Genomic DNA, 281,013 nt, shown 5'->3' with positions numbered 1-281,013 from the left:
GTGCCAATTGGGCATCGTTTAAATGCCACGGCCTACCTGAGCATTGTTTCTGACCATGTCCATCCCTTTATGGCCACCATGTACCCATCCTCTGATGGCTACTTCCAGCAGGATAATGCACCATGTCACAAAGCTCGAATCATTTCAAATTGGTTTCTTGAACATGACAATGAGTTCACTGTACTAAAATGGCCCCACAGTCACCAGATCTCAACCCAATAGAGCATCTTTGGGATGTGGTGGAACGGGAGCTTCATGCCCTGGATGTGCATCCCACAAATCTCCATCAACTGCAAGATGCTATCCTATCAATATGGGCCAACATTTCTAAAGAATGCTTTCAGCACCTTGTTGAATCAATGCCACGTAGAATTAAGGCAGTTCTGAAGGCGAAAGGGGGTCAAACACGGTATTAGTATGGTGTTCCTAATAATCCTTTAGGTGAGTGTATATGTATGCGAAGTGTTTGCCTACCTAAGTTTAATTTGCCCAAAAACATTGACCTTGCATAAAGTAATAGCATTGCATTTTATTACTGTTACCTGTCCTGTCGTATTTGGCACCAAGACATTAGCAGCAGATCCTTTAAGTCCAGTAAGTTGCGAGGTGGGGCCTCCATGGATCAGACTTGTTGGTCCAGCACATTCCATAGATGCTCAATTGGATTGGGGAATTTGGAGGCCAAGTCAACACCTTGAACTCCTTCAAGGTTGTCATGTTCCTCAAACCATTCCTGAACAATTTTTGCAGCATGGCAGGGTGTATTATACTGCTGAAAGAGGCCACTGCCATCAGGCAATACTGTTGCCATGAAGGGGTGTACATGGTCTGCAACAATATTTAGGTAAATGGTACATGTCAAATTAATATCCACATGAATGCTAGGACCCAAGGTTTCCCAGCAGAACATTGTCCAAAGCATCACACTGCCTCCGCCAGCATGTCTTCTTCACAGTGCATTCTGCTGCCATCTCTTCCCCAGGTAAAAGACGCACACGCACTCGGCTGTCCACATGATCTAAAAGAAAACATGATTCATCAGACCAGTACATGGTCCAGTTCTGACACTCATATGCCCATTTTAAACCCTTTCAGCAGTGGACAGGTGACAGCATGGGCACTGTGACCGGCTACGCAGCCCCATACACAATAAGTTTTGATGCACTGTGTGTTCTGACAACTTTTTATCACGGCTTTTTCAGCAATTTGTGCTACAGTAGCTCTTCTGTGGGATCAGACCATAAGAGCTAGCCTTCGCTCCCCACACGCATCAATGAGCCTTGGCCGCCCCAGACCTTGTCACTAGTTCACTGGTTGTCCTTCTTTGGACCACTTTTGATAGGCACTAACCACTGCATACCGGGTAAATCCCACAAGACCTGCCGTTTTGGCTCTGACCCAGTCATCTAGCCATCACAATTTGGCCCTTGTAAAAGTCGCTCAACATGGTCATGGGCGCCCAAGGCTCATTGATGCACGTGTGGAGCAAAGGCTAGCCCGTCTGGTCCGATCCCACAGAAGAGCTACTGTAGCACAGATTGCTGAGAAAATGAATGCTGGCCATGATAGAAAGGTGTCAGAACACAGTGCATCACAGCTTGCCACGTATGGGGCTGCGTAGCCGCAGATCAGTCAGAGTGCCCATGGTGACCCTGTCCACTGCCGAAAGTGCCTACAATGGGCACATAAGCATCAGAACTGGACCATGGTGCAATGGAAGAAGGTGGCCTGGTCTGATGAATCACGTGGCCAGGTGCATGTGCGTCGTATACCAAGGGAAGAGATGGCAGCAGGATGCATAATGGGAAGAAGGCAGGCCAGCGGAGGCAGTGTGATCCACCAAGGCCTCCAAATTCCCCAGATCTCAATCTGATTGAGCATCTATGAGATCTGCTGGACCAACAAATCTGAACCAAGAAGGACCCACCTCACAAATTACAGGACTTAAAGGATCTTCTGCTAACGTCTTGGTGCCAGTTACCACAGGACGCCTTCAGAGTTCTTGTGGAGTCCATGCCTCGACAGGTCAGAGCTTTTTTGGCAGCATGACAGGGACCTACACAATATTAGGCAGATGGTTTTAATGTTGTGTAATGATTATGCACATCTCATTCACAGACGCTTGTTACAGCCCTCATCTGTGATAGTTCGACTCTATAACTTGTGAAATGCAAACACAACATTCTTAATGGAAATAGGGAAAAACATCATACAGAGGGGTATTCCAGAAAGCAAGGTAAACTTACTGTGACATTAAACCTGAACTCTCAGTTGATTAACTCAAAACTTGTTTCCAGAACACTTGCGTGTTAGTTCACTCAACCGTGAGTTTTGAAACTTTTTTTTCGCCACGAAGAAAGACGTGCCATATTTTAGTTACACAGAACATTATGTTTTAATGATTGCAAATGAGCATTACTTAATCTTCAATCGTAATAGCGACAGGAGATGCATCTGTTTAGGACAGAGTTTGCTTGACAAAGTATACTGAAACATTGCGTAAATACATTTTTAATCAATAAAACTAAAGTTTTAGCGTACATGTAAAATCTTAATTCAACAGTAATATTAGACCTCTCTCGACTACATTAATGTTTAATAGGTTGACGTTATGTTATTTGTTTGCACTGATCTTCATTATAAGTATTAACATTCATATTCTATAAATATTATGATGATAGGCTATGTTTACACTGTCTGGTGGCCAAAAGTTTGGAATAATTTACAGATTTTGCCGTTTCAGAAAAAAATGGGTTCTTTAATTCACCAAAGTGGCATTCAACTGATCACATAGTTTAGTCAGGACATTACTGATGAAAAAAACACAGCACCATCACTATTTGAAAAAGTCATTTTTTTTATCAAATTTCCAGCAGTCATCACTCCAACACCTTATACTTGAGTAATCATGCTAGATTGCTAATTTGGTACTAGAAAAACACTTGCCATTATATCAAACACAGTTGAAAGATATTTGGTTCGTTAAATGAAGCTTAACATTGGCTTTGTGTTTGAGTTGTCACAGTCAGGGTTCGTACAGATGCTTCAAAGTTACATTCAAGGACTTTTCAAGCACATTTTTTTTCATGGACTATGTTCCTGATGTCATTAAAACAAATTATTTATTTATTAATTTTAAATAAAATATTTTAACCATTCAGTTAATTTATTTTAATAAAACATCACATATTATCAGGGGTGTTGCTAGGATCTTGATACATTGGGGGCTTAGCCCAGTCTCCAACACCCACCCACCCCCGTCCGCCCACTACCGCCGCTTTTGGTATCTACTACTTCTACTCATAGGCACATAATAATAAGCAATAATAATATAAATGGGGGTCTGGGGGACCTCCCCAGGAAATGTTGGCCATTAAACACTTCATTTCCTGCATTCAGGTGCATTTTTTTTTAGCATTTTAAATGATAGGTAAAAGATAGAATGCTTTATTTGTAGAACTGTAACAGCTATTCACAGAAACACAAATAAATAATACATGAATATTAAATAATATTTAAAAAATGAATATAAAACTATATATATAATGTGTATATAGATATTTATCTTTCTATATTTATCTATATCTATTTATCTATCTATCTATACACACACACACACACACACACACACATAAATCACTCCAACAGTCTGCTTGTATAAGTCTGGAAAAGGAAGTATAGACAGTGCAGGTCCAGTAAAGAGGGCATTCAACAGACAGTAAACACAGGCACTCTGTATAGGTTTGTAAAGAGAACTATATACATTTAAATAACACAGCTATAAACATAAATAATAGGGAAGAGGGGCACTGTATCCAGATAGATGAGCATTTAGAAGAGATAAATGTAATTTAAAAAAAAAAAAAGTCTAAACTCCCCCCTCAAATTAAAAATTCCCCCGATAAGAATAACCTAAGGGGGGATTCGCCCCTCTGAATGAAATTCAGGCCCTGCATCTGAGGTGGACTGACCACGAGCTATGTGTTTGTGAAACGAAAGTTTCTGCTTCTGTAGAAGCTATAGTTCTGTATGAAATCAACATTGTTACAAGAAAAACATGTTTTTATCATAGACTGTAAAAAATAGGTTTTTATCCGCGCAATCTTATGGAGAAAAACTACACTACTACCCACAGTCCTAAGCTTAACAGCGACGCCTCTGATTGGTCCAACTCGCTGTTACCATAGAAACGTTTACCGTACCCGCGAACGGCTATAGCGATAACATTAACTAGCTATCTGACTAACGTTACAAAAGGGAGCTTGTTGTCACAAACTTTCAGTGGTTTAAATGCCAGAGAATGCATATAATTACATCCAGTTATTTATCTGATAATGTATCCTGAATTTTACTTGTAACATTGGATAATGGGAAAAGGTAGAGGTGACTTGTTGAGTCAGTGACATGAATCTAATTATCTATTAATCTAACCAAATTAACCTCAAAAACATTAAGTTTAGTACTGTTTTCCGAGCTCACTCACTTTGGGATTGTAGCCGAGGCCGTTTGCTGGCCTCAGGAGGTGGAGGACTGCCGTCTTGACGGCGCTTAAAAATTGCCGGATATCCATTTTTACATTAGACGTTTGGGCTAGTGAGTGACGGATGAATCTTGATGCAGTCTGCTGCTTCCTGCTGATTGGTCAACAAGACAGCACGCTGTATATAGCTGGTAGTAGTCAATATCGATGCACGCGCATGGAGCGCATTATGAAAGACTTCGTCTTAGGTTTAACAACCTATGAAACTATTAATGAACAATATGAAACTAAAACGACATAAGCTTAATTTAAAATGGCTTAGGAACTATCTATTTAGAGTTGGATAAACGCAATTTAGAGGTGGATAAACCCACTTTGGAGGTGGGTAAACGCTATTTCCGAATTTTGGGAGGTGCGTAAACGGCGTTTATGTGCGTTTAGCCTCCACTACATCCCTGAATAACGTTAATTTACACATCGTGTTTCAATCGCCAAATCAGATGTATAGGCTACTTCATCTACATTCCTCACGAGAAACGGATTATGGCTCACAAAATGGATTAGCTATAGGCGAAATAGTAAGGTCCCACGTACTTTATATATACAGTACATGTTCTGCATTAATACCACAGTGAGTAACTTACAGGGCTAGTAAGTTAGACCAGGGTTTGCTTAAGAGCCTTCACCGACCTGAGCTTAATGATGAGGGAACAGCGCCAGTAGATAACTCTTCTTGCCTCCCTCGTATCGTTCATGACTCCTTATTTTACTTTTTAAAAAGTGTCTAATGTCCATAATAGCTACCACCAGAAGCCACAAACAACAATGACAGTCAAGCCCTAAAGCTGTAAGTTAACCGATGACTCTTTCAGGCTCTCTCCTCTGGTGCACACTCTAAATACAAGCATTCTGTAACCATAGTAACTTTGATCTGCTTGAACACATTTTAATCGTCTTTAATACATGATTCCGAAGGATAGATTAAAAGACCCGGTACATTTTTTTAAATAATACAAAATTATTTAAAAATAATAATAATTATCAATAAATTAAATTTTTTGAGATCCGGGGCTATAAAAAAAACATCCGGGGCTGAAGCCCCGGATGCCCATGTCTAACGACGCGCCTGCATATTATTAGTACAGCATATCTCAATATGCATCTTTAACTACATATTCTCACAGTAACAATTCTTGATTCATTCATGATGCAATTTCAGTGTGCTCTCTGAAAACGCACTTTGCCAACAAAAGTGAATAACTGTCTGTAAACAGTAGTCCATATGACTCATTCAATATGAATGCATATTTAAGCAGCCTCTGAACTTAAACCTTAAAAATTATTTGTATTAAAAAATAAATAAAAAGTACATACACACATATATATATATTTAACCGGACCAAATCGCTTAACCTGCTTTCTGACCATGGATGGCTCCACATGTGTGGTTTGGTCAATGTAGCTAGTATATATACACAGGTGCTGGTCATATAATTAGAATATCATCAAAAAGTTGATTTATTTCAGTAATTCCATTCAAAAAGTGAAACTTGGATATTATATTCATTCATTACACACAGACTGATATATTTCAAATGTTTATTTCATTTAATTGTGATGATTAAAACTGACAACTAATGAAAATCCCAAATTCAGTATCTCCGAAAATTAGAATATTACTGCCAATACAAAAAAAGGATTTTTAGAAATGTTGGCCAACTGAAAAGTATGAAAATGAAAAGTATGAGCATGTACAGCACTCAATACTTAGTTGGGGCTCCTTTTGCCTGAATTACTGCAGCAATGCGGCGTGGCATGGAGTCGATCAGTCTGTGGCACTGCTCGGGTGATATGAGAGCCCAGGTTGCTCTGATAGTGGCCTTCAGCTCTTCTGCATTGTTGGGTCTGGCGTATCGCATCTTCCTCTTCACAATACCCCATAGATTTTCTATAGGGTTAAGGTCAGGGGAGTTTGCTGGCCAATTAAGAACAGGGATACCATGGTCCTTAAACCAGGTACTGGTAGCTTTGGCACTGTGTGCAGGTGCCAAGTCCTGTTGGAAAATGAAATCTGCATCTCCATAAAGTTGGTCAGCAGCAGGAAGCATGAAGTGCTCTAAAACTTCCTGGTAGACGGCTGCGTTGACCTTGGACCTCAGAAAACACAGTGGACCAACACCAGCAGATGACATGGCACCCCAAACCATCACTGACTGTGGAAACTTTACACTGGACTTCAAGCAACGTGGATTCTGTGCCTCTCCTCTCTTCCTCCAGACTCTGGGACCTTGATTTCCAAAGGAAATGCAAAATTTACTTTCATCAGAGAACATAACTTTGGGAAACATTGGGTCGGGTCATTCATGTGGACATAAATTTGGCACGTGCCACCTACCTAAACATCATAGCAGACCAAGTACACCCCTTCATGGCAATGGTATACCCTGATGGCAGTGGCCTCTTTCATCAGAATAATACACACTACCACACTGCTTGCACTGTCTGGGAATGGTTTGAGGAACATAATGAAGAGTTCAAGGTGTTGCCCAGGCCTCCAAATTCCAAATTGAGATCCCAATCTGTTTGAGCACCTGTGGGATGTGCTGGACCAACAAGTCCAATCCAAGGCAGATCCTCCTCACAATTTACAGGACTTGAAGGATCTGCTGCTAACATCTTGGTGCCAGATACCACAGTACACCTTCAGGGGTCTTGTAAAGTCCATGCCTCGGCACGTCCATGTCCACGTTTTGGCAGCACATTATTCAAGTTGGTAATTTGAGTTTGAGACCCTGCTTTAAGATGTAATTGCTCTTTTGCTCACTATAACAACTCAGGGAAATGCACTTTTCTATGATTACTTAGAGATCTTGATTGGCGGAAACATTTTCCACATGAGGGGCACTTGTATGGCTTCTCTCCAGTATGCACCCTCTCATGTCTTTTTAGGGCATTTGACTGAATGAAACTCTTCCCACATTGATGGCACGTGAAGGGCTTTTCTCCAGTGTGAATTCTCATGTGCACTTTAAGGCCTCTTTTTTGTGTGAAATTCTTCCCACATTGAAGGCACGTGAAAGTCTTCTCGTCAGTGTGAATTTGAATGTGCACATCAAGGTCTTCTTTTTTTGTGAAACCCTTTCCACACTGAGGGCATTTGAAAGGTTTCTCTTCAGTGTGACGTTTTATGTGCCTCTGAAGACTTGGTTTATGTGTGAAACTTTTTCCACACTGATGGCAAGTGAAAGGTTTCTCTCCAGTGTGAATTCTTATGTGCACATTAAGGTATCCTTTAGACGTGAAGCTTTTACCACACTGGAGGCATGCATAAGGTTTCTCTCCAGTGTGAATTCTCATGTGCACATTAAGGTCTTGTTTATTTCTGAAGCTCTTTCCACACTGATGGCATGCAAAAGGTTTCTCTCCAGTGTGAATTCTCATGTGACTATGAAGGTTTCCTCTATTCCTGAATCGTCTTTCACATCGATAGCATGAGTAAGGCTTCTCTCCAGTGTGATACACTATGTGATCCCTAAGGCGTCCTCTATTAATGAAACTCTTTCCACATTGATGACACATGTAAGGCTTCTCTCCAGTGTGAATTCTCATGTGATCATTAAGGCGTCCTTTAGACGTTAATCTTTTACCACACTGAAGGCAGGTGAACTTTTTCTCTCCAGTGTGAATTCTCATGTGCACATTAAGATCTCGTTTATTTCTGAAGCTCTTTCCACACTGATGACACGTGAAAGGTTTCTCTCCAGAGTGAATTCTCATGTGCTCGTTAAGACTGTCTTTCCGTGTAAAACTATTTCCACAGTGAGAGCAGGTGAAGGGATTTTTGGCTTGACTTTTGTTTTGTGAAGAATTCTTCTCAGTCTGTGAGCAACTAATAGACTTTTCTCCAGTTATGAAATTATTTTGATTCTGATACTGATGTTCCTCCTCCATTTCCTGTTCTTGGCTTTCTTCTTTAACTTCTATTGGTTCTTGAATTTCCTCTTTCACTACGGTTAAATCTGAAATAAATAAAAAATATCTATAAAAGTGACCCTCATTGTAATTGAGGAAATCTACAGGGGTTAAGTATCTATTTTTATTTCATATTTTATGTACTAAAGAAGGTGTCTGGTTCAAGTTAATTCCAGCAAATTAGGACTGCACAATTTGACCAAAAAAATAAAATAATAATAATAATACAAACCTAAGGTCTGAGGGTGTTTTTAAAGATTTCCTGTTTCAGTGGCATGCCCAAAAACATCTCCATGTGTCTAAAAGCCTCTTCAAACAAATAAAACATAATAATTGTACATAAGAACTAATTACACATACAATCACAACAATGAGTTAAGGTTTGAATAGCATGCAGCTATTTTGTGTTGGTCAAGACTGTAGTTATACTGTTAGTTACAATTTTGACAATAATGGCCTGCCCATCCGAGCTTAAAGGGTTAATTAGTCATATTGCAATTGCAATGTATGTTAAATGCCAAAACACATTTTCTGAGTTCAGGTTGCTCATCACTGAAAACATTGATAGCACTCATTAGGTTTATTATTTAGCATTATTGATTTTTTCTAGTTCATTCTTCCAGGTTAAAAACCAAAGTTGAAGAAATGTCACAAAATGCCCTCTAAACTCTGGCATTGTTGTGATTGGTAGGTTAACACACATTTCCATCATTAGATTCTGAGCATTTCTAAACATTATTCATGAGAAGCAATACTGCAATGAAGCAATTGTTTGTTTGGATGGCGTTCGTATTCCAGTGAGTCATCTCTGTATGTCTGATCGTGATAATTTCTATGGCTTGTTCGAAAACAGAAGTCAATGATGAAATTCGAAAACTCAAAGTCATCTCAGCTCTCTTTTTGGAATCCTTTACATAGAGCAAAGGTTACCGGGAATTAGGCCAACAGGGTTTACCAGCGTTACGTCATCGTGACCACAAAGTTGAAATACTGGATATCTTTACATAGACAAGGTTAGTAAACAATTTTATAACACTAGAGTCATGTTAACTCGTAATATGCTTTATTGTAGCTATACTTATAGAAACCCTTCATCTGGTGAATATGTTGGATATAAAAAAGCTTAATTTGGTAAATATTTACATATCATTGTCAAGGACCAAAGTCTTCGTCATTTCGAACTAAGAGTCCACAGACAGCTCGTGATTTATGGAAGTAAATCACTCCCATATGTGTCCACATTTTGCGCTTTGCGACTAAAAAATATCGGTTATAAGCCACTGGCCAGTAAATATTCAGATTTTCCTTGTGAGTGAATGAGTTATGTAGTGGCAAAGATGAACTTTTCCATCGAGATTCTTTCACTACATGTTGTATCTTAGGCGCGCAATACAACACAATACAATGGACACAAGCTGCGCATCGCGTCAAAAGCAAATGGAACTTATTATAATCAGTTTTGCTGTCTACACTGCATCCGTTGCAGTGGGTACTGAGATATCATGGATCACCATCGCTTTAGTTGAGCCATCATGTGCCATAGTTACTTTTACACTGACTTTAAGGAAGTCAACTATGATTTTGGTTACTTTCCACATACCGTTTTCAGAAAATTTTCCTTTTACAGCAGGGATGTCCAAAGTATGGCCTGCAGACTGCTCTATGGCCATGAGACATTTTAGAAATAGAACAGAATTTGTCCCACCATGGAGAAATATTAAATTAATTTTCTGATCACTGGATGTCACAGTTATGTACAGCCTAATTTCACAGCGCTTTGCCTTCACTAGTTCATTCCCTTTACAGTCAAACCCATCTTCATCCACGAACAAAGTTTAACAGGAGTTTGGAATCCTCCAGATTTCCGAGGATAATGAGAAATGCAAAAAGAAAGATGCATTTATTATAGGACTGCAATCAGGTTACATACTTTGCTCATGTACTAATTCTCCTTAAAATGTCCCTATACCTCGCATTATTCAACTTCAGTAGAGCTGTCTTTGTGCAGCGCAAGTAGCCAAACCGCACAGGGATGCGTGAGCTAAGCACACTCTCTCGTATGTCCTCTGTCGCACTTTGAAGTAAGATGGGATTAATTGGTTTGTTCTGAATATTCTCATATTTGTAAAGCAAGTAACAACAGAACAGAAACTTTAATAGAATAACTGAAATATAAAGAGTAATTCCTAGCATCACTTAACAGGAAAATGCAATCTGATTCTGGTTTTTGTGGTGCATCACACAACACTGCTCAATAGCAGCTCTATATGTGGTTTGAAGCGACACTGAATGGACGTCAAGTTTGTTAGATAAAGGACACCCCCAAAATGTGTAGTGTCATGTGTAGTAAAGGGTTTAAGAGCCACTGCCATAGAGCACAAAGTATGATTAAAACTTGCATATTAAGTGTATAATATAAAGATTATGCAATCTAGTATATAATCTGATATAGCCTTTTTTTTTATTACAGCAATTCAGCACACAGCACTGTGTGTTTTCCTGCATTTGGCCATCGACAGAAAAGGTTTGGACATCCCGTTTTACAGAATGGCTACAGACTAGTGTAATGCACCTGTTGGTTGTCTGTTAGAAGGTAAAAGTTGTGCAAGACTCAAGAGATTGTAGATTTCAATATGAGAACTAGCAAAAAAATTATATTTGCACATGCAAGTCAATACATATTATGCAAAGAAACTTTGTTTTGATGTGTTTCCAAAGATGAGATCCATGAATTTGTTTCCAAAGATGAGATCAACGTACTCCATTTTCATTACACAATGTTCTTTTAATATCCCTTTTGTTATTTAGTCAAATGTTGATGAAACATAAAAATAAATGTTTTTTCTAATCATACACTGCATGGATAAGTGAAAAACCGTACAATTTATCTCCAGTTAATGTGCTCATTCAACGTAAACATTTGCTCACCAATTCTCTTAAAGGGACAATACTATATTAGCACTTGACATAAACAGTAATGTAAACTCACTGTAAATACTTGTCATTATATTAAATACATAAACATGTACCAAGATGTATAATAAATGTGTCAATACATAAACATTTAAAAGGGCAACATTACACTTGGGATCGATGCCATTTTATCACACCGATAATCAGAAGATTTCCGAGATGATTATCGAACAGTTATAATATATAACTGAATATATAAGAATGTTGTGGGTTATTTGGGAAGAGACTCTCTGTGGGATAGTTTTTTCTTAGGATTGGCTGGTCTCAGTATGTAAGACCTCATTGACACTTTTCTTATATCATGTGGCACAAAGATTTTGTCACAGTTATATTGTTTGTTAACTCTTTGTTTTTCCTTCATTATCCCTAGACTCATGTTTATTATTTATTGGTTATTGTAGTATTTGCTTAATTAAAACCATTTTAATTGATTAGACTTTGTTGTCTGATCCTCTTTTAAGTTACGGCTTGAAACGAGCTGGTCGTAACAACCCCACTCACCCTGCTCATTACCTTTTTGAACTGTTGCCTTCTGGCCTACGCTACAGAGCACTGAGCATCAGAACGGTCAGGCACCGGAACAGTTTTTTCTCATGAATATTTAAAACTGTCCCATTGAGCAATAATTATGTGCAATACACAGCTTAGGCTATATATCTATATCTATACATATACACACACACATCTATATATATACACACGCACACATATACATACACACACATCTCTTTCTTTCTTTCTCTCTCTCTCTCTCTCTATATATACACACACACACACACACGCACACACATATATATATAGCAGGGTTTCCGTTGTCCGGTAATTACCAGACATTGGCCGGTAAAAAAAATTAAATGTCCGACAAAATTAAATCTCTCCGGTCAAATTGTCCGATTAAAATTGCCTAATAATCCCGTCCCCCTAACACAATCTGAATTTGAGAATAAGCCTAAAATGTATAAAGCAAAAATACACCGATCTCTTGCTATGTTATAAAGGAACAGGCTCTATCGTTTGAAAGTTATGAAACAACATCGCATGCTGCATTTCAAATAAAGCGCACGCCTAAAACGGCTGCAATATAGACCTAAACAACGAACGATTGAGTGAGACGTTTCAAATATGGCCAGGCCCAGGCAGACTAGCTTTAAAAGCTTTTTTCAGAGGCCAGACGATGGTGAATCAGGAACATCTCATTATAGATAGATCAGTGCTTCTAATCCGCGCATTCGTGCAGTTTTTTTCTCTATCATCAAAACTGAATAGCCTATGTTCATCAGTGCATGGTTACAGTCTATATCAAGCAGGGACACGTTTGTGTGCATTTTATTTTGTGATTTCACCGGAATTAATAGAGAGTCTCCGCAACGGCGATAGATTGAAACGCGCGTCCTAGTGAAGATTGCGCAACTCGCGCAGCGCGTCGTCCATGCAACTGATAGCAGCGGACACGAGCGCTCAGCTTGATTTCAAAAACAACAGATTTTAGCGCTAGATCTCTTATTTAATATCGGACTAAATGAATGATCTGTTAGTTAACTGGAGATGTTTTATTTATTTGTATTAGGTACATCCGTGCCTCAATGTTTCAAAAAGTGAATGTGTGTGAAACCACAGTAAAAAACAATTGGCGTTGATTGACGCCAATCGGACGTTCATGTTTTTTTTTTCGTCTATTTGAAAGTTAAGCTAATAATAATATGTTGCATTCTATACGGCCTGATTGTGTCATTTTTTAAGTTACATAGACTGCCTCCAGTTTTCCTCAACTTGACTAATTAAGAGGCGATATATTTGACCGGCATATCATCAAAATGTCCGTAAATGACCGGCACCATTTTTTTCTAGCGGAAACTCTGATATATATATATATACACACATACACACACATATACACACACGCACATATATACACACACCCACATATATATATATATATATATATATATATATACACACACACACCACTGTATATATATATATATATATATACATACTACTGTGTATATATATATATACATACAGTATCTCACCAAAGTGAGTACACCCCTCACATTTTTGTAAATATTTGATTATATCTTTTCATGTGACAACACTGAAGAAATGACACTTTGCTACAATGTAAAGTAGTGAGTGTACAGCTTGTATAACAGTGTCAATTTGCTGTCCCCTCAAAATAACTCAACACACAGCCATTAATGTCTAAACCGCTGGCAACAAAAGTGAGTACACCCCTAAGTGAAAATGTCCAAATTGGGCCCAAAGTGTCAATATTTTGTGTGGCCACCATTATTTTCCAGCACTGCTTTCACCCTCTTGGGCATGGAGTTCACCAGAGCTTCACAGAGCTTTAGTTAGTGTGATAGGGTTTAGCATAATATCAAAGTCAGAAAATTGTCAGCATTACCTTAAAATCTTCCTTACTTTCCCAGACAGAATGGTTTTCCTTTCCACTATCTGTACACAATCCTTGAAGATAATACTCTGGATTGATGCTACTCATTGCGTCAACTAGTATAATTTTCCACTTTATACCCTGGCTATAAGAAATGACTATGGCCATGGAGTTCCAGTCGCTTTTATAGTAACAGGCAATGAGAAAGAGGCCACACTAGAGATAGCTTTACATCAGTTAAGGAGAGTGTGTCCTGCTGCACCAAGGTATGTATATTTTAAGTTTGTTTAAATTGACATACTTGAAGTAGAATCATTGGTCTGGCCCCAGAGATATCACTGCCCTGCCATAACATTTCTTGGTAACACTTTATTTTACAGTGTCCTTGTTACTTATGTTACATGTACTTACCATAGTTATTACATCCTTAAAACAAGAAACTTGTTTTCAGAGAATGTATCTTTAATATAGATCCATTATGTCTTACTCCACTGGCAGAGTTTTTCACAAGTTCCAAGTTTCAAAAACAATATGCAGTAAGATATAGCGCATTTGTATTTATCTTTATTGAAGGATATATATATATATATATAGTTAACACGGCTATTGTTTCTTCATCCTTCTTGTATGCTATTTTGTTTCCTCTAGGTGCTTTATGGTGGACAAGGATATGTGTGAGATGAATGCCTTGCGGAAAGTCTTCCCAGAGTCAGATATCTTCCTTTGCTGGTATCATGTTATGTAAGTATGTATACATGCACATTTATATATTCTTTATATTTGAAAAATGTACCAAAGTTATTTATTGTCTCTGTTTTCAGGCTGCTGTCCGCTGGGTTTCAAAGACAGACTCTGGAGTCAGTGGGCCATCAAATACTGATGTTAGAATAGAAATAATTTCCTTCGTCAGAAAGATGAAGCTTTGTGCAACAGTGTGTAAAATGAACAATAAAATTTTGCTTCCTCAATTGTACTACTACTATTTTAAAATAAACATTAAATCAGTTACATTTAACATTAAATCACTTATGCTTTTTATAATTGTGTTAAAATAGCATCACGTTTTTACGTCAACTGCTGAACAATTCCTCAAGAGGTTTGAAGATTTCCCAGCTCTTTGCTCATACTTCAAGGATCACTGGCTGGAAATAGGACACACATGGTCTGACTTTGGACAGTGCTACAACCATGCTGACTCCGATGCAAACAAAATTGTTGAAAGGTAATATTTGAAATTAAACTCATGAAACTTGATCATGAGTTAATGCAAATTAATGTAATAGAATCACAAGCATTTGGAATGTAGTTATCATATCAAAAGATCAAATTAACACAATCCCATTAAAACATGCATTGTTTTTATTTGCTTGTCCAATTCGTTTTTTTTCCATCGCCTAAAATATCAGTTTTTGGGTGGCATTAGGAACCGTACACTGGATGATCTTATCAGCATTCTCATCAAGAAGACCGATGGATACTTCCAGGTCGTTCACGATTTGCAGGCAGTTGGAAGAATGAAAAATGCCTCTTTGAAGTCAGGAGGAATACTTAAATCTGCCTCTAGATTGGTGGAAAAAGGTTGGCAAGATAGCATTAATCTTATATCCAATGACACGTACCTTTATGAAGTTCCATCAGAACAAACCCCTGACTGTCCTACAAAGTTTGTCCATCTGAAAGTTTTTGTAGCTGCCCAATAGGAATCAGAGGACATCGCTGTAAACACCTTGTAGTTACTGATTTGTTGAGTAAACATGACTCTCAAAAATGTCCTGTTATGGATCATCAAATAAATGCACACGCTAGTGTACTTAAGCAAATGAAGCTATACTCATGAGAGTATTTATCACACTTCTGCGATGACATTTCAATGTACCTGTTGTACATACTCTTACAATGAGAAATGTGCTTGCATTCTACTGGCAAGTGAATTATTTGATGTCATACTAGCAAGAGCTGTACCTACTTTGTGGCAAGAAGACACGTCAATGCAGTTAAATATAAACACTGCAGCAATCCACTCTAAAACTGAAGTGCAGATGTTAAATGAAATACTGGAGAGTTTGCAGAAATAGCAGACAATTCCTCAGCACATTAGCCAGAAAATTAAAAACCTGCATGACAGTGTAACAAATGCCAGCATGACTAGAACAGCAGCAGCATTTCCAGCAGTAACTACAGACTTGACAAGAAAGAGAAGACCATTGTTTCCACACAGAGCAAAAAACATGAAACGAAAGTATGGAAAGAACTTCAAAAGATGACAAACTAAATTCTAAAAATGAATGTAGACATGAAAAAATAAACTAAGGCACTGTGACAATGTAAAATATACATTTAAAATGAACTTGCTAAATGTAAGTGTGCGTATGAGAAATGAAGTGAAGGAGGCAGCTGTTTTTTGGTTTTGTTTATTTTACTATATGTATTTTTACATGCATTGTTTTACAACATCTGAAATCTGAAAAAAAAATATTAATGCCATCTTTAATTGTAAATAAAGCTAAATAAGCCATGAACGTTGTTTTACAACATCTGAAATCTGAAAAAAAAATATTAATGCCATCTTTAATTGTAAATAAAGCTAAATAAGCCATGAACGTTGTTTTACAACATCTGAAATCTGAAAAAAAAAAATATTAATGCCATCTTTAATTGTAAATAAAGCTAAATAAGCCATGAACGTTGTTTTACAACATCTGAAATCTGAAAAAAAAAATATTAATGCCATCTTTAATTGTAAATAAAGCTAAATAAGCCATGAACGTTTTACATTACTCAGCTGTCTGAATGTGTTCTGCAACAGTGATATGTTGTATATTTAAACCAATTAAATGTAACATTACTTGCTTAACTGAGATGACAATGTTTGTTACATTTTAACAATCATTTGTTATTGTGTTCAATGGCTCAGTGAACCTCTACTTAAACTGACTGATTAAAAATGGGATGACATCATCTACCACTTGTGGTCCAAACGTATGCGTCAGCAGACTAAAATGTGATTCCTCTCCCAGTTTTTCCTTTAGCAAGCGCTGGAGAGTGCAGAGTATATTCCTGTAAATATTAATGGACAGATTTGTAAGCAAGATGCAAGTTTAAAAAATCTAGATGTGGAAATCAACTTACTTTGCAACGTCTGCCTCAGCACTGGGAACACTTGCAATCATGTCTAGGTTTACGTGTCGCCCAAGCATGGCTCCCAGCTCCTGGGCCAAATCTGTGGCCTCCCCTTCACTGAGAGCAGAGAAGATGCTTATCTTTGTCTTTGCTTTCATCGGCCGTTGTTCTCGGAGCTCCTCAGGGAGATCCTCTTTACGAACCTTTAGGTAAAACCAATATGTTACTGTTTTATAAATGTTTTGCTCTAAATTAAAAGTATAGCAAATAGCTATAAGGTTTATATAGAGCATATACAAACCCTAATCAGGCTTCTTAACAGATTGTTAGACATGTTTTCTGCCATGATTCTTCTCTTCAGTTCATCTTGGGTTACAGTGTACTTTCGTTTGGTGCCTGGCACTGACAGCCCTCCCAGAACTGTATAGTTTCCTCCCTGAGCTGTTTTGTCCTCTTCTTTTTCCTCAGGTATCTTTTCTTCCTCTATACCTTATATTTTTATTTTCTTGGCTATGTTTTTCTCTTGCCCACTCACAGCAACCTTTTGCTCCTCTTCACTTTCTCCTTCTTCTGCTTTGATTTCCTCTGCTTCTCTTCCCTGTGCTGCATAAGCAAAACTCATAGTCAATTACCAGTATTACAAGATTATTGTAGCACAGGTTAAGTACATATCATCTGTCATATCAAAACAACAGAAAGTTGATGCTTGTGCACCCTATGCTGTATTTAAAATATCTTCCTAAAATGTAAGAAAATAGTGGCACGTGATTTTAGATATTTTAACTGAATTAATTTCATCAGGCTGTAATATTCATTAAAAAATAAACAAATACACCTTCTAAACTACTTCGCATTTTGTCCCTGATCTGTGCACACCTTGAAAATGCATCAGCCAGTGTAAACCCGGATGTACAGTCAAGCTCATCGATTAGTTCTTTGGGATATTGTATTATTATTATGATTATTTAAATACAGTGATTGATTACTGTTTGTCTTATATTAGATGAGTAATAAGGAAAGATGTCCCTGGGTCAACACAAGATATTTCATTATTATTATTACATAGTGGTAGATTACAGACAGTTTGTCTTATACTAGATATTGTATTGATATTATTATTTAAATACAGTGATTGAATAACCCGCATTATTGGTATTTGGTCCCATCCATGAAAGTGTTTAACTTCTCTTTTGCTAAAGGATTAGTATAAGGGTCTGCTAAACTAATGCAGGCGAAAAGTGATATAAATCAACGATCCGACGTTAGTAATGAATTAATCGGTACATTAAAGTTAATACATTACACTGATTGTAGATACAGACACGCATCTGAAATGATATATTTTAAAGAAATTGCACTTACCTCTGTGAAATGAAGTAGAGACGTTGAAGGCTGAGAAACTCAAAAAGTGGCGCTCAATCTGGATGATGCCACGTGATGAATCTGATTGGTTGATCAATTTTACAGCACCTCCCTTGTTGACCCAGGAACGCGTCTAACTCGGCAGAATCAGGACGTGCCAGTTTTTAGCCGTTGCGTCTTGCTCTCTTATAAGCGTTTTTAGACTAAAATTCTTTTTTGAATGCTTTGTCAGGAAATATGTTCAACTTGAAAATGTGTGTCTCAAGATCTTCATGTTTGGTTCCAGTCTGTTGGGTTCTGTCTGTTTGAACAGCGCCTGGTCTGGGCACATTGTCTGAGCTGCTTCACCAACGAATTTAGCCAAATTCCACTGTTATCAGGGAATATTGTTACCCTATATACAACTGTAATTAATTCAAAAACAATGTGGTATATCGTTGTTATTACAGCTTGAGTCTGGAGTAGTATAAGCATGTGGACTGCTCATTGAAGCATGAATATAATTTATATATTTAAGGTAAAAATTCAAATGTAGTTTCTTTGCTCGATTGACAGCAGTGTGCTGCAAAAAAGACCGGCCCTGATTCTAGGCACGATCGGACGATCACAGACTTGAGACGGCTGATCGATCGGTGCATCCGTCGGGTACCCGCCCATGTGTAGGACACGAAGACAGGGTTTAAGTGTCAAATACGTAAACACCATTACAAAAATTCTGGATAATATCAATAAGTCAGTGTATTGTCGTGGCTTTCATGTGTTGAAATAATTTATTACAATTCTTGAATCTAAATTAGTTGATTCTTTCCTCATAAATCAACATTAAATAAGACATGACTGGGCCCTATGTACAGTCATTCTTCTCTAATATTTGTGGGTCTTCTACACTTTAGGACTTTTTGACAAGGGAGGTAAACATAAATATCTGTCATTTCTTTCCTGTTTTTGTTCATTATTTTAGTCAGATAAAGTGTCAATGTTGTGGTCAGCATCCAGAAGGAAGCTCACTTGCACTAGTGGTCGAACGATATATCACATAGGCCAATAAATCGGCCGATATTCTGACTTTAATTATCGGCATCGTCTGATAACTTTTCATGTTTGGCTGATTTTTTTTTTTTGGGGGGCGCCAAAAATCAACTGCTTGCACGTGAAGCGACTGAGACATGGAAACGACCAGTCACAGTTAGTTTTGGTGTTACGTGCATCATGTTACTAAAATGCTCACCTGTTTCATTCTCCCTCTCTCTCCTCAACAGTTCCCTATAACTGTTAACAGTCTTGCCTAGTGATAATATCATATACTGTCTGCAAATATGCGCCTATTTTGTATAAACAAATGTAATAAACCAACCTCACACAACTTCAGCAGATCCAACATCCGGTTGAGCGCTCATTTATTTACCTCTAAAGCACGTATTCTATCAGACTCTCCTCAGCAGTTCAATTTTAACTTCCTTTTCGAATGATAAAAGGCAAATAGCAATAAAACTATATGTCATATACCGTCTGCAAATATGCACATTTCTCAATTAAACAGATGTAATAAACCAGCCTCCACAGGATGTTGGATTTGAGAAAATCCAACATCCTGTGGAGCACTCATAAATCTGCAAATATGCATGCATCTCGTTTAAAAATAGGTAATTCACGAAGTGTTTTCTTCCCGTCGAGCACCCATCTAATATCTTCATCTGAAGAGTGTATTCTATCAGCCAGAGTCAAAAACTTCAGGATCAAAAGTGTCTGTGATTAAAAATCATGATGGTCAGCCGTGACAATCCGACCCAGGCCGTTTAAACTGTCAGGAGATTGCTGCTCGTGCTGGATTCGCACAAGTGCGTAGGTGCAACTTTAAGGCTGTGTCCGAAACCGGAGGCTGTATACGGAGTTACGATGAATATAAGGTGCTTTTCAAACTGTTTGAAGACAAGTTTCCTGAAGAGTTCCATTCATTCAGTTAAGCCATTAACTGATTAGGCAGCAAGTCAGCTGCCTACATTTTCGGATGCAGCCTAAGGTGAAAACGATTCACGTGTGCTGTAAGTAAATGTCTTATTCACTATGCTCTGTATGTACAATTGGTTTGATTCTAATTTTTTTTTTAGAAAATGCGATTGCTAATGTGGACAAGTTATCCATGGTTGCTGGACTACTGTGTGTACTGTAGTTTCCTTCTTCCTAATATATTAACAATTTCTTCATGTATGAATACATTACTAAAATCTGTTGACTAAACAGAAATCAGAAGAAACTGCTATCTACCATTTAAAATACAATATAATTTTTTAGTTTTGTGTGAAATTGAGTAAATATAGTGCTAAATAAGAGTTTATAATCTTTTATATTACTTGTTTGTTAGCTTCATGTTTGTTGTTTACTATATTAAATTGTGTGATATATTGCCATTGTATCGGCTTATCAGTCACCCTGTTCTCTAGATATTGCATCGCGATTAAAACCCCATATTGCTCGACCACTAACTAGCATTAATTCAGTAAATGAAATAGTGTCGACCATTTTTCTTCTAATGTTTTTTGCATGTGTGATTAATTCGCACACAACAACAAAAAAAGACGTAATCAGCTGACATGCTGCCTAATCAGTTAACAGTTTAACCAACAGAGTTTCTGAATGAAAGGAACTCTTAAAAGCACCTTATTTTCAGTTTTCAGACTCAGCCAACTACACCGACAGATCAACGTGCGACATCCAAATTGCTTCTCTTCTCTGTAAACGATACCAGAGATAATTGAGAAGGACAATGAGGATATTTAATTTAAGAAGAAGAAAATCAGTGAGCCTACCAGCTGAAACCCAGACATATTTACATTTTTAGAGAACTGTCGGGACACACCTCCTACAACCGGGACTCGCCCGGGTCAAACCGGGACGTCTGGTCACCCTACTATTTTAACCTAGTTACACATGCTAAACTCAGCATAAAACATGTTGAAAATGTGCCATAAACACATTTATCAACACAATCTTTTACAATAAATGCTTTTGACACAACATAAAATACAGTACTGATCTACTTACTTAAAATAATGTCTTTATGGCAGTTTATAATATATTTCAGTTACTCACATTCAAAAAAACAAATCTATTTATGTCCATCATACCAGGGGGGAAAACAATGTAGTAATTCAGAAATCACTATATTTTCTCTGTAGTCACACAGTACATATGCTATGCAAACACAAAGCATGTTTCCTATTGAAGTCACACAGCAGCTCTGCTCACCCCTAACACACGTGTAATTTGTGAACCAGGCGATTCTCTTCTCATACCTTGTTGGTTTTATGTAATTTCTATTAAAGGAATTGTCAAATTTAGCACAGCAAATGTAGCAAATTTGTACGATTCTCATTGCTTTGTGCCTAATACGTGTTTGACCAATCACAGGCTGCAGCACCACCAACAGTCCTCCTTCTGTAGTTCCTCATGTGGGAAAACTACATAAAGTACTAGTTCCAGGTAAAAGTACTTCAAATGGGCATTAGTTCTTGCAGTGGGAAAGGGCCGTAAGATTAATGATTAAGTGTCTTTGAAGTCCATCTCCATTTGACTGTGGGAATGCACAAAGCCTCTTTGCCCCTTTTTAAAACCAAAATCTGACGTTCAAGTGTAAATCAACTTGTAAGAACACAATATCTCAGAAACTAGAAAAAGACTGTGTTATCAACTGTTCTAATAATGAGAAAATGTTCTTGAATGCAAAATTTGCACATGAAAATGGATTAGGTGATAGTAATAGACTGGAGTAATGGCTGCTGAATATAGTGCTTCACCATTGAGAGGATTTATTTTTTTTTTTTTAATAAATACCAGTTTAAATGCTCATTTCAAACATTAATAATATTTAGCTAAATTGCTTGTGTTTTTTGGCAGTATTTGGCAGTTTGTTGTTAATTCAATGCATCCAAGGTGAAAAGAAGCAGTTTCTTTCAAAAACAAAAATGTCCTATTGTTCTAGTGTGAATACTAAATACAATTTTCAAAAATTAAGGAATTGCACGAGTGGTTTATCAGCTATTTACTGTTGCATAAATCATATTTTTTCTTTATCAATACTTTTCCTCAAGTAAATATTTGTAATACTGTTTTCACCGCTGGTCATTATATTTAATATTCATACTGAATTAGTAATAATGATTTACAAACCCTCGTGCCGTTTTAATAGAAAAATCGCACGTTACGTCAAAACGCAAATTCTCGACAGGTTTTGCATCTCCAAAAAAATTGGAAGATGTTTGCAATTCAAATTATGATCACTTGAATGCATTTTCAAAATAGTTTTGTGCATTTACTTATCTGTATTGCTTTGTTTACAAAGGTTCAGCTCCTCTGGTTTGGTTTTAAAACTACAGACCTCAAATCTGTTAAACTTTATAAGAATGAAGATTGAACACAAACCTGTTTGTTCCTCAGTGTGTTCTGTTTTAATTCTGCACGTTTCTGGATAATCCATATCTTCACTCTCCACTTTAATAAACATCTTTACAACAGTGTCTCACAGATTTCACTTGTTTCCTGGAGTTTTGCTGATTTACAGACAACTCGCAATTGTCCCGCTTTCTACTTGAAAATAAACACTGGAACAGCGTTTAAAATCTACAATAAAACGTGTTGTTTTCACTGTAAATAAAAGAACTGAAATTGACGCATTCATTTCCATTCAGCGAGATGAATCTTCTTCGTGCCTGATGGAGAACCGCTAACTAATATTGCTCATTACCGCCACCTATTGAAAGCATGGACTAGAGACATTTTCTTCTAAATTAAGAGCATGAAGAGACTTAATATAAAACATTTATAAATACAATATTCTAAAATAAATCTGTAAGGTTGCCCCACAGTTTTAATCTCCAGGAACCTCAGAAGATTCAATTTTGTACCTTTTATTATTATTATTATTATTTATTTTTTTTCAGTATTTGAACTATTTCACTAGTAAACTTAAATGCTTGTGCATTTTATATGCACAAGCATGTATTTTTGTTATTTTGTCCACCTTTTGCATTGATTACATCCAGCAACATATACCTGGCTTGCCAAGTTCAGCCATGTACTTCACAGATGTTTCTTGCTGGTTGAGTAAATATTATCTCGGTCGTTTCCTTGAGTAGCCTATATGACAGCCTAAACAGTGTCCAACTGAAAAACATAATTATCACGATTATCTAATTTAATCATACAGGAACATTTATAACCACCTGCTTTCAACCACTCAGTGCTTTGACCAACTACTGTGATGACTTTTCAAATAGAGTAGCTGCTATATTCACTGGATGTTGCTGTTACCTGTCAATTATGCAGTACGGACAGCGTCAGTGACTTCAGTAGGCTATACAAATACACAATTTTCATACATGCTAATTTAGCCTATTTATAAAGTTTAAGTAATTTGCAGTGGAATTTAATATTTGTCCAACAAATGTTAAATGAAGCAATAATCCACGAGAGTTCGTGCTTTACATTACGTTACAGTCATTTTAACAAGGAATGCCGCACGGACTCAAGTGGCTTATTGTTTTAATACAACAAAGACAACAACAATATGATATACAGTTGAAGACAAAATTATTAGCCCCTTATGAAATTTCAATTATTTTTCAAACATTTCCCAAGTGATGTTTAACAGAGCAAGGGTATTTTAACACAGTATTTCTTATTATATTTTTCCTCTGGAGAAAGCCTTATTTCAATTAGCCTGGAATAAAATAATTATTAAAAAAAAATAAAACACTGCTAAGGTCAATATTATTAGCCCCCTTAAGAAATGATTTGTTTGATTGGCTATGGAACCCACCGCTGTTATCCAATCACTTATTAACCTAATTAATCCCCCAAGCATTAAAGTTGCACTTCAAATTGAGGATTAGTATCTTGCAAAGGTATCATCATGGCAAAGACAAAATACATTTGTTTGGACTTGAGAAAAATGATTGTTAATTCTCACAAAGTAGGAGAAGGATATACACGTTTATCAAAGTGTCTTCAGGTGTCAAGAACTGCTGTGAGAAGTATTATCAAGAAGTTTGAAGAGACCCACACAGTGGAGAACAAGACTTGCAGAGGCAGGAAGTGAAAGATTTCAAAAACCTTGGAAAGAAAACCAGTGAGAGAGGTTTCTAAAGACCCAAGAACAACTGCCAAGACACAAGTGAATGATTTAGCCAAGTCTGGGATTGATGTCTCAATGAAGACAGTCACTAGAGCCCTGCACAGGAATGGACTGCGAGGTTGCAGACCAAGAAAAACTCCACTTCTGAAGAAGAGACACCTCCAAGCTAGACTGAAGTTTGCCAAGGACAACCTAGAGAAAAATGACGCATACTGGAAACGTGTCCTTTGGTCAGATGAGACAAAACTAGAGCTCTTTAGCCATAGAGATGTTGCCTATGTTTGGAGAAAGAAGGCAGAGGCGCTCAACCCAAAGAACACCGTTCCCACAGTGAAACATGGAGGTGGGAGTATAATACTGTGGGGATGTTTCAGTGCGTCTGGAACTGGGAATCTCATCAGGGTCAAAGGAATCATTAAAAAGGAAGACTACGAGAAGATTTTGAAAGACAACCTCAGGCAATCTGGATATAGTAATATTTAGCCTATAACTTACCTGAATGACATCAAGAAAGCAGGCCTGTATGAGACCCTTGTTGACAACATCACCACTGAATGGAACTCCTGGAACATGTCTTTCCAATAGTCAACATTCTGTCTTCGACAATATCCCCACCAGCTTTCAATCCTTTGATTTGCAGTACTGTGTTCTTGGAGGACACACAGTCCACTAAGGGCATAATTTTCATCCTCACACAGAAAACACTGTAATCTATTTACATGCACATTCTTTCCAAGATCCGATCTCACTCATGGCACCAATGAAGTAAGCTGCAATGACTTCAGGTTTACTATTTGTGAAGTTAGCTTGCATCCATATAATGTGTGAAAAAACATCAATACACCCATTAACTCCAATGCCAAAAGGTGTAAGTTTATCATAAGAGTTCATGTGCCACATGTATTTTGGCCCCGGTACACTGTAATGCCTTCGCTGAGTCTTTCAGCTCTTCTCTTTTGTATGCCTTCTGGGTCCAGAGAGGATTGCACTTCATACACAAGGGCTCTAGTGACTCGCATGTCTGCTGACCTGCATCTCTCCGTTATCATCCGTTATCCATGAAGTCTCCCAGATCCTCGTAGCTGGTCAGCGATGTAGTTGATGATAGCATCAATCTAGCTAACTGGTCTAGCTAACTGTCTCCACAGATGTCTGCTCCTCTGACATTGCCATACTGAATGACGTCTCCAGAATAATGCATAAGTAATAATTTGCACATAAGTCATGATCTTGAGGAAATTTGTATGTCGTTATCTTGACAAAACAACTTTATGTTGTGATCTCGAGAAAATTAAGTCATCATCATAAGAAAACAAGATTTTGTTATGTCGTGATCACAAGAAAACAAGACAGAAAAAAGTGATAAATCATGTACAAAATCTTGACCACTCACATGAGAGAAAAAGAGTCATATCAGTAAGTTTATAAAAGCTGTTTTATCTCATTGGTCATGCCATGTTAGAATCACATGACCAGCCATACTCTACTATCTTAATCTCAGTAACCACACTGTGTTATTGGACACTGTCACTCATGGATTAAATGAATCATGGCTGCCTTTAAATAGTGAACTTCTATAATGGCAAAGGTAACTGAAAACTATTGATCTCGAATGAAGCTGCATCCTAGCCGCAACGTGTCATTGTAAGTCTAAGATGATAAAAAAAAAGATACTGAGTGTACCTGTAATCAACATTCAAGACAAAGTAGGACACAAAGTTTTAGAAGCGCTTCTCTTCATCTTCCCAGTTAAACAGCATGACAGAATCCCTCAAGGGGGAGCCTACAAGGCAGCACCGAATGTAGGAATGAGCAGGGTTGGGCTGAGCCCACCCAATCAAACATTTGGCAAACACAGTATTAAATACAATATTTCACTTTTTATGTGAATTTTATTTCAATTTGTGTATTGTTACAAACAATTTGGGGCTGTGTGTTGCAAACACTGAGGGTGGGCTGCAGACCGCCCCAACTAATCACAATATAGCCCCAGAAATTAGTAGTATTTTTATCATTGGCTGAAAGCAATGACACTTTCTACATTTTAGAGGTGCTTTATGCCACTGCGGGCAGAGATGGTCACACGAACGACAATGGTAATAACAGAAATTTTGGTGCAATACATACTATAGGTTTTTAGTGCCCATAAAGAAGCCTGGTGGTGTCTTTCGCAGTGTCCACGTGGCTTCTGTTATTGTACCACAGGCTCCCTCTTCCCACTTATCAAACATCTCCCTCTGCGCTCCAAAATCACACTCAAGGTGGTAGTGGACCAAAATTGTAAAGCACCATCCAAGCCAATATTATCTGACGGTACCATTCACAATCATGGCTGGATACAATGTTTTGAGGGACTTGAGCTTCAGTTTCCCCCGTTGAAATTAGTGATGCTGTCTTTAATTTTTTTTATATATATATTTTTACAGTGCTGTGGTAGTTTGTTGTTTGTCATTGCACTTTAAACTACTCTAAACTAACTTTGGTGCTGACATGGGATCACTTTCTATATACATCCATCCATCTAAATTCCTGGATATTTACCTAAATGACTTTACATGTTTACTTTCACTGGTAAAAATATCAATACCCTTTACTACCTTACGAAAACCAAATTCAGTAACTACACCAACACTGAAACTGAGAAAAATGGCTTGAATTATTTTGATTTTGTAGTTACTGCATTTTCACATCAAGTTTTTTTCTGAGTCTTATCATTGCAATGGACATGGGGTCTAGTTATTTCAATTACAATACTCAACCTCCCAAATAGACTTTGGTACACATGTGCATATTACCAATCACTGACACACCCCCATATCATGACAGAAACATGCAATTGACTTGATGCTGATAACAGCTTGGATTCGAAATGTGGACTCGTAAGTCCACAAAACACGATTCCACTCTCCTACTTTCCATCTCAGGTGAGACGTAGCCCACAGAAGTCAGTGGAGCTTCTTGACAGTGTTGATGTATGGCTTCTGCTTTGAATAGTAAAGCCTTAACTTACATCAGTGGATGCAGTGGCATGTCCATGATACCTGCTTGCTAAACGTAACAAACTTGTGCCTTCAGTGCCCAAATGCTTAATAAGTTTAGAAGAAGTTGTGTTGTTACACAGTGGTTACACTCGACTCTACCAACCTTTTGGAACATGTTGTAATCATCTGATTTTAAAGAAAGTGTGTATTTTTGAGGTAAAACAATGTTTTGTGGTACAGAATTATAATCAGAATGAGCTTTATTGCCACGTGTGCTTACATACACAAGGAATTTTTTTGGTGATAGGAGAAACAAGCAAGCAAGTGCACACAGAACATTACATTACTTCAAACTCTGTGTCTCTTTGCTTGACATCATAGGAAAATCAAAAGAAATCAGCCAAGAAAACATAAGAAAAAAAATTGTGGACCTCAACAAATCTGGTTCTTCCTTTGGGAGAAATTTCTAAATGCCTAAAGATACCACGTTCATCTGTACAAACAATAGTACGCAAGTATAAAACACCATGGGACCATGCAGCCATCATACCGCTCAGGAAGGAGACACATTCTGTCTCCTACAGATGAACATAGTTTGGTGCGAAAAGTGCAAATCTAAGTGGGCTTCAAATATTTATTTAGAGATTCAGCCTCCCTGATTCGTTTTTGAACATGGACACATGTCCTGTTCTTTGAAATGTCATTGTGGTGACCCATTTTCTCCACTTGATGATGTCCTTCACGGTGCAACATGGCATATCTAATGCTTTTTCTTTTTTGCACGTCTGTGCTGATTTGTACCTTTTAACAATGAGATCTCACACATGCTTTGTAGGCTTTTTGCAGACCATGGCTTTAGCAGTTGGAAAATCCCAGCGAAACGGCTAATATTCAATCTGGAGTCTTTAGAATCACAAAATTAATGACAGGTGGATGATCAGTAATTTTGAAGTCTAAATGTGATTGGTAGATTCTGAATACATTGAGAAAAATTTTATTTGTTTATATCATCTAACTCTAATTCCTACTACCCCATTCATAGGACTGCTGATTCATCACTACAGGTAATGCAATGTAGCAAAGGAGCCTTTAAGTTAGTGTTTCTTTCAAAAGAGCAATTCTATTATTTCTGTTACTCTGAATTTCATACAAATGGCATAACATATCTAGAGTTTGCTCACTACAACAACACTTGACAATGCCTTTTTCTATGATTTCTTAAAGACCTTAATTGGCGGAACCTTTTCCCACATGAAGGGCAGTGGTATGGCTTCTCTCCAGTATGCATGCTCTCATGTTGTTTTAGGATGTGTGACCGACTAAAACTCTTTCCACATTGACTGCATGTGTAAGGCTTCTCTCCAGTGTGAATTCTCAAGTGCACGTCATGGTTTCCTTTACAAACAAAACATTTCCCACAATGTAAGCATGTAAAGGGCTTTTTTCCAGTGTGACTTCTCATGTGCACATAAAAGCTTCCTCTATTAATAAAACTTTTTCCACACTGATGGCAAGTGTAAGGCATCTCTCCAGTGTGACGTCTTATGTGATCGTTAAGGTCTCCTCTCTTTGTGAAACTTTTTTCACACTGATGGCAAGTGTAAGGCTTCTCTCCAGTGTGACATCTTATGTGATCCTTAAGGCCTCCTCTTTTTCTGAAACTTTTTCCACACTGAGGACAAGTGAAAGGCTTCTCTCCAGTGTGACATCTTATGTGATCCTCAAGACCTCCTTTCTGAATGAAACTCTTTCCACACTGAGGGCACATGAAAGCTTTCTCTCCAGTGTGAATTATCATGTGCACATTAAGGGATCCTTTACATGTGAAACTATTACCACACTGAAGGCATGTGTAAGGCTTCTCTCCAGTGTGAATTCTTATATGTCCCTTAAGACTTGCTTTCTTTGAGAAACTCTTTCCACACTGATGGCATGTGAAATCATTTTTGGTTTGAGTATTGCTTTGTGAGGAATTCTTCTCAGTCTGTGAGCAACTAAAAGACTTTTCTCCATTCATGAAATGATGAGGATTCTGATACTGATGTTCCTCCTCCACTATATTCAGTTCTTCACTTTCCTCTTTCACTTCATTTGATTCTTTATATTCTTCTTTCATTTGCATCAAATCTAAAAAGAAAATATGAAAATCAATAAATGTGACATTTTATCTATTTAATTTATCTGTTTTAAATGACCAAGAAGTGGGGTATACTGTTTGTTGGCTATGCATACTGTATATGTAGCCTACATAGCATGCATTCTAAATTACATTAAACAACATTCTTCAAAGACAAAGTTGGACACAAGTCTCAGTGCTTGTTTTCTGTTATTGTTATCTTTGTAATGCAAATGCCAGTATTCTGATGAATTTCCCAAACAGCAAGTAGAGCTGAAAGCATTTATCAAATTAAAACTTGATTAGTTGCTTTTAACATAATTTTAGCTTAAAATCTATTTTATCATGCAAATATGTGATCACAGCTATATGTATGCAAAGTGTTTGCCTATTAAATTTTAAACTGCCAAAAAACACTGACAGCCATTATACTACTCTTATGTTACTCATTAATATTTATTGTTAATATATGGTCAGTACTGTTGGACCTTGAGTTGCCAGGCAGTGACACACTCCATATGGCAACAGAGCAACAGGCGAAATTCTATGGAAAATCCCTAGATGCCCAGTCTTGGATCTTTCGAGCCATCAAACTTCCTGGACATTGGCAGTGTCTGTCTGGTTAAATGAGATAAAACACCACAGCTAAACAAACTCACCGGCATACAAACAGAGGTACCAAGATTTGTGGGAGCAACACAAAACCTCCTTCTCAATCTGGCTTGTGTAAATCTAAATAAACCCCCAACCAAATGGCTCGTGCAACTGGTATACCCAGCTCGCCCATCGGCTGAAGGACAACTCCTCTCTATAGTTTTATGATCCCAAGAGAGAGAAACAAAACAGACTCCCAGCTAGAATTAACTATTTGAACTCCCTTAAGCATGGGAATCAGAATAAATCTTTGTTTCACTCTCCAAACACACAGACTGAACTTTCTTGTTTTTTCTTAAAATGTATCTTAGCTTATATCCTTGGATATGTGTAGATACATTATTAGATTTAACCTGATTATAACCCAGAAATTTGATATATTGATTCGTAAACATGCATTACCCATGTTGTAAAAACAACAAATTAACTATTATTATTTTTAATCACATATTAACATGCCATGCAACCAAACACGTGAATAATTTATGAAAGTATAATTTCATGTTGGGTATGAGAGTGAACATGGTTTCATGTCCAATATGTGAATGTAATTTTGTGTCACTTGCATTGTATACATGATATAATGTTCATGATAAAAAAATATTCCCTTTTTCGAGCAGGAAACTGGGAAGATATGTGACAATGAACCATATGATAATTATCTTGAGGAAAGAAGAGAGTTTATCACAGGTAAGAGGGTCTGCACATGATAAAGAGGTACTCAATATCAGCAGAACAGTGGGATTTGGTAATAACAGCATCGGTGTACCAAGTTCTGTTTACATAATGCAAACACCCCCACCTTTGCTTTTACCGGAGTCCACAGCCGTTCTGTCAGCTCTATGGTTATTGTGCCCCTCTAGCTCAAATCGCACTGGTTGGAATGGTGCTATTGAGCCAAGTTTCTGTGAAAACCATAACATTGCAGTCCAAAAACATTAGCTGAGTAATCCAGAGCCGTAGTTCGTAGATCTTAACATGCATGTTATACAGTCTAAAAAAAAAATGATTCTGCGAAGCTGACGGTTCACCACTATCCTTCCAGGTTTTAATAACACGTTGGACTTTGCTTGATGCAGGCCAATAATTTGCCCCTTCTGAAATACAGTAACATCTTTTCCACGACCATGGGTCTTATGTCTTCCGACATGGTTGTTTAACAAATGAGAAGCTACACACTGCATCAGTTAGGTTTAAAATCATTGTTGCCAGCTGAAACATATTAATCACTGCAATAATGTTCGAATTATAGGCTCTTATTTCAATCCAAACAGCGACCATTATTTTTTTTTGGCCAGGCAGTGTGTAATTAACATTTGATAATCCTGAATGATAAATTTATAATAGAACATATAGGCTTGCCTATCGGGACATTAACAGAAAGCAAAGGCTCAGAGCCTTCACAGCTTTTGGAAGTTTTAATTGTTTCAATTTGCTGCCCATTAATGCTCGTTCGCAACGTCTGTGTATATGTATACAAAAACACAGAAGGAAAGAAAATACTGAAAGACAGCAATACGTTTCAAACCACCTTCTTGACTAAAACAGGATGAGTGTTTTACCAGGATGTGACTCAACTATTCAACTCTGCGACAGAAGTGACGAGACATGGCATAGAGGGAATTCTTCATCATGTCACAACACTCCCAGAAAATGTAAAGGAGCAATGTCAGAGTCTCGGAGATGAGGACACCCCCAAGTTAACTTTTAAAGACTAAAGTTGAGTCCCAACATTATGTCAACCGTATTCCCATCATAATGCCCCCTTATTAAAGTAATGTAGTTTTATAAATAATAATATTAATAATGTTAAAACAAATATCAGGATATGAACCCAACATATGGGAGTAAATGTTTACTTTTTTTAATCATTTTATCTTTTATTTTGTTAGGTTTTTCAGAAGGGGACGATCCTAAATAATTATTTCTGATAACATGATTTTGTACAAAAAATACATTATTAAAAAGTGGATATTTGATTTACAGAAATATCAGTGCTACATTTTCTTTCTAATAAACGTATTGCAGTGTCATGACCATGACCTAGTGATGGTTAAATCAACATTAAAACGTTTAATCCGGTTACAGTTTTAAAAGCATAACTTTATCCCAACATATTAATATTATGCAAGTTTTAATCATAATTTGTGCTCTATGTATGCTTGATTAGTAGTGATTTATCAGTCGGACGATATTTGCCTTTAACAGATATATCGGTATCTGCGTATATATTTTCCAATATGCGCAGATATAGAAACTTTTTCAGAACATATAATGCAGAAAACAATACTTGGGGTGATTTAGAATTGGTGTCATAATGTAGTTTGTCCAGCAGAGAGCACTCCGACTCCATTGTTTACAGAGCTGACCTGACGGTGGTTCTGCAGACAGTGCGGAGTCAAGCGGTGTCTTCACGGTAAGTTGCTAACTAGTTTGTGAAACATACTGGAAAGTTAATAAACAATTACCCCATAATTTTCCCTTTTCAATATAACTAATTAATGTTAACCCTATCCTGACAACCATGTCACTCATGTTTATCACATCTGTCTGCTGTTAGCCAGCTATAGTTTGTCAGTGCATTAAGTAATGTAGCAGACTGAAAGGTAAACATCAGAGCATCTATTTGCAGCTCAGCAGACAGTGGTGCGCTGTTGGATTGTGTCTGTCTAGTGTTGATTTCACGCTACGCTGTTACCTAGTTGGTGAGATGCAATGCTGGGTAGTAAATAAACAATGTCCATCTTTTACTCTCCATGACTTTCATACCTTGTCAGCTGAGTGGAAGCCCATGTGTAAACATGCATTCACCAAACTGTTTTTTTAAGGATTCACGGTTTGGTACCCCTTCAACCGAACAATTCCAGTTAATACACACATTTACAGTGTAATGTTTAAAAGTCTGGTTTTCCACCATTTAAAGTTTCCCCTGAACTTGTATAGCAGAATACGGTGTAACACCGCTGCTGCTGTTGTTTATCTCTTGACTCGGCAGCAGCAAACCATGAGTTATTGTTTGTGACTGTTTTGTTATACATTAATAGCACAATATTGCTGATGATGTTTAGATAAGCTTAGTAATATTGGTGTATTATTACTTGAGTATTACAATGGCATTTTCTATTTATACATTTTCTATATCCACTATTCAGAGGGAAATATTGTTATTTTTCCACTAAATTTTTTTAACAGCTTGTTAATTTTCAGATCAATATTTAATATGTACAATATATGATCAGTTAAAACTAACTTTTATCTCTACATTTATTTCCTCTATCACCTAAAGATGGCTTAAAAGCAACAGCGAACAGGCAGTAATGTGTGGGACTACTTCTCCAAAGATGGTGATATGTCCGCAAAACCTGCAAAGCAAATATAAGCTTGAAAGTTGTCTCACCTGAAAGTGAAACAAGCTAAAAAATTAACTATATCGGCCACCATATCAGTAATCAGTTAATTATCCCCCTCTAAGATCGGTATAGTCTCAATCAATTGTGTAGGCCCTACGTGTAAATAAAGGATAGGGTATTTCACTCACAAAGAACACTTATAATGGTACAGTGATGTGTCTTATTCAGAATACTATACTCATTTATTCACATTTTTATCTTTTTTGACGTCCATTCAGTGGCACTGTAAAGAACATAAATCTGCTACTGAGTGTTGGGTGTGACCCATCATAATAATCAGAATCAGATTTAATTTTGCTTTTAAGTGTTGTAACAAATTACTATTTATTTTCAAGGGATTACTCTTTATAGCTATCCAATTAGCTTCTTTTCAGTCATTATTTAATTTAATCAATTAATTACACTTCCCTGTGCTACTGAGGACGTTCTGGAAGAGTATGCTCGAGTCTCTGTATGCGCTCAATAAACTCTACAGCTGCCTGCACATCAGCAGCTCTACTCAGTTGTGTGATATTGATACATTTTAACAAGAACAAGTACAAGCGTAAAGTATCTTACCTGATGTAAATTCTTTAATAAATACATCATTCTTTCTGGAGTGTGCTTCATAATTATATACTGAAGGTTCTTGCATTTTTTTGTAATTATACCCAGGGTACAAGATAAGAAATTATATTTATAAAAAAAAACACATTATAATAATAATAATAATAACATATTATAATATATTTCTGTAATTATTAGACCTAAAAGTAGTAGGTCTAATAATTTCCTTTATTATTATCAGCATTATTATTCAGTATTATATTACAATGAAATATTATTCAAGTTGTCTAGAGTACAAAAAATATTTGAGAAAAGTGGACCCTATGGCAATATTAACTCTTACAAGGTTTTTCTCAGCGCATGGTTTTATATTAAAGCCACCACATTTCCCTGAATGTAAAGAATGAAGATTGAACACAAACCTGTTTGTTCCTCAGTGTGTTCTGTTTTAATACTGCATGTTTCTGGATAATCCATATCTTCACTCTCCTCTTTAACAAACATCTTTACAACAGTGTCTCACAGATTTCACTTGTTTCCTGGAGTTTTGCTTATTTACTGACAATTCTCCCGCTTTCTACTTGAAAATAAACACAGGAACAGCGTTTAAAAGAACTGAAATTGACGCGTTCATTGTTATTCAACGCGAGGAATCTTCTTCTTTTCTAACGGAGAATCGCAAACTAATACAGCTCATTATCGCCACCTATCTAAAGCATGGCGGACATCCGGACAACACAATACTCCGATAGTAGGTTACAGCACTTTGCGGTTAAAATTTATTTATTTATTTGGTTCTTTACTTTTAAAGCTCAACTGGAGGCATGGCTTCCTCGTGGGCATGGACGAACAATGTGTGTTTACAAGACATATGTCTTCTCAAAACACATCCACAAGGTTTTACAACATAGACGTAACATCTCTCTCTTCAGAAGTCCTCTCTGTTTAGAGTGCTTGCTATTTAATTTGACAAACTAAGCCCACTCCGTACGGGCTCCCCATCATTTTACACAACTGCCTGCATTACCATAGAGAACACTAATCACCATAATGGTGAATTCAAATGAAACATTTCAATAAAATGTCCTCAGCAACACTAAATAAGAGCTAAACCAAAAATAATTATTCTGAACACATGAAAAAAATAAAAATAATTACATAATGGCCACATTGTTTTTAGAGCCATTTCAAACATCCTCCTGTGCAATACTGAGAAATAAAAAAAAATTGTCCAGATACAAATCTTGTGGTGTTTGCTGGTTTGATCTCTTGTTTTCCTGTTCATGTTGTCCCTCCCTCTTTCCATCAGTATAATCTGCTTGTTAACACCAGATGTCATCACTAATGATCAATCATTCATCACTCAGAGAGTGTACCTACTTTATTCAATTACCTGTTTGGGCAATTTAACATTCTACACTACAAAGTGTAGATTCAATACTTTATATCTGTCAAGATATAGCTATATAAAGCTGGGTGTTCATTTTCATTCATTTATTTACAAATGAGGTATGCAACAGAAGCAATTTATCTTATGGAGGCAGTAATATGAGAAGTGCTGTAATACAAATTTGCAAACTGCTCAGAGAAGCACAAGAATAAAAATCACACATAAAAAGAATAATGAAGCTGATATAATATATTAATATAATATATATTGAAACTTCCTGGCATGTGCAGGGCTGGTTATTAGCTTTTGATCATTTGTCAAGCTATGGCACATGTGTAGTCCTTGTTGGCAAACTGGATCTGGGATGCCCAAAGGCTGTCATTCTTTGCTCCAAGCCAAATGCAATTGGTTGTGTGGACCGGAGCTGGGCTACAAAAACATTGCTTTGTGGGAACCATCTGTATGTTGAAAAATGTGATCTCAGTGATTTCGGTGATGCTTGATTGTTGGTGCCAGACGGGCTGGTTTGAGTATTTCTGTAACTGTTGATCTCCTGGGATTTACACGCACAACAGTCTCTAGAGTTTACTCAGAATGGTGCCAAAAACAAAAAACATCCAGTGAGCAGCAGTTCTGCAGATGGAAATGCCGTTGATGAGAGAGATCAACAGAGAATGGCCAGACTGGTTCGAGCTCACAGAAAGGCAGTGCTGGGCAAGCTAAGCTTCAAACTACTCAACAGAAAAATTGTTAAGGTAAGCTAAAAGCTACAATTCAAAGCAAGTTACACTACAAGCTACACACCATAAGTGGCCTCCTACATCATTTTTTTTTTTTTCAAACAAGATACACTGAGTATACTGTCATAGACAAAGCATCTAAAATATGATTTGCATTATATTTATCAAAGCCATGGTATAGCATAGTACAGTATAGTGCAATACAATATGCAACAACGCAGCATAGGGCAATATAATATTCATGTAAAAAAATAAAACATCCAAATTCATATTTATACTACTACCTCTACAAACCCATACCCATTTGAACATAATTTCCATTGCACATTTCTGTATAAAACATACTGAACATCTGTACATACAATGTACTATTAATCTTATCCTGTAATTATGTCTTTAGCTGTTGTAATTCTATTTGTACTGGAAGCTTCTTATCGGAGGACACATTTCTTGTGTGTGTACATCTGAGCAATAACAATATATCTGATGGTATAAGATGGTAATACCATGGTACTTGGAAATACATCTACCATATTTATGTGCTATTCTGTATGTAGCATGCACAAATGGTTTAGCAGCACGCAAGCAAGCTTTCTGAGTCATTCAGACTGAATTTCAAACCGATTCAGACCGCTTTGCTATAACGTGTGACCAATTCATTGTAAAGAATCGAGTCAGGTGAGTGATTCATTTGTGAGTGGGACATCGGTGTCGGTGATAGTAAACACTGGTGTAATTTATGATGTAGCGGTGTAGATTTTGTCAAAGCTACTTGCTACCTAATCAAAAATATAGCTTTGCTACTGAAAAGCTTTAAAAACTAGCAAAGCTACCACCTCGCTACTCAGAAATGTAGTTAAGATAATAGCTTCACTATTTGTAGTGAAGCTACTGGCCATCACTGCAGAAAGGCTACGGTAACTCAGATAACCACTCTGTACAGTTATAGTGAGCAGAATGGCATCTCAGAATGCACAAAACTTCAAACCTTGAGGCGGATTGGCTACAACAGCTGAAGACTACGTTGGGCACTTTATTAGGAACATAATGTTCCTAATAAACTACTCAGTGAGTGTATGTGTGACTTCCAATAATTAATCTAGCAGTTTTTAAAAAAAATGTATTTTAGATCTCAACATACTGTATGAACAAATACAGTACAAAAGCTGCATAGCCATACTTAATTACGGTGAACAAATTTTTGACTAAATTACATGTACACACCTTATCCATCAGTGCTCCACTCAGACATCAGAGACCCAATGTTCTATCTGTTAGATTCATGTCTGCCTTGAGTCCTTCTAAACTGGCAGCCTCAGCTTTTGCCCTTTCAATTATTTACAGTACATACAGATAACCGACAAAAATAAAGTTTTAGCTATTATTAAGGTTTGTTAGCTATTCTTTATTAGGTTTTACGCATATACACATTTCTTAATGTAATTTTACGTTTTGTGGGAGCTGGACACAGTACCAGCACTTTATAAGAGCTGTCGGCATTGCACATCATTGCAGGAAAGACATTGCCATCCGACTTCAAGCATTGGAGGGAAGTATCTGTGCAATTGCACGGTCAGCTTAAGTTGCTTTTTTATGTCACATTTGACACTGTCAGCAATGTTAAGCTCATTTGCTGAAAAAAAAACCCCATCATGCAACAATAAAAACAGGGCTCTATGGTGCGAGCAAATGTGATTGAATACTGCATGTGAATGTGGAAAATTATTTGGCCGTGACATCTGACACCTGTCATTAAAACTTATACCATCAGAATCAAAACTCCCAATGCATCTCACCTTACTGTATATGCAAATTAAGTTTCAAACCGCTATATATATATAACTAAAATCATGGATGACTGACAAGTGCGAGACTGGTAAAACAGCAAACTATATGAAGTTACTTGCTATCACTCAACTATGTCACCTAGCAGTGTGCTGGGCTGGCAAAAGAAGATACTTGAGTTATGCACAATACATGAGAAGATGCATTTTTTTAACCCCAAAAGACAGGGTTATTTCACAGACATGACCATTTTGGTGTTTCTACACTAGAGGGCACACACAATTTATTTTCCAGTGAGAAATAGAGGAACTCAGCTTGAATGTTGTTTTAGACTGGGGTGTAATTAAAAGAATGGATAACACTTTATAATAATGGTCCGTCATTATTAGGCAACTATTCAGGAATTAATGCAGGACAAATGACTGGTATTACATTAACACTTTAGTTACTATTAACCAGGGGCGGAGTGGCCAACAAGAAAACCGGGACCTTTCCCGGTGGGCCAGCCGCAAAATGGGGCGAATGGGCCGCCGCGTTATGCAGAACGGCCACAAAACGTGCCGAAGGGGGCATACACTTATTGTAATGTGTTACAGGTAAATATTGCGATAAAGAAAAATGTACGTATTGAATCACATGCATTAATGCGTCAACTTTGACAGCTCTAATACATACAGTGGCAAGAGAAATTATGTGAATGACCTACGTTTATGTATAAATTTGTTTAAAATCTGTTTTAACTAATAACACACCAATTATTGTATTACTCTTGCAAAAAAATTATATTTTTAATCCACCTTTTCTTTGCACAATTCCCACTACTTAGTAGGTCCTCATGGTGGCACGGTTACTCACCTCAATCCGTGTGGCAGAGGACAAGTCTCAGTTGCCTGATTGTCTCAGAAGCGGAATCTGCACATCTTATCACGTGGCTCCTTGTGCATGACACCGCAGAGACTCCCAGAATGCGGAATCCGTGTACAACTTACAACACATCCCATTGAGAGCAAGAACCACTAATTGCGACCACGAGGAAGTTACCCCATGTGACTCTACCCTCCCTAGCAACTGGGCCAATTTGGTTGCTTAGGAGACCTGGCTGGAGTCACTCAGCACACCCTGGATTTGAACCCGCGACTCCAGGGGTCGTAGACAGCTTCAATACTCGCTGAGCTACCCAGGCCCCTGTTCTTGTACATATTAAATACATCATTTAAACATTCACAGTGCAGGTTGGAAAAAGTATGTGAACCCCTAGGCTAATGAAATCAACATAAGCTAATTTGAGTCAGGAGTTGTTTGTTACTCAGGAGGAGCATCTGCTGACATGGACCTTGCCTCTAAAAAAAGAAATCTCAGAAGACCTATGATCCAGATTTGTTGCTTTGCATAAAGCTGGAAAGGGTTACAAAGTTATCTCGAAGAGCTTAGACATTTAACTGTCCGCAGTCGAAAAATTGTCTATAAATGGAGACGATTTAGTACTGTGGCTACTCTCCCTAGAAGTGGTTGTACAGTCAAGATGACTCAAAGGGCACACAGCAGAATGCTCAATGACATAAAAAAGAACCCCAGAGGTCACAACTAAAGATTTGAAGGAATCATTGGAACTGGTTACATCTCTGTTCATGAGTCTACTATACGGAAAACATTAAACAGGCATGGTGTCCTTGCCAGGAAACAACGAACAAAGCCACTGCTTTCCAACAAAAACATTGCTGCGTGGCTGAAGTTTGCCAAAGACAACGGTGACACTCCACAACGCTTCTGGGAAAATGTTTTGTGGACTGATGAAACTAAGGTTGAATTGTTTGGGAAGAACATGCAGCACTACATAGAGTAAAAAGGCACTGCATACCAAAATGAAAACATCATCCCAATGGTGAAGGTAGGATCATGATTTGGGAATACTTTGCTGCTTTGGGGCCAGGACCACTTGCCACCATCGAGGGAAAAATTAATTCCCAAGTCTCTTAAGATATTATTCAGGATAATATCAGGTACTGGTGCGCCAGCTGAAGCTCAGCAGAAGTTGGATGATGTAGCAGGACAGTGGCCCTTAACATTGAAGTAAATCCACTACAGAATTGCTTAAAAAACTTCAACATTTGGAGTTGCCTAATCAGAGCCCAGAATAAATATACACTGGAATGACCTCAAGAGAACAGTTCACACCAGGCATCCTAAGAATATGGCTAAGCTGAAGCAGTTCTGTAAGAAATAATTTCTTATGAACATTGTGCAGGTCTAATTCGCAGCTACTGAAAATGCTTGGTTTAGGTCAAGTGTGCACAACCAGTCGATCGTAGACTGCTTCCCAGACAATCGCGAGAGTAAAACTGCACTCTGGTTTACCCTCTCTCTCTCTCTTCACCGTTCCCACATGTCTCAGACCTCAAATATTAAAAATAATAACCATTAAAAATGACAGCGATGAAATCAGGAGCTAAATTCAAAATTGCAAACTTACATACTACTCATACTATTTCATATATACTGTATATATATGGCAGAAATAGCAAGTGTAGTATGCTAGTACACTAATCCAAATTTCACCAAGGTTTTAGCTGTGCATGCTGGGTATGGTTTGTTGCTATGTTTTAGCTAGACAAGTTATGTTATTAGTAGGGACTCGCGGTTACAGTGGAGAGGTTGAGAGAGCTGTGACATCAGCAAAGTAAAACGCAACTATGGCAGAAGCCAAAAAAACTAAAGCATATAATTTTCATTCAGACTGGGAGGAGGATTATTTTTTTGTTTATTCAAATTCGAAGTCCATCTGTCTCATTTGCAATGCAAGCATGGACTTACCGAAGAAGGACAATTTGAAGCGGCTTTTCAGAACTGTGCACAAAAGCCACGATGCACATTTCCCGGGCTAAATCATCTCTAGGCACCTGAAAAGTCAGGGAATTGAAGGGGCCGTTATCAGCACAGCAGTCAATTTTTACCAGGCCAAACGCCAAGGGTACGGCTGCAAATTATCGCATCAGTCACGTTCTTGCAAAACACAAGAAGTCTTTAAAGGACGGTGAAGTTGTGAAAACAGCATTTGTCAAGTCTGCATGTGCACTATTTGGTGACTTTAAGAATTAGTGTGATATCATAGCTGTCATTAAGGACGTGCAATTATCCCATTGCACTGTTACACGGCAATGTGAGGGAATGGCAGAGGATGTCGAGGAGCAGTTAAGGAAGGATATTGAACAGAGTGAATGTTTTTCTCTTCAATTCAACGAATCGACTAATGTCATCATGGATGTGGCTCAGCTATGTGTTTTTTTTTGGAGACATGGGTGCAAAAGAATAGCTACTCACCATTTTGCCATTGAAAGGAATCATTAGAGATGAATATATTTTCCAAGCTTTCATGTAATTTGTTAACAAGACACTCTTCAAACTCACCTCTATCACAACTGATGGTGCTCCAGCAATGGTGGGTCGTACTAGCGGTTTCATTGCATTGTGCAAACAAAGTGAATATTTCCTGGACTTCCTTAATTACCACTGTATAATCCACCAGCAGGCAATGGAGATTGTGTGTTCCATTCGGGCCAGGAGTCTAAAGAGAAGATTATTCCATGCTCATTTGGAGGAGACAGGTGCTGCTTTCAAGTAGGCTGCAACACAATGACCTGCAAAACTTCAGAGTCAGGGCAAAGACTTTGTGCAGCTTGACAGTGCATGTTATGAGGAGCAAGTTCAGAGCATCTTGTTTGAATTTGAGAGGCGCTTTACAGACTTTTCATCCATTGAGCCTGCTGCCAGCTATCTGTGTTTTCCATTTGGCCCAAGTATTGATGTGGATTGTATTGCCTCCAAAATTGTATCAATGTTCCACTTGGATAGCTCTGCTGTTGACAATGAGATTCTCACACTGCAAAATTACATTGAGATCAAATCAAGGGCAACACCTGGCATGAATGGAGAGTTCTGGAACTTACTGCCTGAACAAAAGTATCACAACCTCAGATGATGTGCTTTCAACTTGACAGCACTTTTTGGATCAACCTATTTGTGCGAGTGCGCTTTCTCTCACATGAAAATCATCAAGTCAAAGTACAGATCTACAATGACTGATGACCACCTTGTGGCCTGCTTAAGGCTTGTGACCAGCTCCTACTGCCCTGACTATGAGAAACAAGCTGCATTCTCCCAGTGCCAGAGGTCCATTGAGTCAAGAACACTGGGGCATATCAAGCATGGGGCATTCGAGCTAAAGTTTCTCGCCCGCCCGGGTAAGATGAAGCAATGAGTCAGGGTTTCAGAGTACAAGAGATGAGATCGTGACCTTGAAGAGAAAAATTCTGGTGAAATGGTTTACATTTATTACAATTACCAACATACTGTAACTTCCAGCATACTTTCTTCCAGTCTTTTCATCAGTATTTTGATGGCTGTCTTGTTCTTGAGGATTTCATTTTGGTGCCAAATTTGCTCCAATTGTTGATAATGGCCTGTTCCACGTCATATCAAAATTTTGTACCTCTCTGCTGATTATTACCCTTTCACAATTAGGTCTGTCACATGATTTGTAAACTCTTGGCAGACCATAGCTTCAGCAGTCATATGCAACCAAGTGTATGTCAAGAAATTCCACAGAAACAGCTGATCCTCATTCGGGATAGATCAGAATCACTGTATGCCAGGTGGACGAGTCATAACATTTTATAGAGTTTGAATGTGATTTGTTCATTCTGAACACAGTAAGTACATGCACAGTTATAACTGAGCTACAACAGGTTTTTTCGTAGTCCAGTTACAGTCTGTAAGTTTGTCCAAATATACATGACATCAATGTGTAATCAAATATATGAAGGATGTCAAATTAAGCCAGGTTAAACACACTTGTACATGTATTGTGGTCCAATTAAGATGAGTACATGCTCAACAAAACAAAAATACAGCACAATTACATAGGTTACTAGGTCTGTAAGTCCGACTTTGACAAAAACAGATAAAGAAGTCTAGTGATTGCTGGTCTAGTGATCTTCACACAGGGTACCAAATATGTTAGTGTCAGATGACCCCTTCCACCACTTATCTGTGGTGACCATCTTAGGAATTTCACCTTAACAGCATAAGATAGATCCAAGCGTATCGTTCATTGAGTTGCAAACAATGTAAATTGGAGGGAGTTGGTCATCTGATTAATCTGAAGAATTTTGAGAGATTCTGGACAATTTGTAGAGTCTATGATTACCAAACACAAGGAAGACACAGTTATAAACAAAATTGAATTACATTAACCAAGAGATATTATCACATCTACTAAATACGAAAAATTACTAATATTACAAATTCAAACAACCAGACAAATCTACTAATAAAATTTAATTAAAAGTGTCAATGAAATGGATGCAAAGCAGATGATTAAAAGTGGTGCGATTAGGCGAATCAGTGAAAGAGAACTATGTAGGCTGTCTTAAAAAAAGATAATCTATGGTTTCTCTGTTCAATGATAATAATAGGAAATTATTAGTAAATCAGATATTGATTATTATGTGTTATTAACTGACCCCTGATACACAATCTCTAAACAAGTTAAGCAATCAAATTGTTACAACTACATGCCAAGATCTTTAGGAGGAGGTTTGGTAAGCTTATATTTACTTTCCACATGGTCGGGTGATGGCAGGAGACATCTTACACTGGGTGCGTAGGTTGTGTGCAGTGGGAAATAATAATACTTTTATTTGGAAAAGCTTGGAAAGTCTTCCAACAGTCATGGCCATGGAGTGGTGGTGCCTAAAAGATCCTTGGATTGTGCAATATAGAGAGAGCGGTGAAGTCAGGCAATGGATGTCTTTAGGAATGCAGGGTCCTTTCCAGAATGTGGAGCGCAACCGCAGATGTCTTGAGGGTCAACCAGAAACTGCTGGAGTCCTCTGCAGAAGAGAGTGCCTCTACAAGAACCTTTTATGGAAGGTTTTACCTGCAAGTAGTCATGCTGTTTTCTCTATCATAGTCAAGTCAGACAGTCAGAACAAGATGTGCCCACCTGGGGTATACTGTCGTTATTGGTTAGTGACATTCCAAGTGCCAACCCAACAAGACCCACCCTTATTCTTCATGGGACTAATTTGCATGGTCCAAAATACACAGAACAAAGTGTTTTTAAATTTCTTCCAATGCATAATTTTTTTCTAAATCTTTCAAAACATGTCCACAGCTGGTTATTAGCAGTTTTGAGCATGGATGCTCCCAGGTACGGAAACTGTCAGTGTATGGGCATAGCAACATTTCTGTCCTCATATGAGACATTACATTAATTCTGCCGCATCTCCTTATACTATTGCTCCAATACCACAAATACAACTCTCCCTAAAGCAAGGAGGTCATTCAGCTGCTGCTTCATGACAAATTCTCCCTCAAGATAATGCACATGACGATGTGAATGGACACCATGTTTCACATTTCTTTAGTCTTATCTTTAGAATTGTGCTTCAAAACAGCAAACAGGTGGATGGAAATCAGGCTAATGTTTCAACCTTGAGTACACTAACACTACACATTTTGGCTGTCAAAATGTGGCGCTCAGACCATTGAGCACTCCACTAATGATCTAATCAGTAGAATTGATTTCATTGCCAGTTGTTTAGAAGATGATGTGTTAGGAAACAAAACTGCAACACTCCCATTAGCTTAGCAGGTGTTTGGTCAACTGTCAACAGAGACATCTCCTTGCAACCCAATTGATAAACAATGCTGCATAACGTTTGAGATAAAGGTATACGATAATGAAAAGAGATGATTGAACATGTTTTGTCAAAGAAGCTTTAATAATATGCAACGTGTGAACTTTGACTCATTGATGGTTATTTAATAAAACTGAATGTTTTTTGCAAACTTTGTACAACCCCCTGGGTGCCAACGTGTTTGTGTCATCACACACCTGCTTCTCGACAAAATCATATTAGAATCTTTGAGTTTTCCTGATTTTTATACCATTACCTGCAGTTTGCTCACTACAACAACTCTGGGCAATGCCCTTTTCTATGACTTCTTAAAAACCTTAATTGGTAGAAACGTTTCCCACATGAAGGGCAGTGGTATGGCTTCTCTCCAGTATGCATGTTCTCATGTTGTTTTAGGATGTTTGACTGACTGAAACTCTTTCCACATTCATGGCATGTGTAAGGCTTCTCTCCAGTGTGAATTCTCATGTGGATGTCAAGCCTTTCTTTACGCGTAAAACTCTTCCCACACTGCAAGCATATGAAAGGCTTCTCTCCAGTGTGGCCTTTCATGTGTGTATACAGGTTTCCTCTATTCATGAAACTCTTTCCACACTGATGACAAGTGTAAGGCTTCTCTCCAGTGTGATATCTCATGTGATCCTTAAGGCCTCCTTTCTTTGCAAAACCTTTTCCACACTGAGGGCACATGAAAGCTTTCTCTCCAGTGTGAATTCTCGTGTGCACATTAAGGGATCCTTTACATGTGAAACTATTACCACACTGGAGACATGTGTAAGGCTTCTCTCCTGTGTGAATTCTTATGTGCACATTAAGGTTTACTTTAGACGTGAAACTATTACCACACTGAAGACATGTGAAAGGCTTCTCACCTGTGTGAAATAGCATGTGTCTTTTAAGGTCTACTTTGTTTGCATAATTTTTTCCACACTGATGGCATGTGAAAGGCTTCTCTCCAGTGTGAACTTTCATGTGCCTATTGAAATTTGATTTCCGTAAGAAACTCTTTCCACACTGAGGGCAAGTGAAAGGTTTCTCTGCAGTATGAATTTTTATGTGATTCTTAAGACCCACTTTTTGTGTGAAACTCTTTCCACACTGAGGGCATGTGTAAGTGCTATCTACATTGTGCATTTTCATGTGCACATTAAGGGATCCTTTTGACATGAAACTATTACCACACTGAAGGCATGTGAAAGATTTCTGTCCAGTGTGAAATAGCATGTGTCTTGTAAGACCAAATTTGTCTGCATAACTTTTTTTACACTGAACGCATGCAAAAGGCCTCTCTCCCATGTGAACTTTCAAGTGCCTGTTGAGATCTGTTTTCCGTATGAAAGTCTTTCCATACTGAGGGCACGTGAAAGCTTTCTCTCCAGAGTGAATTCTCATGTGCACATTAAGGGATCCTTTACACTTGAAACTATTACCACACTGAAGACATGTGAATGGAGGCTTCCCTCCAGTGTGAATGTTTATGTGTTTTTGACGGCCATCTTTCTGATGGCATGTGAAATGCTTTTCTCCATTGTGAATTCTCATGTGTTTGTTAAGATTTCCTTTCCGTGTAAGACTCTTTCCACATTGAAGGCAAGTGAAGGAATTTTTGGCTTGCGTTCTGATTTGTGAGGAACTAAAATAATTTTCTCCAATAATGACATGAGGATTCTGAGTCTGATGTTCCTCCTCCAGTTCATTCAGTTCTTGACTTTCCTCTTTCAATTCTATTGGTTCTTGATTTTCTTCTTTAATTTCCCTCGAATCTAAAAAGAAAACATCAGACAATGTTGTACTATTCTTCATATTTAAATAGCTTTGACACTGTGGATAAAAAGCATCTGCAAAATGAATATGTGCAAAATAATTTGTCCAGAGGGGCACTTTAGCCCAGGAGGGCAAAGGGGCATTGGCTTGCACCACTGTAGCCACTCCTCTGCACACATCTCTGGATACTTAAAAATTTGTAATGGCAGCTGTTAACAACCTAATGATAGTACAGCAGTAACAATTATATAATTTTGTGGAGAAATCACCATGTTTTTAGTATACAAAAACTGCAATTCGCAGCAATTTCATTAATTTTATTAATATGTGGTGAAGAAAAACGCTTAAGATCCGAACAGTTGTTTGTTAAAAAAGCGATACAAAAGGCAAAGATGCCACAATTTATATTATATTGTGAAGAGAACTCACGTAAGATTAAATGCAAAAGGCAAAATATATAGCAATATGGAATACATTATGAAGACAATCCACGTAAGATCAGAGTTTTTTTTAAAGGGATGCAAGGCAGTGATGAAGCAATATAATTTACATGTTAAGAGAATCCATTTGAGAAAAAATATTTTAGTTTTTAAGGCACTTGATGCAAATGAAATACACATCCTCACTCCTGGTTTAGGATTTATTGCTCGACTTCAGCATTGAATCTTGGTGGTCAAAACAGCTGTCTCTGCTTAAGCGCCACCAGTTGTGCTGGTTTTGGTAACTGCAGCAGCTCCTGACACTTGATTAAAATCAGTCAGATTACATAAATTATTTTATTTTCTTTTATAAGTTTTATCCCGTTTCTCCCAAATTTGGAATGCCCAATTCCCACTACTTAGTAGGTTCTCGTGGTTGAGCAGTTACTCACCTCTATCCGGGTGGCAGAGGACCAGTCTCAGTTGCCTCCGCTTCTAAGAAAGACAGTCAGTCCACGCATCTTATCTCGTGGCTCGTTGTGCATGAGACCACCGCGGAGACTCCCAGAATGTGGAGGCTCATGCTACTCTCCGCGATCCATGCACAACTTACCGTGCACCCCTTTGAGAGCGAGAACCACTAATCACTACCACCACGATGAGGTTACCGCATGTGACTCTACCCTCCCAAGCTACCGGGTCAATTTGGTTGCTTAGGAGACCTGGCTGGAGTCACACAGCACACCCTGGATTCAAACTTGTGACTCCAGGCGTGGTAGTCAGCATCAATATTCGCTGAGCTACACAGGCCCCCCTCAGATCACATGATTGATTCTAGCAGCAGCCAGTTGAACAGTCCTACTGCAACAGATCACATAATTTTTCAGAGTCCATCTATGGAAGCAAAACAGCTCAGATTTAGTCCATAATCATAACACATTTACTTTCAAAACAGCTTTTTTTTGGCCATTCATGCAGTTACTGCTAAGTTTTAAAACTAAAATGCAAGACATTTTAAGACCTTTCTCAAGACCGTAACAAATAAAATGAATACAGTCCATACCAGAACAAACCTACACATTCTCAAATTAAATAATGTCTCTCAGATTATTTTACTTAAACAGGCTGGAGCACATTCAACAAGGTCTTAAAAGGGTCATGAACAGGGATGATTCCATTTCAGATTCCTCTTAACGATTTCGGTTCCAGTAGTTCTTTTGAGGAAAAATATTTCTGCAATTCTGCTATTATTTCTCATATCTCTGCAACTGTAAGGGCCAGAATCAAATTCATTGGTCTATAATTTTGTTCCACCATTTGGAAAATCTGCTTTTTCTAACTCCTCCTAGACCGTCCGATCAGCCTGCAATTTGGTATACATCTACAGACCCTCCTGACAAAATCATTCTGAAGATATTAACGATGCAATTCCTTTGGTTTAATGTGATTTGAGTAAATGATCAATATCTAAACTCCAAATTTAACCAAACTCGGTGAACATGGTCAACAGTACGTTTAGAAAATGCCAGCAAAGTTTCATACAATCCCGCCCCTATGGGGCGCTACAACAAAAACGTTGACAAATTTGCAGCAAGTTCAAATTAAATATGCATCTTCTTTGGTTCAAATGCTAGCATATTCTTAAATCGATTCGACAAATTAACAAAAATGGCTGCCAAAGGCGAATCAAATTTCAGCACCTAATAACTTGTATTAGGAACAGCCAATGGTTATGGTAATTACTATACATAAGCAGGCTGTCAACTCGAAGCCAGTTAATTACAAACTATACAATCAATTTGCATATAAAATAACAAATTTATGTAAACATTTTTAAATTCACTTCAGTGAACATTTATATTACTCAATTATATATAGGAAGATTATGCCATATGTTGGGACAGATAGCTGCCATCTCCTTTAATGGAAAAAAAAAACAACCTAAGTAAAATTAAGTGAAATTACAATATATAACCAGCAGGTGGCTGCAGAGGACCATTCATTTGTCTGGTTGTGGCAAACTGAATTTTTTTTTTTTAATCAGGTATTAATCAAAAATTGTAGATGTTATGAGGGATTAATAATAGAATGTATTTAACACAGTTTTCCCCTTCAATTTCATTTAATGATTATATCACATTTATGCCACTTATTGTCTTCTCACTACATCTAAAATATTGTATCCACAGAGAAGGGTTCAATCATTCATATGCAATAAAATGGATACAAATTTTTTTTTAATGATTAAAAAAGAGCTTGTTTCATCAAAAGCAACTCTTAATAATATCTCATATCAGAGCAAGGTTGTTTTTCAACAGCACATGCATGTTCCCTAAGGTTTCAAAGTTGTGTCCCCACTTTTTGTTAACACAATCAGACATTCATTAAAATGTAAAATCAGGCAATATCAGGGGCTGCTGTCACTCTGAAAGACCCCTTGCCACATTCCACCTCTGCAGAGTGTATCAATGTCAGACAGGCTCTGGTAACTTTTATAGTTTTAGAATATTTTAAATCTTAATGTTAATATTCCCTGATGTGATGACCATGTTATGTCAACACCCTCTTCCCAATTTCTGAGGAAATGATTTGAAATGTTTAGATCATTTTAATCTCCTGAAGTTGGTTCTATTAGCATCTAGCATCAACAGAAAAAACAAAATGGCTACTACATGAACTCCATTTGTTTTGTGAAAGAAATGCCTAATGTGTCAACACCGTCAGATGTCAAATCCATCTGGTGACGGGCCAATGACGGAGTTGACATTCAATGTGAAGTCGTCATGGTTTTGTGGTTATCAAGTACATTTTAATTATATTAAATATATAAATGGTGTTTAGTTTTTCTAATAATGTATAAATGCTAAATATGTGGTATGACAGCATATATTGCTTTTTTGGACTGATAGTCATCAACTCTAGCGGAGTTAGGGTTGAGGGAACATAAGGCTGAGGGAACATAGACACACTCCCCCTCTAGCATAGTATAGGCAAATATGATTTAATATATTCAGAGTGCTGTTGTGTGTTTTAGTCCAGCATGGTTAGGCAGCATCTCTCATTGGAGGAGCGTAGGAGGAACAGAGAGTCTCAAAAAAAGCAAAAGGGAGAAAATCAGTACACAGCCAGAATTAAAAGAGGAATATCTAAGACAGGAGAGACAAAGGTGGAAACAGACAGTTGAGGAAGGAAAAATAAAGCAAATCAAGGATTTCAGTGAAAGAGAACAGAGGAAAAGGAGAAAGAACTGGAAGCATAGCCAGAGAAAATCAAAAGTGCAAAGACAGACAGACAGACATTGGAACCACCCCCAGATATTCCATCAAATTACTTGAAAGAGACACCACAGACGAGCAGGCAGGCTGCTGCAGGGAAAAGAGAAAGAGTCAAAACAAGGCAGATACTGTACATTCTTGAGAACTTAAAATAATAAAGACCAAAATTCAGAATGGCCCAAAAAGAGAACCGCAAATTAAGAAAGCAGATATGGCACATAAAACAGAAAACAACACACAAGAGCACACCATGTGAATTGCCAAGAACAACCACAGAGGGAATGATGTGCGGTAGAAATTCCAGCTCCCCTTCAGTAAAGAACACTCTCCTGTTCCACAATGTTCTAATGAAAGAATTCATCGAAGGAAAACAGAGTGCAGACCACTTCAGAGATCTCATGCAAAATCTAAGAACCTTCTCTTGTCAGGGAGGATTCTTAAAAAATACCGGCTGCAATACAAAATGAGGCAATTTGGTCTGACATACAAAACGCTAAGGCCAAAGAAATCCAGTAAGAAGGCCCACTTACCTTCAAACAAATCACACAAACAGTACAAAACTTATTTTGAAATTCTGCATGTATGACCACTGACAAACAAGACACAATTACACGAAAAAAGAAAAAGCATCAAAGAATGGTCCTCTCAGACACAATGATCAACTTCCACAAAGAGCTGACCAAGCAACACCCAGATGTAAGTCCGAGTTATTCGTCTTTCTGCACTCTTCGCCCCTTCTATGTCACAGCACCCAAACCATCTGATCGAAAGACCTGTCAGTGCCAATACCATGACAATGCAAAGATGATGCTTGAGGTCTAGGGAGAACATGGGGTTACTCAGAGTAGCAAGCTTGAGGATAGTTTTGAGCTTATTTGTTGCTCTCATCCAAGTGAAGCATGTCTCCTGCGCGTTTGTACTCGCTGTCTTCACAAAAGCACACCTACTGCAGCACAGCAAGCGCTGATCAATGTTGAGTGGCTGTAGTGGAAATGGGTAAAGGAATCTCACTACAACACTACACTTGTGAAGCATACTGGGACCCTAGCAGAACTCATACGGCTGTATGAACACCTGTTGCGCATTGAGACAACAACACATGAGTGTTTGGTTAAAAATCAGTCCAGAGAATACAGGAAGATGATAGACGACTGTGATGAAAACAGTATAATCACGCATGTTGACTTCACAGAAGCATGGAAATGCAAAGATAGCTCTGAAGTACAGTCATTCCATTTTGGTCAGAACCTCCCTCAACTCAATCTGCACACTCTCATGTCCTACACAAAAGATGAAAAGGCAGGCTTTTGCACTGTGTCGGAATCAAAGCATCAGGATGCTGCCTCCATTTGGGCATACATGGATCCTTTCCTCAAAACAATAAGAGACAAGTTTCCTGGTGCTCACACCATCCACTTTTGGTCTGATGGCCCTAGCAAACAATATAAAAAGAAAAAAAATGTCTCTTCTATGTGATGTCCCTTCAATATTCAGTTTCCAAAGAGCAACTTGGAAATTCTTTGCCAGTTCTCACGGCAAAGGAGCACCAGAGGGCATCGGAGGGACAGTCAAGAGAACTGCAGATAGTCTCCTTCTGCAAGGGAATGATATTGCAAGTGGGAAAACATTCTGACATGGTGGGGAAAAGTCTTACCAACATCCAACTCTTCCATGTCAAAGATGAAGAAATGACACGCTATGTTGAACTCATTCAACCCATAAAACCTGTTCCCGGAACACGAAAAGTTCATCAGGTTATTCCTGAGGGGAAGAAGATTTCTTGCAAATCATTGTCTTTTGTTGTGAACTGATGATTTGTCAGTGTTTCACTCCAGTCATGTTTGATCTCAATGAACATGTAAAAGTGATGAATTCGAAAAGGCATGCTGAGATCACAGGTGGTAGCAGTGCTACTGCTCAAACCTTGCAAAGAGGACCTGTTGCCGTGCTAATGGAGGAAATGGGAGCAGGACAGTGACGAAGTTCCAGTGGGAGTTCACACAAAAATAGCGGCAGATCACCTTAACTGTGGAGATTGGCTTGCTGTGATATATATACACAACAAGAACTGGTGGTTGTCATCACTATGGATACACATCACAAAGATGTTAAGGTAGAATTCTTCCATCCTAATGGGCAAAACTTTTCATCCAAAACTAGGAGCAAAGGATGTGTGTTTCATTCCATTCAAAAAGTTCCTGATGAAGCTGTCTGAGCCATCGTCTGTCGTGCGAGCAGCACTAGTTATATATTTCACCTCTCACCTGAGGTTATGGACTATATAGAGAGGGAGCACATTCAGTTATTAAGTTATAGTATTTCAGTAGTCAAAGGTTACAGATAAGCAGCACGAATTTTAAGCAAAAGACAATTTAAATTGCTACATCTAAACATTTGTATTGTTATGCACAATTTAGAATAACATCAAATTGTATTCATTTTTTCATCCAGTTGTTTAAAAAGTTTGGTAGCTTATTATATTCTGAGATAAGACAAAACGTATATCTACATAATACAGTTGGTTGGATTCTGATCGAATGTGTACTGAAATCCAGAGGATCCTGAAATGAGATTAAATTTATATTGAATTGAAATTGACACTGAAGTGTTTTATTATTTTTATACAACTGTTTTAAGTTACTTTGTTACCATAGCAGATGCACTGCAGACATACAGATCTGAGATGAGATAAAACATCTATAGATAATTTGTGTTCCAATGATAAATATCAAAATACTTAAATGTGAATCTTGATTAAAAGGTTTATAAAAAAATAACATACTGACTGTTGTGTTTGTTTTAAATGCAGTAATTGATTGATTCAATGTATTTGATAGTTAAAATGACTACAAATTCAGGTTTTTGTCACCATATGTGTCAACTCTGTCAGGTCTATGTCACCTCCGTCAGATGAATATTTTGATAATATTAGTGTTGTGGCTGATCAGTGTAACACACACACACACACACACAAACATTGACCACTCACAGGTGAAGCGAATAACATTGATCATCTCCAAAAAAGGCCACTTGTCAAGGTCTGGGTAGCTAGATGGTTAGCGAACAAGCAGTTTTCATAGTCAAGGTGTTGAATACTAGAGAATAGGGCAGGAGTAAAGACCGGAGTGACTTAAACAAGGGCCAAATTGTTATGACCAGATGACTGGGTCAGAGCATCTCTGAAATGGCAAGGCTTGTGGGGTGTTCCAGGTCAACAGTGGCAAGTACCAACAGTGGTCAGAGGAGGGACAAACGACAAACCGGCGACAGGGTGTTCGGTGCCCAAGAATGATCAATGCGCGAGGGCAATGAAGGCTATCCAGTCTGGTCTGAACCAACAGAAGGTCTACTGTGGCACAAGTCACAGAAAATTATAATGATGGTTACAGGAGGAATGAGTCACAACACAGTGCATCGCACCCTGCTGCATATAGGGCTGCGCAGCCGCAGACTGGGCAGAGTGCCCATGATGACCCCTGTCCACGGTCGAAAGCACTTACAATAGGCATGCAAGCATCGGAACTCGTCCTTGGAGCAGTGGAAGAAGGTTGCCTGGTCTGATGAGTTTTCTTTTACATTACGTGGGTGGCTGTGTACATGTGTGCCATTTACTTGGGGAACTGATGGCACCAGGATGCATTGTAGGAAGATGACAAGCAGGTGGAGGCAGTGTGATGCTCTGGGAAATGTTCTGCTGGGAAACCCTGGGTCCGGCCATTCATGTGGACATCAATTTGACACATGCCACCTACCTAAATATTGTTACATACCAGGTACACCCCTTCAAGGCAATGGTCTTCCCTGAAGGCAGTGGCCTCTTTCAGCAGGATAATGCACCCTGCTACAATACACATGTTCGGGAATTTTTTGAGGAACATGATGAAGAGTTCAAAGTGCTGCCCTGGCCCCCAAATTCCCCAGATCTCAATCCGATTGAGCATCTGTGGGATGTGCTGGACCAACAAATCCGATCCATTGTGACTCCACCTCACAATTTACAGGACTTGAAGGATCTGCTGCTAATGTCTTGGTGCCAGATACCGCAGGACAACTTCAGGGGTCTTGTAGAGTAAACACACGCAATTACCTTAAACATATAAATTTTTCTTAATCATTATGAATGCATTTACCATTTTTCACATCAGATTCTGTGGAGTTCAAAGTGCCGCTTGACAACCTGACAAAAATCATGTGAATTCCACATCCAAAGTGGATTGCTACAGCCTGCAGATTAACATTGTGGAAGAAGAGGATTTAAGGGAATTAATAAACCTGCAATGAATACACAACCTAAGGGGGGACTAGTTCTTTCAATCACTTAACCTCTCACTTAAGTCCAAATTATACTTCGGTTTTGATGTGAACGCCAAGCATCTGCATACAGTTGAATGCAAGCCTATCAATGTTTACTTATTGTGTGCACATAAACAGGCAGTTGCCGCATGCACACTACTGACTGCTATGAGATACTGGACTATTTCTCCTCAGGTGTTAAGAGAAATGAAGATGTCTTTATATTCCTTCAGACTGAAGTTGTAAAAATGCCGGTATCTCCTGACCTCCTCACACACGCGTTCATGACGTGCACACCCACTGTTTTTGTTTTCACCTTTGTCTTCTGATGTTACCAGCGATTACATCTTATAGCACTTTTCTGTGTCAGCAATGGCTCAATTGTGAGTGTTAACACCTTGTGAACCCAATAATTAGTGCAAATAATTCCAGATTCGTGGTTAGAAAAATCGGCTACACACATTCAGTGCTCATTCTGTGCTCAAGCACTTTGGTGATGAAATTTGCATCACGAATACTGGACCGAAATATACTTTGGTCTTTAAACTTTTAGAAACATTAATGTTGCTTGAATTGGTACCATTTTAGTGCATTTATATCTTTTTACAGTGGGAAGCTTTGTTTGGAACTTTTAATTATTGTTTACATTGTATTTTTCCCTTTCCTACGAAGGGTATAAATGCATTTTAATAGGAAAATAAGTATATACACTTACTGAGCACTTTATTAGGAACACCTGTACACCTACTTATTCATGCAATTATCTAATCAGCCAATTGTGTGGCAGCAGAGCAATGCATAAACTCATGCAGATACGGGACAGGAGCTTCAGTTAATGTTCACATCAGCCAGTAGAATGGGGAAAATGTGATCTCAGTGATTTGGACCGTGGCATGATTGTTGATGCCAGACGGCTGGTTTGAGCATTTCTGTAATTGCTGATCTCCTGGTATTTTCATGCAAAACAGTCCCTAGAGTTTACTGAGAATGGTGCCAAAAACAAAAAACATACAGTGAGCGGCAGTTCTGCAGATGGAAACACCTTGTTGATGAGAGAGGTCAACTGAGAATAGCCAGACTTGTTCGAGCTGACAGAAAGTCTACGGTAACTCAGATAACCGCTCTGTACAATTGTAGTGAGCAGAATAACATCTCAGAATGGACAACATGTCAAACCTTGAAGTGGATGGGCTACAACATCTGAAGGCCATGTCAGGCACTTTATTAGGACCTAATAAACCGCTCAGTGAGTGATACATACTGGGACACATAGACGCGGTGACCTTTTTATTGTTCTTTTTGCCGCTTTTTAAAAACAAAATTGGACTTGGAAATGTAAAGCAACTTGTAAGAACACAATACCTAAGCAACTAGAAAAAGACATTGCATTGCGATTTCCATAATTCACAAGTAGCAGAACCATTTTCAACTTGTAATAATGAGTTGTTATAATAATGAGAACATATTCTTGAGTATCAAATTTGCACATTAAAATGGATTAGGTGTCAATAAACTAAATAACACAACACTTGAAAAAGTAACAATAATTTGCAACATAACTAGTATTTTGGGCAGTTTTTTTGTATCAATTCAACGGATCCTTAGTGAAAAGAATTTCTTTTAAAAGCAAAAATGTCTTCGTGTCCTAAAAAAAATAGAAGTGTCTATCCTATATAGAATTTTCATAAATTAACATACCAAGTAATTTCTTGAGTAGTTTTCAGCCAACTACATATTTACCCTTGAGTCATTATTTCTCAGTACTTCTACTTGTATTCAAGTTCTTCAACAGCAATCCTTAATTTAAAATGTTCAGTACTACTTATTATATTAGACATTTACACACAATAGCAATAATGTATTACAAACCCTCATGCCTTTCTTATGGTGTTAAAATCGCATAATTCATGGATAGGTTGTGCACCTCCAACAAATCTGAAACATGTTCATCAGTACGTCGATTGGATGCACGTCTTTTTTTGTTTGTTTAACAAAGTTATTTCTCAGCTGATGGTTTTATGACAACAGTCATCAAATCTGTTAAACTTTATAAGATTGAACACGAACCTGTTTGTTCCTCAGTGTGTTCTGTTTTAATTCTGCACGTTTCTGGATAATCCATATCTTCACTCTCCTCTTTAATAAACATCTTTACAACAGTGTCTCACAGATTTCACTTGTTTCCTGGAGTTTTGCTGATTTACAGACAACTCGCAATTCTCCCGCTTTCTACTTGAAAATAAACACTGGAACGACGCTCGAGGTCTGGAAACAAAAAACGCGTGAAATCACTGTAGAAATAAAACAGCTGGAAATTATTTTCTCCTTCTTCCCTTTGTCTAACGGCGAACCACAAACTAATATAGCGCATTATCGCCACCTACTGAGTACTGAGGCGTTATACATTTTTTTTATGGCAATTCTTCTTTGTTTCAAACGAGAATATTTACACAAATTTGGGACATATGGTCATTACAATATACCGCCAGTTATAAGTCTTTAAAATGTTTTATAATACAATACTGCATTTAACCAATAATGTAAAGCTGGGGCTGTTCCAGAAAGTAAATTTACCTGACCTTGACATAAACCCTTAAATCTTGTGATTAAAACAAGCATTGCTTGCTCGTGGTAATTGATAGTTTATTTATAAAAATATAAAGTTGTACCATAGGCTATTGTAAAAGCCTAATTCAACATTTATATTAGACCTTTTTCAATTGTAAGATCTCCCACAGTTGTCATAATTTTCCATAGATGTAATGTAATGTTTATCAGTAGGACACTCATGATTATTCATAAGATGAAGATCTGCTATAACTGAGGTGGAGAATGATGGAGGACCACAGAGGTATATTACATTTTCTAATTTGGTGTGGCATAAAAACTTGCTTTCTGTTTGTTCCCTAAAAGGCTGGTCATTCTCATGTACAGTAGGGTCCATCTGCCTCCAGCAACTTGCTGAATAAATTTATGTTAATAGTTAAAATTATGTTTTATATTGAAAATCATGTGTATGATTATACCTCATGGATGTTTATTCATTCAGAATTAGGGAAAAGTCTAATTTCTTCCTAATAGTAAAGGAAGTTGTAAAATGTCCGTATTGAAAGACAGATTAAAAAATGTATTTAGAAAAGTACAGACAGACAGAAAGACATCTTTGAATCACCTGACCACAAGCTAAAGGAGAGCACTGTAGGTGACTGTAAATGACAGAATGTCTCATTTATATTATCAGAATTAACATGAAATAAAGTGATAAGAAATCAAATCTCTAACCTCTATGTTATATCTGTGGTCCATGAGATGATCACATATTATAGTTAGTGAAGAAGAATGAGTAAAGAATTGTATTGATTAAGCTTTGAATTGGCAGACATTATTAAATGATTACATTACCAAAATGCAAAAAAATGTCCTACTCCCTGAAAGACAGGGTGTGGCTAATCGGGAAGATTACGAGAATTCCTTCTGGGCCGGTTAGGTCAGCATGTTGACAAACTTTCATCATGTGTTTCAAACATTACAGTTTCCAACAGTCTGTAGCATCCGGTATTTAAGGGCTCAGAATTGTGTTCTGTATTATAGCAGACACAGTCTGTATTTTATCATCTCACACCCAAACAAATGATAGAGCAGCTTGTGAGAGACGAAACTGATATTGCTGAAGCCAAGGGTGTAGATTCCAGCGAGGATGGGGAGAGGTAACCCCCCAATAATCAAAACAAGCCAGTTTTGGGAATGGGCTAACTTGGACATGACATCCCGGGCTGAATATGAATCCCACTCCGGCCCTGCTGAAAGATATCACTGAAATAATTGTCATGAGGTATCTCACCCGTCTCTTTGACAGCTCTAGACTTTGTAAACAGCAAACAAAAATGTGTGACAATCATTTTGTACGTTCTCAGTCTCGTTGCTGCGAATTATTGAGGCTTAATGCCATATTGTGATTTATAATTTTGATGATTAACATTTTGATGATTAACATTATATGATGGCTGCCTCGGTGTGGAGCTCTCCAATTCTTTTGTTGTTTTTGTTTGTATGTCCTGTGTTTAGCAATCTTTTACCAGTCAGTTTTTACCATGGACAAACTGCTGAACATTCGGCAGCACATACCAGCTAATCTTTTCCCGGTTTTTGAATATTCAGACGTTTTGCTGGACATTTTAGTTGGAGGCGCTGCTGTGTTGTTTAGACGCGCTACGAGACGCAGGCGAGGGAGACGAGCTGGCACGCTGGTTAAACTCCGTCAGCACGGCGTTCGAACAGCACTGCCGAGCATTCATCTCGCGAATCTCTGCTCTCTTCCCAACAAAACTGACAAACTACATCCCCTCACACATAATAATAAGGACTTTTCAAACTCTGCTGCACTGTGCTTCACTGAAACCTGGCTGAGTGAAGCCATTCCGGACAGCGCATTACATCTGCCGGGCTTCCAGCTGTTCAGAGCGGATCGCATCGCGGAGTTAACGGGGAAAACGAGAGGCGGTGGAACATGCTTTTACATCAACGAAAGTTGGTGTACAGATGTAACAACATTAAAGAGGATGTGCTGCCCTAATCTGGAAGCACTCTTTATTAACTGTAAGCCGTTCTACTCGCCGCGGGAGTTTTCTTCGTTTATTTTGGTGAGTGTTTACATTCCTCCAAACGCGTCTGGGAACTTAGCGCTGCAACAGCTGGCTGATCAAATCACAGACACAGAACAACAATACCAGGACTCAGTTATTATTATTCTTGGGGACTTTAACAAAACAAATCTCACACGCGAACTGCCAAAATACAGACAGCACATTACATGCCCCACCAGAGACAGGAATATATTGGATCACTGCTATACAACATTAAAGGATGCATATCGCTCTGTCCCACGTGCAGCTTTGGGACTCTCTGATCACAGTCTGGTTCATCTTCTCCCATCCTACAGGCAGAAATTAAAATCAACAAAGCCAGTTGTAAGGACTGTAAGGAGATGGACTAATGAAGCAGAGCTGGAACTACAAGCCTGCTTTGACTGCACTGATTGGAGTGTTTTTGAAGCTGCAGCTACAGACCTGGACGAGCTCACAAATACTGTTACATCATACATCAGTTTCTGTGAGGATATGTGCATCCCTACTAGGACATTTTTATCATTCAACAATGATAATCCATGGTTCACAGGAAAACTCAGACAGCTTCGTCATGCCAAAGAGGAGGCTTACAGGGGTGGGGATAGAGTCTTGTATAATCAGGCCAGGAACACACTGAATAGGGTAATCTGAGTGGCTAAAAGAAGCTACTCTGAGAAGCTGAAAAACACGTTTTCAGCTAACGAACCTGCATCAGTGTGGAGTGGCCTGAAACAACTTACTAATTACAGGACTCCTACCCCCAACCCTGTGGCGGACCAACGACTGGCTGATGACCTGAATGTGTTTTATTGCAGATTTGAAAGGCCCAATTTCACACCCCACATGCACCCGGACCTTCATTTCACACAACCATTAACACCTCCTGCAACCCCCTTCCTACCCCCTCCTGCTACACTTCCTGCACTCAAGATCTGTGAGGACGATGTGTGCCGTGTCTTTCGGAAGCAAAGGTCAAGGAAGGCTCCAGGCCCAGATGGCATCTCACCAGCGTGCCTTCGTTCCTGTGCTAACCAACTGTCCCCATCTTCACTCAGATCTTCAATAGATCACTGGAGCAGTGTGAAGTCCCATGCTGCTTCAAACGCTCCGTTATTATCCCCGTCCCTAAGAAACCTAAAATCACAGGACTTAATGACTACAGACCTGTCGCCCTGACATCTGTGGTCATGAAGTCATTTGAGAGACTGGTGTTGGCCCACCTGAAGGACATCACTGGACCCTTTCTGAACCCCCTTCAATTTTCTTATCGAGCAAACAGGTCTGTGGATGATGCAGTCAACATGGGTTTGCATCACGTCCTGCAACATCTCGACAGACCGGGGACATACGTAAGGATCCTTTTTGTGGACTTCAGCTCGGCTTTCAACACAATCATACCAGATATACTCCGGACTAAGTTAAACCAACTCCCTGTTCTCACCTCTACCTGTCAGTGGATTACCAGCTTTCTGACGGACAGGCAGCAGCTTGTGAGGCAGGGAAAATTAACTTCCACCACCTGTACCATCAGCACTGGTGCCCCCCAGGGATGTGTGCTCTCCCCACTACTCTTCTCCCTGTACACCAATGACTGCACCACCAAGGACCCCTCTGTCAAGCTCCTGAAGTTTGCAGACGACACCACTGTCATCGGCCTTATCCGAGATGATGATGAGTCTGCATATAGAAAGGAGGTTGAACGGCTGACTTTCTGGTGCAGTCAAAACAACCTGAAGCTGAACACGCTCAAAACAGTGGAGATGATTGTGGACTTTAGGAGGAACACCCCATCATTGTCCCCCCTCACCATTCTAAACAGCACTGTGGCAGCAGTGGAGTCATTCAGGTTCCTGGGCACTACCATCTCACAGGACCTGAAGTGGGAGATACACATCGACTCCATTGTGAAAAAGGACCAGCAGAGGTTGTACCTCCTTCGCCAGCTGAGGAAGTTCAACCTGCCACCAGTGCTGCTGAAACAGTTCTACTCAGCAGTCAATGAGTCTGTCCTCTGCACTTCAATAACTGTCTTTTTTGGTGCAGCTACGAAATCAGACATCAGAAGACTACAAAGGACAGTTCGGTCTGCTGAGAGGATTATTGGTTGCCCCCTGCCCCCCCTTCAAGAACTATACACTTCCAGAGTGAGGAAAAAGGCTGGTAAAATCACTCTGGACACCACTCACCCTGCCCACTACCTTTTTGAACTGTTGCCTTCTGGCCGGCGCTTCAGAGCTCTGAACACCAGAACCGTCAGACACAGGAACAGTTTTTTCCCTCAGGCCATCCATCTAATGAACAATTAAATTGCCCCATTGAGCAATAATGATGTGCAATACACAGTTTAATTTTAATTTATATTATCCAACATATCCACTTCTGCCATTACTTACATTGCTCTGTACATAATATACTGTTTTTTGTTCTTTATATACAGATTGTATTAGATTTGCACTACGTGTGTGTATGTGGGTATGTATGAAGGTGAGTGTATGTACGTATATGTATAATTATTTATATTGTGTTCTTTTTTGTTTTTAATTACCTATGTCTTGCTGCTGTTTTTGGTATTGTTTGTATTGTTGTAGACTGGAAGCTCCTGTCACCAAGACAAATTCCTTGTATGTGTAAGCATACTTGGCAATAAAGCTGATTCGGATTCTGATAATTTGTCAGAAGAGGTCACTATTTCTCTACTGTTGTGATTGACAACCATGGGAACATGCTTTTGTCAGTTTTTAACGTTATTGGTGAGGTGTATTGGATAGAGGGAGTGTGGCTCAATCAGCGCTCAGTCTCATGGAAGTAAGAATGGCTAATCGCGTGCAGCACCTTTCATGTGAAAAATAAAAGAAAGAATATTTTAAATGATTGGTTTCAGATAGAAATTTCTATTTTTGCAGAATAATTTTACAGAAAGCTAAAGCATTTTCAAGGCTAATACACCCAGCATACTCGTTGAGCAGGGGCACCCCAACGGAACTTCGGCTGACATTAATGCATTAATAGTGGCATAGCATGGGAATTGCCTGATAAGGAGTGACTACTATGTGCTTTGAGTCATTATGTTCTTGTTCTAGATAGATAATAATTATCAAACCAATGTTTACCTCAAGCTATCAAATGGTCAGGCTTCAGCAAGGTTTGACAAGTGACAGACACTTGAGAAAAACACTTCATAAAGTTTCGAAACATTAACAAACAATTTGTTTTGATCCAATGCTTCTAAGTGTATATCACACTGGTCGAGGTATGTGATTTCACCAGCAACTGTTGCCAGAGCATGACAATATGAACATTTCAAAATGTTGAAACAATTACCAAATCTATATCCAAATCAACTGCGTCATCTGTTTCAGACTTCCAATTAGCTCTAAATTAGCATCCTTTCATTAAACAGTATCAAAACTAACACAAAGGAACACTAATCTCATCCAAATTAATTAAAAAAACAAAAACACGTCATAACATAAAACAACATAATTAACATTAAACAGAACTTAAAACATAACTATGACCCCCAATAACATTTAAATGTTCATTAATAACACCCCCAAACAGTCCCCAAAACCTGCACAAATGTGCCTCATTAATTATGCAATGACAACAGCCAATAGCAAATCCTCAAGGATAAAAAACAACAGATGTTAAAGTATATTCCTGGTAAGGACTATAATTCAATGTGGTTTTAGCATCTGATATTCATTCAAATGGGTAAATGTGACATTTTGCACTTTGCACCAAGAAAAGATGTCGAATCGATTCATCTAACAACTGATCTGCAAAAGCACCGGAACCTGAATAAAAAATACAGAAATGAATGAAAGTGGACTTTTTGACCCCCTTAGGGAGCTATCAAGTGATTTAGGGACTTTTGTAGTCTGTTTTAGCGACATTCTTTCACATCTAACGACTATCAAGAATGATGTCTCAATTTTCTCTGTGTTCTAGCAACCCCTGTGCAGTAATATGACAGACCTGTATACCATCAGGAGATGTATGTGCATACGGATGATCTGTTTCGACCTCACTTTCACTGTCACTACGGTCTCAATAGAATGATAACCTTCGTTCTCTCGAGACCTTATGTAAACAAAGTCATGCCCATGTCCTCGGAAGCAGGACATCACGCACTTATGAAAGCGGGTTAAACTTCCGTCTCATTCTCTTAACCTTTCTCGCCTCAGAGACCTGGTACAGGTAGGATCCGAATTAATATTTGTTTATTCACATTCAATTCATCACCCAGGTGGTGCAGTTGCCTTCCTTCTGTACCTGTGAATTGTGGTGTTTTCTTGCATATTTTTTGTATTATTTTGAACCATCTCTCAATTCATGCTGTATGTGCCTGTGAATTGGGATGTGTTACTGCATTATTCTGATTTTTTGAGGCTAGTTTCTAACATACTAGGCATTCAATATTATGGATTATTTCAGTTTTCTTTCAGAGTATCCATCAGTTAAACCAAGTGAATATATTTCATTACAAAATTTTTGTTAGTATTGTTGCCCTTTTTGTACACTATATCACTGTTCGCAGTTGTTGGGGTTTGATATAGGCCTGCTAGGTACGTTCGTGTACTGCTGCAGGCTTTTGGCTTTGCATGGGCTTGATTTACCCTTCACTGCTATTCACAGTCAGTGGGACTATGTGGGGCCTTACCTGGTGTGGCAGGGGTATCATGGCCTCTCAGTCCAGCCGATTTTGTCTATCAGCTATGGACCCTCGTGATAGACATAGGGAATGCCCTTCATGCCTGGGGATGGCTCATTTGAGGGATGATGTGGATAATCCCTGCAGGGAAGCTTGTGACCTGTCCAGAGAGGAACGACTTTGTCGCACTAATAGGGTATACGGTTCTGTACCTGATTGTTGTAGGGAGAGGGATCGCTCATCAGACAGGCATAGTCATAAGTGTTCTCGCAAGCACTCATGGGATCGTTATGATGACGCACAAGCTGTGAGAGGGTGGTCGAAGTAGCTAAATGCACAACTCCTGCTCCATCAGCAGAAGGTGGCAACACAGACATTCAACTACAGATCCTGGCAGCTATTCAGAGTTTATCACAGAGGATGGACAGAGTTGAAGCTTGTCACTCATTCTCACCATCACTACTTCCTAATCAGGAATGCATTCCTCCACCTGGGCAACAAGGTCATCCAGCCAAAGTTGCAAAGGATGCTGATGTATTATCTCTTCTTACTCCCCACTCGCTGTTCGATAATACAAAGCAGTCAGAAGGAGGGAGCCAATGGGAAGAACCCCATTTGGATTCCGCCGAAGTGGATTAGGAATCGGCAGTGAAGGAGGATTTTTCAGCGAATATTCTTGTTGCTAGGGTATTTAGTGCAGCAAAGATTGTTGGTTTGCAGCCTTCTTTGCCTGATCCAGCTCCTGTCAGGGGTGTCTGGGAAGGCACATTCTCCACCTTGCATTCCAGTGGCAGATGATTATACCTCAATGTTGAGGACAGCATGGAAGAAACCATCTCATTAGCCTCCATTCCATGCAGACTGTAGACAGTTGGCCAATGCCCATTACCCAATGGAAACTGGACTGGGGGACATGCTGCCAGTAGAACAAGCACTAGCATCATGGACTACTCTGGGATCAGCCCGTGCAACTGCTAACCCTCGCTGTCACAGAAAGGAGTGTGCGAAAACTGACCATCTATCTCATAATCCTTTAATGCTGCTGCACGTGCAGCTCGTACAGACAATGCTTTGGCTATCCTCTTAACAGCCCTAAGGAAAACAGTAAGTGTGGATGACCAGGATTCTATGAACCTTGTTGCTTCTGTTCTGGGGGATGCTATGTCTTCAGCTGTTTTATGTCTTAGACAAATATGGCTCGCATTAGAAGCCATAAGAAGCAAACTAATGAATTTGCCAGTAATGCCCGGTCACTTCTTTCATTCAGATTCTCAGGAGGTGTTGGATAGGGCTGAGTGCTCCATTACAACGAGAGAAGCCATCCAGTGGGCTTGTCACAAACCAGCTCCAGTCTTCAGACAAAGATTTAGAGAAATTCAAAGGCTGCAGCAACCTGCTTGGCCTAGACACATGAGTGACAATCCTGATAGTGTTCAGGGCAGTGCTTTTGTGTCCAAAGACAAAATCTTGCAACATATTCCCGGAGGAGATCTCAGTCCCGTAGGGGAGGCCAACAGGAAATATCTCGGAGGGGTCCAGGACATGACGTCGGTCCTGCATAGGGGTCAGGGGCCAGCCGTCGACTGTTCCTTCCAACTTTCACGGGCCAGTTGGGAGAGAGTGGTCTCAGACCAATGTGTTTTATCCACAATAACTCATGGGTATCAGCTAAAATTTTGATGGCCCCCCTTTTCAAGGGTCCGAATGGCTATTGTCAAGGACCCACTGTTGGAGCTCGTATTGATTGAAGAGGTGCAAACTCTTTTACAAAAAGGAGCAATCGCAGAGGTGCTTTCAGCGCATAGAAAACTTGAAGAAGTTTTTTTTCAACCTATTTTATAGTTCCAAAAAAGATGGTCGTCATCGTCCCGTACTCAAACTCAGGCACATCAACCAGTACTTAAAAATTATTCCATTCAAAATGATTGATACATTTATCCAAAAAAGGACAGAAGAACGAGGCTGTTGGTGACACAGGCCTGCATACGGGCTTTACTCCTTTGGAGGGACAAGGATTTCCTTGGGAAAGCAGCAGAGTTTGCTCACCCAGTGTCCAGTAAGGGCATTACGCACCTATGTATATTTTACTCAGACTTTGATGAAGTCTCATTCTCAGATTTTTGTTTGCTATGGAAATTCCAGACTGGGGATGCCACTTTCTAAGCAAAGTTTGTCACATTGGTTTGTTGATGTTATTTCCCAAGCTTATATGGAAAGAGGGTTGCCAGTTACGATGGGATTATGAGCCCAATCAACCAGAAGTGTAGCCACTTCATGGGCTGCACTAAAAGGAGTTCCTGTGGGGGAAATTTGTGCGGCAGCATCATGGGCTACACCATGTACCTTCGCAAATTTTTACAGAGTTGACGTAACTAGTGTATCACCTGTCAGCCTATGTTGACATAGTCATCCTGTTTAGACCATAGTGACAGTCAGAGTGAGGCTACTTCGGTCTCACAGATCCATAGTTATATTCATAACTTACGTTCTATAAATCGAATGACTGATTATCTGACCTGTTGTTGGTATTTGTTGCAACAAGCTCAACCTCAGTTCACGTGCATGCTCTCTGTTTAGAAAAGAAAAGTCAGCCTACAGTGATAGAAGAGCATTGAGAAATAGTCTAGCACTGAAAGAGAGAGAATGATATGGATATGAACACTTGATCTATAATAAAATATGTTTTTTTTATGTTCTCACAGTACAAGACAAACACTGTCTGCATTGCTAGCAATATGCCAGTTTCAGTCATCTTTTATTTCTTTTTTGTGCTGTCTCAAAGAAAAGATTAATATAATTTGAAATTCTTTTAATCACTGATGTATCTGTAGAATTACATGACTGTGTCAGATGATACAAAAGTTGTGAGGCGTCTATTTCTCTAACTAGAGACTCTGATGTACTTATCTTCTTGTTTAGTTTTACATCTGGTCTTCCACATCTCTATCTGTCCTTGTTAGAGCCAGTTGTCCTTTATCTTTGAAGACTGTAGTGTACACCTTTGAATGAAATCTGCAGTTTTTTTCTTTGGCATTTTCAAGCATTGTATAGCCTTCATTCCTCAAAATAATAATTGACTGATGAGTTTCTAGAGAAAACTGTTAATTTGTTTTACCATTTGTGACCTAATATTGACCTGAAGATATGCCAGTCTATTGTATACTGTGGCAACTCAAAAACAAACACAAAGACAATGTTAAGCTTTATTTAATTAACCAAATGGCTTTCACATGTGTTTGATATAATGGCAAGTGATTTTCTAGAACCAAATTAGCAATTTATCATGATTACTCAAGGATTAAGGTGTTGGCTGCTTTTGAGGAGGGAGCATCTAGAAGACTTGTTTGTTGAGAAATGGGGCAAGTATCTGGCTTTTTTGAAGGGATCTCGGGGGGGATGGACAAACATTGATTCTGTTTATATATGTTTTACTTTTCATTGTTTAATAAATGTTAATCACAAAAAGGATAAGGTGTTGGAGTGATGCTGCTGTCTAGATTTGAAATGTCTTTTTTCAAATAGTGATGGTGCTGTTTTTTACATCAGTAATGTCCTGAATATACTTTGTGATCAGTTGAATGCCACTTTGGTGAATTATTCAGGTTGTCAGTGTGTGTGTGTGTGTGTGTGTAAGGTTACTGGATTGACTGAATTCTTCATCTCATTAGTGGTTATAATTTCATACTTATGTTTCAAAGTTAATTACATAATTTCTTTAAGAATAAAACTTTGTAATGAGGAAAAAATAACTGCACCTTTAATTATGTAGATTTGAGAGTCACAATCTTGTGTGTGAATCGTTAAGGACCGTGTATGCCAGGTTGATAATCTTGGAGGTAATTTATTTACACCAAGTAGGCAATTGTTCTGAAAACAAAAAGCAACTAATAAAGATGCAGCAATATATATTAGAGATATAAGAGAACTCATAAGATTAAATGAAAAAAATTGGCAATGTGGAATACATAACTAAGACAATCCATTTAAGATCAGAGAGGTTGTTTTTTTTAAAGGGGATGCAAGGAAGCCATGAAGCAATATCAGTTACATGTTGAGAGAACCCATATAAGCACAACCTAAAGCCTGAGAAAGGTGGCATAAAATAAAGACTACCATCAAACAATATGTGTCTTGCTATAATCACTTCACGTAAATAAAATTACGTATGCAATATTCAACTTCATATTATTCAATGCCTTACAATAAGCCTACAATTTGCATGAAATTAATCGTATAATGTAATCACGCCTGCTAAAATCACACACATCTGGATGATCATTCGTGATGTTCATGTCTTGAGCTCAAAAACGCACTTACAAAAACCAGCAAGTGTTTGAAATAACATCCGACTTGGATCTGATGTGGCAGAATGAAGCAGAATTACATTCATTATTGAGTTATATGTGATGCTTTCTCTTACGTATACTAATCACTTTCATACTATATATACTTTTATACTAAAACAAATACCAGAGACCGCTTAGACAAATGTCTCATGTGCTGAGAATGTGCTAACCATAAAAATATAAATCATAAAAGTTTAAGAACCACTTCATGGTCAGAATGGCGACCTTTTGAATCACGCTCGCACCAGAGAATTATTGCACCTTGACTGTAATTGGCCAAAATGCTCCGTTCGACTTTTCCGAGACCCTCTACTCTTCCCTGTTGAACACAGAAGCTTGATCTCTGACCCACTTTCTGTAGATCTGAATTTCTGCGGTTTGAATTTTAGAATATTTAATTTGGTGTTCTGAATTTCTTCTTCATCTTTAAAACTTGAAGCTGTATTTTTTAAAACGGGATATTTACAGTGTAAGAATTCAGAAACAAAAATAAGCTGTTTGAAAAGACATATTTATAAAATTGTGCCATAAAAAAAAACCAATTCAATTTGGTTAAATATGAAATGTCATATTACGCATTGCTTGTTTGCAGTGTACTTACCATCTACTTTGCAAGCGAGTGGCGCAACATTCAATTAATCCAAAAAATTCAGTCAGGTGATGCTCTTCAGTATTAATTTTCATGCGCCATTGCAAACAGTGGTGAAACATAAAACAAGCATCTTGGCATCAGACTGTTTAAAACTTGCGCTCAGGATCAGTTGTAATTGCTGATAGGACGGAGGACTAATTTAAGCATGTCTGATTGGCCATTGCCATTTCACTGCTCAACGGACATGTCTGGGATTGGTTAGAATTCTTAACTGCTGCAAAAACACGTTGTAAGTAGAAGCCATTGACACAATAGGAGCAGACTTCTAGGCTGTAATCATCAGTTTTCATGATTACATAATCGTGGCAACCGTAATCATGATTAGTTTCTTGATTGTGATAGACCATCATCGGATCAACTGCACAGTGCAACCAACGTAAGGTAGACATGCTGACTTGGTACACAATTTTTCGACCATAGCCCTTGACATTCGGAAGTGTTGAACACACAGCTGGTCATTAAAGTAGGACTCGTTATCTGCCAGAGCCATTTTGAGCACACGTGCTCCCAGGTACGGAGGCTGTCGGCATATGGGCATAACAGCCATTTCAGCCCTCATATGAGATATAACACTAATTCTGCATTGTCTCATGGCAGCTTTTAATAAAACCTTGTACAATTGCACAAATACCGCAAATACAACCATCCCCAAAGCACCTTGATGGTCATTCAGCTGATCCCTCAAGATTATGCACATGATGTAGTGGATCGAAATGCCCAATTTGCATTTTCTTTGGTCAAAGGTTTAGAAATGTGTTTAAAAATTTGAAACATTTGGAAGAAAACCCATCTAGTGTTTCTCAATTATTTAATACTACCACTAAGACTTGCACATTTTAGCTGTCACCCTTATTTTACACATCAGATCATTTAGCACTCCACTCATTATTAGCTTATCAGTAGAATCAAGTATTTTAGAAAAATTAGACATCCAAAATGTGTGTGGAAGAGGTGCAATGACGTTTTCTATGACTTCTTAAAAACTTTAATTGGTAGAAACGTTTCCCACATGAAGGGCAGTGGTATGGCTTCTCTCCAGTATGCATGCTCTCATGTTGTTTTAGGGTTTGTGACCGACTGAAACTATTTCCACATTGACTGCATGTGTAAGGCTTCTCTCCAGTGTGAATTCTCATGTGGATGTCAAGCCTTTCTTTAAGCGTAAAACTCTTCCCACACTGCAAGCATATGAAAGGCTTCTCTCCAGTGTGGCCTTTCATGTGTGTATACAGGTTTCCTCTATTCATGAAACTCTTTCCACACTGATGACAAGTGTAAGGCTTCTCTCCAGTGTGACATCTCATGTGATCATTAAGGCCTCCTTTCTTTGTGAAACTCTTTCCACACTGATGGCACGTGAAAGGCTTCTCTCCAGTGTGAACTCTCATGTGCAATTTAAGGTTTACTTTAGACGTGAAAGTTTTACCACACTGAAGACATGTGAAAGGCTTCTCTCCGGTGTGAAATAGCATGTGTATGTTAAGGTCTACTTTGTTCGCGTACTTTTTTCCACACTGATGGCATGTGAAAGGCTTCTCTCCAGTGTGAACTTTCATGTGCCTGTTGAAATCTGTTTTCCGAGTGAATTTATTGCCACACTGATGACACGTGAAAGGTTTCTCTCCAGTGTGAATTCTCATGTGAACATTCAGGGATCCTTTAGTAGTGAAACAATTACCACACTGAAAGCATGTGTAAGGTTTCTCTTCAGTGTGAGTTTTTATGTGTTTCAGAAGACCATCTTTCTGTGTAAAGGTCTTTCCACACTGTGGGCAGTTGAGACTTCTGTTTAGTGAGAAATTATTCTCAGTCTGTGAGCAACTATATGACATTTCTCCAGTCATTAAATGATGATGATGATTCTGAGTCTGAAGCTCCTCCTTTACTTCATTCACTTCTTGACTTTCCTCTTTCTCTTCTATTAGTTCTTGATTTTCCTCTTTAATTTTCCTCAAATCTAAAAAAATAAATAAATGTAAAAATTCAATAAAAGTGACACTCAGTAACATAGTTTCCATCCACTTTTTTTTGTTATCGACAAAGTGAAAATGAGTAGAAATATTTCTGCGAAATTGGACGCCTTCTGCTTGTTGCCTTTTATCTATAAAAATGGTGTGCGTAATGTCGTCACCCTTAAAAAAACACTTTGTCGCAAGTTTTGGTTTATCGCAAAAGAAATCTGCCCTTAAGCCGTTTCCATAAAGAAATGTGTGTATATCACTAATTGTGTACCTTTCACCTCCCAGATGTCCCTAATTTTTTGAGAGTACAAAGACAAATCATTGAAATTAACCAGCTCACTGTAAGTCCTACTGCAAAAAATTGCATGATTTATTCACAACCCTTCTATGGAAGCAAAACAGCCCAGATTTACACAAAAATCTTTACGTGTTTACTTCCAAAACAACATTTTTGATGCCATACAGGGTTGCTGCAGCATTTTTTTTATTATTAAATTTAAGACTCAAGACCTGTACAAATAAAATAAATACTAATATTATTTAAGCAATATCTCACAAGAAAGTGCGCTGTTATACTGGAAAAATGTTTTCATCAATGAATTCATTAAGGATGCTCCATTCGATCGGACAATTCACTTTCTATGAATCAATCTGTGGTCTAATAATTTGGCAGATTGCATAAACCAACAGACCATATCACAAACGACTTGTGGCTCCTTCACGACTTCAGCATCACTGACATGTGATCACAGGAGCATGGAGAACACTGGCTGAATGTTGTACGACAACAAACTCGATTCAGAAGTTCAGAATGATGTGTGATGCCTGCTGCATAAGCAGCACATCAGGACAACTTTAGCAGCAACCAATGCTTGTGCTTTTACATAAGCAGCATTTCTGCTGCAGAAACTGCTGCACTCTGTACAGATAATAAAAGAAACTGCACCCGGATTGAGGTGAGTAACCGCACCACCACGAGGACTAAATAAGAAGTGGGAATTGGGCATTCCAAACTGGGAGAAAAGAGGATAAAAAAAATTATAAATACAAAGTTGTTTTTCCAATAATGGTCTTGGCGCTGAATGTGCCCTTGAGCTTTTTTAACTGGCAAGCTGTCAACTGTCAAAGAGGTCCAACTAGAGCATAATTACATTGGAAAACAACTGAAAAACATCGCTGATGGATGCAAATATGCGTTCATTACAAACAGCCACAACACCTAAAAAGGCTATGACCAGAGAGAAAGTAAAACATTTTTTATCCACGTATCCTTCTAATAAACACTACCTTTCCCAAAAAACTTAGCCATTTCACCGGTAAGAAATTTGCAGCGGTGACGTCCTATGTACTGAGTCTGACTATAACCGGTAACACTGTATAACGTGGCAAGCCTATATATGAGTGGTCGATTATATGGAGTGATTAAAGGAATAAATCTATCATCATTTACAGAACAAATAAATAATATTTGCTCAACAGCCCAGCAGGTGGCGATATGCACAAAGACTGTGATTCACAAAAAAACAAAAGAAGAACTCGGTCCTCTGGAACGCACATAGGAGAGCTGGTTGAAAATGGAGATTTAAAGCACAAAAGATTTCATGCTAAATATTTATCTCTTTCTCACCAACACCTATAATATGGTTTCTGAAGACATATATTTAACTACTGTTAATGAGTCTTATGGAATACTTTTATGCAGATTTGATGTGCTTTTTGGAGCTTCAAAGTTTTGGACACAATTCACTTTCATTTTATGAAATATTCTTCTAAAAATCATTGTTTGTGTTCAGAAGAACAAAGTCATATACATTTGGGATGTCATGAGGTTGAGTAAATGATGAGGGAATTCAAATTTGTGTGTGAAATTTCCTTCAAGTGTGTTCGATATGAACTGTGCCTTGCCTTATCTGATCGATATGGGATTTGAGATTTGCCAGTAGCAGTCGGAGGAGTTGAAAAGAAAGCCGTTGAGTCGTACAATTTCTGCTTCGAAAATGTCAACAGGAACAATACTAGCAACATAAAATTCTAGAGAATTCATGTTAAAACAAGCAAACATGCTAAAAATAGACAAAGGCCTATATTTAGCATTTTATAAGAATTAAATCAAACTGTATCCAAACAATTCTAAGTCTGTGCTTGCAGTTATTTTTGAAATGTGCTCATATTTTATTTAATTATACCTAATGGCTTTTTTATTCATGTGCATTATATTTGTGTGTGTGTGTGTGTGTGTGTGTGTCCTGTGTTATCCTGGTAATGTAACAATAAACTGGAGTCAGCGATTTGTCATTATATATATATATAAAACATGACTCATATTTGATTAAGATTCTCCAACATAAATCAGATTCAGATGAAAAGTAAATCGGTGATGGAGCATCCCTGCTGTAAATATCTGTACAGAAAACATTACATCTGTCCATGGTCGCAATATATTTGATCTGTAAATTGTAGTGTCATTTTTTTTTTTTTTTATTAATTGAACGTGAAAGTAAAAAGAGCCGGGTCGCTTTGTCTTTGTTTTTAATGCACGGTAACCAAACTCGAAAAAAAACCTCCACTTTAAAGTGTGCTGCGCGTGTTCAACATAATAAATTATGCAGCCCTACAATAAATCTGGAAGATGTTTGCAGTTCAATGTTATGATCAATTGACTGCATTTTAAAGACGTATTTTATCATTGTGTCTTTGTTTAGCATGTTGTAGTGTTTTAGAACTACAGCCACCCGAAACTGTATAAGAATCAAGAATGAACACGAACCTGTTTGTTCCTCAGTGTGTTCTGTTTTAATCCTGCATGTTTCTGGATAATCCATATCTTCACTCTCCTCTTTAATAAACATCTTTACAACAGTGTCACACAGATTTCACTTGTTTCCTGGAGTTTTGCTGATTTACAGACAACTCGCAATTCTTCCGCCTCCTAGTTGAAAATAAACACTGGAACAGCGTTTGAGGTCGGAAATAAAGACTAATTTACTGTACATATAAAAGCTGAAAGTCTGATATTCCTTCTCATTCAGCACGAGGAACAATGTTGCCAATTATTTCTCATGGGAAGTTGGCAATGGCTCGCTGAAAAAAAAAAAAAAAAAAAAAAGCTAAATCACGTGATGACGTCCTGTATTACGTAATACGTCAAATTTACATATGTAAATAGATGGCGTCAAGAGCAATCGCTAGTTTGCACATGACGTCACGTCACTGCGTTGCTGTGGCGCGAAATGCAGATGTAAAGGTGAAGGAAGTGTCGTTCAGAATTATTCTCAGATACTACCCTTCTAATCATTACATGGTTAAATTTAAAAGAGACATCAATACAAACTGTTCTTTTTGTTAAGTCCACCCAGAAACTGTTTTGCACCTCTTTTGGTATTGCTCACACACCAGGACATTTTGGCATAACTTCAGCAGATTCATCATTGACCATATTTATAAAAACTTTGCCTTATTGTGGGAGAATGTTGTATTTTGTTTTTATCGAAGGCAAAGTAAAGAAAAGATGTACTTCATTATAAATTTATTAATCCTGTTGGCAAAATTTCACATTCATAAATGTAAATTCAGCACTAAAAAACTAATTTTGTACATTTATATGAATTTGATTTCTGGCTCCAACAACAAAAAGGCGGTTAAAACTGTCAACATATGGTCCTCCTTCTCATTACAGAGCAGAAGTGTTGTAAATTGTTTTCGGTACTTATTTTGAATAATTCAAATACTAATATGCATAACATATACAGGTGAAACTCGAAAAATTAGAATATCGTGCAAAAGTTCATTAATTTCAGTAATTCAACTTAAAAGGTGAAAGTAATATATTATATAGACTCATTACAAGCAAAGTAAGATATTTCAAGCCTTTATTTGATATAATTTTGATGATTATGGCTTACAGCTTATGAAAACCCCAAATTCAGAATCTCAGAAAATTTGAATATTGTGAAAACGTTCAGTATTGTAGGCTCAAAGTGTCACACTCTAATCAGCTAAACACCTGCAAAGGGTTCCTGAGCCTTTAAATGGTCTCTCAGTCTGGTTCAGTTGAATTCACAATCATGGGGAAGACTGCTGACCTGACAGTTGTGCAGAAAACCATCATTGACACCCTCCACAAGGAGGGAAAGCCTCAAAAGGAAATTGCAAAAGAAGTTGGATGTTCTCAAAGTGCTGTATCAAAGCACATTAATAGAAAGTTAAGTGGAAGGGAAAAGTGTGGAAGAAAAAGGTGCACAAGCAGCAGGGATGACCGTAGCCTGGAGAGGATTGTCAGGAAAAGGCCATTCAAATGTGTGGGGGAGCTTCACAAGGAGTGGTCTGAGGCCTCAAATGTCATATTCCTCTTGTCAAGCCGCTCCTGAACAACAAACAATGTCAGAAGCGTCTTACCTGGGCTAAAGAAAAAAAGAACTGGTCTGTTGCTCAGTGGTCCAAAGTCCTCTTTTCTGATGAGAGCAAATTTTGCATCCCAGAGTCTGGAGGAAGAATGGAGAGGCACACAATCCAAGATGCTTGAAGTCCAGTGTGAAGTTTCCACAGTCTGTGTTGGTTTGGGGAGCCATGTCATCGGCTGGTGTTGGTCCACTGTGCTTTATTAAGTCCAGAGTCAACACAGCCGTCTACCGGGACATTTTAGAGCACTTCATGCTTCCTCCAGCAGACAAGCTTTATGGAGATGCTGACTTCATTTTCCAGCAGGACTTGGCACCTGCCCACACTGCAAAAAGTACCAAAACCTGGTTCAATGACCATGGTATTACTGTGCTTGACTGGCCAGCAAACGCGCCTGACCTGAACCCCATAGAGAATCTATGGGGCATTGCCAAGAGAAAGATGAGAGACATGAGACCAAACAATGCAGAAGAGCTGAAGGCCGCTATTGAAGCATCTCGGTCTTCCATAACACCTCAGCAGTGCCACAGGCTGATAGCATCCATGCCACGCCGCATTGAGGCAGTAATTAATGCAAAAGGGGCCCAAACCAAGTACTGAGTACATATGCATGATTATACTTTTCAGAGGGCCGACATTTCTGTATTTAAAATCCTTTTTTTTTATTGATTTCATGTAATTTTCTGAGATTCTGAATTTGGGGTTTTCATAAGCTGTAAGCCATAATCATCAAAATTATATCAAATAAAGGCTTGAAATATCTTACTTTGCTTGTAATGAGTCTATATAATATATTAGTTTCACCTTTTAAGTTGAATTACTGAAATTAATGAACTTTTGCACGATATTCTAATTTTTCGAGTTTCACCTGTATGCATATATATAACATATATGCACGTATATAACACATATATATATACTGATTCACATATGTTTTCCTCTTTTGTAAGTCGCTTTGGATAAAGGCATCTACCAAATGTAAATATTATTAATAATAATTTAAGAATTGAAAACTGTTTGTATTAATTATAATAATGCAATATTACATTTGGGCTATTATTATTATCAACATCTTCATTATTATGTTTTTGACTTTCATATTTTATTACACAATGGTAATATATTTAAACCCTTGTGTCTTAATTTTGGTGGAAAACTGTAAAAGAGTTCCCGTAAAAGATTGTTTCAAGCTAACAGAAAGGCTATGGTAACTCAGATAACCACTCTGTACAATTGTAGTGAGCAGTATAGCATCTCAGAATGCACAACTACATGTGGCTACATCAGCAGAAGACCATGCCGGGCACTTTATGAGGACCTTAGTGTTCATAAAGTTAGTGTATATATACACTATACCAAGTATAAATACACTGCCTGGCCAAAGAAAAAGTTGCCGATCATTGGATAATGATTGGATCATTAGTGCAGTGATTAATATGTTTCAGCTGGCAACAATTTTAGAATACCCAATTCCCAATGCACTCTAAGTCCTTGTGGTGGTGTAGTGACTTGCCTCAATCTAGGTGGCAGAGGACGAATCTCAGTTGATCCACATCTGAGACCATCAATCTGTGCATCTTATCATGTGGCTTGTTGAGCGGATTATCGAGGAGACGGCACGTGTGGAGTCTTCACGCTATTCTCTGTGGCATCCACGCACAACTTACCACATGCCCCACCAAAAGCGAGAACCACATTAAAGCGACCACAAGGAGGTTAACCCAACTTGACTCTACCCACCCTTTCAACCGGGCCAATTTGTTTACTTAGGAAGCTTGAATGGAGTCACTCAGCACACCTTGGATTTGAACTTGCAACTCTGGGTGTGGTGGTCAGCGTACATACTTGCTGAGCTACCCAGGCCCCAGCTTCTCATTTCTTAAACAACCATGTCAGAAGATGTATCATGGTCGTGGAAAATATGTTACTGTGTTTCAGAAGGGGTAAATCATTGGCCTGCATCAAGCAAAGAAAACAATGGAGATTGCTGAAATCACCGAAACTGGGTTAAGAAATGTCCAACATATTATTAAGACCTGGAAGGATAGTGGTGAACAGTCAGCTTCGCAGAAGAAAATGTTCCAGGAGGAAAATGCCAAGATTCATCTGCCTCAAACTGTGAAAGAGTGGTTCAGGGAGCGTGAGGAATAATTTTCACACATGAATTGGCCACCACAATGTCCTGACCCTAACCCCATTGAAAGTATTTGGGATGTGCTGGAGAAAACTTTACAGACTGGTTCGACTCTCCCGTCATCAATATCTCAGCCAAAAATGAATGCAATTCTGGATGGAAATTAATGTTGTGTCATTGCATAAGGTTGTCGAAACAATGCTACGACGAAACTTAAAGGCAGTCTAACAAAATATTAGAGTATGCAACTTTTGTTTTTGGCCAGGCAGTGTATTTTTCTTGTATGTCATATGTATAATGATATTAATAGCTTTGTGTCACTTTCATGTTGTATGTCAAAGATACTATAAATTAATAGGAGTATAAGTCAAGGAGACACAAGTCCATATTTGTTCATTTTAGTAGCTGTATTATTAACAAAATATGTCAAAAACAGAAAGGAGTTAAAGCATTCAATGTGTTGGGTAGCCAGTTCAACATGCAGATTGTCATGTTTTCAGGTCTTTTATTTTGAAATCAATTAAATTCCTTGTCTTGTCATTTGATTATCCTGTTTCCCTCTTGTTCATGTGCCTTATTCTCATTGGTTTATAATCTTGTTATTAGTTTAATCTTGTTATTGGTTCATGTTTCATTGCCTTGCTATCAGTTTTGTATTTTCATTGGTTGTCTTGTTAACTTCTTTACCTAGTCAGTGTATTTATAGCCCTCATGGTCTCTAGTCTTGGGTTGAGTATTGTTGATATAATGTTGTCAAGTCAAGTCTTATATTTTTATTTTATTTTTTAAATAAAACTGCACTTGAGTTCTCACTTCATCACCTTTTCCTGTCTTCTGCCTGTCCTGACTTGCCTGAAAGTTGCACAGATATTACTATCTTATTGTAATTATTATTATAATAATTTTTTCAAATTGTAAAATATTTAACAATGGCCATTACAAAGTATGTCAATGTGAGGGGAAAAGTGAATTTGGTCCTTAATATGAAAAATAAAATAACATTTTGTGATTGGTTGCAGGTGGATATTTCGACACCAAGTCTGGTGCACCCAGCATACTCTTTAAGGCATTTCTGACTGAATGATAAAGGAAGATAATCAAATTCACGTACATTTATTTTGGTAGAATAAACATTAATACATGGAAAGGGAGATCAAGCAATCGGTGAGGGCAGTTTAATGTATAGTGTTATGAGTGGCTGTATTAAAATGGTTATAGGTTGTTCTTAGAGATGCACAATCTGTATAGTTCATTCAGCCTTATGAAATTTAGATTTTGGGGGTTTTAGGATTATCATCTTTCCACTGTCAGGCATTTTTATACTGGACATTTTTATACAAACATAATTTTTCTCCACATTGCATTGTGGAATAACAGATTTATTCTCATTAATAGAAAATCTGAGTCCTTTTGTGTTTGGATGGAAAATGAATATGATCTCTGGTGGATGGGATAGAGACTGTCCTCAACGTATTCCTTCTGGTATGGTTCAGTTGATTAAAGGCTCTTTGCTTTACTCACCTGTGATACCAAGGTTTATCACTTACTATTTCTGGTCTCCATTTTGTTGAGAAAAACTGTAATAACCAAGTGCTAAGGTCTATGATGTCTATATAATGTTTTCCATCACAAAGTAGAAAGAGAAGCCTTGTATTTGAGTTCACAAAAGAGGAGGTGCATTGTGAAAGAGGCCACTGCCATCAGAGAATCCCATTGAAATGAAGGGGTGTACCTGGCCTGCAACAATGTTTAGGTAGCTGGCACGTGTCAAATTGACTTCAAATTGGTGGATACATGAGGGCTTTTAATACATGAATCCTATCTTTAATTTTAATAATTAATCCTGGGTATTCATGTTCGAGGTTTCACACTGTACATTTCTAAACTCTGTGTTAACATTCTTATCAGCATATTTGCGGTTTCAGTAACAGTGACTGGATGAAAAACCTGTGACACACAACCTGTCAGTAGAGCTGCTCTTCTGAGGAAATGTTGCCAAACAAATCAGCTCTGTTTGCCTTTTGTCTTTTGAAACATACCCCGGGTTAAAAGAGGTGCTAAGCTCTTTTACAACTGTGAAATGTTTCTTTACCCAGGTTTTAAAGCTGAGTTTAAAAAGATGATAACCCTGGATTGACCATTGTGTTAAAAGCCCTATGCTGGACAAAGCTGAGCTAAATTATCTGGGTCTGTTAGTCTGACTTGGCAAAAAATTGGACTGGTACAATTTCAGTCAGCTTTAAGCATTTACATTACATTTGAAATAGTAGGATGCTGGGTTTTCATCCAACAATGTTTATGCTAATTTTACATTTGAATATGCTTGATATACACATAAACTCTCAAACATTAAAAGTTTATGAGCTAAGCATAGGTCAAAATGTGCATTAAGTTTATTTGCAAAAGGATGATGTGTTTTGACCCTTTGTGCCATAAAGTGTGATGGCAACATACTCGTTAATTCTTCAAACACAATTCTTCGAACTTAGCCCTTGACATGGAAGGGTTTAACCCACAGCTCTTTGTTAAAGTGGGTCCTCACAATCTGCCAGAACAGTTTTGAGTGCGGGCACTAATAGGTATATGGAGGCTGGTGGTGTATGGGCATAGCAGCCATTTCAGCCCTCATTATATGAGATATTACCAGGGCTCGAGTTGAGGGGGGATGTGAGGGGATACCATCCCCATTGTTGAAAGAAATAGAAAAAAGTATCCTCCTTGTAAAACCGCCATCCCCCTTACAATCCACTTTAGATCAATTGTGTCATGGATTAATAAGCATGCAAGTACAATATTTGAATGATCTACGTATGACAATAATGGTGATTAGATAAGCTGTTGATTGAGGATTAGACAAGTTTGGGGATGCACTTACTCATTTACATCTTTACATCTGCACAATTTGGGAATAGACTGCCATTTTTATGTTTGATTTGAGCTATCTGACAATGAATGTGTGCACTCTCTACTGCCAAAATGTGCGGTAGGTTGTCGTGTCCTTCCCAGAGTTCAAATTAAACTTATGCCACTGAAGATAATGTGATTTTCCATTTAATTTTTCAAAAATGGCCAAGAGAGCAGGTCAACAAAATCTTTTGACATTCTTAAAATGTAGAGAACGGAAGGTAAGATATCGCTATGGCTAATGTTTTAGGACATTTCCAATGACTTAAAAACATGAGAATACACCATGGTTTGGAGGCCTGGGTAGCTCAGTTTGTATTGACGCTGACTATCACACCTGGAGTCACGAGTTCTAATCCAGGGCTTGCTAATTGACTCCAGCCAGATCTCTTAGGCAGCCAAATTGGCCCGGTTGCTAGGGAGGGTAGAGTCACATGGGGTAACCTCCTCGTGGTCGCTATAATGTTGTTTGATCTCGTTGGTCCATGTGGTGAGTTGTGCATGGATGCCGCTCCAATACTGCACACTACATCAAACATCCTTGCAAACCTCTATCGGTGGTGCGGGCTCCATAATGGCGCAACTTCCTCCACTCCCGGGTTTTGGCACCAATGTAACAGGGTTCAGGAAAGGAGGAGGTGGGAACCGGATCAACAATCAACAAGAATTTAGTTGTAACATAACATCAAACTGGAATTATTACAAAATATCAAACTGGAACATAATAACAGACGTCGACCACGAACACACACACATCTCCTTAACGTCACACATACTTTTAGGCATGGTCTTAACTGAAAACCTCATTAATGATCTAAGTATTTAATTATTCATTAATTAATTAAATGGTCATGGTCCTCACAATCCACCAGAACAGTTTTGAGCATGGGTGTTCCCAGGGGTGTATGGGCATAGCAACCATTTCAGCCCTCATTTTATGAGATATTACACTCATTTTGCAGTGTCTCCTGGCAGTATTTAATAAAATCTTGCACAATAGCTCCAATACTGCAAATAAAACTCACCTCGAAGCAAGGATGTCATTCAGCTGCTCCATCATGACAAGTTGAGCACCTATAAAATGAACCAATTGTGCTATCTGTATCAAGTCAATGTATGATCCTTTGATGTCTAGTGTGTTTTCTTAAAATACTATCGCAATTCCATTAGTGAAGTTTGAGCATAGAGGTGGCCTGCCATTTATTTTTTTGATCCTAGATTGTGATTTGATTACGTTTGGTAGATAGGGAAGGCCTTTGCATTTTTAATAAAGGTTTATTGTTGTTTATTATTTTGCCTTTGCCCACCCTGAATCCATTGCTCAATTTATTTCAATTTAAAACAATAAATTAAAAACTTTTTTTGTCTTTGTCCTGGCAGCTAGGGCAGGTATCCACTGAAAACCTCTTATTGTGCCCTTACCCACTAGATGGGGCATAAAAGTCACATTGAGTATGAAATAGCATGTATTTGTACATTCATATGCAATACTAATAATCACTGCATTGAAAATCAACATTATATAGTACTCAATTGTCTGGTAACAAACAAAAAATAGATATCATGTTATAAGCTTATATTCATATCTTAAAATGTTAACTCATTTAATACAAGTAATTTACTGTAAAAACAATGTAGCCTATCTAATGACATTCAATTCTTTAAACATGAACTGTTGTAGGATCAAAGATGAGGTACTTAAATACCAGTAGTGAGTCAGAAGAACCACAGGACAAAGAGAATGTAGAGCCAGAGAGTAGCCGTGATGTAGAGCAACAACTGGGCAATGAGAGAGAAGAGCCAGAGAGTGGCTGTGAGGTGCAAGGCACCAGTAGTGAGAGAATGGAAGCCATTTAGTCAAGTCAAGTCAAGTTTATTTGTATAGCGCCTTTCACAACTCACATAATTTCAAAGCAGCTTTACAGAAGATCAGGCATTAACAGACGATAAAACTGTAATGTCTGTAGGAGCCATGTAATGGGAAAGTCATGTGACCAAACGATAATGGGAGTGTCATTAATTAAGTGGGGTTAAAACACCTGTTGTGTGTGTGTGTGTGTGTGTGTTCATGGAAGAATGGGGGTGAGTGCTGGAGCACATATTTTGTTGACCGTGAAACCTGTACAAAATAAAACAACATGCAAGCTTCAAGGATAAACGCGTCACAGAAGTTATTATTCCTCCACTCAGCTCCTTAGCGGTTTTAGGATTGTTTATATGTGCCGCTACAAGTTAGTCAACAAAATGTTTGTTTGAGGACGTGAATGCGTCTACTTTGGCCCTCGCGCTTGGACGGAAAGGAAGCGCAGCGCTGACTGACGGAGATTTGCCCAGCTCTCGCTTGTTTTAATGAGGATTATTGCACATTGAACTTTTAACACAACAGGACGGACGTCTTTGGATACGTTTGCTGCTAACAATCATCGCACAATTGGACGTTCAAAGCAACAGGACTGACGTCTTCGGATACGTTTGCTGTTGTTGAACTGGTAGGACATTGGGTTGTTACGTGTCTTTGCTTGTGTTCGCGGATGATTTGAAATGGTCTGGCTGTTTGCGGTTTGTTTATGATTGATGCAGCGCTGTTGGTGTTTTTGATGAATCGTTGTTTAGACTGTTGGTCTTTTGCGAATCTATTGGAGTTGTGAGACATTTCCGACGATATTCGTTGTTTTGGGAAGCGTCTAAATGTACCGTATTCAGACGCGCTGAGGTGTGCGTGCTTCAATCATGAGTGAGATTGAAACGGGTGCGGATGTTGAACCTGAACAGGACACGTGTAAAAGAAAAGTTCAACTCACAGCAAAGGCTTTGGCTTATAAACTTGAGCAACTTCAGAAAGAACGAAAAAGAAAAGTAAATGTGATTAAAAGTTCTATACCAGCCATTGAGAACTCACGCTGAAAAATGAGAACGTTTCAGCTGTACAGTCTGAACTTGAAATTTGGTGTATACTTTTAAAGAGACAGCCAAGCTTCATGATTCAGTGATCCCATTGTTACCTACCGACGAACAAATCAAACAAAATGAGTGGTTCTCAAGCATTTATAAACGCTGTGATGCATTTATAAAGGAGACAAAGCAATGGATAAATGGAATTGAGAAGTCAAGTGACGATAACCAGGAACAACAGTTGAAAACAGTTGAATGCCCTTCGAATGATTCAAAAAACAGAATACGTCTCAAATGTCCATGCATAATCAAGATGATATAAACCCAAGTGACAGTATTTCTAATGTTGGAAGTAAAGGATCAAGTCAACGCAGCTCTGCCTCAAGACGTTCAACTACATCAATAACTTATTCAGCCCGCATTAAGGCAGAGGCTGATATTGCAGCTTTGTTGGTACGCCAAAAGTTAATGAAGGAAAAACATGCAATTGAAGAAAAGGAACAGAACTTAAGGAAACAGAAAGAGGATTTTGAGTTTCAAATGGAGATTGCTGTAACTATGGCAAAAGTGAAAGTGCTTAGAGGTTCTAGTGTGCATTATGTTAAAAGTGATGTGACTCATCGGTCCGATGGAATGAATTCCTACTTTGATAAAGGACAAAAGGCAACACAGACACTCAACGCTGATGCAAATTCATTTACTCCTAGAGCTGAGACGCAACAAATTGTTTCTTCTAAGGATGGTGGCAATGCAGGTGCCAAGGCAAACAAGGAGAATATTTCTCAGACATTTTATTCCCAGAACATCTCAAAGTTAAGTAAAACAATTCCGAGTGGTTATGTGAATGCTGGTCCAGGAAATACTGATCAAGTACTCCATATTATGGATAAACAAAATGAAATTACATCTTTACTGATTCAACAACAGTGTTTGTCATCTTTGCCTAAAAGGGAAATTCAAGTGTTTGATGGAAACCCTCTGCAATATCATGCCTTCATGAAATCCTTTGAAAGTGGTGTGGAGCGTAAAACTGAAAGCCCTAGTGATCGCTTATACTTTCTTGAACAGTATCCTAGGGGTCACCCAAAAGAGATTATAAAAAGTTGCCAGCATATGCCTGCTGACCGTGGGTATTTAAGGGCCAAAGGTTTACTACAAGAGCATTTTGGTGACCAGTATATAATTGCATCTACCTATATGGAAAAGGCTCTCTTATGGGCAAATATCAAAAGTGAAGATGGCAGAGCTTTACAGGATTATAGTCTGTTCCTAAGAAGCTGTTGTAACTCCATGGAAGATATTCAGTATTTTCATGAGTTGGATACACCCTCTAATATGTTGACTGTAGTGAAGAAATTACCATACAAATTGAGGGAAAAATGGAGATCTGAAGTCTGTGAATTGCAGGAATCTGTCAATCAAAGAGCTACCTTCAGCGACATTGTTAACTTTGTTGAAAGACAAGTAAAAATAATGACTGATCCAGTTTTCGGAGACATACAGGATGGTCCAGCATTAACAGGAAGTAAATTGTTGAACCAGTGGCGGCTGCTGGTCTTTTAAAGAGGGGAAGCTCATTTTCGGCCTACATTATAAACTTATTTACCCTATTTTTTGCACTAAATCAATCTTAGGTGTTGATCTGTCCTGCTGTTTAATTCAAATTTCTTCCTCGTAAGGAAGACTTTCAAACGGCTTCGCCAAAATCAGGTCGACAATATTAGCACCGTCTGCCATCGTGCGCAGTTTCACCCGTACAACGCTAGCCTAGCCTACTGTGTATGAATGAATGAACGAACGAACGAACGAACGCACGAACGCTCTAAAACAAAATATATTAAACTTGGTAAAACTGAAACAAGGAATGTGGTGTATAATTGTGTGAAATGTATTATGCAAATTGACTAGCAATTTCGCCAAACAAATATAAAGAAATAGGTTGCAGCAGTTTGTCTTTCGACTACACTCGAGAAATCCGCGATGGGACTGAGCGCGAAATAGCTTCAGTGACTTATTATAGTACAGATTCGCTGTCAATCAAAAGGAGATGCAGTCTTTCAACAGATCCTCCAATCATCACGCGGAAGCCCGCCAGCCCACTCCTCATTCACCCCCAGAGACGCTGAGCGTCCGTGGGCGGGACATAATCGCAGCATTTATCCAATGACCGTCTATTTTCGGAGCACTGAAAAAAACTGTTCAGAGCAGCCACATTGAAGTCAATGGACGCTCGGCTTCAACAGGGAAATGCACTGATGCTACGGGAATGTATGAGAAGTAAATCGAGTCAGCCGACCTGCTATATGTAACGTAGCTGATTCTGAACGAACTTGTCTTCGAGATGAACGTGTTCTAACGCATTTTTAGTCAATAAATTGTTTACACAATAGTACATATTTGACCATTATTTTTTTGACATTATAGGGGAAGCTGAGCTTCCCTTGCAGTCTTAAAGAAATCCCCACTGGTTGAACAAAGGCAAGTCTCAGTCTTCTCTTAAATATAAAAAGCAGTTTTGCTACTACCGTTACAGCAGTGGCGAATAAATCAGAAATTGGAACCTGCAAAAAAGAAATCGTTTCACCCGGCAACAAGAGTTATTTGTTTTGTAGACAAGGTTAGTAAACACACCCAACTTTTTTCTTTATGTAATGGGATGTTAATACTGGTAGTGTAGAATCAAATTCAGAAGGTATTATTCCAAAAGAATTTCAGGATGTTACTTACCAAAATAATACATTTGTCATGATTCACTTTTGTTTGCCTTGTTTCTCCCCTGTCATCTGTTCCCCCGGACTACACTTCCCATAATTCCCTGCCCTGATCACTTCCAGCTGTTCCCTATTGTTTTCACCTGTGTTTCATTAACTTATTAGTCTTTGTGTATATAATGCCATGTAGTTTGCTTAGTCTTTGTCAGTTGTTATGTGTTTTGAATTCCTGTTTAATTACCTGTTCCCATCATGGTTGTTTCCGTTGTTCCTGTGTTTTCCCACCATGGATGTTTCTTTTGTTCCTGTGTTTACCCCATTACATTGTACTTTGTTTATCTTACTAAATACAGTTTTGCCGCACCTAGATCAAGCTCTTGTACTTCCTTTCAATACGTTACAAAATTTGTTTTAAAAATATGGTTTTGTTTCTTTTAGTATTTTCACCAGGTAGATGCTGATCTTCACGTCATCATCTTCATCATTGCCAGTGCCAGCACATCGTTACAGAATACTTCACCCACCAAAATGGACCCAGCAGATCTACTAATATGTCTACATCAGTGAAAACTATATATATATATATAAGGACTACGTGGAGGACTGCTGCATCCTGGCAGATGAAGTGTGCTTCGATGAGATCAGTGTGCTTTTTGTGCAGGCTTGAATGATACGGTGCACACCGTAAGTTGCGCTGCCAACTTTGGCCTCCCAGAGGAGGAGGAGGAGGCTGAGGGATGGCCCGAGTTCCACGTCATGGCCGCTAAGCCCGAGTTCCACGTCATGGCCACGCCAGAGCCACGTGACAGCCGCGCCTCAGCCTTCCCCATGTCACGTGACAGCCGCACCTCAGCCTGCTGCATGCCATGTCATGCATCAGCCTGCCCCATGCCACGCCTCACCCTGCCCCATGCCACGTCACAGCCAAGGCCCAGACTGCCCCATGCCACGTCACAGCCAAGGCCCAGACTGCCCCATGCCACGTCACAGCCAAGGCCCAGACTGCCCCGTGCCACGTCACAGCCAAGGCCCAGACTGCCCCGTGCCACGTCACAGCCAAGTCCCAGACTGCCCCGTGCCACGTCACAGCCAATCCCAGACTGCCCCATGCCACGTCACAGCCAAGCCCCAGACTGCCCCGTGCCACTCCACAGCCAAGCCTCAGCCTGCCCTGTGCCACGTCACAGCCACGCCTCAGCCTGCCCCGTGCCACGTCACAGCCAAGCCCCAGACTGCCCCGTGCCACATCACAGCCAAGCCCCCGACTGCCCCGTGCCACGTCACAGCCAAGCCCCCGACTGCCCCATGCCACGTCACAGCCAAGCCCCAGACTGCTCCATGTCACAGCCAAGCATCAGCATGCTCCTCGCCATGTCACGCCTGCTACATCAAGTCACCACAATACCATGTTAGGTAAGTGTGGTTAGTACGACAGAGAGAGAGAGAATAAAGCGGTGGCTCTGAAGCCGGTTTCGCGATCGTGGGAGAGAAGGCAACTGTTAGTTTATCACTCAGAGACGCGGTGAATGGCTTGTAACCCGTCGCGCGACCTTTGGTCCTTTAATGGATAAACACAGTGTGCCGGTCTCATCCACAATGGCATAAATACACAACGGTCCAACGTGGTTGGATTACAACACAGCAAACTCTCATTTGTGATACCAGTATGTTACATTAATACCTTTAGTATTATTAGCAACAATGAGCGGACTCGGTGGCCCGTAAACTGTACAAACAATAAACTTGATCCACAAGAATAATACACCTAAATATCCTATCTCTGCCCAGACGTTAACCTCTTACTCGGATTGCGTGAGGACGCATGTAGAACGTGTGTTCATCCGTCGTTTGACTCCAACTCGGTTCCTCGAGGCTCGGGTGATGACGGGGGCCATTTCCTCGCTCTGTCGCGGGCGGTACGGCTGCTGATTCTCGGCTGGCTGGCGGAGAAATCAGCGACGTCAACTTGATTGAAGAGGGAAGGGGATTCTTCTTTCTTAACTTCTGCAGGCAAACAGATGAAGATGCGGATTGTTCGATGGTCTCCTTCGGATCCGTTAAAGTGTTCGGTGGAACACTGAGTAATCTCAACTCGTCCAGCAAAGTGGAGACTGTATGGCCGCGGTTTCAAGTTGCACGTTACTTCCTTGTGCAACGAGGCAACACCTGAGAGCAGCAAAGACTGCATCTACGCACGGCGAGCAAAGTCACTGGAAGCAAGGTACAGAACGATTTTCTACTGATGACATCATAGTTGAGGTGTGTTCTGTTGAGTGCCTCATCAAATAGGAGTTGAGAGTTCGATCCTTTGGAATTTCACACAGTTGTAAAGTGAGCAAGGCTTCTTGGGATTTGTAGTCGGTTTTGTACTCCCTTTGTTTGATTTTGGTGCGCTTTTTATCAGTAAGATTTATGACTTTGTATTTGTGGGCCTCAGTCAGGCTTTATGACTGTTAGGCCTGCCTTTGTCTTGTATAAGAATACATGAGGCCCAACATGTGATTTTCTGCAATATAGTTTGGTTGACATTTTCTGACAAAGTGATCATGGCTATTGACCAAATGCTTTAGGCAGTTGTTTTGAATGATCCATTAGCTATTTAAATTAACTATTATGTCAGCACATGGTAACAGTGAACATGTTAAAATGTACCTAACTAAAAATGAAAACAATACAGACAAATTTCTGCATTTTAAAACTAATTTTTCAGGGGTTTTTTTCTGTAATATCTGTAAAAAAAAAAATATCAGGTAAAATGAAATGTCACCACTGTTTGCTTAACAATTAAGCATGTTTGTCTGTACAGTAATGTAGTTCACTGTAGCCTACAATAACCCAAACTTTCAGTTATTTGCCTTTACCTATACTTTGAAAACAGCAAGCTTGAAGCACCTAACACTTTTCACTCACAATTGCCAGTCATTAACATATAAAAGGCCCTCACAGCAGGACACAGCCAGCTGAATTTCAACTGTAAATTTTCTTTAACCTTCACGTGTCTCTTTGGACAAAAGCATCTGCCAAATGCCTATAATGTAATGTAAAATGGAGATAAAAACAGCTGATAGAGGTATGTACAAGTTGTCTAGGTTACGTATGTAACCTCCATTCCCCGATGGAGGGAACGAGACATTGTGTCGGAGAAGCAACACTAGGGGTCTCTATAGCGCCGATATATGCCTCTGATCTATGAAAAAATGCCAATGAGAAGTTGGCAGATGGTATTTGCATACCCCGCCCCCGGACATATGGGTATTTAAGCGGGGCAAATATGGGAGTTCATTCAGGATTTTTCTGAGGGCCGGAAATGGTCCGGCCTCAACAGTGGCTCGGCTCTGCGACGTGGCGGGGAAGACACAACGTCTCTTTCCCTCCATCGGGGAACGGAGGTTACATACGTAACCTAAACGTTCCCCTTCTGTCACTCTCTCCACGTTGTGTCGGAGAAGCGACACTAGGGGTCCCACTTCAATCATGCCATGCACTGAGCCGTGTACGTGAACGGCTGATACAGAAGCGGGCAGGTATTCTTACGTGCAAACGTGACCAGCTGTATCAGGCTGCACGTACCCTTCCCCAATGCCCCATTAAAGTCATCATAATCCTTCTGGTTACCCTAGTGAGGGGAACAAGGTGATGCTTGCCAACCTGGGAATGGTCCAAGCTTGGCTGGGCCTCTTTTCTCTATGTTCCTCGCATAGAGCAATTACGGCCGGGGGGTCTTACCCAGTTTCCTATTCTTTCAGGGGGAGAAGACCCTGCGGAGACCACACCTACCCTGCAGGGGAGGTAAAGGTGGCGAATACATCACATGGCCGTTTAGGACCTATGTGGGAAAGTTGGCGCTGTGGCAGATCCAGCCTCATAGAGGGGGGAGTTGCTACAGCACAGGGACTGAGGCAGCTGGAACTACCTAAGGGAGACACAGGGGTCCGCTCATGAGGGGACAGTACCGTGGAAATTACACACTAGATTGAGTACCCGTAGTGGCTTGGATCGGCGAGTTCCTCCGCTGAGGACTGCTGGGCGGAGTCGTCAAGTGGTGTCGCCGAATGGACGTAGCTGGGAGATGGGAGCATATGAGAAAGCGTGCTTTGTCTACCTCCTGTACTGCGACCAGGTCCAGTCCATGCGGTAGTCCTGCGGCATGTTAAGAACAGGACTACCCAAGTGCAAATTTTGAAGTGCCTTGGCCCGGTGGACTTGCAGGAGAGGGCCATGGCGTGCAGGGGGAGCGGTCTGGGACCATTCTACCACCGAGGGTAGCAAGAGTGGAGGAGCTCGTCATGCATTTCCAGGAAGGAACCGGGCGTGGCTGGGGAAGCATAGCGAACCTCCGTGCTTCAGGCTCATACTGGGCGGCAGACCCGAAGGTGGCGGCCCAGGCGAGTTATCCGCATCAGACGCCGCTGTGACGCTCTCCGATGCAGCAGTGATGTCGTCATCCAATGTCCGGGAGCTCGAGGGACCGGACGGTAGGCCGTTAAGCGGACCGCACTCATCCCGAGCTCGGGGGAAGCAGGCAAGCGGGCCGGGTGTGCGGGAGGTTTCGAGGAGATTTACCCGGCGAAAACATCCCATTATTCTCCCCAAATTGTCTTCATCGCCCGCGGCGCCTGCCCCAATCCCGTAGGAAGGAGGCAAGGCACGGGGGGCGGCTGAAGTGCCTTTCTCTCACTACAAGAGAAAGCAGAGATCGCAACACTGCCGCGGTTATGTTCTCAAACTGAAAACATAACCCATTGGAGAGAATGCTCATCCAGAGCTCGGACGGAAACAAGCAAGCGTGCCGGGGAGGCGGGGGGTTTCGAGGGGATTTACCTGGTGAAACGGAGCCCGTCATTGTCCCCAGATCGTCGTCTTCGCCCGTTGAATCCAACAGCATGCAGAACGTCAGAGGATTAAACAGGAACTGGTGTGTGACTCGCAGCAGACTGCATGCACGACCATCGGCTCCGAAGACATTTTCTGAATGAACTCCCGTATTTGCCCGCTTAAATACCCATATGTCTGGGGGCGGGGTATGCAAATACCATCTGCCAACTTCTCATTGGCCTTTTTTCATAGATCAGAGGCATATATCGGCGCTCGAGAGACCCCTAGTGTCGCTTCTCTGACACAACGTGGAGAGAGCGACAGAAAGGGAACTGTTTTTAACATTCTTGTAAAATTGTGCAACTGCAACAAAGATTTTACGAGATAAAACAAAGAGGGTGAATCACAGAATCTTCTCATGCCCTCATGACAATGATGGATTATAAACTTAGTAGAAACCCTGGCAGTGTTCCAAATTCTGACAGAGGTCTCTATGACCAGTTTGTAGAGCATGTTAGAGATGTTATGATCAGACGTGGATTAAAATGCTTGATAAGGCATCTTGCACTTTATTTGATGGTTGAAGTGAGGATCTTAGATGGATTGAAGAAGTGGATAGGGAGGTTGCTACGTCCTATGTTCAGTCATGGTGCAGTGCCACTCAAGGCAGTTTAATGGAGTTTGAAGCCAAGGCTAGTTCCCTACATCTTAAGAGTTTATAGAGTTAAAGGAGATTAAAAAGTTGTTGAGACAACAACAAGCTCGGATAGATAAAATCACAAAATGTCTCGATATCTTTAAAAATCAAATTAGTGACTCTGCCCCTTCTACTCCGCAAATAGCTCAAAAAGATTCCTTTGGTGTAACAACTTTGGCCATATTGCCAGACATTGTAGTCAATCCTGGCCTATTGAACCAAGTTCTAGATCATCTTACGTAGCTGTAAATGAGACGAACACTAAGGATCTGGAAAACTAGCACCCTCTGCGATTATGAGCCAGACTGCAGATGGAGATAGTGAAGACTCAAGAACCACTACATACCTCTGTCCTTCTGTTGCACAGTATTATTTGTACATGTCCTACTTAAGCACTGGATTTATCTGCAAAGTGCAGGGGCAATCCAGTCAACCAGTGCAGATTCCAGGTGGAACTATGTGGCTTTTGGAGTTAGACAGGGAAGTGGTTAGGAGTCTTTTTAGCAAAATAAAAAAAAAGTTTTTGCTAGGCATGATGACAAATTGGGCTGCACTACTTTAAGTTCAACTGCCGGAAGACATCCCTGTACACAAGCGCTATTATAAAATTCCCCCTAGCCAGTTTGAGGCAGTGAAGGCTTAGGCAATTATTGAACAGCCAAGTCATCAGGGAGAGCTACAGCCCATATACATCTCCAATCATTTTGGTGAGGAAAGAGGATGGTTTGCTCAGAATGTTTGTGGACTACAGCCAGCTTAATGCCAAGACTCAAAGGGATACTTATCCTCTACCAAGTATATAGTTGTAAGATGTCTTAGAGAATTTTGGAGAGACCTCAAAATCCTTTCCATCGCCGATCCCCAAATAATTTGATACAGCTTGAGCAATTTTGCAAGGAGGAATGGGCTAAAATTGGGGGCGGCACAATGAAGAAGAATGGGCTAATATTGTTCCATCCATCTCCAGATGGAGAAGGTGGTGATCCAGGGCTACCTCTTTTATTTAGGAATCAAGCTAAAACTAATAATGAGGCTTTTGTGGTTGTGTCTTAGGTGCCTGATGTTCAGAACTCAAGAACACACAGCCGGGCTCTATGCACGCCAATAGTGCAATGGAACCTACCAAACTATTTAAAATATGAATGTGCTTTGAAGAAAAGACATGCAAAGATACAAATTTTGATTTTAACTTCCTCAGCTAAAGATCTGATGTGGCAACATTAGTAAGACAATTGGTTAGTTACATGGAAAAACCAGGTTCAAGTCCATTTTTGCCAATTTCAATAATCTCCCCTTTTCATTCTATGCAAGCAAAGACAGACACTGGCTGTACATGCCAGTCATTTATTTAAAAAATGAACACAAAATGTGTAAAAGTGTCTAAGGGGAGTGTGATGTCACTGAACGTTAACGCTGTGTTCTTGTCATGATTGGGGGGCTCACTAAACATTGGGCAGTGCAGAGAAGTCGGTGACGGGTGCATGAACGCCCTTCCCTGTCTGAGACGTGTGGTTGGTTGCTTTTCCCAGCGGCTCGGCATCTCACAGGCTGGAGGAAAGCGAGGGTCATGGCTGCCACTCGATTACCCATTTACTGGGCCTGAAGAGACCAATCTGAAACAATGTCACACAGTCCCATATATGTTTAATTATACACTGAAGCAAGATCATGCTTTATTCATGCCTTCTGTCAATATTTCACATCCTGCTGCCTCAGGTCTCAATAACAAATAAATAGTTTATTTTCAAGAAAGGCTAACTACCTAAGTACTGTCGTGTGTAATACTGTAATATATTTCTAATATAGTTTTAATGACATTTGATGTTAGGAAACAAATTGACTTGGTTTGCCTTCAGATATTCCTATGATCAAGATTCTTAAATAATTTAAGGTGTTGTGAGCTATTTTTTTATGGAATAGCAAGTAGAAAATATTTCTACTCCCTGAAAGATGTCACTTAAATAAGTGTCCTAAAATTATTCAATGGTCACTGTATCAGCACTACACTGTGGAAGCAGCAAACAAAAAATGTGTCTGCGGGCTGCGGTTAAATTTGTCAAACATGAAATGCAACGTTATATCTGCAATATTAATTACCTGCAATTATGTAAAAATAAATAATAATAAAAAACAATTGCATCACTTATGTGGATGACTGTGTATTACAGTCACCAAACCCACTACATTATTTGCCACATTCAGTTGGGTATTTAAAGGGGGGTGAAATTTCAATTCAAATGAAGCAATTTGGGGCTGTTTTGAATTCTAAGCATCTCGTCTATACTCTATCCCCCTCTAGTGTGCGGGATGTGACATACTACGTGACAATCTTTTTCAGTTTTTGCAGTCCCAGTGTTGTTTAACAAGGTTTTTTTCTCAACTTCTGTGGTTTTATCAATAGAGTCATCAAATCTGTCTATTTTACGCATTATGTATTATAATTATTATTAGACTTGTCTGCTAAAAAGAAAAATAAATAAAACATAGTTATCCTTTGAAGTTTAGTTTGAGGTATTTAAATTGTATTAATTGTACTTTCGTGATTGTGCTGCAGGTATATATGTCTCTGATTTGATAAAGATTTGACTCGTATAATCGAAAAGAACATAATGTAGTAATGTAACCAAAATGTATTTTATTAGTAGCCCCTTTCACACGAGCAACCAGGTAAAGTACAAGAAATTTGTTGGTTTGCCTTTACTGGTAAATTCACACATAGGCTTTCCATCAATATGCAAATGTATGTTACAACTTCTTATTAAGGGCAATTGCCAGAGCAAAATGTACCAGTTTTTCAAAAAAAGTTGTGTTCACACACAATCTCGAACCTGAAAGATACAGTAGGTTTTCACTACAAATAGTGAAGCTATTAGCTTAACTAAATTTCTGAGTAGCGAGGTGGTAGCTTTGCTAGTTTTTAAACCAAGTAGCTTTTCAGTAGCAAAGCTATATTTTTGATAAGTTAGTGCATAGCTCTGACAAACGTTACATCGCTACATCACACATCACACATTTACTATCACCAGTTTTGAATCAGAACTAAAGATGTCAAATAAATCGCCCATCTGAGTCAGTTCTTTACAATTAATTGGTCATACATTAGCCTAAATGGTCTGAATCGGTTCGCGATTCAATCTGAATGACTCAGAAAGCTTGCGCGTGTGCTGCTGAATCATTTGTGCGCTCTCTCATTTGCCAACACGCTCGAGGAATATTTAAAAATACAGAAAATAAAGATAAAGGTGGTTGCAGTAATCTACAATCAATGGAAACCAAACCTGCAAATGAACCCAATTGTTTGCCAGTGATGAAGAAGCTCTTTATTAAGTTCAACACATGCACAGCTTGAATGGCACTGTCTGCAGGTGAAGATTTTACCAACAAAAGTGTATCAACAGACTTTGCAGCTTACACAAAAACACCATCAAAAAAGTCCCATGGCATTACCATGTTTTTTAGGCACGTACCATTACCTGGGAGCATCATGTTAATACAGTGGAATACGAACAGGGTAGTCATATAGTGAAATACCATAGTACCATGTTAATCTATTAATTACCTTGAAGCACCTGGTTCATTCAATTGTATATGAATGTGATAATCGTATATCATGCTACCACGGTAGCAATTTCAGGATTGCAGTTCTAGGACTGTATTTCTAAGACCCTCGTTTTTTGTGACAGCACCACCTAGCGAATTGAATCCACATTTCTAGCAATAGGACACTTATACAAGATGGACAACAATCAGAGTGTGATTACTAAATTACTTACTCTCCCGGACATACGGGTATAAAAGGAGCCGGCATGCAACCACTCATTCAGATTTGTTCTTCGGAGCCGAGAGGTGTCTATGTACTCCACTGCTGTTCCCAGGCCCGGATTACCCAATGGGCATTATGGGCACGGGCCCAGGGGCCCATGCGCACTTGGGGCCCAAGCGAGGGGAAGATTTATTTATTTTTTTTCATTATTTTTTTTTCATTTCCGAAAATGGAGCGTATATTTGCACTACGTGCGGCCCGGTGCCTGTCTTTTTAGCAAAAAGACGCCGACACTAAAATAACTACTGTAGCGTAAGGCGTGAGGTGCATGATGGTAGCTTTTGACGCGTTCGGCCAGAGTTCGAATCCGCCTTTTGCCGAACTCGCTCTTCTCCCTTTTCCCAACACATGCAGGTACTTACTGCTGGTGGTGACACGTACTGCGTGCATTTGAGCAACACTGGCAACAAAACTAGCACTAGTGTAATTGCTAAATAAGTTAATTGCCATTATGCAACGTTTTAGAAAAGTATGAATTAGCAGAATATCCAGTGTTATGAAAACAGTAGGTCAACATAACTACAATGCATTCTTTAATTCCCTGTCTTATTCTGCCCTCTGGCATATCGAAATTAATACAAACCTTAACATAAAGAGACGGACAGTGTTATTAACAGACAGTAAAAATCATACTAATAATACTATGTAAAAAAATCTGATGAGCCCAGAATATAAACTCAACGTGTTTAATTACACGTTATAAGCATTGCCGAATACACTCAAATGAGATCGACTCAGAAAAGACGCCAATAAATGCACGCGTCACCTGCTACATCCTCTTTGTTGCATGCGTAAATTATGATCACTAATACAAAATACAACATTTTATTCACAAAAATGTCTCTATTTGTAGAAATTGCTGCACATTCGTTGAATTCTGAATTTTGCACACATAAGTTGAAAGCAATTTGTTTGTGGATAGTAGGCACAAGAACAACACAAACACAAAAGCGCCTCAGTGCACTGTCACTGATGGCCATTGAATCTCAGCTGGTCATGGACTTGGATTTTGATGACATTGTAACTGAGTTTGCTAACAGGAAAGCCAGGAAGAAGTCTTTTTAAGGGCAGCCGGAAAGAGGAGAGGAGGAGAGACAGACAAAAAAGTGTGGAGAGGAGGAGAAAGACAGACAGACAGACAGACCCTGAGGAGAGGAGGAGAGGATGAGACAGACAGCCCCTGAGGAGAGGAGGAGAAAGACAGACAGACAGACAGACAGACCCTGAGGAGAGGAGGAGAGGATGAGACAGACAGACCCTGAGGAGAGGAGGAGAAAGACAGACAGACAGACAGACAGACCCTGAGGAGAGGAGGAGAGGATGAGACAGACAGCCCCTGAGGAGAGGAGAAAGACAGACAGACAGACAGACAGCCCCTGAGGAGAGGAGGAGAGGATGAGACAGACAGACAGACCCTGAGGAGAGGAGGAGAGGATGAGACAGACAGCCCCTGAGGAGAGGAGGAGAAAGACAGACCCTGAGACTGAGGAGAGGAGGAGAAAGACAGACAGATAGACAGACAGCCCCTGAGGAGAGGAGGAGAGCATGAGACAGACAGACAGACCCTGAGGAGAGGAGGAGGTATTGTGTGTGTGTGTGTGTGTGTGTGTGTGTGTGTGTGTGTGTGTGTGTGTGTGTGTGTGTGAGAGAGAGAGAGAGAACAACTTACATGAAATATAGTATTATCAAAAAAAAAAAAAAACAAGCTGCTTTATTTTACATTTGATTTACATTTACATTTAGGGCATTTGGCAGATGCTTTTATCCAAAGCGACTTACATGAAGTACATTTGTCAATAGTTGGACAGGTCATACACCAGCAATTGTAATTTGTATTGTAAGCAACCAATATTATACCATAATACTTACAGCATCTTGTAATGTGTCTACTACCATTTCACTATCATTCAATCATCAAACAAAGTGCCATTAGGGGCCATGAATAATAAAGTGCTAAATACATAAGTGCAGAATTTTTTAGTATAAAGAAGAGTAAAAAAGTTGAGTTAAGATGACCTATACTGTTTGCATCCTTTTCATCACAGGAAGAGGAGAGGGGGAGAGAGACAAAGAGCGGCAGCCCCTGTAGAGCCGAGGAGTAGAGGACAGGAGAGGAAGAGAGAGACAGACAGGAAAGCTACATTAATGGGTGTGTGTACGTGTTTGTGTGTTAATTATGGAAGAATTTGATTCATATAACTGGACTGGTAAAGGTGAGGCACTATGTGCTTGCATATGCCAGCTAGTTGCTCGCTAGAGGTGTTACCAGCAAATAGTATCCAAAAATTCAAAAGCTTGATTGTGTGGGTGGGGTGGGGGGCCCTACAAGACATTGTGCCCAGGGGCCTCTGAATTCTTAATCCGGGCCTGGCTGTTCCATTCACCTCGAAGCAAAAAAGCATTCTAAGCTGTTGGATATATGGCGCATTGCAGCGGGTTCTCCCCTTCTCCGACAGAAAAGTGCAGAGAACGCCCCTGGGCGCTTCGGCAGCCACACTAAGAGAGTATATCTAAAATAGTATTCCTCTAAAAGAGTGAGCACTGACGGAAAGCATCTTTTTAAAGATGCCTTTCCGTCTGTGTGTAGTTGCTAGATGCGGTCGCTATCTCTCTGCCTCCGACAGCCACGATCCCTGCCTCGCATGTATGGGCCGTAGCCACGCAGAGACATAGTTCGTGGATGGTTCATGCTCTCACTGCACCTTCTTTAGAGGAAAAGCCTCTTGCTCCCGCCCCGTTCCTTCTGCCTACGGGTATCAGGCCGCGACGGTTAGTGCTGGGGGCAATTTAGGATCCCCAATGGGAGCAGTTCCACCGGTTGAATCCCCACGGATCTCCCATTCCCCAGTACGCTTGTTTACGCAGGTCGAATTCTGGGATAACACAGGCAGCTCACCCCAGGGTGAGTTTAATGTCTCTTTCAGGGCTCGAGAGTAGAATGAGCTCTCGATTGCAGCGTCGAAGAGGGGTCTGGTGCGGTCGGACGCGGAGGTCTCGGCTGGGTTCCCACCTTCAGGTGTGGTCACCCAGTCTGACCGCCTTGCTTGCCCAGGCCGCTGCTGAATGGACACACCCACATGGCAGCTGCATGTGGCTCTCTCTCTCTCTAACTGCCACGTCCCGCTGCACTTATCCCCCTCCTCGGCTGATTAGCCCGTTTGGGGGCCGGACGTGCATAGTCACGGCGCGGCCCGGTCCTCCTCCTTGTCACATGCTGTTACACACTTCACAAACTGGGGTTTGAATATTTAAAGGTCAGCAAAAGTCAGATGTCAATGACATGTTATTTCTATTCAGATTTCTTGCATCTCTCTCTCTCTCTCTCTCTCTCTCTCTTCTATTTTTGGTCAATTCAAAGGGGCTTTATTGACATGAATGTTTCAATAAACATTGTTGCCAAAGCATCAAAATAAAAATGTTATTATGATGTAGTTTGATGTATAGTATATCATGCATGTGTGTCCTGATCATTCACTGTCCCTCAGGTTGTTGAACATGTTAAAGTGAATGTTCCTTATTTCATTAACTTCTCTCTCTCTCTCTCTCTCTCTCTCTGTCACATTCTTAGGAGTTGGTAAAGCCTACAGCAGTTCTGTCCATGTGGTAACTAATGGGCAAAGAGGTGTAATTTATTTGTGGGTGTTGTATTGTTTTTATTTATTATTGTATAAAATATACAATCTTGAATCTGCCCCAGAGTCATCCATGTGTCTTGCCTGTCTCCAAACTTTGAAATCTCTGGTTGAGATTACATGTCTGTTTGACTGCAAAAATCAAAGCATATGATTCCATCTTTCTGTTATCTGATAATGATCTAATTAAGCAAATTAGTTACATAAATTGCTCAACATGCAGCTCTTAGCAACCAAATTACATTGCGAGACAGATAGTAGTATTTGGGTGGAATAAACATTTAAAACTATAAGTCGTTAGTATTTGGTGGCAATACTGCCTTGGATGCACTTTTTTGGTCATCCGGTTCAATAGGTGGTGCTGTCACAAAAAAACTAGGGTCCAAGAAAGGCAGTCCTAAACCTTGGTCCTGAAACTGCAGCCTCCGCTTTTTTTTTTTTTTTTTGTTAATTTTTTTTTAAATGCTAAAATATTAATTGTATTATCAAGGGTGGGTTTTCCAGTATCTTAATCCTTAATCCATCCTTGTATATAAATAATATATTTAGGCATTGTTCAATCAAAAGGGCTGTTTGCTTTTTTAAAAACACACCAAAGTTATTTGAAGGAAAAACTTCTGTATAGCATTGAATCATGAATGACCAACCTCAATTAGCAAATTTCCAGTGAGCAGACTCACTGTAATATTCGCAGTCAAACAAAACACCAATTAAAGTAAACATGTCTAATAGAATAGCTGTCTTGGTTTGAATGCCAAGTCTGCGAGTCTAGACTAGTTTATACATATGCACAACATCCCTTGTGTTTCAGTGTTCCTGTGACCAAGCAAATAGATTTACTGTAAAAGACCACGTAGATATGATCATTTATTCTTAGTCATAAAGAATGTGGATTACTCCTAAAGACAAGAGATTTCAATAGATGTTTGATTCACGAGAGCGTTTGTTTAGAGTAAACCACAAAGAAAGTGTTACCATTACTATGAATAACATTATTTTGATAAGCAATGTCTGTGAAATGTATTAAATGACAGTTTATTGTGTTAGAACATGTACTGCTTCTCACCAAAGATTTGAAATACAATGTTGTGTAACACATAAAAGAAGTGAATAAACCGCACAGAGTTGCACAATTCTGTTCTTTCCTTGGTGATGTCACTTTTACTATCTGATGATCTGATGTAGAATTGTTCTTCAATTAGAGAGTGAGATAATAAAAAAACATTGACTGCTGCAGTATGGCATGAATACATGCTCATGGTCATTTTCACAAACTTTTCTTCACTATACTGGATATTCTTGCCTGAATGGAAACTCAAATCTAAACAAATGCTATGAAAAATTATGCAGATAGATAGATGCACATTTATATTACAGTAAAGTTCATTGATGTCATTGTGTGGCGAAATTGTAGATTTTTGTAGTGTCGTAGAATCAGTGTAAGAATTAAGTATTGATATACTAGGAAAAATATCTCTCAAAGGAAAGTCAGAAAATAACAGACAAAATGAAACTATAGGGGAAAGTGGTGTATTATCAGGCCTCTAGATGAGTTATACAGTTATACTCTAGATGAAGAAAAATAGACAAAGGTAAAAACTAATGCACATAACTATTCAGAATAAATCAAATCAAATGATACAAAATTATCTATAATGTACGGCCATAGAATTACAACTTTTCCCGTTGCTAAGTGTGCCCAGAGTTGATAAGCTGAGTCATTTGGGGTGAAATAAATAATGTGAATGATTCTTTGAGGAAAAATCACTGATATACATAACAAAATTGAAAGGATATCATTAAAAAAAATCATAATGCATTATCCCATATCTGTATATTTATTACTGTTCTTTATTAAATATATCTGCAAACTTAACAGAAAAAGATTGTTCAGAATTCTGTAATATTTGTAAGTGTAACATCTTTTAACCATTTTTATGGACTGCGAGCAACATTTCAAGAAGTCAACAAAAAGCGACAAAATGTCATTCGAAAAGAAAAATATTTAACAAGGTCAATATAAATAAATAGAGTTAATTAATATTTAGATTTTGCATTTATTTCTACATTTCAAGGGGTCCTGACATAAGGAATCATAATTTCCTTTATCTTTTGACCTACAGTGCATCCGGAATTTTTCCACATTTAATTAATTATGTAATTAAAAATTTATTATTTTCCTCAAAATTCTACAAACAATACCCCATAATGACAATGTGAAAGAAGTTTGTTTGAAATCTTTGCAAATTTTTGAAAAATAAAAATAAATCACATGTACATAAGTATTCACAGCCTTTGCTCAATACTTTGTTGAAGCACCTTTGGCACAAATTACAGCCTCAAGTCATATTGTGTATGATGCTACAAGCTTGGCACACCTATTTTTGGGCAGTTTCTCCCATTCTTCTTTGCAAGACCTTTCAAGCTCTATCAGGTTGGATGGTCTATCAGCCATTTTCAGATCTCTCCAGAGATGTTCAATCGAGTTCAAGTCTGGGCTCTGGCTGGGCCACTCAAGGACATTCACAGAGTTGTCCCGTAGCCACTCCTTTGTTATCTTGGCTGTGTGCTTAGGGCCGTTGTGCTGTTGGAAGATGATCCTTTGCCCCAGTCTGAGGTCCAGAGTGCTCTGGAGCAGGTTTTCATCAAGGATGTCTCTGTACATTGCTGCATTCATCTTTCCCTTGATTCTGACTAGTCTCCCAGTTCCTGCCACTGAAAAACATCCCCACAGCATGATGCTGCCACCACCATGCTTCACTGTAGGGATGGTATTGGCCAGATGATGAGCGGTGCCTGGTTTCCTCCAGACATGACTCTTGCCATTCAGGCCAAAGAGTTCAATCTTTGTTTCATCAGACCAGAGAATTTTGTTTCTCATGGTCTGAGAGTCCTTCAGGTGCCTTTTGGCAAACTCCAGGTGGGCTGTCATGTGCCTTTTACTGAGGAGTGGTTTCCGTCTGGCCACTCTACCATACAGGCTTGATTAGTGGAGTGCTGCAGAGATGGTTGTTCTTCTGGAAGGTTCTCCTCTCTCCACAGAGGAACGCTGGAGCTCTGTCAGAGTGACCATCGGGTTCTTGGTCACCTCCCTGACTAAGGCCCTTCTCCCCGATTGCTCAGTTTGGCCGAGTGGCCAGATCTAAGAAGAGTCCTGGTGGTTCCAAACTTCCATTTACGGATGATGGAGGCCACTGTGCTCATTGGGACCTTCTGGCTTCCGTTCATGTCACAGTACAGAGACTGGCCTTCTACGCATAGTTAACGATCTTCTCTTGTCCGCTGACTCTGGTTCACTTAACATTCTCATCCTCCTTGACCTTAGTGCTGCTTTCGATACTATCAACCACAATGTTCTAATCGCCCGTCTGTCTGCTATTGGTGTTTCTGGCACAGCCCTGAATTGGTTCCAGTCATACCTCTCCAACAGAATGCAGTTTGTAACACTTGGTTCACATCACTCTTCCAAGTCCCCTGTCACCCGTGGTGTTCCCCAGGGTTCTGTACTGGGGCCCCTCCTCTTTCTTGTTTACATCCTCCCTATTGGTCCGATTATACGCAGCCACGGTCTAAACTTCCACTGTTATGCAGATGATATCCAACTCTACTTTACCATTCCTTCTCCATCTGATCCACCACCATGTTCCCTCACTGACTGCCTCTCTGATTTAAAATTATGGATGCAAAACAACTTTCTCAAATTCAATACAGATAAAACCGAAATTCTGCTGATTGGCCCTAAAAGCATCCTCTCCAAATCTCACAGTCTCACTCTCAACATTGATGGTTCACCTATCCACCCTACTCCTGTTGTTAAAAACCTTGGCATTTTGCTTGACTCCACCCTTAGCTTTGATCCTCATATAAAATCACTCACTAAGACTGCCTTCTTTCACCTCCATAACATTGCTCGCCTCCAACCCTTTCTCTCTGCTAGTGATGCACAGATTTTGGTAAACTCCTTCATTATGTCCCGTCTTGACTACTGCAACGCACTTTTCCTTGGTCTCCCTGTTAAATCACTTAAAAGGCTACAATATATTCAAAACTCGGCAGCCAGGCTGCTCACCCGTACCAGACGATCAGCACACATCACACCCATTCTCCACCAACTCCACTGGTTACCAGTTCCGTCCCGGATCAAATACAAAGAACTACTAATCACCTTCAAAGCCCTCCACAACCTTGCTCCCCCTACATCCGCGACCTCCTGACCCCGTACACTCTTTCACGCTCACTGAGATCCTCTGACCAAAATCTCTTGGCTATCCCTCGCTCCAGACTTTCAACCCTGGGTGGCAGGTCCTTCAGTGCATTGGCCCCCAAACTCTGGAACAGCATCCCACAACCTCTTCGTGACTGTGCTTCTCTTCCTTTCTTTAAAGCACATCTCAAAACCTTTCTGTTTAATGATCATTTCTCCACAACAAACTCATAGCATCATACAGATAACATGTCTTTGTTGAATTGTTTTGGTTTGTTTGCAGTTGTGTTTCATTGCCTTTCCACTATGTAAAGCGACCTTGGGTTTGTGAAAGGCGCTATATAAAATAAACTTATTATTATTATTATATTAATGCTGCAGAAATGTTTCTGTATCCTTCCCCAGATCTGTGCCTCGATACAATCCTGTCTCGGAGGTCTACAGACAATTCCTTGGACTTCATGGCTTGGTTTCTGCTCTGACATGCACTGTTAACTGTGGGACCTTATATAGACATATTTTGTTGTTGTTGTTGTCCTAAGTTTGTAAACATGTGATCTCTGAAAAGTTCAAATTCTAAGCTTTCAAATGATACCTCATATGCCTGACTTATGTATACAAAGACTTTAACGTTTTAAGTGTAAATGTTTTTCATGATATAGCGCCCCCTTTGAGTTTAAGGTGTTAAAGGAGAAGCAGCAACAACAACCGAGCGGGTCAAAATGAGGGTGGGAAATTAGCATGTTTTACAAATATATAAAAAACAATTATGCAAAAAAGATCCCATTACTAATTGTATAAGTGAACCTCAAGGAAAATATTGAAAAAAAAATTGTAAAAGCATGTCATGACCCCTTTAATCATATATTCAATATCAGAAATGCTGTAATACAAAGTTGTAGACTAGAAAAGTATAAGCTACAGTCGCACACACAGAGGCATGTGTGACAATGAAGTGATGCAGATATTTTTTTAAAGTTCACAACACAAGCCGTGATTTGCTTAGACACTGTCAGGTTGTAAGCAACACGTGGAGCTGCATGTCATCTGTGCAGCAGTGGTAGAAAACACTGTATGCCTGAATTATTGGTCCCAGAGATGGTTTATTAGATTATTGGACCAAGGACTGAACCCGTGTGGACCCCAGTGGTTAGCTGATGTGGCTCAAACACACCTCTAAGATACCTTGAAGGATCAACCTGTAAAGATATTACAGTTATATATATCTCAATAACTCTTGTGAAGACAAATAAAAAAAATAATAAATATCTAGTAAAAGTACCTTCATACTATTTTCACAAGTTAGTGGTAGATTTTCAAAACTCTTGGTACTAATATCACAGCAGATCATGAAAAATGTATATATATAGATGGAAGTGTTCCATCTATATATACCTTTCATTGAAGGTATGTAACTGCCTTTCATATTGCTATCACCATCAAACTTTTCATTTGAAACTGTTCTCATTTGTTTGAATACATTTGTCCAATCATTTCATCCAACTTATTTGAATGGTTAATCAATGAGTCATTTGATATATCTATAGATTTTCAACTGGTTTGACTATTTTATTTGTCTGTAAAATATCAAAATCTACAGTAAATCACATGTTCAGAACAGGAAAACATAATGAACTTGTTACAATATTGCCAATTTATATAATACGTAACCATTATTGTATGAGCATTGGCAATTTGTCAACGGATGGATGGATGGATGGATGGAAGGGTGGATGGATGGATGGATGGGTGGATGGTTGGATGGGTGGGTGGATGGATGGATGGGTGGATGGTTGGATGGATGATGGATGGATGGAAGGGTGGATGAATGATAGGGTCTCCTATTGCACAAATGTATTATAAATTTGGTTAGTTGAAAAGTTCACTAACAACGTCACCAGCAACTAACACGTCTAAGTTTTCAGCATCACTTCTCTTTTCCTGAACTCTGAAGCATCACTTTTAGTTTCCTGGCGTTACAGCTTTTGCATAATGTTTAAAAATCATTATCAATTCAATATCCGTTATGAAGTACAAAATAAAAATACTATTTTATCCAATCGACAGGAAAAATAAAATGATGTTGGAATTTCTGTCTCAATTTGCATCATTTATTTAATCTGTGATAATCTTTAACTTAACCATTTACATGATTTTATTCAGTATATTGGTATATCACATAAAAGTGAAATATCAGAGAGAAATTGTACTTTAACATGTAAAATAAAGTTTTAGCATAAAAATACTCTCACTGATGGCCACTGAGTGGTCACATGACAACATTTGTGCCAAATTTCTATCTCATTTTCTCTCTTGTATATCTTTTACAATACAATATAATACAGTATGTGTTAATATCAGGGTCAGAAATTAAGGGGGTCTCAGGGCAAAAGTGAAACCAAAATGACAAACAAAATCAGTTTTTTATTTAACATCTAATGTAGTTCTTAATATTATATTCTTACATATTATGGCATAAAACTTAGGTAAGAGGTAATACATTCTCAGTTTAATTATTCAGATGGATATATCAAATTAATTGACTAAATGTAAGTATTTGAAATGAAAGGATAACACTGTGTCGATTTATTATGTATTATGTACAAAATATACCCACGTAAAAGTACAAAATGACCCCAGAAAATCAAATCCCTGGGACACTTACTGCCCCTTAATGGAAAAGTTAGTTTCGGACACTGGTTAATATTATCTGCTTCACAGGAGATATTTCATTTCGTTCTATTTTATGTACAGTATGTGCTATTTAGTTTTATTTGATCATTTAAAAATATCTGCTCAACATTTAAATAGTTTCAGTAATGGAACATTATTAATTAGAATTCCTGGAATACCAATTTGCCATGTGCTCTTTACAACATCAGGGCCCTGGAATAGTTGAGCCTTCAGAGATCAGAGGGCCTTCCTCTAAACTTCCCCTACCACATCTGAAAGAGAGGGGCTGTTTGGACAAGGGGCGGTATGATTTACCCACATTCAGAAAGCTCTGCTTTTCTCTTCAGGATGTGGCATGCCATGCAGAGTTGAGTGTGTCATTTCCCCTTCATGTTTTTTAATTGTCTGACTCTACACCCCTTCTTTGTTAACGGCCTACTCTTTTCTCAGGAAGCCAAGTAAGAATTAAATCATCCATACAAGGAGAATCTTCAAAAACATCAAAGTTTGAACTCTGAGATGTGTAATCTTACATCAGACTTTGAGCGGGACAACTAATCAGAATTGACCAAAATGCAAAACACTGCCCCCAGTGTCTAAGTGTTGTTGGGCATATGGGAACGAGTGAGATTCATTTTCCAGGTGTAATGTTCACAGATGGATGCCAAAAGGGAGTTTTTAATAGCTGAATAGGCTGTAATACGGTGAAGAGTAACCCCCAACCCAAACCCCAAACCTAACCATAAATGGAGTAAAAATTTAATGTTAGAGGTTAAAAATGCAACCTCCAACTCGTGCTCATCACTGATTAGGTGAACACGACTACTTCCTGGTTTCAACAGGATATTTTAACCTAGGTCTCCCACACATGCTTCCAGTCGCACCACAAGGGACGGTAAACACAGTTCAGCCGATGCAAAAATGTATGATGGGATATTATGCTTGTCAGTGAGTCAGCATAATGTGGCCGATCCTAGGGTAATGGAACTCTTAGAATCAACACTCCGACTTCCCATGTGATCATAGCATTATCAATTGTCCTTTTATGGAACAAAGTTGCAAAAACATTCTGTAAAATGTCTCCTTTTGTGTTTTGCTGAAGAGAGAAAGTCATAGGGGTATGAAAAAATTATGACAGAATTATCGTTTTTGGGCAAACTGTTCCTTTAAGTTACTTATACCCTGTTAAACTTCTCCTTGCGCCTGCTATTGCTACCCAGTGTTAGGTGTAATCTGGTTACAAAGTAATTAGTTACTGTTATCTAATTACTTTCATGTCATGTCATTAGGAACTATATGTTACTATAAAAACAATGTACATTTCAGAACCCAAATCTTAATAGTCCCCAATGCAATAAAAGCACTTATTGGAACCAAGCTGCAAAAACACCACATTCCCTACTTCTGCAACTTCCCTACATCATTTGGGGGCTCATTAATTCATGACTGCCTCTACAGCTCAAAAATATCAATGCCTACTTCACGTCTTCGCACCCTTGGCCCCGTCCACTGGTGCTTCAGTTCGTAAACTGAGAGAGAAGGACGAACAAGACCTACTGTAGCCTAACTATTCCTGAACACCAAAGGGGACCCATCTGGACAATTCGAAATTATTTTTGTATTTAAAAGATGTGGCGTAAAGTTACAACTCTGAAGAGGAGAATCTATTATCTGTCATTCAGCTGCTGCCTCTTGCTGTTTTGAGCACAAATGCTTTATGGACATGTTGTTTCACCCATCCGTGCTGTTTTTAATTGTTGGTGTATGAAAACTTGATGAATGGACACCTTTGACCGTTTATATGCATTTCTGGCAATATGCATTTCAATGCAAGATGATACTAGAAACTGGATGTGTGTGTGTCTAGTTTACAATGTGCTTTGGACTATGTATGTGTGTCATGTGGATGTGTCTTCAGCCTATTTCAGCATGGATTGCTTGTGAACAGTCATAAAACGATTCAAGCAAAGGAACTGTTATTGAAGGATTAGGCAGTTAAAAACACTTTGAACAGATGCAAAACAGTTAGTAAATACAGTAGTACCATTCATGAATATTTCCAATGTCATGACTGCTTGATAGTTTATGGTGCTGACACCATACGTGGCGCAACGCAGCAGCTTGAGGCTGTCTACACCGGGTGTATCGATATGCTGCTCATTCACAACAAGTTGCTCATGCAACTTATTTTCATGTCTGTAATTATGTGTCCGTAACATGGCATAATTGTTAAGATCATAAGGCCCCTTACACCTATATTTTACACATTCCCCATTTAAAATAATTTAAAATAATTTATTGAAATAAATCAAATCATAAGATTGAAGTGGGTCCTGACAACCTTATTATTGGTATAACACCTTCATTTTTAAGAAATAAGATACAGCAATAGACTTCCAGTCTTAAAGCAAATTACAAGGACAAATCAGAGTACACACAAATGCAAGGATGGAGTGGAAGAAATAATATAAAGGAAGAAAACGAGGATGGAGTGTAAAGGAAATATATTCGATGGGAGATCAATAACATAAGATTAAGAACCTAAAATTTGAACAAAGATGGGAACTGCTTAAAGAAGTAATTATATTTTAAATGATGGTGATTATTTCTCTTTGACTTTTCTGATTAATTGGTTAAATAGAAATGTAATTAGCAATTGTACTTCCCTACAAAGGCAAAACGCAAAATTGAGTTGTCCAGTGGCAGACGAGTTTGGTTCATGTGGTTGGATGTACAGATGGATGGGTAAATGGAAAGTAATGTCAGCACCATAGGTTATTCTAATGGCAAAAACAGAGTAGTTTAAAGCGTAATTAGAAACAACTACAAACTGTTTGAGGTGATATAAAGGAGTGGTGGTGGTGTAGTGGTCTAAAGCACATAACTGGTAATCTGGTAATCAGAAGCTAGCTGGTTTGATCCCCACAGCCTCCACCATTGTGTTCTTGAGCAAGGCACTTAACTCCAGGTTGCTCCGGGGGGGATTGTCCCTGTAATAAGGGCTCTGTAAGTCGCTTTGGATAAAAGCGCCTGCCAAATGCATAAATGTAAATGTAGGTGAGGACAGCATCTCTCAGCAACACCGAACGTACAACAGCGGAAACAGAAGCCACGAATGGTACCATCAGCTAATATTGTCAGGTAATGGTGCTTTTCAATTCAGGTCCAGCATTTCGCGAACACCTGCAGCGTGATTTTGGTGAGCTGAGATGGAGGGAGATATTTGATGAGCAGGAAGAGGGTGTCTGTGGTACATTAACAGAAGCCACATGGTCACTGCTAGAGACACCACCAGGCTTCTTTACAGGCACTAAAACCAATGCATTGCACAAAAATATCTCGTATTACCATTCTCGCTCATGTCTCTGACTCTCTGGTTTGCAGCAGCTGCTTCTTAAGTGTGTCGTTGCTTTCGGCCAATGACAAAATTTCTTGTGCTATTTTGTAATTGTTTGGGCGGTACTACCCATCCTCAATGTTTGCAACACATAGCCTGCCCCCAAATTGCTTTCAACAATGCACAAATCAATCAAAAAATAAAATAATTTATTTAATGCTGTGTTTGCCAAATGTTTGATTGGGTGGACAAGACTCACGTTTTGGTGGGCTCAGCCTACCCCTGCCCATGCCTGGATCCACATGCCACATCCGGCCGGGCTTGTAAGGTATTATTGGAGATTTAAAATGTATGATTTTGGTGCCACCCCTCGTGTGGTGCCCTTATGCGTTTGTTGCATACCTCATTTTTATACCCCTGCATCCTCCTAAGTTGATACAAAACGTACTGTTCGGACAATTTCAAAAACTGTGAAAGATTTGTGACAAAGAGCAAGATTTTGGGGATAAATCTAAAGACTTAGAAAAACGTGTGTTAAAAAGACCGCTTTGTTAAAAAGGAAACCAAGATCTGAAACATCAAATACAGTTTATTTTAATATAGCACGATAGCTGATAATGTTTTGAGAGATACATTCCCAGATCTTCCAATGATACGTTTTAAGAAAATAACTACCTTAGGTGACAGATTAGTACATGGTTACCTACCACCCACTCATGGAAATTATTGGTTAGGGGATAAACCTAAGAGTTGTTTTAAATGTCATCAATGCAATCAATATAATAATGTTGTACAAGGAAAATCTTTTCTAGATGAAAAACAAATAAGATTCATTCTGTCAAACACTTCATTAATTGTAAAACTACTCATGTTATCTACAGGTTGGAATGTCCGCAATGTAAGACCATCTGGCTGAACATAAATATGTCTTTAGGAGGGGTAATGAAGAGTATCCTATGGCTAGACATTTTAAATCAATGCTCAACAGTAATTCATCTACTCTTAAAATGCAGTATTGACCGTAGAGTATAAGCACTTCAATCAGGAAAGGTAATAGAGAACAAAAGCTGAATCAATGAGAGACTTTTTGGATATCAAAGTAAATGCTATGAAATATCCTGGATTGAATGAGGATTTGGATTTTAGTCCTTTTCTAGTCTTTTCTAGTCTAGTGTTATAAGAGGTTGTATTTCTGTTCTTTTGTTAAGTTCATTATTTGTAATATTCCCTTTGAGTAAGAAAACAAGTAACAATAGTGAATGCTTAACACTATAGTAAAACAAGTTGATCGTGTAATTTACTAAATTATTGATAGTGCTTTCACTTGTGTGAAGTTTGTTTGTTACACTCCCTGAGGAACACTCACACCGAAATGCATAGGAAAGCTGTTTTACTTTTGTATTAAGCCATTTTAATTAATAAGAGTGCCATGGTTATCCAGCTTTTTGCTTTTTAATTTTTTTCTGTTGTTGGCAGTAGCACAAGCACATGCAGAGCAAAATGGAATGAAACATCTGTTTACTGCCAGCGCAACGCGATGCCCCACAACAGACAATTCCATGGTAGAGAGCATAATTTATTATAATGGCTCCTATTACTTTTGACGTGACATGACTCGAATCTGGTGTAAACAGGTTATGAGTGTTAACAGTTGTGCTTGAGATGAACAGTTCAATATATTTACTGTAGTTGCAATGTGTTGGATGTGTGTTATGTGTATCCACTGAAATTTAGTTTTATAATGTTGTGGAGCTTGCTCAATTGATTGCATTTCAAAAATGGCTGAATTTTTAGGGGCTGCATGATGTTAGCTAATCATAACTGTGGGCATGTATGTGGAAGTTTTAAAAAGGCGCTGAGGCCAAAACAAAGTGTTTCAGACAGAGGGCCAGAGACAATGTGGAAAATTATCATATATTACTTAAATTGTGACTTTTTTAATGCCAAAAAAAAAAAAAAAAAAAAAATATTACTAACATTATCAGTGGACCTTAGGAAAGATAATAATTAAAAAAAAGAGCATTCATGACCCCTTTAACATTTTTGTAATCAGATTTACTATTACTGACTTTCAGTTAAAGTAGATACATTTCTAAAAACGTTTTTGAGTCGAATTTAAAACTTTAATTATATTCAAGGCAAGGCAAGTTTATTTATATAGCACATTTTATACACAATGGCAGTTCAAAGTGCTTTACATAAAAAATATGTAAAAAATATATAACAAACATAAAAAATAATTTTACAAGAGATTTGGAACAAGAAATAAGAGTAAAAATTAAAAAGATTTTTTTTAAAAAGATTATTTATTATCTATTTCTTTAATTAAAAGATAATGAATTAAAGAGAATAAGAATACAGAAAAAATGATGCAGTGCAATCAGTGAGTGCAGCACAGTGCTGTGAATTAATGCACATCTAAACAGATGTGTTTTCATTCTGGATTTGAATGTGGCTACTATTGGAGCACACCTGACCTCTGGACCGCTGGTTCCAACTTTGGTTGGCATAATAGCTAAACGCTGTCTCACCTTGTTTTGAGTGAACCCTCTGTATGTCTAACTGACTTGATCCTAATGATCTGAGAGGTCTGTTTGGTTTATATTCAACAAGCACATCTGCAATGTATTTAGGTCAGGGGCCATTGAGTGATTTATAAACGATTAATAGTACTTTAAAATCAATTCTAAATGTAACTGGAAGCCAGTGTAAAGACATGAGGACTGGAGTAATATGCTCAGATATTTTTGGTTCAGGTGAGATTCCTGGCAGCAGCATTTTGAATGAGCTGCAGCTGTCTAATGGTCTTTTTGAGGAGGTCAGTGAGAAGTCCATTGCAGTAATCCACCCTACTGGTGATGAACGCATAAACAAGTCTTGACTGGATACAATACATCTAATTCTTTCTATATATTTTTAGATGATAGTAGGCTGATTTAGTTATTGCTTTGATGTGACTACTAAAGCTATGGTCTGACTGCAAAATGACACCAAGATTCCTTACTTGATTTTTTTGTCTTTAGACCCATGGTATGAATTCACCTTGGGAATTTCGCCTTTGTTGCCAAATACAGTGACCTTTGTCTTGTCTTTGGGGCTATAGTCATTTGGCAATATGGCTAGATAGCTCTGGGTATCGTCTGCATAGCTATGGTATGCAATTTGGTTGTTTTTCATAATTTGGCCAAGTGGGAGCATATACATTGCATACGGAAATTATTCACAGCGCTTCACTTTTTCCACATTTTGTTATGTTACAGCCTTATTCCAAAGTGGATTAAATTCATTATTTTCCAAAAAATTCTACAAATATACCCCATAATGACAACGTGAAAGAGGTTTGTTTGAAATCTTTGCAAATTTATTAAAAATATAAAATAAAAAAAATCACACGTACATAAGTATTCACAGCCTTTGTCATGACACTCAAAATTGAGCTCAGGTGCATCCTGTTTCTACAACTTGATTGGAGTCCACCTGTGGTAAATTCAGTTGATTGGACATGATTTGGAAAGGCACACACCTGTCTATATAAGGTCTCACAGTTAACAGTGCATGTCAGAGCACAAACCAAGCCATGAAGTCCAAGGAATTGTCTGTAGACCTCCGAGACAGGATTGTATCGAGGCACAGATCTGGGGAAGGGTACAGAAAAATATCAGCAGCATTGAAGGTCCCAATGAGCACAGTGGCCTCCATCATCCGTAAATGGAAGTTTGGAACCGCCAGGACTTCCTAGAGCTGGCCGTCTGGCCAAACAGAGCGATCGGTGGAGAAGGGCCTTAGTCAGGGAGGTGACCAAGAACCCGATGGTCACTCTGACAGAGCTCCAGCGTTTCTCTGTGGAGAGAGGAGAACCTTCCAGAAGAACAACCATCTCTTGCCAGCACTCCACCAATCAGGCCTGTATGGTAGAGTGGCCGGACAAAAACCACTCCTCAGTAAAAGGCACCTGACAGCCTGCCTGGAGTTTGCCAAAAGGCACCTGAAGGACTCTCAGACCTTCATTGAATGTTTTGGACTGAATGGCAAGCGTCATGTCTGGAGGAATCCAGGTACCGCTCATCACCTGGCCAATACCATCCCTACAGTGAAGCATGGTGGGTGCAGCATCATGCTGTGGGGATGTTTTCAGTGGCAGGAACTGGGAGACAAGTCAGGATCGAGGGAAAGATGAATGCAGCAATGTACAGAGACATCCTTGATGAAACCCTGCTCCAGAGCACTCTGGACCTCAGACTGGGGCAAAGGATCATCTTCCAACAGCACAACGGCCCTAAGCACACAGCCAAAGTAACAAAGGAGTGGCTACGGGACAACTCTGTGAATGTCCTTGAGTGGCCCAGCCAGATCCCAGACTTGAACCCGATTGAACATCTCTGGAGAGATCTGAAAATGGCTGTTCACCGACGCTCCCCATCCAACCTGATGGAGCTTGAGAGGTCTTGCAAAGAAGAATGGGAGAAACTGCACAAAAATAGGTGTGCCAAGCTTGTAGCATCATACAAAATATGACTTGAGGCTGTAATTGGTGCCAAAGGTGCTTCAACAAAGTATTGAGCAAAGGCTGTGAATACTTATGTACATGTTCATCGTTTTTTTATTTTTAATAAATTTGCAAAGATTTCAAACAAACTTCTTTCACGTTGTCATTATGGGGTATTGTTTGTAGACATTTGAGGAAAATAATGAATTTAATCAATTTTGGAATAAGGCTGTAACATAACAAAATGTGGAAAAAGTGAAGCGCTGTGAATACTTTCCGGATGCACCATACAGGTTGAACATTTGCGGTGCAAGAATTGAGCCTTGTGGGACTCCACATCATGGATGTCCACTCAGATTCATAAATCCCTAGGTTCACATAGTAGCCCTTCCCTTCTAGATATGACCTGCATGTACATTTGTTTGTGTTTCTGTGGTAGCCGAAGGACTGTGGCCTGTAATGATGTAAGAGATGTCGTTGAGGTCACATCACATACAGTAATCCTGCTCATGTTCTGCACATAAATCATCACTTTCATAACAACTGTATAACCCTTTCCCAGATTTATTATCCTGTGAGTCATAACTCACACGAGCACTTTCAGATGCACTTCCTTTGGGCATACAATACATACCTCATCATTGTTCTCTATTTACATGAGCAGCAGGCGTGACGTCAACCTTCGCTTAATGTCACCAGTTAAATGTTCTCGTAAGCTTTTCAGGAAGCAAACCAGATGTGGCCAGCTTCTGTGGAAGGATAAATGGGCAGCTTGAATCTATCATGCTAAGCGCCCCCAAACGCCACAAAAGGCACTTTAGGCATCTTTCTTCCACTGAATCCTAAAGCCTTCGTGTTTTGCTGTCTTTAAAAACCAGTTCATGTTCCACGACAGTGAGGTTTCTGGAGTTTATCTTAATATGTTATGTGGAGATTATCATTAAAGTTATAGTTCATTCAAAAATGTTTATCATTTACTCATCATTATGCAGACTTAAACTCGTATGGCTTTCTTTCTTCTGCCGAACACAAAGATATTTTGATGGAGATATGATGTCTGTTTGTCTATACAATGCAAGTCAATGGGGTCCAAGACGTTCAAGCTCCAAAAAGCACATAAAGGCATCATAAAGTTATTCCATACAATTTGTGTGTAAGTATTTTTCCCAAAGGTTTGTCCAGTCAAGCTGTTGCAAACCACCGAAACTAATGCAAAAAGATTTTGTTCTATATGACGTCATACACTTCATAATCTTCTATTTCATATGAAGTGTATCAGGCCGTTAACAAACACATAATATCAGCAGCGAACCGTACTGGAGTTCACACAAACGTACCCCAGACCGCCTTTTCAAGCGGACTCGGGTGCGGTTCGCAGGTCATTATACAAATGAACCGAACTTGGACGTCATTTGATCCTAGGTGCACACCAAAAGTGCTAGTGTGAAAGTACCCTTGCCTCCTACACACTTCATGATTTTCAAAGACATCGGATCGTAGTGCCGTTCATATTACACAACTGTCTGTCTTGTCATGGAAGTCGTAGAGTTTCAAATTACACAATGAATCTGTGACGGGGTGAACACATTACAAGACATTTCACTATCGATGAATCCCCGATGACAGTGCCTGGACTCCAAATTACGTTTCACAACAGAGTACACATGAGAAGTGATACGAGATACGAAAACAAATGCATGATCATATGTGATTCATTTCAGAATATGATGTGTATGTTTTTAATCATATATTTTATCGGTTACAATATGAAAAGTACCTCCTAAAGAAAAATCAAACTATTTGCTTACCTGACTGTCCAAGAGAATTGGCAGTTTCTCTCCAAATCTTCTCTTTCTCCACCCGGTTGTGGTACAGTTCAGATGAAACATTAAATTGGCACTGGTGCTCCTGCCAATGTTCCACTCATTTTTCCTCCATTTCTTCGGTCCAAGACTTTCTTGATACCGCAGACATGCTAGTTGATGTTCTGTTGCAGGTAAATCAGGACTCCTCCCACTGAAACTTCCCGTGCCCCGTTTCTTGCTCTCTCATTGGCTGTAGGTCAACGCTGCAGTTGTATTCAGTCAAAACACATTTCACATTGCACGATTTGGAATCGCAGACAGGCCCAGATATTTAACATGCTAGATACTTTGCTGACATTGGCAACGCGTCGGCGACATACCTGTCAACACTCCCGTTTTTCCCGGGAGTGATTTCTCTCATATTTCACACCCATCTCCCAACCCCTGCCCGTTTTGTTATTTCTCCTGAGAAACTCCCATAATTTGTATGGCTCAAACTTTGTTATATGAATAATCACATCAATATATTATTCCAAGGTTGTTCAGTTGCTAGATCTTGTATGAAACGCATCCTGCTCACACAATCAGCACGTCATACAAATTTCAACCTATTTGCGACCTCGACCTGGCAACCTACAACCCATTTGCGCTGTTGATACCTGCGTAGGTAGTAGAAGTGGGAAGTTGAATCAAGCATCACTGGTAAATGGGAGGAGAAGACTCATGTGGTGCTCCGGTGAAAAAAACAAAATATATATGTAAATTTAGTAACAGCTGGACGGAAGAATTTAATTTCATATCTCGAAACCTTATAGTCATTGCCGACGCCTTTTACAAAGTGTGTCGCACTGATTTTAATATCGGACATGATGGGAAAATTGACATTACTCACCAGATTAAATCACAATGGCACAATTTGTATGTATTTAGCCTGCCTCTGCCATCCAGCACTCCCAGACACACCCCAGCTCCCAGATTTTGGTACCCAAATGTTGACAGGTATAGTCGGCGATTCTCTCAGATCGCAATAATTCATACATTGCGTTCGTCGCTCACGGGACCGAGCTCCGATTTGCCTATGATTTCCGGCAACCTGGAGTTAAAGGCCTTGCTCAAGGACACAATGGTGGTGGCTGTGGGGATCGAACCAGCGACCGATTAACACTTATGTGCTTAAGCCCACTACAACACCACACCACCATTTATACCAAGCATAAACTTGGCATAATGTTCATTCTATGAGACTAGGTTGTTTGTATTTGATGGTGTTAACTTTTTGTAAATGATGTTTAGATTTTAAAACCATGACACATTGATTCTCAGACTAAGGCAGACCAAAATAATACATTTCAGTTTCCAAGTACAGAGCATAGTAATTTGTAGAAAGGGTGTATTTCATTAAATTCCATGAGGCAGGATTATGTCACCACATTAAATTGTTTTTTATTTGGTTACAGGGAAAACACAGAATGACACTTTTAAAATTCCCATTTCAAATGTATAGAATTCCTGCAATAAATGGCCAATTAAGCAGGTTGCCCACATGTTGTAAAATGACTTATTTTGTAGTATGTCTAACAGCACACTGTTTACACTTCCTTATTAGTGGTGCTTGTTAAGTCAACCATCCTTACTGTTACTATAACTCATTCAAAACCTATACCATAAGAATTATGCACAGCATATTGTAGTACAGGCACAAATTATTCCTCAAATCATGCATCTTGTTCAGCGGAAGTGTACTATGCATTTTTTAAACGATTTGCTTTTAACTTGGCGGACAATAAAAACAGGCCAAAATCACCTTAGATTTACATTAATAGCGGGATCCGAGCCATATTAGAAACCACATCAGCATAGAGATTTGTGGTGGGTTCATTTGATTTGATACAGTAAGCAACAATATGGAACACCCTAGCAACCACATAGCAATATGCTAAAAACCATCCAGAGCACCTTGGCAACCTCATAGCAATGATCTTGCACGAGCAAGCGCCACTGAAATCTAGCATGAAAGAATTACTGAGGCACACTAAGTAGCGTTTGTCATTGTGTCATCTTGGACACACACTGACATCTAGTGGTTTGGATGTAGCATAATTTAAAATCAATAGTTTTCAGTTTCAGATGTCATTGTAGAAATGTTGTATTCACAGTCAGACATGATTACTTTAATCAATGAGTGAAAGTGTCCAATAACAGGACAGTTACTGAGATTAAGTGAGTAGTATTCAGCTGGTCATGTGATTCTAAAATGGCCGCCCCCATGTGTGGACCCTCACAATGTAGAATAAAACAGCTTTTATAAGATTACTGATATGACTGGAGTCTTCATTTTAATGTGAGTGCTCATAATTTCATACATATATTGCAGAATTACAATTCATGTCTTTTTTTAATGATGATTAATGAGTGCACTTTTAAAATGTATTTTAATGTAAAAATGTATATATATATAAAACTGAAAATGCAGTGAGATAATCCTGAATATACCCATGTACTACATAGCTGTTAAATTGACATTTTGGTCTGGGAATGATTATTAAGTATTTGAGATATCTTGTAAAATCATATTAATCACACATCCACTATTTAACACTCTCTTGGAAAAACATACATTTTTAAGAACTGCATACAGTGCAGTGCTTCACTTTCAAAGTGTTTCATGGGGGCCTCCAAGTAGGATTTCTCTTAGGGCCCTCATATGCTCAGAATTGGTCCTGGATTTCGATATGAACTTAACTGTTTTAATCCATTAATTACTTTAAAATGCGTTAAAAAGGTAGTAAACCCCTCTCAAGGAATTATTCTGATGTTAAAATAGATCTACAGATAAGCAATGCCTCAGTAAAGATACATTCGAAATATGGGAGAATAAACCTTGTGGAATATGACACATATTGCTAAAACATGAACAATTATTCAGTAACTCAGTATTTCCCAACATAGGCTATAGTTTCCTTGCATAAAATCAGAATTAGTCATTTTGTAATCTGCTAAAGTAAAAAAAAAAAAAAAAAGACTAAATATCATTAAGCCTATGAGGACATGAGTCAAAACTACAAATGGGAGGAGCTCAGACGTCAATAAAACACAGAGCCATTCAGACTGCCCTGCACTCGGGACAGAGGATTCGATCTGTATACATTGACATTAGAACATTTTCACCACGTTAGCTCTCTCACTTTTGTCAGTTTTTTTTATCTAACCTTTGTGTTGTTGTTGTGTGGAGTCAGATAGCTTTTCAAAATAGACTTGTATTTGGAAGCAACTTGATTTGGGAAATTCACGCGTTTATTTTTGACAGTCGTTTAAAGTCTACACAGTGATTGATGAAGATGATGCGGTCGTACAGTGTTCATCTGCTGCTGCTGTTCGTGATATGCGGAGCCCGAGAGTTTGCTGAAGCCTGCAGCTGTTCGCCCGCACATCCTCAGCAGGCGTATTGCAATGCGGATGTCGGTAAGTTTCCAGACATTTAACTATTTCATATCCATATTTGACCATGTCAGCATTACATTACTGTACTTGTTTGCCGTTGAAATCACTTTATACGTGTGCGAAAAGCATTGCTATTATACCATTTAGGCCTACCTACATTTCAAAAATAATTTTAAAAAGATACGTTTTAAAGATCTATCCTAAATTCCTTTAAAAATGCGCAATATTTGCCTAAATGTTCCGCATTTTACATTGGGGCGCATTATGATTAATCCTGCACCCCTCAAAGACGATTCACTTGAATGAAATAGAGCAATATATGCAAAACACATTTAAAATATATATGGTCACTGATATTTAAATGTATGTACTTCTACATATATGCAACATATATTTCAAACTACTACAAAAATGTTATATATGTAACAAATGTTTTCCCAGATACTAGTGGAATTTGAGTATGAACAAATATGGACATATATCAGATTTCTGTATGATAGACACACACTGACGGCCAAATGTTTGGATTAAATGTACAGATTTTGCTCTTATGGAAAGAAATTGGTACTTTTATTCACCAAAGTGGCATTCATCTGATCACAATGTATAGTCAGGACATTAATAACGTGAAAAATTACTATTGCAATTAGTAAAAAAATTCAGGACTTCTTAAACTACTTCAAAGATTTCTCATCAAAAAATCCTCCATGTGCAGCAATGACAGCTTTACAGATTCTTGTCATTCTAGCTGTCAGTTTGTCCAGATACTCAGGTGACCTTCCACCCCACACTTCCTGTAGCACTTGCCATAGATGTGACTGTCAAGTCGGGCACTTCTCACGCACCTTACAGTCTAGCTGATCCCACAAAAGCTCAATGGGGTTAAGATCCATAACACTCTTTTCCAATTATCTGTTGTCTAATGTCTGTTTCTTTGCCGCTTTTTCTTTGCAATTCTTCCCATAAGTCCTGCACCCCTGAGTCTTCTCTTTACTGTTGTACATGAAACTGGTGTTGAGCGGGTAGAATTCAATGAAGCTGTCAGCTGAGGACATGTGAGGCATCTATTTCTCAAACTAGAGACTCTGATGTACATCTGGTCTTCCACATCTCTTTCTGTCCTTGTTAGAGACAGTTGTGCTTTGTCTTTGAAGACTGTAATGTACACCTTTGAATTAAATCTTCAGTTTTTTGTCAATTTCAAGCATTGTGTAGCCTTTATTCCTCAAAACAATGATTGACTGACAATGACTTTGGCATTTTTGACCTAATATTGACCTTAAGACATGCCAGTCTCTTGCATACTGTGGCAACTCAAAAACAAACACAAAGACAGCGTTAAGCTTCATTTAATGAACCAAACAGCTTTCAGTTGTGTTTGATATAATGACAAGTGATTTTCTAGTATCAAATGATCAATCTAGCATGATTACTCAAGGATAAGGTGTTGGAGTGATGCTGCTGTCTAGATTTGATCAAAAATGACTTAAATAGTGATGGTGTTTTTTACATCAGTAATGTCCTGACTGTAATTTGTGATCAGTTGAATGCCACATTGGTGAATTAAAGTACCCATTTCCTTCGACATAATTCCAAACTTTTGGCTGCCAGTGTAGGACTAATATCATATGATATACAGCATCTGACTAATTTCTTTAGAAAAGATCATAATCCATGTAGAAATAAAAATGGACAGCAACAATGGCTAATACAAGTAAGATAAATAAATAAATAAATAAATAACTTCTGTGAAATACATTTTGCTTGTAGAGTATATCAGTGTTTGATCCATAACTGTCTTTTCAAAAGCATGTAAGACCAGCTATTTACTTTGAATTAGCGACTATATATGCTACTCAGCAGTTGTTGCTTACACTGTACAGAATGTTTTGTATCAACCTCAATTTAACCAGTGTTGGGTAAGTGACTAAAAAAGTGATCCACTACAAATTACTAACTACTTCTCTAAAAAATGATAATCAGATTATCAAAATCTAATGATGTTGTTTGTCTCTGCAACTCTGAATATTGAGCACTATGAATAATACATGTATACGTGTTTTCCTTGCCATGCATAGGGACCAAAAACCTTGAAGTATAATATAGAAAGACTGATGAATGGAAAGTTGTTTTATTGTTGAAGAGATGGGAGAGATTCTCACGACTAAATTTAGTTTTATTTTGTCATTGTGTGTAACCTGTCATGCCACAGACCCTCTGACCTTTAGTGCCCCTACTGTAACCCACCATTACATGATCTATGCATTTTCCATTGTTCGTTGTTGCAGCCCTGTGATTAAATCCTCTTTCAACAGACCGATTACAACTTTCAAACATTGAGAAAGTATTGCCACATGTTAGCAACATATCGTGGGTTTCTTTTGACGTTAGTTAAACAGTCATTACATGACTTAGGATGTTGAGGCCAGGGTCACTGAGGTCAGCCACAGTCACTGCTCACCCATACATTCAGTGACCCATTGAATACAACATCTGGTCCCCACCACAAGAATTGCCAGCCACAAACTTGTATGCATCAGCATGACATTGGCTGTGTGTTTGAAACACACAATACTTCGGCCTACACTCAAAAAATGATTTTTGCTTCTTTTCTATTTACTTAATTAAAATGAACTACATCAACACTATTCAAGAACATTTTGTCACAACTTGGTTTCATTGCGCTCTCTCCATTTAACTGTGAAAAATGGAAGTTTACTTAATCCATTTGAGTTGAGACTACATTAATACCTTTTGTGGTGTTCATGTAGCATTGCTGAAACTGAACAGGGGATTTCCATTTCCCAGCATGCTTTGCATGGGACTCGATAGGGAGAGTAAACATTAAAATTAAGTGATATTTTATGTGTTTTTGTGCAAGATGAATATAATTGGAGATTCTTGTTACTGTTTCATGTTTGTTATGTTGAGATTTAGAAGAGTTTCTGTTATGTTGGAGTTTTGGGGGTTACCGTTATGATGAAGAGTGGAGCTTGAGCTAACGATGAGGACAGGTAGATGTCACACTTTGATTGGCCACTTTGTTGAGAAAATGCTGTTCTAATCATATCATAGTTGTTAAACTACACTCTGTAGTGCTTCTGACTAGCATGTATTTAGCATGCTAACATTCACTTTCACTAGTTAGTACATAAAGAAATAAAAGAGCTTTACTTAAGTTACATAAACACAAATAATTTTGTTGGGTTGAACCAATTTAACCAGGTTCTTTTGACACAAAGTGTTTGTGTTGAGATTACAAAGATATTTTAAAATAAGAAGACTTATTTCAAACACTGTACATGATTGAATCAAGTTCAGCCAAAGAGCTATTTTTTTGAGTGTAATGGTTTTGTAATTTAATATTTAATACATGTGCAGTGATAAAGAAGGGCCATATAATATGGCATATGTTGATGAAGGACTAATTGACTTGTCGGAAATAGAGACCATCATAGTGAAGGACACCACAAATTGATCAGTGTCCTGCAAACAGATTAGGAAACCATTAGGGCTGCATGATTATGACAAATGCATAATTGTTTACAATTGATAATGTATTAATTTCAATATGTTTAATTTACATGTACACCATATGGTTGCCTGTAATTGTTACCTTAAAGATATATTTCAACTTGATCTGATTTGTTGTAACTTAATGTAATGATGTCGATTCAGACATCAAATCAGTTCATTTAGATGTTACCACATGAAGCACATATTTATGTTAACACTTTGTTTTCTCAGTGTAGGCTACATTTCAAAAACATCCTTAATTCATTTGTTGCTATTATGTAAATAAAGTGCCTAAATGTCTAAAGTGGTCAACTTCACATTCCTCCTTAGCAGAATATCTATCAAAATATTTAAAGGGATAGTTCTCCAAAAAATGAAAATGCAGTCATTGTTTACTCACCTCAGTGTTGTTATAACCCTATATGACTTTCTTTCTTTTTTTGAACACAAAGGGAGAAACTGTTGTGCTCAGTGATGTCGTACATTGACAGTTTATAGTGTCCACCTCATCAAGCTTCAAAAAAATACAAAAGTATATTCAAAAGTCTAAGAAATTATTCGGAGACTTATGATTGTTATGAAAGCATACGCTAAGGTTTGGTGAGAAACAAACCAAAATCGAATCTATTATTTAGTGAAAATGTTCACTGACCGTTGATTTTCTGTTCATGATAGGGCATGAGAGTAACAGTTCATGCAGCGCCCTGAATAAACTTGTTTTGTTTATCTAAAAACAGGTCCTCTACAGTGAAAGTGACAACAGAATACAACACAGCTGCACACAAAACAGAGAACAGAACATACTAAACATATCTGAAGAGTTTGAAGTCGAAGAATTGATTCGTTTCTATGCCCAGCCTTATTTTTCGCAGTACTCATAAATCAAACAGAAATATAGAGGAGGCTACAGGCAGGCACAGTCACACCATGTCCTAACCTGATGATAAACATCTTCTTCTTTCGGCTGCTCCCATTATGGTTCGCAACAGCAGACCATCTATGATATCTGACTTGGTCCTAACCTGACGGCAAACAACACATGATAAAAGGTATATTTTCTATAGTAATCAATAGAGTGATGGGAACTGTTTGCACTACGTGTGTGTATGTGGGTATGTATGAAGGTGAGTTTATGTACGTATATGTATAATTATTTATTTTGTGTTCTTTTTTGTTTTTAATTACCTATGCCTTGCTGCTGTTTTTTTTTGGTATTGTTTGTATTGTTGTCGACTGGAAGCTCCTGTCACCTAGACAAATTCCTTGTATGTGTAAGCATACTTGGCAATAAAGCTGATTCTGATTCTGATTCTGATTCAGAGTGTTTGTCCTAACCAGCAGTGATAAGCGACATTCTATCGATCGCTTGTTTTCTATTTTTGGCATTGCGTGGGTAACTTCGTCCACTTTGAACTGGCACAGGTCCAAAAAATTTAAAAAATAAGGCTGGGCATAGAAACACATCAATTCTTCAGCTACAAACTTTTCAGACATGTTTAGTAAGTTCTATTCTCTGTTTTGTGTGCAGCTGTGTTGTGTTCTGTTGCTGCTATCGCTGTGAGGGACATGTTTTTAGATAAACAAAACAAGTTTTTGCTTGAATGTCACAAGGGAACATCATGAACGTTCACAGGAGATCAATGGTGGAGTGTACATTTACATTAGATTTCAGTTTGTTTCCCACCAAATCTTATCTTATACTTTTATAACAATCATGAGTCTCATGAAATCATTTATCAGACTTCTGAATTATACTTTTGTTTCCTTTTGAAGCTCGAAGTGGTGGTCACTATAAACTGCCATTCTATGACATCACTGAGCACAAAATATGTTCACAATTTCTCCCTTTGTGTTAAGAAAATGAAAGAAAGTCATATAGACTTCTAACAACACAGGAGAAAACAATGAGTAAACAATGACTGAATTTTCATTTTTGGGTGAACTAAAAATGTAATAATTTTTGAATAAATTATAAACACCAAGCGAGCAACAAAGAAAAATAGAATGCTGCTATTGTAATCACTGAAGCTATCCACACGGCACTGTAAAAAAAATGAGTTGGGTAACAAAAAAATTTGCTTCTGTTGTAAAGTCTAATTTAACTGGTTTTATTTGATTCAAAAATATAATTAAATCTGACTACATTTACTTGACAAATTAGGTTACACCAACAAAAGTAATTTTTATGGGTTAGATGGGAACTGTTGGAGTCTGCCAGTTCAATGTGAGCTCATTGACCAACGATGCTTTTTCCACTTTGGTTTTAAAGCTTCTTTTGGAGAGCCAATTACTAATTCCTGCACAGAATTTAAAGCAAAAGTCAAACTTGCAAGCTAAGGCTGTACTTCTGTCATGCCCATGTGCATTTTTTATATTTTGACTATATAAGATATACAGTATCACCATTATCTTTTACAGATTTGTCCATCTCTAGATTACTCATGGTCCATGACTCTTCGGTAGAGGTGTTAAGACAAGCATCAATATTACTATTGCTTATACATAGCAATGGTAATAAGCAATAGTGATTTGAATGTGAAGTGATCAGACTTTCATGTACTTTCTTTTGGACTTATAATGAGTGAATTTACATGTACACCAGTATGCTGATAACTACCAAAAATCAGCTTATTCAAAAAATCAGGCAATGCAAGAAAACGTAGCTTACATGAAATTCAATTATTCTCTGGTTTTGACAGTAAAGTGTACACAGATATACACACACTTGCGCACATTGGATAAGCCGTTAACAAGACTGGTAAAGGTTGCAACTTGAAATGGGCAAAAATCGACCTGTGTTGATCGTTATTTGCTTAAACTTTTTATGACCTTATCCTGATAAAAGAAAACCATTTATGGCATTTGCATGCCCTTAAACGTTGTTGGCTTATTATGCATAATCATGGTAAGATCGTGCATGTAAATGCACTCATTGAAAGAGGGACCTGAGCTTCATCTAGCGACCAGAATATTTTAGAGATTTTTCATGAGACCTTAGCCTCAAGGCAGCAAGTTTTGCATGGGCAAGCACAACTCGCATGTTCTTGTATATAATGTAAAAATTAGGTTTATTTCATGTTCTCTTTGAATTGTTCCTCCTGTAGTTATTTAGAGCTATGCATTAAGTCAGGCCTGTAGAGTCCACAGCATTTCAATTGACCTGCATAATCCATCAATGATTCATGTGGAGGGCTCCCTCTTCCCCTCACATACCTGGAGCTGAAAACAGCACCCGCAGTGTGGAATGAATGTGTGAGGCTGTGATTAAACCATCACAGCTCTCTGTGTGTAGTTCCTGATGAGAAAGGCATGCCTGACTTAAGATTGGGATCCTGTGGCTGTATTTGGCATCTGAGTGTGTGGCCGATAGAAAAGGCGCTCTGTGTTTGGTATGAATATGTGGAGGCCGGAGGTTATGTATGGTCTCTCTGAAAATTCAAATCCCAGAGGAGAAGTGTTTAATTAGAACACAGACCACTAAGTTACTGGTCAGTCAAAAGTTTGGACACACCTACACATTCTATTATTACTATTTTCTGCAATTTGGAATAATGGAAGTATCTGAATTATTTAGTGACCAGTTTTAACTTTGTCTAGGTGCATAATGGGATGCTTTCTAAACCATGTGAAAGGAGTTCTCATGTATGCTGGACATTTGATGTCTGCTTTCCTGTCAGAGAGTGAGTCAGAGATGCATTGATTTCAAAGGGGATGAAGCGTCATAAGGACGGAGAGGGAAAACGCAAGGGGATCTCAACTTTTGCTGCAACGCACTTTGGTGTAGGCATCCATTGGCCAATGAGAATCTCAGATAGGTGGGAATAGTTGTGAATCGAAAAAACATGGCAGACAAACTCAAATAAGCAGTGTATTTATTCCCTGTCCTCTATTATCTTTCTCTGATTAGGGTTGATAAGGGCTGTCACAATTAATATATTTGGCTGATGATTACTTGTCAAACAGATCATTGTGATTTCCTTTTAAGGCTTTAAAAACTTTTTAATGACATAAGAAATTATGTTTTAAATATAAAAATATTTCTACATACTTCAAATATGGGACATCCATGAGCCCTTATTTCTTATCATGCAAAACCTCTGAGATTTTCTTTCATCATTTTATCACTCCACAGAAATAAAGCATGCATCTCCTCCTCTTTTTCACTGTGTGTCATTAGCACTGCGTGCATGAACCAGGAACATTTGCCATTGCACAATTGTTTCAAGTGAAATCGTAGAGCACTGCATTCCCTATCAAAGTTTATACATGTTTGTTTGTATTTGTACAAACAAAACGCTGCTGACAGTGCGTGCATCAGGGCACTTCATGTGCTCTTCAGGACAGGAACATGTTGACCTCTGCGGTGTGGCTCGGTGATGCTCGGACTCCAAGTTCAACTGAATGACATTCAAGCGCCATTCATGGAATTAATAGTGTATATTAGCTTAAAATTCCCTTATTTGGACATTAAAATGTGATTCGAATTTGAATGGCCAATAATTGCAGTTGTCTCAAATAACTGCGATCAGATGGTTATTTAATAACAGGTCTAGTCAGGCTAAAAAGCGAGCCTGGAAAGAATTTTCAATATTTAATGGTACATTGTAAAAAATATATGTTTTAAATGGCCATCTCTCTCTGTGACCGCCTCTTTCCTCTGTGGTACACACCTTTTAAACTGACCTTTTGCAGTCCCATGTGTCAAACGCTCCATCTGAGCTTCCCCTAGTGTTACATTTCGGCACATAACTTGTCCTCCACCATCTGTGCTATGGAAATGTATGATTTTCCCAAATCACGTTGCTATTGCTTTTTTAAAGTGATCTTACTTACGATTTTTGCCTGGCGGATGATAAAACTGGGGGAAAATCCCATAAACTTGCATTGAAGAAGGGACCTTAGCCATTTCTGTAGACCAGGACATCATAGAGGCTTGCGGTCTCTTTTGCAAGACAACTCAGACACTCTTGACTCTTGACCCGTGTCTCAGATATCGTGAAGACTCCCAGCATATGGAGGCTCATGCTACCCTCCTCGATCCACGCACAACTTACCACTTGCCCAATTGAGAGCGAGAACCACTAATCGTGACCATGAGGAGGTTACCACATGTAAATCTACCCTCCCTAGCAACCGGGCCAATTTGGTTGCTTAGGAGACCTGGCTGGAGTCACTCAGCATGCCCTAGATTTTAACTCACAACTCCAGGAGTGGTAGTCTCGCTGAACAACTCAGGCCCCCTATTTCTCTGTATGTTTAAATATGTCCTCAAAAACAGGAGTAAAAGCTGTAAATAAACACTGTAACCTGGCATGTTTGTTTTGGGAGGTGAGGTTGTCACACTACCAAGTAACCAAGTAACCTGTTACGTCACTGTTCGGTTTGCAATCAGTGGAAAAGCGAGTCCAGTTTGCGATTGAACCAGCCGAGCACGGGCTTGGCATGAGAACCATCACCATTTTGGTGGAAAAGGGCTAAGAGGGAATGTGATTACTTTCCAGTTGCCACAGGATCAGAACCTGTTGCTTAGAGTGAACATGATTACTTCCTGTTTTCTATGGGCTTCGAATCCATGTCTCAGAGTGAACGTAATTACATCATGGTTTCCATGGGAGCAAAACCCATGTCTTTGAGTGAACACTGTTTTTTCCTGGTATCCACGGGAGCCGAACCCGTGTCTCAGAGTGAAAACGATTAATACCTGGTTTTCATGGGACAAGGACCTGTGTCTCAGAGTGAGGGCTATTACTTTCTGGTTTCCACAGGACCCAAACCTTTGTCCTGGAGTGATTACGTGATTAATTCCTGGTTTCCATGGAACACAAACTCATGTCTCAGAGTGACCTGTGTCTCAAAGAAACTGTCGTGTCTTTTTGGTTTCCGTGGTACCAGAACCCATGTCTCGGATATAACTTGCGCCACAGGGGAAGGTCAACTCGTTTGAACTGATGCAAAACTATCTTGTGGGGATTCCTCTTGTCAGTTATTATTCTGAATGTAGTTGATTTCAGGGAAAATGAACATTTGAAAGCAGCTTGTGATTTCCTGTGTGATTGTGTTGCTAGCAACCCCCTAGCAATGCCCTAGTGACCACCCAGATCACCCATAGTGGTAGCATGTTTTGCATAGAAAAGAACCACACATTTTCTTAAAATGTCTTCAGAGTTTTTACTTCTTGATTGTCTGTTTTGTTCAACTGAATTGAGAGATATTATGACAAAATTATATAAGGCTGAACTGAAGTTTGTTATTTGTATGTCAGCAGCTGTATGAGAATTAGGCAGTGTAAGGGTGGAGATTATAGAGGCTGGGCGAGTGGGGTGCAAACTGCCTGCTACAGTCAGATTGCTGACTGGCTTCCTGAATATCAGACTGGGAGCACATTCCTTGCACTGCCCTCTGCAAATCAAACACTCATGTGTCCCCATACATACGACTAGCTCTCAACACCGGAATACAAGCATAATTGCATATACGAAAAACCTCTTACTCCTTTCCTAAAGGATTTTGCCCATCTACAGTGAGGTCCAAAAGTCTAAGACCATTAGTGAAAATGTAAGTGTGTAACTGTCCAGGCCACTGTGAATATAATGCTATAATTTCTCACAAAATATTGAAGAACAAAGAAAGTGCATCAAGTAACACTTGATATAATAAAATGACATATAAAATGGTAATAAAGATTGTTACATAACTAACGGTTAAAGCCAGAGCTTTTTAGTTGTCTTTACGTGACATCAAAATGTTCAAGAGGGAGAAGTTGTGGCTTTTGTAAAGGTGCTACAGGTACAAATATGTGAACGTGTGTTACATGTTAGAAACTCATAACTGAAGTAATTCCGACTGTAACATTTGGTATGTCCCTGTTTGCTTTAATGAAGCATGCATTAAGCTCACATAGAGTCCATGTTATCCAGCATGATTTGTGAATGGTCGAGAGAGCATCTTTTCTGGAAATTTGATAGTTTATAAAAAGGGGTTAACATTTATTTGATTTGTGATCTGCGCAATCTCTTCTTCGCGCATAATTTCTTCCTTATTTTATGTGTTTTACTTTTTTTTTTTATGTAAAAGTGTTTTTGTCTTTTCTTTTCAGTCATCAGAGCCAAAGTCATGGGACAGCAGGAGATAGTGACTGGCAGTGACAACTATGGTAACCCAATCAAGATGATCCAATATGACATTAAAGAGATGAAGGTTGGTGGAGAACATTCTTCATGTTGTTATCCAATGATTTCAAGCCAGCACTGATTTATTTTTCTTCCCATGAAGCCAATGTTCAGATCCCAAAACATCTGTTTTCACGTTGTGTCGGAATTACCACAATTATGGCTGCGAGCTGTTCAAACTCATTGGAGTTTGTTTCTATTCCAAAGTTCATGATTCCAAAATGAATCCATGTGCAGTTAAGCTACTCTTAAAATGTTTGAATGTCATTGCATTAGATGACCAAAACATCAAACCAATGCCATTTATTGTAAAGTAATATAGAAGCACACTTTTCAGGTAAAACATCTCAGAAAAATATGTTTTTAAAGGGGTCATGAAGTGCTATTTTTTGTAATTTAATTTTTTTCTCTGAGGTCCCATGATAATGTTCTAAAAGTTTTTTTTGCACCAAAAGTCACAATTTAGTAATATACAATAATCTTTCACCCTGTTTTTGGCCCTCTGTCTGAAGCGCTCGGTTTTGGCCTAAGCACCTCCTTAAAACTTCAACGTAAACACCCAATGGTATGATTGGCTAACATTGTACAGCCCCTCATATTCAGCAAACTCAATCGGAAGAGAATGAACAAGCCCCTCAACATTATAAACACAACTCAATTTCAGGGTTTACACATAACCAACATCCAACACATTGCACCTGAATATAGTAAACTGTTCATCTCAAGCACAACTGTCACAACTCTCAGCATCATAAATGATCAAACAGTCATTTTTTAAATATTCGTGAATGAAACGGTTTACTTGTTTTTGGTTGTGTCCAAGTGTTTTTAACTGCTCTATTCTTCAATAACAATATGACTCAAGCAAAGCTTGAATCATATTATGACTAGTTCACAAGCAATACACGCTGATATGAGCCAAAAAAATGCACACATCATACTTCAAAGCACGATGAAATGATGCACACAAAGTAGGTGCACATTGCCGGAAACACATCGAAGTGGTCAAAGACATCCATCTAATGTATGTTTACATACACCAACAATTATAAATAGTGCAGATGGGAGAAAGAAAGCATCCATGATGCATTTGTGCTCAAAACCACAAAAGACAGAGCAGCTAAATAAAAGAGAGTGGCTTTTCAGAGTTGTAATTTGACACCGCATCTTTTAAAAGCAGCTAGATACATGGCTGTGGTCAAAGAGTCTGTGTAGTTCATATTTATTTTCAAAATAATTCTAAATAGTCCAGATGGGTCCCCTTTGGTGTTCTGTTAGGAATAGTTAGCCACACAAGGCCTGCCACCTTGACTTGAACTGCACGCCAGTGGGCGGGGCCAAGGGTGCGATTACGCGTGTTGTGGAATGTGTAAATACAAATGAGTAATGTTTTGTGATGTCACGTACAGACAGATTTCAAAACGAGAGGTTTCAGCTGGGTGGCAATTATAAAAGGCTCTTTTAGACAGGGGAGAAAGTTTTGAATTATTACATTTACATTATGTTTTTATAGTACAGTTACCTCTTATATGTCTAAATAGCAACGAAAATTGTATTTGCCATTTCATGACCCCTTTAAGGTTTTAAAAAAAGCAATATATACAGTTCCAAAAGAAACAGTCACGATATGTGGTTGTCATATGTCAGCGGAACATGTCCATGGTTTATGTGCTGAACTCCACCTGTGGTTACTCTGCTAGGACACCTGTGTGAACTGAATTCATACATTGACTAAAAATCACCTTGACACCGTTGGTTAAAAGTCATTGCAAAAATGGCTCATAAAAGTGATGTTTGTTCTGAGAATAGCATCATTTGTTTGTAAATGTTGTTGAGATTTTGTACAGTTTCTAATGCAATGACATTCAGACATTCAGACATTCTGAAGTGTGGCTTAAAGGGATAGTTCACCCAAAAATGATAATTCTCTGATAATTAACTCATTAACCCTCCTGCCATCTAGAAAAACATCCAGGCTCAGCAGGTCCTTAGAATGGGAGGGGATTGTGATTAGATATTTGTAGGTCCAAAAAGCACAGATATTCAGCATAAAAGTAATCCATTCGATCGCCATTCATCAACGCCTGACTGGAAGCAATATTTTATAGTTACAAAGTGCTTAAATATTGTTCTTTTTCACACACAGAGTGATCATTTCTCTTTAGAAGACATTAATGTCACCGCTGGAGATAGGATGGATTACTTTTATGCTGACTATCTGTGCTTTTTGGACCTACAAATATCTAATCACCATCCACTCCTATTCTAGTTGTAAACTTGTAATTGGGGTTATTTAGACATGACATGAACGCACCATATGTTTACCATGATATACGGCTCAGAAGTCAAGAATATACTCATTTTTGTCTTCTTTCACTAGATGTATAAGGGCCCCAATCAACAAATCGATGCCTTCTTTACTGGCCCATCCTCAGCTTTGTGTGGGGTTAATCTCAAAAGCAATGACAAAAAGGAATATCTGATCACAGGTAAATAAAGTTATAATGGAGAATAGTGTCCAGGAAATATAATGCTCCTACATTTGTTTCTCTGTACTGCAGGAACTCATTCTCATTACTCTGTACAGGTAATCTGGATACAAATGGCACATTGCGTGTAAATCTTTGTGACTACATTGAATCTTGGGAGTCACTCAGTCTCACTCAGAAAAAGAGCTTGGGGGAGCGCTTCCAGATGGGCTGCGAGTGCAAGGTATGACTATTTCTATCGCTTTCCCACTTTATGCTTCATTTCTATACACTTAACGTTATTTGGGGGATTTGTAGGCCTAATAACTCAAGTACTTTATAAAATATATATTTTTGTATGTCTTCCTGAGCTAACAAATTAAATCAAGCTCCATTGAATTGGACTTTTATTTAAAGCACTATTATGGTAATAAGTTAAGTTACAATCTTAACTTAATAATAATAAGTTATTTAAAGCACTATTATGGTAATAAGTTAAGTTACAATCTTAACTTAATAATAATAAGTTAAGTTACAATCATTAAGATGTACTTGATTCAAAAGCAATGATCGGTTGGATATATTAACAACTATATTCAAGTGTCAAACTACTATTAAATCTGTGGCTGCTGAAGGTGTAACAGTTTTAGGATATATTTTTCAGTTTACAGTATTTGTAAGTGTTTGAGCCTTACAAATTCAGGACATTGAGAAAACCCATTGAGATGTAGCGCAACAAATGAAACAGAGCGCAGGTGTCTCAACGTCTGTCTTTGAGACCTGAAGTAATATTAACTTGACACAGTGTCTAAAAATGTGCCGTTCCTGTGGTGCAGCAGGTATGGACATTCGTCCAGTGCATGTTTACAAAGGAAAACAATGGAGAAATAGAGCAGACAAGCAAAAACACTATTGGTGTGAACGGCCCCTGAATCATCCGTTTGTGCGTATGAGTGAGAGCGCATGGGCGAAACAAGTTCGGGAGGACTGTATATTTTTTCATAGATTAAAAACTTGAACACAAAATCCTACATGAAAACTGACCTCTAACGTGAACCGCTCTGAGAGAGCTAACAACAGAGGATTTGCGCTGCACGTGTACCCAAAACCACATGTTACCCCTAGAAATCTCAGCTTGTCAAGACGAACATTACCTAAGATATTATATCCAACACTTTTTCCAATTTTTGAAATATTTTACCCAAAAATATAAATTCTCTCATTATGTAGATGTGTATGAATTTCTTTATTCAGCAGAACACAAACGAAGATTTCTAGAAGAATATCTCAGCTCTGTAGGTCCATACAATGCAAGTGAATGGGTACCAAACATTTGCATCTCCAAAAAGCACATAAAGGCAGCATAAAAGTAATCCATATGACTCCAGTGGTTAAATCCATATCTTCAGAAGTGATGTGATTGGTGTGGGTGAGAAACAGATCTTCACTGTTAATCTTCAATTTCACATTGTTCTAATTTTGGTTTTGGCTATTCACATTCTCCGTGTATATTGCCACCTACTGGGCAGTAAAATAAATATTGATTATTTCTCATCCATACCTATCATATCACTTCTGAAGATACAGATTTAACCACAGGAGTCATATGTATTACGTTGACGCTGCGTTTATGTGCTTTTTTGAATGTCAAAAGTTTGGTACCCATTCAGTTGCATTGTAAGGACCTACAAAGCTAAGATATTCTTCTAGAAATGTGTTCGTATGTATTCAGCATACAACCCCCCAATCTGATTATATACCAAAACCGATGCAGAGATAATTTTGCCATTGCAACAGCTACAGATAATGGCTTTGCTGCACACCCCTTTACTCAAGTATGTTTTTAGCCATACTTTAAATTTAATTGAGTGTAATCTTTACACAGTTCCTATGACTGAAATTAAGAAGTTTTTTCCTGTAGTTTTTACACCCCTGCCTCTTCTGTCTGCACCTTCTTACAGCTTGTCTCTTCTGTCATTTCTTTGTCTTTATGCAGATCATCCAGTGTCAATCACTTCCCTGTTCCATTAATGATCCTGCCGAGTGTCTTTGGACTGACTGGTTGTTGGAGGGCACCGTTCAGGGTAACCAGGCTCAGTACTACACCTGTGTTAAGAGGAATGATGGCAGCTGTGCTTGGTACCGTGGAGCCGTCACACCTAAAAGAGAGTTTCTGGACATTGAGGATCCATAAACTAAACTCCAATGTCATCATTAATTCAGAACAACCACACAATACCTTAAGCAACCAACCCACATCTTAATTCTTCACACACATTCTAGACTGGTGAATCTCACAAAACCTGTCATTTCCGTGTCATATTTCAAGCTAAAATCAAAAGAAAGACATAATATTGATCATTTTATTTTTGTAGAACATCAAGCCTATTTTTAGGTCCATTTTAGGACAAAAAGCCATTTATTATATCATCATTTCATCCTTTTTCATGTAAAAAAATTATGATAGGTCATTTAAATAAATAGGTATTTAATTTTAGTCTGAAATTTGTATTGCAATAATGAGAATCTATTGAGAATAATGACAAACAAGCTAAAAAGTGAAGCATCATCATTGTCCATTACGAGAATGAGAATTTGGCCATTTAAATGCATTCAACTGTCACAAAGCAAAATCTCTTGATTTTGGGGTGTAGTATGACCTTGACGTGATTATCATATGATTCAGCCAGACATGGCACGATTCATACATTTGGTTGCATGTTAATGTTTCAGGTGAAACTCACCTTTGATGATGAATGATGATTATGATTATGATTATGTTTATGACATCAGATTCATTTCGGCACTTTCAGAACCCCAAAGCACTTGTTTGTTATTTTTTGCTAATTTTGCTCTCTAATAAAGATGAAATTGGGTATGACATCAGATCCAGATTCATTCAGACCCAGTGAAACCCCAAAATAAGTGTTTGGTGTTTTGTCTTTTTAATTAGTTTTTTCTTACAATGCAAAGCAGAAAGACTAGAGTGACCATGCAATATAATCAAAAACATGGGGCATATGATTTGCATGCATTGAAGACAGGCTTCAAAATTCCCAAAATTAAACAAAAAAGAGAAATGGTTCCTTGTTGAAGAATATCGGTAGATGAATTGGGTAAATGGGTGTGCAAGGAATGCGCAAATTGCATACTCTACAGTACTGTGCATATAGCAACATACATAGATCTACAGTATACAGGATATACTGTATACAGGATTTTGTAATTTATATCAAAATTATTCCACTCTGAATTTGTTAAAAAGCAAATTCAATGTTTTTTCTTCAATGTTACATTTTTCTTTCTTTTAAGTTGACTGTGATAAAGTATTGGTTAAATTGGGGTGGGAAGGCATTTATTTTATATTTCATATAACCTCACAGCACATTGCATTCATTAAGGTATCAAATATAAAGCCTCATCTCTGGTTGAGAAAATGTTTCTTTCCATGATATTTTTGTACAATTGTGTTATTTTCCCCTTGTGTTTAAAATGAGAACATTTTTGAAGTATAGTTTGAGATTTCCAGTGCTGGAACCACTTGGGATGATTTGTTGAGAGATAGCCATGCATGCCTTTTATAGTCTACTACTCCTTTTGCTCTAACTGTTATGGTATTCATGAATAAAGGAACAGAGATGTCCACTCAACCATGATTGTTGAATATCTGTTCAGTAATCTTTAGCTGTGTTCACTGCCATATGTACCTTGTTCATGCTTTTTATGTAGAGAAAAAGAACTTTTCCCCACATTTTGCAATGCTAATTTAAGAATAATGACCATTTTACAAAGTCATAAAAAAATATGTATTATTATCTTGTATAATGATTCACCTTGAAACTAAAAAAAAAGTTTATTTGCACTAAGTGTAAATAGCAACCAAAAGCATCTTCTTTGCATTAAGTGCATATAGTGTTAAGTGCTATTTACATCCTTAATTAAGAACTAATTACAGTTTAGTGGCATCACTGCAATATGTTTATTGTGTTTATTTAGAGTCCCACAGACGCCCTACACCAACCTCTATCCATAAACCTGACCCTAATCTTCCCTTACAAAAATTAACCATGGTTTTACTACAGTTACCATAGTATCGCCATGGTATTTTGTAGTTAAATCATAATAACCACACAATTAAACATTGTTACTTTATTAACATTACTGTAGTAACCCCATGGTAAATTGCATTAATGGCTTCCGACAAATGTTACTACAGTATTAATATACTAAAACCACAGTTAATTTTACCTGGATCAAACCTTTTTTATTAAAGGTCATTGTGACCAAATCACTGCAAGGATACTTTTATATAAATTTGTAATTATTATTCTAAGTAGTTGTTGGAGAGGTAAAGGACTGCCAGGCACTGACTCTGAGCTGACAGTTAGATTAAACAGAAAGCACCCCTGTATCAGTCATTGCACAAATAATGAGGAGGCAGGAGTTTCAATTTCCAAGTGTATTGATATAGTTTTATGGTCAATTCCTTGCTCTTGGCATCCAATAAAACACCAACACACGTCCAGATTACATAGTATATTACATATTATTTAACTCTCCAAACAACACAGCAAAACTCTCATGTTACAAAGCTACTCACACAGCAAACTCAGCTCAAAACTGACACCTATTAGTCAGTGACAGGAACTACAACATGAATAAGGAGCTATCAAAATACTAGTGTGGAGCGGAGGGGGGCGGGGCCGGGTCAGAATATCGCGCGCCCGGTCCCCAATCGGCCTGATGAGGCACGCGAGGGATAAAGGCGGCCGGTGACGATTGTTCGAGAGAGAGAGAATTACGGGCATGTCCGTCATGTGTGTTTGTTTATGTGTTTTTGGTTTGAGTTTTCATTAAATTATGATTTATATTGACAAGCCAGTTCTCGCCTCCTCCTTGCCCATCCTTTAACTGTTTTACATTGGTGCCGAAAGCCGGGAAGGAGGAGGGATGGCCGTCGCAGAGTCCTCGACACTGCCATCCACACAGGGGAGCGCCACTGCCATCTGCCGGGTGATGGAGTAGCCCGACCGCCCGGATGCGGGGTACGGCCGTCGTCCGCGGGGCAAGTTGGGACTGGATACCCCGACCGCCTGGAGCGAGGGAGCCGCTGCCGGGGGCGGAGGAGTGCCCTGCCGTCCCCAGAGACGCGGAGGGGTCGAGGAAGACCGCCGTCCACGAGGGAGGAGGGAAGAAACTCTCCGACCGCCCGAGCGGTAGAGCCGCTGCCAGGGGCGGAGGAGTGTCCCCATTTGCTGCCAGAAAAGCGGAGGCGCTTCTGCCTGCTGGGGTCAACGGTTTCACTCGGTTCGCCTGGGGTGGAGCGGCTGTCGTCCGCCTGAGTGTGGAGGAGTGTTCAAGGACCACGCGATGGTACATCAGAGAACCGGTGAGTGAGCTTTTTCTCTCTCTCCTCTCTCTCTCCCTTTCGCACCGTGTTGGCCTTTTCCCTCGCCTATTTTGTTGTTGTTTTTCCCCTCCTGTCTCCTCCCAGGGCGAGGAAGGCGGGGATGACCACGCGGGATGCGAGATACACCCCGCCCCAGGGATAGGGGGGGTGTACGTCATGCCGGTGGCACCCCGCCCTGAGATAACGGCGGGAGGAGTGTGGAGCGGAGGGGGGCGGGGCCAGGATATCGCGCGCCCGGTCCCCAATCGGCCTGATGAGGCGCGCGAGGTATAAAGGCGGCCGGTGATGATTGTTCGAGAGAGAGAGAATTACGGGCATGTCCGCATGTGTGTTTGTTTATGTTGTGTTTTAAGTTTCTTATTAAATTATTATTTATGTTGACAAGCCGGTTCTCGCCTCCTCCTTGCCCAACCTTTAACTGTTTTACAACTAGTCCTATAATAAAAGTCTCTCTTTCTGGAGCCTTTTATACAGCCACCCCCAAAGGTGCAAAGAACATTTATACCCACTAAAAAGGTGACTCAAATCAGTTTGGGCTTGGAGTGCCTTCATCTCCAGCTGGCAGAGCTGGTAGGAAAACCAACCATGGGAAAGGTCAGTGTAAACCTGGTCTTTGATGTTTACATCTGCTGACCAAACAGCAGTCAACAATGCGGTGAATTTGAATAATAGTGACTGTAAAGTGATCAATGGAAAGGAGGAGGCGAGAACCGGCTTTCCTACATAAATAATATTTTAATAATAAACTGAAACAAAAGACAAACACACACATATGACGGACATGTCCGTAAACTACCTCTCTCTCCCGCACGATCCTCTGCAGTCGACCTTTATCCCTCCCGGGAGGCTTGATTAGCCTAATACGGGACCGGGTGTGTAGGATCACGACCCGGCCCCGCCCTCCGCCCTGCCACATTCCTCCCTCGTTCTCTCAGGCTGGGTAGCCCCCAGCATGACGTACATCCCCCGCCTCTTTCCCTGGGGAGGGCGTGCCCTAAACCCTGTCTGCTGGCAGGTCATCCCCGTCTACCCGGACGAGGGAGGGGACAAGGGGAGGGAAACAGAAATAATTAAACTACAGGAAGTACCCCCCCAAAAAACACTGTAAAATTTAAAAGAGAGGGAAAAGGCCAAAGCAAAGAGGCAGTGAGAGAGAGAGAGGAGAAAGAGATGAAAAAAAAAACTCTTACTCGCCAGTTCTCCGATACGCCACAGCTTGTTCCTCGGCCACTCCTCCACCCTCTATTGGACGACAGCCACGCCTCTCCGGGCGGATCAGAGGCAGACCTCCAGCCCCTGGCGGACGGAACGCCCCACCGCGTTCTCTGGGAACAGAAGGGGTCTCCCCCGCCCCTGGCAGTGGTTCTCCCACTCCAGGCGGTCGGCAGTGAGCCCCTCCCCGCTCGCGGTCAGCGGTCTTAAACCCCGCTGTGTTTCAGCGGCCGGTAGGCGACTCCTGCGCCCCTGGCAGCGACCCTGACCGCTCCAGGTGGTCGGTTAGGAGCCCCTTCTCCTCACGCGGTCGGTGGCCATCATCCTCTTTCAGGCGGCTGGGCTCCTCGTCCCCTGGCAGATGGCCGCGGGTGCTCAGTTGGGGTGGACGGTAGTGGCGGGAACTCTACTACGGCGTATCCCTCCTCCTTCCCGGGTTTCTGGCACCAGTGTAAAGTGATCAATGGAAAGGAGGAGGCGAGAACCGGCTTTCCAACATAAATAATATTTGAATAATAAACTGAAACAAAAGACAAACACACACATCTCTCTCTCCCGCACGATCCTCTGCAGTCGACCTTTATCCCTCTCAGGAGGCTTGATTAGCCTAATACGGGACCAGGTGTGTAGGATCACGACCCGGCCCCGCCCTCCGCCCTGCCACAGTGACATAGCCAAAAGGCCATAGAGGTATCTGTCCACAATCATGATGCCAGTCTTCTCTGTCTGGAGGAGACAACTGCCATTTCTACCTGGTCTGTAAAGTGGGGATGTAGTCACTAACAAATCTGGACCAGAATTGATTGGCTAATATTTGTGAGTGTCTACAGCATCTACGACATAGCAACTCAGCTTCTGGGTTTACCACTTGGGGTAAGGAACAATCTGACCGCTCCTTGAGGAGACAGGGTCACTGTCTGAAACATCAGATGACACATAGGCAAGTGGTTTTGAGATCAGTATAGCCACCACCTCTAGCAAAATTGTTAGAAGGACCTGCTCTTGCACTGGCTGATCTCCTACGGTGGTCCAGAGGGCAGATTTTATGGAGCGTACTTCACTTTCCCACACTTCAGGTTGAACTGCGATGCACCTCACTAATCTCTGCCTGCATCACCTCGGCCTATTGATGGACTACACTCTTGAAATATAATAGATAGACTATCAACTGCCAACAAAAGCCTTCATCCGCCAATTAATAAGGACAATTGCATCTATGTGAACTTCTGTGGTTAATACAGGATGGATTTCAAAGACAAGTCCATACAAAATGTTCATACAAAATCTTTGTTTAAACACTGTCCCTTACCACTTAATTAGTTTAATAATTTTAAACCATGACTTGCACTATACATATGTCATATTTGCTTTATATTCATGATGTTACCTAGAGGGGAGTCTGGTTTCTCCCAAGGTAATTTTTCTCCCATTAACCAACATCTTAAGGAGTTTTGTGTTCCTTGCTTAAGTCGTCTTTGGCTTGCTATTATTGCTTATTATTTTAATTATTTATTTTCAAACACAATTCACAATCGTATTTTATCTAATTACACAATGATGACTCATAGACCTTATAGTCAAGTCAAGTCAATTTTATTTGTATAGCGCCTTTCACAACACACATAGTTTCAAAGCAGCTTTACAGAATATCAGCATTAACAGACGATAAAACTGTAATGTCTATAAAGTCGATTAATCATCATTGTGTAACTTAAATAAAATATGATTTTTAATAGTGTTTAAAAATAATTAAATGATAATTAAATGATAATCGCCCTAAGAAGGGGGTCCCTTCTTAGGGCGATCCAATCCCTGTACGTCCAAAGCGAGAGCTGTGTCCAGGTCCTCGGCACGAAGTCGAGTTCATTCCATGTGGGGGTTGGTCTCCGCCAAGGCTGCACTTTGTCACCAATCCTGTTTGTGATATTCATGGACAGGATATCGAGGCGTAGTCGGGGTGGGGAAGGTGTGCGGTTCGGTGGGCTGGGGATCTCATTGCTGCTTTTTGCAGATGATGTTGTCTTCATGTCATCATCGGTCCGTGACCTATGCTCACTAGCTCTCACTGGATCGCTTGGCAGTCGAGCGTGAAGCAGCTGGGGTGAGGATTAGCACCTCTAAATCTGAGGCCATGGTTCTCAGCAGGAAACCGATGGAGTGCGTACTCCAGGTAGGGAATGAGGTTTTGCCCCAAGTGAAGGAGTTCAAGTACCTCGGGGTCTTGTTCACGAGTGAGGGGACAATGGAGCGGAGGTTGGCCGGAGAATCGGGGCAGCGGGGGCGGTATTGCACTCACTCTATCGCACCATTGTCACAAAAAGAGAGCTGAGCCGAAAGGCAAAGCTCTCGATCTATTGGTCAATTTTTGTTCCTACCCTCACCTATGGTCATGAAGGTTGGGTCATGACCGAAAGAACTAGGTCGCGAGTACAAGCGGCCGAAATGGGCTTCCTCAGAAGGGTGGCGGGCCCTTAGAGATAGGGTGAGGAGCTCAGTCATCCGTGAGGAGCTCGGAGTAGAGCCGCTGCTCCTTTGCGTTGAAAGGAGTCAGTTGAGGTGGTTTGGGCATCTGGTAAGGATGCCCCCTGGCCGCCTCCCTAGGGAGGTGTTTCAGGCACGTCCAGCTGGGAGCCTCGGGGAAGACCCAGGACTAGGTGGAGAGATTACAACTCCACACTGGCCTGGGAACGCCTCGGGTCCCCCAGTCAGAGCTGGTTAATGTGGCTCGGATAGGGAAGTTTGGGGCCCCTGCTGGAGCAGCTGCCCCCGCGACCCGACTTCGGATAAGCGATTGAAGATGGATGGATGGATGGATGGATGGATGGATGGATGGATGGATAATTGTATTAATAACCAAAGTGAGCAAGCTGTAGGCTACTGTGGCAAGGAACACAAAACTCCATAAGATGTAGATTAATGGAGAAAAATAACCTTGGGAGAAACCAGACTCACTGTGGGGGCCAGTTCTCCTCTGGCTAACATTATGAATGTAATGTAAATTTTAATTATGTATAGGTAAAATCATTGGTTAAAATTATTAAACTAAGTGTTAAGGGTCAGTGATTAAACATCGATTGTGTTTGAACTGTAAGATTAATGACCAAAATCTTTGAAGTCCATCTAGATCAATTGCAGAAGTTCACATAGATGCAATTGTCCTTGCCAATTGGCTGACGAAGGCCTTTGTTGGCAATAGTTAGTCTAAGCATTTCATTTCAAGATCGTAGTCCATAAATAGACAGAGGTGATGCAGGTTGGAGTTGGCATCATTTCCTCTGAGGTCCGTCATAATAGACTGAAGTGATGTTTGGCTGGCACCGGCTGCATTTAGTCATCAACATTCTGCGACATGTAGCAGTGGAGTCCAACATGAAGCAGGAATGGTGCTGGATCCAGCCGGTTCTGGTGACCTCAGGATAGGAGTCCCGAGGTTGAGACAGGGAAACAAATAAAAAGATGTAAGCGTAGATGCCATTTCATTTATTGCAGAGTTAGAGATCATGCTCAATGTTTCTGGTTTCTGGTTCTGGCAGACCCAACTAAAGCAGCCTAATTGTGGGTTGGAGGATAAATGAGGTGTATGCCTGGCTAAATAGATGAGTCTTTAGTCTAGACTTAAACTGAGAGAGTGTGTCTGCATCTCGAACAGTGTTAGGGAGACTATTCCATAGTTTAGGAGCCAAATATGAAAAGGATCTTCCTCCTTTAGTGGATTTTGATATTCTAGGATCTATTAATAGGCCATAATTTTGCGATCTTAATGAACGTGTTGGAATATAGCATGGTAGAAGATCACTTAAGTACTGCGGAGCTAGACCATTCAAAGCTTTGTACGTAGTTAACAGAATTTTAAAATCAACACGGAATTTAACAGGTAGCCAATGTAACGATGATAAAATGGGGCTAATATGATCATATTTCTTGGTTCTCGTCAGCACTCTGGCTGCTGCATTTTGTTTATTTATTGATCTTGCTGGATATCCTCCCAGTAATGCATTACAATAATCTAGTCTTGAGGTCATGAATGCATGAATTAGTTTTTCGGCATCAGCAACCGAGAGCATATGCCTTAATCTAGCAATATTTCTTAGGTGGAAGAATGCTGTTCTACAAACATTTGTAATTTGATTTTCAAAGGACAGATTGGTATCAAATATAACACCTAAGTTCTTCGCTGTTGAAGATGATGTAAGAGTACATCCATCTAGAGTCAAATTATATTTTAGTGGCTTATTTTTAGAGTTTTTTTGGTCCAATAATTAGAACCTCTGTTTTGTCAGAATTGAGTAGAAGGAAATTTCTGGCCATCCAATCTTTTATTTCATTGATACACTCTGCTAATTTTGAGAATTGTGAAATCTCATCAGGTTTTGAAGAAATATAAAGTTGTGTATCGTCAGCATAGCAGTGGAAACTTATTCCACGATTCCGGATAATATCTCCCAGTGGAAGCATATACATGGAGAAAAGCAGAGGCCCTAAAACTGATCCCTGTGGCACTCCATATTTTACTTTTGTTTGGTTTGACAATTCCTCATTTACATAGACAAAGTGGTAGCGGTCTGCTAAATATGACCTAAACCATGCTAATGCCACTCCACAAATTCCAACATAATTCTCCAGCCTATTCAAGAGAATGTTGTGATCTATCGTGTCGAATGCAGCACTAAGATCTAAAAGCACTAGAAGAGAAATGCAGCCACGATCAGATGATAAGAGCAAGTCATTTGTAACTCTGATAAGTGCAGTCTCTGTACGGTGATGAGGCCTAAATCCTGATTGAAATTCTTCATATATACTATTTCTCTGTAGAAATGAACATATTTGGGAGGATACTACCTTTTCTAGTATTTTTGACATAAACGGGAGATTTGAAATCGGTCTATAATTAGCAAGTTCTCCAGGATCAAGTTGTGGCTTCTTAATTAGCGGTTTGATAATTGCCATTTTAAAGTTTCTTGGGACATACAGGAATCATGAACAACCAAGCTGCTTGATGATCTGCAGGAGAAGCTACGCAACCTCGGCTTGCTGCGGAGACCAGGCCTCCAGTCCTCGGCATCGCCTGATGCCGGTGGCTGGGGGACGGGACGTTGTAAGTGGTCCATGCTAGGCTAAAAACAAACCCTAGCCGGCCAGCTCTCCTGTCTATCCTGCTCTCAAATGTTTGCTCCCTGGACAATAAACTGGACTACATCCGACTCCAGCAGACTACGCAGCATGAGTTTAGAAACTGCTGCGTCTTTGTTTTCACGGAGACATATCTCAGCGACAGAGTTCCAGATGCCGGCATTCCAGACGGGCTCACCTCGTTTCATGCCGACAGAAATGTAGCTCTGTGCGGTAAGACTCGCAGTGGTGACTTATGTGTTTACATCAACGCGGAATGGTGCAAGAACTCTATGCTTGTCTCTAGCTACTGCTCCTTGCTGGTGGATTTTGTGACTGTTAGATGCAGACCTTTTTATTTACCACGGGAATACACCACTGTCATTATAACCCGCGTTTACATTCCCCCCAGTGCTAATGCTAAGGAAGCGCTCTGTGAACTGTATGGGGCTATTAGCAAACTGCAGAACGCTCACAATGACGGACTGTTTATTGTTGCCGGAAATTTCAACCATGCGAATCTCAAGACTCCCTAAGTGCTAGCTAAATCCCATCAGTAAGTGGACTTTGCAAAGAGAGGGGCAAACATGCAGATCTGGTTTACACAAACATCCCAGATGCATACTGGGTGGAGCCCTGCCCAGACCTCGGCAACTCAGACCACATCTCTGTAATGCTAATCCCAGCATAAAGACCACTCGTCAGGCACCCAAAACCACTTCAAAATCAGGTGAAAACCTGGCCAGCAGGAGCCATCTCTGATCTCCTGGACTGTTTTGAGCATACTGACTGGCAAATGTTCAGGGAGGCTGCAAAATATGGCGACTCTACCAACTTGGAGGAATACACAGCATCAGTGATCAGCTACATCAGCAAGTGCATTGATGATGTCACTTTCTCCAAGACCATCACCACATGCTCCAACCAGCAGCCGTGAATGACTGCAGAGGTGTGTGTGCTGCTGAGGACCTGAGACTCCGCCTTCAGAGCAGGCGACAAGGCGGCCCTTAGAACAGCAAGGGCCAAACTGTCCTGGGCCATTAGAGAGGCAAAGTGTGCACACGCCCATAGAATCCACAGTCACTTCCAGGACAGCGGCGACACACTGCACATGTGGCAGGGTAACAAGGCTATCACCACTTACGGGACAACATCAGTTGTCTGTGACAAAGATGATGCCTCAACAACTACAGTCCTGTCGAACTCACACCCATCATCATGAAGTGCTTCAAGAGGCTTGTCGTGAGGCACATTAAGACCCAGCTGCCCCCCTCACTAGACCCACTGCAGTTTGCGTATCCTCCCGACCATTCAACAGACGACGCCATCGCCAACACCCTCCATTTGGCCCTCACCCACCTGGATAAAAAGGACTCATACGTTCGAATGCTGTTCATAGACTTCAGCTCAGCATTCAACACAATCATTCCTCAGCACCTGATTGGAAAGCTGAACCTGCTGGGCCTTGACACCTCCCTCTGCAACTGGATCCTGGACTTCCTGACTGGGAGACCTTAGTCAGTCCGGATCGGGAACAGCATCTCCACCGCCACCACACTGAGCACTGTTCAGTCCACTGCTGTTCACTCTGCTGACTCAAGAGTGTGCAGCAATGCACAGCTCGAACCACATCATCAAGTTTGCCGATGACACAACCGTGGTGGGTCTCATCAGCAAGAACTACGAGCTAGCATACAGAGAGGAGGTGCAGCGGCTAACAGACTGGTGCAGAGCCAACAACCTCTCTCTGAATGTGGGCAAAACAAAAGAGATGGTTGTTGACTTCAGGAGAGCACAGAAGGACCACTCTCCACTGAACATCGACAGCTCCTCTGTGGAGATCATCAAGAGCACCAAATTCCTTGGTGTTCACCTGGCGGAGAAAATCACCTGGTCCCTCAACACCAGCTTCATTACCAAGAAAGCCCAGCAACGTCTCTACTTTCTTCCAAGGCTGAGAAAAGCACATCTACCACCCCCATCCTCACCACATTCTATAGAGGGACTATTAAGAGCATCCTGAGCAGCTGCATCACTGCCTGTGTTTGGGACTTGCACCGTTTCGGACCGAGAAGTTCTGAGAAGATCATCGGGGTCTCTCTTCTCTCCATCAAAGACATTTACACCAAACGCTGCATCTGCAAAGCAACCAGCATTGTGGATGGCCCCACACACCCCTAACACAAACTCTTCACCCTTCTGCCATCTGGCAAGAGGTACCGAAGCATTCAGGCCCTCACGGCCAGACTGTGTAACAGCTTGTTCCCGCAAGCCATCAGACTCCTCAATACTCAGACTGGATCCAACTTTTGCACATGTCCAGAGTTGCACTTAATTCATTGTCACTTTATACCTGGCTGCTACCTCAATAACGGCTATGTCCATAGAACACTATTTCATAGTATGTTATGTTTATATTCTGCATTTTTAGAAAATATCATCTTTTTGCACTTCTCAGATTAGAAATGTGTACTGGCCGACGCTGCACTGTCTTTCACTGTCTCTTACTGTGCCTATTGTCCTGTTCCTTTTTAGAAATGATTGTACTGTCCTGTACTTTTTGCACACGTTTACACATGCACTTCATGTAGAAATGAGTAGGTCTTATTTAGTCTGTGTAGTCTCATGTGGTTCTGTGTTTGTCCTATGTTGTTTATATAGCACCTTGGTCCTTATTGTCTCATTTCACTGTGTACTGAACTAACTTTATATGGTTGAATGACAATAAAAACCACTTGACACTTGACTTGACTTGGTTTATAGATCAGCTCCTCTAAAGTTTGATCCTTAGTTTGATCACATTTCAGCTAGATAAAGAGCCTACTGAGATGGTCCAAATGGACCGCTCTGATGGTTGAACACTTGAAGATAATTCCCCAGAGTTTCTCTGTGCACCTCCTAACTTTAACTGGCAGTGGTCCAAAACAGCATGTAAGAAGATTGGTTCTGTTGGGCAACGAAGATGTGCAAACAAGACTTTTATTTTCTGCTTCAGGTTCTAAGGTGACTTAATGCAGTCAAATCATATAGATTCATAACCCTCAATCAGATAACAAATACACTCAGCAAGTGTCGAGTTCCTGCTCTCAGGGCTCTCTCTCCAACTGATGCGCTGATCACTATAACAAGAGACAGGTTTTAGAGATCATTACAAACCAGGTGACGAGCCTTACCGTTCTCTCTCTCCCGCAAACAGACACATGACCACGCCCCATCACCCCGCACCCGTTTTTTCTCCTCTGCGGTACACAGATTATTGCATCGATCTCAAAGCACCGCTTATCAGAACAACCACCACCAACAACAAACCATTTTGTGAGGGATTCAAATCAATCTCAAAACCCTCAATGCTCAGGAACAACAAACAATTTGCGGTAAGTCATGGCATCGGCTCATGTTATTTGTTCCTGCATTGCATGTCACATGTTTACAATAGCCTCCTCCATCAGCAGTGAGGGATTCACTTGTGATAAATGTAAGGAATTAGTCAAGCTGACGAAGAAGGTTAATGAGTTAGAGACTCGCGTCCGAACGCTAGTAGAGGTCAGTGAGAAAGAGAAGCCGGTAGATACTGTTTCGGATGCGGGCAGTACAGAGAGCAACACACACACTTTGGTTCCGCTATAGAGCCTCTGCAGCAGGGCATTTGCGTGACGTCTTGGTGGCATACTCGTTCAGCAAAGAGACACCACTCCCGTTCCTGTTAGGGTTTCCAATCAATTCTCCCCACTCAGTGATACACCCACTGAGAATCATATTGAAAGAGCCCTTGTTATCGGTGATTCTATTGTAAGGAACGTGGAAATAGAGACTCCAGCCACTATTGTTAATTGCATTTCGGGGGCCAGAGCGTCTGACATCAAATCAAATTTACAAGTGCTGGCTAATGCTAAACGTAGATTTTCTAAAATTGTTATCCATGTCGGCACTAACGATGTTCCGGCTTCGCCAGTCGGAGATCACTAAAGATAATGTTAAAGAGGTGTGCAAATTTGCAAAAACAATGTCAGACACTGTAATATGCTCTGGTCCCCTCCCTGCTCATCGTGGTGACGAGGTTTATAGTAGATTAGTGTCACTGAATGGTTGGATGACTGAGTGGTGTCTGCAGAATAAAATAGGACTTATAGACAATTGGAAAAGTTTTTGGGGTAGACCTGACCTGCTAAAGAGAGACAGACTCCATCCCTCCAGGGAAGGTGCCGCTCTCCTCTCTAGTAATTTGGCTCATAGACTTAATAATGATATTAATTGACTAAATGGGGCCCAGGTCAGGAAGCAGACAAACTGGTTAATCCGAACGTCTGCTAGCTGCCTTGAGACATCACACAGGTCACATAAACTACAACACATAGAGACCGTATCACCTATTCAAATTCAAATCCACCAACGTTAATCTTCTCTCTCCTGACTAATATGTCGGACAAAAATGGTGTATTATGATTGATTGATCAGATCGCCAGTCAATCAAACTCCCGGCAAATGTTTTTTTTTTTTTTACATTTTATACACCCCCACCCCCGATGAAACCGGTATTACCAGTGTTGTCACAAGTCGATTAATCGAATCGGACTGGAAAAATGAATCGTTAGATTAATCGATGCATCGAAAAAATAATCGCTAGATTAATCGTTTTAAAAATAATCGTTTATCCCAGCCCTAATACACATCATATAAAAATAGGGCTACTAAACATTAGATCTCTTTCTACCAAAGCACTAATTGTCAATGAAATGATTACAGATCATAGATTGGATGCGCTCTGTTTGACTGAAACCTGGCTTAAACCGGATGAATATATTAGTTTAAATGAATCTACTCCCCCCAGGTTATTGTTATAAAAATGAGCCTCCTCTGAAGGGTCGAGGAGGAGGTGTTGCTACAATTTACATTGAGGTTTTTGGTGTTACTCAGATGACAGGATATAAATGTAAGTCTTTTGAACTAATAATGCTTAATGTGACATCGTCAAATATAAATATAAATAAAAAATCTCTGTCGTCCTTTACCCTTGCTACAGTGTATAGATCACCCGGGCCTTATTCAGATTTCCTTAGTGAATTTGCACATTTTTTATCAGATCTTGTAGTTACTGTAGATAGAGCCTTAATTGTTGGTGACTTTAACATTCACATAGATAATGAAAATGATACATTGGCATTAGCGTTTATCGATATTCTCAACTCTCTTGGAGTCAGACAAAATGTAACAGGACCAACTCATCGCCATAATCATACGCTAGATTTAATTCTTTCATATGGAGTTGATGTTGATAATGTAGAAATTCTGCAGCAGAGCGATGACATCTCGGATCATTACCTCGTCTCTTGCATGCTGCAATCAGCTAATGTTACTCAATCTACACCACGCTATCATTCAGGTAGAACTATTCTTTCGACCACTAAAGATAGCTTCACTAATACTCTTCCAGATCTATCTCATATACTCAATAAACCCCAAAGCCCAGACGAACTTGATGAAATAACAAAAAATGTAAATGCAGTCTTCTCTAGCATCCTTGATGTTGTCGCCCCACTTCGATTAAAGAAAATTAAAGAAATAAGCCCTGCACCATGGTACAATGATCACACTCATGCTCTCAAGAGAGCAGCTCGGAAAATGGAGCGCATGTGGAACAATACAAAATTAGAAGTATTTCAGGGTGCATGGAAGGATAGTGTCTGTAGCTACAAACATGCACTCAAAGCTGCCAGGTCAGCATATTTTAGTAAACTCATAGAAAATAATCACAACAATCCTAGATGTTTATTCAGTACTGTGGCTAAATTGGTTAGGAATAAAGCCTCAACCGAACCAGATATTACGTCACAGCTCAAGAGTAATGACTTCATGAATTTCTTTACAGATAAAATTGAAATAATCAGAAATAAAATTGGAATTATGCAATCATCTGTCATTACACCTCAGAAAACAGTGTCGAATAATTTTCCTCATGTGCAACTTAAATCCTTCGCTATCATAGGTCATGAAGAGCTAACAAAACTTATCGAAACATCAAAAGCCACAACTTGTTTGTTAGATCCTATACCAACTAAGCTCTTAAAAGAGGTATCTCCTGTAATATCAGAACCTCTTCTTAATATCATTAACTCCTCGCTATGCTTAGGACATGTCCCAAGAAACTTTAAAATGGCAATTATCAAACTGCTTATTAAGAAGCCACAACTTGATCCTGGAGAACTTGCTAATTATAGACCGATTTCAAATCTCCCGTTTATGTCAAAAATACTAGAAAAGGTAGTATCCTCCCAAATATGTTCATTTCTACAGAGAAATAGTATATATGAAGAATTTCAATCAGGATTTAGGCCTCATCACAGTACAGAGACTGCACTTATCAGAGTTACAAATGACTTGCTCTTATCATCTGATCGCGGCTGCATTTCTCTTCTAGTGCTTTTAGATCTTAGTGCTGCATTCGACACGATAGATCACAACATTCTCTTGAATAGGCTGGAGAATTATGTTGGAATTTGTGGAGTTGCATTAGCATGGTTTAGGTCATATTTAGCAGACCGCTACCACTTTGTCTATGTAAATGAGGAATTGTCAAACCAAACAAAAGTAAAATATGGAGTGCCACAGGGATCAGTTTTAGGGCCTCTGCTTTTCTCCATGTATATGCTTCCCCTGGGAGATATTATCAGGAATCTTGGAATAAGTTTCCACTGCTATGCTGACGATACACAACTTTATATTTCTTCAAATCCTGATGAGATTTCACAATTCTCAAATTTAGCAGAGTGTATCAATGAAATAAAAGATTGGATGGCCAGAAATGTCCTTCTACTCAATTCTGACAAAACAGAGGTTCTAATTATTGGACCAAAAAAACTCTACAAATAAGCCACTAAAATATAATTTGACTCTAGATGGATGTACTTTTACATCATCTTCAACAGCGAACAACTTAGGTGTTATATTTGATACCAATCTGTCCTTTGAAAATCAAATTACAAATGTTTGTAGAACAGCATTTTTCCACCTAAGAAATATTGCTAAATTAAGGCATATGCTCTCAGTTGCTGATGCCGAAAAACTAATTCATGCTTTCATGACCTCAAGACTAGATTATTGTAATGCATTACTGGGAGGATGTCCAGCAAGATCAATATATAAACTTCAATTGGTTCAAAATGCAGCAGCCAGAGTGCTGATGAGAACCAAGAAATATGATCATATTAGCCCCATTTTATCATCGTTACATTGGCTACCTGTTAAATTCCGTATTAATTTTAAAATTCTGTTAACTACGTACAAAGCTTTGAATGGTCTCCGCAGTACTTAAGTGATCTTCTACCACGCTATATTCCAACACGTTCATTAAGATCGCAAAATTCTGGCCTATTAATAGTTCCTAGAATATCAAAATCCACTAAAGGAGGAAGATCCTTTTCATATTTGGCTCCTAAACTATGGAATAGTCTCCCAAACAATGTTCGAGATGCAGACACACTCTCTCAGTTTAAGTCTAGACTAAAGACTCATCTATTTAGCCAGGCATACACCTCATTTATCCTCCAACCCACAATTAGGCTGCTTTAGTTGGGTCTGCCGGAACCAGAAACCAGAAACACTGAGCATGATGTCTAACTCTGCAATAAATTGAATGGCATCTACGCTTACATCTTTTTATTTGTTTCCCTGTCTCAACCTCGGGACTCCTATCCTGAGGTCACCAGAACCGGCTGAATCCAGCACCATTCCTGCTTCATGTTGGACTCCACTGCTACATGTCGCAGAATGATGATGACTAAATGCAGCCGGTGCCAGCCAAACATCACTTCAGTCTATTATGATGGACTTCAGAGGATGAAATGATGCCAACTCCAACCTGCATCACCTCGGTCTATTTATGGACTACGATCTTGAAATGAAATGCTTAGACTAACTATTGCCAACAAAAGCCTTCATCAGCCAATTAACAAGGACAATTGCATCTATGTGAACTTCTGCAATTAATCAAGATGGACTTCAAAGACTTTGGTCATTAATCTTAGTTCAAACACAATCGATGTTTAATCACTGACCCTTAACACTTAGTTTAATAATTTTAAACCATGATTTTACCTATACATAATTAATATTTACATTACATTCATAATGTTAGCCAGAGGGGAACTGGCCCCCACAGTGAGTCTGGTTTCTCCCAAGGTTATTTTTCTCCGTTAATCTACATCTTATGGAGTTTTGTGTTCCTTGCCACAGTTGCTTACAGCTTGCTCACTGGGGTTATTAATACAATTATCATTTAATAATGTTTAAACACTATTAAAAATAGTACTTTATCTAAATTACACAATGATGATTAATTGACTTTATAGACATTACAGTTTTATCGTCTGTTAATGCTGATATTCTGTAAAGCTGCTTTGAAACGATGTGTGTTGTGAAAGGCGCTATACAAATAAAATTGACTTGACTTGACTTGTTTCTAATAAAATGCTCTGTGAGTGTACACTACACACTCAGCCATGTAGCGCATGCATTTTCAAAGTGTAATATTGTCCCAAAGAGAACTCCTAATGATTTTTTTTATAACACGGAAGCATTTGCTATTCAACAACTGACAGAAGTGAGCATTTTGGTCTGTAGGGCAGGCAACTGTTTATCTATTTGTCGGACCGGGAGGTGCTCCTCCTTGATAGTGTTGCTTGGGTTTGTCCCCCTGGATCGTGTTTCAGTGTCGGTCCATTGGGCATCAGAAGTTTCAGAATTCTACTCTACTAGATTTGCCTCATACAATTTTTGAAAACAGTAGGCAGTTGGGATTGCACAGTATGCAGTAAGCTATATGCCAGACATTCCAGTCCATCCCGCACATGCTTCTGGACCACCAATTATAAAACTGATGCTATCGCAGTGAGAGCTGCGACCTCTAGTGGTAATGTTGGAATTCTCAAAAGTAAAGTCTCATTAAAACATGTATATATTTATATAGTCATTTGTCTGTCAAACGGTGTGCATCACAGGTGATTTAGCATGTCATTTATCATATTTTTTCATTCTTATCTTAAATTATGTATCTAAATTCCCACCACAGTTTAATTTCCAAGTAAATAAATAATATATATATATAAATAATAAACTGGGGACTACAGACATACAATTGTTTGGTATGGTGGAAATGACACCACAACAGTGAGACAGTTGTATGTTTTGAAAAATAATGGAAATAATTTCCACATAATAAATATTGAAAAGGCTTATTTTTATGCCACTCTTATGTATAATAATTAGTATTTTTAATAACTGTTTTGTATAGTTTAATATTGAAAGTCTAGGACAAGGTTAATACAGTAACATATTTACATAAAAGGCCTCTGAAATGAAACAAGATAAATAATTAAGGCCTGGTAAAATGTTTCCAATTCAGTTTTAATGGGACCTTTATAAAAGCAATATATATATATAATATTCTGCCACTTCACAAGAATCCACCTCGGAGACTTGAAGATGCACAAAGTTGAAGAAACACCAACATTACACACGTACACATATCTTCGTTCAGTTTCCATGTCATCATATTTAAGGTCTTTTTATATTTAATAATTAAAAATCGTCACAACCAAACCTTTATGCACACATTCACCGTGAAGGTCGGGCAGCCTCCGTCCGGATCACAGACGCATGCGCATTAGCTATACAAGCAGGGAAATTGCTTCTTTGTTTCTTTTTTTTGGCGTAATATGAGGTAAAGGATCACTATTTATGATACCAGTATTGTCAGGTTTTATTGCTGATTTGAAATATATTCTTTGATCGTAATCTTGACCAACTGTTTTTGAGATTTCGGTCTTTCCCCATTAAAGTAGATTGGAGCTGCACTGTCATGACCGGAAATAGCCTCCCGAGAGCGTTCCAAAGATGGCCGACAGTGGACTGGCTTGCTAGAAAGACTTTGGTCCGCATACTCATCGGTGAGTAAACAACGCAAAAAATTCCAGAAAGCAAGCGATTTCTGCGCTCTGATTGGACGCTCGCGCCATGAATGAAGTGTGTCGACATAACCGTCCTCAAGACTGATTGGCCGCTGTTTAGCGTCAGTCACGCAAGTACACGCCCTTTCATAATGCAGCATGGGGAAAAGAACGTAACAAAATGAAGGCTTCTCAGCGGAATACGGTCTTAACATTGAAGTAGATGAAACGATTCGCGTTGGTTCACGGATGGGTATGTACATCGTGTTATTTGCATGTGTTTGACGGAGGATAATGTGCTTAATTCAGTGAATTGTCGAGAAATTGCGTTCAGCAGGGTGAGGAGCACATTGCAGCAATATAGCGCCACGTTCGCTTTATGAAGCAGTTCAGATCAGGAAGTGGAGCGTCTTGTATCAGCCCTCAACATCCAGCTGGTCGTGATTATGCTCGCTAGATTGAACAATCCTTCAAATACGTGAATGTGCGCGAATAGCGGGGACTGTAGATAAAACCAGCCCTGTTGACACTGAAGCAGATGCTAAACTAGCTTGTTAGCTCCTGTCTAGTGTGTCTATCAGCTGTTCAGTGCTCATATGGGCTCGAAACAGCGTCTGTTTCACGTATTCTACTAGCTTAAAACACACTATACTCTGACAGTTAACGTACATTAACCAATCTGGGCGAGTAACTGTAGTGTTGTTGGTTTAAACTCAAAGTAGGGTTGATCCATAAACTACTATCATGGTGTCCTTGATCGATATAGTCAACCTCAGTAATATAGGTGTTATAAGACGCTTTGGATAAAAGCAGGCATCAATAAAATTAAATGAGTATATGACTATTAAATAATGATAATCGAAGTCTGGTGTACGCTGGTGGAAACGGCTGATTTTGAAGGTTTCGAGACGCCGTAGTTTGTCAACGCATAAACACGAAATACAAATTAAAAAACGGTAAACTTGCCTGTTTCACACGAAATATTGAGTAAAACTAGTATTTTGATACTCTGACTGAAATTAAAATGATATTGGGGACAGTATGTTCAGAATGTCAGTTCTCAGTGAGAACACGTGTTTTGGTGAATCTTACGAAAAACATGTACAGGCCGAAAATCACAAGGAGACAAATATGTGATTTAATTTAGAATAAAGACAATTAAGCTCGTTGTTACGATCATTAAGATTTTTGTGTGTTGTGATGTTTTCTCATGGCAATAAAGCACAATTCGCCTGAAAGTCTTGTTACATTAATAATACTACATTTATATATGTCAAGTCTGTATTATATGTATTATATAATACATTGTTTTGTTTGTTCAGGTTTGAATTTCCATTTTTATTGGGGATCATCATTATTCTAATGCAGTATTTTTTACAGTCTGTTTTTATTTAATTCAGCATTAAAGGAATATTCCAGGTTCAATAAAAGTTGAGCTCAATCGACAGCATTTGTGGCATAATGTTGATTATCACAAAAATGTATTTAGGCTGTCCATTATTTTTATTTTTTTTAAAAAGCAAAAAAAAATCTGTGTTATAGTGAGCTACTTACAATGGAAGTAAATGGGGTCAATCCGTAAACGTTAAAATACTCACTTTTTCAAAAGCATAGCCACAAAATGTAAACAATATGTGTGTAAAAATGATTTTAGTGTGATAAAATCACTTGATAACCTTTTCTGTTTCAAGTTGTATCCAATTTTACAAATTTGGTGCCATGACAACGTAACCTGTAAACACTGTAATCCCGAAAAAATGACGATTTAAACAACTTTACATCTCAAATACTACCCGAGTTTGAATATAATTAATGTAATTTTATAAACTGCTTTTATAAAATTAAGCTTTACATTTCTGCCTTTTAACCCCTCCAAACAAATTGTCCCCATTCACTTTCATTGTAAGCGCCTCACTGTAACAGCATTTTTTCCCCGCCTTTTTCTGTTTTTTTTTTTTTAAAGAATTTTTTTTGTGGTTCTAAACATCATGACACACATGCTGTCGATTGAGCTTAACATGTATTGAACCTCGAATATATATAATATATATTATATAGGGATGCACCGAAATTTCGGCCGCCGAAAATTTTCGGCCGAAAATGGCACTTTCGGCATTTTCGGCCGAAAGAGAAAAAAGGCCGAAAATATATACCTCCTCGCCCGCCCCTCAGTGCTCAGATTTCACTCTGGATCGATCTAGCCCTTATCACAGCGCTACCAAACAAAGGCCGATCATGTCAGCGGTGTGGAAATTCTTCAAAGTTTCTGATAAGGACATCACATTTGCGATCTGCAGTGTTTATTCAGCAGAACTTTCAAGATATATATATATATATACACAGAGTACAGCAAGAGATTCTACAGGAAAATGTCACAACTAGCGCAGCTACACCACAACTTGAGACGTATTTATCTGAACTACGCCAGAAGCGACAATCCCCTTGACTACGGGCGCATAAACAAAGACCGCTTTCCTTTGCTTGCGCGGATTGCGCACAGGTATTTATCTGCCCAAGCACCAGCACAGAGAGTGAGAGACTGTTCAGTGCAGCATCTCATGTTCTTGATGAGCTTTCTGACAGGAGAGACTGTCAGAAAGTTTAGCAACTTTGTTCTTGAAGAGAAACCTGTCACTTGTACTTAAATAGAAAGCGGTCCAATATGATGTGTAAAGCAATTACATTACACTTGTTCTTCACTTGAGGATACATCTGTCGTTTACAGTTGCCTTTGGATTTAGTTCAATCACTGCTGTTTTGCACAATAATGTTCACTTAAAGTGTACATACGTTTACATAAACAGAATAGAGCACTGATCTATATATATAATTATATATTATAGTTATAGATCAGTGGAATAGAGGCCCTCTGCCATTCTGTGTTCTGCCTTTTTGTTTTAATTAAAATTACTGTTGCATATTTAAACTTTTTGAAAGATGTTAGCTAAGTTCATTACTTGACTGTTGTTTTGCATATAATAGTTTTCTAAAACTTTACATTATTTGGATAATTGTTAATAAAATCTGTCAAATTTGATTTTTACAGAACTGAAAGAATAATATTTAATATAGTTTTAATATATGTTTTGTCCAATTTTGGTGTTACTTTCAATAAAAGTGTGATTATTTTATTGGTTTGTAGTTTTTCAATTCAGATTAATTAATTTTTATTGATTAATTTTTTTTTTTTAAATTGGTAAAAATGTCGGTTTCGGGTTTTCGGCCAAGTGCATCCTGGATTTTCGGTTTCGGCCCAGAATTTTCATTTTGGTGCATCCCTAATATTATACATTTAAAAAAAAGTTCAGTAAATGCTACTATGATGTATAAATACTTAACATTAGAAATATATGTATTTTTTTAATTTAAATTTGTTTTTAGCCACCGTGTTTTTAAAAGATGTATGTTGCTAACAAGTAGCTATATAAGCACTAAAACCACCACTGGCGTAGTCCTTATACAGGGTGTCCTCGGGGCATTAAAAGTAATTAAATGGATTTTGCGAAAATTAAGGCCTTAAATGGTATTAAAAAGCATTAAATGTTATTCCTTATTAAAAATGTAGATAGTTTTGAAAAAATTATATTACCAATTTATTTTTAAAATAAACTTCATAATTAATAACTTCGATTTGCTGTCGCAAAATATGTTCATTGGTGTAATTGCCTCCGGCCGGTGCAAAAGTGCCGTAATGCCGGATGTTTGGACAGCGATGGGCTGGGACCTGTATGAGTTCGAACAGAGAAAGTACATTTAGTAAAGTCGCAAATTCCAGCAAAAGTGTCTGGAACACAAAGAATGTAGGACATGGTTCCAGCCCTTTGGTTGTCAACATGGAGCCTTTAAATCTCATATGCAGTCCGATGTAGGGTTGGGCAATGTCCCCTAAATTGGCAGTTGACGATGTTGACAGTAAAACATCGCGATGCACGATGATATCGTCGGTGGGGCGGGGCGGGGGGATTATATCATTTCATATAATTTTCAAAAATTATATGAAAAATTATAATTTCGTTATTTTACTAACCCAACTAATGACTCGTCGGCGCTTTATCAGTTGGTTGCACGACACGTGAATCATTTATTTTTTTAGCTTTTACTTAACTCTTTCCCCGCCAGCGTTTTAAAAAAAAAGTTGCCAGCCACCACCAGGGTTTTTGACGATTTTCGCTAAACTTTAATGGCCCGCAGAATATTTTCTTCCATGAATATATGAAGATGCTATATATCAAAATAAAGATCTGAGCCTCTGCTTTTAGGCAAAAAAAAAACGATTTTTATTTTATCTTCATTTGTTCTTTTTTTATTGCGACTTGAACAGAGGTCGGCTTTGTCAAAAAACAACATTTCAGACATAAAGCTGATAAAAAGGCATGTTTATGTCTGATATTTTGAGCTTCTCATACTCCACTTCTTCATGTTTGAGACGATCGCAGTCTGTTTCTTTAATCAAAGAGTTGCGTACTCTTTCAAAACATGCGCAGGGGTCTTCCTTACCGTATAACACCTAAAACACGGAAACCCAGAAAATTCCGTGTTTGGGGGAAGCGTTTTTTCATAAAACACGGAAAATTCCGTGTTTGGCGGGGAAAGAGTTAAGAAGAGTTGTGCACTTTTTATTTTAATATATCTCTTTACATAAATACTATTTTCCACTTAAAAACTATAATTTCGTTATTTTACTCACTGATGAGCAAAAGGTCGAGGCAGAAATGGCCATTGATAGGGAAGAGGACCCGCTGACTTGGTGGAAAACGAACGACAAAAGGTTTCCGTTCATGGCAAGATTAGCACGGAAATATCTGTGCATATATGCTACCAGTACTCCATCAGAGCGGGTCTTCAGCACAGCGGGTAGTGTAGTTACTCCAATCCGCAGCTTATTAAAACCAGATAAAGTGAATATGTTGATATTTCTGGCCAGAAACATCGAAATTTAAACATGGTCTATGGTGAAAGATATTAGACTTCTTTACGCATTTTTCCCATCCGTTCGTGGATCTATTTGATTTTGCATATTATTTTTTAAACGTTCATTTGTGTAGTTCATATGACCACTTTACAATATTTCAATAACATAATTTATTTTGTAGCCTGTGCTGAAGTTAATTGTGCTGCTAATTATAAGTGAAATGTTAATGCCGAGTTTCGGTCTGAGTGTTGTTCCGTTTTCTTGTTCTTTATTTGTTGTTCTTCTATGTTTTAATAAATGTGTGTTATTCATATTCACCTTGTTTCTTTCATTTGATTTGACATTATGGATTTATGGCCAAGGAAATTTTTCTTTAAAAGTATTAACCAGACAAAAGTTATTTGACGTTCAGCTGGTCTGGGTTTATCTTAAACTGCAGCTGCAGTGTATACAAGAGCTATGTGACAATGAGCAAGATTTTCTGAGACACTACAATTACTAATAATTAATTAATAAAGGCTATTTTCTTGTAGCCTACAACATAAAATATTTTAATCTAAATGTACAGTGTAAGACATGTAAAAAAAGACAAGAAGCTAACAATGTCAAGATCAATAATTGTGTAGCCTGCCTGACACGGTATTTTCACAGACTAACACGTCACGTCTCTGGCATATACTACAGTATTTAAAATAGCATATATGCATTAGTTATATTCTCAATTTAATTTACAGAGCAATCCCTGCAAAGTTTTTAGGTTAACTATAGAAGAGACTAGGATTAGTGAGTCACACTAGCAAGACTCGCAAAAGGGGGCGTGGCATCACGATGGTGGCTCTACATCGTGATGTTGGTCAGCCATCGATGATATCGTCCATCGGCACAACCCTAGTCCGATGGCCACAAATCGGCTGTAAAAGGCAGACAGCAATTAACTATGTCTAGTTTCTTTGCCGTGACCAACAAAGTAACCTCTTCAGCAACTACTACCACCACCACAACTGCTGCTGTAGTGACCACCGCTTCCTGCGGAGCTACTACCGAAGGAAAATAAAGCGACCTTCGATAAGCGTTTGGTTTGAATGCTCTAGTGTCTGAACACCTTTTTTTTTTTAGAAATGTATAGTTTGAATATATATATATATATATATATATATATCCTTGGTTAGTCATGGGTCATGTATGGCATTAAATATGTAAAAAAAAAAATTAAAAAAATGAAAATTCACTTTTTGGGTTATGACTATGTAATTTATGTTTTAGAACAAACGTCCAAGTATCTCCAAGTAATGTTACTACAGACCATGTTTTACTCATAAATCCTAAAGTGCCATTATAAAAACCTATAGGAAAGTCCAGAGGGAACCCATGGCTTGAAAATGCTCATTCTCTTCTGGGTTTTTGTCCTGCAACTTGAACAGATCTATTTAGTTGTGAAATAAGACATGAGCATGTTCTTGACCGTTTTGTTGAGATACACCCTTCAAGCAGAATATTCAATTCAGACTTCACCTTGACAATTTCCTGTGGCCTTTTGATATGCTTTCCCACTGCTTGTAGTAGATTTTGAAGAGTTTGATCACAAATACCTCTCATATTGTTTATTAATTATGTTCACGTGTGAAAGCAGTTCATCTGTGTACACATGCCATTTCACTGGGGATATTTATTTACACTTGGTCACTTCATACATTTTTATTGATCGAATAAGAGACCTGATCATGAGAGACCAGGTGTAAATGCTCCAAGACGTATTCGAGACTGATGCGTTCCATTCAAAACTCGGTTAAGTGTGAATGCTTCTGGCTGTTCATGCCATATGTGTAAATCCCCGCTGCGTGTATGGTCTGAAACCCAAATGTCCTCGTGTTCCATTGCCGGACACCAATTCAGAGTAAATTTCCCTTCGCCTTTGAAGGAATGCAATGATGGTTGTACAAAGTGACATTTATTTAATAAAAATATTTTTTTTTATCAAAGTGAGTATCAGGCACAACAGCGCCGCTATAACACGGGCCGCTGTCTTGATTGTTTTGGTTGGATAGATCACATGACTTAAAATGCATCATCGTTTTCCAAAGCATCCGTTTGCACAGTCCACACTACAATGCGAAAACGGCATTTTCAAATTTATCCACTTTGGAGTGCGTTTTCAAAAGGCTCAGTATTCGCGGACACAAACGCAGACTCAGTGTGGATGGAAGTCCATAACGGAGAGAAAAAGATGCGTGTTCAAATAAAAACGTATTAGTGTGGACTAGGCCTTACTAAAGACAAGCCCAGAGGGGAAAAATACACATTGCACACACACACGCGCAGATATCTGCTATGGAAGCCATGGAGTGCAGATTAGAAATTAATTAAGAAATAAATGATCTATCTATTAATTTGACATTAAACAATTTATTTGAATAAACCAATTTATAAATAGACCAATAAATAGGTACATTTAAATGTGTTTATTTAATTCACGTTTAAAAATGTAATTATATTTAACAAAAAAATTGTGCATTAATAAACATGTATTCATGTTTAAAATGAAATTAAATGTAACCATAAATTAGCATATTAATTATTAATTTGCCAGTCACTTTTCTTCATCTATTTGCCATGGCTTTTCTCTTTTGTTTTACTTTGGCTATTCTTTATCCATTTGACAGTTGAGTTTAAAAATTCCATTGGACTGTTGACACATGGGAACAACCATTGAACTTTCAACTCCGTTTTAAGACACACACACACACACACACACACACACACTCTCTACCACTTCCCACCTCAAGGAGATGTAATACGGTCTATCATTGGACAGCTGTTGATATAGGTTTACTTGGTCTATGAAGCCCATGCAAAAACAAAAAAAAACGGATGCAAGTCGTATAAGAATTTAATGGTCACTTGTCCAGGAAGGGAGCCGGTAACAGCAATGTCTTCAACTGAACCGATCCGTGCCACTGACTGAAAGCACGTGGCCACCATGTTCGTGCTCCACTGGCTTGAGGTACCGAGCAGCTGGAGAAAGGTGCCGGACCTCCGGGCTGCAGCGATGACTAGATCATATCCGAAGCAGACGCTTGCTTCTCTGTGCTGCCTAACCTTCCTGTTAATCATCAATTTCATACGACTTTACTGTATGACCGCTATATTTGTGAACAAACCGGAACAACTGGAGTGGTGGCATAGTGGGCTAAAGCACGTAACTGGTAATCAGAAGGTTGCCAGTTCAATCCCCACAGCCACCACCATTGTGTCCATGAGCAAGCACTTAACTCCAGGTTGCTGTGGGGGGATTGTCCCTGTAAGAAGTGCACTGTATGTCGCTTTGGATAAAAGTGTCTGCCAAATGCATAAATGTAAATGTTAAATCCCTATACTGTTCCTGGATCATCAACCACAGGGATTCAATAAAACTTCACTCAACTGTTTCCATTTACATAACTTGATAAATTGATACTGCTGTTTGCTTACACAACCAGAAATGTTTTTTATTTTATTTTTTCAATTAAAGTTATATCTTTTAAATGATGTGGCTTTATATCACACAATTCAAGCAGTAAAACACTTTTATTCTTCAATTTTTTTAATTCAGAAAATGTTTAGCCTAAAGTTATGATGTTTTACCTCAAACATCTGTGACATGTTAGTTGGCATTGTCTGCCAATAAATGTAAAACACAATCAAGTCTGATACAATTAAACTGTAAATTAATGTTAAATCATAACAGCCAGACTGCAATTGCAAGAGAGATATGTGATAAAAGTAGCAATATATCACAAAGCACTTTAATGCCAGTATACAGAATGTGTGTGTTTAATGTGTGTATAGCTAATATTATAGTCAATATGCATTTTTAAGAAGAGCCACACAACACAAGATTAAAGCACAGACTTGATTTCCAACATTATAAATCATGTACACAGCAGGTAGATGTGGAAAAAATAATATACAGTATTTTTAAATGAGCATTCCAACAATAATTGAAGCTTTAGCATTTTCAATAGTGTACTCACCTTCTGTTCTGTGGATCAGCTGGTCCACCTTTTCCTGATCATACTCGGGCAATTTCTTAATAAAAAATGTTACTTATAATATTACAGTTGTGGACATAAAGTGTCTTGAGTGGAATGTGATATCGCTGAAAGTGGATGTGGTGTCACCACTTGATAAGAGTGGATGAGGGAACAGGGGAGAGTGTGTGTGTCTTAAAACTGAGTTGAAAGTGCAATGGTTGCTCCCACGTGTCAACTGTCCAGTGGCATTTTTATAAACTCGATTGTCAAATGGATATTAGAAAAGCCAAACAGATGAAGAAAAACAATTGCCACTTTTTTAAAACCCAAATTGGCATAAAGGTGCATTTAATGACTAATTAATGTGCTATTTTATTGTTACATTAATTAAATACAGAATTTATTAATGCACTATTTAATTGTTAAATATAATTAAATAAACATTTAAATGTCTATTTATTTGTCCATTTATAAATTGGTTTATCCATGTTTTTAGTTTCAAATGAATATATTGTTCATTCCTTTTTAATCGGCACTCCGTGGCCTCCATAACCTGCACATGGGGTAAATCATTTGAAATCAAATAATAAATCACACCTTTTAAATTCACTGTCCAGCATTAGCATAATCACAGAAGTGAACTTATTTGCATGTAGCACTGGAAGTGAATATTTATATCCGTTTGGTGGAGATTAGAGGTAGACTGATATATCGGTTTTACAGATTAATCTGTGGCAATAATTGCTTTTTTGGAGTCGGCTGTCAGCAAAAATCTATGCCTATAGTTGCTTATAGTTTTTGCCATGGTAAGAAAGAATATGAAAATTGTTTGACATTATATAAATCCATTTTAAAAACTATCGGCCAATTAATCAATTATCGACCTTCAACCTACAACCTTCATTTTTGGCAAAATCCCCTATTGGACGACCTATAGCGGAGACACATTTATGTGGCCGAGTGTAAATGGAATGTGCTTATTCAATCGGATAGCAATCCGAACAGTAAAAACACAATGTGACCAACCGTTTAGTAACCAGCTTACATGAAAATCTAAAATTACCACAGTTACAGTTGCTGTGTGGAGAATTTTAAAAGTGCGCTTCAGGCCTAAAAAGTAATGGAAATGTCTATAGTCCGTATATTTTTGTCTATGCTCGGCTTTAAAATATTGAATTGGCTAAAAGTTGCTCTTCACAAGGACATTCTGTATGAACTCATTTTTTAAAATTCAAATAAATAAAGACTAACAACTGAAAAAGTTATTTAAATTATGAAGTCAATTAACACAGGGTCTAAAGCAAATTTAAATTCATAATTTGACAACAGTGTTCAAAAAAGTACTGAGGTGCAGGTGAAAATGTTATTTAATGATTACTACGTTCATGTACCCTTGATAGAGTATTTGCATGGTAATCCAAGGAAAACCATGGAAGTAACAATGCATGTCCATAAAACATGGTAGAAATTAGAGGTTGACCTATATATATATATATATATATATATATATATATATATATATATTGGTTTTACTGATTAATCCTGCTGATAGATGCTTTTTGGAACTATCAGCAAAAATCTGTGTCAAGTTGCCGATAGATCTTTAAATGAGATATAACATGAAACAAAGGCAACCTGAGTAAACACAAAATGCAGTTTTCAAACATATATATATTTTTTTTATTGAAGCAAAAAAGCAACGAAACGCTACCGATAACTGGAGATCAGTCTTTCACAACGCTGTGGTAGAATTCTGCCCCACTTTTCTTTAGAGAACTGCTTTAGTTCAGACACATTGTAGGGTTATTGAGCATGAACTCTCTGTTTAAGGTTCTGCCACAGTATCTCAACGCCAGATGTAATGGGATCCCTGTGTTCAAAACAGTTCCACTTTCGACTCATCAGTCCACAGAACATTCTCCAAAAGGTTTGAGGATCATCAAGGTGTGGTTTGGCAAAATTCAGATGAGCCTTAATGTTCTTCTATATTAGCAGTGGTTTTCACCACACCACTCTTCCATGGATGCCATTTTTGGCCAGCAGCTTTGTGATAGTGGAGTCATGAACAGTGACCAGTGATCCTTGGATGTTGTCTTTGGCTTTTTTGTGACTTCTTGACTGAGTCGTTGCTGTGCTCTTGGAGGAATTTTGGAAGGTTGGCCACTTCTGGGAAGGTTCACTACTGTGCCAAGTTTTCTCCATTTGGAGGTAATGACTCTCACTGTGGTTCTTTGAAGTCCCAGAGCTTTTGAAATAGCTCTGTAACCCTTCCCAGACTTATGTATTTCAGTCACCTTTTTCCTCATCCTTTCTAGAATTTCTTTCGGCCTTGGCATAGTGTGCAACTGGGTGAGACCTTTTAGCCAATGTAATGCAGCTTCATGAAAAAGTTTTATTTACCGGTAGGTGTTGATGTGATTGAGCAGGACCCGCAGTAATCAGATCTGGGTGCGTCTAGTCCAGCTGAACCCCATTATGAATGCGGTTTCATAGATTTGGGGATTTAGTAACTAAGGGGAAAATACTTTTTCACACAGGCCCAGCTGGTATTGGATAACATTTTTGCTTCAATAAATAACATTATCATTTCAAAACTGTATTTTGTGTTTACTCAATTGCTTTATGTTAGATTTTAGAAACAATTTAGTATGAGATATACACAAAAACAGAAGAAATCAGTATGGGGCAAATAAACATGAAAAAATCACATACCAATCCACAATTTCAATACATATTTGAGATTTCTCAAGTTTCCCCCAGCAGAGCTGAATAAATTCAATTGATCTGTTTGGATATTTGTTTTGTTTGTTTATTAAATGTTTGAATAATTTTAAGACGTGCTTTTTTTTAAAAAGATTAATATATGCGCATATTAGCAAATTTTGTACACCATTGTAATTCAAAATGTGCTTTACATAGAGATGATAAAGCAATACAAGATTCATAATACATTTTAAAATAATTCAAGAACATGAAAATTAAAAATTAGAAAAAAGTATTAAAATAAATACTTCTTTATTAAAATGTTTAAAACAGAAGGAAAAAGAATACATATATAAAATGAGCCAGTGCAATCAGTCAGTAAATGCACAGCTAAATAGACATGTATACAGTCTGGATTTAAAGGTTATTAATAGAGTGAGGATATTTTGATGCACAGGAGCTGCACATACAGCAGCTGTTACATCATTGCTGTGGGCTGAATGCAACTCGTGCAGGGCTCTGTCACCAGTAATCTCAAGCAAGGTTAGGCTGCCCTTGTGGCTTTGATGCATGTGCAGCCTCCGTGCTGCTGCTCTGCTCTGTACGTCAGGCAACAGACCTGATGAGTAAGCCCAAGCACTGTGATTTCAGCCTTTATTGCTCATCTGTGTCCTGACTGCACCAAATTAAATATTGTCCTTAAAAATACAAAATAGATCTGGAGATCATCTGGCTATATAGGCTTTATAAAATACCTTTTATGCTAATTCTAACTTGAATATACACTCACCTAAAGGATTATTAGGAACACCATACTAATACTGTGTTTGACCCCCTTTCGCCTTCAGAACTGCCTTAATTCTATGTGGCATTGATTCAACAAGGTGCTGAAAGCATTCTTTAGAAATGTTGGCCCATATTGATAGGATAGCATCTTGCAGTTGATGGAGATTTGTGGGATGCACATCCAGGGCACGAAGCTCCCGATCCACCACATCCCAAAGATGCTCTATTGGGTTGAGATCTGGTGACTGTGGGCCTATTTTAGTACAGTGAACTCATTGTCATGTTCAAGAAACCAATTTGAAATGATTCGAGCTTTGTGACATGGTGCATTATCCTGCTGGAAGTAGCCATCAGAGGATGGGTACATGGTGGCCATAAAGGGATGGACATGGTCAAAAACAATGCTCAGGTAGGCCGTGGTATTTAAACGATGCCCAATTGGCACTAAGGGGCCTAAAGTGTGCCAAGAAAACATCCCCCACACCATTACACCACCACCACCAGCCTGCACAGCGGTAACAAGGCATGATGGATCCATGTTCTCATTCTGTTTATGCCAAATTCTGACTCTACCATCTGAATGTCTCAACAGAAATCGAGACTCATCAGACCAGGCAACATTTTTCCAGTCTTCAACTGTCCAATTTTGGTGAGCTCTTGCAAATTGTAGCCTCTTTTTCCTATTTGTAGTGGAGATGAGTGGTGAAATACTCAGACCAGCCCGTCTGGCACCAACAACCATGCGACGCTCAAAATAGCTTAAATCACCTTTCTTTCCCATTCTGACTTTCAGTTTGGAGTTCAGGAGATTGTCTTGACCAGGACCACACCCCTAAATGCATTGAAGCAACTGCCATGTGATTGGTTGATTAGATAATTGCATTAATGAGAAATTGAACAGGTGTTCCTAATAATCCTTCAGGTGAGTGTATGTAACACAGTATAGTTTTATTGATAAATGGTCCTCTAAAACGCATTTATGCTTATAATAATGTGTATTTAATATAATCTAATTTACATGATAAATGACCACTTAAAATGTATTTATGCTCATTTTAATTAGTTACATGAAGTCAACTTATTTACTGGTGAACTGCATCTCTATTGGCTTTGTAATGTTTTAACCATTTTTGGTGCCCCCTCAGTCTTCACTAAAGTCTCTATTTAGTGACTGTTATTGGTATCCATACTTACCTCATCTTGAGTGTTTTTTATTTTTTTATATATTAGCTAATTTGATAATACATCCAGCATCCATTAAGATTGTAGTACTGAAGAAAATTGTTTACTTTTTAAAAATGTGCTAAAATTAACAACACATTTTACCTTGTTAATATGCATTCCATAATATTTCATAGAACAAAATCGGCAAAGAAAATGCCCGAAAAGTTTGTTTCTGTCTGGGCCTAGACTCATCTAAACACTGATTTATCATTGAATTCATTGGCACAAAGGATGTGTTGCAAAAAAAATACATATAAATACAGAAAATTAGACATGGCTGGAGAATACTAATTGCAACCATACAGCAACGTTAGGGTGTTATCTTAATTCGAAATAATGACAACAATGCCTGATATTACCACATGTACACATTTCTGCCTAGTCGTTGTTACGGAATTGGTTGGATAGCTGCTAAGTCTTAACCAGTTACCTATTGAATTCAGTTCACAAAGCCTGCGTGCAGCTATAGGCAGTGTATCATCCAGGTTATTGTCATAAGAGCTGTCATGGCCTGGTTTGTGGCTGGGTGACTGTAACACAGTTAAGGACCGGCTTGTCAACATAAATCACAATTTAATGCAAACTTAAACCAAAATCACAAACACATGACGGACATGCCCGTAATTCTCTCGCTCGAACCATCGTCACCAGCCGCCTTTATCCCTCACGCGCCTCATCAGGCCGATTGAGGACCGGGTGCGCGATATTCCGACCCGGCCCTGCCCCCCTCCGCTCCACACTCCTCCCGCCGTTATCTCAGGCCGTGGTGCCACCGGCATGAACCAAAAGCATAAACAAACACACACATGACGGACATGCCCGTAATTCATTCTCTTTCTCTCTCTCTCTCTCTCTCTCTCTCGGCTCTGTGGCTGCTGCCTTTTTATGCCGCTCTCCCCATGCTTACTGAAATTAGACACAGGTGTTAGACATAATTTAGCTCAGGTGTAAGCACCCTTACCGCTTTTCTCTCCCGGACGGGCGCTTGACCACGCCCGCTGCCACAGTGACACTTTGCATTGCTCCTCTTCATTATATCAACCAAATGTACTGATCTCATTCTTTGAATATCTGCTGCACAAGGTTTAGTATAACTTGGTGTAAATGTGGTATATCTACTGGAATAGTCAGTCTGCTTGCAAACAAGTTGGAGAAGTCCCTTATAACACAGGTGGATGAACTTAAAAATGAAAGTTCTGTGATTTACTCTTTCTTCTTTTATGGAACACCAAAGTTGTAGTTTGACAGCTCAGACATTCTGCAAATTTCCAAAAAGGATATCCGGACACAAAGTGCAGCACTTTAAAATGGTGACTAACAGTTTTTCAACAAATAAACAGGCTAAATAATTATAACATCTCATTGCGCAAAATTGTCATAGTAAGAGAAGTAAAACATAAGAAAGGCTTCAATACAAGGCTTATCCACATCCTGAATGCAGAATGACACTCTTCAATGTAGTTTGTCGACCAATATGGGTTTTTCACCGGTCGATGTGGATACTGATATCTAGAGAGCAGGATAGCCAATTTAAATGCTGATAAACATACAATTTAACAATAGCAAATCAGATGTACACGATTTCTTTATAAAAACATAGTGTTGACTGTCCATTGACAAATCTATTTTGGAATTGACACAAGGGATTGTTAACACTTCTGTTAAACGACCAAGCGAACACGGTTATCGGCCAATGCTAATAATCACAAAAAGGCCAAATATGGGCCGATTAATCTGCCTGGCCGATATATCGGTATATCAGTACTTCACTGTAACCAGAGTGCTTCAGGATAATCCTAGCTGCGCATTCAAAAGCACAGAACTGCCAGATAATATTGCATGTACACGCATGTATGTATCTAGTTCACGACACCAAGCAGTTTCAACTTTTATCACAACTATTTTTTTAAGCAGTGTCATACAGAATCAGTAAATGACTAATGAAACATTACTCACTTTAACGTCCAACAGTGATTGTTTTGTCATGTATTGTTAATGCAGTGCTTTGCTGTAACAACAGTGCATAAAAGACTAAACCTTAAACGTTAAAGAGACTATCATCATGCAATGCAGTTGCATCTCTCAATCAATTCGAGAATTGCATCTCCCATTAAAACCATTTCATTAGTCAACCACCCTGGCACATCCCTAGTCGTTATTCTCTCAATCTCACTTGACCGCTGTGGTTAGCATTCACTTTCATTGCACGGAAAAGAGCAACTTGGCATATTCTGTTCTAAATATCTAATAATGTTCCATTGAATAAAGTAAGTCATACAGGCATAACATAAATGAGTGACTAAATGACACAATTTTCTTTTTCCCTTGAAGCTTGTTTTAAAGAATGAAAAAGCTCTTTTTTTACTCCCAAGTTTTACCAAGTATGACAAAGGATGGAACCCTGGATGTTCTAAGTTGTAACTCTGAAACCCATGTTTTTTCCTCATCAGTGATGCATAATGCCGATAGTTGACAAGCTCAAAGAGGCCCTGAAGCCGGGTCGCAAGGACTGCAGCGATGAAGGCGACCTCAACAAGTTGCTGGCTTTGTCCGCTAAGAAAGTGCTGCTGCAGAAGATCGAGTTTGAACCAGCCAGCAAAGGATTCAGCTACCAGCTGGAGACCCTTAAGACAAAATATGTGATCTTGAATCCCAAGAATGATGGGGCAGCAGCACAGAGACCTCTTGAGCCAGCTCAGATTAAGAGACAAAGTAAGACAAACCACTGCTCACAGCATACAAAGCACTGTTTCGGCACATTTCTTCATAGTTATGTTTCTTTTCAGCTTCTTGCAACCCACCCTAGCATTGTGGTGGAGATTTTTGCACAGTCAAGCAAAGCTCACATTTACTTGAGAAAAAGTAAATTGCTTTTTGCTGAACCTCCCCAGCAATCGAAATTTTATGTCTGATGGCTCTCCTTAGTTAAAGATTATTTGAATTAACACAATGATGTGAACCTTTCTCTGGGCCTGTAACTGGTCTCATCTCTCCGGCAGTCTTGGAGAACCTGAGCGTTGGGCAAAGCGATGGGATCCCTGCTCCGCAGAAGATGCTCTTCCCTGGGAACAAGCTCTCCATGAAGTGGGAGCGGATGTATCGGGTTGGAGCCGGACTCCACAACCTGGGCAACACCTGCTTCCTCAACTCCACTGTGCAGTGTCTCACCTACACCCCACCACTGGCAAACTACCTCCTGTCAAAGGAGCACAGCCGATCCTGTGAGCAACCACTTCACTGAATATTATACCAGAATCATAGTCTAGGCAAGAATGCTAATGTTAATGGTTTGCCAGTGCACCGCAAGTGGGCAGTCCAGTTTCACACATAATGGGCCTCATTCATGAAACGAGCAGAACAAAGTTTTGTGTAAATTGTTTGTAATGTCTTTCTAATATAAGTTTTCATATTTTCAAAACATTTCTTGGTACAAACTAAATTGACTTGACCTCTTTGTTTCACAAAAGATCCTTGCAAGAACCTATAATGATGGAAAGTTGCTGTCAGTTAAGTGCGATTACTGTTATTGATAGTCATATGGAATCTTTGTGTACGGAACACTCCGCAGAATTGGGACATGCATCATTTCTGATTTGAGCACAATTAATTTAAAAATCACACCATTTCTGTTCAGCTTAGATGCATTTACTAGTGAGTCTGTTGGCTATATTAAATGGCAAATTCGATGTGTGTCGATTTTGATAATTGTTAATGAGTGTGCACTCTATTAATGAATGTTTGGCATTGACTAACATACGTTAAACTAACAAATCTGGGGTGTACTCCTGTGTTTCGGGAAGATCCCTTACTTGCACATATTACTCCCCTATTTACACACATTTACAAGATTTTTATGAATGAGGACCAATGTGTGTTCTTGTGTTAATGTAACAAATCGCAAAACTCAAGGGAGCATCAGATGCACGTATTGGAGCGTCTCACTTTGTATTGCATCATAATTGCAGTATTTTTAGGTCACAGTGTCAAGGTAAACATACTTTAAAACGAGATCCGTTCATTCAGATTTGCGCTCCGTCCAGCTGTGTTTCAATGCCGAAACACATTCTCATCTTGTGCTGTCGCTAGTGTCCAGCAAGCCTGAGTGGGGTTTGTTCTCTGTACAGCTGTACATTGCCAGTACATCTGGAGTTTTTCTTACTGCCCCTTCTGAAAACAGGTGATACTTTAAGCTTGAATTGCACTGATGGTAGGAGGATTCCATATTAGAGTTCGGGGACATATTATTTTTAACACGTTATTTTTTATATGATTAATCACACTGAAATAACATGTTAAATCGTCAGCCCTACTATAAACCTGTTGAAAACAGCAGACAGCTCCCCTTGTGGCAACACTGATAATGCAACACAAACTTGAATTCTATTATTAATTGGAACGTAACAAGCTTGCATCATTAGAAGCATTTGTGCTCAATTAATGTGTAGAGAGTTTTTCACAACTTATATTGGTTTGTTAAAAGACACGGGATCAACAAACATGTCTAACGTAGATCAGAATTTTTCAAGATATTTTGTCCCAGCTTTCACTATGAAAAACCATGACAAACTGATGTAAAATCCTTTTTTGCCTCCTGCAGGTCACCAGTCTGGATTCTGCATGATTTGTGTAATGCAGAACCATATCATCCAAGCTTTTGCCAACACGGGCAATGCCATAAAACCTGTATCTTTCATCCGAGACCTGAAAAGTAAGTGCTTCCTATAATGGCTGAGAGTAATGCAACACTTACACATGTCATAAAGAGTCAGATAACTTAACAGTTACAGGAAGTGAAGAGATTAATCAGCCTCTGGCTAAGTGTTGAGTCATGAGATTGAGTTTCCAGACACTATTAGGAGTGTTGCTTCCGTCTTTTGTACCTCTTCTTTTGGGGATTTTTTTGGTGTTTACTCTTTCCTTTTCATTTCCCTACTTGCTTGCTTTCTTCCTTTTGCTTTCTTTCTGCTTTTCTTGTGTTTTCCTTTCCTGTCTTGTTCTTTTCTTTTGCCCCTCCTTTTTAAATAATAGTTTTTTATGGTAGGGTGACTTCTGAAACATTTTTACTTTTTTCTGACCCTTCAGAAATTGCTCGCCATTTCCGGTTTGGGAGCCAAGAGGATGCTCACGAGTTTTTGCGCTACACCATTGATGCCATGCAGAAAGCTTGTCTAAATGGATATCCAAAGTAAGATCAGTACTGGAGTTACTGCACTGTAAAGGTTTGTCTTATTGCATAAGAGTATTAATTTATCCTTTTTTTACAGACTAGACAGGCAGACACAGGCCACCACACTCGTCCACCAGATTTTTGGGGGTTATTTAAGGTCACGAGGTAAGCACAAAGCACCACATCAGTTTGAAGGCTATTGTGATACATTGAGATCTAAGGAATTGTTTTTCAATCAAATGACATTTAAACAGCGCTTAACCATTAAAAGTGAAGCCTTGTTGTTAAAACTGTTAAAATGTGTTCTTAAAACATTTCTTTTGCTGTTTTTGCAGTGAAGTGCTCCATTTGTAAAAGTGTGTCAGATACGTATGATCCATACCTAGACATCGCTCTAGAGATTCGGGTGAGACAGAAAAAGACAGAAAAGTCAGAGACTTTGACCCTCATCTTTTTTTTAAAAAGATGAATGTCTTGTGTTATGGACATAAAACTCCTCTGAATATTGTTAGCGTTCTCTTTCACTCTCTTTTAGCAAGCAGCTAACATTGTCCGTGCACTGGAGCTGTTTATCAAGCCTGACTTTTTGAGTGGCGAGAATGCCTACATGTGTGCCAAGTGAGTTACGCACCCATATTTCCTGTTTTTCTGTATTGTGTAAACCTATGAAATCACACTTCTACATGGTCAACATGTAGTAATCATGAAACTATTGCCTGTACATTAAGAAAATGTTCCGTCATTCTTTGTTTTCATGCTTAAGATGCAAGAAAAAGGTTCCAGCAACTAAGCGGTTCTCAATTCACCGAACATCAAATGTGCTGACGCTGTCACTTAAACGCTTCGCCAACTTTAGTGGAGGAAAAATTACCAAGGTACACGCCTTAACATTCCACTGAGACCCAAACATGCTCTTAGGCTGAGAGCAAAGCACTGATTTCTCAATGAATGCTTTCTGATAGGATGTTGGCTACCCAGAGTTCCTGAACATTCGGCCGTACATGTCGCAGAGCACTGGAGATCCTGTGATGTATGGCCTCTATGCTGTCCTCGTGCACTCAGGGTACAGCTGCCATGCTGGACATTACTACTGCTACGTCAAGGTGAGAGCAGTGAATAGAATTGGTTTGATAAAATCAAAATAATATAGGCTTTTAGTCAATGTCTGTTAGCTTAGAGGGAATCTAAATGCTAGTGTACTAAATAATTGACAAAATAAACTATTAGCACATATTTTTGATGTTAATAACATCAAACCTCACTGGTAAAACAAAATTGGCTTTATTCTACATATATACTGCTGGGTTTTTATATGCCTCATTAACTCTGGAGCTTTTTTGGGGTGCTGCCTGCAATTTATTTTATTATTATTATTATTATTTTATTATATTTATTTTTAATCATGGAATTCTGGTTCTGGTCACTCCATCTCCCTCCAAAAAGTTTTATTTTATTCCACTAGATGGCTGCAAGTGCAATAATTGTTTTTCCTCTATCACCTTCCCTCACAATATCCTTATCTGAGATGTCATGGGCACTCTTAACAAATTTTAGCCCTCACTGATGTGCTCGTCCATAGACATTGTCTAATTTTCAATTCAGGCTCAATCCCCATTGTTTAATCTAAAATATCGGCCTCTGAGTGGACTAAAAGCTTTATCTATCATAAGAAAGCTGAGATCCTTCCCTTTGCAATGATAATAACATTTTAACAATATTCAATAACATGTATTTCAGATGATTTGTTTAGCATGCTTTTCCTGCTGGTCTGCTGGAATGGCTTTTGGTTTTTTAAATATAAATGGTAGAAGCAGAAATAAAGTTTTTAGCAATTTTGGGTTTATAGCAGCAGCAGTCAAGTGGTTTTTATTGTCGTTTCAACCATATACAGTTAGTACAGTACACAGCAAAACGAGACAACGTTCCTCCAGGACCATGGTGCTACATAAAAACAACAAAGGACCAACACAGGACCACATGAGACAACACAACGAAATAAAATACCTATATAAAAAACCTATATACCTATATAAAGTGCACGTGCAAACATGTGCAAAAAGTACGGGACAGTACAACAAATTTCTGACAATGAACAGGACAATAGACAGTGAAGCGCCGACCAGTACTCAGTAGTGCAAAAAGATGACAGTTTCTAAAAATGTAAACATAACATACTATGAGATAATGTTCTATGCACATAGCAGTTATTGAGGTAGCAGACAGTTATAAAGTGACAGTAAAAGTGCAACTCAGGACACGTGTGTGTCAAACCAGTCTCTGAGTATTGAGGAGTCTGATGGCTTGGGGAAGAAGCTGTTACACAGTCTGGCCGTGAGGGCCCGAATGCTTCGGTACCTCTTGCCAGACGGGAGGAGGGTAAAGAGTTTGTGTGAGGGGTGTGTGGGGTCGTCCACAATGCTGGTTGCTTTATGGATACAGTGTTTTTTGTAAATGTCTTTGATGGAGGGAAGAGAGACCCCAATGATCTTCTCAGCTGTCCTCACTATCCTCTGCAGGGCTTTGCGGTCCGAAACGGTGCAAGTCCCAAACCAGGCAGTGATGCAGCTGCTCAGGATGCTCTCAATAGTCCCTCTATAGAATGTAGTGAGGATGGGGGTTGGGAGATGTGCTTTCCTCAGCCTTCGAAGAAAGTAGAGACGCTGCTGGGCTTTCTTGGTGATAGAGCTGGTGTTGAGGGACCAGGTGAGGTTCTCCGCCAAGTGAACACCAAGGAATTTGGTGCTTTTGACGATCTCCACAGAGGAGCCGTCGATGTTCAGCGGAGTGTGTTCACCTTGTGCTCTCCTAAAGTCAACAACCATCTCTTTTGTTTTGTCGACATTCAGGGACAGGTTGTTGGCTCTACACCAGTTCGTCAGCCGCTGCACCTCCTCTCTGTATGCTGACTCGTCGTTCTTGCTGATGAGACCCACCACGGTCGTGTCATCGGCGAACTTGATGATGTGATTCGAGCTGTGCATTGCTGCACAGTCGTGAGTCAGCAGAGTGAACAGCAGTGGACTGAGCACACAGCCCTGGTGGGCCCCAGTGCTCAGTGTGGTGGTGGTGGAGATGCTGTTCCAGATCCGGACTGACTGAGGTCTCCCAGTCAGGAAGTCCAGGATCCAGTTGCAGAGGGAGGTGTCCAGGCCCAGCAGGTTCAGCTTTCCAATCAGGTGCTGGGGAATGATTGTGTTGAATGCTGAGCTGAAATCTATGAACAGCATTCGAACGTATGAGTCCTTATTGTCTAGGTGGGTGAGGGCCAGATGGAGGGTTGTGGTGATGGCATCGTCCGTTGAACGGTTTGAACGATCACGCAAACTGCAGTGGGTCTAGTGAGGGGGCAGCTGGGTCTTAATCTGCCTCATGACGAGCCTCTCGAAGCACTTCATGATGATGGGTGTAAGTGCGACGGGACGGTAGTCGTTGAGGCAGGACACTGAAGACTTCTTTGGCATGGGGATGATGGTGGTGGCCTTGAAGCACGTTGGAACGACGACGCTGCTCAGAGAGATGTTGAAGATGTCGGTAAGAACATCTGCTAGCTGGTCTGCACATCCTCTGAGCACTCTGCCAGGAATGTTGTCTGGTCCAGCAGCCTTCCATGGGTTGACTCTACGTAGAGTTTTCCTCACATCTGCCATGGTAAGACAGAGCACCTGGTCGTTGGGAGGAGGGGTGGACTTCCTCGCCATCACGTCGTTCTGCACTTCAAACCGAGCGTAGAAGTCGTTCAGCGCATCTGGAAGGGAGGCATCTTTGTCACAGGCAACTGATGTTGTCCTGTAGTTGGTGATGGCCTGGATGCCCTGCCACATGCGCCGCGTGTCACCGCTGTCCTGGAAGTGACTGTGGATTCTCTGGGCGTGTGCGCGCTTTGCCTCTCTGATTGCCCGTGTCAGCACATAAGAGACATTTGTCTTAAAGAAATCATATTTCACTTTGTGATTGTTTTGAAAATCTTTTGAACTGTGGTATAAGAGCAACAAAAATAAACTGTACACTCGCATTCCTGAAAATTAGAGCTTTATTTTGATATATGATGTCTATTTAAGTGCTATTTGAAAGACTTTTATACTTATTATTATTTCTGCCACATGACCTCTAGGTGTTGCTGATTTTCATCGCTAAAGTTTTCAGGCCGTATATTGTTATTTAGTGTAATAAATGCAGAAGTGAATTATTATCTATGAAAAGATCAGAATCTAAGCTTTCAAACGATACCTCACATGTATAACTTACATACTCAAAGACTTGTAAATTTTAAGGGTAAACTTATTTCACGACATAGCGCCCCCTTTTGGTCTACAGAGTTGAACAGGTTAACTTGGTTGTCTTGGCTAATGCAAAACTGATGCAAACTGTATCTTTTTTTTTTCCACAGGCCAGTAATGGACTGTGGTATCAGATGAACGACTCCATGGTGCACTCCAGTAACATCAAAGTTGTCCTTAATCAGCAGGCTTACGTCCTCTTTTACCTGAGGTAGTACTTGTGCTCTTTCATCTGTTGTTCCTTTTACAATAGTATGTAGAGGTGTCTTTATTTTAAAAACGCTTGTTTTTTTGGAAGGATTCCAGAGAAGAAGAATACAGATGCTTTAAATACAAAACAAAACATTGTGCATTCTGGGAGGTCTAATATAACCCCAGAGCAGCTGAAGAAGAGCACACTCAATGGGCCGCTGTCTTCACCACAGGTTACGAAGGTATACACACATGACACAAGCTTGAGATGTGATGCTTTCAAAGGCATAAAGGCTAGGGTATACTTTGTTTTTGTCCATGCACAGTCAAGTGTGCAAGCCTTTCAAAGTATACTCATTTGAGCATAAGCCCATATGGACGTGTTCAATGCATGCGCGGTACGACTGCTTCGTGATACGGTCAACGGTAGATGCATGCACAGGCGACAAACTGCAGTGTGAATGATGAAATTTGTCAATTTTACAGAGCATGGAAAACACAAATTTTTGTATGCATGTATAATGTTTGCTAAGGCACTTTTAATATTGCATATACTTATATCATTTTGTGATTACATTTTTTTGTGTCATATGCTCTTGTAGAGGCTTGATCCAGCTCAGCTGAGGAAGATCCAGTCTGTAGATGGTGGTCTTGGAATTCCAGTAGCCAGAAATTGTTTAGGGCTCCAGTCGCCCAAGATGTCTAACGGTACAGCGGCCTCCCATGCGCTGCCCAAGCCGTCCGGTGGCCCCACACTGATCGAGGAGCCCTTTAAGAAGGTTAAGAAGCCCATACCTCAGCCTCTGTCTCGTAGCAGCACCCCCGCTCCACCCAACGGCCTTGCCAAACCAGACACAGACAAGAGGAGCAACAGCGAGGCCCGTAGCCTGCCTTCATCTACCTCACTCAAATCTCTCTCAGACTCCTCCTCAGCAGACACCTCCTCCGACTCAAAAGTAAGTCATCTTAAACTTAAAGGTGAAGTTTTTTCAGACTGACCACACTGTGAATTCAGTGACATCTCAGGGTTTTTCCTGGGTCAAATGTGGTCTTACTAATATTACATAAATTAATATTATTTTTCATAATTTCAGCATCTAGAACCTTTTGAACTTGACACTGAATTTGTTTACTTCAGGTGCTATATGAAATCAAACTAAACTTAAATAACTTTCTATAGGACTAGTTATAATATTCAAACTGAACCCATAAGTATATCACTTTACTGAGCTGGGACTTAATGCTCCTAAAGATGTAAGTAATCTTTAGGAACATCTGAAGGCAAACAAGGCCAGTTTATTTACTAATAACTAACATCATTCTAAGGGAACATATACACTGATAAGCCAAAACATTTTGACAACCTAATATGATGTTGGTCCTCCGTGTCTTGTAAGTTGTGAGGTTGAGCCACTGTGGATCAGACTTATTGGTCCAGCACATGCCAAAGATGCCCAATCGGATTGAGATCTGGGGAATTTGGAAGCCGGGGCAACACCTTGAACTCTTTATCATGTTCCTCAAACCATTCCCGAACAATGTGTGCAGTGTGGCAGGGCACATTACCCTTTTGAAAGAGACCACTACCACCAGATAATGCCATTGCCTTGAAGGCGTGTACCTGGTCTGCAACGATGTTTAGGTAGGTGGCACATAATAGATTGTTGTCCACATGAATGGCAGGACCCAGGGTCTCCTAGCAGAACATTGCCCAATGCATCACACTCCCTCCACTGGCTTGTCGTCTTCCCACAGTGCATCCTGGTGCCATCACTTCCCCAGGTAAACGGCACACACATACAAGGCCATACACGTCGTGTAAAAGAAAGTGGGACTAGGCAACGTTCTTCCACTGCTCAAAGGTCTAGTTCTGACGCTCGTGTGCCCATTTTTTATAGTAGACAGGGGTCATTGTGGGCACTCTGTCCGGTCTACGGCTACACAGCTCCATATACAGCATGTAGCACGTACAGTGTGTTGTGACACATTACTCCCGTAACCATCATTGAACCCATCATTGGATTAGCCTTAGTAGCTCTCATGCATCGTTGAGCTTTGGGTACCCAACACCCTGTTCTTGTTTTGTGACTTGTCCTCCTCGGAACACTGTCAGTAGGTACTCGCCACTGCTGACCAGGAGCACCCCACAAGCCTTGCCATTTCTGAGATGCTCTGACCAAGTCATCTGGCCATAACAATTTGGCCCTTGTCAAAGTCGCTCAGTTGACTACAAGAACTGATTGTTTACCATCTAATCTACCCAGACCTTGACATGTGGCCTTGTTCTCTTCACGTGTAAGTGGTCATAATGTTTTGGCTCACCTGTGTATTACCTAGTCTTTAAATCTTGGAGGTCCAGACTTTAAACCCTTTTTTGCAATTCCATTTGGTAATGCTAGTGTCCAGATTACACACTTCACCTTTAACTATATATAGTATATCTTGGGAAAAAAAAAAGGTGTCAGCACATTACCATTATTCCATAACTTTCAAAGCTGAATTGTTTTTTTAAGATGATTAAAATGTGTATTTAAAAAAAGTCAACATAACATAAAAATAGATCCTATTTACTTTCGTAATACACATTACTGGACTTATTGAGGATGATTTATTGTTGTGCATTATTTTAAAGAAAAAGGTTAAGTTAATAACTTTTCATCAATTTAATTGCTCCACCTCTGAAACGAGTTTCCTTTTTGGCTGACATCACAAAGCCCTCTCAATTTTCAGCCCATCCCATCCAAACACCTGTCATATAGGGGCTACTTACCACGTCCCAATGGATAAAATCAAGGGCCGCCCTCTTGTCGAATATCTTGTTTTACTCAGAAATGTCACATTACTGAATTAAATAGGCCCGCAAACGCTGTTTGACATTGACTGTAAAAGAAAGGAACAAAATATTCTATCAATGTTTTTTCAATGTTTTTATTTATGAATCTTGGAATTGCATCCATAAAGACCCAGAATGATCCATAAATGAAGACTCAGTAGAGTACTCTGTATAAACTCTCAGGAGTCGATTGGCACAAGGAGCGCACCTGTCGGCGACGTGTCAGGTGTGAGCGGCCCTGCGTCTCCCGCTAAGAGCACAGAGCGCGTGAACACAGAGGAGAAGATGGTAAAGCTCAAACTGCAGGCACTCATCAACATCACTTCAGAGCGCATAAGCACCATGTCCCCCCCGCCAGCCAAGCGACTTGCTCTCTCCGCTAAGAAGGTCAGTCCACCAGCCCCATCCACTCTGTTTCATCTAATGCTGGTGTTAAAGTATGTGTTTGTGTTTGCCCACTTCACCCACGTATGCAAACGGGTCTTCATTAAGACTTCCCTTATAAAAGTTTTGGTGGTATGACCGTATATACCGTGTGACAGAATCTGTTTGTCATTTTTTATTTGCTAATTGATTTTAGCTGTTTATAGTTGCAAAAGAATGGCGCAACTTGCACATTAATATGGAATACACTTGGTCTATTTTTAATGTGCTGCTGTTGCCAAAAATATTGGCACCCTTGGTAAATATTCACAAAAATCTAACCTAAGCTAATTTAAAGGGGGACATTGGGGGGGAACTCAAATATTTTTCTTCAAAACACGTTTCCAACAATTATTGGCACCCCTAGAAATTCTTATGATTAAAATGTATCTGAAGTATATTCCCATTCATATTTTAAAATGTGTAGTACACCTGGTTGACTAGGAACATGAAATTGTTCAGCCATGACTTCCTGTTTCACAGGGGTATAAATATTTGGTAACACATAAGCCAAATTCCCTTAGTCATCCATTACAATGGGTAAGAATAAAGCTCTGATGTGTGGCACAAGGTTGTTGAGCTTCACAAAATGGGAAGTGGCAAAAAGAAAATAGCTACATTTCCACCATCAGGGCAATAATTAAGAAGTTCCAATCAACTGGAGATGTTAAGAATCATCCTGAAAGAGGATGTGTGTCTGTATTGACTACATGCATGGTGAGGAGGATGGTTTGAGTGGCCAAAAATTCTCATAGCAGGAGAATTGCAGAAATTAGATGGGTCTTGGGGTTAGAAAGTGTCCAAAACTACAATCAGATGTCACCAATATCACAACAAGTTGTTTGGTTGGGTTTCAAGAAAAAAGCCTCTGCTCTCATCCAACAGCAAACTCAAGCGTCTTCAGTTTGCCAGACACTGCTGGAACTTCAAATGGGACCGTTTCTATGGTCAGATAAACCATAGATCTCAGAATTTGAAGGATCTAGAGAGATTCTGGTCTCCGATCCCTTGCCATGTGTTCTCCAACCTCATTAGGCATTATAGGAGAAGACTCAGAGCTGGTATCTTGGCAAATGGAGGTTGCACAAAGTATTGATTAAAAGGTGCCAATAACTGAGCCACACATATATTTGAGAAAAATATATATACATTTTTTATAAAACCTGTGTTTTCAAGTGTTTGAATATTGAAGAGCAAAAGGATAAATATTAAATACATTTTTTTCACAGCTTCTTTGCTCATATACAGGTGAAACGCGAAAAATTAGAATATCGTGCAAAAGTTCATTAATTTCAGTAATTCAACTTAAAAGGTGAAACTAATATATTATATAGACTCATTACAAGCAAAGTAAGATATTTCAAGCCTTTATTTGATATAATTTTGATGATTATGGCTTACAGCTTATGAAAACCCCAAATTCAGAATCTCAGAAAATTAGAATATTACATGAAATCAATAAAAAAAGGATTTTAAATACAGAAATGTCGGCCCTCTGAAAAGTATAATCATGCATATGTACTCAGTACATGGTTTGGGCCCCTTTGCATTAATTACTGCCTCAATGCGGCGTGGCATGGATGCTATCAGCCTGTGGCACTGCTGAGGTGTTATGGAAGACCAAGATGCTTCAATAGCGGCCTTCAGCTCTTCTGCATTGTTTGGTCTCATGTCTCTCATCTTTCTCTTGGCAATGCCCCATAGATTCTCTATGGGGTTCAGGTCAGGCCGTTTGCTGGCCAGTCAAGCACAGTAATACCATGGTCATTGAACCAGGTTTTGGTACTTTTGCAGTGTGGGCAGGTGCCAAGTCCTGCTGGAAAATGAAGTCAGCATCTCCATAAAGCTTGTCTGCTGAAGGAAGCATGAAGTGCTCTAAAATGTCCCAGTAGACGGCTGCGTTGACTCTGGACTTAATAAAGCACAGTGGACCAACACCAGCCGATGACATGGCTCCCCAAACCAACACAGACTGTGGAAACTTCACACTGGACTTCAAGCATCTTGGATTGTGTGCCTCTCCATTCTTCCTCCAGACTCTGGGACCTTGGTTTCCAAATGTGATGCAAAATTTGCTCTCATCAGAAAAGAGGACTTTGGACCACTGAGCAACAGACCAGTTCTTTTTTTCTTTAGCCCAGGTAAGACGTTTGACATTTGAAGCCCATGTCCAGGACCCGTCTGTGTTTGGTGGCTCTTGATGCAGTAACTCCAGCCTCAGTCCACTCCTTGTGAAGCTCCCCACACATTTGAATGGCCTTTTCCTGACAATCCTCTCCAGGCTACGGTCATCCCTGCTGCTTGTGCACCTTTTTCTTCCACACTTTTCCCTTCCACTTAACTTTCTATTAATGTGCTTTGATACAGCACTTTGAGAACATCCAACTTCTTTTGCAATTACCTTTTGAGGCTTTCCCTCCTTGTGGAGGGTGTCAGTGATGGTTTTCTGCACAACTGTCAGGTCAGCAGTCTTCCCCATGATTGTGAATTCAACTGAACCAGACTGAGAGACCATTTAAAGGCTCAGGAACCCTTTGCAGGTGTTTAGCTGATTAGAGTGTGACACTTTGAGCCTACAATACTGAACCTTTTCACAATATTCTAATTTTCTGAGATTCTGAATTTGGGGTTTTCATAAGCTGTAAGCCATAATCATCAAAATTATATCAAATAAAGGCTTGAAATATCTTACTTTGCTTGTAATGAGTCTATATAATATATTAGTTTCACCTTTTAAGTTGAATTACTGAAATTAATGAACTTTTGCACGATATTCTAATTTTTCGAGTTTCACCTGTATACCAAGGGTGTGAATATTTTTGGCCACAGCTGTATCTACTTTGAACATGGCTTATCTAACTCCATTTTATCTAAATCAATCTGAAAGAAAATAATCAAATGGGATGAAGGACCTTAATTTGTAAAGTCTTTCATTTCCTGCAATATTCTACAAATATTTACCTCATTACCTCATAGTTATATGGAATATTAAACATTTTTATAATAGAATTGATCCCACAAACATACAGTGGCAAGAAAAATTATGGAAACCCTTTGGAATTACAGTTGAAGTCAGAAGTTTTCATACACCTTAGCCAAATACATTTAAACTACATTTTTTCACAATTCCTGACATTTAATCATAGAAAACATCCCTTATTTAGGCCACTTAGGATCACTACTTTATTTTAAGAATGTCAAATGTCAGAATAATAGTAGAGAGAATGATTTATTTCAGCTTTTATTTCTTTCATCACATTCCCAGTCAGTCAAGTCAAGTTTATTTGTATAGCGCCTTTCACAACACACATCGTTTCAAAGCAGCTTTACAGAAGATCAGCATTAACAGACGATAAAACTGTAATGTCTATAAAGTCGATTAATCATCATTGTGTAATTTAGATAAAATAAGATTCTTAATCGTGTTTAAAAATAATTAAATGATAATTTTATTAATAACCCCAGTGAGCAAGATGTAGGCGACTGTGGCAAGGAACACAAAACTCCATAAGATGTAGATTAATGGAGAAAAATAACCTTGGGTGGGTCAGTAGTTTACATACACTTTGTTAGTATTTGGTAGCATTGTCTTTAAATGGTTTAAAACTTGGGTCAAATGTTTTGGGTAACCTTCCACAAGCTTCTCACAATAAGTTGCTGGAATTTCGGCCCATTCCTCCTGACAGAACTGTGTGTAACTGAGTCAGGTTTGTAGGCCTCCTTGCTCGCACACACTTTTTCAGTTCTGCCCCAAAATGTTCTATCGTATTGAGGTCAGGGCTTTGTGATGGCCACTTTAATACCTTGACTTTGCTATCCTTAAGCCATTTTGCCACAACTTTGGAGGTATGCTTGGGGTCATTGTCCATTTCGAAGGAAGACCCATTTGCGACTGAGCTTTAACTTCCTGGCTGATTTCTTGAGATGTTGCTTCAATATATCCACATAATTTTCCTTCCTTATGATGCCATCTACTTTGTGAAGTGTACCAGTCCCTCCTGCAGCAAAGCACCCCCACAACATGATGCTGCCACCCCCATGCTTCACGTTGCTTGCAAGCCTCACCGTTTAATCTCTGTGTATTTATCTATGGTCATTATGGCCAAACAGTTAAATTTTTGTTTCATCAGATCAGAGGACATTTCTACAAAAAGTAAGATCTTTGTCCCCATGTGCACTTGCAAACTGTAATCTGGCTTTTTATGGTGGTTTTTTGGGCAGTGGCTTCCTTTCTGAGCAGCCTTTTAGGTTATGTCGATATAGGACTAATTTGACTGTGGATATAGATACTTGTCTACCTGTTTCTTCCAGCATCTTTACAAGGTCCTTTGTTGTTGTTCTGGGATTGATTTGCACTTTTCGCACCAAACTACGTTCATCTCTAGGAGACAGAATGCGTCTCCTTCCTGAGCTGTATGGTCCCATGGTGTTTATACTTAATACAATATTGTTTGAACAGATGAACACTTTGACTGATTTCTTTTGCTTTTCCCATGATTTCAAGTAAAGAGTTTTAAGGTAGGCCTTAAAATATATCCATAGGTACACCTCCAGTTGACTTCAATTGAATTCCAATCAGAAGCTATTTTGCTATTTGCCTAAAGGCTTGACATAATTTTCTGGAATGTTCCAAGCTGCTTAAAGGCACAGTTAACTTGGTGTATGTAAATGTCTGACCCACTGAAATTAATAGTCAATTAAAAGTGAAACAATCTGCCTGTAAACAATTGTTGGAAAAATTACTTATGTCATGCACAAAGTAGATGTCCTAAACAACTTGCCAAAACTATAGTTTGCTAATATGAAATCTGTTAAGTTTTAATGACATCAACCTAAGTGTATGTAAAGTTCTTCAAATGTAGTTGGTTTTGTACATTAATTGGTAAAATGTAATATTATATTCATCAAAGTCACAAGTATTGACAAACACAATGTGCTTAATCTAACAACACACAACGATAATAATGGTCCATGTCTTTATTGAATACATCCCTTTAAACATTCACAGTGGTGTGGAAAAATTAAGTGAACCCTTAGATTTCATGACTGGTCAATCCTTATTTGGCAACAATAACCGCAACCAAGCATTTCCGGTAGCTGCGGATTAGACCTGCACAATTTTCAGAAGGAATTTTAGACCATTCCTCCTTATAGAACTGCTTCAGTTCAGCCATATTCTTAGGATATCTGGTGTAAACGGCTCTCTTGAGGTCATTCCACAGCATATTTTTGGGGTTAAGGTCTGGGTGGATTTTCTCTTCTTTTTTTGTTGCCATTCTGTAGAGGATTCACTTTGATGTTTAGGGTCATAGTCCTGTACGATATCTTGATAAACTTGGGAATTAATTTTTCTCCCAATGATTGCAAGCGGTCCAGCCCCAAAGCAGAAAAGCCAGAAATAATGATGCTCCCTACACCATACTTAACCGTTGGGATGATGTTTTCATGTTGGTATGCGATGCCTTTTTTATGCCGTACGTAGTGCTGTGTTATTTCCAAAAAATGCAACATTTGTTTCATCAGTCCACAATATATTTATGAAGTAGCATTGTGGTGTGTCAAAGTGGTCTTTGGCAAACTTCAGACGTGAAACACTTTTTTCTTTTTTGAAATCAGCGGCTTCCTTCTTGGTGTCCTGCCATGGACACATGCCTGTTTAATGTTTTCCATATTGTAGACTCATGGAAAGAGATGTAAACCAATTCTAATGATTCCTTCAAGTCTTTAGCGGTCACTCTAGGGTTCTTTTTTTTACCTCATTGAGCATTCTGTGTTGTGCCTTTTGAGTCATTTCAGCTGGATGGTCACTTCTAGGGAGAGTACCCACAGTACTAAATCGTCTCCATTTATATAACTGTGGACAGATGAATGTCTAGAGGTATCTTCAAGATGACTTTGTAACCCATTCCAGCTTTATGCAAAACAACAATTATTGACTTTACAGTGCAGCCGGAAAGTATTTACAGCACTTCACTTTTTCCACATTTTGTTATGTTATAGCCTTATTCAAAAATGAATTCAATTAATTATTTTCCTAAAAATTCTACAAACAATACCCCATAATGACAATGTGATTGAAGTTTGTTTGAAATATTTGCAAATTTATTTAAAAAAAATCACATTTACGTAAGTATTCACAGCCTTTGCCATAACACTCAAAATTGAGCTCAGGTACATGCTGTTTCCACTGATCATTCTTGAGATGTTTCTACAAATTGATTGGAATCCACCTGTGGTAAATTCAGTTGATTGGACATGATTTGGAATGGCACACACCTGTCTATATAAGGTCCCACAGTTAACAGTGCATGTCAGAGCACAAACCAAGCCATGAAGTCCAAGGAATTGTCTTTAGACCTCCGAGACAGGATTGTATCGAGGCACAGATCTGGGAAGGATACAGAAACATTTCTGCAGCATTGAAGGTCCCAATGAGCACAGTGGCCTCCATCATCCGTAAATGGAAGTTTGGAACCACCAGGACTCTTCCTAGAGCTGGCCGCCTGGCCAAACTGAGCGATCGGGGGAGAAGGGCCTTAGTCAGGGAGGTGACCAAGAACCCGATGGTCACTCTGACAGAGCTCCAGTGTTCCTCTGTGGAGAGAGGAGAACCTTCAAGAAGAACAACCATCTCTGCAGCACTCCACTAATCAGGCCTGTATGGTAGAGTGGCTAGACGGAAGCCACTCCTCAGTAAAACAGCAGCACATGACAGCCCACCTAGAGTTTGCCAAAAGGCACCTGAAGGACTCTCAGACCATGAGAAACAACAGATTGAACGTTTTGGCCTGAATGGCAAGCGTCATGTCTGGAGGAAACCAGGCACCGCTCATCACCTGGTCAATACCATCCCTACAGTGAAGCATGGTGGTGGCAGCATCATGCTGTGGGGATGTTTTTCAGCGGCAGGAACTGGGAGACTAGTCAGGATCGAGGGAAAGATGAATGCAGAAATGTACAGAGACATCCTTGATGAAAACCTGCTCCAGAGTGCTCTGGACCTCAGACTGGGGCAAAGGATCATCTTCCAACAGCACAACGGCCCTAAGCACACAGCCAAGGTAACAAAGGAGTGGCTACGGGACAACTCTGTGAATGTCCTTGAGTGTCCCAGCCAGAGCCCAGACTTGAACCCGATTGAACATCTCTGGAGAGATCTGAAAATGGCTGTGCACCGATGCTCCCCATCCAACCTAATGGAGCTTGAGAGGTCTTGCAAAGAAGAATGGGAGAAACTGCACAAAAATAGGTGTGCCAAGCTTGTAGCATTATACAAAATATGACTTGAGGCTGTAATTGGTGCCAAAGGTGCTTCAACAAAGTATTGAGCAAAGGCTGTGAATACTTATGTACATGTTCATCGTTTATTTATTTTTAATAAATTTGCAAAGATTTCAAACAAACTTCTTTCAAGTTTATGGGGTATTGTTTGTAGAAGTCTGAGGAAAATAATGAATTTAATCCATTTTGGAATAAGAATTTGTTACTGTAACTGTAACAAAAGTGAAGCGATGTGAATACTTTCCAGATGCACTGTAGGTCTTTTGAGACATCTTTTTGAGTGCAAAGTCAAAGTAGCGTTTGTTGACATCATTAGCCTAGCCATACACTTTTTCCAACTTACACTGTGAATGTTTGAATGATGTATTGAATATGTGCAAGAACAATACAATAATTTGCATGTTATAAGTTAAAACAGATTGTGTTTGTTCATTATCTTAAGTTAGATGAAGATCAAACCAGATTTTAAGTTTATACATTAATGCAGGTAATTTCAAAAGGTTCTCATACTTTTTCTTGCTACTGTATATTACTTATACCATGATAGGAATTTGGTCAGATCACACACCACACACACCTTTATAACAATACAACTTCATATATTATAATTTATCTCTTAAGCTGTGTTGTTTTGCGGTCTGCTCTGCTGTCCTTTTAAAACAACATTTTAATTTTTTATTTATTTTTTTTTTTACAATTTCTAATTCTTCTCTGCTACACTCTTTGTTTTCCTTCCCCCCTTCCTACTTGTTTTGTTTGGTTTGGCCTTAATGATTTCCTCCTCATTTGGATCTGTTTGTCATTGTCACGTTTCATGGCTTTTTTTATTTTATATTTTTTTAGACCACAAAGTTTTTATTTATGTCAATAACTGCAGGCCAGCCCCCGGCAGAGCCCGAGCAGCAGCACTGAAGCTCTTCATCTGTCCAGTGACCCCACACACCCTCTCAGCCTGGCCTCGCCCCATATGCAACACAGGTACAAACACTGCTGATGCCCTGTGAACTATAGAGCTTAAGAGTAGATGCCATATTTCATTAGACATTAAAGCAAAGTTGTGATGGATGTGTACATTGGTATGACAAAGCAATCATTTCTAATGATGCACCGTTATCGATAATTCACAGCTCATTGTGGCAGTTACCGATAATTTCACTTTTTGCATGGTAACCATTTTAACTGGAACTGCTAGTTTAATAATTCAATCAGATTAACCCATAGCTCAGACAAAAAGCTAAAAAGTAATTTAAACGTTCAGCACAGATCCATGTCAACAAAGGGTTCTCTACTGCAAACAAATAAACCATAACAAATTAAAAGCAAAAGTATCTGTGGATATATTGTGTGATAATATTGCCCAGTAATATATACATCCCTATTCGTTTCATAACAAAAAAGGTCTCTAGATGATTTTCTGATTAATGAGAAATATATAGTGGAATATAGTTTTTTTTCCCCTATGTATACAGTATCTTTGGAGCCAATTCCAAGTATATAATTTTTTTACTTGATTTTAATGTTTAAAGCAATAAAAAAAAATTCAAGATAAAGTACATGGTATTTACTGTACAACTTCTTTCTTGTTTTCTCTTATATTCAGAGTTTCAGCTCATTCGCTCAACCTGCAGTCTCCATCTTCAACTCATCTCTTTAAAGATTCAAGTCCCCTTAAACAACCCTCCTGTACCCTGGAGCCCCCCACCCATTCTCGCTCTCCAAAGACCAATGGCATTCAGCCCCAGACACCCACTACACTTCAACCAATCCAGAGTCAAAACCTTTTAGCCTCAGCTACAGGATTCAGCCAGGGACTCATCAGTCCTACATTTAAAAAGAAAAAGAAGAAAAAGAAACAAAAGCGAAAACATTGTGATGTAGAGCAGGAAGCTCCTGAATCTTTGCCCCCAGAAGAACCAAAGCAAAACAGTGACGACAAGAAGAAGAAGAAGAAGAAGAAGAAGAGGAAGAGAGAAGTGGAAGCCAATGGTCTTGAGGGACAATGGGAGACTGTGAGGTCCAATCTCGAGCCTCTTCCGGATGAGGATTGGCGTCTTGGAGAACCGTGGAGCATAGTCCCTACAGCCGAGAGAAACGCTGAATCAGAGTCATCTAAAATGCTAGAAAGTTCTCTGTCAGCTCCTCCGGTTGGACCGCCAGCAATGGACCACATCATGAAGAAGAAGAAGAAAAAGAAGCACAAATTAACAGAACAGCTGGAAGAGTTCAGAAATGGAGCCACAGTTTCCAAGTGGTCAGTTGGTTACTGTAGTGAAGTTTAATCAGGGGTAGAAAAATGATTTTTCTGAGCATTATCAGCTTGGCTCATGATTAGGGACAGGCAATATATCTTAAATTATCCCAATATTTATTTGCTCTGAAATGGCTTAAAAGGGGATTTTTTTTTTTTTTTTTTTTTCAATTAGAGGAATTATAATTTTAACCAAATTTGTTTAAAAATGGACACAAGAATATTTACCTACATATTCTTTCAAAATGCCATACAGAGATTCTTTTTACATTTGTATTTTTTTATATATATAATGTTTATATATATTTAGTTTTTAATGCCCTTTTAATATCATATATTGAAATCTGTCCATTATTGAAATACAACTTTTTTCTTTTTTTTTGTAGTGCTGTTATAAAAGTGGTTGGTGAGGCAAGCACAAAGACTGAGGGTCTTGAAGAGACAAAGAAGAAAAAGAAAAAGAGAAAACATGAAGACTTGAGAGTAGAGGAGAAAAAACACCGTTATGAACAAGCACTTCATGTGGACCTTCAAGAGACCAATGGAGAAGAGCCTCTCAGTCACATGCGCAATGTGGACATGCAGAGACCTAGTAAAGCAACCACGGGTATGAATACACATGCTGGAGTTCACAGTCATGGGTAGATGTTTTTTTAACAAAAATGATGTAGAGCAACAGATTTGTCTAATGTTTAAAGAGTTTGCTTTTATGAGAACTTTACCCCCTAACAGCTAGGGTATTTTGTCAGGTAAACATATATGCATGTTCACATCAGACCGTTTTAACACAGAGCTCAATTGCTTGGGTCAAACCAGAGTTCAAGTCTATTTAACTGTGCTTAGAGGTCTCTTTTCACATTTTATTATTTAGCTCTGAACCTTGGAACAGTTAAAAAAAAACAACTCCGGAAGAGAAAGCACCAAAAACGTCATACTTCTTGCTAACGTTCCCCAATAGGAATGAGTGATATGGCCAAAATCGTGTGTGTATATATGTTACAGTGATATAAAATCACTCATACTGTGATGGATCACATACCCAGATAGCACACTTACATCTCTGAGATGTCTATTTTAGATATTTTCTTCTGGAAAGCATCACAATCTAATTAACATCTGCTGAAAATCTTACAAACATTTAATCATAAACATCTCAAAGACATCCACTGAATGTCATATTGACATCTGAGATGTACTTATTGACATATGTTTAGAGAGCAGATGAGCAGATGTAAACACGAACATCAAATAGACGTCTGGGTGATGTACGTGTGCTATCAGGGATCTTTCATACATGTACACAGCTATGTAGTAATGTCTAATTAAAATAAATATCGTGACTTTGTAACAAATTAATTTGGTGTTTATTTTAATTTTACGTGTAACACATATATGAATGAAGCTGCATATTTGAAACAATTGTAAAATAGCTGAACAGTGCATGTCAGTTCTATATTACAGCAGATCTAGATCTAAGCGGCAACTTGCGATGTGCGGCTTCACAATGCAAAGTTCACCAAACTTGAACTTTGGTGCAAAGCAAGAGACAAAATGTTTTCTCTTGTGTTGTATGGGTCGACGTGACAACTAAATGGCTCCCATTTTAATCAGCTGTCTAGACTAGAAGCGAGTATGCAAGTATCCAACAAGAGTATGCTATAGTTGTCCGCTTGTGTCATGCTTTATAACAATTTAAACGGATATACTGCAATATAAACGGTTTAGCAGAGTCCTTACCGGTTGACACATTTCAACCTTTCATAGTATATACTATCTTATAGCCCTGCCCAAATGGAGCACACTAATGAAAAAAACGACCTTACATTTGTGTTGTTGTGTTACAGCTGCTGTGATCGTTTGGGACAGTCAAGTTCAGGATGGCTTTAAGTGCAACCAGAACAATGACGACCCAGAGGGTTTGTCGAGGAAAGGCTCTGCTCCTCTGGGCTGGGATGGAAAGAAAAACTGTGATGTGGTTCAGGAGCTCCTCAAGAACTCCTCCGATAAAGCTTATGGAACTGCAGGTGAGATGAATTCAGCTGTCGACCAGAAATCAACCTCGTGTTCTGAACCAAAGCTGTTTTTCTCTGAGAATTGGTCAAGTTAGGATTTGGTAATGTGCAGAAGCTTTGTCATTTTACAAAAATGAAAGAAGTTGACCGAGGATATTTTAAAATGCTTTCTATTGAATTTCCCTACTTTTGAAACATTGCCATTGTGATCATGATGCAAATAGGGATTAGATGTGAAGAAAAGGGGAGAAAATAAACCGCAAACAGACCGGGAGAGAATTGAGAGATTCAAAGTGTAGTCCGGTGGAATAATATTTGGGATAATCAGATGAGCAGATCGCAAGACTGCAGTATCTTTTTGACATTGTGAGAGCTGAATAAAAAGAAAAAGGCAAGAACCTGCAACAGAGCATGGTAATGGGCAAAATATCTTGATTTGGTGATTGTTATTTGCTCAAACCATTTAAGTCCTTACCCCAATAAAAGCAAACTGCATTTAAATGACCTTACACATTGTCAGCTTATTAAGTGTAGTTGGTCTAAGCTTGTGCATTTAAATGTGCTTATTGTCACTTCAAAAATACCAGATGTTACAATGTTTTACTGAACAAAGATGTGGTAGCCTGAAGTGTGTTTAAAAATTTTGACTTCCTAAAATGAAATGATTTTGTGTGCAAATTAATAAATAGAAATTGCATTAATTTCGCTGTTTTGGCTTCCGTCCACACTGAAACAGCATTTTTGTCCAGCATTACGAAAACGCACTCCCAAGTGCATAAATTTGAAACGCCATCTTTGCTTTGTAGTAAATGGTCTGCACTTATATACCTTAAAGGTATTCAAAGTGCTTTACACTGTGACTCATTCACACACACACTCACACACCAATGACAGCAGAGCTGCCATGCAAGGTGCTAGCCTGCCATTGGGAGCAACTTGGGGTTCAGTGTCTTGCCCAAGGACACTTTGGCATGTGGAGTCATGTGGGCCGGGAATCAAACCGACAACCCTGCAATTAGTGGCCAACCCGCTCTACAAACTGAGCCACAGCCGTCCCTGTAGTGTGGACAGGGAATACTGAGGTATTCTAAAACAGGGATTACAATACAGAAAACAATACAGGGATCTTTCAGACGTTTTCAGACGTTTCAGTGTGGACGAGCAACTTTTGGATATTGTTTGAAAAAGGGAGTGTGGCCGGAGAGCGTTTCAAAAACGAAAATGCCTTTTCAATTTTATCTAGATTAATGTATAACGTGGCCTTAGTTCCATACATCTTCATTAACATTCATTGAAACCATTCTGTTTTGTCAAGTCCAGGTCATTGTCGACCTAACCTGTATATTTTTGGGAAAATTCAAACAATGGTAAATAAGAATGGTGCATTACCGTCAAATTGGCAGATAATGACAATTTGTAGTGCAACCTCATAAATCGGTTCATTCTTTCTTTTAATATGAACCCGTTTTATTTGGTTGATGCATATTAAATGAACACTGGCCCTTTTTTACAGTCAGAATTATGTCAAAAATTATGTAGATTTATTTATGTAGATTTAACTGCCAAGTTATTGTCTTAATTTCTCCATCACTATTTTTTACTTTGTTTTTACCTTATGAACAGCTCTTTAGAGGAAGAAAATTGAATTAAGGTCAATCCTATGACTTACAAAGTTCTTAAAGTCCTTGATGACTTCACATATGCTTGGATTATTACCATGTACTGAAATATTGTCTGTGTTTTGAATCATTTCTGCCATCAGTGCTCAGTTGGGAAGGAGATCAGTCGGCCGTCAGCAGAGATGCCATAGAAGACACCTACAATGCCAAAAACAATACTGTCATTGATGAGTGGGACGAGGAGTTTGACAGTGGAAAAGTAAGTCCTGTTGTAAATTTTTCATGCTTGATTACATGAATCTTTACAACTAAACGTTTTAATTTAGTGCAATTGTCTTTGTGTATCTTTATTTGAGGGCAAATGTTTTTTCTGCTAATATTAATATATGTGGTTAATTGGCATTTCATGTAATTGGATGAATTCATCGACAGCCCTAATTATTAGGTTGCTCAGTGGTTGGCACTGTCGCCTCACAGCAAGAAGTTCTTGGGTTTGAGTCCCGGCTCAACTAGGCCTTTCTGTGTGGAGTTTGCATGTTCTCCCCGTGTTCACGGTTTCTTCCGGGTGCTCTGGTTTCCCCCAAAGTCCAAAAAACATGCAAGTTAAGTCAATTGGAGACTCTAAATTGCGCCGTGAGTGAGAGTCCCCGAGCCACTGGGTGTTTCGTCAGGAAGGGCATCCAGCATAAAACCTGTGCCAAGCCAAATAGGCTGATCACGGATGGTCTGCTTTGTGGTGGCCCCTAACGGCAGCAGCCGAAGAAGAAGAAGAATTGACAGCCCTAATTATTACAATGGCTGTGTCTTGCCCTCTTTCAGACTGCAGTTTAAATCATGCACTGTTCACATATGTGTACCTACACAGTAATAGCATGTCCCTCTTGAATAGGTGAAGAAATCGAAAAAATACAAAAAGGAGAAGAGGAGAAATGGGAATGTCTTCCAGAAGATCCAAGAGCATCGTAGCATGTGGTCAGTGACACCGGGCGGCAGGCGTAGCAGTTTGGGATATCGATACTGAAAGGTAGAGTGAGTTTTGTGTTTGTAATTCTTACAGAGGAATCCATGTTATGCTTTGATGATAATCCGTTTGTTGGTATTTAGATGGGTTTTCATTAGGGATGCACACTATATCAGTATGGGCCTTCTAAGGTTCCTGTAGTTTACCTGCTGCTAGCCACCCCAAGATCATGGGATCCAAGAGAACACTCAAAATTATCAAATTTATAGCTTTCGTATCGATAAACATTTCTATATCAGTGCATCACCAGTTAATAAGTTTGCATGTTTCAACATTTAAAACGCTCTCTTAATTGACAGTTATCGAGGCTTAACATTGTTTAATAATTGTTTTAGTGCAAATGTTCATTTAGTAGGACCTTGTTCAGTAGAACAGAATGATCTCATTGTATTTTTAACCAGTCGTTGAACTGTCTTATTGCAGTTTTGAAACAAGGATCCTGTTTGTGTTCCCTGACCAGACCAGTTGCCTTATTGGATCAGAAGCTGTACGATCTGTCTCCGGTTGTTCATCTGAAGAACTGAGGCTGATGTTATCTCCTGAGGCTTAGTCACTGTCTGAAATCCAAGTGCAAAATGTATACTGCTTTATGATCTTCAGATCATAGTAAATGGGGCAAACTGTAATGCTAACAGCCTGTTAACCATAGGTGCTGATTACTATAAGAAGAATCCAGATCACCAATGTCTACCAGGGCTGGTTTTATTTAGACTTTAGAGATTGGTACTTTTATGGCCTACCCTTTCTAAAGATGTGGAAGTTTTACAAAGCCCCTCCCTTCAATGGGTTTTAAGCATAATTTTCTTTCTCAACCAATGTAACATCAAGGTACCAATTAGGGTACTTTTGCTCACCAAGTTATTTAGCTTTTTCATATTTGAGCCAAATTATTCCTAATACCATTATGCAATTATTTGTCTGTATGGATGACATATTGTTCCCTTTTTATTTGTCACAGCCCTGGCACGTTACATTGCAATACATTGCCTATGATTGAACTTTTTTGTGTCTTGCCTTGCTCATCTCACCCTTCACTTTGTCGAATAAGAATATATTAGATTATATAACAATTTATTTAGGGAAATTATTCTCTTGACAATTTCTGATGTCTAGATAAGATAACTCTTCAGATTTCTCAATGTTCATTTTGCATAAAACAATGCAATACATTTCATCCATGAAAGCTTTAAAAAATAAAATAAAACATGGGCCTTAACAAACCACTGTTTTTGCCTGGAGGGCTGAATTACGTCATAATTGGACTGTCCCCTTGTAAGCAGGATGTAACGTATTTGATTAAGTATGTCACACCCTGTATCTCTTTTCTACTTTCTATGCAACTTCAGCAGTCCCATGGATGCTCTTCAAAGGGTTTTAATCCAGGGAGAACTCTCTGAATGCTGTCTCTGTAAACTGTCATCACTCTGTCGTTCACATTGAACTGTTATACATTGGGTCAAAACTGCATTGCATACTTATCCACAGATTAACTAATAGGTGGAAACCAGTGTTGATGTTTTCCTATTTAAAACATTGTACAGTGTACTCTCTGTGACCCCTAATCATTCTTGTTGTTAAAGATCAGTCTTGCCATGAATCTGTCTGTTTTAGAAAAGTTGCCTTGGTTTCATAAAAAAAATGAAGAGAACATATTGAAAATTACACCTACAAAAACATGTTAAAATGCACATTACTAAATGGAATCCTAACGTATTTAAGGTTTGTTGAACTGTAAATGGAAAATGTATTAACCAATAGATTGTGTTTTGAAAGACTGCTCAGAAGTCTTGTTCAGGACCCAAATTCAGTGTGTGAGATTGTGACAGACTTCACTATACGTTCTGTAGAATGTCATTATTCTCTTAGAAATTCTCTTGAGAGAGGCTGTTTTACAATGAGATTGAAATCTGAAGAACACAACGGTGTCTTTATCATTTTTGAATTGATGGTTCTGTACCTAATGCCTTTTCTGACAAGAGAAGACATTCAGTATTGCAAGTACATAAATGTAAATATACAGGTGCAATAAAGTTGTGACTTTGTGAAACGAATGTCTTATTTTCTTTGATGCGTTTAAAATGAAGCAGTCTTCTAATAAAAGGAAAAAACGGTCAGTGGTCTGTTCCTCACACAAGTGATTGTTTGACTTCACAAGACTTGGAATAGTGCATGAATGCCATTGCATTAAAAATAGTGACCAATTCAAATTTTTCCTGATGCATAAATATCTTCGTTTCTATGTCAGTTATTATCAGTATTATTGTGACAACTCAATGATGCATGTAAATCACTCGTTTGTGCAACCAAATCTCACATTATTCAACTAAAACATATCTGATTAGCTACTGATAGTAAATGTTCAGATATCACTCACCAGTGATTGAGTAGTGATGACGTTATTAGCACTGAGGTCCTTTCACTGCTCGTTGAGAATAAAAGTTTGGTTTTACTCGTTCTGTGTGTCCAAATACGAGATCCGAGGATGTAATTGAATAATGATTCTTTTAATATTCTTTTTTCCCCCAGTCAGCTCTTGATTAAAATACATATTCTAATCGCAGATGGATGCGCTGAAGAAACCCTGCACCTTTTCTCTGGTTATACTGTATACACTTTCTGGCTGATACCAATAGTCTTAAAGAGACAGTACCGATTAAGCATGTTCTACATATCAATACAATTTAACAAATATATATAACGGTATGCAACGTAATATAAACAATTTCAAGAAATTCATTAATGGAATAGACTGATTTTGAACATTTTTCACTAGCTAAAATGTGACCGATATAATGGAAAAACTAATGATAAAATATTATTTGTAAAATTAGAATGACATTTTTTATTTATACCTAGGAGGGTTCCTTTATAGTTAAGAGCATTAGCTGAAAGATATTTCAATTTATATGTAATCAAAATGGACTTTGTAATGTACCCATATGAATCAACAAAATTGAATCGGATTCGAATCGAGAGCTTGTTAATCTGGAAATCTGTTTCAATATCCAGCTCTAATAGTAGGTCATACAAGTTTGGAATAACATGAGGGGTGAGTAAATGTAGTCACTTGACAAAAAATTTATTTGGGTGCTCTTATGGGTGGGACTCTAAAAACTGCAACGTGAGATGGAGAGTGGCATTAAAAGTTGAAGATAAAAGTAGCGTTTGTCTTTGTGTCATCTTGGACACACACTGGCATCTAGTGGTTTGGATGCAGCATCATTTAAAATCAATAGTTTTCAGTTTTAGATGTCATTGTAGAAATGTCGTATTCACAGTCAGTCATGATTACTTTAATTAATGAGTGAAAGTGTCAAATAACAGGACGGTTACTGAGATTAAGTGAGTAGTATTCAGCTGGTCATGTGATTCTAACATGGCAGACTCCATGTGTGGACCCTCTGCATGTAGAATAAAACAGCTTTTATAAGGTTACTGATGTGAGTCTTCATTTTAATGTGAGTGCTCATGATTTCATACATATATTGCAGAGTTACAATTCTTGTCTTTAGAAGTTTAACTTTTTTAATGAGGAAAACATTTAATCTGATGAATCTCGATTTCTGGCACACAGATGGTAGGGTCAGAATTTGGTGCCAACATCACAAATTCCTGCCATCACTGTGTCAATAGTCCAGGCTGGTGGCAGTGTAATGGTGTGGGAAATGTTTTCTTGGCACACTTTGGGTCTGTTAATACCATTCAATCATCGCATGAATGCCACAGCCTATTTGAGTATTGTTGCTGACCATGTGCATCCCTTCATGGCCACAATTTACCAATCTTATAATGGCTATTTCCAGCATGATAATGCACCATGTCACAAAGCAAAGTCGTCTCAAACTGGTTTCATGAACATGATAATGAGTTCTTCAGTGGCCTTCCCAGTCACCAGATCTGAATCCAATAGAACACCTTTGGCATCACTACAGATATTGCAATGTAGCAAATGAGCCTTTTACATGTAATTGCTCTTTTGGAGGAACTGGATGACTTATCTCGTGTTGTTTTAGGCTGTGTGACCAACTGAAACTCTTTCCACATTGATGGCATGTGAAAGGCTTCTCTCCAGTGTGAATTCTCATGTGCATGTTAAGGCCTTCTTCTGTATGAAACTCTTTCCACACTGAGTGCAGGTGAAGGAGGTTTGGAGTTCTGTTTAATGAGGAATTATTCTCAGTCTGTGAGCAACTAAAAGATTTTTCTTCAGTTATGAAATGAGGATTCTGATGTTTCTCCTCCACTTCATTCAGTTCTTGACTTTCCTCTTTCATTTCCATCAAGCTTAAAGAGAAAATATCAATAAGCAATACAATTTATATTTAATGTAATGGAGGGAAAAAAAATCTAAAGGTTCATAAATGTGTCTTGTTCATGGTAATTACAAAAAAATTGCACAATTTGGCCACAAAAAAAAAAAATACTTGACATTTTGATTGCAACATCGATTACACAATCGATGTTGCAATCAATCGATGTTGCAAAAAAAAAAGATTGGCCTGACCAAATAATCAGTGAAGCTGCTATAGGAGCAGCCCCCTCTGTTGGTAAAAATAAACAGCACATGGTAGCTTTGCTGTTCGGTCTTACTTGTCATATAATATAATTGACTATGTGGGCTGTTTTGAATGCTTGGTCAAAACTGAGACATTTATGGGGACAGCTCCAGTAGGGGACAGACCACCAAAACCGTGGCTATCACTTGGAAACGGGTGATAATCTGGTCACCCTAATTAACATGTAAAAGGTTCTCACAGCAGGACTGCCATCAGTCATCACGACCAGCAGTATTTAAACCGTAAATTTCCTTACAACTTCACGGTTCCCTTTACATGTCCACTGAATTGAGGTATGTGAATTTTTGTGGACCCAAACATACTCTACAAAAGTACGTGTACGCTTACGCACCTTGCTACGCAAGCTCGATTTCACGCGATGTTGTGTTGTGAAATGTGTCAACACCACTGATCTATATATGTTATACACTCACCTAAAGGATTATTAGGAACACCTGTTCAATTTCTCATTAATGCAATTATCTAATCAACCAATCACATGGCAGTTGCTTCAATGCATTTAGGGGTGTGGTCCTGGTCAAGACAATCTCCTGAACTCCAAACTGAATGTCAGAATGGGAAAGAAAGGTGATTTAAGCAATTTTGAGCGTGGCATGGTTGTTGGTGCCAGACGGGCCGGTCTGAGTATTTCACAATCTGCTCAGTTACTGGGATTTTCACGCACAATCATTTCTAGGGTTTACAAAGAATGGTGTGAAAAGGGAAAAACATCCAGTATGCGGCAGTCCTGTGGGCGAAAATGCCTTGTTGATGCTAGAGGTTAGAGGAGAATGGGCCGACTGGTTCAAGCTGATAGAAGAGCAACTTTGCCTGAAATAACCACTCGTTACAACCGAGGTATGCAGCAAAGCATTTGTGAAGCCACAACACTCACAACCTTGAGGCGGATGGGCTACAACAGCAGAAGACCCCACCGGGTACCACTCATCTCCACTACAAATAGGAAAAAGGACTTTACAATTTGCAAGAGCTCACCAAAATTGGACAGTTGAAGACTGGAAAAATGTTGCCTGGTCCGATGAGTCTCGATTTCTGTTGAGACATTCAGATGGTAGAGTCATAATTTGGCGTAAACAGAATGAGAACATGGATCCATCATGCCTTGTTACCACTGTGCAGGCTGGTGGTGGTGGTGTGGGGGATGTTTTCTTGGCACACTTTAGGCCCCTTAGTGCCAATGCACTTTTAAATGCCACGGCCTACCTGAGCATTGCTTCTGACCATGTCCATCCCTTTATGGCCACCATGTACCCATCCTCTGATGGCTACTTCCAGCAGGATAATGCACCATGTCACAAAGCTCGAATCATTTCAAATTGGTTTCTTGAACATGACAATGAGTTCACTGTACTAAAATGGCCCCCACAGTCACCAGATCTCAGCCCAATAGAGCAACTTTGGGATGTGGTGGAACGGGAGCTTCGTGCCCTGGATGTGCATCCCACAAATCTCCATCAACTGCAAGATGCTATCCTATCAATATGGGCCAACATTTCTAAAGAATGCTTTCAGCACCTTGTTGAATCAATGCCACGTAGAATTAAGGCAGTTCTGAAGGCGAAAGGGGGTCAAACACAGTATTAGTATGGTGTTCCTAATAATCCTTTAGGTGAGTGTTTATGTTATGTATACCCTGTCTTGTTCCACTGTTGCCCTTTTGTTTACCATTTTTGTCACTTTTGTACTCCTTAGTTTTCACTTTTGTCCCTTTTGTAGCTCCACAGTCTTGTTTTCCCTCGTGTTCACTGTTCATTGTTTTCACCTGCCCTTGTTAATTTGCCTTGTTATCTTGTTTGAGTCCTGTTTGTTCATTGGCCCCTTTGTCCCACATTTATGTATTTAAACCCTGTCTGTTTGTTCAGTCTCTGTCAGTCGTTGTTTGTTAATGGAGGTATGTTGTTAGCCTGGTATGTGTTCCCTGCCTAAGTTCTCTGTTTGTGTTCATCGTGTTTAGTTTTCAGATTTATGTTTTATTTCCCCATTGAGGGCTGTTCCTTTGTGTTTACTTGTTTGTTTATTTAATAAATTCTTAACTGCATTTGGATCCGCATCTCCTCGTCTGCCTCTCTGCACAAGCGTTACAGAACGACTGACCCAACAATGGATCCAGCGGTTCTCCGGGCAAGCTGTCGCCTCCTGGACCTGAAGCAAGGAAGCCGCCCGGTGGAGGATCACATTAGGGACTTCCTGTACCTGGCGGGCGCCACCGACTTTCCTGACTCCTCCCTGGTGGTGTTTTTCCAGGCTAGCCTGACCGGTTCGCTCCAAGAGCGGTTGCCCACGACGACGCGTGGCTGGACGCTCGGCGAGTTCATGGAGGAGACACTTCTGGTATGCGGCTCGCTGCTTACTGTGGGTGTGGTTGAGGATCCTGCCTCTACTCCCACGGCGGTGACCCTCCAGTCGTCCACCTGCCCCACCGGTCAGCGAGCTCGCCCCCACGCCTGTCGTCGTCCATGAGCCAGCACGGTCAACTTCGTCCTCCCAGAGGAGGAAAAGAAGACGGGTTTCTGCCTCCCGGCCTACGCCTGCCCCGGTCTGCGAGCCAGAGCCTACGCCTGCCCCGGTCTGCGAGCCAGAGCCTACGCCTGTCACCGTGAGCGAGCCAGAGCCTACGCCTGTCACGGTGAGCGAGCCTGCGTCCACGCCAGCCACGGCCAGCGAGCCTGAGGCCACGCTGACCAGGAACAGTGTCCCAGTTTCGCCAGTCGCATCAGCCCGGAGGAAGAGGAGAAGGGGAAAGGTCTCTGCTCTCCAGCCTCCGCCTGCCGCAGCTCCGTGCCCTAAACCCCTCTTGGCTCTGCTCTCAGCGCCCAGCGAACCCAAACTGGCGCATACCATGGTAACCCAGCCAGTGCCTGTAGCCTCGACCGTCCCTGAGCCAGCGCCTGTAGCCTCGACCGTCCCTGAGCCAGCGCCTGTAGCCTCGACCGTCCCAGAGCCAGCGCCAGTAGCCTCGACCGTCCCAGAGCCAGCGCCAGTAGCCTCGACCGTCCCAGAGCCAGCGCCAGTAGCCTCGACCGTCCCAGAGCCAGCGCCAGTAGCCTCGACCGTCCCAGAGCCAGCGCCAGTAGCCTCGACCGTCCCAGCGCCAGTAGCCTCGACTGTCCAAGAGCCAGTGCCAGTAGCCGTGATCGTCCAAGAGCCAGCGCCAGTAGCCTCGACCGTCCAAGAGCCAGTGCCAGTAGCCGTGATCGTCCAAGAGCCAGCGCCAGTAGCCGTGACCGTCCAAGAGCCAGCGCCAGTGGCCGTGACCGTCCAAGAGCCAGCGCCAGTGGCCGTGACGTCCAAGAGCCAGCGCCAGTGGCCGTGACCGTCCAAGAGCCAGCGCCAGTAGCCAGGACCGTCCTAGAGCCAGCGCCTCTCGAGCCTTCCAGGGCTCCTCCTCCCGAGCTGAGCTTCCAGAGCTCTGCCTTCCGAGCTTCCTGAGCTTTCCAGAGCTCCGCCTCCTGAGCTTTCCAGAGCTCCACCTCTCAAGCCGCTCGAGCCTTCCAGGGCTCCGCCCCTCAAGCCTCTCGAGCCTCCCAGGGCTCCGCCCCTCAAGCCTCTCGAGCCTCCCAGGGCTCCGTCTCAGGCCTCTCGAGCCTTCCAGGGCTCCGCCCCTCAAGCCTTTCAAGCCTACTAGGGCTCCGCCCCCCAAGTCTCCAGAGCTTCCTAAGGCTCTTCCAGAGATTCCCGAGCCTCCAAAAGCTTTGTCCCCAGAGACTCCAGAACCTACCAAGCCTTCGCCTCTGAAACCTCCGTCGGCGCCACCTTCCTCGGCCCCACCTCCTGGGCCTCCTGAGCCAACCCCGGCTGCTCCATCCTCAGCCCCATCTCCTAGCTCTTCCAGGGCTCCGCCTCCAGAAGCTCCCGAGCCTCCCACGGCTCTGCCTCCCGAGCCTCCCACGGCTCTGCCTCCCGAGCCTCCCACGGCTCTGCCTCCCGAGCCTCCCACGGCTCTGCCTCCCGAGCCTCCCACGGCTCCGCCTCTAGAGCCCCCTACGGCTCTGCCCCCAGAGACTCCAGAGCCTCCTACGGCTCCACCTCCAGAGCCTCTTAAGCCTCCTATGGCTCCGCCTCCAGAACCTCCCACGGCTCTGCCTCCTGAGCCTTCTACGGCTCTGCCTCCTGAGCCTCCTATGGCTCTGCCTCTCGAGCCACCCGAGCCTCCGACGGCTCCGCCTCCTGAGCCTCCTACGGCTCCGCCTCCAGAGCCTCCTGAGCCTCCTACGGCTCCGCCCTCAGAGCCTCCCGAGCCTCCTACGGCTCTGCCTCCCGAGCCTCCTACGGCTCTGCCTCCCGAGCCTCCTACGGCTCTGCCTCCCGAGCCTCCTACAGCTCCGCCTCCAGAGACACCAGAACCTTCCAGGTCTCCGCTCCTAAAGCCTCCTACGGCGCCGCCTACCTCGGATCCGCCTCCTGAGCCTCCCTCAGCTCCGCCTTCTGAGCCTTCTAAGCCATCACCTCCCTCGGCTTCGCCTCCCGAGCCTCCGCCTCAGAGGTCCTCCTTGGCTCCGCCGGCCTCCCCAGTGGCCACTCCTCCTCCCAGGCCCCCTGAACCGGCCCTTGCCCCACGGCTATCTCCTAGGCCACCAAAACTGGCCTCTGTCCTGTGGCCCCCTCCCAGGTCCCCTGAACCGGCCCTTGCCTTATGGCCAGCCCCCGGGCCATCTAAACCTGTCCCTGCCCGGTCAATACCATCCCGGCCTCCTAAACCTGTCCCTTTGTGCCCCCGTGGACTGCCTAATTGCCCCTTGTGCCCCCATGGACTGTCTCATCTCCCTTTGTGCCCCCGTGGACTGTCTCATTTCCCTCGTGGCCCCCTTGGACTTCCTGCCTGCCCTTTGTGCCCCCTTGGACTTCCTGCCTGCCCTCTGTGCCCCTTGGACTGCCTCCTTGTTCTTGTGCCCCCCCTGGTCTGTCTGTCTGCCCTGGTGCCATCATTTTGTTCTCTGTGGGTTTTCTGTCTTTTGTCTTGGGTTTTTAGGATCGTCTGGAAGCCGATCCTTTGAGGGGGGGCTCTGTTATGTATACCCTGTCTTGTTCCACTGTTGCCCTTTTGTTTACCATTTTTGTCACTTTTGTACTCCTTAGTTTTCACTTTTGTCTCTTTTGTAGCTCCACAGTCTTGTTTTCCCTCGTGTTCACTGTTCATTGTTTTCACCTGCCCTTGTTAATTTGCCTTGTTATCTTGTTTGAGTCCTGTTTGTTCATTGGCCCCTTTGTCCCACATTTATGTATTTAAACCCTGTCTGTTTGTTCAGTCTCTGTCAGTCGTTGTTTGTTAATGGAGGTATGTTGTTAGCCTGGTATGTGTTCCCTGCCTGAGTTCTCTGTTTGTGTTCATCGTGTTTAGTTTTCAGTTTTATGTTTTATTTCCCCATTGAGGGTTGTTCCTTTGTGTTTACTTGTTTATTTAATAAATTCTTAACTGCATTTGGATCCGCATCTCCTCGTCTGCCTCTCTGCTCAAGCGTTACTAGAGAGAGAGAGAGAGAGAGAGAGAGAGAGAGAGATTAGCTATAGATCAGTGGTCGACACTCAATTCATAACACAGCACAAGTATCCGCTTCATTCACAGCATTGCCGCAAGGGGCGCTAGAGTGGATTTTCTTCTTTCACATAATAACAATCATGGCGGACTCGGGCAGCATTTTGAGTTGAATCTTTTAAAAATATATACAACTTTTTTTCCCCAGTCCATTTAATCAAACTTGTTTTTTCTCCGTGTCTCTGTCCACTCCTCAACTATCACAACAACCTCAATGGTTTCATCTCTTTAAAAGATGTAATGAACATCCTTTACAGGCATATGCAAAAGTTTAGGCACCCCTGACAATTTCCATGATTTTCATTTATAAATAATTGGGTGTTTGGATCAGCAATTTCATTTTGATCTATCAAATAACTGAAGGACACAGAAATAATTCAGTAGTGAAAGAGGTTTATTGGATGAACAGAAAATGTACAATATGCATCAAAACGAAATTAGATAAGAGCATAAATTTGGGCACCCCAACAGAAATATCACATCAATATTTAGTTGAGCCTCCTTTAGCAGAAATAACAGCCTCTAGACACTTCCAATAGCCTGTAATGAGTGTCTGGATTCTGGATGAAGGTATTTTGGACCATTCCTCCTTGCAAAACATCTCCAGTTCAGTTAGGTTTGATGGTTGCCGAGCATGGACAGCCCGCTTCAAATCACCCCACAGATTTTCAATGATATTCAGGTCTGGGGAATAGGATGGCCATTCCAGAACATTGTACTTGTTCCTCTGCATAAACATACACCACCACCTCGGCTTTTACCTGAGAGGTCTTTCACTCTGTCCGCTCAGTGCACGGAGAACCCCACAGGTTCGAGTCTGGAATCTCCGCAGACATCCAAGTTTCTGTAAGGCAGATAATGCAGCAGTCCCTCATCTCTCGCTGGAAAGAGATCCATGCTCTCAGCTCGCAGAGCTTGTTGTCTAGAGATTTAACATTTTCTAGAATACAGGGAAGCAGGGGTCGATTTGCACGGCCTTTCCGCAGCCATGCTGCCCAGACAAAGGGCTCCGCTGTCGTGTTTGAAAACAGCGGGTCGGCATTGAGGTATTTAAAGTCCGGTTTTTGTTGTGCTATTGCAGAACCAATGTCCAAAAGTGTTTGTCTATCATAGACAATAAGGCAGATGACATCCAAGACAAAAAACATAAGAATTGTAGACAAAACAAACAAAAAACTGCAATATTGGGTCGAAGTTCACAGCGCAGCAGCCATACTTGGCGCCATATTGAAGTTTGAGACTTTCCACACTAAAGGCATGTGAAAGGGTGAAGCCTTATGTGAACCTTAAGGTCTCCTTTATGTGCAAAAGTCTCTCCAGAGTGAGGGCAGATGAAATAATTTTTGGCTGTAGTTTTGAGGAAATATTCAGTAAGTAAGGAACCAAATAATTTTTTTCCATTAATAAAATTAAGATTTTGAGGAGACCCACAATGTAAAAGACAAAATCTAAAGGTGTCTAGTATACATTTTTTTTTATATGTACAATTAATATTTTTTATTAATGTTAATTATTGTTAAGATATTAGGGCTGCACAATTTGGCAAATACAAAATTGCACTTTTGTCATATTTCGATTGCAACGGCGATATGTTAAATATTTAACATCTCATATTACTGCTGCTGAGATATCAAGGATAAAGAACAGACAGACATAACTTGCTTGACTACTGCAGTCCTACCGCATCAGCTGCAAATGTCAAAAAATGGTGCAAATGTTAATAAGTCCAGCAGAGGCAAGCTAAAAGAAGAAACATAGACAAAAAGACAAAAGAAAGAAAACAAAGAAAGAATGGTGTGGTTGGTTGGTTGGTTGGTTGATCCATGTAACGCATTGCCATTCTGTTTTCAGATCATACTATATTTTTAATTAAAATTTAATTAAAATGTCACTGATTATATGTTTCTAAAGTATTCTTTTCAAAAATACATTTATCAAATATCCGCATTATTCTACATTATATTCAGTGTTATATGCAGTTTAACATAGTACAATTATCAGCACAACGAAACTTTTACCAGCACAAACCAGCACAAATGAAGCATAAATAAACAAGACTATTTGGGGTGAATTTGGAGCATGTGGGGGATGAGTGACCTCAGAATGACCTATAAATATTCTTTTAATTTCCAAAAAACCGAAGCAGCACAAACAAAAAAAATGTACAGCACAAACGATTGAGTCTATTTTAGTGTTACATGACATGCAAATCTGTTATTATGAACTTGACGATGTGGTTCGAGCTGTGCATTGCTGCTCAGTCGTGAGTCAGAAACACTTCATGAAACACTTCATGATGATGGGAGTGAGTGTGACGGGACAGTAGTCGTTGAGGCAGGACACTGAAGACTTCTTTGGCATGGGGATGATGGTGGTGGTCTTGAAGCACATTCGAACGACGGCGCTGCTCAGAGAGATGTTGAAGATGTCGGTAAGAACATCTGCTAGCTGGTATGCACATCCTCTGAGCACTCTGCCAGGATGTTGTCTGGTCCAGCAGCCTTCTGTGGGTTGACTCTACGTAGAGTGTTTCTCACATCGGCCGTGGTAAGACAGAGCACCTGGTCGTTGGGAGGAGGGGTGGTCTTCCTCGCCACCACGTCTTTCTGTGCCTCAAACCAAGCGTAGAATGCGTAGAAGTCGCATCTGGAAGGGAGGCATCTTTGTCACTGGCAACTGATGTTGTCCTGTAGTTGGTGATGGCCTGGATGGCCTGCCACATGCCGCGTGTCACTGCTGTCCTGGAAGTGACTGTGGATTCTCTGGGCGTGTGCGCACTTTGCCTCTCTGATGGCCCAGGACAATGTCGATGTTCTTTGGGCTGCCTTGTCACCTGCTCTGAAGGCGGAGTCTCGGGACCTCAGCAGCGTGCGCACCTTCGCAGTCACCCACAGCTTCTGGTTGGAGCGTGTGGTGATGGCCTTGGAGAAAGTTACATCATCAATGCACTTGCTGATGTAGCTGATCACTGATGCTGTGTATTCCTCCAAGTTGGTAGAGTCATCATATTTTGCAGCCTCCCTGAACATGTGCCAGTCAGTAAACTCAATACAGTCCTGAAGAGCAGAGATGGCTCCTGCTGGCCAGGTTTTCACCTACTTCTGAAGCGGTTTTGTGCGTCTGACGAGCGGTCTATATGCTGGAATTAACATAACAGAGATGTGGTCTGAGTAGCCGAGGTGGGGGCGGAGCTCCGCCCGGTAAGCACCTGTGATGTTTGTGTAAACAAGACCAAGCGTGTTCGCCCCTCTTGTTGAAAAGTCCACATACTGATGGAATTTAGGGAGCACTGTCTTGAGATTCGCATGGTTCAAATCTCCGGCGACAATAAACAGTCTGTCAGAGAGAGCGGTTCGCTAATAGCCCCATACAGTTCACAGAGCGCTTCCTTAACATTAGCGCTGGGAGGAATTTAATTATTGGTTATTATGACAGTGGTAAGTTCCCATGGTAAATAAAAAGGTCTGCATCTAATTTTAAGGGGTCAAAATTAACTCTAACTAAATCAGACAAATTTGCTGGGAATAAAATGCCCAAATACTTAATGCCCTGTTTGGGCCACTGGAAGGCACCCGGCTGGAAATCTGTTATCGGGCAGTATGCTGTCAGAGCCAAAGCTTCGAATTTACACCAATTGACTTTGTATACTGAGAACTTAGAAAAGGAATGAATAATTCTGTGGAGGCAAGGCATATATCTAGTGGGGTCCAATACAAATAATAAAATATCATCTGCATAAAGCAAAAGCTTATGCGCCATACCGCCACCACCCCTGGAAAATCATCCTCCTTTCATATTGCGGCTGCTAATTGTTCCAGGGCCAGACAGAACAATAAGGGGGAAAGAGGGCAACCATGTCTGGTGCCCCTATCCAGAGTAAAATAATCTGAAATAAATCAATTTGTTTGTACTGTCACTACCAGATGTCTATAAAGTAACTTCATCCAAAAATGTTTAAAAAGATATTCCCATTGTACCATATCAAATGTCTTTTCGGCATTAAGTGAGATGGCCGCGACCAGAGACTGATCCTTCGGCACTGACCACATGATTGATATTGATGAAATGCCTAATGTTATCAGAAGAGCAATAAGAATCAATTCCATGCCACATATATTTGCAAAAATATAAAGTATTGCAAAATAAAATAAAGTTTTGCAAAACAAAAAAAGTATTGAGCAAACAAAAAAAAAAAAAATTTTAAACAAACATTAAGTATCACAAACGTAAAATAAAGTATCGAGAGAAAAAAAGAAAGTTTTGCAAACAAAAATAAAGAATTGCAAAATATAAATAAAATATAGCAAAAATCAAGATGTAATTAATTGCAAAAATCAATGACTGTTGTAAAATAATCTAAAGATCTTTTATCCTTTTTATCTCTGCAACAGATTTTTAGGCAGCAATGATTTTGCCACACATCTTTTTCTTTGCAACGCTCGTTTTAATCTGCATTTCCATCACGTGTGAGCTCGTGATACCGTTTTGCCTTTGCGCTTCACTTTTCTCTGCGTTTCACTTTATGGCACTGTTTTGACGTGGGGGTGGAGTCAGGGGATTGGGGCGTGTACAACGGGCTCAGAGATGCCTCTCTGGAAGTTACGTCATTAGCTTGAGACACGGATCAAACATCATGGCTGAGCACAGGCATGCAGGTGGATCTCAGGTATATAAAGTTGATTGTTTAAGGAAACTCATTTTAAAATATTCAATGGGGTATACCCGTCAAGTGAATTTTTAAGACAACGGTTTAATTTTGAAGAAAATGCCTGTACTTTTTGTCAAATTGACAGAGACGTTCTGATCATCTTTTTTTCTCGTTTTTCTTCAAATACTTTTTGGGAAAATATGTCTTATTGGTTGAATCAAAGATTCACTCACTGCCCACTTTTGCTAGGAAACATGTTATGTTTGGAGTGCTGTTGGACGAGAAAAGAAATGAATTTCTTATTAATGTAATGGGCACATTTTTCATTCATAAGTCCAAATGTATGAAGACGAAACCTTATTTTTCTGTATTTAAAAGAGAATAGTAATTTCTTTCCAGCGTTGGAATGTACGTGAAGTAAAAAGGCCCAGAAATTGGCTGGAATAATAAGAGACCTTGAGCTCTTAAAAGAGGAATAAAGAGACCCCTCTGTATTTGTATTTTTTATTTTATACATTTAATTTATTTATTTTAACTGATATGTGCCTTGCTTAATACTCATTTACCTGTACTTACCAATGCCATTGTAGATGTACATTCTGTTTTTTGTTCTGTTCTTGGTGTTCAATAAAAAAAAAAAAAAAAAAAAAAATGTTTCCTTTTAATTAGCATTAAATGTGCTTTAACAGCGTTTGCTTCAGATAAAGAAGTTAGAGATCAGTTAAAGCGGTGGATTTATTAGCCATACTCGCTAACATAGCCAGCATCTGCAGTTTATTCTCTCTCAATTGATTGGACTATTGATTGATTCTTATGTTTACTTTATAGATTATAATTGTCTATACCATAGTATGTTGTCTTCTAAAAAAATGTAAACTCCATATTTAAAAATATATAAATAGATGTTACATTATCACTGTTAAAGGAGACAATAAATAGATTACAAATAAAAAGTTAAACGATCGTAACAAATAAGCATCCCAGGAAACGATCTACAAACAATAAAAGAACATCACTTATAATGTTAATTGTGCAAAAGCAAAACTAATTTAACAGATTGATTCTTAAGAGTAGGTGCTGATAACCTGGTTATATCCTGCTGAGTATACTCAAGGCAGAGAAACAGCAGGAGAAAGCTGTTGTTGTTGCTGCTGACCCGCCTGAATATGACCGAAGCTTTGAGTCAGAACACTAATAAGATTCGTCACGACATCTGGATATTCTCTCTGCTAAATGTGACATGGCAAATCATTACATGAGATGACCTAGATACACGTACATTTACTGTGAGCATTGTAAGAACTTAAGTAGCTTGTGAACAGGTTCGTTGAGCAATGGAGTAGTCAGGAGACAGCGAAGCAGGTTTGAAATCAGCACTTTAATTTCTTTCACGAACATACGACGGTCACCGCCGTAGAAATGTAAACATAAAACAATATCACACTCAGTCTGTGGAGCTTTCTGGATCCTCTCCCTCTCGACACTTGGCGTCCCTTTAAATGTTTCTCTCCGTATCACTACAAGACACAGGTGTTAGAGATAATTACAAACCAGGTGACAAGCCTTACCGCTCTCTCTCTCCCGCAGACTGACACACGACCACGCCCCCCATGCCACATAGCTGTATAACGCAGGGTTAAGAATATAGGGGATGTGAACATTTTATATTTCAAAACTTTATTTTTAAAGACAGAACACATGCACGTTTGTTACGATCGTTTAACTTTTTATTTGTAATCTATTTATTGTCTCCTTTAACAGTGATAATGTTACATCTAAATATGGAGTTTACATTTTTTAGAAGACAACATACTATGGTATAGACAATTATAATCTATAAAATAAACATAAGAATCAATCAATAGTCCAATCAATTGAGAGAGAATAAACTGCAGATGCTGGCTATGTTAGCGAGTATGGCTAATAAATCCACCGCTTTAACTGATCTCTAACTTCTTTATCTGAAGCAAACGCTGTTAAAACACATTTAATGCTAATTAAATAAAAGGAAACAATCAACTTTATATACCTGAGATCCACCTGCATGCCTGTGCTCAGCCATGATGTTTGATCCGTGTCTCAAGCTAATGACGTAACTTCCAGAGAGGCATCTCTGAGCCCGTTGTACACGCCCCAATCCCCTGACTCCACCCCCACGTCAAAACAGTGCCATAAAGTGAAACGCAGAGAAAAGTGAAGCGCAAAGGCAAAACGGTATCACGAGCTCACACGTGATGGAAATGCAGATTAAAACGAGCGTTGCAAAGAAAAAGATGTGTGGCAAAATCATTGCTGCCTAAAAATCTGTTGCAGAGATAAAAAAGGATAAAAGATCTTTAGATTATTTTACAACAGTCATTGATTTTTGCAATTAATTACATCTTGATTTTTGCTATATTTTATTTATATTTTGCAATTCTTTATTTTTGTTTGCAAAACTTTCTTTTTTTCTCTCGATACTTTATTTTACGTTTGTGATACTTAATTTTTGTTTTAAATTTTTTTTTTTTGTTTGCTCAATACTTTTTTTATTTTGCAATACTTTATATTTTTGCAAATATATGTGGCATGGAGTTGATCCCATACACCTGATCTACAGTATATGCATAAGAGATGTCATAACTTTACTTAATCTGTTAGCCCGAATTTTCGACAATATTTCTACGTCTTGCTGGGTCAGGGAAATTAGACGGTAACTCTTACACTCACGGATCTTTGTCCTTTTCAAGAATCACACTGATCCGGGCTTGTATCATGGTTAGAAGCTTTCCATTCTTTAATGATTCTAAAACAAGTGGAGCCAGTTCTGTAGCATAATGATCTAAAAAAAATTCAGCTGCAAAGCCATGATTTTAATAATACTTTTAAAGAATTCTACAGCCTCAATTCCGAAAAAGTTGGGACAGTATGAAAAATGCTAATTAAAAAAAAAAGAAGTGATTTTTAAATTATATTCAGCCTTTGCTATATTTAAAGCACTACAACTAAACATTACATGATGTTTTACCTTGTGAATTTCATTTTTTTTTATATATATATACATATATTTATATATATATATATATATACACAGTAATTTCAAATCAGATGATTGCAAGACACTCCAAAAAAGTTGAGACAGGGGCCATTTAAGACTAATAACAATTTGATGAGTCAAAATAACAAGGCGATGTGACACAGGGGATGTTAAACAGGTGAGGCAATTGTCTCATAGTATATAAGGATCCTCCAAAAACAGCCTAGTCCTTCAAGAGCAAGGATCATTCGAGATTTGTCAATTTGCCAACAGATGCTTCAGCAAATAATCCAGCACTTTGAGAACAATGTTCCCCAAAGACAAATAGGAAGGATTTGGGGCATTTCACCCTCTACAGTGCACAATATAATTAAACGATTCAAGTAATCTGGTCAAATCTCGGTGCGTAAAGGGCAAGACGAAAACCACTTCTGAATGCACGCGATCTCTAATCCCTCAGACGTCTTAAAAACGACATTCATCTGTAATGGATATCATGAACATTGGCTTGGGATAAGTTTAGTAAACTTTTGTTAGTCAACACCACTCGCTGCTGCATCCACAGATGTAAGTTAAAACTTTACTACATACAGTAAAGCAGAAGCCTTACATCAACACTGTCCAGAAGCACTGGTGACTTCTCTGGGCTCGGTCTCATCTTTGATGGAAAGTAGAACAGTGGAACTGTGTTTGAAGAGTCCACATTTCTAAACGTTTTTGAAAAACACTGCTGTCATGTTATCCAGGCCAAAGAGGAAAAGGGCAATCCAATCTGCAGACTGATAGGTAAACATTTTGGAGCAGCATTTACTGCTATCCAGCACCATCTTTTCCACATACTGCCCAGATTTCAAGTGCATGGTTTTGTGAGCAGAGAGTGTGGGTGCTTGATTGGTCGGCCGGCAGTCCTGACCTGTCTCCAGTTGAGAAGGTTTAGTGCATTATGAAGCACCCCAAAAAACAACAAAGACCCCATACTATTGTGTAGCTGAAGACCTACATAATGGATGAATGGGGACAATTTCACTTTCTAAACTTAACGAAGTTGTGTTTTCAGTGCCCAAATGCTTAATAAGTGTTTTTAGAAGAAATGGTGGGGTTTAACAGTGGTAAACACTCAACTGTCTCAACTTTTTTGGACCATGTTGCAATCATTTGATTTGAAATTACTGTAAATTTAAAAATAATAATGAAATTCACAAGGTAAAACCTCATATAATGTGTAGTTATAGTGCTTTCAATATAACAAAGGGTGAATATAATTTACAAATCACTCTTTTTTTTTTTTTTTATTAGCATTTTTCATACTGTCCCATCCTTTGGGAATTGGGATTGTATTTTGATCTCTATAGTTCCACATCTTCATCTGCTGATGAAGATATTGGAAACTTTGTGGAGCCATTAGAACTTCCTAAACCTAAAAAAATTTTCTTGATTCTGAAATAAACTTGGAGGAGCTTGCCGAGGTAATCAAGGTCTTACCTACAGGGAAGTCTCCAGGGCCAGATGGATTTGATGCTGAATTTTTTAGATCTTATACTACAGAACAGGCTCCACTTTTGTTAGAAATTTATATGGAATCATTAAATAATGGAAAGTTTCGCCAACCATGATACAAGCCTGGATCAGTGTGATTCTTAAAAAGGACAAAGATCCAAGCATGTGTAAGAGTTACCATCCAATTTCTCTGATCCAGCTAGATGTAAAAATGTTGTCAAAAATTTTGGCTAACTGATTAAGTAAAGTTATGACATCTCTTATACATATAGAGCAGGTGGGGTTTATTCGGTGCCACAGCTCTTCTGATGACAGTAGGCGTTTCATCAATATCGTGGTCAGCGGCGAATGATCAGACTCCGGTTGCTGCCATCTCACTTGACGTCGAAAAGCCGTTTGTTATGGCAGAATGGGATTATCGTTTTAAGGTTTTAGAAATATACGGATTCAGGAATACTTTTATTGGATGGATTAAGTTCATTTATAGACACCAGGTAGCGGCGGTACAAACAAATGGATTAATTTCAGATTATTTTACAGTGTATAGGGACACCCGGCAGGGTTACCCTCTTTCCCCATTATTGTTCTGTCTTGCCCTGGAACCATTAGCAGCCGCAATAAGAGAGGAAGATGATTTTTCAGGGGTGGTGGTGGTGGGAGGTATGGCGCATAAGCTTTTGACCCAACTAGATCTATGCCTTGCCTCCACAGGAATATTAAATCCTTCTCTAAGTTCTTAGGATACAGAGTCAATTGGTCTAAATCCGAAGTTAGGCTCTGACAGCATACTGCCCAGTAACAGCTTTTTAACTGGGCACTTTCCAGTGGCCCAAAAAGGGCATTAAGTATTTGTGATTTAGTTAGTTAATTTGAACCCTTTTATAAAAAGATTTTCGAGCGATGTGTGTAGGTGGTCTTCATTACATTTATCTATGATTGGGAAGGTTAATGTTATTAAAATTAATTGTATTCCAAAATGCTACTACCTGTTACAATCTCTCCCTGTAGATGTCCCCCTCTCTTATTTCAAGCAATTTGAAAGTATAGTGAAGTCCTTCATTTGAAATAGTAAACGTTCCAGATTACATTTCAATAAGTTACATAGGCTGATTGACAAAGGTGGGCTAGGCCTACCCAAGATTTGTTTTTATTATGCATTCGGCCTCAGACATTTTACTCATTAGTCGCTTCCACCTGAAAGAGCCCTTGCCTTGAAAGGAAGTCCTTGCCCCTATTTCGCCATTGCAAAGCCTTTCTATTAAACTAAGCGGATAAGTTAAGTCACACCCTGTTATGGACAAAAGTGTCCAGAGTGTTTAATTCTAACATTTATTTAAATGTTGCATTGAATATATGGCGGAACCCAAAATTATATTTTATTAAGTCCCCTTTCTGTTGGTCAGTGTGGATTGTGAGGGGGGATACTGCACTCGGTGTTGAGTGTTGAGGTCTTTTGAAAAACATTTTTTACATTTGTTTTAACATTTTAAGATTTCTAGATCTCAGTTCTTTAGGTATTTACAGCTGCGCCACCTGCTCTGTAATATTTTTTGGGACTAGCATACACCCCCCTAAAGTGGCAGATACACTGGATCACTGCTTTTGAAAAAGGTCATGAGGCATTTGTGTATTACTCCCTATTAATTCAGAGTCTGGGGGATGGAGCTTCAATTTATCACAAGAGATTATGGGAGAAATATTTAAACTTGTTATTGGAGGAGGGAGTGTGGGCTAGGATTCTAAAAACATCAAGTCTACATCTAGAGATGCAAGGGTCCATCTGATGCAATTTAAGATTTTGCATTGATTCTATTAGACCCCCTCTAGATTGTAGAGACTTGGTCTTAAAGAGACATCCACCTGCTGGCGGTGCCAATCAGAAGACGGGAACACAACACATGTTCTTTGGGGATGTGTTAAGATCCAAGAATTTTGGTTGAGGGTTCAGAGCTTTACGTGTGAGGTATTAGACACTCAATTAAAATTTTGCCCCAGACCCTCTGTTCTGGGCGATGGGTCAGTAATAAACATTGGGGATGGATAGTTCAAAAGTTATCCATCCTAGCCGGAGTCATGATTGACAGACGAATTATCCTCAGGGGATGGAAGTCTGCTGGGGCACCCTAGTTTGGGGAGTGGTGCAGGGAGATGGGTCGGGCAGTGGTATTCAAGGAGGTGATTTTTAGAGAACTGGGAAAATGGGATTTGTTTGTCAGGATGTGGGAAAATGTGGCTTTTTTTGGAGGGTTCACGGGGAGGGGATGTGTATGGGTATGTGTTGGGTATGTGTATTCTTGATGTTGTTTGAATGTATATCTTTTTTTGTATTTATTTATGATATAATTGTTGGTGACCACTGTAGTATGTGTTTGTGTAGGGTGGGGGGTGTGGGGGAATGTTCAGGGGGTGGGGTTTAATGTATATATTCGATTCCTTATTTTATTTTATGTTTGTATGATTTATTTATGGAATCAATAAAAACTGTTAATAACAACAACAAAAAAGTATTCAGGGATCTAAACAATTTCTAGAGGCACAAATGCACTTTACATCAATAGAAAACCTAATAGGCATTACTCTGGCTTTGTGAATATGAAATTTACTCAGAAGACTATCATTTTAATATAATTTCAATGACTATTGAACATGGTTCTTCAATCTGTTAGTTAGAAAATAAAAACAATGGTCCTCATTCACTAACCGTGCATACGCACAAATTTGTGCACACAATCTATTTGGATGTTATCATGAATAAATCTTGATTCATCAGTTCTCACTAATATTTATTTGAAATGTATGACAAAAATTAGAAGTAACTAAAAACCACACGTAGAAAAAAATATATAACATACTCCTGGTGTCCCTTACAGTATATCAACAACATGGAAATATCAAGAAATTAATAAATGGTTTAAATATATTATGTTCTGGTTGTTTCAAGAATTGTTACGTCTTTGGTCCATGCTTTCAGTAGGGGGCGATAACGCGCTTTATTAGTTTGTCATTACAAGAAGAAGAAGAAGATTCCCGCACTGAATGAGAATATATTTACAGTGATTTCACAAGTTTTATTTCCGACCTGCAAACGCTGTTCCTGTGTTTATTTTCAACTAGGAGGCGGAAGAATTGCGAGTTGTCTGTAACTCAGCAAAACTCCAGGAAACAAGTGAAATCTGTGAGACACTGTTGTAAAGATGTTTATTAAAGAGGAGAGTGAAGATATGGATTATCCAGAAACATGCAGAATTAAAACAGAACACACTGAGGAACAAACAGGTTCGTGTTTTTCTTCATTCTTATACAGTTTAACAGATTTGAGGACTGCAGTTATAAAACCAAACCAGAGGAGCTGAGAAATAACTTTGTTAAACAAAAAAGAAACGAAACGGAATCTAAGTTATCATAACATTGAATTGCAACATCTTTGAGATTTGATGTAGGTTTCTACACTAACACGTTTTAGGGCACAGAGTTTAATGTGTATCTGTTAAAGTGTCACAAAAAGTAATAAGTAACACAATTCATAAACAAAAGATGCCTGATACAAATGACACATTTTCTGAAGTTATTTTTGTTAATTTTACCTTACAGGCAGCACCAAACAACATCAGTCATGACTGATCACCTTTATGAGCATCTTATAACTAATTATATATACTGATGACACATTATGCTTCCATTTGCCATACACAAACCATACCTGGTAATTGTTACCAGATTAGTAGTTCATCAACATTCAAATATATTAAATCAAACTTTTATGACATTCATAACTATATGTCAAGCGTTGTGTAATGCAATAATGCTCAATGTTCATTTTATGAATGAAAGTTATAAAATGTTAATATAATTTATGTGACATGCACACAAATTACCTCACACACGTAAATGACCTCACAAAGATGCATTTCTGCATGTGTATTTGCTGTTTCTTAATTGTTTTTGCATGCACTAGACCAATGGTTTCTGACCTTTTTACCTTGAAGCCCCCCCCACTGACATATCAGAAAGTCTTTTCATATAGAGCGCAACGGTGCCTGCCCAGTTTATCAGACGTCTGGGTTGCGGAAGTATTTTTACCATTCATTTCTTCCATAGACTTTTCATAAAATCCTCCTTTTATTAATTTTATTGAAATATATATATATATTTTTATTTTTTTTTAGAGTTGATGGAAATGAAAGAGGAAAGTCAAGAACTGAATAAAGTGGAGGAGGAACATCAGTATCAGAATCCTCATTTCTTAACTGAAGAAAAATCTTTCAGTTGTTCACAGACCGAGAAGAATGCATCACAAAACAAAACTCAAGCCAAAAATACCTTCACCTGCCCTCAGTGTGGAAAGAGTTTTAAGCATAAAGGAGACCTTTTGATTCACATAGGTCTTCACAATGGAGAGAGCCCTTTCACATGCTCTCAGTGTGGAAAAGGTTTTGCAAAGAAAGAGAGTCTGAAGAGACACACAAAAATTCACACCGGAGAGAAACCTTTTGCATGCTCTCAGTGTGGAAAAGCTTTTGCAAAGAATGATCGTCTTAAGAGACACACAAGAATTCACACCGGAGAGAAACCTTTCACTTGCCCTCAGTGTGGAAAGAGTTTCCTACGGAAAGAAGTCCTTAACATACACATTCAAATTCACACTGGAGAGAGGCCTTTTACATGCCATCAATGTGGAAAAAGTTTCACAAACAAACGTGGCCTTAAAAGACACTTATTATTTCACACTGGAGAGAAGCCTTTCACATGCCCTCAGTGTGGAAAGAGTTTTAGATGGAAAGGAGATCTTAACAGGCACACTAAAATTCACACTGGAGAAAAACCTTTCACATGTCCTCAGTGTGGAAAAAGTTACAAGGATGAAATAGGCCTGAAAAGACACATGATGTTTCACACTAGAGAGAATTCTTGCATATGCCTTCAGTGTGGTAATAGTTTAGCTTCTAAAGAGTCCCTCACTGAGCACATGAGAATTCACACTGGAGAGAGGCCTTTCACATGTCCTCAGTGTGGAAAGAGTTTTAGATGGAAAGGAGATCTTAACAGGCACACTAAAATTCACACTGGAGAAAAACCTTTCACATGTCCTCAGTGTGGAAAAAGTTACAAGGACGAAATAGGCCTGAAAAGACACATGATGTTTCACACTGGAGAGAAGCCTTGCATATGCCTTCGGTGTGGTAATAGTTTAGCTTCTAAAGGATCCCTCACTGAGCACATGAGAATTCACACTGGAGAGAGGCCTTTCACATGTCCTCAGTGTGGAAAGAGTTTCACTACTAAAGGGTGCGTTAATGTGCACATGAGAATTCACACTGGAGAGAGGCCTTTCACATGTCCTCAGTGTGGAAAGAGTTTCATTACTAAAGGGAGCTTTAATGTGCACATGAGAATTCACACTGGAGAGAAGCCTTATGCATGCCATCAATGTGGAAAGAGTTTCAGTCGGTTAGACAACCTAAAAAAACACAAGAGAGCGCATACTGGAAAGAAGCCATAACTGCCCTTCATGTGGGAAAAGTCCAAGAAAAGGGTATCACCCAGAGATGATGTAATAAGCAAACTGAATGTTATGGTATGTCATTTACAGTTCAGGTACTCGAGTTCGGACTCTGATTCAAGTCCTGTCTCGAGTCCAGCTTTTAGCGGACTTGGATGAATTTTTATTTGGACTTGGACATGACTCATTAAATAGAAAGAAAAAAAGAGCTGTAAAAATTAACGCATTAGATTAATTAGGGTGGAACTTTTGTGATGTGTCTGGCGGGGAAATTATACTGCATAAACAAACAAACAACAGTAATTCAGTGTCAATGATCAAGTGGAGAAAGGACCTCTTACGAAAAGTACTTCATGTCCGTCATGAGGAATATGACCCCAGAAGCACATCAAGTTTTACAAGCCAAACACATGATATATGGAGTTCTTCTGTGGATCGACTCTTCACTCACATAATTTAAACTTTGTACCTGTTGGCGCTGAGCTTTTGATGCGTCGGACAATGATTATCGGACAATTCGGATGTAGTATCATTATGTGGGCAGTGCCAGCACAAAAAGCTGAAAGATCCTGTCTGCAGCACTTTTCAAAGCTGTGCTCTGATGTGAACCATGTGAATTCCATATCCAAAGAAGATAGCGACAGTCGGCTGGTCAGTTATTATTGTGGAAGAATAGGGTTTAAGAGATTTAAGAGAAATGGGAGAACTAGTTATTTAAATTAGTCAACCTCCCAATTAGACTTTGAGAAATGTTTAATGTTATTTGAATTGGTGCATTTTTAGTGCATTTCTATCTTTATACTGTGGTTGGCTTTGTTTTAAAAATTGTAATAAAGCGTTATTGTTGCATTTTGTTTTGTTTTCTTTGCTAAGAAAGAAGTAAATACATTGACAGGAAAACTAAAGAAAATTAAAAAATCTTATAACAAAAATGTAATAATGAAAACAAGAAATAAATGAATACATCTATGTTTGCATGCAGCTGTAGCACTCCCTGATGTCATAGCCAAAGTTTGTTCCACTCTGCTGAGCACACATACATATGAACATGCACAAGTTCACTCATCAGCTAACCAATAGGCTGAATGGTACTAGGGAGAATAATGTTTAACTTGAATTACTGAGATGGCTGGCACAACTGCCAATGTCTTCCGACATGTGGAAAGAAAACAAAGACATGTAGGCTATGTACAATAAAATAAAAGACAGATTCACACTGGACCCGTTGAGTGGTAAAATCACACACAAAATTTCCCCTTTGGTGGAAGTGTTTGTGTAGTTCAGCTGGCGCTCACGTTGAGGTTTCCACATGTTTCTTACTATTTACTAAAAACAAATCACAAAATATTTTTTTTATTTAGTATAGGACTGGGCGATAAAACGATATCAATATTTATTGTGATAAAAAAAACTCCATGATATCGATGATAAGCTTTTGAGTACTTTTCAATATTTAACCTGTGATATGCGTGTTGCTAAAAACGCTGTCAGTTTGGCTTTCTTATTGTATGTTTCCACTGTTGTAAAGTGAAATTTGACTGCAGCACGGGGCAAGCGGTTCCCTAGCGTTGGGAGTGGCTTTGTGTGGATTTCTTCCACGTCAGTGGAAACGCAGCCTCAGACTGTATGAAGTTGCTATTGCCCCCGCTACGCAGGTCACCGCGTTCCGGACCCCAGATTGATTCTCTCTTGAATGCAAGACATAATATCGATGGTTACGACCTCTCATTGTCTCTAGTGAGCAGCACGACAAAACAACAGCGCCGGTTACATCATATCTGATCTTTCTGCGCTGTATTCTTGAATATTGTTCTCTAGCACTGAAACACGCTTCACTGATGCCCTGTCCGTCTTTCCCACTTTAATGAAAATAGAAAAATGGTCAATTCAGACTTCTACATTTTCAAAAGTTTCTCTCTGGAGATACCCCTGAACCCACATACAGTATCATTCCTCCGTCTCAAGGGCTTCTATGCCCCCATACTTGGATATCTGTATGTAAAGAAATGTGAAAATAATTTTAATATATCGCCATATCGCCCAGCCCTACTATCAGATGATTTAGCTCTTCCAGTGGCTTGTTCCACTTCTGTAACTAAAACATGTATCTCTGACAGGGTAGTGAGCACGTATGATGTGAGCTCTATGGGTTTTAGCCCAATATATAACATAGACCCACATGTAGACAGGCAATCCACTAGCCCTCAGCAAAGAGATGGTCTTCCCCAGTTACAAGTAACACACAGCACTCCCAGTTACTTTTTTGATGATTCAAATATAAATGTTATTGTCCAATCCAATGTTAACCCCCCTCGCTTATTCAGAGGTGATAACACTGACGCATGTACAACTCATGAATGGGAGGATATAATGCTGAGTTACATTCACAGACTGAAATGCACTGACAGAGAGATATCAGATGTTGTCAAAGTGTATCTTCGCAGTAACCCCTCCCGAAGGCAGTGTTCGATATCCTGAAGCACAAATTTTATAACACTAATGAAAACAGGTGAGGGGATGATGGACTATTGGATAAGGTTAAACAAAGCAATTAAAGTTGCAGATGACTGTGTGTTGAGGACGTGAATGCCGAAGTAGTTATGATGTTTATTTCTCACAGCCCTGATCCAAATTTGGCAATGTCCTTCAAGCTTAAAGCAGCAGAGAAGTGGACAGCTTCAGAGGTTTAAAAATGCTTGGACAGTTACCTAAAAGACATGAAAATAAAAGTTGCAAGGTCTCAATATGCTACTCAACCAAACCAACCTCACTTTATACAATGGAAGTTAATCATTTGGTGAGATTGTATGCCTTCTCATAACAACAGCATACCTTAGCAACAGATGGCTGTTTCCCCCACAGCATGTCCTACTCCATCCGTACACCCTGTGCAGGAACCTGGCCTTTCTGAACTAGTGAGCATGTTAAACAGGGTTTTGTTCATGTGTTTGGCATCACCCCTTCCTCCTTCACCGAGTCAAACCAAGACTCGTGCAAATGACTTCTCTAGACAGACATCCATGCCACTCAGAGTGTATAACAGAAAAGACCACACGATGTATAGCCACTGCAAATGGCATTAGCTCTGCCATAACTGCTTGAGCCCAGACATTAAAAGTGAATGTCCAAATAAGTCTTAGCCACCAAAAGTAACATCTCAAAACCAAAACAGTACTTTAAACTAGTTAGCCCACTATGTGAGAGGGGAAATGTGGGCGTGGTTGAAGAAACCCTCACTGATTAACTGTTTACCATTTTTCATTCCAGCTGTCAACAGATACCAATTGAACAAACTGCCATTTTCATTGGGTCTAAGATGCTAGAGGGGGCTAGTGAGCTGTTTTATGCTCAGATGCTTGTCAGTGGACAAGTTACCCTAAAAGGGATGATGGATTCAGGATCCATGTCATGTACTCGTGAGTGAGGATGGGTAGTCAAAATTGTGGTCTGCTGACAAACTCTAATAATGTGGTCCTTGTTGGCTGTGGCAGTTTAATGACAAATCCAAAGTGCATATACAATCTCCAGATCGAGGGACATGGCTCCAAGTTCACGGTTCCCATGTTCGTTGTCCCATGTCACCAAAATGGGTTCATTATAGGGACAAATGTCATCAAAGCTGTTTTGCAAAATGAAATCCAACAAAGATTTCTAGTCGCTCATATCCTCTCAGTGTGCTAATCCTGAATATGAGGGTTTCTTGTGGAAATATCATGTGTCCCTTCATCTCGCTGGAAGGGGCCTGAACCACCTGAAAAGATTGCTGAAAAGAAGCTTATGCAGGCAATTAATCTCACGCCAAGGCAGGAGCACATTGTGTGGGGGAACTTTCTTGTCAATGAACTAGGTTTCACCGGGAAGCAGTGTAATTGTTGAACCTACCACATCGCGAGCAGCTCCAAAAAACATTCCTGTAGGAAAGAGTGGTTACGCCTATGTGGGGTGATCAATGAACTCCCATAAAAGTAATTAACCCATTAACCAGTGATGCAAATCTAGCCGATTTGTCACAATGTATAGCAGTGGCGGCTTGTCAATAGAGGGCGCTGGGGCACCACCCCCATCAAAATTACAGAAATATACATGAATACAAAAATGATATAAAAATGAAATTAAAAAAAAATAGTTTACTCATACGATGTGCAGGCTGGTAGTAAGAGCCTCAGCATTTAATAAAAACTGTCTTTTAATCGGTTAACTATTTTCTATGTTTTTCAATATGTTTCATGCGGTTTAATGGGCGAGGGACGCTGGACAAATGGATGTCTATCTGAGTCCTTCAATTTTCGGGCAGCATGTGACCTGAAGCTGGTCTCTAATTGGTTTCTTAAAGATTCTCCTCTGGGCGCAGGTCGCTGCGTCCCTGGCGAATCAGAATTGGATACATGTTATTTTATGCAATCTGATTGGTTCTCGTTACCTGTCATTCAACTTTACGCTCTTGGCCACTACTGCGAGTGCCCATGCGACTCCGACAACACCTTGCTAGGCTGATCACTTTCGCAGAGATAATGGCAGCAGTTAAACCAAACTCTGTCATTGATTTACGAAAAAACCCTTTCACAAGGCGTTCGCTGGAAGAAAAAAAGAAAAGGAAACTCTCTCCATTTCATTGGTGAGCAAAGCAGTGGTTCTCGGCCAACAAAGAGGCGCCGGGCACTCAGTCCAGAAGAGCGTGAAAGGATTGCAGCAGAGGTGAGTTTGTTATAGAAATTAGTCAAAATATCATTTTACATTATTGTTGTGCTGCAGAGATGTCATGCCCACATGTCATATTCTACAGACTCAAGACATTTTTTTTTGTTTGGTATAAATCCTTACAAAAATCATAATTTTAATATTATACAACAGCATCCCAAAAATAATAAATTGGCAACATAAAAATAAATGATCAAATGAAATATGAAGCCACCAAAAACTACTGTCTTGTATGGGACAAAAACTCAAATGGCTCTATTTTTATTTTGAAAGTCATTGCAACTGTGACAACTAGTGGCCTACTCCAGGTTACTACCTTACATTTACACACATATATATATATATATATATATATATATATATATATATATATATATATTTAATTATCTCTATAGGTCTGTGATCCTGGGACACTCCTTCACAGACCACCTTGTCTGTGCCACCTTGTTGCTGGGGGACAGGTTAGATGAGTACAAGGATACCTTTCCTGAAGATGCATTGAGCAGCACCATGAAAGCGTACCCAATGCTCAGTGGAAGCAAGCTGAAGACAGAGCTCAGTCTCATCTACAGCAAGGAAGAATTCAAAGCCTGCCGTGGTGCTGTGGACCTATTCCAGCTGTTTATGGAGAATAATCTCGAAGAAGTCTTTTCCGAAACTGTGACTCTCCTAAAAGTTCTCATTACCACACCCATGACCATGGCTGAAGCTGAGAGGTGCTTCTCAACCTTGAAAAGAATAAAACATTTTCTCAGAAACACCATGACCCAGGAGAGGCTGAATGCACTTGCATTGCTCTCCATGGAAAAAAGACTTGTTACTGAGATGACTGACTTTAATCAGAGAGTCATTGAGAAATTTGCTGGCCAGAAAGAAAGGAGAGCAAAATTTATGTTCAAGTAGTCAACATGCTTTTTGGTACTGCTTTGTATTTATTTTCGCCCACAAAAAAGCTCCCCAAAAATAATTATCACCGGCCGCCACTGATGTATAGCATTGGAAGACATCTGTTTTGACAGGGACTTCAAAAATGTTCCATTCATAGTGAAAGCATTGCATATGACCCTCGTGCAAAGATAAAAAAATGTATGGACATTGGCCTGAATGAAATAGACGTCTTGTAAAGTGTCCTCTGAGTGGAAAGATGAGCTTGTGGCTTGATACATAAAAAAAAAAAACGTTTTGACTTGTTCACATGACAATTAAACCTCATAAACTACAACCATTGTGACTCACCTAATGTGAAGGTTGGTGTTGTTTAGCATTTACTAAGCGCTGTATGTCGGGTTGAAGTGAAGAAAATTGCAAACGGAGATCAGGCTCGACTTGAAGCTTATGCTGGTATTTTGTCTTGAGTGCCAGCGATGCAGAAAATCCAGCTTTGCATAAGTAGGTTGTTGGAAATGGCATCAAAAACCTCAGAGCTTTGTCAGAAAGTGAGTATGAATCCAAAAATGAATCAAAGATTTTTGTGAAAACATTCATTTCAAAGCACTGTCACAAGATAATTCAATAAGGCTGCCCTGCTCCTTTGTGCTTAAACTTGCGACGGCTCCCTCACACAAGTTTACAAAAGGATTTTCAATCCAGGTAACCTGAACATCTGGAGATGGAAAGTAGTTGTGCAATTGGCTCTTCAGACCTGGGAGATGCTCTTCAATCAGCTTTGCAACCGAGGCGGGTTGGTTTCTTCTGTCAAAAAATGTGACAAATTCTCAAATAATTCAGAGTTTGATTTGCAAATACGCCCAGCCCAAATGTCCAGTTTCTTTATTGTGGCTTCGATTTTATTTTGGACTTGAAAGGCTGTCACTGATTTACCTTGAAGACTCAAGTTCAGACCATTTAAGTGATTGAAAATATCAGAAAGGTAGGACAATTTTGCAAGCCACTTAAAATCACGAGGCTGACTTTTTTATGAAATTATCTATTTTAACAGCCTCATCCAATACACATCTGAGATCTATGGGCATCTTCTTGGTAGCTAATGCTTCCCGATTTAAACTGCAGTGAACGGAGCTCATGAGCGGTGCAACCGTTCTCATGCGTGCAATGACTCCGTTGCGATGCCCCACCATCACTCTTGCTCCGTCTGTGCTCTGACCCACGCATTTAGACCAATCTATTCCATTTGACACCATAAATGGATTCAAAATATCAAATATGGCTTCAGCATTTGATTGAGCTAGTAGCAGCATACAGAAAAGGAAATCCTCTTGTAATTCTCCATTATGTACATACTGTACATAAGCAAGGAGATTGGAAAGATTTGCAATATCGGTCGACTTTATCCAACTGTAGGGCATAAAAGCGACTCTCTCGAATGTTTTTAACCAACTTCTGGGTTATATCATCTGCTATTTAATTTATTCTTCTCTCAACTGTATTTTCTGAAAGTGAAATCAGATTTAACTGCTTGTGGGCCTTTTCTCCACACATCACACCAACCATTTTTTCATGGCAGGTAAAATCAAATTTTCACCAATTTTGTGAGGTTTTCCAGCCTTTCCAATCACTGCTTTACTGTTGTCGTTGCCAGAGCACGCGGTTTCACGCGGCAGAGCAAGTGGTTTTTTTTCCTGCTTTGGTACTCTCACATTTTGATGGTACATGATAACAATTATTCCACAGAATTTCTTGGTTCATTTGAGAAAATGTTATTGATAAAAAATAACAAAAAATTACCCCCCAATTCCAAAATATTTTTTCGGCTACAACGGTATAGAACCATAGAGAAAATTATTAATTCACAAATCTTTTTTAAAAAAGTTAAAGGGAAAAACACTCAAAATACATTGATATACTGGAATTGATTCAGGCATAGGTTTGTATCATGTAGTGTGTTGTGTCATATCATGTACTTCATGTAATGAGATTTCACTTCGTGTGAAACTTCAAAAAGCAGTTCTTCTCTGCTGTGAAACAGAGGTGTACGTTACACTTTTTACACATCGCTTTGGGTGTTCCTGTGCACCCAGGAACCCTGCATCTTCCCTTCTTGTCACACATTATTTGCCAGTGTGAGGTATTGTCCAAGCGAACATCCTGGTTAGGGATGGGAGCTGTGGGCCCCTGCGTCGTCCTCTTCTCCTCATACTGCTGGGAAATCCCACAACTGGTTCGCCCTCTCTTCCTGGCATATTTTTTGGATTTGCACAGACTGTGTGCAATTAGGGACTTGAAGGCATAAAGGCGCATGTGGTCACTTCTCGCCATTCCATTGTCAGCACAATCCCATCTGTAGATGAGCCAACATGTCACCACAGCCATATCTATGAAATTAAAGACAAGGCAGCGCTACCATTTCTTTGACCTGATGTTGGTGTGATATAAAGCAATCAGTGAATCCAACAAGTCGACACCTCCCACGTGGATACTGCTGCAGGGCATGGGACCTTGATGGTTTTCTTTTGGTCTTTGTCCCGTCTGTCGACATGGGATACAGTATGAGCGCATACGTAGCTACTGAGGAGGGTGACTGGCCTGTTGTAATACCATTTGAGCTGGGTATCTCGAACATAGGCTGGAAAGAACCACGGCCAGATTTTTTTAGATCAGCATCTGGCAATGGAAATTACTGGCAAGCAATTAGAGCGTACTGTACCTAGACAGTGGATGCCTTGCTGGGACAGCACAAGCATCAGTGGGACTGAGATAAACCAGTTGTCAAAGAACAGCTTGAAATTCCTATTCTTCGTTACTGGTTCTGCCAGGCGCAGTACATGGGGTGGATGGACAGCTTTCCCAGTATAAACTTCAAAATTGTGTGGAACGCCATCTGATCCAGCAAGAAACAGTATTTTGTAACACCATTTTATTGGTTTACTGAGTAGGTACTGCTTGATTCTGCTCTTGCCTTTAAATAGCACCATTTGTTCATCCATACTCAACGTCTTACGCATAGGAAGTTGTTTCAGCTTGGTAAGGGTGTGATTTAGGAGAGGCCAAATCTTGTACAGCTCATTGTAGTCAGCCAAATCTCTCGTGGGCTGACAACTGTTGTCACTGAAATAGAGAAATCTTTTGATAGCCTCCCATCATGCAAGAAGCATCACATCAGCAACATGTGCAATACGGCTACTTTGGCTCCAAAACATGCGGGTGGCTGGAAGACCAAATAATGACATGTGGAGCACTGGGTCCAATCGTAAGGGGACCATACTGCAGAAAATACACACAGGAGGAGTCCACGCAGGAGTACCGGCCTGTGGAGCACCTATTCCAGTACAGGGTAGATTTGAGTATCCGCAGTGGATTGGGTCGGCAAATTCCTCCGCTGAATTGTGGACCCACAGGGCTAGAGAGGAGTCATCCAGGGATCTGAATGAACGGGATCTCCTGGGAGAGAGCGCGCACAGTTTTACCTCGGCGGAGGGAAAGGGCGCTAGGTGAAAGCGATCCACCCTGTCAGTCCGTGAGTGTGTACCGAATTCTACCGGCTCGGACCTGAGAAAACACGGACGATACTGACTCCACCCTGAGATTGTAAAACCTTGCTAAGGTATTAGGTGTTGCTCAACATGCTGCTCTACATATGTCTGCCAGGGAGGTGCCTCTGGCCAGTGCCCATGAGAACGCAACACTCCTTGTTGAGTGTGCTCGGACCCGCAAGGGGGGGCACGGCCTGGGTGTGATAGGCCAATGAAATGGCGTCCACTACCCAGTGGGAAAGCCTCTGTTTGGAGACAGCATTCCCTTTCCGCTGTCTACCAAAGCAGACAAAGAGCTGCTCAGAACGTCTAAAGATCTGCGTGCTGTCCAAGCAGGTAGCCCAGTCGCGGTCTCAGGATCACATGTGTCTCTGCCGGACCGAACTCCAGACTAGTGTCACTGACAGAGAACGCTTGCAGGTCCCCGACTCTCTTGATGGAGGCAAGCGCGATCAGCAGGGCAGTCTTTAGAGAGAGGGCCCTGAGTCCAACTGATTCTAGCGGCTCGAAGGGGGGTCTCTGAAGGCCCGAGAGGACCACTAAGAGATCCCAGGAGGGGAACAGGCTTGGCCGGGAAGGATTTAACCTCCGGGTGCCTCTTAGGAACCTGATGATTAAGTCGTGCTTACCCAAAGACTTGCCGTCTACTGCGTCGTGGTGGGCCGCGATAGCAGCAACATACACCTTCAAGGTGGAAGGGGACAGCCTCCCCTCCAGTCTCTCCTGCAGGAATAAGAGCACTGACTAACTGCGCACCTCTGTGGGTCTTCAGCCCGGGAAGAGCACCAATTCGCGAACAAGCGGCACTTCAGGGCGTAAAGTTGACTGGTAGAGGGGGCTCTGGCTTGGTTTATCGTGTCTATGAAGGTAGGTGGTAGACCAGCTAAATGTTCTGCAGGGAGCCACCAGGGTGATTTATGTACGCTACCGCGGTGTTGCTGTCTGACCTGACTAGGACATGTTTGTCTCGAACTAATGGGAGAAACTTCCGCAGGGCAAAGAAAAAAGTCAGCAACTCTAGGCAATTGATGTGCCAGCGCAGCTGGACCCCTTTCCAACAGCCTGCGGCTGCGTGGCCGTTGCACACAGTGCCCCAACCCAATCTGGAGGCGTCGGTTGTGACCAGGACGCATCGGGACACCTGCTGCAAGGGTTCTCCTGCCTGCAGAAAGCAGAGGTCTGTCCAGGGTTTGAATGTTTGGCTGCAGGCGGGGGTGACCATCACACGGTGCATGCCGTGGTGCCATGCTCATCTCGGGACTCGAGTCTGAAGCCAGTGCTGAAGTGGTCTCATATGCATCAACCCCAGACCGCCGCGGAGGATGCCATATGCCCCAGGAGCCTCTGGAAAAGTTTTAAAGGGACCGCTGTGCCCGGCCTGAAGGAGGCAAGGCATTCCAGCACTGAATGCACACGCTCGTTGGTGAGGTGTGCTGACAATGAGACTGAGTCTAACTCCATGCCGAAAAAAGAGATGCTCTGAACCGGGGTGAGCTTGCTCTTTTCCCAGTTGACCTGAAGCCCCAAATGGCTGAGGTGCCTGAGCACCTGGTCTCTGTGAGCGCATAGTAACTCTCAGGAGTGGGCAAGAATGATCCAGTCGTCGAGGTAATTGAGTATGTGGATGCCGGCTTCTCGGAGCAGGGCAAGGGCGCTTTCCTAAACCAGGTTTTTAAGTATTATTTTTATTTTACTCCAAAAAAGTTTATATTTTTGTTCTTCACTTGGATTTCGTTAGTTCACATTAAAGATGTGATAGACATAATTTATCTGGGTTTTTATAGCCTCATGTACATGTATTGAGTAAGGGCGCTTTCGTGAAGACGCGAGGGGACAGACATGCCAAAGAGGACTTTGTACTGATATGCCTGGCCATCGAACGCGAACCATAGGAAGGGTCGTTGTCGAGGCAGAATTGAGACTAGGAAGTACGCGTCCTTCAGGTCTACTACTGCGAACCAATCTAGATGCTGGACACAATTTAAGATGTGTTTTTGCGTGAGCATTTTGACATTTACATTTATGCATTTGGCAGTCGCTTTTATCCAAAGCGACTTACAGAGCCCTTATTACAGGGACAATCCCCCCGGAGCAACCTGGAGTTAAGTGCCTTGCTCAAGGACACAATGGTGATGGCTATGGGGATCGAACCAGCGACATTCTGATTAACAGATTACCAGTTATGTGCTTTAGACCACTACACCACCACCACTCCATTTTGAACGTGAGTTCGTACAAACCGCCGTCGTAAGCCGCCACCTTTCTTGGGTACGATGAAGTAAGGGCTGTAGGAACCCTTCGTAATCTCGGTTGGAGGGATAGGCTCTATCGCGTCTTTGAGTAAGAGAGTAGCGATTTCCGCATGCAGGGATTTGGCATGCTCGCCGTGTACTGTGGTAAAGCAGATGCCCATGAAAGGGGCGGAGGCCTGGCAAACTGAATTGCATAACCGAGTCAGATGGTCCGGGCCAGCCAGCGTGACTGGGTGGGAAGTGAAAGCCACGCATCCAAGCTCCATGCTAGGGGCACCAAGGGGATGATTATTTTTGACGTACCCGGCGGGGCTTCGCAGTCTTGGTCCCTGGGTCGCCTGTGAGCCTTCCGGGTCCTCGAGGGGGTCAGTGAGACGGGGGCGTCTGCTTCCTGCGGGATGCTCGACGCACGGGCTGAAAGCTGGGGCCGGGTTGAGGCGGAGCAGGGCATGTCTTCGCCGCAGGATGACGCCCTTGACGAGCAGACGGGGCATGGCCCATGGTGGCAGGTTTGCGGTGGGGCAGGATGTGCGAGATGGCCTCTGTCTGCTTCTTCACCGCGGAGAACTGCTGGGCAAATTCCTCGGCGGTGTCGCCGAAGAGGCCGAACTGGGAGACAGGGGCTTTGAGGAAGCGCACTTTGTCGGTCTCACGCATCTTGACCAAGTTCAGCCACAGATGACGTTCCTGGACCACAAGTGTGGCCATCGCCTGCCCGAGTGATTGCACTGTGACCTTCGTGGCTCTGAGAGCGAAGGCGGTCGCTGAGTGCAGTTCTTGCAGCACGTCGGGATCAGGGCTACTCCCATGCAGATCTTTAAGTGCCTTGGCCTGGTGGACTTGCAGGAGGGCCATGGCATGCAGGGCGGAAGTGGCATGTCTGACTCTAGAAGCATGTGGCAGGGAATTAAGACCATCACGGACTACAAACGGAATAAAGACTCCGCTGTGAACACCGCTGCATCTCTCCCGGACGAACTTAATACATTTTATGCTCGTTTTGAGGACAATAACACCGCCCTCGCGGAGAGAGCACTCGCTGCTGATGCTACAGATGTTGATTCACTCTCCATCTCTGTTGTGGATGTAACCCGTTCCTTCCGACGGGTGAACATCCGTAAAGCCGCGGGTCCAGACAGCATTCCGGGCCGCGTCATCAGAGCGTGCGCGAATCAACTGGCTGGTGTTTTTACGGACATTTTCAATCTGTCCCTCTCCCTGTCTGTAGTCCCCACATGCTTCAAAACATCAACCATTGTGCCTGTACCGAAGCAAGCCACAATCACTTGCTTAAATGACTGGCGTCCTGTTGCTCTGACCCCCATCATCAGCAAATGCTTTGAGAGGTTAATCAGAGATTACATCTGCTCTGTTCTGCCCCCCTCTTTGGACCCATTGCAGTTTGCCTACCGCAACAACCGCTCCACTGATGATGCCATTGCATCTACACTACACACTGCTCTCTCCCACCTGGAAAAAAGGAACACATATGTGAGAATGCTGTTTGTAGACTACAGCTCAGCATTCAACACCATAGTGCCCTCCAAGCTTGATATGAAACTCCGGGCTCTGGGCTTAAACAGCTCACTGTGCAGTTGGATCCTGGATTTCCTCTCAGGCAGACGTCAGGTGGTTAGAATGGGCAGCAACATCTCCTCATCACTGACCCTCAACACTGGAGCCCCGCAGGGCTGTGTTCTCAGCCCACTCCTGTATTCCCTATACACACATGACTGTGTGGCAACACATAGCTCCATTGCCATCATTAAGTTTGCTGACGATACGACGGTGGTAGGTCTGATCACTGACAATGATGAAAGAGCCTACAGAGAGGAGGTGCACACTCTGACACGCTGGTGTCAGGAGCACAACCTCTCCCTCAACGTCAGTAAAACCAAGGAGCTTGTGGTGGATTTCAGGAGGAAAGATGGAGAACACAGCCCCATCACCATCAATGGAGCACCGGTGGAGAGAGTCAGCAGTTTCAAGTTCCTCGGTGTCCACATCACTGAAGAACTCACATGGTCCGTCCACACTGAGGCCGTTGTGAAGAAGGCTCACCAGCGCCTCTTCTTCCTGAGACAGCTGAGGAAGTTTGGAATGAACCACCACATCCTCACACGGTTCTACACAAGTACTGTAGAGAGCATCCTGACTGGCTGCATCACTGCCTGGTACGGCAATAGCACCGCTAACAACTGCAAAGCCCTGCAAAGGGTGGTGCGAACTGCCAGAAACATCATCGGAGGTGAGCTTCCCTCCCTCCAGGACATATACACTAGGCGGTGTGTGAAAAAAACTCGGAGGATCATCAGACCCGCACCAGCCGACTACATGACAGCTTCTTTCCCCAAGCAGTCAGACTGTTGAACACTTGATCTATCACGATCAATAATTAGCACTGCACTTTATTCATCTATAATCTCACACTGGACTGTCAACATATTCTCCTCAATATACTACTTCATATATATATATATATATATATATATATATATATATATATATATATATTTCATATACTCCTTACTTATTGTATTGTAAATTGTGTATTGTATATTGTGTGTATTGTTTACTGTACATTGTATATAATTATTGTGTTGTGTAAGTATCTGTACATTTGATTTGTAAATTGTTTTGTGTAAGTATGTTGTTTACTGTAATTGGTATATACGAGACGTCACTGTCATGACTGCTATGTTGCTCGGAACTGCACACAAGAATTTCACCTACTGTTGCACTTGTGTACATGGTAGTGTGACAATAAAGTGATTTGATTTGATTTGAGGTTCGGTGGCGCTGTAGGCTTTGGCAGTCAGTGAAGACGTTGTCCTACAGGCCTTGGAGGGGAGCACAGGGCGACCCCGCCAGGTGGTAGGGTTCTCTGGACACAGGTGGAGCGCAACAGCCCTGTCCACCTGGTGAATCAGCATGTACCCGTGGGCCGCTCCGCCGTCGAGGGTAGCGAGAGCGGGTGAGCGGGTGGCTTTGTGAGCGGGTGGCTTTGTGCACTTCTGGGAAAAACGGGACCAGGGGGCAGGGCGCAGCTGTGAGCGGCGTGGAGGCCCCAGGAACCAGTCATCCAACCGCGATGGCTGTGGGGAGGATGGAGGGTTCCAGTCCAGCCCCACGCTGGCAGCGGCCCGGGCAAGCATACCGGACATCTGCACGTCAGCCTCAGCCTGGGCGTGCTGGCCCGAAGGCGGCAGCCCAGGGGAGTCAACCGCGTCATACGTCGCGCTCTCCGATGCAGTGGCGAGCTCATCCACCTCGAGCTCCAGATGATAGGCTGGCTGGCTGTGAGGCGAGCCGCTGTTACCTCGAGCACGGATGGGATTCAACGAGCGTGCCGGGGGCGGGTGGTCAGAGGGGGAGGACCCGGCGGAGCGGCACCCGCTGCCATCCCCAGATCGTGACTTCTCATGTGCACATGAAGGCTTCCTCTAATCATGAAATGTTTTCCACACTGAAGGGAATTATAATAGGATTCTCCAGTGTGATAAACTCTTTCCACACTGAAGACATGTGAAAAGCTTTTCTCCAGTGTGAAATCGTAAGTGTCTTTCAAGGCCTATATGGTCTATGTAATGTTTTCCACACTGAAGGCATATGAAAGGGCTCTTTCCATTGTGAAGACTTGTGAGATTTAAAAGGTCTAGAAAGTGAGGGCAGGTGAAATATTTTTTTGCTTGAGTTCTGTTTTGTGAGGACTTTTCAGTCTGTAAGCAACAGAACATTTTTTCTTCAGTTATAAAATGATGAGGATTCTGATGTTCCTCCTCCACTCTTTTCCTCTTTCACTTCTATTGGTTCTTGATTTTCCTCTTTCAATTCATTATGTAATGAATGTAATGCTTAGACTTTTAAGCCAAGAGAATTTTGAATGGATTATTTATACATTTTTATTTACAAATATTACATTTTTAGTAAATAATGACAAAATTACAAAAAATATTTACTAAATTTTGTCAGACACATGTTCTGCTATAGGCAGCGTGCTGCGGCTGCTTTGGAGATCGAGAACGGCAAAGCGCGGTATAATAGTCATGAAAACAAATTAATTCAATCAAATTCAGTGTAGTCAACGTTTTCCAACTATGTCTGATCTCAGTGGAACCGTCAATCAGTTTTTTCATAGTCTAATATAGATTACATCTGTTTTTTGTTTTATCAGTTGCTGTTCATTTTCTTTGGTGCTAAAATGCATTTGACAGGTTTTGCAGTGTCTTTTCCCAGATAGCACACTTACATCTCTGAGATGTCTATTTTAGATATTTTCTTCTGGAAAGCATCACAATCTAATTAACATCTGCTGAACATCTTACAAACATTTAATCATAAACATCTCAAAGACATCCACTGAATGTCATATTGACATCTGAGATGTACTTATTGACAAACGTCTTATATGTGTGCAGTACAATCTATTATTACACAATAATACACATTATTATTACACATTATTACACAAACACTGCATTTGTGCATTTGCAGTGATCAGTGAAATTCATCTGTGGGTTGAGGTGCAAGCTGTCAGTGAAGACATGAATTATAATAATATTTACATTACTGTGCAAACGTTTTAGGCACTGGTGAAAAATGTTGCATAGTGAGGATGTCTTCAAAAATAATGACATAAATAGTTTTCATTTATCAACTAATGTCATACAAAGTCCAGTAAACAGAAAAAGAGCTTAATCAATATTTGGTGTGAACACTTTTGCCTTCAAAACAGCACCATTTCTCCTACTTACACCTGGACACAGCTATTCTTGGTTGTTGGCAGATCGGATGTTCAAGCTTCTTGATGACCACAGTTCTTCTGTCTATTTCAGCTGTCTCAGTTGATTTTGTCTCTTTATGTAATCTCAGACTGACACAATGTTCAGTGGGGGACTCTGTGGGGGCCATGAGATCTGTTGCAGGGCTCCCTGTTCTTCTATTTTATTCTATTTGCAGAAGGAATGTGGGAGTCTAAAATGTATATTTCCTATTGACACACTAAAACTGAAGATATAAATAACCATCTTAAGACAAATGTTTTTGTGAATTATCTTATGTGCTTAAGACTTGTGCACAGTACTGTATATACAGAGTGTGTGTATATATACACACTCTGGACATTTTTCAATATTACACTATATATTAAATGAAACAAATGACAGTAAAATGCAAAGTAATATCTTAAGTAGTTAAAATACATTTTGAAAGTAACCGTATTCTAATTACCAACTAATTAAATTGTAACTGTAGTGGAATACAGTTACTTACATTTTGCATTTTAAATACGTAATCCCGTTACTCCCCAACCCTGTATAATATATATATATATATATATATATATATATGAGTAGGGCTGCAAAATTAATCGAAAAACTAATTATGATTACCACAATTATATAATTGTGAAAACTGACCACTACAGCCTTCAATTTAAGTTCAATTTAATAAATTAGTCCTCTGTCCTATCAACAATTACAACGATCCTTAGCGCAAGTTTTAAACAGTCTGATGCCAAAATGCTTGTGTTTTATGTTTTACCTCTGTTCGCAGTGGCACACGATATTAATTAATATGAAAGAAATATTACCTAACGCGTGAAAGGAAGCTGTAGAACAAAATCACTTTAGAATGATTTTGGATTCATTGCACGTTGATGGCAAGTACACTGCAAATGAGAAACGTGACAAAACTAAAATGCTTACGTTCTAATCAAGGCATAGATGCGGTGTAAATAATTGATTTATTATGCAGATTATACCGCTTTGTTTTTAATGAGAGCATTAGTGAGAGTACAGAAGTCTGTTTGGAGTGTCAGTGATCTCAAAAGTGAGTGACCGCTTCAGTCATTGTAATGCCAGAGTTTGTCACTTTGCTCGGTGTCTGTGAACAATTTATAAAAAATTAAAACACTGTTTAGTTTTGTCATGTTAATAAGTAGGCCAATGTGAAAAGTAAAAACTGGTTGTCAATAATTCAGGAAAAACCTTCATATTTCAACTATACAACAGATATCCCTTTAAAATAACTTTTATTAGGCCTGAAATGAACAAACATTATTACAATAGGTCCTTGGGTGTCATAGAGGAAAATGTGAAGTTGTAGAAGAGGAGAAATCTGGGAAGACATTTTGACAAGCCAAGACATACAATTTCCTTGAAGGCCACACTCTTTTTATTATTATTATTTTTTACTTTTTAGTAATAAGGCAATAAGACTATACTAAACGAGTTAGGACATCATGGACACATGCCATTCAAAATAATAAAACATTATACACCTATCAGCCACAACATTAAAACCACCTGCCTAATATTGAGTCCCCCTCGTGCCGCCAAAACAGCACCAACCCGCATCTCAGAGTAACATTCTGAGATGTTATTCTTCTCACCACAATTGCACAGAGTGGTTATCTGAGTTACAGTAGAGTTTCTGTCAGTTCAAACCAGTCTGGCCATTCTCTGTTGACCTCTCTCATCAACAAGACATTTCCATCTGCAGAACTGCTGCTCACTGGATGTTTTTTGTTTTTAGCACCATTTGGAGTAAACTCTAGAGACTGTTGTGCGTGTAAATCCCAGGAGATCAGCAGTTACAGAAATACTCAAACCAGCCCATCTGACACCAACAATCATCCATGCGATTATCAGCCAATCATATTGCAGCAGTACAGTGCATAAAATCATGTAGATACAGGTCAGGAGCTTCAGATATTGTTCACATCAACCATCATAATAGGGAAAAATGTGTTCTCAGTGATTTGGATTGTTGGTGCCAGATGAGCTGTTTTGAGTATTTCTGTTCCAAAGTTGTTGTACCTATAACTCCAGAAGTATTAAAGGTAACTTCATATCCATTAAGATTATGGCTCTGAACAAAGGGGGAGGGGGGTTTGGGACCATCCCACAAAGTTTGTGATCTCTGACACACAGACACTTTCAGGGCAGAATAAGCATAAAAAGAAAAGCTGTACAAATACAGTAATTTAAGACCCTTTGGTGTTTATACCTCTAATGATGCATTCCAGAGTTTCCAAACACAAGATAGGTTTTGCACTAACTGAAGAGACATTTGTCAAATTCTTTCTTAATAATTTAGCATTTTTGGAATCTCGAAAATCAAGCTTTCCTACATTCCTATTTTCTGTGAATAAATAAAGGTAGTTTTTAACATTATTTGTACTTCAGACCTTTGTTTTGTTAGACAAGAAAAAAGCTTCATACAATGTGACCCACATTTTGTTTTCAACTATTGAAAACAGGACAAATGGAAAAATGTTCAGATGGGGGTGCATTGAGAGTCACATATCTCTGGGATTTAATAACTTAGAGCCTTATACATAAAGATACAAAAAGGAAAGTTTGTTCAGAACCAGAATTTAAAAGGATATAAAGATACTTTTAATACTTCTGGGGCTGTATTCACAAAACAAGGCTAAAAGTCGATCCTAATGCAGAAACTTAGGAGCAACTCTTAAAAAGTGTGACTCTTACATTTAGGATTTAGTAATTCATGAAGTATTTGAATGCTAAAAGTAGCCTCTAAACCCATGACGGCTTAGAAGATGTCCTGAGGACTTCTAAACCCCTAAGAGTGATCCGAAGCATGTCAGCTCTATATATATATATATATATATTCTTCTTCTTTCGGCTGCTCCCCTTAGAGGTCGCCACAGCGGACCGTCCATGATCCGCATGTTTGACTTGGCACAGGTTTTACACTGGATGCCCTTCTTGATTTAGAGTATTTTCCTTTTACATATATATATATATATTCACTACCAGTCAAAAGTTTTGAAACACCCACTCATTCTTTATTATTATTTTTTTTCCCCACATTTTAAAATAATAGTAAAGTTGACAAAACTATGGAATAACATAAATGGAACTATGGGAAAAATGTTGTGACTAAATGAAATCCAAAATAAATAAAAACTGTGTTATATTTGATCATCTTCATAGTAGTCACCCTTTGCCTAGAATCTGCAGACATGTACTCTTAACATTTTCTCAAACAATTTCTTGAGGTATCACCCTGAGATGCTTTTTAAACAGTATTGAAGGAGTTCACATCTATGTTGGGCACTTACTGGCTGCTTTTATTTATTATTTGGTCCAAGACATCAATTTCAAAAACTTTTTAAAAACTCAATTTTAGTTTTGTAATGAAATAAATTAATATGGTGGCACAATTATATTTTTGTCTTCAAAACTAATTTCAAACATTTAACCATACGCCTTCAAATTAAAAGATTTCATGAGAAACAATTCAGGCAAGTGTTTCAAAACTTTTGACCGATAATGTGTATGTGTATATATATATATATAAAACTCACTGTATTTTAAAGAAAATTTTGTTAAAATCCAAATAACTTTACAGATCTTTATTTTAAAGGTTTTAAACAAAGTTTTTGATGCTTGTATAATGAACCATAAACAATGAATGAACATGCACCTGTGGAACGATCATTAAGACACTAACAGCTTACATACGGTAGGCAATAAAGGTCACAGTTATAAAAACTTAGGCCTTTCTACTGACTCTGAAAAACACCAAAAGAAAGATGCCCAGGGTCCCTGCTCATCTGCGTGAATGCGCATTATGCATGCTGCATGGAGGCATGAGGACTGCAGAGGGCAATAAATTGCAATGTCCATACTGTGAGACGCCTAAGACAGCGCTACAGGGAGATAGGAAGGACAGCTGATCATCCTTGCAGTGGCAGACCATGTGTAACAACACCTGCACAGGATCGGTACATCCGAATATCACACATGCGGGACAGGTACAGGATGGCAACAACAACTGCCCGAGTTGCAGAAGGAACGCACAATCCCTCCATCAGTGCTCAGACTGTCCGCATTAGGCTGAGAGAGGCTGGACTGAGGGCTTGTAGGCTTGTTGTCATTGCAGACAATCTCAACACCGTGCGTTACAGGGAAGACATCCTCCTCCCTCATGTGGTACCCTTCCTGCAGGCTCATCCTGACATGACCCTCCAGCATGACAATGACACCAGCCATACTGCTCATTCTGTGCATGATTTCCTGCAAGACAGGAATGTCAGTGTTCTGCCAAGGCCAGCGAAGATCCCGGATCTCAAACCCATTGAGCACGTCTGGGACCTGTTGGATCGGAGGGTGAGGGCTAGGGCCATTCCCCCAGAAATGTCCGGGAACTTGCAAGTGCCTTGGTGGAAGAGTGGGGTAACATCTCACAGCAAGAACTGGCAGACCTTGTGCAGTCCATGAGGAACTTAATGAACTTATGTACTTAATGCAGCTGGTGGCCACACAGATACTGACTTACTGTTACTTTTGAAGTTTTTTTTATTATGACAGGATATATTTGCCTCGAGTTTTGACACACAGACATCTTTCCAGGAGCACAGTGGAATTAAACAGCTCTGGTCATGTGACTATTTGCACTTCTCATTGAGTATCACTGACACAATGCAATACTCCATTATCTGTCCAGGTTTTCGTTAGTAATCCAAATAAGATTATGTTGGAAAATTCTAAACAAGCCCAAGTGCGGCATGCGCTGTTTTTTAAAGAAATTTTTAGACGGCGAGTGAGTGATACTGGCAGAGTGGATCTTAATTTTTGCCTTTTATTTGATTTATGACTACTGGTTCACATAATTTATCTTAGAACTGAACAGTCACTATGTTAATTAATGTTCTTAGGGCTGCATGGTTCACTGTGACAACTGCTCACCACTTTGGTACTGTGCACGCCATTTACTATGCCCATGATCTTATATGAACAAGACTACCATGTAAGATCTAACAGGAAGAACGTCTCATTCACTGTCATAACCTTCATTCCCTGATGGAATGAACGAGACGTTGTGTCGATGTAGTGACACTAGGGGTCGCTCGAGAGCCCGAAATGCCTCAATCTTTGAGAACCGGCCAATGGGAATTGGCAAGTGGAATTTGCATACCAATCAACCAGACATAGGGGTATAAAAGGAGATGGAATTTCCACTCTCATTCAGGTTTTGTGCCAAGGAGCCGAGACGAGGTCCCGGCCATTTCAGCGGCTAGTACAGCGTTGTGGCAAGAGGGACACAAAGTCTCGTTCCCTCCATCAGGGAAAGGAGGTTACGATAGTAACCGAAATGTTCTCCTTCTGTCACTCACTCGACGTTGTGTCAATGTAGTGACACCAGGGGTCCCAATAGAAAAACGCCACTACAGCTGAACCATGAAACGTGAAATGCCGATGCAAGCAGGTGCCACGTCAAGGGTAGTAAGAGCAGACGAACCTGGAAGTCGGTTTCGGGCAGCAAAAGGTGCACTTTACGACTTTGTCAGTTCGCCGTGCACTTCCAGGAAGAAAGGGACCAGGGGTGAGGCCGTGACCTGAGCCCAGGAACCAATCATCTAGCCGCGAGGGCTCAGGGGAGGACGGAGGGTTCCAATCCAACCTGATACTCATAGTAGCCAGGGCAAGCATATCGGTCAACTCCGCATCGGACTCAGACTGGGCAAGCGGACCCGAAGGTGGCAGCCCAGGCGAGTCCTCGGCATCTGACATCGCCAATGCGCTCTCCGATGCAGCGATCGAGAACTCAACCTACTCACGAGCCTTGAAAGAGACATTAAGCTGGCCATGAGGTGAGCTGGTATCATCTCAGAACTCAGCGGGGGCAAACCAGCGTCCTGGGGAATGGGAGGTCTGCGGGGATTGACCCGGTGAGACCGCGCCCATTGAACTCCCCAAATCACCTCCAGCGCATCTGAATGAGAGTGGGCATTCCTTCTCCTTTTATACCTTTATGTCCGGGGGGAGTGGCATGCAAATTCCACTTGCCAATTCCCATTGCCCTTTTCTCAAATATTGAGGTGTTTCGGGGCTCTCAAGAGCAACTCCTAGTGTCACTACATCGACACAAAGTCAAGTGAGTAACAGAAGGGAACAGGACTATCACCACCACTGCAAAAGTATATGAATATACAAATAATGTAATACTTATAAAATTATGTCTGTGCATTTATTTTGACTGCAGTGAGTGCCTTCTTTAATCAAAACCAGCTTTTATTAGGTCTGAATATTGAATATGATTATTTTGATGTCAAATATTATTATATACTGTATGTGAGCCATAATTTAAGCAGTAAAGACGCATATTGAATATCTCATGGTAGTTTTTATTTTATATGCCACATTTCTCAGGCTTTCAAAGTGTGTATAATGTGCGAGGATGTGTATTATATGTCCGACATAATCATAAAGGCATACTTTACATAAAAGTTACAACTTTTGTCAATAGCTCAGAAAGAACCTACATATATTTCATTTATACACTCCTGACAGAAACAAGTGGAGATATGTCACTCTTGTGTTTACCTCATTCCACAAGGCAACAAGCTGTCATCAAACGATTGATGCTGGTATCTGACTGCTTTTTTATTTATATATATATTTATTTATTTCTGTTTTTTTTTGTGGATGTTCCAATGTGGTTACTGGGTTTTCACTTTTCAGAGAGCTCAATACAGTTTTCAGTTAGTGATATAATGTAATTGATAGTGTAAAATAGACAAATTCTATCATTTTACATTCATCACAGGCACATGAATCTAATCGGAATCGCATCACAGCCAAGTTGATAAACTTCTTAAAAAAGACTGGGTGCAGTATAACAAGTAAAATGTGCTTCAACCGTGTGGTTTAATGTCTTATGAAGCGGTCAAGTTGGTTTTGGGTGAGAACAGACCAAAACAATATCTCCTTTAGTCTCCTTGGCGATCCTGATTTCAAGCTCAATTACACTTCCTACAGCGTCAACTAACATGTTTCAAAAATATTGCTATTTTTTTTTCTTCACTTCACAATTTTGTTAGGTGCAAAAAAATCTAACATAATTTCTTGGATTCATCTGCTATATATTTTTGACAAAAACTTACATTAACAGGAGTGTGAAGACTTTTTATAGCCACTGTATACATAAACGTTTTTGCTCTATCGCCCAGCTCTACTTCCTACCACATCCCTTACACAGAATGACAGCTGATTCATAACAACAGGTACAATGAAGTAAACAACCCTTTAGATGTCATTCTGAATTTCATACCAATGACAAAACATTACTTGCAGTTTGCTAACTTAAACAACTCTGGGCAACTCTCTTTTCTATGACGTCTTAAAGACCTTGGTTGGAGGAAACTTTTCCCACACGAAGGGCAGTTGTATGGCTTCACTCCAGAATGCACTCTCTCGTGTTGTTTTAGAGCGTAAGCCCGAATGAAACCCTTTCCACATTGATGGCATGTGAAAGGCTTTTCTCCAGTGTGAATTCTCATGTGCATTTCATAGCACCGTTTAAACACAAAACTCTTCCCACACTGAGAGCATACGAAAGGCCTCTCTCCAGTGTGACTTCTCATGTGCCCATGAAAGCTTCCTCTACTCATTAAACTCTTTCCACACTGCAGGCAAGTGTAAGGCTTCTCTCCAGTGTGATATCTCATGTGATCCTTAAGGACTCCTTTCTTTGCAAAACTCTTTCCACACTGAGGACATGTGAAAGGTTTCTCTCCAGTGTGATTTCTCATGTGCACATTTAGCGATCCTTTAGATGTGAAACTCTTTCCACACTGAGGGCATGTGAAAGGCTTCTCTCCAGTGTGAAATATTAAGTGTCTTTTAAGGCCTAATTTGTCTGTGTAACTTTTTCCACACTGAGGGCATATAAAAGGCCTCTCTCCAGTGTGAACTTTAATGTGCATTTTAAGATGTTCTTTCCGTGTGAAACTCTTTCCACACTGAGGGCAAGTGAAAGGTTTTTCTCCTGTGTGAACTATTTTATGTTTCTGAAGACTTTCTCTCCGTGCAAAACTCTTTCCACAATCATGGCAGGTGAAGGAATTTTTGGCTTGAGTTTGGTTTTGTGAGGATTGTTCTTCAGTTATGAAATGAGGATTCAGATACTGATGTTCCTCCTCCACTTTATTCAGTTCTTGACTTTCCTCTTTCACTTCTATCGGTTCTTGATTTTCCTCTTTCATTTCCAGCAAATCTAAAAAAACAAAACATAAATGAAAAGCAATTAAAGTGGCCCTCAATGTCATGGAAAAAATCTACAGGGGTCGAATATCTACTTTATCATATTTTTTTATACTAAACTTTTATAAAAGGTTTCTTGCTCACGTAAATTCCAACAAATTAGAGCTGCACGATTTTAAGAGGAAATCATATTGCGCTTTTGTCATATTGTGACTGCAACTGCAAATATGTTGAATATTTAACATCTTATATTACTGCTGATTTGATATTAAAGATAAAGAGCAAAGAAGAGAAGAGACACACACCTTGTTCTCAATCTGGTTATTTTTATTTCACAAGTACACAACAGGCCTGTATTCCTAAAAAAAGTCTTAAAGTGCGTCACTCCTAGTATTGGACTTGTATGTTTTTCATCTAAGAGTAATACATGGAGCATTTTAATGCTATAAGTACCTCCTATACCGACAACAGCTTAGAAGTCATCCCGTGGGCTCCTTAAGAGTGAATCACAAACTATCCGAAGCATGCCTGCTGTTGTCAATCCACATCACAATCGAGCCAATGTATTATAATGACTTTGACCTTTTCAAAATCATGAGGGTCTTTTCATTATATTAAACTTAGTTAGGAATGAAATTACCTCTCCCACAATCTGAAACAACCAAATGACTCCATAGATAAAGGTTTTCAGCTATACATTAACTGAACCTAGCCTACTATTTTGGGTGAAGAATCATAAAGTTCATGTAGCCAATGTGGAATAAAGTTATAATAAAAAGTTAAAGCAAATTTGGAGATTTCAATAACAGTGGGGGTAATTTTGTGGGCAACCTGTAAGACGTCTTGGAGTGACATATGAAAGAAATGCCTTAAGACGCATTTGAAGTATTCACTCTTATGAAACAGTTTGCAAGAATAGTGTCATCTATAAGAACACTACAAATGATCACAGACCATCTCAGGTGATCTGAGTTTAGTTTGTAATACTAATCATACAAAAAGCCATAGTCTGGAACAGAAGAGCATACCACCATTTCTCATTGACCTTACAATTTTACAAATTCAAAAGAAATGCCACCTTCACATGGAAACATTTGTTCCCATGCTTCCTTTTTTACGTTAATGGTGATGTGGCTTCCAAATTTAACTTTTATTATTTCCATTTTTGTTGAGCAACAACTTTCTTTTCTAAAGAAATTCTTTACTGTAGTGTGGGTTCTGTATTTTCCATAGCTATTTTATGATTGTAAATAAAATATAATATACACCTCCCCCGTGTGTCTTTAATGAATTTGCAGAAAAAAATCGGTTCCTTGTCTACCAACCACTTTGGGCAATTTAAGAGAGTGCATTTGTTACGTCCCGTACATATACATTGCTGTGTTCGCTATGGAGAATGCGAAAGTGGTGCTCTCATACGATACAGATTTAGATTGGAATACTGTTTATCAGATCATGATTCCCTTGTTACCATCAACAGGTACTGTCATTAGTGCATGATCATTTAAGAATAATGAAAAGCATACAATAGATTCATCAGACAAATAGCAAAAAAAATGTAATACAACTCTGAGTACACGTGATGTAACGTGAGTCGTGACAATCAGACACTGTGTGTAGTGATAGAGACTGTTTGAGGCATCATAAGCATTTTTATCTTCACTCCCTTCAACATGAACACACTAGGTGTCAATCAAACATGCACACTCTCAATATCACATCATCAGTAACTCATCTCAGCGCTATTCTGTGATGAGCCTAATTTAAATCAGATTAATGTTGCTCACAATACCACTAATAACAGATGCAACTGTTTAACCTTCAATAACAGCATTTACTTAATAATCAGTGATTTGTGTTACAAGATGCCAAAGACAGTAAACAAATCATAGATACAAATGATTTCTTACTGGAGCAATTTTAGAGCTTGTAATGGATTTATTTTTCTTAGTCTCTGCTGTGTGTGATGCTCTCGTGTTTGTCACAATGCATTTTGATACTGACAGAACTATTCATAACTGTTTTCAATATAAATAAATGTTAGAAAATCACAATTAATGTAATTTTCATAAAAATGTTGGTAACATTCTAAAAGGTTTAATTTCTTTACCATTAGTTAATGCATTAGGGATCATGAACAAACAATGAACAATATATTTTTTACAGCACTTATTAATCATAATATTAGTTAATAAAAATACAATTGTTCAGTGTAGTTCATAGAGCATTAACTAATATAACTTTTAACTTTAAAAATGTAATCGGATATGTTGTAACTAATAGGAGTAGTTCACTCAAAAATGAAAATTTGCAGATAATTGACTCACCCTCAGGCCATCCAAGATGTAGATGACCTTCTTTCTTTATCAGAACAGGATTTATAATTTTTAGGAAAGTATCCCAGGTTTTTAGCTTCATCCAATGCAAGTGAATCAACACCAATTTTTAAGGGTCCAAAAAGCATATTTAGTCAGCATCAAAGTAATCCACATGACTCCAGTCGATAAAGTAATGTCTTTGAAGTTAATCGATACACTTGTGTGAAAAACGTATTGCTAATTAAAACGTTTTTAAAGTTTTACACGTTCGCGAGAGTAACGAGCTCGTGCTAATGATCTGCTCTTCTCTCTGGCGCGTGTTCAACAACTGGGCTTCCCTCGATATTGCGGAGCGCAGACATCAAAACTGATGTGACCAATTTCAATTCTAGCGAGACTTTTCTAGTTTAAAGTGTTACGGAGATTGTCAATTCGAACAGTAGCAGCCCCGACATGCCAAACAGCACCGAGGAGGGAAAGAGCAACACTGTGCTCTGCGGCAAAAACATTAAAAAATAAAAAATTACACACCAAGCACCTTTACAAATTTATTTCAGGATTTTACATGAGTAAAAGTAACTGTTATATTTTGACAATGTTACAGTTTCATATGAAATAATCTAAAGGTAGAATCTATTAACCATATTTTATATCAACAGTGGCAGTTGTAGTTAAAGTTTCAAGATGTGTTTCAGCTAGTATTTATTTTTCAGAAATACATTAATTTATTATTATTATTTAAGACTGGCATACTGACCTAACCATGGTAATGAGGAACCTTTCCTTCTGTGTAATATGTGTATAAATATTTAATATTAGGTAACAAATGGGATAATAATGGGCCCATATAAGTAAATATGCTCTTCAGTTTTTAAAAGGGGGAGAAACAACTTCCTGTAGATTTTGTCATAATGTCACTTCCTGTAATAATGTCACTTGATGCATGTCCTTGTACTGGAAAACCATGAACAAAACTATGCAACATAAAAGGAAATGCATCCCAAAATACATTAATTACAGGTTATGTTTACATTTACATTTATGCATTTGGGAGACGCTTTTATCCAAAGCGACTTACAGTGCAATTATTACAGGGACAATCCCCCGAAGCAACCTGGAGTGAAGTGCCTTGCTCAAGGGCACAATGGTGGTGGCCGTGGGGTTCGAACCAACAACCTTCTGATTAACAGCCCTGTGCTTTAGCCACTACGCCACCACCACTAAATCATGTTTAATCTATGGCAGGTCGACACTTGATTTCAAATGTAAAATCTGTCCTGAAGCAAAACCAGTTGAGAAACACTGAGTTAAAGGTGCAGACAGGAGCGGTCTATATTAACTGTTAATAATCATATTACTTCAAAACCGGTTGAGAAACACTGAGTTAAAGGTGCAGACAGGAGCGGTCTATATTAACTGTTAATAATCATATTACTTCAAAACCGGTTGAGAAACACTGAGTTAAAGGTGCAGACAGGAGCGGTCTATATTAACTGTTAATAATCATATTACTTCAAAACCGGTTGAGAAACACTGAGTTAAAGGTGCAGACAGGAGCGGTCTATATTAACTGTTAATAATCATATTACTTCAAAACCGGTTGAGAAACACTGAGTTAAAGGTGCAGACAGGAGCGGTCTATATTAACTGTTAATAATCATATTACTTCAAAACCGGTTGAGAAACACTGAGTTAAAGGTGCAGACAGGAGCGGTCTATATTAACTGTTAATAATCATATTACTTCAAAACCGGTTGAGAAACACTGAGTTAAAGGTGCAGACAGGAGCGGTCTATATTAACTGTTAATAATCATATTACTTCAAAACCGGATGAGAAACACTGAGTTAAAGGTGCAGACAGGAGCGGTCTATATTAACTGTTAATAATCATATTACTTCAAAACCGGATGAGAAACACTGAGTTAAAGGTGCAGACAGGAGCGGTATATATTAACTGTTAATAATCATATTACTTCAAAACCGGTTGAGAAACACTGAGTTAAAGGTGCAGACAGGAGCGGTATATATTAACTGTTAATAATCATATTACTTCAAAACCGGTTGAGAAACACTGAGTTAAAGGTGCAGACAGGAGCGGTCTATATTAACTGTTAATAATCATATTACTTCAAAACCGGATGAGAAACACTGAGTTAAAGGTGCAGACAGGAGCGGTCTATATTAACTGTTAATAATCATATTACTTCATAACCGGTTGAGAAACACTGAGTTAAAGGTGCAGACAGGAGCGGTCTATATTAACTGTTAATAATCATATTACTTCATAACCGGTTGAGAAACACTGAGTTAAAGGTGCAGACAGGAGCGGTCTATATTAACTGTTAATAATCATATTACTTCATAACCGGTTGAGAAACACTGAGTTAAAGGTGCAGACAGGAGCGGTCTATATTAACTGTTAATAATCATATTACTTCATAACCGGTTGAGAAACACTGAGTTAAAGGTGCAGACAGGAGCGGTCTATATTAACTGTTAATAATCATATTACTTCAAAACCGGTTGAGAAACACTGAGTTAAAGGTGCAGACAGGAGCGGTCTATATTAACTGTTAATAATCATATTACTTCAAAACCGGTTGAGAAACACTGAGTTAAAGGTGCAGACAGGAGCGGTCTATATTAACTGTTAATAATCATATTACTTCAAAACCGGATGAGAAACACTGAGTTAAAGGTGCAGACAGGAGCGGTCTATATTAACTGTTAACAATCATATTACTTCAAAACCGGTTGAGAAACACTGAGTTAAAGGTGCAGACAGGAGCGGTCTATATTAACTGTTAACAATCATATTACTTCAAAACCGGTTGAGAAACACTGAGTTAAAGGTGCAGACAGGAGCGGTCTATATTAACTGTTAACAATCATATTACTTCAAAACCGGTTGAGAAACACTGAGTTAAAGGTGCAGACAGGAGCGGTCTATATTAACTGTTAACAATCATATTACTTCAAAACCGGTTGAGAAACACTGAGTTAAAGGTGCAGACAGGAGCGGTCTATATTAACTGTTAATAATCATATTACTTCAAAACCGGTTGAGAAACACTGAGTTAAAGGTGCAGACAGGAGCGGTCTATATTAACTGTTAATAATCATATTACTTCAAAACCGGTTGAGAAACACTGAGTTAAAGGTGCAGACAGGAGCGGTCTATATTAACTGTTAATAATCATATTACTTCAAAACCGGTTGAGAAACACTGAGTTAAAGGTGCAGACAGGAGCGGTCTATATTAACTGTTAACAATCATATTACTTCAAAACCGGTTGAGAAACACTGAGTTAAAGGTGCAGACAGGAGCGGTCTATATTAACTGTTAATAATCATATTACTTCAAAACCGGTTGAGAAACACTGAGTTAAAGGTGCAGACAGGAGCGGTCTATATTAACTGTTAACAATCATATTACTTCATAACCGGTTGAGAAACACTGAGTTAAAGGTGCAGACAGGAGCGGTCTATATTAACTGTTAATAATCATATTACTTCATAACCGGTTGAGAAACACTGAGTTAAAGGTGCAGACAGGAGCGGTATATATTAACTGTTAATAATCATATTACTTCAAAACCGGATGAGAAACACTGAGTTAAAGGTGCAGACAGGAGCGGTATATATTAACTGTTAATAATCATATTACTTCAAAACCGGATGAGAAACACTGAGTTAAAGGTGCAGACAGGAGCGGTCTATATTAACTGTTAATAATCATATTACTTCAAAACCGGTTGAGAAACACTGAGTTAAAGGTGCAGACAGGAGCGGTCTATATTAACTGTTAATAATCATATTACTTCAAAACCGGTTGAGAAACACTGAGTTAAAGGTGCAGACAGGAGCGGTCTATATTAACTGTTAATAATCATATTACTTCAAAACCGGTTGAGAAACACTGAGTTAAAGGTGCAGACAGGAGCGGTATATATTAACTGTTAATAATCATATTACTTCAAAACCGGTTGAGAAACACTGAGTTAAAGGTGCAGACAGGAGCGGTATATATTAACTGTTAATAATCATATTACTTCAAAACCGGTTGAGAAACACTGAGTTAAAGGTGCAGACAGGAGCGGTATATATTAACTGTTAATAATCATATTACTTCAAAACCGGTTGAGAAACACTGAGTTAAAGGTGCAGACAGGAGCGGTATATATTAACTGTTAATAATCATATTACTTCAAAACCGGTTGAGAAACACTGAGTTAAAGGTGCAGACAGGAGCGGTCTATATTAACTGTTAATAATCATATTACTTCAAAACCGGTTGAGAAACACTGAGTTAAAGGTGCAGACAGGAGCGGTCTATATTAACTGTTAATAATCATATTACTTCAAAACCGGTTGAGAAACACTGAGTTAAAGGTGCAGACAGGAGCGGTCTATATTAACTGTTAATAATCATATTACTTCAAAACCGGTTGAGAAACACTGAGTTAAAGGTGCAGACAGGAGCGGTCTATATTAACTGTTAATAATCATATTACTTCAAAACCGGTTGAGAAACACTGAGTTAAAGGTGCAGACAGGAGCGGTCTATATTAACTGTTAATAATCATATTACTTCAAAACCGGTTGAGAAACACTGAGTTAAAGGTGCAGACAGGAGCGGTCTATATTAACTGTTAATAATCATATTACTTCAAAACCGGTTGAGAAACACTGAGTTAAAGGTGCAGACAGGAGCGGTCTATATTAACTGTTAATAATCATATTACTTCAAAACCGGTTGAGAAACACTGAGTTAAAGGTGCAGACAGGAGCGGTCTATATTAACTGTTAATAATCATATTACTTCAAAACCGGTTGAGAAACACTGAGTTAAAGGTGCAGACAGGAGCGGTCTATATTAACTGTTAATAATCATATTACTTCAAAACCGGTTGAGAAACACTGAGTTAAAGGTGCAGACAGGAGCGGTCTATATTAACTGTTAATAATCATATTACTTCAAAACCGGTTGAGAAACACTGAGTTAAAGGTGCAGACAGGAGCGGTCTATATTAACTGTTAATAATCATATTACTTCAAAACCGGTTGAGAAACACTGAGTTAAAGGTGCAGACAGGAGCGGTCTATATTAACTGTTAATAATCATATTACTTCAAAACCGGATGAGAAACACTGAGTTAAAGGTGCAGACAGGAGCGGTATATATTAACTGTTAATAATTATAGGACATTACTTTAAAAGATCACACAGCTGTTTTTTTTTTTTGTTTTTTGTTATTTTTCATTTAGTAGTTCATTTAACATGCTATGCTAACATGATTTAGTTACATAACATGTTATAGTTACATGCTATTTTTTTTTATCATGTTTATAATTCTGTTAGCTTTCTTATTTTTTCTATTTATTTTATTTTCAAAAGGGAGACTTTTTTTTTTTTTTTTTTTTACACATACTTCAATAAAATAAATGCTTTCAAGTTTGAAAGTGTTTGTTCAAAAATAAATAGATACATAAAATAACCCTTCTGTTTTCACTGATAATACTAATTGTGTAATACCGTATAGGCCTACCGTGATATTTTCTGAGACGGTTATCATACCGTGAAAATCTCATACCATTGCAACCCTAATGTCAACATGGCAGTGCCCGTAAGGGGGTGACCCGCTCCATGTAAACTTAAACCGCTTTTATTTCTTTACAGATATGACTGGAGTCTTTTTATTTCATTTCATCATTTTCAACATATTTCTAAAAACAACAACAACAACAACAAAAAAACTCCAGGTCTTTGCGTAAAACTTTTTTAATAAGCTTCGTGTACCTTTAAACTTATTCAAAACGCCTACTTCCTGATAGCACACGCACATCTCCGAGATGTAGTTTTAGATGTTTTCATCTGGAAAGCATAACAATTAACATCTTTATTAATTAAGCATAATTAATTAACATCTACTAAAGGTCTTAAAATTACCATATTTGCAAACATTTTTAATCACATGTCTCGAGGACATCTGCTGAATGTCCGAGAGGAAACGTCGTTAGTAAATTGTATCTATTAATTTTTACTTCCTATTTGCTGAATTATTGTTGTTAAATAAATAAAAAATAATGACTGAATATTAATCATGAATTTAACACAATTCATCCACCTCGCCATATTTCGATAGAAGTGCAGCCCAACAACAAATCTTTTGGATGCATTTTCGACGACTTTTTGTCTGTTTTTGTTTAACAAGGTTTTTTCACCTCCTACATGGTTTTACAACTAGTCATTAAACCTGTTAAACTGTCTGAATGTAAAGAATGAAGATTGAACACGAACCTGTTTGTTCCTCAGTGTGTTCTGTTTTAATTCTGCACGTTTCTGGATAATCCATATCTTCACTCTCCTCTTTAATAAACATCTTTACAACAGTGTCTCACAGATTTCACTTGTTTCCTGAAGTTTTGCTGATTTACTGACAATTCTCCCGCTTTCTACTTGAAAATAAACACTGGAACAGCTTTTAAAATCTACAATAAAAACTGTGAAATCACTGTAGAAATAAAATAACTGAAAGTCACACTTTCTTTCTCAACCTGCTGGGAATCTTCTTCTTCTGTTTAAATGGCGGTTGGCAAACCAACTTAAAGGTGCATTGTCCGCCACCTACTGGATTGGAGTATGGAGCACTACTTGGTAGAATACACTTGTTTATATATATATATATATATATATATATATATATATATATATATATATATATATATATATATATATATATAATAATAATAATAAGAATTATATCTTTTTAACCAGATCAGTATCTTTTAAAAATTGTAATACTTTCTCATGTATTATATAATCTGTTCCTTCTCCTAATATTTCCTTAAGTGAGTAATTGTTTACACCCCTGTCCTTTAGTGACTGGATTAATTCAAGTCTTTCTCTATTGTATGCTATACATTCTAGTAATATATGATTTACTGTTTCTGGATCTCCACATTTATCGCAATTACCACTTTCATGTTTACCTATTTTATGTAAACTTAGATTTAATGTTGTATGTCCTATACGTAATCTTGTCAATATCATATCCTTTTTCCTATTATTAACAGTTGTTCTTTCCACCCCCACATTTCTTTGAATACTATACAGATGTCTTCCTCTTGTTTCATTGTCCCATATCCTCTGCCACCTCTTTTTTACTTCAGTCCCAATCAGCCCCTTAATTTCCACTTTACTCATCTTTACTCTAATATTGATCTCTCTTTCAATGACTTCTTTGCCAGTTTATCAACTTCCTCATTCCCCTTTACTCCGACATGGGCTGGCACCCACAAAAAACTCACCCTTACACCTAAGTGCTTTATGCTATATAATTTCTGTAATATTTCATTTAAAATATCTTGTCTTGCTAAAGATGTACCACTTTCTAAACTTTGCAAAGCTGATTGTGAGTCTGTACATATCACACTACTATTAGGCTGCTTTTCTTCTATCCATTGTAAGGCTAATGATATGGCTATCAGTTCTGTTGTAAAAACAAATATATGATCGGTTACTCTTTTTGATATTTTAATATTGTACTGAGGAATATATACTGCAGCAGCTGCTCTACCTGTTTTTGGATCTTTTGATCCATCTGTGAATATTTGAGTCATGTTGTTGTATGTTTGATTTATGTATTGTTGAACGATTACTTTTAATGGCAAATTATGTTCTTTCTTGTGTGTCTCCTTGTGTATGAATAAGTCTATTTCTGGCATTGGATATATCCAAGGGGGTATAGATGAAATTATAACAGAAGGAGAAACTTCTATCTCGGTTATACCCATTTCCTGTGCCTCCTTATTTGCTACCCAGCCAAAACTATTTATTCTACCATACTCATACTCCCAACAGTTTCCCAGTACCTTTTTAACTGAGTCTGCTGGGAATCTTCTTCTTCATCATCTTTTTCTTGTCTGATGGCGAATCACAAAGTAATATAGAGCATTATCGCCACCTACTGACAGTATGGACTTGTTACTGTTTATGAATACATTGATCCTATATTCTGATAAAGTGTGAATGTAACCGTCTGCTTTGACTAGGGCCAAATTGTTACGACCAGACGACTGGGTCAGAGCATCTCTGAAATGACAAGGCTTGTGGGGTGCTCCTGGTCACCAGTGGGGAGTATGTCCTGACAGTGGACAAAACACAAACCGGCGACAAGGTGTTGGGGCCCAAGGCTCATCGATGCACAAATTCAACAAAGTCTATTCCATCTGGTCCGAACCGACAGAAGGTCTTCTGTGGCACAAGAAACTTTTTGTGATGGTTACAGGAGGAATGTGTCACAACGTACAGTACCCTTCTGTAGTTTGGGGCTGCGTAACCGCAGACTGCTCCATGTGCCCATAATGACCCTTGTTCACTGTCGAAAGCACCTACGATGGGCATCCAAGTGTAGGAACTGGACCTTGGAGCAGTGGAAGAAGGTTGCCTGTTCTGATGAGTCCCGTATTCTTTTACATCATGTAGACAGCTGTGTACATGTGCACGGTTTACCTTGGGAAGTGATGGCACTAGGATACATTGTGAGAAGATGTCAAGCCGGTGGAGGGAGTGTGATGCTAGGGGAAATGTCTTGGTCTGGCCATTCATATGGACAACAATTTGACATGTTCCACCTAACTAAACATTGTTGCAGACCAGCTAAACCCCTTCATGTTCACATAACAATTTACCCCATCCGTTTGCCTGTGTTAATCATGACATCGACAAGGTATACATCCCTGAAAGCCAATTTATTGTACGTGAAGCATTACTTGCACTGTTATGGATTGGTCTTTATGGCATACCTGCACAGATCCGATGCTGCAAACACATCTGCATCACGACACTTCCAGGAGTGCTAACACAAATATCTTGTATCATGCACCTGTTATCGACAAGTGCAAGGAGAACATTTCAAGGAGAACTTTGTAATTTATGTAATCACGGTAGCCATCAGTTGTTTTATTAAAGTTGCTTTACCACACCATTCAAAATAATAGACGGCAGTCACAGAATTAGCCCACAATACAAAAAACATAATTTCTGTCCACAAAGATGTTTTAAATTAAAAATGAATACACAATCCTAGGAGAAAAGCTTCAGTGTGTTTTTTTTTTTTGGAAAACTTAAATATAGCCCAATTCTATTAAATAATTGATTAGCTTCCTTTTGATAAAATGCCAGCAAAAAAATTATTAAATTGAATACCAAACAAATAAAGCATTAAATAAAAATAAATAAATTACCAAACAAAATAATATTGTTAGGCGTATATAATTACCTTTTCTTTACACAAACTAAAATTAGCCTTGCCCTGTTCTGTAGATGAAAAAAGGTCAGCTGAATGACATTCTCAGAATGTTCTACACTTTTTTCAAGACTAGATAAAACTATTTGTCAAGTGCAGAGTTTATTTTCAGAAAAGTAGCTTTTGAACATTTTAAAACTTGTATTTTAAATCTAACCCTCTTTACTACCTCAGATCACATTTGCTGAGATTCTTCAGAAAATGTAAATTGCATTATGACATTAAATACATTTTAGATGACTTCTTGGCAGAAGTGGGTTGGCAAGTGATAAATGATGACAGCCCATTCATGGTAGCTAGTGTATATGGGCTGTATGCATAGGCACTGATTTACACTGGCAAGTAAAAGTAAGTGAACCCTTTGGAATTACCTGCATTTATGTATAATTCTGTCTTAAAATCTGGTTTGAGCTTCATCTAATTACAATAATGAACAAACACAATCTGTTTTAAAATATAACACAAAGGATTGTATTGTTATTGCACTGAATACAGCATTCAAACATTCACAGTGTAGGTTGGAAAAAGTAAGTGAACCCAATACGCTAATGACGCCAACACAAGCTAATTAGAGTCAGGAGTTGGCAAACCTGGCATCCAGTAAATGAAACGAAATTGGAGATGTGGGTTAGAGCTATTTAGAATGATAAAAAGCACTCAAACATTTTGAGTTTGCTATTCACAAGAAGCATCTGCTAACATGGACCATGCATGCCTCACAAAAAAGGGATCTAAGAAGACCTACGATCAAGAATTGTTGCTTTGCATAAAGCTAGAAAGGGTAACAAAGTTATCTCGAAGAGATAGAGAACTGTCCACAGTTAGACAAATTGTCAATAAATGGAGATGATTTAGTACTGTAGCTACTCTCCCTAGAAGTGGCTATCCAGTCAAGAGGACTCAAAGAGCAAACCACAGAATGCTCTGTGAAGTTAAAAAAGAACTCTATAGTGACAGCTAAAGACTTGAAGGAATCATTGGAACTGGTTAACATCTATGTTCATAAGTCTACTATATGGAAATCCATGCCTGAAGTTCGCCAAGGACCACCTTGACACTCCACAAATCTACTGGGGAAATGTTTTGTGGACTGATAAATTTAAGGTTGAATGGTTTAGGAAGAACACACAACACTACGTATGGTGTAAAAAGGGCACCAAATACTAACATGAAAACTTCATCCCAACGGTGAAGTATGGTGGAGGGAGCATCCTGATTTGGGGCTGCTCAATTGCTAGAAACATGAATTCCCAAGTTTATCAAGATATCCAACAAGATAAAGAAGTTCAGTTGAAGTTGAGACATGCAGCAGGACAATGACCCTTAACATCAAAGTAAATCCACTACAGAATGGCTTCAAAAAAAGAAAATCCAACTTTTGGAGTGGCCCAGTCCGAGCCCAGACCACAACTCAATAGAATGACATGCCATAACCTGCAATTTGCTTACTACAACTCTGTGTAATGCCCTATGGCTTCTTAAAGACCTTGATTGGTGGACACTTTTCTCACATGAAGAGCAGTTTTATGGCTTCTCTCCAGTATGCATTCTCTCATGTTGTTTTAGGGTGTCTGAACGACTAAAACTCTTTCCACACTGATGGCAAGGGTAAGGCTTCTCTCCAGTGTGAAATTTTATATGTCTCTGAAGACTTTGTTTTTGTGTAAAAATCTTTCCACACTGAGGACATGTGAAAGGTTTCTCTCCAGTGTGAATTCTCATGTGCACATTAAGGGATCCTTTACATGTGAAACTATTACCACACTGAAGGCATGTGAAAGTCTTCTCTCCTGTGTGAATTTTTATATGTCTCTGAAGACTTTGTTTTTGTGTGAAACTATTTCCACACAGATGGCAAGTGAAAGGTTTCTCTCCAGTGTGAATTCTCATGTGCACATTAAGGTATCCTTTACATATGAAACTATTACCACACTGAAGGCATGTATAAGGCTTCTCTCCAGTGTGAAATTGTATGTGTCTCTGAAGATTTTGTTTTTGTCTGAAACTTTTCCCACACTGAAGGCATGTGAATGGTTTCTCTCCAGTGTGAAGTTGTATGTGTCTTTTAAGGCCTAATTTGTCTGTGTAACTTTTTTCACACTGAAGGCATGTGAAGAGATTCACTCCAGTGTGAATTTTTATGTGCTTTTTAAGACTTTCTTTTAGTGTGAAACTCTTTCCACACTGATGGCATGTGAAAGGTTTCTCTCCAGTGTGAATTCTTGCGTGTCTCTGAAGACTTCCTTTCTGTGTGAAATTATTTCCACACTGATGGCATGTGAAGGAGTGTTTGGCTTGAGTTTTGTTTACTAAAGAATTCTTCTCTTCTACTTTGTTCAGTTCTTGAGTTTCCTCTTTCACTTCTTTTGGTTCTTGATTTTTCTCTTTCATTTCCATCAAGTCTGAAAAGAAAATATGAAAAACAATAGAAGTAACCCTCAATGTAATAGAAACTGCTGCAACTGCAATATGTTAAATATTTCTACTCTCATATTGCTGCTGATTAGATATCAAGGCTAAAAGAACAAAAAAGCACAACACTTGGCTGAGTACTGCAGTTCTACAGCATCAGATTGTGACTTTAGCAGTGGTCACTTTATTTATCACAGTGCAACAAGTGTTAAATTATATGCAAAAAAAATCTGTTCAAAGGTTAAGTCAAGTGGTTTTTATTGTCGTTCATCCATATACAGTTAGCACAGTACACAGTGACACGAGACAAGGTTCCTCCAGGATCACGGTGCTACATAAAAACAACATAGGACAAACACAGAACCACATGAGACTACTCAGACTAAATAACATACCTATATAAAGTGCACGTGCAAACGTGTGCAAAAAGTACGGGACAGTACAATAAATTACTAAAAATGAACAGGACAATAGACACAGTGAGAGACACATTTGTAATCTGAGTAGTGCAAAAAGACACTTTCTAAAAATGTCAAATGTAAACATAACATACTATGAGATAGTGTTCTATGGACATAGCAGTTATTGAGGTAGCAGCCAGGTATAAAGTGGCAATAATTAAAGTGCAACACAGGACACGTGTGTGTGTGTGTCAGTCCAGTCTCTGAGTATTGAGGAGTCTGATGGCTTGGGGGAAGAAGCTGTTACACAGTCTGGCCACGAGAGCCCGAATGCTTCTGTAACTTCTGCCAGAGGGCAGGAGGGTAAAGAGTTTGTGTGAGGGGTGTGTGGGGTCGTCCACAATGCTGGTTGCTTTGCGGATGCAGTGTTTTTTGTAAATGTCTTTGATGGAGGGAAGAGAGACCCCGATGATCTTCTCAGCTGTCCTCACTATCCTCTGCAGGGCTTTGCGGTCCGAAACGGTGCAAGTCCCAAAACAGGCAGTGATGCAGTTGCTCAGGATGCTCTCAATAGTCCTTCTTTAGAATGTAGTGAGGATGGGGGTGGGAGATGTGCTTTCCTCAGCCTTCGAAGAAAGTAGAGACGCTGCTGGGCTTTCTTGGTAATAGAGCTGGTGTTGAGGGACCAGGTGAGATTCTCCGCCAGGTGAACACCAAGGAATTTGGTGCTCTTGACGATCTCCACAGAGGAGCCGGTGATATTCAGCGGAGAGCGGTCACTCTGTGCTCTCCTAAAGTCAACAACCATCTCTTTTGTTTTGTCCACATTCCGAGACAGGTTGTTGGCTATGCACCAGTCCGTTAGTCGCTGCACCTCCTCTCTGTATGCTGACTCGTTGTTCTTGCTGATGAGACCCACCACGATCGTGTCATCGGTGAACTTAATGATGTGGTTTGTGCTGTGCATTGCTGTACAGTCGTGAGTCAGCAGAGTGAACAGCAGTGGACTGAGCACACAGCCCTGGTGGGCCCCAGTGCTCAGTGTGGTGGTGGTGGTGGAGATGCTGTCCCCGATCTGGACTGACTGAGGTCTCCCCGTCAAGAAGTCCAGGATCCAGTTGTAGAGAGAGAAGACCAGGCTCTGCAGGTTCAGTTTTCCAATCAGGTGCTGAAGAATGATTGTGTTGAATGCAGAGCTGAAGTCTATGAACAGCATTCGAACGTATGAGTCCTTTTTATCTAGGTGGGTGAGGGCCAGATGGAGGGTGGTGGCAATGGCATTGTCTGTTGAATGGTTTGGACGATATGCAAACTGCAGTGGGTCTAGTGAGGGGGGCAGCTGGGACGGAAGTCGTTGAGGCAGGACACTGAAGACTTCTTTGGCATGGGGACGATGGTGGTGGCCTTAAAGCACATTGGAACGTGAAATCAGAATGTTGATTAATTATACGTTTAGAAAGGGCAGGTCGAAAGCAATTTTATATTGTTTTTCAATTTGATATTATGAAATTTGTGTTGTGGGATGTACAATTACCATGGGGGTGTGGATTGGTGAAATGGTGGCCACGGACAGCTTACTGACTTGACATTAAGGAGTAGGCTAAATGCCTAGCCCACAAAGTGTGTGTTGGAACATCTGACCTGGTTGCTGTTTGCTCCTTCAAGAACACGACAAGCTAGCTCCCGTGTCCGGTGATGATGCCATGACTAGTCGAATTCGACTCCACTAATGGGCTCAACTAGAAAAAATCCTTGATATTGATGTTAAACCTTTGAATTTCGATGTTCTAGTTGATCAGGTGCCTGTCACTAAAAATGCAAGCAGTTCTGCAAAGTAATACACACAACAAGCAAACAAAATCAGTCACGAAATCAGCCGGTTAGGAAGTATTAGCTGGCTAGCGGCTACTTAGCTTTCATGTAAACCTAGCTAGATATTCAGCTAATATGATATTGTTGTGCACCAAACAAGACAGCACTGAGAATGAAATACAGCTAGGGGTGTAAATCAGCAGTTTCATCAAGATGCAATCTAATATCGATTATCTTAGACAGTGATTCTATGTTTGCCGATACCTCAAATCTGCTGCAATACGATTTTGATTTGATTCAGGGGGCTGCGATCGATATTATGTGCCCATTTAATCTAATTTAATCTAATGTCATTTGAATATTTTGAGCTCTAGTTAAAAGTTTTTTCATGACCTATAGCGCCACATTCACACATTTTTTGACACAGGCTAGAAAGTCTTGGATGTAAGGGGATGTAATGAGTTTTAGGCTAAGGCAATTACGTAACATATGGGTTATGTAGCTGACATGCATCATGTCAAAACCAGGAAGAACATCAAAAAGTACACCAAAGGCTTCAGTTATCACTAGGGCTGCACGATTTGGGAAAAAAGTAATATTGTGATTATTGAGGTTAACATTGCAATATGCGATTGCGATATAATAAACAAATGGTATCATGAGTCAACTTGCTTGGTTATCAAGGAAAATGCACAAATAGATTTCTGATAATGCTGAAATGTGTATTTCTCAACTCAAACATACAAACTAGCAACAACAACATATAATGCAGTGTTTTCAAATTAAAATATTTTTACAAAATTAAATAATAACATCTTAGCATTACTGCAAACTTCTTATTTTCTCAATATTACACCTGAATAAAATAGAACAATAAATAAGAACATAAAAATGTTCTTGAAAATAAGATTGTCCAAACAAACAGGGACATTTTATCAGGATGAAACATGTACTTTCTATAAACTCTTTTGAAAAGGAAACTGGATATAAAAGTGTGGTTCACTCAAACCACTAAAACTGTTGTTGTTGTTGCTGTTGTGTGTGTGTTTTTTTTTTTTAAATGACCAACTGGTATTTCCAAATCCTCTTTCTAAAAAGTTCTACTTATCACTGGTACCTCTTGTCCAGTGTGTGGATCATTTTCTGAAATCCCACTTTGCTAACGGTGCATCATGTCTCTTTACATCTCTGTGAAGACTTGTCATATGGCGTGACACTCGCAAACACATCTGTAATTGTGCTTTGTTTTGTTTACTATGGCTTTTTAATGTAGTTTTAGTCAATAAAAACTGTTGACATTTTAGTTATATTTTAGTAACATTTAGTCATATTGACATTTCAGCCACTGAACACTGTAAACATTTTAGCCATAAGAGTATTATTGATAAGCATTTGTCAATCTTGTCTAATATAACCAATATATATATACACACACTCACCTAAAGGATTATTAGGAACACCTGTTCAATTTCTCATTAATGCAATTATCTAATCAACCAATCACATGGCAGTTGCTTCAATGCATTTAGGGGTGTGGTCCTGGTCAAGACAATCTCCTGAACTCCAAACTGAATGTCAGAATGGGAAAGAAAGGTGATTTATGCAATTTTGAGCGTGGCATGGTTGTTGGTGCCAGACGGGCTGGTCTGAGTATTTCACAATCTGCTGGGATTTTCACGCACAACCATTTCTAGGGTTTACAAAGAATGGTGTGAAAAGGGAAAAACATCCAGTATGCGGCAGTCCTGTGGGCGAAAATGCCTTGTTGATGCTAGAGGTCAGAGGAGAATGGGCCGACTGATTCAAGCTGATAGAAGAGCAACTTTGCCTGAAATAACCACTCGTTACAACCGAGGTATGCAGCAAAGCATTTGTGAAGCCACAACACGCACAACCTTGAGGCGGATGGGCTACAACAGCAGAAGACCCCACCGGATACCACTCATCTCCACTACAAATAGGAAAAAGAGGCTACTATTTGCAAGAGCTCACCAAAATTGGACAGTTGAAGACTGGAAAAATGTTGCCTGGTCTGATGAGTCTCGATTTCTGTTGAGACATTCAGATGGTAGAGTCAGAATTTGGTGTAAACAGAATGAGAACATGGATACATCATGCCTTGTTACCACTGTGCAGGCTGGTGGTGGTGGTGTAATGGTGTGGGGGATGTTTTCTTGGCACACTTTAGGCCCCTTAGTGCCAATTGGGCATCGTTTAAATGCCACGGCCTGCCTGAGCATTGTTTCTGACCATGTCCATCCCTTTATGGCCACCATGTACCCATCCTCTGATGGCTACTTCCAGCAGGATAATGCACCATGTCACAAAGCTCGAATCATTTCAAATTGGTTTCTTGTTGTTGTTGCTGTTGTGTGTGTGTTTTTTTTTTTTAAATGACCAACTGGTATTTCCAAATCCTCTTTCTAAAAAGTTCTACTTATCACTGGTACCTCTTGTCCAGTGTGTGGATCATTTTCTGAAATCCCACTTTGCTAACCACTCATCTCCACTACAAATAGGAAAAAGAGGCTACTATTTGCAAGAGCTCACCAAAATTGGACAGTTGAAGACTGGAAAAATGTTGCCTGGTCTGATGAGTCTCGATTTCTGTTGAGACATTCAGATGGTAGAGTCAGAATTTGGTGTAAACAGAATGAGAACATGGATACATCATGCCTTGTTACCACTGTGCAGGCTGGTGGTGGTGGTGTAATGGTGTGGGGGATGTTTTCTTGGCACACTTTAGGCCCCTTAGTGCCAATTGGGCATCGTTTAAATGCCACGGCCTGCCTGAGCATTGTTTCTGACCATGTCCATCCCTTTATGGCCACCATGTACCCATCCTCTGATGGCTACTTCCAGCAGGATAATGCACCATGTCACAAAGCTCGAATCATTTCAAATTGGTTTCTTGAACATGACAATGAGTTCACTGTACTAAAATGGCCCTCACAGTCACCAGATCTCAACCCAGTAGAGCATCTTTGGGATGTGGTGGAACGGGAGCTTCGTGCCCTGAATGTGCATCCCACAAATCTCCATCAACTGCATGTCAATATGGGCCAACATTTCTAAAGAATGCTTTCAGCACCTTGTTGAATCAATGCCACGTAGAATTAAGGCAGTTCTGAAGGCGAAAGGGGGTCAAACACAGTATCAGTATGGTGTTCCTAATAATCCTTTAGGTGAGTGTATATACACACACACACACACACACACACACACACATTTTATTGTTGTTGTCATTTTAGTGTTATGTTTCACATAAGATTGATCTTATCATGATGATCTCATCAATGATGCAACATGTTGTGAGCTGTAGACAGCGGGGGTGAGAGACGAGCGTCTCCGTGTTACTGTACGTTCACACCAGAAGCGGCGAGAGCATCAAAATTCGCTCTGGCTGCTCTGCCTTCAACGCTCAAGGACGCTCGTGGACGCTCTGACGTAGTTGAAATAGGAGGCAACATTTGTTCAGAATGCTTTGTTTTGTGAACTATATTTAAAGGGGCCACAATTTAAACATCCAGACATGTCGACCATTTACTTTTGCCGACCGATCACAAGTAGCGTATATCCTCATGAACTCTTTAAAATGTGAAAATAAGAAATCGATCGATGGCAGAAAGTAATAAAAATTATAGTTGTTTGTTATCAAAATAAAATATATTTGTAACAATAACTGTGGTCTTGGTCATATATTACAGGGAAACCTGTCACGGCAATAATTCGTTTCTCCATTTTATCTTCGGAACGAATGTTTGGTGAGAACCAAAGTTTACACGGTTGTGTTCTCGACTTCGCTAGAGCGGAGCACTTCTATATTCCAATAGGTTGCCGCCGAACCGCGTCACAGCTCATTACCATAATGTTGACTGCACTTGAACTTCCATCTGACGCCCACGCCGCCCAAGACTCGCCGCGCCGCTTCTCGCCGCCGAGAGACGCAGGCTGTCATTGAAAATGAATGACTTCCGGTCGATTTGACGCTCTCGCCGCCTCTGGTGTGAACGTACGGTTAGAGTGCGCATCAGCCTCTCCCGGTCTCAACTCCCGCTCAGATTGGGTCTCTTCCGCGACTGGTTGAAGCAGCTCTGACAGACAGAGAATGACAGTTTTGGAGTTTGTGTTTATTTACATGCCACACTCCCGTATTATATGAACTTTAATTATTGATGAAATAAAGACATATCACCAAGCTGTGATCTGTGTTTCTGTGTTATTTTTTCTGGCCACCAGTTCAGAGTCAGTCTGCTCGGCGTCCACCTTCACCTGCTTTCCACGCTGAACACCAGAAACTCACATGACCACACGTGCCACTCCCTAAACTGAGACTGACTGGTCATCTTTTTATTAGCGGTGTACAAAATAGGCAAACAGCTCTCAGAGAGAATGGGCTGTCACCTCCACACATGCACTTATTTATTTAATAAAATTGCAGCATTTTGCCGTCATATAATCGCACAGGCTGACATTGCGATTGCGATATGATTAAATCAAATCAAATCACTTTATTGTCACCCTACCATGTACACAAGTGCAACAGTAGGTGAAATTCTTGTGTGCAGTTCCGAGCAACATAGCAGTCATGACAGTGACGAGACATATACCAATTACAATAAACAACATACACAAAACAATTTACAAATGAAATGTACACATACTGACACAACACAATAATTATATACAATGTACAGTAAACAATACATACAATATAGAATACACAATATACAATACAATAAGTAGGAGTATATGAAATATATATATATATATATGAAGTAGTATATTGAGGAGAATATGTTGACAGTCCAGTGTGAAATTATAGATGAATAAAGTGCAGTGCTAATTATTGATCCTGATAGATCAAGTGTTCAACAGTCTGACTGCTTGGGGGAAGAAGCTGTCATGGAGTCGGCTGGTGCGGGTCTTGATGCTGCGATACCGCCTGCCTGATGGTAGCAGTGAGAACAGCCCATGACTCGGGTGGCTGGAGTCGCTGATGATCCTCCGAACTTTTTTCACACACCGCCTAGTGTATATGTCCTGGAGGGAGGGAAGCTCACCTCCGATGATGTTCCTGGCAGTTCGCACCACCCTTTGCAGGGCTTTGCAGTTGTGCGCGGTGCTATTGCCATACCAGGCAGTGATGCAGCCAGTCAGGATGCTCTCTACAGTGCTGGTGTAGAACCGTGTGAGGATGTGTTGGTTCATTCCAAACTTCCTCAGCCGTCTCAGGAAGAAGAGACACTGGTGAGCCTTCTTCACAACGGCCTCAGTGTGGACGGACCATGTGAGTTCTTCAGTGATGTGGACACCGAGGAACTTGAAACTGCTGACTCTCTCCACCGGTGCTCCATTGATGGTGATGGGGCTGTGTTCTCCGTCTTTCCTCCTGAAATCCACCACAAGCTCCTTGGTTTTACTGACATTGAGGGAGAGGTTGTGCTCCTGACACCAGCGTGTCAGAGTGTGCACCTCCTCTCTGTAGGCTCAGTCATCATTGTCAGTGATCAGACCTACCACCGTCGTATCCTCAGCAAACTTAATGATGGCATTGGAGCTATGTGTTGCCACACAGTCATGCGTGTATAGGGAATACAGGAGAGGGCTAAGAACACAGCCCTGTGGGGCTCCAGTGTTGAGGGTCAGTGATGAGGAGGTGTTGCTGCCCATTCTAACCACCTGACGTCTGCCTGACAGGAAATCCAGGATCCAGCTGCACAGCGAGCCGTTTAAGCCCAGAGCCCGGAGTTTCATATCAAGCTTGGAGGGCACTATGGTGTTGAATGCTGAGATGTAGTCTACAAACAGCATTCTCACATATGTGTTCCTTTTTTCCAGATGGGAGAGAGCAGTGTGTAGCGTAGATGCAATGACATCATCAGTGGAGCGGTTGTTGCGGTAGGCAAACTGCAATGGGTCTAAAGAGGGGGGCAGAACAGAGCAGATGTAATCTCTGATTAACCTCTCAAAGCATTTGCTGATGATGGGGGTCAGAGCAACAGGACGCCAATCATTTAAGCAAGTGATTGTGGCTTGCTTCGGTACAGGCACAATGGTTGATGTTTTGAAGCATGTGGGGACTACAGACAGGGAGAGGGACAGATTGAAAATGTCCGTAAAAACACCAGCCAGTTGATTCGCACACGCTCTGATGACGCGGCCCGGAATGCCGTCTGGACCCGCGGCTTTACAGATGTTCACCCGTCGGAAGGATCGGGTTACATCCACAACAGAGACGGAGAGTGAACCAACCTCTGTAGCGTCAGCCGCGAATGCTCTCTCCGTGAGGGCGGTGGTGTTGTCCTCGAAACAGCACTCTGAATACTACATTTATACAATGGCATCTGAAACTGAAAACTATTGATTTAAATGATGCTGCATTCAAGCCACTAGGTGTCACTGTAAGTCCAAGATGACACAAAGACAAAAGTTACTGAGTGCATCTTTAATTATTACTAAAATACTAGATTACACTATAAATTGGACTAAAGCTACAATCTTACCAATAAATAAAAAACCTAGGAACATAGGACTACATAATATTCCAATTAGTATTGGCAATATCACCTACTTAGGAATGCACATCTCCACCAACCTATCAAATTAATTTAATCATAAATTAACTATTAACTAACAATAGTAGATGACTTAAAACTCTAGATGAATCTACCACTCTCTCTCATAGAATGAATTGTGACAGAAAAGATCTAGAATGATACAAAAATATATCTGTTTACAATGATTCCGATACAACCCACTAAAACATGGTTTAACACACTATATAGCAAAGTAAATACATTTTATTTAAAAAAACAGGAACCCTAGAATAAGTCTCAGTACACTTCAGAAAAGCAAGGACATTGGAGGATTAGCGGCATCCAATTTTCAATTTTACTCTAATTGTGCTGCTTGGAAGTATCTCTGCAAATGTATTAATGGTAATCATCTTCACAACCCATGTTTACAATTACAATAGTCTTAATGAGCACCATGGTCATTTTAATAACACTCATTCGCACAACATTATCTGCCTGGTGTAAAGTTGATCAAATGACTCATTATCCTTTAGCACCACATTCCCTCTCTTCTGTATGGCATAATCCAGATTTCATCATTGGTAAATCTCCAAAAAGAACATCATCTCTTCATATATAACAACTTCATCTCATGTCCAGGGCTGACACAGAAATATAACATAAAACAAATCTATAGACTATTTTTACTACCTACAAATTAATATTGCTATCAAAGCTAATATTGGTAACAATTACCCCAAACAACCACCACTCACTAAGAAAATCAACAGAAACGACGATTATTTGCTAAACTATATACCCTATAAATATCTACAGAGAACATATTAAATGCCAGTTAAACAATGGGAGAAATACCTGAAAATCAGCACAGATAATAACTTCTGGAAACAAATTTGACTAATACATTCAGTTTAAGCAGAAATACTAACATAGAACTAAATAAACATTAAAAACACACATATATATATATATATATATATATATATATATATATATATATATATATATACACACACACACACACACAATATAAAATGTTTAAAATAACGCCAACAAATGCACACACTGTAATCTCAATACCCAAGATAATTACTTTCACACACTCTGGTCATGCCCACCTGTCGCCCAGTTCTGGAAAGAAGTCACTGCCAAATTATCAATATTTTTCATCCCATCACTATGTCTTTTAGACGATGTCTCAGAAGTAATTCCCACACCAGAACACACAACCCCCCTTCTTCTGTCTCTAGCTATCGCCAATAAAACAATTATGATCCCTTGATCATAATAAATGCACCCATGACCCTGCCCACTGGCAGTCATAGAGGAGAGTGTAGAAGAGAAAGATGGGCCTCATCATTCATGGGAGATTAATCTACTCACCAAAGGGGATTTACAATGGACACCTTCCTAAATGTTTTTCTAAATGTTTTTCAACAGCTTACATGCATCTCGAGCTGCTTTTAAAAGACGCAATGTCAAGTTCTAACTCTTAAAAGGAGACCCCCATTCTGTGTCGTGATTTTTTTTAGTATAAAGCTGTCCGGGACAAATTCTTTCACCCATCTGCACTGTTTTTAATTGCTGGTCTATGTAAACATGCACTACATGGACATCTATGATAGTTTTGATGCATTTTCGGCAATGTGTGCTGTGTTTTAAGAGTGGTACAAGCACAAATATCAGAAACACGTCTGTTCTATTCCACTTCTTCCTTCGGCTCATATCAGCGAGGATGGCTTGTGAACCAGTCACAATATGGTTCAAGCTTTGCAAAGGAGCTGTTATTGAAGAATGGGAAAGTTAAAACACTATTGGACCCAGCAGCAAAACTGTAACTGATTCCATTCACAAATGTTTCAAATGTCATTACTGTTGGATAGTTTATGGTGCTGCTGTGCATGAGTGAACAGTTTAATATATTTGGATGCAATGTGTTGGGAGTGCATTATGTGTAACCCATGTTCTGGAAGGGCATGCTAAGGTGCCATGACCAAGGAAAATGCACCCTTCCATACATTGGACCTATGACAATTGATGTGCAGCATGCACCTTGAACATTTACAGAAGCTTATATGAAAATGCTAAATATCTTCCAGGTGGTTTTGGACTACAACTTGAACAGCTCTATTTATCACAGCTTTCTGCAGTTTAATAATCATGCTAGGCCATATTTTGATTTTATTTCAAAAGACTGTGTAGGCCTACAACAAATCTGGAAGATGTTTGCAATTCAAATTTATAATCATTTGGCTGCGTTTTTAAATTTGTTTTGTAATGAAAGACTGGGGAAGACACTCTCCAGGGTTAGATGACCAACACTAAAAAATTGTATTTATTTATTTAACCATAGGTGGCACTAAAATCTCATCTTAACACATTGAAAAGCTATTTTCTTCTTTACCTAGACCTGAACAACAATGTGTATGATTTATTCCACTTAAACGGTTTTGAGGTTAATTGAAACTCAATGACATTCTATCATTTAGGATATATAACATTTGTGAATGTTCAATCGTGAACAGTTATGTATTTATATTTGTAGAGTAAAAAATATTGGTATCATTTTTAAGTGAAAATGTAAAGTTAGACCCTTGAGGTAAGATACCATCCTCAGAATTGGGACACTAGGCCCCTTCGTTATTGCAGGCGTTCATGGGATTATTGTCTAATAATTCCATGTGTTAGACTTACATTTAAAACAACTTTACTGTTTATTATAATCTGTAAACTAACTGACTGGAATAATTCAATCTGAATTCAATTTCATAGTATTGCTATTGTAACATCCCTTATATTAAGAATATCTATGTATATATATACACACACACACACACACACACACTACCATTCAAAAGTTTAGGGTCACTTATTCTTTCTTTTTTTTTTTTTCACATTTTAAGTCATCACAACTATGGAATAATAGAAATGGAAATATGGGAATTATGTTGTGACTACAAAAATTAAAAACGGTGTTATACTTTATCATCTTCAAAGTGGCCACACGCCTAGAATTTGCAGAAATGTACTCATGGCATTTTCTCCAACAATTTCTTGAGGTATCAACCTGGGATGCTTTTTAAACAGTATTGAAGGAGTTCCCATCTATGTATGCTGCTTTCCTTAATTATTTAGTCCAAGTCAACAATTAAAAAAAAAAAAACTTTTAAATGACATTTTACTTTTGTCATTAAATGTAAAATGTAAATAAAATGTTAGCACAATTATATTTTTGTCTACACAACATTTAAGCATACACCTTCAGATCAAAAGATTTTTAAGATCATGAGAAACAATTCAGGCAAGTGACCCCACATTTTTGAACTGTAGTGTATGTGTATATATATATATTTAGAAATACAAAAATACATACACACACACACAGGTGACCAAAAGGTTGGAATCTACAGATTTTGCTCATGGAAAGAAATTGGTACTTTTATTCATCAAAGTAGCATTCAACTGATCACAATGTATAGTTATCAGAACATTAATAACGTGAAAAATTGCAATTTGAAAAAAATATCTTAAACTACTTCAAAGAGTTCTCATCAAAAGATCCTCCATGTGCAGCAATGACAGCTTTGCAGATCCTTGACATTCTAGCTGTCAGTTTGCCCAGATACTGTGCCTAGTGACATTTCACCTCACACTTCCTGTAGCACTTGCCATAGATGTGACAGTCTTGTCGGGCACTTCTCACGCACCTTACAGTCTAACTGATCCCACAAAAGCTCAATGGGGTTAAGATCCATAACACTCTTTTCCAATTATCTGTTGTCCAATGTCTGTGTTTCTTTGTACACTCTAACCTTTTCGTTTTGATTATCTGTTTCAAAAGTTTATTTTTCTTTGCAATTCTTCCCATAAGTCCTACACACCTGAGTCTTCTCTTTACTGTTGTACGTGAAACTGGTGTTGAGCGGGTAGAATTCAATGAAGCTGTCAGCTGAGGACATGTGAGGCGTCTATTTCTCAAACTCTAGAGTCTTCCACATCTCTTTCTGTCCTTGTTAGAGTCAGTTGTGCTTTGTCTTTGAAGACTGTAGTTACATCTTTGTATGAAATCTTCAGTTTTTGGCATTTTCAAGCATTGTATATCCTTCATTCCTCAAAACAATGACTGAGTTACGAGTTTCTAGAGAAAGCTGTTTCTTTTTTTTTTTTTGCCATTTCTGACCTAATATTGACCTTAAGACATGCCAGTCTATTGCATACTGTGGCAACTCAAAAACAAACACAAAGACAGCGTTAAGCTTCATTTAATGAACCAAACAGCTTTTAACTGTGTTTGATATAATGGCAAGTGATTTTCTAGTATCAAATAATCAATTTATCATGATTCCTCAAAGATAAGGTGTTGGAGTGATGACTGCTGTCTAGATTTGATCAAAAATGACTTTTTCAAATAGAGATGGTGTTTTTTACATCAGTAATGTCCTGACTATACTTTGTGATCAGTTGAAAGCCACTTTGGTGAATTAAAGTACCCATTTCCTTCCGAAACAGCAAAATCTGAACATTATTCCAGACTTTTGACCGCCAGTGTTGATTACACTATACCTTTCGGTGAATCTCTGACTGAGATTCTGTTATTTGATTTGTCATTATTCAATTATGTAGAATCAGTAGTTAGAAATTGCGTGTCTTTGTTTAACAAGGTTATTTTTCCACTCATGGTTTTTTACAACATACATTAAATCTGTTAAACTGTCTGAATGTAAAGAATGATCACAAACCTGTTTGTTCCTCAGTGTGTTCTGTTTTAATTCTGCACGTTTCTGGATAATCCATATCTTCACTCTCCTCTTTAATAAACATCTTTACAACAGTGTCTCACAGATTTCACTTGTTTCCTGAAGTTTTGCTGATTTACAGACAACTCGCAATTGTCCCGCTTTCTACTTGAAAATAAACACTGGAACAGCGTTTAAAATCTACAATAAAACGTGTTGTTTTCACTGTAAATAAAAGAACTGAAATTGACGCATTCATTCTTATTCAGAGCGGGGAATAATCTTCTTCTTGTTTATATGACTCTGAAACTAATATAGCGCATTATCGCCACCTATTGAAAGCAAAGACCAGATATGTAAAAATAATAATAATTAAAAAAAATTATCTTAACAAACGAGAACAAAACAATGCTACATTGTGAGCGTGGCCACCGGGGGTAAAACGCACATTTCATTACATTTTCTCCACTAAATAGTAACTAAAACTACAATTCCCTGAACACCTGTAAAGTATTCTGTGCTGAATCCTGTATATTCTCTCTAAAATGTACTCAGTTAGATATTCCAAATACATAAAAAAAAAAATAACGCATTCAGAATACAAGAATACTTATTAGAATACATATTTATTACAGTAAGGCACAATTGGAAGAATAACATGTAAAATGTCATTATAATCGTTTCTGAAGTGCTACACCGCCACTTTTATCTAATTGAAGTGACTCTCAATAGCTTGTTCCTTTAAGTTAAATGTTTAAAGTTAAACACTACACCATTTATCTTCTTCTTAACCCATTATTTGATTGGATTGACAAAAATAATATATTTTAACACAAAATTAGATAAGAATGCAAATGGATGTGAGCCGAAGAAGAAAAAGGAGATGAAGAACCTTGCATTGGAAAGACATAATAGGCCCTATGGGACATTCTAAAACGCTTAACGTGAAAAACGCTTAACGTGGCTTACTGCCCACTCAGACAGTGATATTAAAAGACCAAACTCAGTATACATCATATTAATAAACCATACTATGTATAAAAAAGTAAGATGAGTCCAAAATATGAACGCAACGCGTTTAATTACACGTTAAGCATTTTCTTCCCATAGAAAACCGTTATAAGAAAACGCTTAACGTGGCTTACTGTACTAAGACAGTGATATTAAAAGACCAAACTCAGTACACATCATATTAATAAACCATACTATGTATAAAAAAATAAGATGAGTCCAAAATATGAACGCAACGCGTTTAATTACACGTTAAGCATTTTCCTCCCATAGAAAACCGTTATAAGAAAACGCTTAACGTGAAAAACGCTACTGTACTAATATACTATAAAATATATATTATATTATTCCACATATATATATATATATATATATATATATATATATATATATATATATATATATATATATTATATTTATAAATATTATATAAACATATAATCATATTTATTAATATGATGTGTACTGAGTTTGGTCTTTTAATATCACTGTCTTAGTGCAGTAAGCCACGTTAAGCGTTTTTCACGTTAAGCGTTTTAGAATGTCCCCATAATGGGAACCATGCAACGATGCCGCCATCAGTGGGACACCGATTTTGCCGCCGGCGGACTGCTACTGGCCCGCTGGCCATATGTTAGCTGGGACTTCCATTGTAAGTTCCTCATGTAACATCGAGAGGAGGGATGAGTCAAAATGACTTTTTGTGTTAATCGGTATGAGCTCGCTGTGAACAGAAATTTTCTTGCTTTTCATTGTAGCACACTGTGAAATACCTCTGTTCAGTCAGGAAAGGAGGAAGCTGGAGCCAGATGCACATTAAACTGACTTTAATCCAAACACCACATTATACTGAAAACAAAATGACATAAACACACTCAGATATATTTGATCATCTTCATAGTAGTCACCCTTTGCCTAGAATCTGCAGACATGTACTCTTAACATTTTCTCAAACAATTTCTTGAGGTATCACCCTGAGATGCTTTTTAAACAGTATTGAAAGAGTTAATATCTATGTTGGGCTCTTAGTGGCTGCTTTTCTTTATTATTTGGTCCAAGACATCAATTTCAAAAACTTATTTTTAAATTAAATTGTAGCTTTATAATGAAATAAATTAATATGGTGGCACAATTATATTTTTGTCTACAAAACAAATTTCAAACATTTAAGCAAATGCATTCAAATACAAATATTTTTAAGATCACAAGAAACATTTCAGTCAAGTTTCAAAGCTTTTGACAGGTAGTGTGTGTGTGTGTGTATATATATATATAGAGAGAGAGAGAGAGAGAGAGAGAGAGAGAGAGAGAGAGAGAGAGATTTAATGTGTTTATTCACTTTAAATAGTATGAATACATTATTTTGACTCCCAAATCCCCACCAATGTTTTAATAATAGTAACATCAGTCACAATTACAAATCATTACACGTGAAGAGTTGGGCCCAATAAAATATTGACACAAATGGACAATTCCACACCAGGATATTTCCCTGTTCACGAAAGGTAGGACATGTTTCTATGATGACAACTCCAATATATACTTCAAAAAATGGAACAATCTAAGGTTGTCAAATCTTAAATTATTGAATCCAGACAGCTCAGGGATCTGTGAACGAGGAAGACTGATTACTAGAGGATGATGATGCAATGTTAAAAATCTTAAAATGTATTTTAAATGACATAAACTTCGCTTAGCTCATTATATCACATATTACAATGTTTTGATCATTTTTATTTCTGTCATTGCATGTACAGTCAGCAGAAGATACAATACAGATTAGCCTCTCTAATAAATACAACAAATTACATTTGTCATTAATATACCCAATGCAAACTTAAGAAACCTCATGCCAAAATACACAATAGGAAGAATGGAATAATAAACCTTTTTTGGCAACACATATTTTTATCAACATTCAACAAAAATAACAATTTACGTTGTCACTGCTGTCTCAGTACTAGTGTTCCTCTAAATCATAAAAGTATTAACACAAATTGTGGGCAACAACATTCCCTAGGCTTTTAAGCTTGTACAGAGACAGTATAGTTTGAGACGTGTTACTGGTATTCTTATGAATATGAATAAGAGAAATCATAAAGCTAAATATGGCGGCTCTAAGAATTGTAGTCCCGCCTTACAGTTAAAAGAGCCAATCACATTCCTGAGACATCGTCTGTCGGTTTAGGGTATGTACAACCCTAATTCCAAAAGAGTTGGGACAGTATGCAAAATGCTAATAAAAACAAAAAGGAGTGATTTATAAATTATATTCACCTTGAACCTGAACTCACCTGAACTACTACACGTAATATGATGACCTTGTAAAAGTTATTGTTTTTTTAATATAGTCATTTCAAATCAGATGATTGCAACACGCTCCAAAAAAGTTGAGATGGGCAATTTAAGACTAATAACAATTTGATGAGTTAAAATAACAAGGCAATACGAAATGTTAAACAGTATGTTAATCAGGTGAGGCAATTGTGTCATAGTATGTAAGGATCCTCCAAAAACAGCCTAGTCCTTCAAGAGCAAGGATCATTCGAGATTTGTCAATTTGCCAACAGATGCTTCAGCAAATAATCCAGCACTTTGAGAACAATGTTCCCCAAAGACAAATAGGAAGGATTTGGGGCATTTCACCCTCTACAGTGCACAATATAGTTAAACGATTCAAGTAATCTGGTCAAATCTCGGTGCGTAAGGGGCAAGACGAAAAACCCCTTCTGAATATGTGTGATCTTTAATCCCTCAGACATCTTAAAAAAACCTCATTCATCTGTAATGGATATCATGAACATGGGTTTGGGATTATTTTAGTAACCATTTATTAGTCAACACCATTCACCGGTGCATCCACATATGCAAGTTAAAACTTTATTATGTAAAGCAGAAGCCCTACAGTTGGTCAGAAGTTTACATACACCTTAGCCAAATACATTTAAACTCAATTTTAATAATCATTAAAAAACCTGTTTTAAGTGGGTTAGTATCACTATTTCTGAATAATAGTAGGGAGAATTATTTATTTCAGCTATTATTTCTTTCATCATATTCCCAGTGGTTCAGAAGTTTACACACACTTTAAATGTTTAACTTGGCTCAGACATTTTGTGTTGCCTTTTCCAAGATTCTCACAATAAGTTGCTGGAATTTTGGTCCATTCCTCCAGACAGAACTGGTGTAACTGAGTCAGGTGTGTAGGCCTCCTTGCTCGCACACGCTTTTTCAGTTCTGCCCACAAATTTTCTATTGGACTGAGGTCAGGGCTTTGTGATGGCCACTCCAATACCTTGACTTTGTTGTCCTTAAGCCATTTTGCAACAACTTTGGAGGTATGCTTGGGGTCATTGTCCATTTGGGAGACCCATTTGCAACCGAGCTTTAACTTCCTGGTTGAGGTCTTGAGATGTTGCTTCAATATATCCACATATTTCTCCTTCCTCATGATGCCATCTATTTTGTGAAGTGCACCAGTCCCTCCTGCAGCAAAGCACCTCCACAACATGATGCTGCCACCCCCATGGCACAGTTGGGATGATGTTCTTCGGCTTGCAAGTCTCACCCTTTTTCCTCCAAACATAACGATGGCCATTATGGCTAAACAGTTCTATATTTGTTTCATCAGACAAGAGGACATTTCTCCAAAAAGTAAGATATTTGTCCCCATGTGCACTTGCAAACTGTAGTCTGGCACTTTTTGAGCAGTGGTTCTTCCTTTCTGAGCAGCCTGTCAGGTTATGTCGATATAGGAATCTTTTTACTGTGGATATAGATACTTGTCTACCTGTTTCATCAAACATCTTCACAAGGTCCTTTGTTGTTGTTCTGGGATTGATTTGCACTTTTCGCATCAAACTATGTTCATCTCTAGGAGACAGACTGCATCTCCTTCCTGTGCGGTAATCATACTGCGTGGTCCCATGGTGTATATACTTGTGTATTATTGTTCGTACAGATGAACGTGGTACCTTCAGGCATTTGGAAACTTGTGGAGGTTCACAATATATTTTCTGAGGTCTTGGCAGACTTCTTTTGATTTTCCCAAAATGTCAAGCAAAGAGGCACTAAGTTTGAAGGTAGGCCTTAAAATACATCCACAGGTACACCTGCAATTGACTCCAATTAGCAGATCTGAAGCTAATTATGAAATATGTGGAGTGGTTAAAAAATGAATTTTAATTACTTCAACCTAAGTGTATGTAAACTTCTGACTTCAACTGTACATAAACACTGTCCAGAAGTGCTGCAGACTTCTCTGGGCTTGGCCTCATCTTAGATGGAAAGTAGGACAATGGAATCATGTTTTTTGGTCCGACGAGTCCACATTTCAAAAAGTTTTTGAAAAACACAGCCGTCATGTTATCCGGCCCAAAGACGAAAAAGTGAAAACCATCCAAGCTATTATTAGCATCAGGTCCAAAAGCCAGTGTTTGTATGGGCCAGGGGTGTGTCAGAACCCATGTATGAGTAACTCACAAATCTGTGAGAACACCATGAATGCAGACAGAAATGTACAACTTTTGGAGCAACATATACTGCCATCCAGCACGTCCTTTCAAGGGATGTCTCTGCAAACTTCAAACCACATACTGCCCAGATTACATGTGCATGGCTGTGTAAGCAGAGTGTATGGGTGCTAGATTGGCCTGCCGGCAGTCCTGACCTGTCTCTAATTGAGAGTGTGTGGCACATTATGAAGCACACCATATGGTAACGAAGACCCCATAATATTGTGCAGCTGAAGATCTACATAATGGATGAATGTGGGAAAATTGCACTTTCTAAACTTAACAAACTTGTGTCTTCAGTGCCCAAATGCTTAATAGGTGTTATTAGAAGAAATAGTGATGTTTCAGAGTGGTTGCAATCATTTTATTTGAAATTACATTGAAATTAATTGAAAATGTATAGAAAAAACAATGAAATTCACAGGGTAAACATCATATAATGTGTAGTGGTAGAGCTTTCAATATAGCAAAATTATTTGTATAATTTACAAATCACTCATTTTTGTTTTTATTAGCCTTTTTCATACTGTCCCAACTTTTTCGGAATTGGGGTTGTAAGCCCAACAACTTTTACCCAACTTTACCAGTTTATATTGTGAAATCTTAAGTAAAAATGAAAACAACAAAATAAATGCTTCGAGGTCTGTGTTAATTATTGCTGGACACCAGCTTCCCAGATTGTAGTGGTATTCTTTGAACAATGTTGTGAAGTTGCAATTGCAGATTAGTTTGTACCTCAATGTGATAACTGCACATACCTGAGCCCAGTGGTGCTGTTCAAACTGGAAGTTAGATGGAGTGCAACCGAATGGAACAGAACGCAAGGATCGAGACACGCTTTTCCACATTAAACACCTTTCAACTTCACAGTGTTTTAAACATGGCCAGAACTGTTCTTCAATTGCTTTTCACTGCAAACATATGCTTGACGGACATTTTTACCAGTCAAGTTACCTGTCTTTGGTTTATACTTTAACCTCCCCTAAACTTTTTTTTTTTTTTTTAACAAATGTTCTTATTCCTATGCTGATTACATAGAACATTTGATTCATCACTGCAGATAATGCATTGTAGCCATACCAAGCCACACTGGACAATGCTTCCTTCTATGTGACAGCAGAGAACTTGGTTGGTTGAAAGTCTTTCGACATGAAATGCAGTGGTATGGCCTCTCTCCAGTGTGCACTCTCTGATGTGCCTTCAGGGTTCCTGACTGAGAAAAACACTTTCCACAAAGTGAGCACATGTACGGTTTTTCTCCAGTATGGATTCTTTGGTGCCGTCCCAAGTCACTGCTTTTAGTAAAGGCCTTCCCACAATCAGAGCACACATGTGCTCTCGCACCAATATGTTCTTCCTGCTGCTCTTGTGTGTTGCTCTCATTTGCATGACGTTTCTGGTGTCTTTTTAGGTATACTGCAGAAGTATAATTTCTACCACAATGATCACAGTTCCATAACCTTCTATCAGATTGAGGACACACATGGTTTTTCAGACCTACTGCCTGTATGAAACTCTTCCCACACTGAAGACACGTGAAAGGCTTTTCTCCGGTGTGCAGTTTTATGTGTCTCTTAAGACTTCCTGCATCTGTGAAACTGTTTCCACACTGAATGCATGTGTATGGCTTCTCTCCGGTGTGAATTCGTATGTGTCTCTGAAGACTTCCTTTCTGTGAGAAAATCTTTCCACATTGAGGGCAAGTGAACGGGCTCTTGCCATCGTGAAGACTTATGTGGACCAAAAGATTCCCTTTACGCGTAAATGTCTTTCCACATTGAGGGCAGGTGTAGGTTCTTTTAGTTCTTTTTTGCGAGGAACTCTTCTTTCTTGTTTGAGAGCCACTAAATGATGTTTCTCCAGTTATGACATGATGAGGATATGGATGCTCCTCCTCCACTTCATTTGGTTCTTGATATTCCTCTTTGAATTCCAACACTAAAATGAAGATATCAAACTGTCAAGACTCATTTCAAGAGGGGAAAATATGAAATATAATATTTTTTTGTGATGTACAAAAGTTTCAAGATTTATTGGTCATGTAAATTTAAAAGAAATCACATAAACGTTTGTAATTCAAGTTTATAATCATGTAGATACATTTGCTTGACAAGGTTATTTCTGTTTCTGTACTCCATAATAAACAATCTAGAATGAACATGAACCTGTTTGTTCCTCAGTGTGTTCTGTTTTAATTCTGCATGTTTCTGGATAATCCATGTCTTCACTCTCCTCTTTAATAAACATCTTTACAACAGTGTCACACAGATTTCAGTTGATGAACCTTAAGTTATTACTGTGTATTTGGAAGCGTGTGGATGCGTTGTGTTGGATGATGAGAATATTAGCGTCCTTCAATATCCTGAATTTCAATTCGCATACTTCTACTACGCTCTCAATATTCGGACCGCGATGGTTAATGAATAGTATCTTTAGAGAAAATAGACACGGGGAATTTCCACTTGATATCGCCAATGCAGTACAGCATTCTTCTTCTTCTTCCGGTTCAAAAACCAACTCACTTTGAATGTTCGCCACCTACTGGACTGAAGTGAGCAATATGGTTAAAATAATAATAATAATAATAATAATAATAATAATAATAATAACAATAGTAAATAATAAAAAAAGACAGAAAAGAAAGAAAAAAAACAATATATATATATATATATATATATATATATATATATATATATATATAGTTGGGTGTTGTCCCCCAACTATAAAAAACACATTAAATTACATAACATTAAGTACAAATTCATAAAATATATTTTACTGTTTTAGTCTTGTCCCCGACCCAGACAATCAACATTAAACAATGAAAAACAATTAAAAAAAATATATATATACAAATTATGTTACGTTTACAATTATGATAATCTAAAAAAAGAGTGAAATAAACATAAACCAATTCAATATTTATTGTGTGAAAATTAATAATTGATTTATATAAATTGTTCAAAATTTACGACTGTCCAGCCATCATTTTCACCAAAAGCAATTTTGCCCCAATAATGTTTTTAACCAAGTGGACAAAAAGTGTCAGTGAAGAGCATGCTTGAGATTAAAAATGACACAAGTAATGTTTGTAGAAAACAAAGAAAATTCAAGGAACATGTCACTTGTGAGCAGAATGTTTTTATTGGGCGTCATTTCCAATCAAGCTGTAATTTAGCAAAAGTATTCAAAAAAAGTGTGAAAATATTATTTAATTGTGTTTATTTAGGATGCATTAAATGATAGTTATGAAATTAGCCTTAGAAAGACAAAGAAGTCACACTTTTTCATTGTAAAAAAATTAATTAAATAAAAAGAAATGTCATTTCCATCAGCATAATTTCCACCACAGAATTCTATTAGGGGTGATGTCAGCTAATGTGGGTCATCAGGTAAAATGGTTCATTTAAGGTTAGAGCATGTCTGCTCTATCATAATTCCCCCCTACACAGATTCAAATGGTGTGATCTGTTGCCACAGTGGTGCTTGATCTGTTAAAAGTGAATTGATTGGTTTAAGGCTGCTAAGGTGGGCGGGGCAAGACTACAAATGGAGACTGTCATCAAAAACCGCATGGTAAGGGGTGTGACATATCAACCATTACTCTCGAGTATTAATCTGTCAGTGATAATACTCACGTTACAGGACATAGCCTATTAAGTGTTTCATTTGAAGTGTTTGGGTATGTTTTATGAAATACATTGTTTGGTTTATATAAAATAAAACGAATTTATTAGGAAAATGCAATTTCATTTGGTGGCCCATTTTACCTTAAAGTGGAAGATAAAATGGGCCCCAACTTTCAGTTGAAATGTGCCACTTTCCAAATAGACTTATAATGTATTTTTACAGCTCACCTTAACAATATTTTATATTACTCATCAACCAAATCATACATGCATACACAACACCATGTTCCATCTCCATACTCTTTATTTATTCAGACATAATTTTAAAAAGAGCTGAAAGGGACAGAAAGAAATGCCAAAAGTGGCAAATATTTCATCAGTGGAGTGAGGAGAGAATGAATGGAATAACATTTAACATATATTATTTGTGTAATTTTCTAAAGATTGTATCAAAAAACCTATTCACAACTAAAATATATTGTTCTAATGTTTTTAAGAGAACAACCTTTAACTTGTAATTTTGTGATGCTACACACATGTTGCTACACAGTTTTGCGCGCACACACACACACACATACACACACACACACACACACACACACACACACACACACACACACACACACATTGTCCTTCTATAACTTTGTCATGTCGTTTAAAAACAATGAAATGAATTGTACATTGATTCATTGGCATGATAAGTTTGACATTTTCTGGTCCATTTAACCTGATAAAGCGGCCCATTTGCCATGATAATGGTGTGGTTGTCTTTTTGGATGACTTTTGACCAATTAATTGCTGTGGAACAAAAACATAATTGTTTTATGACACATAAATGTATATAGAATTATAAAAGGTTCATTTGATAGGTTTTTAGACAATTAAACAAAAAGTGTCCCATTTTAGCTGACTTCACTAAACATGATACAGAATTTGA

At 39.4% G+C, this 281,013-nt stretch overlaps 6 protein-coding genes and 1 long non-coding RNA gene across 11 annotated transcripts; 4 read left to right on the top strand and 3 right to left on the bottom strand.

The window, feature by feature from the left end:
• Positions 1–6,161: 6,161 nt before the first annotated feature.
• LOC127652973 (zinc finger protein 569-like) lies at positions 6,162–34,788 on the bottom strand. Its single transcript, XM_052139426.1, has 6 exons — positions 34,562–34,788; positions 28,611–29,540; positions 17,476–17,543; positions 16,950–17,143; positions 16,756–16,877; positions 6,162–8,499 (listed from the first exon to the last, which is right to left on the bottom strand). Exons 1-6 carry the CDS (start codon positions 34,641–34,643, stop codon positions 7,304–7,306), a joined length of 2,592 nt encoding a protein of 863 aa, XP_051995386.1. The 5' UTR covers positions 34,644–34,788; the 3' UTR covers positions 6,162–7,303.
• A 7,924-nt stretch (positions 34,789–42,712) lies between these two features.
• Positions 42,713–271,133, bottom strand: LOC127652895 (gastrula zinc finger protein XlCGF8.2DB-like). Of its 5 annotated transcripts, XR_007971757.1 has the most exons (3): positions 56,571–56,818; positions 43,668–46,515; positions 42,713–43,247 (listed from the first exon to the last, which is right to left on the bottom strand). XR_007971757.1 is itself a non-coding variant. In XM_052139336.1 (2 exons), the coding sequence occupies exons 1-2, from the start codon at positions 271,005–271,007 to the stop codon at positions 45,023–45,025; spliced, it is 1,575 nt and encodes a 524-aa protein (XP_051995296.1). In that variant the 5' UTR covers positions 271,008–271,133; the 3' UTR covers positions 42,713–45,022. The 5 variants fall into 5 exon arrangements, 4 of the variants coding, with proteins under 4 accessions (XP_051995296.1, XP_051995293.1, XP_051995292.1 ...); XM_052139336.1 differs by lacking the exon at positions 56,571–56,818 and adding an exon at positions 270,926–271,133 and having other exon boundaries at positions 42,713–46,515; XM_052139333.1 differs by lacking the exon at positions 56,571–56,818 and adding an exon at positions 252,013–252,277 and having other exon boundaries at positions 42,713–46,515.
• LOC127652906 (uncharacterized) lies at positions 95,973–99,713 on the top strand. The gene is made up of 3 exons (XR_007971758.1): positions 95,973–96,696; positions 97,161–97,264; positions 98,684–99,713. It is a non-coding gene; the product is annotated as an uncharacterized LOC127652906 (long non-coding RNA).
• timp2b (TIMP metallopeptidase inhibitor 2b) lies at positions 118,353–135,496 on the top strand. The gene is made up of 5 exons (XM_052139349.1): positions 118,353–118,714; positions 129,306–129,406; positions 131,759–131,867; positions 131,966–132,090; positions 133,843–135,496. The coding sequence occupies exons 1-5, from the start codon at positions 118,585–118,587 to the stop codon at positions 134,038–134,040; spliced, it is 663 nt and encodes a 220-aa protein (XP_051995309.1). The 5' UTR covers positions 118,353–118,584; the 3' UTR covers positions 134,041–135,496.
• usp36 (ubiquitin specific peptidase 36) lies at positions 153,649–196,331 on the top strand. The gene is made up of 21 exons (XM_052139330.1): positions 153,649–153,771; positions 169,604–169,865; positions 170,153–170,374; positions 171,751–171,861; positions 172,236–172,338; positions 172,418–172,485; positions 172,656–172,726; positions 172,856–172,938; positions 173,084–173,195; positions 173,283–173,423; positions 176,708–176,808; positions 176,896–177,031; positions 177,392–177,745; positions 179,806–180,009; positions 188,204–188,304; positions 188,927–189,577; positions 189,961–190,181; positions 191,419–191,598; positions 193,349–193,464; positions 194,095–194,229; positions 194,650–196,331. The coding sequence occupies exons 2-20, from the start codon at positions 169,613–169,615 to the stop codon at positions 194,224–194,226; spliced, it is 3,360 nt and encodes a 1,119-aa protein (XP_051995290.1). The 5' UTR covers positions 153,649–153,771; positions 169,604–169,612; the 3' UTR covers positions 194,227–194,229; positions 194,650–196,331.
• Positions 208,960–219,801, top strand: LOC127652897 (gastrula zinc finger protein XlCGF57.1-like). The gene is made up of 3 exons (XM_052139339.1): positions 208,960–209,002; positions 216,612–216,773; positions 217,664–219,801. The coding sequence occupies exons 2-3, from the start codon at positions 216,692–216,694 to the stop codon at positions 218,995–218,997; spliced, it is 1,416 nt and encodes a 471-aa protein (XP_051995299.1). The 5' UTR covers positions 208,960–209,002; positions 216,612–216,691; the 3' UTR covers positions 218,998–219,801.
• A 2,148-nt stretch (positions 271,134–273,281) lies between the features above and the next one.
• On the bottom strand, positions 273,282–278,929 carry LOC127652901 (gastrula zinc finger protein XlCGF7.1-like). The gene is made up of 2 exons (XM_052139346.1): positions 278,613–278,929; positions 273,282–278,385 (listed from the first exon to the last, which is right to left on the bottom strand). The coding sequence occupies exons 1-2, from the start codon at positions 278,692–278,694 to the stop codon at positions 277,499–277,501; spliced, it is 969 nt and encodes a 322-aa protein (XP_051995306.1). The 5' UTR covers positions 278,695–278,929; the 3' UTR covers positions 273,282–277,498.
• Positions 278,930–281,013: the final 2,084 nt, after the last annotated feature.

Source organism: Xyrauchen texanus, chromosome 12 (assembly GCF_025860055.1).
Source record: "Xyrauchen texanus isolate HMW12.3.18 chromosome 12, RBS_HiC_50CHRs, whole genome shotgun sequence".
NCBI lineage: Eukaryota > Metazoa > Chordata > Actinopteri > Cypriniformes > Catostomidae > Xyrauchen > Xyrauchen texanus.
Note: the sequence above shows the minus strand (reverse complement) of the source record. Positions and strands in the feature narration are given on the sequence as shown.

Excerpts from the sequence above, each read along its gene's own strand:
- LOC127652973 (XM_052139426.1), bottom strand. The coding sequence starts at position 34,643 with ATGTTTGTTAAAGAGGAGAGTGAAGATATGGATTATCCAGAAACATGC. Across the intron at positions 17,544-28,610 it reads AAATCATAGAAAAAGGCATT|CACAGGGAAGAGAAGCAGAG; the intron begins GTCAAGTGTTGT and ends TTGCTTATGCAG. Across the intron at positions 16,878-16,949 it reads GCTGAGGCAGACGTTGCAAA|GAATATACTCTGCACTCTCC; the intron begins GTAAGTTGATTT and ends TAATATTTACAG.
- timp2b (XM_052139349.1), top strand. The coding sequence starts at position 118,585 with ATGAAGATGATGCGGTCGTACAGTGTTCATCTGCTGCTGCTGTTCGTG. Across the intron at positions 129,407-131,758 it reads ATGACATTAAAGAGATGAAG|ATGTATAAGGGCCCCAATCA; the intron begins GTTGGTGGAGAA and ends TTCTTTCACTAG. Across the intron at positions 131,868-131,965 it reads AAAGGAATATCTGATCACAG|GTAATCTGGATACAAATGGC; the intron begins GTAAATAAAGTT and ends TACTCTGTACAG.
- usp36 (XM_052139330.1), top strand. The coding sequence starts at position 169,613 with ATGCCGATAGTTGACAAGCTCAAAGAGGCCCTGAAGCCGGGTCGCAAG. Across the intron at positions 169,866-170,152 it reads AGCTCAGATTAAGAGACAAA|TCTTGGAGAACCTGAGCGTT; the intron begins GTAAGACAAACC and ends TCTCTCCGGCAG. Across the intron at positions 172,486-172,655 it reads GGGTTATTTAAGGTCACGAG|TGAAGTGCTCCATTTGTAAA; the intron begins GTAAGCACAAAG and ends CTGTTTTTGCAG.
- LOC127652897 (XM_052139339.1), top strand. The coding sequence starts at position 216,692 with ATGTTTATTAAAGAGGAGAGTGAAGATATGGATTATCCAGAAACATGC. Across the intron at positions 216,774-217,663 it reads ACACACTGAGGAACAAACAG|AGTTGATGGAAATGAAAGAG; the intron begins GTTCGTGTTTTT and ends ATTTTTTTTTAG.
- LOC127652895 (XM_052139336.1), bottom strand. The coding sequence starts at position 271,007 with ATGTTTATTAAAGAGGAGAGTGAAGATATGGATTATCCAGAAACGTGC. Across the intron at positions 46,516-270,925 it reads ACACACTGAGGAACAAACAG|ATTCGAGGGAAATTAAAGAA; the intron begins GTTTGTGATCAT and ends TTTTCTTTTTAG.
- LOC127652901 (XM_052139346.1), bottom strand. The coding sequence starts at position 278,694 with ATGTTTATTAAAGAGGAGAGTGAAGACATGGATTATCCAGAAACATGC. Across the intron at positions 278,386-278,612 it reads ACACACTGAGGAACAAACAG|TGTTGGAATTCAAAGAGGAA; the intron begins GTTCATGTTCAT and ends TCTTCATTTTAG.